This window comes from Salminus brasiliensis, chromosome 18 (genome assembly GCF_030463535.1).
Source record: "Salminus brasiliensis chromosome 18, fSalBra1.hap2, whole genome shotgun sequence".
NCBI classification, from domain to species: Eukaryota; Metazoa; Chordata; class Actinopteri; order Characiformes; family Bryconidae; genus Salminus; species Salminus brasiliensis.
In genome coordinates this window covers 28,883,837-29,169,709 of record NC_132895.1, presented here as the reverse complement: position 1 = coordinate 29,169,709, position 285,873 = coordinate 28,883,837, and the positions used below count along the sequence as shown (strand labels likewise).

At 43.1% G+C, this 285,873-nt stretch overlaps 3 protein-coding genes and 1 long non-coding RNA gene across 11 annotated transcripts; 2 read left to right on the top strand and 2 right to left on the bottom strand.

Annotated features, from left to right (window-relative positions):
* The first annotated feature begins 88,638 nt into the window (after window positions 1-88,638).
* On the top strand, window positions 88,639-171,958 carry znf462 (zinc finger protein 462). 7 transcript variants are annotated; one of them, XM_072661411.1, is made up of 13 exons: window positions 88,639-88,940; window positions 135,542-135,795; window positions 136,079-141,447; window positions 141,982-142,119; window positions 147,620-147,987; window positions 151,187-151,305; window positions 153,502-153,699; window positions 158,842-159,136; window positions 160,545-160,681; window positions 162,073-162,296; window positions 163,043-163,400; window positions 166,257-166,395; window positions 168,425-171,958. In XM_072661411.1, the coding sequence occupies exons 2-13, from the start codon at window positions 135,573-135,575 to the stop codon at window positions 168,639-168,641; spliced, it is 7,785 nt and encodes a 2,594-aa protein (XP_072517512.1). In that variant the 5' UTR covers window positions 88,639-88,940; window positions 135,542-135,572; the 3' UTR covers window positions 168,642-171,958. The 7 variants fall into 7 exon arrangements, with proteins under 7 accessions (XP_072517512.1, XP_072517507.1, XP_072517508.1 ...); XM_072661406.1 differs by having other exon boundaries at window positions 147,617-147,987; XM_072661407.1 differs by lacking the exon at window positions 88,639-88,940 and adding an exon at window positions 89,295-89,526 and having other exon boundaries at window positions 147,617-147,987.
* LOC140538896 (uncharacterized) lies at window positions 99,471-101,620 on the bottom strand. Its single transcript, XR_011977801.1, has 3 exons — window positions 101,488-101,620; window positions 101,238-101,368; window positions 99,471-99,624 (listed from the first exon to the last, which is right to left on the bottom strand). It is a non-coding gene; the product is annotated as an uncharacterized lncRNA (long non-coding RNA).
* Window positions 171,959-184,540: 12,582 nt separating the features above from the next.
* Window positions 184,541-199,440, top strand: rad23b (RAD23 homolog B, nucleotide excision repair protein). The gene is made up of 10 exons (XM_072661422.1): window positions 184,541-184,686; window positions 187,151-187,232; window positions 188,432-188,511; window positions 191,105-191,307; window positions 192,567-192,619; window positions 193,421-193,548; window positions 193,640-193,775; window positions 195,131-195,258; window positions 196,076-196,231; window positions 198,269-199,440. The coding sequence occupies exons 1-10, from the start codon at window positions 184,621-184,623 to the stop codon at window positions 198,380-198,382; spliced, it is 1,146 nt and encodes a 381-aa protein (XP_072517523.1). The 5' UTR covers window positions 184,541-184,620; the 3' UTR covers window positions 198,383-199,440.
* Window positions 199,441-205,606: 6,166 nt separating this feature from the next.
* On the bottom strand, window positions 205,607-214,391 carry klf4 (Kruppel like factor 4). 2 transcript variants are annotated; one of them, XM_072661423.1, is made up of 5 exons: window positions 214,216-214,391; window positions 213,141-213,228; window positions 211,914-212,625; window positions 210,152-210,316; window positions 205,607-206,670 (listed from the first exon to the last, which is right to left on the bottom strand). In XM_072661423.1, the coding sequence occupies exons 1-5, from the start codon at window positions 214,218-214,220 to the stop codon at window positions 206,495-206,497; spliced, it is 1,146 nt and encodes a 381-aa protein (XP_072517524.1). In that variant the 5' UTR covers window positions 214,221-214,391; the 3' UTR covers window positions 205,607-206,494. The 2 variants fall into 2 exon arrangements, with proteins under 2 accessions (XP_072517524.1, XP_072517525.1); XM_072661424.1 differs by lacking the exon at window positions 214,216-214,391 and having other exon boundaries at window positions 211,914-212,623.
* Between the last annotated feature and the right edge of the window lie 71,482 nt (window positions 214,392-285,873).

The following is a 285,873-nucleotide window of genomic DNA, read 5'->3' as shown; positions in this document are numbered from 1 at the left end:
AGGTGGTAGAGTGTTTCCAATAAAGTGGCCAGTGAGTAGAAGCACAAGGTAGTGGGTGTTTCTAATAAAGTGGCCAGTGAGTAGAAGCACAAGCTAGTAGGTGTTTCTAATAAAGTGGCCAGTGAGTAGAAGCACAAGCTAGTAGGTGTTTCTAATAAAGTGGCCAGTGAGTGGACGCACAAGTTAGTAGGTGTTTTTAATAAAGTGGCCAGTGAGTGGACGCACAAGGTAGTGGGTGTTTCTAATAAAGTGGCCAGTGAGTGGACGCATAAGGTAGTTGGTGTTTTTAATAAAGTGGCCAGTGAGTGGACGCACAAGGTAGTGGGTGTTTCTAATAAAGTGGCCAGTGAGTGGACGCACAAGGTAGTAGGTGTTTCTAATAAAGTGGCCAGTGAGTAGAAGCACAAGCTAGTTGGTGTTTCTAATAAAGTGGCCAGTGAGTGGAAGCACAAGGTAGTAGGTGTTTCTAATAAAGTGGCCAGTGAGTGGAAGCACAAGCTAGTAGGTGTTTCTAATAAAGTGGCCAGTGAGTGGACGCACAAGGTAGTTGGTGTTTCTAATAAAGTGGCCAGTGAGTGGACGCACAAGGTAGTTGGTGTTTCTAATAAAGTGGCCAGTGAGTGGACGCACAAAGTAGTTGGTGTTTCTAATAAAGTGGCCAGTGAGTGGACGCACAAGGTAGTTGGTGTTTCTAATAAAGTGGCCAGTGAGTGGACGCACAAGGTAGTGGGTGTTTCTAATAAAGTGGCCAGTGAGTGGACGCACAAGGTAGTAGGTGTTTCTAATAAAGTGGCCAGTGAGTGGACGCACAAGGTAGTGGGTGTTTCTAATAAAGTGGCCAGTGAGTGGACGCACAAGGTAGTAGGTGTTTCTAATAAAGTGGCCAGTGAGTGGACGCACAAGGTAGTGGGTGTTTCTAATAAAGTGGCCAGTGAGTGGAAGCACAAGGTAGTAGGTGTTTCTAATGAAGTGGCCAGTGAGTGGACGCACAAGGTAGTGGGTGTTTCTAATAAAGTGGCCAGTGAGTGGACGCACAAGGTAGTAGGTGTTTCTAATAAAGTGGCCAGTGAGTGGACGCACAAGGTAGTGGGTGTTTCTAATAAAGTGGCCAGTGAGTGGAAGCACAAGGTAGTAGGTGTTTCTAATAAAGTGGCCAGTGAGTGGAAGCACAAGGTAGTAGGTGTTTCTAATGAAGTGGCCAGTGAGTGGACGCACAAGGTAGTGGGTGTTTCTAATAAAGTGGCCAGTGAGTGGAACATCAGGTACTGGAAGGATGGCAGTATTTATGGGGTTCACTGATCTGCTGTCTGATCGCTGTGTGTTGTGTATGTGAGCGCTACACTCGACGTGATTAGCGTGTTATATAGGATAATCAGAGCTTATGTCTGCTAATAAGAAACAAACACAAAGCATAATCATGTTTCCTTGTGTAGCGCGAGGCAACGAGCGCAGAAATCCCGCACATTCAGCCGAAGCCTCTCCTTTAATTACATCGTCATGTGCTGTACACGCTGCACAATGGGACCCCAGAGCAGCCAAGAAAGAGGGAAGAGCTTCAGTCCCCGTGCCAACACACAGAGAGTGAATGAATGAGACTGCATTCAATTCCAACTGATTCCAATTCAATACTACTACTGGCTGGATGCCAGATTAGTCAGGCTAAATCAGTGCAGAACGTGCGTCTCGTATAACTAAAAGAACAAAATGATATGAGGATCAGAGTCAGAGTCTAATCAGAGTCCAAGTGCAGACTGAGATTTTGTTCAAAGCAGAGACTTTGTATCAGTCTAATCCAAGTCGAGGTCGAGACTTTGTATTAGATCAGTTTAATTTAAGACCAGCAGTCGATTCTGTGTCAAGACTGAGACGATGTATCAGCTGAATCTGAGTCAAGAAAAGAACAGTTGAGTCCGATTCAAGACCAAGACTTTGGAGTAGCCAGGTCTAAATCAAGACTAAAATGTGGAGTAGCCAGGTCTAAATCAAGACCAAGACTTTGGAGTAGCCAGGTCTAAATCAAGACTGAAATCAAGACTGATATTTGGAGCAGTTGAGTCCAATTCAAGACCAAGACTTTGGAGTAGCCAGGTCTAAATCAAGACCAAGACTTTGTAGTAGCCAGGTCTAAATCAAGACCAAGACTTTGGAGTAGCCAGGTCTAAATCAACACTGAAATCAAGACTGATATTTGGAGCAGTTGAGTCCAATTCAAGACCAAGACTTTGGAGTAGCCAGGTCTAAATCAAGACCGAAATTTGGAGCAATTGGGTCCAATTCAAGACCAAGACTTTGGAGTAGCCAGGTCTAAATCAAGACCAAGACTTTGTAGTAGCCAGGTCTAAATCAAGACTGATATCAAGACTGAAATTTGGAGCAGTTCAGTCCAATTCAAGACCAATATATTGTAGTTGCCAGGTCTAAATCAAGACCAAGACTTTGTAGTAGCCAGGTCCGAAATCAAGACTAAAATGTGAAGGAGCTGAGTCCAATTCAAGACCAAAACTTTGTAGTAGCCAGGTCTCAATCAAGACCAAAATTTCGAGCAGTTGGGTCCAATTCAAGACCAAGATATTGTAATAGCCAGGTCTAAATCAGGATCAAAATTTGAAGAAGTTGGGTCCAATTCAAGACTAAGACTTTGTAGCAGCCAGGTCTAAATCAAGACCAAAACTTGGAGCAGTTGGGTCCAATTCAAGAACAAGACTTTGTAGTAGCCATGTCTAAATCAAGACCAAGACTTTGGAGTAGCCAAGTCTAAATCAAGACCAAGACTTTGTAGTAGCCAGGTCCAAAATCAAGACTAAAATGTGAAGGAGCTGAGTCCAATTCAAGACGAAGATTTTGTAGTAGCCAGGTCTAAATCAAGACCAAAATTGGAGCAGTTGGGTCCAAGTAAAGACCAAGATTTTGGAGTAGCCAGGTCTAAATCAAGACCGAAATTTCGAGCAGTTGGGTCCAATTCAAGACCAAGACTTTGTAGTAGCCAGGTCTAAATTAAGACCAAGACTTTGGAGTAGCCAGGTCTAAATTAAGACCAAGACTTTGGAGTAGCCAGGTCTAAATCAAGACCAAGACTTTGGAGTAGCCAGGTCTAAATCAAAAATTGGAGCAGTTGGGTCCAAGTAAAGACCAAGATTTTGGAGTAGCCAGGTCTAAATCAAGACCGAAATTTCGAGCAGTTGGGTCCAATTCAAGACCAAGACTTTGTAGTCAGTAGCCAGGTCTAAATCAAGACCGAAATTTCGAGCAGTTGGGTCCAATTCAAGAACAAGACTTTGTAGTAGCCATGTCTAAATCAAGACCAAGACTTTGGAGTAGCCAAGTCTAAATCAAGACCAAGACTTTGTAGTAGCCAGGTCTAAATCAAGACCAAGACTTTGGAGTAGCCAGGTCTAAATCAAGACTGAAATCAAGACTGATATTTGGAGCAGTTGAGTCCAATTCCAGACCAAGACTTTGGAGTAGCCAGGTCTAAATTAAGACCAAGACTTTGGAGTAGCCAGGTCTAAATCAAGACCAAAATTTGGAGCAATTGGGTCCAATTCAAGACCAAGACTTTGTAGTAGACAGGTCTAAATCAAGACTGAAATTTGGAGCAGTTGAGTCCAATTCAAGACCAAGACTTTGTAGTAGTCAGGTCTAAATCAAGACCAAGACTTTGTAGCAGTGGAGTTCTAGTCAAGAGAGAGATTTTGAAGCAGTCAAGTCCGAGTCAAGATTGTGATTTTATAGTAGTCATGTCCAAGGTAAGACCAAGACTTTCTAGTAGCCAGATCCAAATCAAGACCAAGACTTTGTAGTAGTTAAGTCCAATTTAAGAGCAAGACTTTGTAGAAGTAAAATCTGAGTCAAGACTGAGACTTTGTAGCAGCTGAATCTGATTTAGGACAAAGCATCAGTGCAGTCAAATTCAAGTTCAGGACCAACATATTGTAGCAGTCAAATCTGTGTCAAGTAGTAGTTGAATCTGAGTCTTTGCTGAGGACTGAGACTTTGTAGCTGTCGATTCCAAGTCAAAAACAAGAATGTATCAAGAGTCAAGAGTCAGAGTCAAGGATGAGACATTTTAGTAGTCAAGTCCGACTACTAAAGACTTTGTTGTAGTCTTTGAGTCTGAATCATCACTGAGACTTCGTAGCAGCTGAGTCTAATTCAAGAGAGACTTTGCATCAGTCAAGTCTTTTTCAAGACCACGTAAAGTCCAAGTGAAGACTCCCTGACTCCTTCACTCACTACCCGTTTTGCTCACTGCTTTCCTCACTCAATTACTCCCTTACTCACTCATGCACTTACTCCCTTGTTTCCTCACTCCATCTGGACGAGGAATGTGTCCTGGGGCAGAGTATCTGTGTATGTGTGTGTGAGAAAGAGAGAGAGAGAGTGTGTTGGGTGTGTACCATCGTGTGATGTCCACTAGGGGGTGTAGGGTCCCTCCTGAGTGGCTAAACTGAGGCCAGCTGGTGGTCCCCCCCCCCAGCTCTCTGAGGAATGGTAGGTGCCTAAAGGCACAGAGTGGCACGTCCCACACAACGGCAGAGTCCGTCAAAACTGACAAAGAGCGTGCAGTGCGCACACGCATGCATGCACACACACACACACACACACACACACACACACTCTCTTGCTCGGCTGTTGTGAAAGACCACCCAGGCCTGTCTTCTTTGTCTTCTTCCAGAAAGGGAAGGAAGAAGCAAAAGCTATTGACACAGTACAACAAATCATACAGCGTCATCGAGTTTTATTTTGCAGCGGCGGCAGAGCTGCGGCGAGCTCAGGGACACTAGCAGAAAACCTTCTTTCAGACAGAGGGTGTTCTATAAAGCAATGAGTAAATCGCTTGGCATTGTGGTGTCTGCAGTAGCCATGTTCTCGGCCTGTTTTGTGTAGATCTCAATAACCTTACTGTCTGTGTGTGTCTGTGTGTGTCTGTGTGTGTGTGTGGGACAGAGCAGAGTGAAGCTGAGGAGCACAAAGGAAACGTCCACTAACTCATCAGCCCTGCAGCACCAAAGGCTCTGCAGAGAGGGAGAGAGCGAGAGAGAGCGAGAGAGAGTGAGTGAGTGAGTGAGTCAGGGAGAGAGGTGCTCTTTCTTCACCATTAGAGATCCAAGGCAGAGACAGATTCTGGCCAACTCAAGGCTCGGTGAGCACAGTCCAGCGAAAAAGAAAAGGGACAAATGGAAAGAAATGATGTGGTAAAAAATAAAAAGCAATTGAATTATGATTATTAAAATTTCACCAATAAACCATAATAAGATCATCCCACAGTTTGAAAGCCTGCGCGATTGCAAACGAATCGTCCCTGGCACTTTCTAACCTTTTGCCCAAATTTTTAACCTATTATGCCTCTTTTGGACTTCTTACCCAACTCTTAGACCAGTGACCCTACTCAAAGACCTGTTACCCAACTCATAGATCTCATAGACCCCATTTTCAAACCCATGATAGCCCATGATGAAACCTGTTCCCTCACTATTAGACCAGTGATCCCACCCATAGACCTGTTACCCAGTTCTTAGACCTGATACCCCGATTTTAAACCTGTTCCCCTTCTCTTACACCAGTGACCCCACCCATAGAACTGTTACCCAACTCAAAGATCTCTTACCCCAGTTTTTAAACCTAGGACACAACTCTTAGAGCTGTTACCCCATGAAGAAACCTGTTCCCTCACTTTTGGACCAGTGACCCTATTTATAGAACTGCTGCCCAACTCTTAGACCTGATACCCCACTTTCAAACCTCTTACCCAACTCTTAGACCAGTGACCCTACTCAAAGACCTGTTACCCGACTCATATATCTTTTACCCCATTTTCAAACCTGGGACCCAACTCTTAGAGCTGTTAGCCCATAATGAAACCTGTTCCCTCACTCTTAGACCAGTGACCCCACCCATAGACCTGTTACCCCTATTTTAAACCTGTTACCCATCTCTTACACCAGTGACCCCACTCATAGATCTGTTTCCCAAATCTTAGACCTGCTACCCCACTTTCAAACCTGTTCCCCATCTCTTACACCAGTGACCCCACCCATAGAACTGTTACCCAACTCTAAGATCTCTTACCCCAGTTTTTAAACCTAGGACACAAGTCTTAGAGCTGTGACAAACCTGTTCTCTCATTTTTGTACCAGTGACCTCATTTATAGAACTGTTGCCCAACTCCTAGACCTGATACCCCACTCTCAAACCTCTTACCCAACTCTTAGACCAGTGGCCGCATATGAAGATCCCCATTCCCCCACTATTAGACCAGTAACCCCACCCACAGATCTGTTAACCAACTCAAGATCGGTTACCCAACTCTTAGAATTGGTACCCCACTTTCAGACCTGTTACCCTACTCTATGACTTGCTGTCCCACTCTTAGACCAGTGACCCCACTCGTGAAACTGTTACCCCAATAAAGATCTTTTACCCATCCTTTAGCATTGCTACCCCACCACCATTTCCCAACTCTTAGACCTGTTACCCCACTTTACACCAGTGACCCCCCATTCCAGGTGCTACCCAACTCTTAGAATTGTGACCCCACTTTTAAGACCTGTTACCCCTGTGAGTCCTGCATTTACAAAGACAAGTCTGAGACCATCAATTTGTGGTCTTGAGACTCCAGATCAAGACCAAACCTGAGCTCGATCCATATCTCGGGTGATCGGCTGTTTTTACGGGTAAAGGCAACACTGTGTGAATCTGATTCTACGCCAATCTATGACCTTAAAATGATACAGAAACTCAAATGTAACACCAAAAACATCGCACTAAGGTGCGAGTGTGCCAGAGAAGCCTGGAGGAACCAGGGAACCAGCATTGTGGGCTCGGATTGATGTCTGCGTTAAATGCCGTGGGATCTGAGAAAGCCCAATGCCTGTCATACTGAGAGAGAGAGAGTGAGAGAGAAAGAGAGAGAGAGAGAGAGATCAGACTCACTGGAGAGAGACCCAATATAACATCAGTGACCCCAATTGATTCAAGCGCAGCCCTTATCCTCTGGAGAACGTGTCTGCTGCACAGGGCTGGAAACACACTATGATAAACTCTTTTTCAATCTTTCTCTCCCTCTCTCTTTTCCTCTCACATCTCCCTCTCCTGCTCCATCAGTTCCTCTCCTCAGGGTTGTTTCCATCTCCTGCGCTTCTCTCCTTCGCTCTCTCGTCCACTCCAATCCCTTCAATCTCACTCATCACTCTTTCCCGCTTCCGTCCTGTGCTCCTCTCTAAAGCCGGCTGTACATGCTACGACTTTAGGCCATACCTTAGAAAGTTGTCTTGTAGATTGAGAAGCCTCTCTTTTCTCCGTTCGAGCCTTTCTTCCAAAGGTGGGAACGTGGCAAGTATCAAGAAACTCAAATCCTGAGGCAGTAGAGGCAAGTCTCCAGTCAAGTCCAGAGCCTTGAACTTCGACAGCTGGACACCAGTAATGATGGTAATGCTAATGTTTGGTTGCTATTTTGTTCAGTTTCCCTGAAGACTAGAATGCATGTAAAGCCAGCCACCATGGCTGTACTGGTTCCTGTGCTGGCCAACATCACCCTAGGAGTGATGTGGGAAAGACGCACCTGCAACCCACCCCTGAGAAGGCGAGGCCAATTGTGCTCTCTCTGACTCCGGCTGCCGATGGCAATTCATAGGATTCAGTGGAACCAGCGATCCTTGGACCATCCTTGGAGACAAGAGCCTGAACATTCCTGGTAAAATGACCTCGGGCCATGGTTGTGGCTTTAGTGGCTTTATTATTTTAAAGGGTTGATATTAGAACACAATCGGACAAGCCTTAAGCTTAGACATTGACGTGGCCCCAAACCTAGGGCCGTGTAGACCTATAGGACTGTACTGCCGTAATGGTAACTGCCAGCGGAAAGACGCTGCTCCCCACAGACGACCCGGGATCGGTTCGGCTTGTCTTCTCAGATACGTTCTGTTGGCGTAGGGCGGCAAGAACTGATGGGAGATCAGTGCTGGAGGAGAGAGCGAGCCTGGCTGGCTGTCATTAGTATGCTGTCAGGGGTGTGCCGCCCAGGCGAGACATCAGAGCTCGGCAGCCTCAGCAGATAAAGAAGAAGCTATTAATCCCCGGAAGATTACCACAGCTGATACTTTATCCCGCAGTAATACAGCAATACAAGCAGGCCCCTTCCATTTACAACAGCTGCCCACGGAAGAGGGGGGAGATCACCTTCAGCAGCAGGAGACTGCAGGCCTGGACGCACAATGGGTTTTGGGGAGAGGTGATTTGCATTGGGTTTGTGTGACAAGTTGATGCAATAAGTGTGTGTGTGTGTGTGTGAAGGACATCAAGACAAGGGAAAGAAAGACAGGAAAAGGAACAATTTGGTGGATTTACAAAGCCTCAGTGGCTTCTACCTCAAACGTAGCCGATCACGAAGTCACGTCCGACGTTGAAACTTTTACCCTGGAGCTACGAGGCCAGTGCAAATTAAATACAGGCTGGGGGTAAGGCGGGTTGCCCAAGACCTCTTAATTAACCCTTAGGCTCACGGATAGCCTCAAAAATCTAAATTCTAAAGACGTCCTTTAAAAAGATGCTACACTGCTCTGCCACAAGGTGGCGCTGTGGCAAACCGAGTTACTCATGTTTTTATCGTAGTGTATGTCTTTGTTATTGTAACTTGCTGGATTTTGTAGCTGTAACTGGTAGCTGGTTTGAGATGGTCTAAGCTGGTCTTTTATGGTGGAGGCTGGTTAAAAAAAGCTGGTGATCCAGGTGAAGCTAGCTGGTGGAGCTAGCTGGTTTACCAGCTATTGGCTGAAGTAGTGTGTACTTCACTGGAATTTGGTCATGCCTTATCATGCCGGTCAGTCTGCTCCTGCTGGTGGACCAGTTTGGTCTTGCTGGTTCTCTGGCTTGGTCAGGAATATTATGCTTGCAGCCCAGCCAAACCATCCAACTTGAACAGAAACATACCCCATGCTGGTCATACGCTAAACTGGTCAACCAGCTTGACCAGCTTGACCTGTCCTGGCCTTCAATATTCTGTTACATCACGCAGGATTAGTTTTACATGGGGAGGTGGGGTAATGCAATTATTACCAGAGAGTCTCCGTGATATCGGCCCCGTCCAAATGCGCCATATCAGTCCTTAAAAATGTCCTCTGGCTATACGAATACGGTGCAAATCCAAATGTGGGTAAATGACACAGAAACCTTTGGTCGTTCCAGTCTGTGGTAAACCTCAGTCAAATCCAGAAGACGAGCCAAAGGACTCCTCAGAGACACGTGTACATACGTGTCATGAACATGAAGGGGCTCATTTTTTCTAAAGGGGCTCATATTTTTTCATTATTACTATAAGTGGGTTATAAAACTTGTTATCTTCATGATTTTTTGGAGGTGGCGGCAGCCCGTAAATTGAGTAGCCACTCCCATCTCAGTCATTCATGCTGAGATTTCTTATCCCATGCAAATCAATCACAAATTGAACAGATGTCCTGCAGTAAAAATGACATTACTCCACACCCTCCTCCTATGTGAAACTAATCCCGTCCAGGGTCCCGGCCTTGCCCTCTTCAGGGTGGGTATATGGCACTTTCTCTCCACATCACTCCAACGCAATGGTGGTCGGTTGCTCAGTGATGTTGCATCGGCGGCAGTTCAGAAAAAGAGGCTGGTGATCTTTACTCAATAAACGAATCCAGTCCGAATTCAAGGCCCAAGTCATTAAACTGGGTGGAACGAACACTACTAATCTCTAATAGACTTGTTTGTGTGCTTTCTGACACTGTGACACTCAGTTATCTACAAACACGGACTAAAGTATGAGGCAGAGCTAAAATCAGTAGCAGCAGCAGCCTGAGTGAATTGGCTTTGTTTTTTGTCCATTTGTAGAGATAACACTGTTTCATACTGTGTCAGAGACCAAGTCTTTAAGATTAGCTCAAAGTGTAAAATTCAAGAGCTTTTCTCTCATCCAATCAGGCTTTCTTATTCGAGCTGCATCCATAAATCCTTCCGTGTCAACAATACTAACTAAGACATGTGTTTCATATAAAGCTTTATACATTTTTGACCTCTGCGCAGGTTCGGCTGACCAGGGCACAGGTGTAAAAGTTGGTCAACTTTTGGTGGTGGATCTCCAAAATAGCTTCTACAGATCCTACACTCCTACAAAAAAGGTGCTCCATTTCTCTTCTTATAAACATGGTTCTTCTTCTTGATTTGTGAAGGGTTTACAGATGTTCTGGCCAGATGTCCAGCTAATAAACTTATTAACAAGCGCTTACTGGGTTGAAGTGGATACGCAAAATTGTGCAGGGCAGTGGGCACCCAGTGCTAGCCCAGTTCGATTTTTTCTGATTAGTAGAACCCGTGAATGTTGTAGGAATTCTGTGAAAGTTCTGAATGTAACAATTTGGTTCCTAGAAGGTTTGATCTGTCAAGGTTTCTGGTCGTTCCAGAGGGAGTTTTCCTTGCCACTGTCGCCTTTGGCTTGCTCACAGGGGGTTTTAGGTTTTTATTTGATTTGATTTATTGCATTATTCAATATCAAGTTGCTTTAGATGTTTCCATAATGCTAGTTCCTATAATGTTCTCTGCTAGCTGGGAGGGTTAGGGAGCACTATTCTACTGTTTGACTTTGTTCTAGGTTCAATAACCTCAACATTTGTGATTTGAAAATGAATGCAGTTTGGTTAAAGAACCTATGTTATTGGTTCTTCGTATGGCTATTGCCTCTTCTTTCTGTCCTACTTCATTTATCTACACATTCTGGATGTATTAACTACAATCAAACATGGTAGGTCTGTTTCAGGGGTCCAGGCAAAACATAGCATACCATGTTCAAACGGAGGGATCAGGTGTTTTTTCCAAGGACAACACGGCTTGGTTTGCAAAGATTACTTTCCAGTCCTTTGTGTTGATTTGAACGAGTTCAGATGACCAATACCATACCATTTGGATTCACCTTAAGCAGCAGTCTCCAGATCAGCTCCCATCACTGTTCAAGATCAACTGCATAAATACTGCCTCCTGTCCACCAATTACCGGAGACTTTTGGAGGAGTTTTCTTCGATTGCGCTGAATTACTGGAGTCCTCAAGGACAGAGCAGACGCTCCTGGTTTTGAACACTTGACATATTGTGATTTCAGCCCTGCCAGAAAACCCAGCCCCGCTACCGCATGTTAAAAGGAGACAGATGTCCAGCGATTCTATAGACGCAGATGCGGCCCTCCTACAGAGGCCCCTTCTTTATCAAAGCGTGCTGCATATCTGGACGAAGTAGGAGTGAGGGCGGACCGGCCGCCTTTGTGTGAGCCAGGGCTGAACCCATGAACGGCGCCTGTAGGAACCCTACGGCAAGGCCTGAGGAACGCAGAGGAACTAGTCAAGAGCCCTACTCAAGCAAATACTTTGAGTTTAAGGAAGCCAGAGCAATGTTTTTTAATCAGTCTACGTTCTAAGACACTTCCATTTTGTAGGACACTGCAAATGGGCTTGGTTTGAGCGCTGTGTTTGTTAACCTGCTTTAGCGGCTTGAGCCCATAGTAGCTAGGCAAGCGATTCCACTGGCCTTTCTGAATTCTCAGCGTAAATAAACAGCTACAATGTGAATTTTCAGAGGGGTGTTGAGGTAAAATGCACTGATTTTGGGTTTTTGGGTCTAAAATATGTTTTTAAAATCATGTATCATTTGAATGGTGGAGGGATACACATAGGGTGTTGTGTGGCATAAAGTAGTCCCCAAATGAAAGGCCTTTTCTCACTATTTTACCATCATCAAGATGTTTATTTATTATCTTTAGTAAATAATTAAATGGCTATTGTTCCCACCTCCCCCACTGTGGAGTCCGCCCAATTAACCATTTCCCACCAAACCCCAAAAGAGTTCTCCATCATTTCAAACCATTGCACAACACATGTCCAAAAATCCAATGCGGCAACTGCCTTGGACGTTACACTACCTTCAAAATCCCAATCAACCCCTGTTTCAAACCCTGTTGCAAAGCTAAATCTGTGCCTCCCAAGACTGGCCTGCAAAAGCCGAGACGAACTACAGACGACCGGAGTCTAGATCTGGCCGTGGTGTCTGTTCTAGCTCAGATCACTGTGCACACGTCATGTCTATTGTGCAGCGGATACCCTGCATGCCTGGTTACCGCAACGTGACCGAAGACAGAACAATGGGAACAATGGGGAGCATGGTGAGGCAGATGCCAGATGAGATGTTCTGTGACCGCCGCGCATGGTGCCTTCTCAGGCGCAGATGAAGCCCTTCTGGATTTGAAAAGCTTTCAGATCTTGAAGAAGGCTTGCCTGCAGGACGTTGCAAACTCAAAGATGTACGGATTCGAGCTAAGAAGCACATAATCAAGCGCCTGAATCCCGGGCATTGTTGTTCGCCCGGGTTACAGCCCGAACCCCAGGCTGGAGAGCGCGGCAGAGAGGATGAATGAGCTGGAGAGATGGTTTCAGGAGCTGCTCCTGTGGCTCGTATGTCCCTCAGTAAATGACTAGGCAGATAGTGTTACCATGAGAACAGCACAGCCAGCCATTGTGTGATGGGAGTGGAGTGGCTAAAGCAGCCATCTGTTCCAGCCTCGCTCCCTCTGGAGCTCTGGGTGGCACGGACAGCCCAGTCTGCCTAATCCTTACTCATATCACAATGCTCCCTCCATCTCTAGACAGGCGAAAGAGAGAGAGAGAGAACAAGAGCTGGTGGGGGTCCGATGGCTGCAGGAGCAGCAGATGGGTGATAAAATGCCAGGGTTGCAGGAGTCAAGGTTAACGCTCTCCAACTGTTGTTTATGCCGTTTACCTGGGGACGTTCCGGACAGGTGTTTACAAATAGACACATGAGAGTGATTGGACACAAGCGTCACCCGTCACGCTCAAATACGGGTCAAATCCCTGAAACGTGAAGATGACCTTCTGCCGATGCAGGTATCCGACCAAATGGTCTGGAAAAAGCTTGGCCTCAAGGCCAAGTGGTCACTTGATGGTATCTAGGAAAGCAAATGTTCCTGATGATCCAAATGAACTTTTTGTCTTGCACGGCAACTTGCATTGTCTTGCACGGCAACTCCTTTCCACCTTGAAGGTCTCAAACCAAACCATGTGGCAACTAGGACAAATAAGCCAGTCATTAGGACCAATCCCGGGCAAAGGGATGATCTCCAAACAAACAAGGCAGTAATCAGGAACAATCGAATTCAGGGAGAGGCCTGAGAACACACAATGGTGTCAGGGGGAGGAGTCTGAGAAAGAATTAGATGATGCATAGTTGGGGGCAAGGTCTAGAATAAATAAGGTGGTCATGAAGACCAAACACTGTCAGGGGGAGGAGTCTCAGGACAAACAAGAAGGTCATTAGGACCAATCATGGTCAGGGGCGGTCTCACGATAAATGAGGTGGTTAGTATAACCAATCACGGGAAGGGGGTTGATCTTTAAACTAATGAGGCAGCAATTATGACCAGTCAAATGCAGGGGGCAGTCTCAAAACCCATAATGTGGGGAATAGGATCAACTGTTTATAGGGTCAAGGGCTGTGTCTCAATTGCATACTATACACTAACCCTAACAGTGTAGAAAATGGTAATGTGTTAATACTAACCCGCTTTGTATACTTAATACTTAAATATCTAGTTAGTATTAGTACTTAGTATGCAGTTGGGACACACCCAAAGTCTAGAGCAAACAATGTGGTGATTTAGACCAACGGGAGTCAGGGTGATGGGTCTGAGAACAAGCGAGATGATGATCAGGACCAATCATGGTGATAGGACCTTAGGAATTGCGGACAGGGTCAAGGTCTAGAAAAAACAAGGTGGTCATTCGGACCAATCCCTGCAAAGGGGAGGAGTCTCAGAACAAAAGAATTAGTGATTAGGACCAATCTCTGTAAAGAGGAGTCTCGGAACAAATGAATTAGTGATTAGGACCAATTGCTTACAGGATCAAGGTCTAAAAAAATGGAGGTGGTCATTCGGACAGGAGGAGAAGGAGTCTCAGGAAAAAATAGGAGGTAATTAGGTCCAATCGCTGCCAGGGGGAGGAGTCTAAGAACAAACAATTTAAGAACAAATTAGATCCAATCATTGTCAGGGTCTAGGACAAATAAGGTGGTGATGAGGTCTAATCGCTGTCAGGGAGAGAAGTATCAGAACAAATGAAGTGGTGATTAGGTCCAATCCCTGTAAGGAGGAGGAGTCTCAGAGCAAACAAGGTGGAGATTAGGACCAATGTAGGGGTTCTGTTTAACGGTTGGAGCACACTAAACTATGCAAACAGCTGTTTTGGCCAAAAATAATGCAATGAGGTCGTGATTAGGTCCAATCCCTGTCTGGGGAAGAGTTCTTAGAACAAATGAAGTGGTGATTAGGTCCAATCACTGTCAGGGGAGGACTCCAAGAACAAATGAGGTGGTGATTAGGACCAATCACTGTAAGGGGGAGGAGTCCAAGAACAAACAAGGTGGTGATTAGGACCAGTGTAGGAGTTCTGTTTAGCGATTGCAGCACACTAAACTATGCAAACAACTGTTTTGGTTAAAAACAATGCAATGAGGTGGTGATTAGTTCCAATCGTTGTCAGGGGAGGAGTCCAAGAACAAATGAGCTGGTGATTAGGACCAATCCCTGTAAAGGGGGAGGAGTCCAAGAACAAACAAGGTGGTGATTAGGACCAGTGTAGGAGTTCTGTTTAGCGATTGCAGCACACTAAACTATGCAAACAGCTGTTTTGGTTAAAAACAATGCAATGAGGTGTTGATTAGGACCAATCCCTGTAAGGGGGAGGAGTCTCAGACCAAATGAGGTCGTGATTAGGACCAATCCCTGTAAGGGGGAGGAGTCTCAGACCAAATGAGGTTGTGATTAGGACCAATCCCTGTAAGGGGGAGGAGTCTCAGACCAAACAAGGTGATAATTAGGTCCAATGTAGGGGTTCTGTTTAGCGGTTAGAGCACACTAAACTGTGCAAACAGCTGTTTTGGCCAAGAATACGTTGTTTTACTTCAGTATACCTCAAATTTCCTTTGAGATGTACTGACAATACTGCATGACACCTTCACAAGACTTCACAAGAATTTGTTGAGAAAAAGTGGCTTCATTTGTTAATTTCTCCTCAGAAAAGCTTTGAGTTTTGATTTCTCCTCAGAAAAGCTCCACACACGGTTAGATTCAGACATCCGGCCTCCTGCCCAGTGCTTATTTGACATGAGCGAGTTTTCTTAGACAGTGCTGGTACTGGTTCCTATCAATACTTCTTTGTTATGAACACCAAACTCCAAGTCCTGAAACACACCCAACCCTCTTTCAAGTAACGTTCATCGATCAACATCATCAACGTAGTCAAGATCACTCTACTGCTCTTTTTTACCAGCAGAGCTGTCGGATGCTCACCCGAAGCTTGGCTCTCCTCTCCCATAAGCCTGTGAATACTTACACATTGCGATGCCTGAAAAGAAGCAGGTCGTCCATCATCGTCCAGACATCTCAAGGATTGTTTAGGTTGGTAAAATTACACTAGAGAAAGAAAGAGGCCTTGTCTTGTCAGGTGTTCAGGAAGAGGCTGAAGGAGAGAGCGCTGGGGTTTGTAATATCAAGCCCTGCAAGGTCTCCAGCTGCCTCTGACTGAATTCACAAAGGTTCCTGAGCCCATCTGCTGCCACTTACAGCTAAACCAGCTAGACCAGCCAACTACGTAAGAGTGAAACCTGCCTACAACAGAGATTTATTGGCACCCTTGGTAAAATATAGATCATAGGTAAAATATTGAATAGAGAATCTATTGAATTTTCACAACACTGGTTTGAGAACCATTGCTTTCTCAAAGTAGTCCTCAAAGAACCGTGGAGGGTCTAGATTTTGGATTAAGGAACCTACTTTATTAAGAGTATATGTAGAACCAAGAAGAGTCAACAGAGCAAAACTGTGGACCATCTGGGGCCGAGTCAAGTATCACTGCGTCATACAGCCTTACTGCCTTTACTACAGAACCCTTGAAGAACCCTTTTAAGAGTGCAACCTCTGTTGCAACCTCTGAAAAAAAACTCTTTTTCTATGTACACGACATGGACAAAAGTATTGGGACACCTGCTTAATCATTGTTTCTTCTGAAATCAAGGATATTAAAAGAGAGGTTATCCTGCTTTTCTTGGAGTGTCTATATCTGCTTCTAGATTTTGGAGGAGCATTGCAGTGAGGATTTGATTGCATTCAGCAGCAAAGGCATCAGTGAGGTCAGGATGTTGGAGGAGCTGCACTCAAGAGTTCAACTTACTTGAACGCTGAATGCATTCACTCGCAGGGGTGTCCACAAACATTTGGCCTAAACGTGGTCCTCAAGAACCCTCAGACCGTGTAAGTCAAGAACGGACTGATTTGAGAACCATTGCCTTATGAAACCACTGACTTTGCTAAAGAGCCCTTGAAGAACCCCCTCTCCGCCCATTTTTTTGAAAGCTGTCAGAATGCTCATGCATAATAAGGTATCTGCTGCACGGCGTGTCTGTGGGCGTGCCGCCTCGTGGACGTCCCCAAAAAGATTTTGCTTTGCTGGGCCTTCCCGTTCAGGCCCCGTTGTTCTCGGTGCCTTGTTGGGAAGGACGAGAACGGCGACAACAGCAGGATTTACGTGTTTGCAGGCCGAGGACCAGGAGGAGGAGGAGGAGGAGGAGCGGCGAGGGGAAGCTGAGTGCTGAGGTCCGTACATTTGCGTCGGTCCGAAGGAGCTTTCTTTAGAGAAGGCTGCTCCGCTCAGCAGAAGCCTGGAACCTCGTCGGTTCCCTTTGAGCAGTGTCAGGACTGCCTTGCGCTTAACTTTGAGAAAGGCAAGGCAGAAGGAAAAAGAGTGGGAGGGGTGAAAAAGCCTCGTTGCACCTAGAAGAGAGAGAGAGAAAGAAAAAAAACCTCTTTGATAAAAAGGTTGCATGGTTACAATGGGAAATATTGCTGGCTGTTTCCCATTGGCTGAGCCTGCCTGCGGTCTAAAGCCTGGCTGAATGATCGGCGTGTCTGTTTTTGACAGGTTGGAGATAAGAAAGTGCCCTCAGGTATTAGATGTCATTCCTTTTTTTTTCCCCCCCCTCAGCCGGAGAAAGCGGTTGGAGTACCTTCGCAGAAGCACCTTCCTGTGAATAGAGAATTTCACAACAACAAAGCCTTCCTCTCTCATTAAGTCGGCGGCGGAGCCAGCGCCGCTCCGGAGAGCACAATATCTCCGACACATGAGTAATCCCCCCCGCTCAATCTCGCACTGCGGCAGAATTTCAAATGTCCATAATAACTGAAGTTCAAAACGAAGGGCACGGATACACACACACACACAAGCTCACACACAGACTTGGACGCACACTCCTCCATGCAGTATGGCGTGGACTTAGCGGTGACCCCAGAACCTTCCTCCTGCTGTAGTCGCGCAGTCTGAGGAGCCGTGGGACGTGAACACTGTTCTGCAGAACCCTTCGCTTCCTTTTCTGCGGAGCGGAAGTCCATCTCATCTATACACTTGTTAAACAAGGGTTCCTCAAGGGTAGGTTCTTTAATAGAGGCCCTGCTTCTAGATATTACGTATAAAAAGGCTCTATAAAGTACTGCAAAAGGGCTCTTTGACTCAAAACACTATGTAGAACCATGTCTGAAGGGCTACAGACCAGGCCAAATGGTTGCCTTTGCCTTTAATAAAGAACCCCTGAAGTGTAGGATGGTTCTTTGGTTCTTTGCCAGGGTAAAGGGATTTTTGGATTGGTGGTTCTGTGTGGAACGTTTTGAATTTGCTCTGCATAGCTATTGATAGCTATGAGAGTTGTGTAAAGAACCATCTACTAGAGGGTTTCCTTGCATATGAAGAACAGTTTAATCAGACAAAGAACCACTTAAGCATTAAGGAAAACCTCTTGTCGACGGTTCCTTATACTTCAGCTCTTTAGCACCAAAAGGGTTCCTCTGAAATGTACCTGGAGTTGTCACGTTCTACATAAAATCACAGATATTATATTTTTAACGGTGTATCTAACTTCATTATGAGAACTGTTAGACGTGTGCTGTAAAATTATGTATTAATAATCATTTGTTTACTTTATTAATGCTCACTTGTTCACCTTATTAACGTTAACATGTTCACTTCATTAATGCTCATTTGTTCACTTCATTAATGCTCACTTCTGCACTATATTAATGCTCACATGTTCACCTTGTTAGTGTTAATATGTTCACTTCATCACTTGTTCACTTTATTAATGCTCACTTTATTCATACTCACTTGTTCACTTTATTAATGCTCACAAGTTCACTTTTATTGCTTACTTGTTTACTTTATTAATGCTCAATTATTCACTCTATTAATGCTCACTTGTTTACTTAAATTAATGCTTACTTGTTTACTTAAGGAATGTTCACTAGTCTACCTTCTTAATGCTCACTTTTCCACCTAATTACTGCTCACTTGTTAACAATAATAAGGTGGACTAGTGAGCATTACTGAAGTGAACATGTTCACTTCATTAATGCTCACTTGTTCATTCTATTAATGCTCACTTTATTCATGCTTACTTGTTCACTTCATTAATGCTCACTAGTTCATTTTTATTGCACTTTTATTGTTCACTGTATTATTATTAACTTGTTTTTTATTAATGCTTACTAGTTCACTTTTTAATACTCACTAGTTCACTTTGATAATGCTCACTAGTTCACTTTTTAATACTCACTATTTCACTTTATTAATGCTCACTTGTTCACTTTTTTATTGCTCACTTTATTCATGCTCACTTGTTCACTTCATTAATGCTCACTAGTTCACTTTTATTGCACTTTTATTGTTCACTGTATTATTATTAACTTGTTTTTTATTAATGCTCACTAGTTCACTTTTTAATACTCACTAGTTCACTTTTTAATACTCACTAGTTCACTTTATTAATGCTCACTAGTTCACTTTTTAATACTCACTAGTTCACTTTATTAATGCTCACTTGTTCACTTTTTTTATTGCTCACTTGTTCACTTTTTTATTGCTCACTTTATTCATACTCACTTGTTCACTTTTTTATTGCTCACTTTATTCATACTCACTTGTTCACTTTATTAACGCTAACCTGTTTACTCTTTGTTACTTGTTTGTGTTGTGTCAGTGCTAAGCTGTTTACTTTATGAATGCTAAGCCTTGCTCCATTAGCTCACACTAGAGCCTTGCTTGCTTCTCCTGTAAAGCTGCCGGAGACATTAGGATAATTTACGACAGTGAAGATACTGAACAGAGAGGCTGTTGGAGAGGGCTTGATGCACTCAGACTGCTGTCTTTTACCACTGTTTCTCGCCTGAGAACCTCAAAACAACATCAACGTGGAGAATCGGGACAGGCCCCAGGGCGAGCTGCGTCCACACAGGGTTAAAAGACGAGAGTTCCTTCCTGCTGCAGAGAACGAAAGCTCATATCCTGGAGACCGCACACGCTGGAGAGGGTGTCGCCTGGGAACCTTCACCTCAAGGACATCTGTCCCTCCTGCCACCCTCCCCCTCCTCCTCTACTGCTGCTGCTGCTTCTTCTGGTTTCCTCACTCTCTCGTTCGCTCATCCTCTCCCTCTCTTCCTCATTGTATGCTTCACACACTTCCTGTTCTCCACACACACACACACTAGCCCTGTAGAGTCAGCAGAGGGTTTGCCATTAGAACATGATCGACCTCTTTCACGCCGAGACGGCCATGATGAATGATTCATCCTGGGGTAAAGTGCTGACTCACTCCGGCATCTCCGCTCCATATTTCCAAAAGCAGCAGCTAAATGGGTTTACCAATAAAGCCCTCCAACGCTGGCGACATCACACACACACACACCGCCCACTAGCGCTGGCCGTTGCTAGCTACAAAAGCGTTTACTAGCTATCAGTGTATTCAATGTAATGTTCTCCCCAATGTAGTCATTTCCAGTTCCTCCCATGAGCTTAAAGCTAAAAGGGTGAAGGCTAGCTTCATGACCTTCCCCCGAGACATGAGGAACTACACCACGTCTTTTTTTAAAAGGACACTGGAGCTCAACAGATGTCCATCCTGGCTGGCATCGGCCCTAGTGAGTGATCGGGGAGAGGGAGGGCCATCCTACCCAACCAGAAAGAGCAAAGGCCTGTTGCGCTGTCTAGGATGGCTGTGGCATCGCTGGGAGTCGAACCTGCAACCTTCCGATGTCAGAGGGAGTGCTTAGACAGCTGTGGTATATTTGGCAAAGGTTCCTTAAAGGTTCCTCATAGCACCTGAAGAGTTTTGAAGAGAAGTGGTGGCCATGACATCTTATGTATGTACAATGTCGCCAGCAGGGCTCCATATAAGTTAATGAGTTTGTTTAGTAGATAGCAGGGAGCTGTGCTTCAAAAAATAGACACATGGTGGTGGTAGGATCACTCAGGTGGGTTTGGATAATAAAATGGGTATATTTTATTGAACCCATTCTGAATGGGTTCATCTGAAAAACTGAGGTATTTCCAGAATTCTGGATATGCGGTGGGGTTGCCCTTTAAGGGATGTGATGTACTTAAAAGTGTACTGAGAGCAGTCTGCTTAATGGAGAAAGCAACGCCAGAAGCAACACAGCCATTGACCTCTCCCATTGTTGAACCACCCAAGACACACACACACACACACACACACTGGTTGGAGGCCACTGAAGGGGAAGAATACATTAACTCAAGAGCTAAGACGAGCGAGAGTGAGTGCTAGAGCAAAAAGAGAAAGAGAGAGAGCGCGAGAGAGCGCGAGAGAGAGAGAGAGAGAGAGAGAGAGAGAGAGAGAGAGAGAGCGAGCATAATGTTAACTGAATGTGATGGAAAGACCTTCCCACTGTGATGGCAACGGACAGAACGAATGAGAGACAGAGAGGAAGCACAAAAGTGCAGGAGAGGAAAATTCAGTGTTACGTGATCGAGGGCCCCCTGCCCCACAGGCCTGCCCATTCAGGTGGAGAAAATACAGAAGAAGCTCCTGCAATCCGAGCCCTGTCCGGTGCTTGGCAGTCAGGCGGAGCTCTGAGCGCGTGGCCTGGATGACAAATAAAGAATGGCGGGAAGGAAATGACCCTGTGGTCAGAGGACGGATGGCTCAGGAGAGGAAGAGCTTCATGGGGCGCCCCTGAGAGACGCCCTCCGAACGTTACTGTGGCCCCGCCTTACACTACCAGCTTAAAATAGCCTGTAAGAGAGAGAGAGAGAGAGAGAGATCTACCCACCTGGAGAAAACAAGACCAATTGTGCTCTCTTTGGCTCCGGCTGCTGATGGCGTACTCAGAGAGACCACAGGACACTCTCAGAGGACTCGTGTCCTCGAATGATCAGCAGATCTGTTGCGTGGCACAAGCATTAGCATTGTAACCATGGCGACCACCAGCCTCGCCCAGCATCCGTATCACGCTGTTAGGATCGCTACCTTGGCATTAGCATTGCTATTGCGGTGTCAAAAACGGTTCCTTTACAGCAGATAAGCACATGGGTATATAAGCGTCAGCATCGCGCAAGTTAGAGCATTTCTATTGGTCCATTCATCCAGAAGTATTTACACAGCGTACAGAAGCAGCTCCAGGGTTCAAAGCATGGCGAGAACTAAACACGGACAAAACTGGAGATGCGTGTTTTTCACTGGACTGCCCCATGGACACTCCATGGACTTGAGAACCAAGGGCAGAGCCACAAAGCTCCTCTGTAGTCGGCTGAGGGAGCGTCTGAACACATCATCTCTTATAATGGACGCTACGTCTCCTATAAATCCGCTCATGAGCGCGAGCCCCGACGCGCTCAAGGCAGCCGTCAGCCACGGGGAGATGATGAAAGCTGAGCAGGGCAGTCAGCCATGTTGGTTTTCCTCAGAGGTGCGGGAGCGCTTGTGTTAGCTTGCCGCCGCATTACTACGCCTCATTACTCGCAGAAGGTCAAGGCCACTGTTACCAGGACAAAGGATTAATAGGTAATAAAACTATACAAATGTGTCTCACCTTGTCTGTCAGGGGTCTGGTCTCTTTGCAAGGCGGCAGCGAGAGGGAAATAAATAAATAAATAAATAAATAAACAAAACAAAGGAAACTGATGTAGACGGAGGACAGCCTGCACCAGTTTCAGCTGAGGAAAGCCACCGTTTGGTGCTGCTCTTGAGTCCCGATGCCTTTGTGTAAGGACTGGTTGCTGGGACTTGGACTAAACAGGGAGACCAAGGTCATTTGTGGGGTCCAGTGTCCATAAAAAAATGTTCGTAAATACCAAAAACAGGGCAGTAGAAATTGTTTCTAATAATGTGGCCAGTTAGTGGAAGCACAAGGTAGTAGGTGTTTCTAATAAAGTGGCCAGTGAGTGCAAGCACAAGGTAATAGGTGTTTCTAATAAAGTGGCCAGTGAGTGGAAGCACAAGGTAGTAGGTGTTTCTAATAAAGTGGCCAGTTAGTGGAAGCACAAGGTAGTGGGTGTTTCTAATAAAGTGTCCATTGAGTGGAAGCACAAGGTAGTCTGTGTTTCTAATAAAGTGACCAGTGAGTGAAAACACAATATAGGGTGTTGCTAATAAAGTGACCATTCTGGAAGCACAAGATACAGTGTTTCTTATAAAGTGGCCATTCTAGAAGCAGAAGATAGGGTGTTTCTAATCAAGTGGACTGTGGGTGGAGGCATAAGGTTGGTAGATGTTTCTAATAAAGTGGCCAGTCTAGAAGCAGAAGATAGGGTGTTGCTAATAAAGTGGCCAGTCTAGAAGCACAAAATAGAGTGTTTCTAATAAAGTGGCCAGCGAGTGAAAACACAAGATAAGGTGTTGCTAGTAAAGTGGCAAGTCTAGAAGCAGAACATAGCATGTTTCCAATAAAGTGGCCAGTATAGAGTCATAAGATACAGAGTTTCTAATAAAGTGGCCAGTCTAGAAGCACATGATACGGTGTTTCTAATAAAGTGGCCAGTCTAGAAGCACAAGATGGGGTGTTGCTAATAATAAAGTGGCCAGCGAGTAGAAGGTTGGTAGGTGTTTCTAATGAAGTGGCCAGTGTGTGAACACTTTCTTTCAGCTTGTAAAGAATCGATCACCCCTCTTCCACAGCGGTTCTCCGTGCCAATCTTCCGTGAGGGTGCTGTTAAATCACGCCGGCCTAACGCGGCACGCGTTCAGATTTTCTCATTCCTGCCGCCGCCCGCCTCGACACCTCGGCGTCTGGATAAACAAAAGGCAGATTTGATCCATGCGCCTCGCCGCTCCTCAATCTCCTGATCTGGTTATTCTAGCTGGTTATTGGAGATTGTTTGCTGTAGAAGAGGCAATGGGATATAGAAGAGTGGCTTATGTATTCAGCCTCTTGGTAATAAATCAGACGCTCGGTGCGGAGAGGCCTAGCCAGCTTTGTCCTCCACAGGCAGTGTGTTGTTCTTTACGGTCCTCTCAGCTCTCTCCAACAGCAGTAATAAGACGCTCTGCCATCCTGCCAGCCCGACGCCACTGATAACACGGTCCGGCATCCAATGCGTGGCAACTCCCCTGCTGATCACATTCATTTGGCTTCCTCAGGAGGATCAACCCAGGTGATGAAGCTCCAATGAGATGATTGCGTCCGTGTGTGTGTTTGCTTTCTATTTTTCCAGGATTTGTGGGGAGCTCCAGCAGATGGGGGACGGAATGACACAAAGCTTTGAATATCAGTTAGGGAGGCCGCTTCACCCCTTCTGCTTCTACGTGTAGCGGATACAGGCAGGGTACGTATCGGACATGGGTGCAAATATCAGCTCCACCAGTTCCGAGTGGCTCACATGGCCTCAGAGTGGCTCTACAATGGGCTCTGAGAGGTTCCGCTTTGGCCCAGGGGTTGCAGGTTTGATTCCCGAGGCAAGCAGCTTTGTCATCAGCAGCCGGAGCCCAAGAGAGCAAAACTCCGGGTTTTCTCTCTCCGGGTGGGTAGATGGCGCTCTCTCTCCCCTCATCACTCTTAAAGCAATGGCATAGGCATCTCTTAGCTGCTGTGGTCGCAATTTTCAAACAAATTTTGGCCAAAAGTTTGTAGACACACTTCTATGTGTTCTATTCAATAGTATCGGATGAGTTTTTGGGAAAAGGTTTTGGCCACAGCTCTATTACCCAACCATCTTTTGGGCAAAATTGTTGGGACTGAAAACACCACTAAGCTGCAATCAAACTTGGATGGACTGCACTCTTTAGTTATGATATTTGTTGTGCTATCTGTCACCTTTGACTTGCTTAAAAAGGCTCGGACCTGGATCTCTGTAAAGCGGCTATCTAGATACAATACTTGTGAAAAATGCCATAGAAATAAATCTGATCCTAGAAGAACTCCCTTTTTAAGAGTGTATATATAGAATGATTTGAGGTTATAGCAAAGATAAATAAGAAGCCAATTACAGATTTCCAATGTGAACAATACAAGTGCCTTTACGATACACAGTCAGTTTCATTAAACAGGTAAACACACATACACACTGACAGGGCGGTGATTCCTGAATAACAGTGCTAATCATTTTAGGGCTGCAGTATTGCCCATAATTCCAGGGTCTCTAGGAGGAACAAGACACACTGTTATTAGATTCAAGGCAAAATAAAGTCACTTAGCTGGTCCAGAGACAAAGTCCTTATTTATGAGCGGTGGAAAGTCCCACTTGGCCTGAGAGGTCTCACAGCCGGGAAGTACAGTCACTCCAGCGGTACGCATGGGAGGGATCCAAGCCTCGATGTAGAGCCATCTCTAATCAAGGAAACATCCCAGCCGTAATTGAGAGTAACAAGCCTGCAACATCTGCATAAGAAAAAGAATTTTTAAAATATTTTATATTAGATATAGGTAATTTTTACCCAAATTCCATCATTATCAAAACGTAAAATACACAAAAGTGCATTTCTCAAAGGAAAAGAGCAAGGCGGTAAGATGCTTGGCCACTAAAGTGGTTTCCACTGATGTGTGGTTGCTAAGGTGTTGCTAGGTGGTTGCTATGGTATTCCAGGTGGTTGCTATGGTGTTGGTAATTGTTAGGTGGTTGCTAAGTGGTAGCTATGCTGTTGCTGCATAGTAAGACAAAAATAAAGAAGATAAATAAGCTTTGGTTTTTAAGGTGGTAGTAACTTCAGGCTCCTGCAGATGACGTTGCACAAGAATAATCAGGCTGTAAATACCGGGATCAGAGATTGAAAAGAGTGCAGTGCAATTAGTGGACAATGGGTCACAAAGCTGACATTAATGACATCAAAAGGAGTGATTGTATTTGGGCGTGGCCAAAGGCCATTGTGTGAAGGAAGCAGCTGAATCCGCAGGTGTATGGATGCACACGGCCATACGGGTCTACCAGCAGTGGCAGAGATCTCAGTCTACAGGAATTTGTCCTCAGAACTGTGGCCGAAAGACAAAACCGATGGACAGGGACCACTGGCGGGTTTCACGGCTTGCGAATGAAAATGCAGCTCCCTATGGCGTGTTCTTTCAGAAATTGGTGGTAGGACCTGCATTTATTTCCATCAATTTTTTTTTCCTGGAAGTGAAGTGATTCGTGAAGCGATTTTTTGACAGTCCCTGTTCATCAGTTTCATCTTTCAGCCACAAACCTGACAAAAAGTTCCTGTAGACTGGGATTTTTGCCACTGCTGGTAGACCCGTATGACCGTAAGCTTCCATATACCTGCAGATTTAGCTACTTCCTTCACACTGTGGTTTTTGGTTTGCGAAATTCATTTTCAGCCAATCATTAACATCTGCTTTGCGACCCATTTGAGACATTCAGTGCACTGCACTCTTCTCAATGTCTGAGTCCGGTCATACACATTGCAGGTATTTATAGCCTGATCATCCTAATACAACTCCATCTGCCGGAGCCTGAAGTCACTACCACCTTAAACATGCAAGGTAAGATAATTAAATAAGATAAATAAAATATAAAATATTTATTAGGACATTCTGAACGTCTTAATTTCAATCAGAATTTTCTCATTGTACATTTAAGCACCCTCACGCTAGCACCCCCTAGTGCTACTGCTATAGAGCAATCGCACTAGGGTTTACGGACCTCACTGGGTCTAAATGGACCAAAACACAGAGGATCTGCTTGTTGCCAATGATTGCATTCAACCCTGAGAGTAAGGGCATCTATGAGGTCAGGTGCTGATGTTGGATGATTAGTTCTGCCACTCCAACTCATCCCGAAAGTATTAGATGAATCTCCATCTCCATCACACCAGAGAACACAGCTCCACAGCTCCACAGCTCAATGCTGGCAGGCTTTAGACCCCTTTGCTCGGCCTTGGGCAAGGTGACTGACTAATAAGTGCCCCCGTTTAGAACACGTCCCTGTTATTTCCTACCCGCCCACCAACCGCTTCTGTATTTGCTTGCACTGCTTGAAGTCAGATATTCCAAATTAGAGGCGCACTATAAGAATTTGTGGAAAGCTTTATATAGTTGGTTCGGCCCTAAAGGCAAGAGGTTTCACGATCCAGTAGTTTAGACCCACCGAGGCCCATCTGTACAGTCTGATGTTCTCGCGGCACTGAGGAGTTCTTCCCGTTTTGTTTTTGGAGCGCTGCGAAACGAGGGCACTTAGGAACCGCCTCGCTGCCATCTGAGATACAAATTATTGAAGAACTAACACACATAATCCCCGCGGAGATCCAAACCAGATCAAAAACTTTGTCCGTGAAGTGTGTTAACGTCGGGAGGAGGAGCCGAGCGTCAGTCTACTCTCTAATGGAAAACTCCAATGTTTTTCGGCATAATCTCCATCTGCCTCGTCTACAGCGTACGTGCCGATTACCACAGGCAGTAACACACAACGTGTTCACCTGTAGACGGGAAAGAACTAAAAACTCCAAGGTTTAAAGCAACCCTGCTGAAAAATCCATCTTTAGTGGTCAAAGTGGTTGGAAAGCTGGTCGTCCAGACGAAAACATACCCTATACTGATGAGCTAACTGGTTGACCAGCTCTTGACCAGTATAGTGCATGTTGAATTTGATTTTGGTCAAGCTTGGTCATGTTAGTCAGCCAGTTTGGTGATGCTGGTCATGCTGGTTGACCAGCTTGTTCAGGCTGATCATGCTTCTAGACTAACCAAACCATAAAACTCCAAAGAAAACCTACCCTAGGCTGATAAAGAGCTAAGCTGATCAACCATCATAACCAGCTTGAGCTGGCCAGGCAACAGATTGACCAGTATAGTTTATGTTGCATTTGATTTTGGTCAAGTTTGGTCATGTTGGTTGGAGATGCTAGTTGGCCAGTTTGGTGATGCTGGTCATGCTGGTTGACCTGCTTGGTCATGCTCATCAACCAGCCTGGCCTTGGTGATCATGCTGGTCAACCAGCTTGGCAACATTGTTCATGCTTCCAGACCAACTTAACCATCAAACTCAAATGCAGTCCTTTAAAAAATAGCTAAAATGTGTTTCCAAAGCTTAAAGTTATGAATTTAAATGTTCTTGTCAACATGATATATGAGAAATTACAATTTCATAATATTTCAACAGAATATTTGAAATATTTTTTAGCAGTACATGACCAGTGAATTTCAATATGTCTGCATATTTTTTTTTCTATTAAACCTTTATTATTATTTTTTTTATTTATTATTGTGTCCCTATTTACATAAGATATATTTATTAAATAATTTCTGTAAAGAAAAATATACAATATATAGATTTGTATGCATCCCTCAGTTTGACTTACCACCCCATCACACTAGGTTGTTTTGTTTTGACCACCCCGTCACACAAAATGGAGAAGGAAAGCTGTGTTGTAATGATAAAGTGTTAAGCTATTAAAGCAAAGAAAGTTCTCTCTCAAACTGGTTGGCCTGTGAGCAAGTTTAGGATCTTAGGCACATGAACTACAGCCATACCACACAGCAGGGGCTCTTCCAGGGCTTTTGGGGCCCATGAAAAACTATTACACCGGGCCCCACGACTCTAACAACTCTGCCACAATAGTCAATTAATAAAGTTTTAGGGCCAGTCAGTCACAGGCACTTAGAATCATCCTACTCCTGACACCCACCAACACCACCACCACCACCCCACCCCCCTTATGGCACCCCTGCCACTCAGTCACATACAACCCAGCCATGTTTTATTGTGAAACCTATTGTGAATAAAGATTTAATAAGGATTTTATGTTTCTTGGGATAAACATATTATTTTCTTCATTTATATCCAGAAGTTTCACATGATCGCCATTGACACCAGAATTTCTTGTGATTTTCGGATTTGTTACGCGACAAGTTGCTATCTGGAGACCTGACCCCAGTCTGGCCCCTTTTTCCGGCTGAAGGGTTGAAAAACTTGCCCGGAATACAGTTAGAACTGCTGTTTTCATTACAACTGGCTCAGTGGCTAGGCTGGCAGCAAAGTTTGGTTGAGCCTTGTGAGGATTTCCAGTGGTTGTAAGACCTTTTAGCATAGCATATTCTCGCGTTAGCTTTTGTCTAATATACACTACAGCATTAATGACATCCTATTTTACCTCCGAATGGGCCCTGACCCCGCTCTGTAACCTTACGTGGTCTTGTTGGGAATTGCTGCAGTTCCTAAACACTTCCCCTGTTCAGTTGATGGTGGAATATCTACGAGGGAACGGACTTTTCACCAACGGACTTGCAATTGCTGGAGTGGCTCCGGTTACAGAACCACCCTAGAATAGAACCACCCGATGTGGTGGCTAGAGGACACCTGAAACACCTGAAATAACTGATTAAGTGGTGTGTCCCAATACTTTTGTCAATATAGTGTATTTCTACATACTAGAGAGGTCTGTATATAAGTGCTATTCTGCTGTAGAGTAATTACCTGAGCCTCACCACAAGCGTTTTCCTGCATGAATGTCCTGACATGTTGCTACGGCATTACTATGTAGTTTCTGAGGTAGCCCAGGTGGTTGCTAAGGTTGGCCAAGTGGTACCTCATGTGGTTGATTAGGTGAAGTAGTGGATCATGACATGTGAAGAGTGCTTTTGTAACCCATTCATTCTTACGGATGTACATCCAAACACTGTACACAAGCCCAAATGACACAATTGCAGGATTTACAGTTAGACAGCAAGAATTTGCCAGGAAAAAAAATTTGGATGCTGAGCTGCGAGGGTGGTCTTCCAGGCGTGGTGGGCGAATCCGAAACTTTTTTAGGCTTCAGGACTGAAATAAAAACACCAGTTCTGGATACTGCGTGTCTGAGGAGTTGTTTTTTGAGCAGTTTTGGTGCCTAAGGTTTTAACTGTCAACGATCAAGGACTTCAAACCCTACTAGAGGTAAATCTGATCTCCATGGATTTAGTATGAAACTGTAGCTTGTGCCATTTCAGCTCCATTCAACTGTAACAGCCATTGGACAAATGTTACGGGGTTGAACTTGACGGGGTGGAGGGTTTTGTTTCTTTGCTAGCTAACACTATCGTACAAAATGCTGTTTTCACAAAAGGTATTTCTGTACTTGGCGCAATGGGAAAAATACTAAGGTCTAAGATCAGTAGGAATAGGGCCGCTATTCAACCCGTCCTCAAAGGCATGTCAGAAAGATCACAGGGTGGAAATAACAGCGTTACAGGGGGTTGAATGAAGAACCGAGGGACAACAGAACACGCTGCTATAGACCTTTACCGCAGTCACTGTTGAAAAGAGCACTCGCCGCTTTACTGGGCTTCAGCACAGCTAACAGGAGGCAGCTAACATGTCTGGAAAAACGAACGGACTCGTCACGCAAAACGTTAAATTTCTCTTTATGCTAACGCCACATTATCTAATCTCTGACTGGACAGATTGAAGACCAGCACTTACTGAGCTTCATTCTGGAGGAGGAAAAAAAAATCTATCCAGCCGGTTTAGCTCCTCCCACTCAGTCCATGTAGACATTAGCAACACCACAGCTAGCAAAGAGACATAGCATCATATTTCTTCATTAAACTACTCACCAAGACCTGGCGCTGAGGTGTCTGATCCAAGGGTTTTAACCAAACCTTGCTGAAACAGTTTGAATGAATTAACACTGATCTTCGAGTTTAGCATGCTAGCATTTTTAAATACGAACATGAGTAAATCTGCTCCACCGTTCAGCCCTGCCTTCACTCCTGTTCAGTTTAACTCTCGGTTTATTGGTCGCCTCGTTAAAAATGGCACTCGATGGGCGGAGCTCTGGTCAGTGCATCTGGTTGGGTTGAATTCTGGGTGTATTTAGGAAAGTGCAGTAGTCTCAGCCACTGTTTACAGCACATAGCCATTTAACGTTACTATTAACGTTTCCACGGTAATGCACACAGAAGTGTGATGAAGGTGTTTATTTAGAAAAATGATACCAAATTTTAGAAGAAAAAAAAGTTTTTTATAATGTCAATAAACTAAAAAGTACAAAATTAATATTTTTTTTACTTTAATGTCAACCAATGGGGACGGAATTCTGATATTTGTCAGGAAATATAAGCTTTAAATGCTGGTCATTTTAAATTTATAGATTTTTCATTTTACTTTCTTTATTTTTTTGCATTTTCCTAATTAATACTTTTAAGCAGAAGTCCAAATCCTGAGAATCGTCTTACTATTATTCATTTCAATTTAAAATGCCTTTTTATTTTCTTGTCATTTTAATTGAATATTATTAAACAGCATTTCTATGGTTGAAATAGTCAAACCGCTCCTTGTTTTCCTAAGGAAACACAGGGAATTGTCAGGGACTATTCCTTTAACGTTGTGTTGAAAAAGCTCAACACTCTCCTGATGTCCAGAAAGACCTTGGTGGTCTTTTCTCGGGTCATTGGCTTGTCTCTAATTTCTGATTCTGATTGCAGGTACGCAGCTTTTTTATGTCAATTAATCAGAGTGTGTGTGAGTGTGTGTGTGTGTGTGTGTGTGTGTGTTGTCCCTGGTGGCCGGCAGTAGCTACGCCTCTCCTTCAACCTTCACGCTTCCTTTGTTCTTGCATTCTGATTTGTTCACGCGACAGGAGCGTGAGATAGTGCTCTCCAGAAGAAAGACGACCATTCCCAGTAGGACAGTGGCCGCTGTTCTTTTTTTTTTTTTTTTTTTTTTTTCAGGAAGAATTGAGGAATGTTATCCCTTCTAAGCTCTCTCTCTCTCTTTCCCTGTCTCTCTCTCTCTCACCCTCTCTCTCTCTATCTCTCTCTCTCTCTCTCTCTCCAGAGGCATTTCCCAAAGTAATGAAATGCAGGAGAGTCGTGCTCAGCCATTAGAGTAACAGGCAGCTTCCCAGGTAACAGATGTCGGTGGAGAAGCGCCGCAGCCCTGAGCTCTGGGTTATTAGTTGTTTCTGCCAGGCCCGAGGGAGAGAGACTTCGATTTTGGGGGAAAACGAACATGAAGAGGTCGACTGCGAGATCACAGATATGAAGTGCGGGTGGAGATGGAGACCAACAGAGCATTCTCCGCGGTGGAGCATGGAGGGTTTCTTAAATATGAGAACGTGGAACATTAAAATGTATATAAATCCACCTCACCCACACCTACATGAGGAGAATATGTTGATGAGGATAAAAAGACCAAAAGCTAAGGCTAGCTGGACAGACGAGGCCCTTCTTGGAAAAAGGCTGATCAAACGAATTGCTGCTGTAGGCCTCCACACGCAACAGCCAGTGAAAAGGTGTTAGCAGAGTGTTAGGCTAAAAGCTAACTCAACCTGAACCTACCAGACTACACTTTTTTTTAGCGAGCTAACTGCATGCTGTGCCATAGCAACACTATCCGGCAAGACTTGGTACTAGTTCTTGTTACAGTTTTAAAAGCTATGCTAGGCTAGGCTATGCTGTATGGCTTAGAGCGGTCACAGGGATGCAAGCCCTTTATAAAAGGACAATCAGCATTGCGGTAAAATAACAGGGTGGTAAATAGACTTTTAGACCTTTATTGGAATCAAACCTTCAGTGTCGTGTAGTTAATTCACTTTGGTTTCAGTGAACAAACCTGACACACACTCGCTGTGCTATAGCTAAAAGCTACGAGGTTAAATAATAAGCTAGGCTGTGGCGAGTTTAGTCAAGTTAGCTGCGCAAGACGCATCGCGATGCTCATTGCTAACTTACACCCCGCCAACAGTCTATTTTCACGCCGTCCGCCTGCGTCGTTTAAATAGCAACGGTGCTTGCGAATATATCTACGCCGATGGGCGCGGTGGTCTCGAAATGAGGTGTGTTCAGGTCAATTTCTGGCGTATTGCTGTGTATCTTAGCAATGAAAAACACAGGAGGAGCTCCACTGACTGAAAACAGCCTAGGCAGACGTCAACAGTCAGACGTTCATTGCTATCTTGGCAGTGAATTGTCAACACAGGCGCGTGCAGCTCGACGCTCGTACACCCCCCCACGCTTTACACCACTGAAACAGCAATCCACCAAGTCAGACCGCACCTGGCTCTTAAAGGGGACAGTGAGTGACACGCTGATTGGTTTATTACTGCACGTTACGCCCCAAAAAAACACACCCATGATTAATTAAGAGACTTCGTACATTCCTTTTATGCAGTTTCGAGCCGCGCAAGGCACACACACACACACACACACACATATATATATATATATATATATATAAAAACAGTTCAAACAGCCCCGCCCTCAAGAGGAGAACTCCTCCCACCTTCAAGACACATGGTCAGAAGGAGGGTTCCATCTCTAAACTGGGAAATCTCATTCCTGAGACACTGCAGCTTCGATGTAGAAAGGAAATGGGTTTGTTTACAGTAGAAAATGCAATTAATATCAAATAATTTACATTTCAGATTTGCCTAAGAGCCCCTTTTAAAGATTTGTTAGCTTCAGTGCTAAAACTAATTTGGACTAGGGGAGTAAATGTGGGTAAACTTGTTTTTATTTGGTGAAGTGTAACTGTAAAGGGGAAGTCCAGGAAAAAAAAAAAAAATGAGATTTCGCTAAACGCTCCAAAACGCTCCAAAATCCTGGAACAACCAGGATTGAAGCTCAGAGAGAGAAGAGAGAAGCTCAAAACATTGAAATCTAAAAAAAGCACAAACTAAAAACCTATTTATTCAGTCTGGCTTTTATGTAGTGTTCTACATAAAATCCAAATATCTATACTTATATACTTTGATTTGTATTTTATCCATTTTTATTATTTAAATTTATGTTATTTTGTATACTATTTTAATTTATTATTTATTAATTTATTTATTTTTTTATTATTATTTTACTTTACTTTATTTTTGTCCTATCCTTATTTCATCAATCACCTGTGAATCAAGTGAGGCTAAAAAGGCAAAAAGCTAAGACTAGCTGGACAGACGAAACCCTTATTGGGAAAAGGCTGATTGAACGAATTGCTGCTGTAGGTGCTAGCAGAGTGCTAGGCTAAAAGCTAACTCTACCCGAATCTACCACACTACTTCTTTGGCTAGCTAACTGCATACTGTGCCATAGCAACACTATCCGGCAAGACTTGATACTAGTTCTTGTTACAGTTTTATTCAGAGGTGAAGCACCTTGAATTTCAATTGTATTTGTCTAAAAGGTGCTATATAAATAAAGTTTAATAGAACTGATATTACCAATTCTACTGGATTACACAGAACCCATTTTTAAAGAATTTATTAAGATTAATGTACAAAAACGTGGACCTAAAATATAACAATTATTTATATTTATTGTCACATTTCTATATAGAACCATTGTCTGTACGATGGAACCCTAAAATAACCATCTAAATGACCTTAAAGAGCCCTTAAAGAACGATGAACACATGCTTTCTCCCGCGCTCTCTCTGTCACTCGCTCTCACAGACAGACACATACGGACGTCACTAAATACCGTACACATGTACGTGTTGGTAAAGTGGCTCAGGGGGGCTGTGGGAGGATCTGTGTGGAGTTTGCTGTTGCTCTGTTCCACAGGTCCTCATTAAACCAACAGTAGCTCAGAAGAGCAGTGTTCAGGTGACATGCATGCACTGTAGATCCGTCTGCTGCATGTAAATAAACACCCCGGCAGGAAGCAAAACGCCCACAAATGGACTATTTTTCTGTTTTGTTTAAAAACAAAGGTACCAGCGGTGCACTGGAGTGTCAAAATCACACAAAAATCATCAATGGAAATCTAATTTATTAACCTATGGAGGCCTGGATTTGGAGTCACACACAAAATTAAAGTGGAAAAACACACTACAGGCTGATCCAACTTTGATGTTATGTCCTTAAAACAAGTCAAAATGAGGCTCAGTATTGTGTGTGGCCTCCACGTGCCTGTATGACCTCCCTACAACGCCTGGGCATGCCCCTGATGAGGATCTCCTCCCAGACCTGGACTAAAGCATCCGCCAACTCCTGGACAGTCTATGGTGCAACGTGACGTTGGTGGATGGAGCGAGACATGATGTCCCAGATGTGCCCAATCGGATTCAGGTCTGGGGAACGGGCGGGCCAGTCCATAGCTTCAATGCCTTCATCTTGCAGGAACTGTTGACACACTCCAGCCACATGAGGTCTAGCATTGTCCTGCATTAGGAGGAACCCAGGGCCAACCGCACCAGCATATGGTCTCAGAAGGGATCTGAGGATCTCATCTCGGTACCTAATGGCAGTCAGGCTACCTCTGGCGAGCACATGGAGGGCTGTGTGGCCCTTCAAAGAAATGCCACCCCACACCATTACTGACCCACTGCCAAACCGCTCATGCTGAAGGATGTTGCAGGCAGCAGATCGCTCTCCACGGCATCTCCAGACTCTGTAATGTCTGTCACATGTGCTCAGTGTGAACCTGCTTTCATCTGTGAAGAGCACAGGGAGCCAGTGGCGAATTTGCCAATCCTGGGGTTCTCTGGCAAATGCCAAGTGTCCTACACAGTGTTGGGCTGTGAGCACATCCCCCATTTGTGGACGTCGGGTCCTCATACCATCCTCATGGAGTTGGTTTCTAACCGTTTGTGCAGACACATGCACATTTGTGGCCTGCTGGTGGTCATTTTACAGGGCTCTGCCAGTGCTCCTCCTGTTCCTCCTTGCACAAAGGCGGAGGTAGCGGTCCTGCTGCTGGGTTGTTGTCCTCCTATGGCCTCCTCCACGTCTCTTGGTGTACTGGCCTGTCTCCTGGTAGCACCTCCAGCCTCTGGACACTGCGCTGACAGACACAGCAAACCTTCTTTCCACAGCTCACATTGATGTGCCACCCAGGATGAGCTGCACTACCTGAGCCACTTGTGTGGGTTGTAGAGTCCGTCTCATGCTACCATGAGTGTGAAAGCACCAACAACATTCAAAAGTAAACAAAACATCAGCCAGAAAGCATAGGTACTGAGAAGTGGTCTGTGGTCCTCACCTGCAGAACCACTCCTTTTTTGAGTGTGTCTTGCTAATTGCCAATAATTTCCACCTGTTGTCTATTCCATTTGCACAACAGCATGTGAAATTGATTGACAATCAGTGTTGCTTCCTAAGTGGACAGTTTGATTTCACAGAAGTTTGATTTACTTGGAGTTATATTGTGTTATTTAAGTGTTCTCTAAGAAAAGGTGGATCTTTATAGTACACTTTAAGAAAAAAGGTTCTATGGAGTACACTTTTTTTTTCTTACAGTGTAGTATATAGAACCTGTTTTCTATGATTGTACTATATACAAGTGCTTTTTCTTGTTTGATTTTTGAAATTTTATTTTTTACATATATATTTACATATTTTTTATGTATGTTCTATTTTATGTATTATATTTTATTACATATATAACTCAGAAGACACATGTAGGTGAGTTCAAACAGGAATGGCTGCTTTTGTGTTTCATTTTTTTTATGTACTAATATCTATTTCAAGTATAAAGAACCTCAGTATGACATAAAAGTTATTCAAGATACGAGCAGCCAGCAGAGCAGAGTAAGGAACTTCATTTTTAAGAGTGTGTGTTCAAGGAAAATCGGCATGAACGAAATTCTGTGTACAAACACACACACACACAGATGCCTGCCAGGTGCAGCACATGCCAAAAGTGTCAAGACAGAGGCCCATCTCACGGCCCAATTATGAATATGCATGTCCTGTGGACCAGGGCTGGCATTACCTTCTGTGTCCACATGTGACATATCAGCCGGACAGGTCATCACACCCCAGCACTGTCCATTAGTAATTGGACAGTGAGCCGAGTTTCATTGTTTTGGCCCCTGCAAATCCAGCTGGAACTGGAAGAGTGACTGTGTTAATGTGCAGACCATTGGTCAGGTATTAGTCTAGTCTATTAGGTTTGTGATTCTAATAACAACATTCTAATGATGTACTAGTGATGTGTTCATGAAATAAGTCCAGTTTCCCACACTGGCCTCCAGAGAGACTCTACATTGTGGCTTGGAGGCTTCCCAGGTCAACCACTGGAGGCAATCTACATCAAGGTTTAAAAGCTTCCTAGGCAACAGCTGGAGTGACTCTACACTGCGTCTTGGAGAGTTCCAAAGTCGGCTGATGGTGCGACTCTATATAGTGGCACGGAGGCCTCCAAGGCCAACCATTGGATCGACTATACATCGCAGTTTGGAAGCAGGACGACTTTTTGGTACCCAGGATGACCGCCTGAGTGTGACTCTACATCACGGCTTGGAGGCTGATCACTTGTGCGACCGGCTTGGATGCTTCCCAGGATTCCCAGGATTCCCAATTTTTTGTTTAATCTTTAACTAAAAAACACCATCAGGCAGAATAGTGAGTCTACTCATAGGAATTATGTGAAAATAAACTACAGTTTGGCCATGACTAACACTATGGAATCCCACAACCCTGTCACCCTAATGGTGTAACCCCATAACCTAGCAACCCAGTCACCCCAGAAGCCAAAAACCCAGTTATTCTGTAATCCTGTAATGCCAAAACCCACTCATCTACAATGCTGCAACCTTATCTCTCCATAACACCATGACTCTGTAACCCTGTCACATTGTAATATCATAGTTTTCTAACCCTGTCAATTTGGAATATCATGACTGTGTAACCATGTCATTCCGTAATACCATGACTCTGTAACCCTGTCAGGCCGTAACACCATGATTCTGTAATTGTGTCACCCTGTAATATCATGACTCTTTAACCCTGTCTTTCTGTATTAACATGACTCTGGAATTCTCTCACTCTGTAATACCATGATTCTGTCACCCTGCCACCTTGTAATACCGTGACTTTGTAACCCTGCCACTCTGAAATACCATTATCCTGTAACCTTGTCATTTCGTAATACTGTAACTCTGTAACTGTCACCTCGCAATACAGTTATTTTGGAGCCCTGTCGCTCCATAATACCATGACTCTGGAATTCTTCCACTCTGTAATACCATGATTCTATAACCCTGTCATTCTGTAATACCATAACTCTGTAACTGTCACCTTGTAATACCATGGCTTTGGAACCCTGCCACCTTGTAATACCATGACTCTCTAACCCTGTCATTCTGTAATGCATTAAAGTATATGTGTATAACCTGTGACTTTATAACCCCATAACATCATAATTGTAACTTCATCACTGTATACCCCCGTAACAACCCCACAACCCCATTCAGACTGTACTCTGAACAGTGCTGTTCTATCAGCCCGCTCGTCTGCGGTGAAGAAACACGTGATTGACACATGCGTGACGCGACTGACAAAGACAACCGCCGGCAAAACAAATGAGAAATAAATCTGTCTATCAATAAGCAGCTTGGCCCAGAGCCAAGAGGCCACAGCACCTCGGCCTCAGCTCCGCCCACAAACTTTCATTCTGAGGGAGAAAGAGAGAAAGAGAGAGAGAGAGAGAGAGAGAGAGAGAGAGATAGGGCAAAGAGAGAGCAAGGAGAAAGAAAGAAAGAAAGGAAGGAGAAAGAAGGTGTGTGTGTGTGTGTGTGTGTGACTGGGAGGAGGAGGGGGAAGATAGAGTGAGGGAGAGAGAAACAAAGAGTGTCTATGAGAGGGAGAGCGAGGGAAAGGTAGAAGGAGGTAGAGGAAGGGGGACGAGGAAGATGAGAGAGAGAGACTAGGGAAATTGGGAAAGAGAGGGAGAGAGAAAGAGAGAGAGAGAGAGAGAGAGAGAGAGAGAGAGAGAGAGACAGAAATCATCTGGATCCCGAGTCGGCCTGATTTCTCACAAGCAGGGTGTTTGTTTTTTTGGTGCCGGTCCGAGCTCTGTGATTGGACGTTGCCGTTTAATCTGGTTGTGTTTTTTGGGAGGGGTGGGAGGCTGATGAAAGCAGCTTAGCCGCTTCTCCCTTCTCGCCGGCTGTCCGGAGCGAGCGAGAGCTAAAGAGGAGTGAATGAGGCCTGAAGCTTGACTGTGAAACCACCAGGAGAAGAACATTAACATTCTGAAATTCAATTCCAGTTAAAAGCAGCTCAATTATCCTTTTTAAGACCTCTGTGACCTCTGACGCTCGAGTTAACGTCGGCTCGGCTCGGCTCGGCTCAGTTATTCTCTGCCAAAATGATGAAAACGCCAGCAGAGGTGGGCAGAGTACCCGAAATGGTACTTGAGTAGGGCAGAATAGGCCACAAACTAACACATCATCCAATTAACATGGCTATTTTATGTAGTTTAACAGGTTCCAGAAGAAAAACATGCTTTTGGTCATCCTCTCAGGTTCCCATAGCAACGATGTCTACCAATTTTTCCACCAGTGGGACAGATATTTCTTCAGATTCACCCAGAAGACTAAAAGTCTCCCAAAGGACCCTACATCATTTCAGTTGGCCTACTGGTTTTTCAGAGTTCTTCAGATTCCTAGCGATGCTGGACGAGGCCGGCAACTGACATGTGAATGCTGTGGTAGCGATGCTGGACGAGGCCGGCAGCTGGTCCAGACACCTCACCAATGTGTACATGGCTGTTTCTCCACCATCTCTCCTTGACAATGCACGTAATATAACATGTATCTAGCTAGTAAGTGCCAGATACACAGTCTCCTCTGCCCCTCCCCTTCCTTGAGGAAACATCTGCTGAATTAGCAGAAACAGCTTGCTAACGCTAACCTAGCGAAAGCTAATTACTTTAGCCATTATTACGTTGCTCTCTCTAGCGTTATATAATGATATTTGATTGCACAACATTTGCCAAATATTTTAAGGCCGTGAAGATCTGGAGCACCTGAACACCTAGAAGGCCCTGACGGTTCTGTTTAGTACATCTACACTATGGACAAAAGTATTGGGACGCCAGCTCATTCATTGTTTCTTGTTGGTCAGGATGTAGGATCATGCCCACCTCCTCAACCATCCCAAAAGTATTGGAAAGAGAACACAGCTCTTCCACAGCTTAAAGCTGGGGAGCTTTACACCCCTCTAGCCCACCAAGGGCTGTTTATGATGCACATCATATTCAATAGGTCAGCATGAACAGATCGAGTAGGTGATTAAACACATTGAGCACTGTGCATTACAGTCGTCAGAAAGCCAGCAGACGGTGGAAGAGACACAAGGTTACGCTCGCTTTGATTTTTAGATCGCGCCGAACTGTCAGAAAGAAGAAGAAAAAAAACCATCCAAACCATTGAAGGGAAGAAAACGAGGAAGGTCAGGGAACATCTGAAAGAGAGCTGCAGAAAGATTCGAAGAGCGCCTGCCGCTCTAAGCCTGCCGTCAAGGAATCCGTTCCGCACCGTCTGTAGAAATGCTGTAGAGGTGCGCTTATCATTAAACATTAATAGATGAAAGAAGCTGGAAAAGAAAGACCTCACCAGTTCATGGTTTGTTAATTATTCATAATGAACACGTCTGACATCGCGTTCGATCAGTTTGTCAGTTGAACAGCGGCCGCTGGAACGCCTAGCCATTCAAATGGAAACCTACCTAGTGTTTAAAGGAGTGTGGACCTTCTGGAGGGAACGTTTAAGATTCTGGACTGTCTTCTGAGAGCGAGAGTGATCGAGCGAGAGCTGAAGTTGATTATCCCCCAGCCCCCCCCACCCCCAGACCTTGAGTCTTGGGGACTGTATTTATTTGGAAGCGGAGATATTGAGCTTGGACTTGAATTAAAATGAATCTGCTGGGTGACCTAATTCTCTGCTCTTCAAACACTGCCTCTGAGTTACTCTGTCTGTCCGTCTCTGTGGGTCATTTTTCTTCCTCTGCTTCCACTGACCAAGCCTCAGATTATAGATTTCTGCAGTATCCGTGTTGCCACTGACTACCCTAGGTGTCTGCCCAGATCCCACCCACTTACTTCATACTGTATAGGTCCATCCGCATGCTGCCAAAACCCCAGTCCCAACACCTCTGGAGCTGTCCTGTGGTATATGGCACCAAGACATTAGCAGCAGATCCTTGTTGGAAGTTGCAAGATGGGACCCTCCACGGATGACACTTCCAGCCTCCAGTGTATCCCACAGATGAGATGGATGAATTTGGAGGCCAGAGCAAGATCTTGACATTTTTGTTCCTCCAATCATTCCTGAACAATTTTCGGGTGTAGCAGGTTGGAGGTAAAAGGCCGCTAGAGTTGAGTCCGAGACATGTGGGGTCCGAGTCAACTACCAAGACTTTTGGTAGTTGAGTCTGAGTCAAGGCCAAAACTGGGAGTGGCAGAGACATATAAAATCATCATATAAAATAAAAATAAGAAAATACTCTGACATCAGAGTCACTAAAATATGCTGTTCGCCTCTGTTGTTTAATATTATTAATTAATATTAATAATATTAATATTTAATATATATATTTTTTCTTTTTTTTGTATCATTATTAATATGACTTAATTATTCTATTAATTGCAATGAATTGCTAATTCTATTAAGACTATTGTTGCTGGTGGTGGTGATGGTATATGATTACAATATGGACTGATGTGAATGACCTAAAAAATACATTAAATTAAAAATTAGTCACAACTCATATTTTGGCATAATATTAAAAATGTGAGAGTTTTCCGCTGTGGAAGATCAGACCGAACACACTCCCCAATTCATCCCAAAAGTACTGGATGGAGCTTCACCATCCATTATTCCAGAGAACACAGAGAACAGTTCTTCCACAGCTCAATGCTGGGGGGGCTTTATACCCCTCTGGCCCACACCTGGCATTAGGCATGGAGCCAACAGGTTAATGCTTACCTGCTACATAGAGTCCTATTCTATTGGCAAAGCTTCTGTGCTGCTGGCAACACAACCCCAAATAATAGATCCACCCACACACTTCACATTGGGCCTTTTTTTCATGAAATGCAGTTTCTTTGCTGATTGTGGTCAAAGAGCTTCTTTTTTGGCTTCATCAGTCCAAAGCTGGATGCTCTGTAAAATGTAGGGTTCTGTGACGAGGTCAAAGGTAAGGCTTCCATCTTCCCTCTTACTCTTACACGAATGTCATGTTTGTGAGAGCAATGCTGTTCAACTGAACAGTGCAACACCCTCACCCTCTTGATTTGCCTTTCTTACCAGCATACAAACAGCTCTCCTCCAGTTTCCTCAGCTATCCAGATCTCATCTTCCAGACCTCCACAGTTCAGTCCACAGTGGAAATACTGTGCTATTTTCTCTAAGAGTTTTCCTTTGCCTTGTGGGCCTTGTGTTCTTTAGACAATTGCTTAGAGGAGCCCATGGTTGATGAATGTTTACCAGCTTTAGTCAGTCTCAGACCCTTGCAGACTAAATTCAGAGACAGATGGATGCATTAGCCTAAGACGGCCAATGATGGCTAGATATCTTGTGGCTTTCAAACATTACTAAGTTAATCAAAGGGTCGAATATGACCATTAAAACAAAGCTCATGCCATTAAACCCTTTACACACACAATATAAGGTGTTTTCAATTGGCATCCAGTATCCAGTATGAAGCTCTAATGACATTATTATTCAGTATGAAGCTCTAATGACATTATTATCCAGTATGAAGCTCTAAAACATTAATATCCAGTATGAAGCTCTAAAACATTAATATCCAGTATGAAGCTCTAATGACATTAATATCCAGTATGAAGCTCTAAAACATTAATATCCAGTATGAAGCTCTAATAACATTAATATCCAGTATGAAGCTCTAAAACATTAATATCCAGTATGAAGTTCTAATGACATTAATATTCAGTATAAACTTTCTTTAATTAAGGCAGCAGTGCTTTATAGAACCATGACGTCCATACAACAACACACTGTTAAAGATGTTGGGCTCCACTCACTCATAAAACCCATACGAGTGATGAAATACTGTATAATTAACCTCCTTTTACCTCCACAGTCCTACTTAGTGCTCTGTTCCACTTTAACTTTGACCCAATGCAAGCCGAGACAATTAACAGGTTGAGATTTCACACCGCCTTTGTTCCTTCCGTCTGTTTCTGAAGAACAAATCCTTTTCTTCCTTCCACCTTTATTCATCCAACTCCATCTCTTCAGACGGATCGGCCCCTGCATGACAATGTGATAGTAATCTCTGATGACAGGGGTTCGCTAATTAGCGGAGAGCAGTCGGTGGGTTTTAACCTGTGAGCAGTCGCCAGCCGAACAGAACGGAAGAATTTCCCCAGGAAGGCGGTGCCATCCGACTCGGACACGTTCCTACACAACTATGTGACATTTTCAAACCATAGAAAGGTCAGTGAGTACTATGAATACATACGGAGAACGATGAAGGAACCATGTAGTATAGGTATGGAAATGGGCTCCACATGCCTTACTAATGTACAGCGTCAGAATCAGACACAGCTGCAGAATCATCAGAACCAAACCATTGCAAGGCAAAACCAAATCATTTCAAAAGACGGAGACATTTGTCCAAGTGAGATCAATTGAAGACTCCAGATGAGAGCAAGACCAAATTGTTGCCAGTAAAACTAATTAAAGATCAAGTCCTAATGAGAGCAAAACAGATTGAAATCTAGGTCTAAGTTTGTTTAACATCAATTGAAGTCCAGAGTGAAAGTAAGACCCAGTCAAGACCAAGTTGGCCAAGTAAGACCAAATCAAATGAGAGCGAGACTGAATCAAGACCAAGCCCAAAAGAGAGAAATGCTGAGTGAAGACCAAGCCCAAAAGAGAAAGACTGGGTCAAGAACAATTCTAAATGACACCAAGACTGGGTCAAGACTAGGCCCAAAAGAATAAAAGACTGAGTCAAGACCAGGCCCAAAAGAGTGCAGGATTGAGCAAGACTCAGGACTCAAGTCTAAATTACAGCAAAACTGGGTTAAGACCAAGTGACCAAGTCTAAAAGACAGCAAGACTGAGTTAGGATCAAGCCCAAAAGAGAGCAAGATTGGGTCAAGACCAAGTTCAAATGAGAGCAAGTCAGAGTCGGCCGTGTCTAAATGACAAGACCAAAAAAGGGAAAGACTGAGCCAAAGACTGAGAGAAATGCTAAGTGAAGACCAAGCCCAAAAGAGAAAGACTGGGTCAAGAACAATTCTAAGTGACACCAAGACTGGGTCAAGACTAGGCCCAAAAGAGAGCAAGACCATGTCAAGACCAGGCCCAAAAGAGTGCAGGACTGAGGCAAGACCAGGCCCAAAAGAGGGAAAGACTGGGTCAAGAACAATTCTAAATGACATCAAGACTGGGTAAAGACTAGGCCCAAAAGAATGAAAGACTGAGTCAAGACCAAGCGCAAAATAAAGAAAGACTGGGTCAGAACCAGGGCCAAAATAGAGAAAGACTGGGTCAAGACCAATTCCAAAAGAGTGCAGGACTGAGGCAGGACCAAGCCTAAAAGAGAGAAAGACTGAGCCAAGAACAATTCTAAATGATACCAAGACCAAGTTCAAATGGGAGCAAATCGGAGTCGGCCATGTCTAAATGACAGCAAGACCGAGTTAAGACAAAGACCAAAAAAGGGAAAGACTGGGCCAAGACCAATTCCAAAAGAGAGAAAGACCGGGTCAAGACTAGGCCCAAAAGAGAGCAAGACCATGTCAAGACCAAGCCCAAAAGAATAAAAGACTGAGTCAAGACCAGGCCCAAAATAGAGAAAGACTGGGTCAAAACTAGGCCCAAAAGAGAGCAAGACTGGGTCAAGACCCAGTTCAAATTAGAGCAAGTCAGAGTCGGCCATGTCTAAATGACAGCAAGACAGAGTTAAGACCAAGACCAAAAGAGAGAAAGACTGGGTCAAGAACCGTTCTAAATGACACCAAGGCTAGGTCAAGACCAAGCCCAAAAGAAAGCAAGACTTGGTCAAGACTTGTGAGGGGTTTGTACTTTACTAGATGCATTCAAACTTTCTTCTCAGTTCCATTTTCCCACACTTGGGAGCTTTAGCATCTTATTTTGATACACCAAAACAATCCAGCCGAGAGAATGGAGCGAGCTGCCACCCATTCGTTTGTATTGGAGTGTCAGTTTCGAACGACCGGTCAGTTTAAACGAATCAGATTTCATCAACCAACAACACAGTCCATCACCCAGCAGCGCTTCTTCTTGTATACACAGAATCTTGAGCGTTTCGGCGGACGTGGGTTTACAGAAGGCTCCAATTGAAATTCATTCTTTCTGGCATAGCGACCTTTTTGGAACGGCACTCGGATTCGCTCATGAATGCGAACCTAGTCCTTCCAGCCCCAGCTAACCTCATTCCCCAACTCTGGGGGGACTGTCTTGCTGGGATGGGAGCATTTGATATGCAAACAGTCAGAGAAATTAAAAGACAAACTAGTCTGAAGGGAGAGAGGTGACCGTTAAACTGCCTGCCTCCTGAACTAGTTTCGCTGAGAGCTGCTATTAAAATTACATGCCAGAACAACAAACGAAAAAGCACAGCAAGCGCCTGCGATCCCACCCAACTCTCCAGCGTTTCTGTTCATTAACCGCAACTAAATGCTTGTTTTTTTATTTGTTTTTGTTGTTGTTGTTGTTTACAGATGATGATGCTGATGAACAGTTGTTAGAGCTGCAGACCAGGGGTTGTTGGTTCTCCTTACAATGTGGAAAGGAAAGAAAAGGCTATGATAGATTTGAGTGTTTACCTTCAAAGGCATAAACCATGTAGCTCTGATGGAGCTGATGAAGTTCCTCCTTGATAATAAAGGTGCTCCAATGGGTTCTTTGAGCAATGCCACAGAAGAACCATTTACAGTTATGGTCTTTGTGGAGCCACTTGTGGTCCCTCTATGGCGTTGCTTAAGGAACCCTTAGTAGGGTGTTGAATATGGCTGACCATGACATTCTGAGGCTCTACCCCTGGCTGTGATTGCTTCTAACCACCACCTGGTTTGTTCTGAGACCTCCCGCTTCTGAATACGGTTGGTCATAATCACCACTGCAGTTGTTCTAAGACCTCCCCCTGACTGGTTGCAATAAATATCACTATAAACACTCTAAATGTAGGTATTGTGATATACACTGAGGAGAAGCTACAGTCTCTCATTAGGGTGAATATTAATAACACTCTAAATGTAGGTATTGTGATATACACTGAGGAGGAGCTACAGTCTCTCATTAGGGTGAATATTAATAACACTCTAAATGTAGGTATTGTGATATACACTGAGGAGGAGCTACAGTCTCTCATTAGGGTGAATATTAATAACGCTCTAAATGTAGGTATTGTGATATACACTGAGGTGTGAGTTACAGTCCCTCATTAGGGTGAATATTAATAACACTCTAAATGTAGGTATTGTGATATATACTAATGCGGAGCTACAGTCTCATTAGGGTAAATATTAATAACGCCCTAAATGTAGGTATTGTGATATACACTGAGGAGGAGGAGCTACAGTCTCATTAGGGTAAATATTAATAACGCTCTAAATGTAGGTATTGTGATATACACTGAGGAGGCGGAGCTACAGACTCTCATTAGGGTGAATATTAATAACACTCTAAATGTAGGTATTGTGATATATACTAATGCGGAGCTACAGTCTCATTAGGGTAAATATTAATAACGCCCTAAATGTAGGTATTGTGATATACACTGAGGAGGAGGAGCTACAGTCTCATTAGGGTAAATATTAATAACGCCCTAAATGTAGGTATTGTGATATACACTGAGGAGGCGGAGCTACAGTCTCTCATTAGGGTGGATATTAATAACACTCTAAATGTAGGTATTGTGATATACACTGAGGAGGAGGAGCTACAGTCTCTCATTAGAGTGAATATTAATAACGCCCTAAATATAGGTATTTTGATATACACTGAGGAGGTGGAGTTACAGTCTCTCATTAGGGTGGATATTAATAATGCTTTAGATTTTGACACTGCGTCACATTCGCTGTGTTTAACAAAGTTTATAAAGCCTTTTTACCTTAAAATATGGGAGCATCTCTAAAATGGTATCATATTCCTGAGACATTACATGGTCATGCAGAGCATTCCTCAGACCTAATGATGCCCAGGAGGTGACTATCATAACATCAGAAAAACAAACAGAGCATATCCAACAAAAACAGAAGCTCTGTGCATCACATCTAGCAACTCCTTGGAATACCATAGCAACCATCTAGTAACACCCAAGCAACCACCAGAGATATCATCGGGAAAAAAGACAGCACATCCAACAAGACCGATAGTCTTGTCCATCTTTATTACAGTAACAAAAACATGGTAGCCTTGCAACACAATCGCATTACCCTAGAAACCACTTAACAACTGCCAAGCATCACCCTAGCCACCACAGAGCACATCCAACAAGAATGAAAGTCTTGTACTTTGAATGAAAGTCTTGCATGGAATAGCACCTAACAACAACCTAGCAACCACCAGAGACAGCATCAGGAAAAAACACAGCACATCCAACAAAAACAAAAGCTCCATACATCACCCTAGCAACCACTAGGAATGCCATAATAACCATCTAGCAGCACCCTAGCAACCACCAGAGATAGAGTCAGCAGAAACTATTCAGCAGAGATAGCTTCAGTGAAAACACACAGTGCATCCAACAAGAACGACAGCCTTGTCCATCTTTTATACAGCAATAAAAATCGCACACCCTAGAAACCACTCAGCAACTACCTAGCATCACCCTAGCCACCACACAATGCATCCAGCAAGAAAGTCTTATACCTTACCCTAGCAACCATCAGATATACCTAAGAAAAAAAACAAAAAACACAGCGCATCCAACAAGAATAAAAGTATTGTACCTTGAATGAAAGTCTACAAAAAAGCTCCATACCCTAGCAACCACCAGGAATACCATAGAAACCATCTAGCAGCAGCCAAGCAACCGCCAGAGATAGCATCAGGAAAAAACACAGCATATCTGTCAAGATCGACAGCCTTGTCCATCTTTTATACAGCAATAAAAATCGCACACCCTAGAAACCACTCAGCAACTACCTAGCATCACCCTAGCCACCACACAATGCATCCAGCAAGAAAGTCTTATACCTCACCCTAGCAACCATCAGAGAAATACCTAAGAAAAAAAACACAAAAAACACAGCGCATCCAACAAGAATGAAGGTGTCCACTTTTTTATTCAGGCAGGTTAACGCCAGTAAAAGCATGGTCGACCAGCACATTTCCATTCCACCAGTGGAGACCACTAAGGGGCCTCTGAGAATAAAAGTAGTGATATGCTAATGCTAACTGGCTTTCAGTATAATAAGACCCATGTGTGATTTAGTTACATCTTAGAATGTAGTAACTGCTTCGGTTTGGTCTGTTTTGGTGGGGAATGTAGCACTGAAAAACAATCAGCTAGTCTGCAGGTAATAGATTAGCATTAGCACCACTGTTGCATTTCGCTAATTTAGCCTTTTTTTTATTACTCCTTTGCTTTGAGCCATAATCAAACAGCCATTGTTCAGGCCCGGCAGGACACGAGGAAGACGAGACGGGCCACTTCAGTGCATGCTGTCATTGAATCGCTTTGTAGCAGCTCTCAAAATCTGAGGACAGATCAATATTCATAATTAGCCTGGCTGAGGTGTGGGGGTGGCAGGGATCATAGGTGCTTAATGAGACACCTCGGAGACCTCCGTCTCTGTTCCAGTCTTTGTTTCGGGTCTTTGGTGGGGTAATAGACTCTTTTTTAGGTTACTCAATAAGGTAAACTATATAGGAGATACTGTGTGTGTTACCCCATGACCTGACATTGTATAAAATGATGCATGTGTGTGTGTTTGTGTGTATGTGCACACCTAGTACAACATGAGCAATGCTCAACTATCCATCGCCTCACACACAGTTCCTAATGAGGTTTTAAGTGGGCCTCTGTGGGCTGCCCGTCAGGTTTCTTGGAGAACGGAGAGCAGGATTACAGTCAAATTACATCTCACTCCCACTCCTTCATTAGAGAGGCACAGAGCGCAGAGAGCAGATAACACCACACCTGCCAGCACTCAGCCCTCCGACAGGACTTACCACTCTCCATATCAACACTCCACCACACACACACACACACGTGCACATACACACTGATAGGCATTGATAGGTGCTTCATTATCCACCATGTACTACCTCAGCGTCAACTGTATGCTACCTCAACATCCACCACGCACTACCTCAATGTCAACCGTGTACTACCCCGACATCCACCATGTACTACCTCAATGTCAACCCCATAGTACCCCGACATCCACCCTGTACTACCTCAACGTCAACCACATACTACCCTGACTGTGTACTCTGTATGTAGTTGGAATGACAATAAACCCACTTGACTTGACTTGACTTGACATCCACCATGTACTACCTCAACGTCAACTGCATACTACACCGATATCCACCATTAACTACCTCAACATCAACCGCATACTACCCTGACATCCACCATGAACTACCTCAACATCAACCGCATACTACCCCGACATCCACCATGCACTACCTCAACATCAACTGCATACTACCCTGACATCCACCATGCACTACCTCAACGTCAATCGCATACTACCCCGACATCCACCATGTACTACCTCAACGTCAACCGCATACTACACCGACATCCACCATGAACTACCTCAACATCAACTGCATACTACCCTGACATCCACCATGCACTACCTCAACGTCAATCGCATACTACCCTGACATCCACCATGCACTACCTCAACGTCAATCGCATACTACCCCGACATCCACCATGTACTACCTCAACGTCAACCGCATACTACACCGACATCCACCATGCACTACCTCAACATCAACTGCATACTACCCTGACATCCACCATGTACTACCTCAACATCACTAGGTAGTTGCCACCTCCTCTATCTTCTCATCCATCGTGCACTGCCTAGACATCCACTTACCTCAACATCCACCATGTACTTCCTCAACATTCACCCCGTTTCTTTATGGCACCTGGGGTTGCTATGATGTTGCTAATCTATTATGTACATATTATCTTACCTATCTTCCACCATTTATATTATAAAATCCAAACATGGCAAAGCGTGACTTTCTAAACACACCCTCAGTACAGTTCCTGCTGTATATTGTGATGTTCCACCCAGAGAAGAGGCTTAGACAGGCATATTTATTTGATGTCTCTCTCTCTCTCTCTCTCTCTCTTCTCTCTCTCTCAGGACCCTGACAGGCCTGCTGTCCTTTCAGCCTGAGCCCAGGGAGGGAAAACTGCTGACATTGCCTTCAGTCCCACTGCATTGTGGGACAGCAGCGTTTTGCTGACACCCTGCCGTGTCTCCAGAATTCCAACAACGTGCTGAAATTAAAACGCCAACTTCTCCCCCCTCTCTCCTTTCCCTACCTCTCCCTCTCTTTCTCTCTCTCTCTCCTCTCTGGCTTCTTCTCGTCTGTCTCTCTAATGCTGTGGTCATCGATGCAGAGTGACCTTTTGAATTATTACCTGCTTACAGACAGTATTGACCAGCTCGGGCAGGCGCAGCTCATTAGCATTAAGCCGTTTACCTTTTACACCGGTTGGGCAGATCCTGGCTAATCCACAGCCGGAAACGCAACGCAATGAAATCGAGCCAACAGGAGCTTTTTGTTTTTTTCATTATTCTCTGATATGAGGTAGGCGTTTGTCTGAGACCTCTGCTCGGTGCATGTGGCAGAATACCAGCCTTAATTGGTGATCTCAGAGCAGCCGGCTTTTCTGCATCTATTAGGAGCATGATGCGATTCACCACAGTGGCTTGCCATGATTCAGAGCAGAAGGAGGCTCAAAGTTAGGGGTTGCAAAGATGAGCTATCAGTGGCAGGGAGTCCCAGAGAGCAGAGGTGGCCTCGCTCCTTCTGGGTGGGTAGGATGGCCCTCACTCTACCCTATCAGTCAGCGTAGGCAACGCTAGCCAGCAATGCTAGCTAGCGTCACGCGTGTCAGAGGAAGCACGTACTAGCTTTCATAGAGTGAAAGGAAAAGTCTGAGCTAGTGGGGGGGACTGGCTAAACTGAGGAAGGAGGCTTTGACCTCTTTCCTGACCTCTTTCTCTGCTGTGTTTAAGGGAGTGGTTAAGGGAGGGAGCGAGTGAGGGGTTCAGCGGGTGGTTGATCAGGTAAATGAGTGAGCAGAAATGAGACCTTTCTGGAGACATAAAGAAGACCTAAAGTGCTTACACTGGACTACGCCACTGCTGAGGCAGAGTGGAGACCAGGTAGAAACAGAGCAGACCAGGCAGAGATTGAGTGGTGGCTGAATGGAGACCAAATAGAGATCAAGAGGTGGCTGAGGAGGTCAAGTGGAAACCAGATGGAGATTGAGTGGAGAAAAGGCAGAGAATGAGTTGGGGCTGGGTGGAGATTAGATGGAGAGTGAGTGGAGGCCAAATGAAGACCTGGTGGAGAATGAGTGAAGGCAGAGTAGAGACCAGGTGGAGGCAGAGCGGAGACCAGGTGGAGATTAATCTGAGGCAGAGCAGAGACGGGTGGAGGCAAAGTGAAGACCAGGTAGAGATTGAATGGAGAAAAGGCAGAGACGTGTGCGGCTGGGTGGAGAGTGAGTTGGGGCTGGGTGAAAATTAGATGGAGAGTGAATGGAGGCCAAATGGAGACCAGGTGGAGATTAAGCTGAGGCAGAGCAAAGACAGGTGGAAGCAAAGTGAGGACCAGGTGAAGGCCAGGCAGAGACCAGGTGGAGATCGAGCAGAGACAGAGTGGAGCTGTGTCATCAGATCGGTAAATGCAACGGTGGTGGAGCTGCATGTTTCTCGCAATGAAAGCGTAGATGAGGCTGTAAGGGTGGTGTATGTATGCGCGACGCTGAGGCTCTTGCTTCACAGGTCCTCATTAAACTAACAGCGGGAGAACAGTCAGAGCCCGGCCTCCACCCGCATCACTCACACCCACCCTAAAGCGGTTAGAACAGCAGAACACCGCAGCTCTCCGTCTCTTTACATGCCGGCTGTGTAACAACATCCACGCAAATTCCGCATCATGACTCTGTGTTTATCTGGGAGCACTGCCGCTGCTGTTCTGATGATAACACACACACACACACTCTTACACACACACACACACTCTCACACACCCAATCACACACACACAAAAACCTTCATTTTCCTCTAAAAGCTCTTAATATCAGAGCATTTCTGTTTCCCCTCTCACTCTCGCGTTCCCTCACTCGCGTTCTCTCTCTCTCTCGCCCCGTCTGCGGCTGCTGACAGCAGAATGGATGGAGGACGGGTTTGCAGATGGAATACATATCAAACCTGCAGCGTGCGATTGTGGCAGAGCGGCATTCGCAAGGCTTATGACTCCTGCTCAAGCTCTGGATCAATCACCCGCCGCCACCCCCCCAACCCTCACAACTCCTCTCTTTTCTCCCTGCTTGTCGCTTCTTCTTCTCTGTCCTTTTTCTTCTCCTCCTTGCTCTCTCTTTATGTCTCTCTACCTTATTCTGTCTCTACCTCTATCTGTCTATCATCTCTTCCTCCCCTCTCTCTCTCTCTATGACCCCATTTCCCCTGGACATAAACCAGAACTTTTCGGCCTGAACACCAAACGCCACATCTGGAGGAACCCAGGCCCCCCTACAGCAAAACATGGTGATGGCGGCATCATATTGTGGGACGTTCTTTAGCACCGGAACAAGGGCGACTAGCCCTGATAGATGGGAAGAGTGATGAATGCAGCCGGGTTCACCAAGAAAGTGGTGGACCTCTGGCCAAACAAAGGAGAACAAAGGAGTGGCTTCAGAGAAAGGCTGAAAATGTCCTTGAGTGGTCCAGCCAGAGCCCAGACCTACACCCAACGGAAGGAGCAGAAATTGGCACACCATCCAAACTGATGGAGCCTGGAGGAACGGGCTGAAATATCCAGAAAGACGCTTTCCCAAGATGCCTTGAAGCTGTAATTGCTGCAAAGGTGCATTAGCCAAGTATTAGGCTAAGTGTGGAAGGGTCTCTCTCTCTCTCTCTCTCTCTCTTTCTCTCCTGTCTTTCTTTCCTCTCTCTCTCTCTCTCTCTCTTTGGTTGAGCTGCTGATCACCTGCTTTGTCTGTAGTGAGGGAGGCTGGAATGAGTGAGTCACCTTGTAAATATATGAATAGTAAATGTGCGGAGTGTAATCCGCCGCCTGACTCCGCTGCATCCTTTCCATTTGCATAGCTGCCAGCCCCCGTTGTTAACTGCTGCATCTCAGGCCCCCTTTCCTGCGCCCTGAATCCGCAGCGGCATGCATATATTTTTCACCCTCCCTCACTCCCTCACTCCGCTCGCCCCGCGCCTCACTCCTCACCCGTCAGATGTCAGGATGTTGTTTTTTTTCCCCTCTCTTTTCCTCCTTTCTTTCCCCCCCCTGGTCACGGTGAGACAGGGGGAGCAGGTGGAAAACTGAACAAATGACATGTCTCTCTCTCTCGCTCTCTCTCTCTCTCTTGAAAAAGGGTGCCACCCCTGCCCCCTCCCTCCTTCCCTCCCTCCATCCTTTCTTTCCCTATGTCTTTCACCCCTCCTCTCTCTCCTTCTCTCTTTCCATCCCTTTCTGGCCCCTCTTCTGTCCCCCCTCACCGCCCCACGTCCAGACCCTCTGGCACATTGCTATTCAAATCCTCGCAGCTCTTCCACCCTTTCACTCCACCCCCCACCTCCCTGCCCAAAACAAAAGGAGGGAGTGAAAGACAGAGGGTTAAAGTCCTCTCAGATCTCCCCCTGTTTCTCGATCAGAGAGAGAAAGAGAGTGAGAGAGAGAATGAGGATGAGGAGGAGATAATGGAGTAGGTGGAGGCATTGGTGGAGCAGGAGGAAAAGGTTGTAAAGCAGGAGGTGGAGAAGAAGGAGGATATGTTAGAGGGGGTGGAGGAGGTAAAGATGTAGATGGTGGAGGAGCAAAAGGATGATGTAGTAGGAAAGAAGGATGTGGTGGGAAAAAGAAAAGGAGGTAGAGCAGGAGGAGGAGGTGGTGGTGGAGAAGGAGTCGTAAAGGAAGAGGAGGAGATAGAGGAGGTGGAGGAGGAGGTTATGAAGGAGAAAGAGGAGTAAGTAAAACAGAAGAGGAGAAGGTAGAGCAGGAGAGGAAGATGAAGATGCTGGAGGAGGAGGTGGATTAGGAGGAGGAGGTTGTGGAGAAGAAAGAGGAATAAGTAAAGCAGGACGAAGAGTAGGTGGAGGAGGAAGAGAATGGGGATTAGGAGGAGAAAGAGGTTGGGGAGGAAAAAGAAGAGAAGGAGGAAGTAGGGGAGATGGAAGAGGTGGTGGTGGAGAAGGAGGAGTAGGGAGTAGAGCTGGAGGAGGAGGTAAAGTAGAAGAGAGAAGGTGGTTGAGATGGAGGAGGAGGTGGATTAGGAGGATGAGGTTGTATAGAAAAATGAAGCGAAGGTATAGTACGACAGGGAGGCTGTGTGACGGAGGAGGTGATAGGAGGTTGTGCAGAGGAACGAGGAGGAGGTGGTAAATCAGGAAGAAAGTGGAGAAGAAGGGGTTGAAAGAGGAGAAGGTAGAGCAGGGAGAGGAGATGGTGTAGGAGGAAGAATAGGAGGTAGTTGCGCAGAAGGAGGAGGTGGTGGAGGAGGAATACTGGTAGCCTTATGGTAGGTATGACTTATTGTTATTAGATATTTGGTATCAGTTATGTTAGAGAAGGAGTAAGAGTGAGAGAGTAAGAGTGAGAGAGAGGAACAGACAGCGAGACACAGAAAGAGAGAGAGACATTGCTGGGATGCTGAGACATCATTGTAAAAAGAGTGTGTTATTATTGACAGCGTCCCCTGCGACTCTGACCGCTGCGGAGCGTCTCACATGTGGCCATGAGCTATCATTATCTCCTCCTCTGCTGCTGATGAATCGGCTGCGCGGGCGCGAGAGCGGCCTGTATTTAATGGGCTCTCCCATCCATGGCCTGCTCTCGGAAGCCTCTTACAAACCCATTTAGGCGCGAGTCTGTAGATTTCACAGCTCCCCAGGCGCCGCGGCCCGCTTCAATAAGCTCCAGTCCAAGGCTGTGCCAGTGCTCCGGGCACACAGAGCTTCAGACTCCAAAGCCCACAATGCACCACAGTGACTACTCCTTATGGGCCAGGCTAAAGGGCTTTTTGCCAAGGCCGGGAATCAGTGATCCCACATGATACAACATTAATGATATTACACAAAGGTACATGGATTTAAAGGTGAACATTCCTCTCATATATACTCAGATATGCTGTATATAAACAAATATAAACTCTATACAAACTGTAACTGTATATAACTACAGGAACATTTGCTGTATAGACTGCATATAAACAGTAAATAAATGGTACAAACTGATGATAATTGTATATAAACAAGACAAAACACCCATACTCACCACTTGTGTTGGACACAGATGGAACTTGGCCATCCTTGCAGTGAACACACACATACACACTAGTAGCCCGGTGCGCTAACCGCTAAGCTACCCCCATATTAACTGATATAAACAGCATACAAACTGTTTATTAAGTAACTGTATGTAAACTGATTTAAACCATTTACACTGACAATAATACGCATATTCAGTGAAACTGTAAAATAAAGTGAAAGAAACTTTTTACACACTAATTTATTAACCTATGGAGGCCTGGATTTGGAGTCACACACAAAATTAAAGTGGAAAAACACACTACAGGCTGATCCAACTTTGATGTATTGTCCAAAACAAGTCAAAATGAGGCTCAGTATTGTGTGTGGCCTCCACGTGCCTGTATGACCTCCCAACAACGCCTGGGCATCCTCCTGATGAGGATCTCCTCCCAGACCTGGACTAAAGCATCCGCCAACTCCTGGACAGTCTTTGGTGCAACGTGACGTTGGTGGATGGAGCGAGACATGATGTCCCAGATGTGCTCAATCGGATTCAGGTCTGGGGAACGGGGGGGCCAGTCCATAGCTTCAATGCCTTCATCTTGCAGGAACTGCTGACACACTCCAGCCACATGAGGTCTAGCATTGTCCTGCATTAGGAGGAACCCAGGGCCAACCGCACCAGCATATGGTCTCACAAGGGGTCTGAGGATCTCATCTCGGTACCTAATAGCAGTCAGGCATGTGCAGCCCTCCAAAGAAATGCCACCCCATACCATTACTGACCCACTGCCAAACCGGTCATGCTGAAGGATGTTGCAGGCAGCAGACCGCTCTCCACGGCATCCACCACATGTGCTCAGTGTGAACCTCAAGTCAAGTCAAGTCAAATGGGTTTATTGTCATTTCAACTACATACAGAGTACACAGTGAAACGAAACAACGTTCCTCCAGGACCATGGTGCAACATAGACAATGCATACAAGACACAAGTGCAACACAAACAAACAAGTGCGGACAGACAGACAACACAACACAGTACAGACAGAGGATAATAAATAATGACGGTAGTGTGCAAGTTGTGCAATGTGCAATAAATAGAGTCCAGTGAGGTAGTAAAGTTATTAGTGCAAATGCTTGTGCAAAAAATGCTTCCCATGTTATCTGGGGTAAATGGTTGGAAAGAGAGAGAGAGGGAGAGTGTACATGTATCAGAAAGACATCAGTTCAGCAGTTGAGTTGTGTTGAGGAGTCTGATGGCTTGGGGGAAGAAGCTGTTGCAGAGTCTGGTCGTGTTGGGCCGGATGCTGCGGTACCTTCTTCCTGATGGCAGGAGGGAGAACAGTCTGTGTGAAGGGTGGGTGGAGTCATCCACAATGCTGGTTGCTTTGCGGATGCAGCGGGTGGTGTAAATGTCCATGACGGAGGGGAGAGAGACTCCGATGATCTTCTCAGCTGTCCTCACAATGCGTTGGAGGGACTTGCGGTCAGAGGCTGTGCAGGTCCCAAACCAGGCAGTGATGCAGCTGCTTAGGATGCTCTTTATGGTTCCCCTATAGAAGAGGGTGAGGATGGGTGGAGGGAGACGGGCCTTTCTCAGCTTCCGGAGGAAGTAGAGACGCTGTTGGGCTTTCTTGGCTGTAGAGCTGGTGTTCAGGGACCAGGTGAGGTTCTCCGCTAGGTGGACACCAAGGAACTTGGTGCTCTTGACGATCTCCACAGAGGAGCCGTTGATGTTAAGCGGAGAGTGGTCCGGTCTTGATTTCCTGAAGTCAACAACCATTTCCTTGGTCTTCTCTACATTCCAGTGAAGGTTGTTGACTGTACACCAGTCTGTCAGCTGCTGCACCTCCTCTCTGTATGCTGACTCGTCGCCTTTGCTGATGAGACCCAGCACAGTTGTATCATCGGCGAACTTTATGATGCTGTTAGAACTGTGTTTCGCAACACAGTCATGAGTCAGCAGGGTGAACAGCAGAGGACTCAGTACACTGCCCTGAGGTGCCCCAGTGTTCATGGTGATGGTGCTGGAGCTGCTGTCCCCGAACCGGACTAACTGGGGCCTTCCTGTCAGGAAGTCCAGGATCCAGTTGCAGAGGGGGTTGTTGAGGCCCAGCAGGCTTAACTTCCTGGTGAGGTTCTGTGGGATGATGGTGTTAAATGCTGAACTGAAGTCTATGAACAGCATTCTGACGTAGGTGTCCTTCTTCTCCAGGTGGGTAAGGGAGAGATGAAGGGTGGTGGTGATGGCATCGTCCGTGGAGCGGTTGGGACGATATGCAAATTGCAGGGGGTCCAATTAAAAGGGCAGTTGGTTCTTGATGTTCCTCATGACTAACCTCTCGAAGCACTTCATGATGATGGGCGTGAGAGCTACGGGAAGGTAGTCATTGAGGCAGGACACCGTGGACTTCTTCGGCACGGGGACGATGGTGGTGGTCTTGAGGCACGTTGGGACAGTGGAGCTGCGCAGGGAGACGTTGAAGATGTCCGTGAGAACATCTGTCAACTGGTCTGCACACTCTCTGAGCACTCTGCCGGGGATGTTGTCTGGTCCTGCAGCTTTCCGTGGGTTGACTCTGCGCAGAGTTTTCCTCACGTCCACTGCAGTCAGGCACAACACCTGCTCGTCCGGCTTGGGTGTGGTCTTTCTCACCAACGTGTTGTTCTGTGCCTCAAACCGTGCATAAAAGTCGTTCAGGGCATCGGGGAGGAAGGCATCACTGTCACAGGACGGTGGCATTGTCCTGTAGTTTGTGATTTCCTGGATGCCCTGCCACATGCGCCGTGTGTCACCGGTGTCCTTAAAGTGGTTGTGGATTCTCTGGGCGTGTGTGTGCTTTGCCTCTCGGATGGCTCGTGACAATTTGGCTTTTGCTTTCCTTAGGGCCGCCTTGTCACCCACTCTGAAGGCCGAGTCGCGGGTCCTCAGTAGTGCACGCACCTCAGGAGTCATCCACGGCTTCTGATTTGGGCGTGTGGTGATGGTCTTGGAGACAGTGACATCATCAATACACTTACTGATGTAGCCAGTGACTGATGCTGTGTACTCCTCCAAGTTAACAGAGTCGCCTTCTGTCGCAGCCTCCCTAAACATGTCCCATGCAGTGCACTCAAAACAGTCCTGAAGGGCAGAGATGGCTCCTGCCGGCCAGGTTCTCACCTGCTTCTGAACTGGTCTGGAGCGTCTGATGAGGGGTGTGTAAGCTGGAGTCAGCCACACAGACATGTGGTCCGAGAACGCAAGGTGGGGGCGGGGCTCGGCCCGGTACGCGCTGGGGATGTTTGTGTAAACAAGGTCCAGCGCGTTCGCTCCTCTCGTGGCGAAGTCCACATGTTGATGGAATTTAGGGAGGACTAACTGGAGATTTGCATGGTTGAAATCTCCGGCGACAATGAACAGCCCGTCTGGATGTTTGGTCTGCAGATCGCTGATGCCCCCGTGCAGTTCCCACAGTGCCTCCTTAGCATTAGCATTAGCGCTAGGCGGTATGTACACGGCGGCTATCAGCACGGTCGGAGAACTCCCGTACTAAATAAAAAGGTCTGCACTTGACTATGATGAACTCCACCAGCGGAGAGCAGTGCTGGGCGACAGTCACAGCGTTGTTACACCATTCCTTGTTGATGTAAACACACACGCCTCCTCCGCGGGTCTTCCCGGACAGAGCCGCGCTCCTATCCGCTCTGAACGAGGCTAGCCCGTCTAGCTGAATGGCACTGTCTGGAATACTGTCTCTGAGCCACGATTCCACAAAGACTAGAGCACAGCAGTCTCTGAACTCTCGCTGGGTCGCTCGCTGGAGTCGAATGCAGTCCAGTTTATTGTCGAGGGAGCAAACGTTTGCGAGGAATAGCGATGGTATAGCCCGGCGGCTAGGGCTAGCCTTTAGCCCCGCGCGAACCCCGGCTCTCTTACCGCGCTTCCGCTCGCGCCGCTTGCGATGACACTTCCGCCGGGCTCCGCCATCAGGAAACGCCGCGGACTACAGGCCTGGGTCTTGTAGCAGGCTGAGCTCTTGTAGCGTCTGCAGAACTTCGTCCGGAAGATTGTTTCTAGGCTGATTTCTCCACTGAAGCAGGGTCTGGCGGTGGTAGAATATGTGCACTGGTGTTCCGGTGCACATATTTGCAGAGATGGACGTAAATATCCACAAACAATGACACAAAAAGCACCATTACTCGGACCAAGAGTGGCCGCTGCGTGTTAACGCGCCGCCGACCAGAACCGATTGCACCTGCTTTCATCTGTGAAGAGCACAGGGAGCCAGTGGCGAATTTGCCAATCCTGGTGTTCTCTGGCAAATGCCAAGTGTCCTGCACGGTGTTGGGCTGTGAGCACAACCCCCATCTGTGGACGTCGGGCCCTCATACCATCCTCATGGAGTCGGTTTCTAACCGTTTGTGCAGACACATGCACATTTGTGGTCTGCTGGAGGTCATTTTGCAGGGCTCTGCCAGTGCACCTCCTGTTCCTCCTTGCACAAAGGCGGAGGTAGCGGTCCTGCTGCTGGGTTGTTGCCCTCCTACGGCCTCCTCCACGTCTCCTGGTGTACTGACAGACACAGCAAACCTTCTTGCCACAGCTGGCCACCCTGTGCCACCCTGGATGAGCTGCACTACCTGAGCCACTTGTGTGGGTTGTAGAGTCCGTCTCATGCTACCACGAGTGTGAAAGCACCACCAACATTCAAAAGTAAACAAAACATCAGCCAGAAAGCATAGGTACTGAGAAGTGGTCTTTGGTCCTCACCTGCAGAACCACTCCTTTATTGAGTGTGTCTTGCTAATTGCCAATAATTTCCACCTGTTGTTTATTCCATTTGCACAACAGCATGTGAAATTGATTGTCAATCAGTGTTGCTTCCTAAGTGGACAGTTTGATTTCACAGAAGTTTGATTTACTTGGAGTTATATTGTGTTGTTTAAGTGTTCTCTTTATTTTTTTGGGCAGTGTACATGTTATATACAATATCTAAACTATATAAACAGTATATACATTGTATATAATTTGATATAAATGATATGGAAGCAGCATAAAAACTATATAAACTTATAGAAATTGTATATTAAATGCATAAAAACTATATAAACTGATGGAAATGGTGTATAAACTGTATACTATATATAGCATACAGAATATAAACTGTAAGAAATTGTAAAGAAACTGTGTAACTGTTTACAAACTTCCTTCACTAAGTGTGCACTTATGTTCTGCTTTTAGATGTAGCTATGAAGTTCGGAAGGGCAGAGAAAAAGTCAGGGACATTTAACAGGAAATCCTTTTCCATTCAATCCATTGTCCTGTCTTCTTTTTCTCTTTCCTGCTGAGGAACCTGCAGAAGGCCCAAAGCCACCACAAAGTTTTACCCTGGATTTAACACACTGACCACTGCAGGAAAGGTCAAGCCCCATTTCAGTGTTCAATATCAATCAACCAATCAAGTCTCAGTATTGATGGAGACAGGCAGTTGCAATTCAGAGCTCTTTACAATTTCTTGCAGAGAATCAGAAAGGAGATGAAGAACATAAAACATAGTCAAGTAATAGTGAAGAGCTTTAAACAAAGTAAACTGTAAATAAAAAGAAATGTAAAATTGGATAAAATAAGAGAATGTGCAGTTACTTAAGGAAATAATTATATTTATATTTAATTTCTAGCCTGTATGGATGGGTTAAACTGTATTAAAACAGTACTAAACTGTATTAAAACTGTACATACTGTTTATAAAAAAATGCACACTGTCAAAGATATATAATGTATATAAACTGTATCTAAATACTGTATGTAAAGATGTCAGCAATTTCGGTTAAATATATCATATAGCAGACGAACACAGTGATATTTGAGGTGGTATTAAAGTTTATAGGATTTACAAAAAGTGTGCAATAATTATTTAAACAAAATTAGGCAGGTGCATAAATTTGGGCACCCCAACAGAGAAAATGCATCAATATAAACGCTTCCTGTAGTTTTCAATGAGAGACTGGATTCTGGTTGAAGGTATTTTTGACCATCCTACTTTACAAAACAGCTCCAGTTCAGTCAGATTTAATGGTTTCCGAGCATGGCCAGCCCGCTTTAAATCACACCACAGATTTTCAGTAATATTCAGGTCTAGGGATTGAGATGGCCATTTCAGAACGTTGTACTTGTTCCTCTACATGAATGTCTTAGTAGATTTTGAGCAGTGTTTAGGGTCGTTGTCTTGTTGCAGTACCCAGCCCCGGTGCAACTTCAACTTCACTGATACTTGAACATTGTTCTCAAGAATCTGCTGATATTGACTGGAATCCATGCGACCCTCAACTTTAACAAGATTCCCAGTACCTGCACTGGCCACACAGCCCCACAGCATGATGGAACCGCCACCAAATTTTACTGTGGGTAGTAAGTGTTAGTCTTGGAATGCTGTGTTCTTTTTCCGCCCTTTGTTATGTCTAAATAACTCAGTTTTAGTTTCATCAGTCCACAGCACCTTATTCCAAAATGAAGCTGGCTTGTCCAAATGTGCATTAGCATACCTCAAGCGACTCTGTTTGAGACGTGGCGTGTTGTGGCCTTGACTAGAACTGTGCCTGTGGTCTTCCATTTCCTCACTATGTAAAGTGTACTGTAAAGTGTCTAAAACTACAGCATATAAAGAAAAACATGATATATATAAAGAGAAACACAGCCGGTATATAACGGAAAGCACTGCATATCAACTTTAAATAAAGAGTTTATATAGGTATATATATATATATGTGTGTGTGTGTGTGTATGTATATATATACACACTGCTCAAAAAAATAAAGGGAACACTTAAACAACACAATATAACTCCACGTAAGTCAAACTTCTGTGAAATCAAACTGTCCACTTAGGAACAACATTGATTGACAAGCAATTTCACATGCTGTTGTGCAAATGGAATAGACAACAGGTGGAAATTATTGGCAATTAGCCAATAAAGGAGTGGTTCAGGCCACAAATGTGCATGTGTCTGCACAAACGGTTAGAAACCAACTCCATGAGGATGGTATGAGGACCCGACATCCACAGATGGGGGATGTGCTCACAGCCCAACACCGTGCAGGACACTTGGCATTTGCCAGAGAACACCAGGATTGGCAAATTCGCCACTGGCTCCCTGTGCTCTTCACAGATGAAAGCAGGTTCACACTGAGCACATGTGACAGACGTGACAGAGTCTGGAGATGCCGTGGAGAGCGATCTGCTGCCTGCAACATCCTTCAGCATGACCGGTTTGGCAGTGGGTCAGTAATGGTGTGGGGTGGCATTTCTTTGGAGGGCCGCACATGCCTGACTGCCATTAGGGACCTAGATGAGATCCTCAGACCCCTTGTGAGACCATATGCTGGTGCGGTTGGCCCTGGGTTCCTCCTAATGCAGGACAATGCTAGACCTCATGTGGCTGGAGTGTGTCAGCAGTTCCTGCAAGATGAAGGCATTGAAGCTATGGACTGGCCCGCCCGTTCCCCAGACCTAAATCCGATTGAGCACATCTGGGACATCATGTCTCGCTCCATCCACCAACGTCATGTTGCACCACAGACTGTCCAGGAGCATGCCCAGGCGTTGTAGGGAGGTCATACAGGCACGTGGAGGCCACACACAATACTGAGCCTCATTTTGACTTGTTTTAAGGACATAACATCAAAGTTGGATCAGCCTGTAGTGTGTTTTTCCACTTTAATTTTGTGTGTGACTCCAAATCCAGGCCTCCATTGGCTAATAAATTAGATTTCCATTGATTATTTTTGTGTGATTTTGTTGTCAGCACATTCAACTTTGTATAGAACAGAGTATTCAATGAGAATATTTTCATTCATTCAGATCTAGGATGTGTTATTTGAGTGTTCCCCTTTATACATAAATATATATAATATTATATTGTATATAAGTCGGAATGTCTGCACAACCCCTTTCACCTTCTCCATGTTTTATTATGTTACAGACATACAGACATATCTATATACACCCATGGCCTAATACTTGGCTAATGCACCTTTGGCAGCAATTACAGCTTCAAGGTATCTTGGGAAAGAGCTTGGCACACTTGTTTCTGGACATTTCAGCCCATTCCTCTTGGCATATCCTTGCAAGCTCCATCAGATTGGATGGGAAGCGTCGGTACACAGCAATTTTCAGCTCCTTCCGCAGATGTTCGATTGGATTCAGTGCTCTGGGCTCTGGCTGGGCCACTCAAGGACATTCTCAGACTTTCTCTGAAGTCACTACTTTGTTCTCTTGGCTGTGTGCTTCGGGTCGCTGTCATGTTGGAAAGTAACCCTTCACCCCAGTCTGAGGTCCAGAGAGCGCTCTGGAGCTGGTATTCTTCAAGGATCTCGGTGTACTTAGCTGCCTTCATCTTTCCCTCTATCATGACTAGTCTCCCCAGTCCCGCAGCGGAAAAACATCCCCACATCATGATGCTGCCTCTGCCATGCTTCACTGTAGGGATGGCATTAGCCAGGTAATAAGCAATGGTTTGAATCTCCTCTAGATGCCTTTTGGCAAAACTCAGGCGTGATTCGTTTGAGTACTGCCTGGGTGGTTGATCTTCTGAAAGGTTCTCCCATGTCCACAAGGATATGCTGGAGCCTTGGGTTCCTGCTCAACTCCCAACGCTCAGTTTGGCAGGGCAGCCAGGTCTATGAAGATTTTTCCATTTTTACGAATGATGGAGGCCACTGTGCTCTTTGGGAACTGTAAAGATGCAGCAATTTTTCTGTACCCTTCTCCAGATCTATGCCATGACGCAATCCTGTGTTTCTGAGGTCTGCAGATAATTCCTTTGACCCCATGGCTTGAGGTTTGCTCTGACATGCACTGTCAACTGTGGGGCCTTATATAGGCAGGTGTTGGCGATCCCCAACCATGTCCAATCAACTGAATTCCATTTAAGTTGTAGAAACATCTCAAGCAGTATTAGTGCAAACAAAATGCACCTCAGCTTCCTTTTGGGTGAAGGAACCCAATCTGACGTAGAACACATTGTCTAGCTTAACTGTAATTATATAATTGTTTTGATGTTAAATTGCAAAACTGTTTACATGTAATTACTTTATGAATGAATTTATTAGTAACTCATTTCCTTTCTATATATCACCGGGTTGGAGTCCATGCAGCCCTACGTGTGTTTCCAGGAGTCTCTGGAACAGCTCGGTAGGGTTAATGCTAATATTTCACTGCAGGGCGAGTTTGTATTCGTACCCGTCTGCCAGAAGTAAGCAGTGGCTCGGGCGGCTTCGACTGGTCGATGCCTTGATGGGAAATTCTTATTTCAGTAAACAGTAGCCTCTATGACATGCCATCTCATTTCTGGAAGACATTACTGGGCCAGTCAAACGTCTGAAGAACCAATTTAAGGCAGATTGAATCCCCGGGCTGATGTAGGTCATTCTCCACGGCGGCTTGGGGGCCGCTGGAAGTTAGGCCACGGCGGGGAGCATGGGAAAAGATGGACGAATAACCATTTAGGAAAAAGGAGGCCACGTCTGAGCGCTCGAAGCGTGCCCATCCCTCCATTTTGCCGCCAGGGCTGCTCATATCCTCCATCTACATGTGCTTGTTGCATACGAATGAAGCCAGATCCGGGATCGTATCACAGCTTTCAGAACAACATCCTCGCCTCTTTGACACGGGAAAACACCCTCAACCCCTTTAGAAGGTTGCAGTTACTGCTGTTGGCTTGCTGTACAAATACAAATACAGTGTCTTGATCCCAGTATAAAGAATATATACCTGTTCTGAAAGACCCCAGAGTCTGCAACTAAACTAAGCAAGGAGCACTCCAAACAGGTCAGGGACAAAGTTGTGGAGAAGTACAGGTTGGGTTGGGTTATAGAAAAATATCCCAAACTCTGAACATCCCACAGAGCACCATTAAATCCATCATTACATAATGGAAAGAACATGTCACCACAACAAACCTCCCAAGAAAGAGCCACCCACCAAAACTCTCAGCCCGGGCAAGGAGGGCATTAATCAGAGACTCCATGACAGACATTGGATTATCTGTCCATAGGACCACTTTAAGCCCTATACTCCACAGAGCTTAAAGACAAAAATAAGAAAAGGCAGACCAACACCATCCCCACAGTGAAGCATGGTGGTGGCAGCATCATGCTGTGGGGACGTTGTTCATCAGAAACTTGAAGAAACATTGCATGGTGCTAAATTCAGGGAAATCCCTCGAGGTTCATCTTCTAGCAGGACAATGACCCTAAGCATACTGCTAAAGCAACACTTCAGTGGTTTAAGGGGACACATTTAAATGTCTTGGAGTGGCCTAGTCAAGGCCCAGAGCTCAATTTATTTGAGAATCTGTTGTATGAAGATGAGAATCTGTGGAAAGATTTCTGTACACCAACAGAACTCATCCAACTTAAAGGAGCTGGAGCAGTTTGGTCTTGAAGAATAGGCAAAAATCCCAGGCAATAGATGTGCCAGACTTATAGAGACGTACCCCCAAGAAACTGAAGGCTGAAGGTGGCACAACTAAATATTTGGCTTGAAGGGGGGAGGGTTATACAACCCCCCCCCAAAAAAAACATTTTAATTCCAAGTTGTACGGCAGCAAAATAGGCAGAATGCCAAGAGAGGTGAATACCAGAAAACTCTCCTCTTCTACATACAGACGCTAATGTGAGATTTGGCGAGATTTACAAGTTCACAAGCTGCGTTTTCCACTTGCTTCCTCCACTTCTGTACAAATTTACAGCCTTTATCAGACTTGAACATCCTCTGCAACTCTGGTATTCAGGTAAATCAATTTCTCCCACCAGTAAAACTCTGCTCATACCTCTGGCTGCAGGCCCTAAAAATGATCAATCCACCATTGTGTTGGAGAGGTGCTCTTTTCAGGAAATATCATGGTAGAAAACATACAGTTGCTAATTGCAGCTACATTTGAACTTCTGCTGCACTTTCGAAAATCTTTCTCATCTTCTAATGACATTTGACCATGAAAGTCAAATGTGTGCAGGCATTCCTGCACAGTAGAACAGTGCACCGCCTCTCCAGAGCCCACTGATCCTGCATTGCATTTACCTCAGAAGTCAGATGTCGGAGCTGGGCACGACGTTGCACCTGAGATGACCGCATCCCAGTTAAACCACAACTGGTTTGACAACCCTTTACCGGTGTTTTATGGATATTGTTAGCATTGCCTCAGGTTTGCATTGTTAGCGATACCAGTTGCTAACCTATTATGCAGTATTTTGTGTGTCCAAACATAATACACACAATATACAGAAGTGCTAATAAACTGTATAACACTACTGCTTTTACTACTGTTGATGTGTGGTGCAGCCATCTTGGATTTTGAACTTTTGAGGAAATCTGGCTTGATGGAACTTGGAAATTATGACATTCCACAGCATGAATCTTGCTAAAGGCCTTTCTATCAATCCCACCAGCAGTTCTCTCTGAGAAATATTCTTGGTCTTCCAGGCCTTAAAGTGACCTCCACTGTTGCTATGATGTCCCAGGTGGTTGCAAAGGTGTTCCTAAATTCTTGCTAAGTGGTTACTATGATGTTGCTAGGTGGATGCTTAATTTATTCGCTTAATCAGGCTAAACAAAGACTAAACAAAACTGGGCAGAAACCTCATGACACAGGCTTAATGAAACTGGACAAGGCCGAGCCCATCCTGAATGGGATGTGTGGGACCCGAGAAGCCAGTAAATCTCTGACACACATATATACAGTACAGATAATTGAGTCCATTGATTTTTCACCTCCTTCTGTTTGACAAATCAAAGCTCGATTCCGCAGCTGCAGATGGAAGGCGATTTGCAATTGTCCCGACACTTTCGTACACAAAAGGCGAGTCGCAGTCATGGCGAAAAATGTGTTATTAAAAATGCTCTCTCTTCGTTGAGGTTCAGAAATTGGGCTTTTCTTCTCTTTTCAATCAAACTCTGATTATTCCGGCAGAAGTGCAGCACCTTGTTCTGTAGAAGATGATTTAGGGATGTGTATTGAATCTTACATGCTCTGCTTCAAATACAGACACAGTTAACGCACAATACTCATTCAGCCCCAGTTTCAATTCATTACAGAGACCTAAACTGAACTCTACGCAGCAAATCTGCCAGCGTTAACACCTGCAAACTTGCTGTGCGTCAGTGGACATTGTATACCAACTCTGTTCAGCACACCATTTACCCAAAATGCAGCCAGGTTTGGTGTTTAAAGGTCACTTCTGAAAGTTGAGGTAGTTAAATTGAAGTAGTTTATTCTATTATTTGACTGAGACTTATTTTTATACAGTTTGCTGTTAACATGTATTATTTACTGGATGCTATAAATTAGTTAGCAACAGTTTTTAGACTTTATGCAATATTATTATGCAGTATCCAATATGAATTATTCATTCATTTCTATGAAACATTTAGTATCCACTATGAATGATTTAATATCCACTATCAATTATTCCTTAACGTCTATGAAATATTTAGTATCCACTATAAATTATTCATTAACATCTATGAAACTACAATTATTGAAACAACTGATATTAAACAATTATTATGAATTATTCAGTCAACACTATTAATTATTTAGGATTGACTATGAATTATTTAGTAACCACTATAAAATATTCAGTATCCAGTATAAATTATTCAGTAAATTCAATGAACTATTCAGTGTCCACTATAAATCATTCCATATGTACTGTAAAAATTTTGTATCCACTATGAATTATTTAGTATCTACTAGGAATTATTCAGTATCCACTGTTAATTATTCAGGATCTACGGTTAATTATTCAGTATCCACTATGAATTATTTAGTATCTACTAGAAATTATTCAGTATCCACTATGAATTATTTAGTATCTACTAGAAATTATTCAGTATCCACTGTTAATTATTCAGTATCTACTGTTAATGATTTAGTATCTACTATGAATTATTTAGTATCTACCAGGAATGATTCAGTATCTACCAGGAATGATTCAGTATCCACTGTTAATTATTCAGTATCTATTGTTAATTATTTAATATCCACTATGAATTATTTAGTATCTACTAGGAATTATTCAGTATCCACTATGTATTATTAATTATCTACAATGCATGATTCAGTTACTATGAATAATTCTGTATTGTGAATTATTTAGTATCTACTATGTATAATTCAGTATCCACTATGAATTATTTTAGTTTACAGTTAGAAGCATGTTTTTTCCTGTCATTTCATTAAATTACACTACTAAAAATGACTTTTTCTGAATTCATTCATTTATTCATTCAAAATCGGTAAAGTGCTGGGCTGTATGCTGGACCCAGGTGGGGTCAGTGAGTGGAATGTTGCCCTGACCCCGTGTTTGGATCAGCATGTTCGTGTTGCTTGTGAGTAATCAGTGGGGTAGACCTCGTTAATCCCGTATTAACACACTTAATTACACACACACACACATACACACACAGAAACATATCAGTGCAAGTCATACAGTGAATGTCTCTCTTTTACATAACAAATCAAACTGAGTGGACGCACAAGAGCGTAGGTGTTTCTAATAAAGTGGCCAGTGAGTAAAAGCACAAGATGGTAGGTGTTTCTAACAAAGTGGCCAGGGAGTGGAGGTATCTGCTTTATATTCATAAGGAAATAATTCAGAAAGGTAACAAAAATGAGATGCGCTTTATGAAGTGAAATATGCTGCTAGGAATGGATTGCACGGCGGACTCGGTGTTATAAATGCTCTCTGCACGCTTTGTAGTCGAAGGATTTAGCGCTTTGCATGCCGTTCATGAATAGCAGGTAATTGCTATGTAGCGTTAGAGACAGTGTGCGTCAGCCTCGGCGGTTTGGGCTGCCTGTGCCACAGTGTGCAGGCCGGGCCTTATGGTGAGAAATAATGGCTTATAAACAGAACTGGCAGGCCAATCCCTCACAGAAGGAAGCTGGTGTCAGTTAGTGACAGCAGGGTCTGATTGAAATATCATAGCCAAATGAGGTGTGTAAGTGCTATGCAAATCCGCGTCGTCCCATTCCGCAGCACGATCCTTCACCAACGCAAAGGGGTGGGGGGTGGAGGGTCTGCTGAGGGTGAAGGTGCTGCCGTCTTTGTGCAGGTAAACAACGGCCGACAGATATTTTACACAGCTTCTGCAGAAATTCGACACAGGAGGACAACCTCCCCTCCTACACCCTGATATTAAAGCGATAGTTCAGCTAAAAAAAACACTCAGTACCAGTTTCCTCCCTTTCCACAAATGCAGTCATTTAGTCAAGACATGTGCGGTGCATCTGCAAAAAGGGTTCTATGTAGTCCCAAAAGAGGTAGCGGGACAATGCTAATAAATTAACAGACAGACAGTCAGCTAGCTGGACAGCCAGCCAGTGAGCGGAAGTGCAAGATAGTTGGGGTTTCTAATAAAGTGTCCAGTGAGTGGACTGATAAGGCTGGCAGACAGGGCACAGACAGGGACAAGACCAGACAAGGAACACTGAAACAAAGGGACTCTATATACACAGACACTGACACGGTACACCTGGGGAAGATAATGAGAGGGCAGGGCTACAAAGGGGTCACAGATGGCAACACTAATGACAAGGCGGGGCTAGGGCGGAGACAAGGGAGGAGACACAAACAAAGCCATGTGCTAATGAGCAAGGAAAACCAAGAGAAGCAGAAGGGCATAAACAGGACAACAACATGACCGTAGCCCCCTCTGACAGTGCAACTCTGGGGCGCACAAAAGAACACCAGGCAGGAACCAGCCTACCGAAGCACTGGAAGACTGGGGACTGGACAGGAAACTGGAGACTGACCTGACCCCAAAAGTAGCCATGTGCTTTTCCTGAGGTGCTGTACTACTACATAGCGAGGCTAATTAGCATGAGTGTGAGTTTATTCATCATCCAGAAGAAGAACCATCGGCCAGGGCTGGTTTATGAGGCAACAGTGTACGACCCGCTGAGGTATTCCATAAGTGTAAAGGCTTGAATTTCTGCCAGTGGTTGAAGAGGCGCTCCCAAAATACACACTGTTTACGGCACACGCCAGGCCGAGACAAATGCGGGGAGCGTTTTTAGTGGATGTGAAAGGTTTCTTTCAGCAAGACGCCTTTCCTCTGTTTGTCACAATACATCAGACAGCTCCAGGTAAAGAGTAATAGTTTGCACTGAAAGGGCCGCCTTCCGAAAATTGCATTCTAATTACACAGCGGGAATCTTTTTTTGTTCCTGATGTCATTTATTTTTTGATTTGTTTTCCTGAAGTGTTTTCACAACCACTTTTTTTTATTTATTTTTTTTTTTATCCTGAATGTCCACTTTTATGATTCGGTCTGCAGCGGAAAAATGGAATCAAACCCCCCCCTTTCGAAACAAGCGGAGATCTCCTGAACGGCCAGATCGATATCAAGTGTCTAATCTTTTCATTGGTCCGGCTTCGCAAAAGAGCTTCAGAGCTTCCCTTTAAAACAAAGCGTCCCTGATCCCTGAACGGCACTTCGGCCCAGTCTTACAGGTCAGCATGCCATTAGGACAGCTCTGCTGCCCTGGCCTTCTTCTCAGGCCAAAGCAAAGACTGTTGAAGACAACTTTTATACTGAAGCTCCATCTGACAAGCAAGCAAGAACTCCGGACGGTTACTGTACAGCTTAACTTATAGTCATTTGAAAAGGCAGATCAAAAAATTATTGCATCATTATATTATTGGAAAAATTCACAAATTTCACAAAAACACGATGTCTCTGCTTGTTCTGGCTACTGAGCTCGTGCAGAACAGCGTAACCAGCAAGCCAACTGGCTCTTTTTTGGCGCCATGTTGAGCGTTCCGGGCTCCTAATTTATAACTTCTCTGGCAGAACATAGCATGAAATTTTGCAATTTTCCTGCCAAAACATGTCAATTTCCCCCTGGTGTCGCTTTTATATTCATTTAGATTAATCAACTATCGACTAGATGATCGATAGATTAATCAACAAAAAAATATCGCAAGTTGCTGCCCTAGTCACATCATTTTTTCTCACCCCGCAGTATCTTTTTTTGGGTGTGATAAATGCAACTGTTCCCAATATTGAATGTGGCACGTCCCACCTGATTCCTATGCATAATTTCTTAGTTATAATTAATTGCTTAGATTAATCGACTAATCAACAAAATAATCTAGATAGAAAAAATATTGCGGCAGCCCTATTTATATACATTTTTCTACCCCAACGGTATAATTTTTGGGTGGGACTGTTTCCAATACTAGATGGGGCATCTCATCTGATTCGTAAGCCTAATTTCTTTAAGGAAAATTCATCATTTAGATTCAACTAAAATTTCCCCACTGCGGGACTAATAAAGGACTATCTTATCTTAACTAATCAACAAAATAATTGATAGATTGATCAATAGAATCGATAAATAAATATTGTTCGTGGTGGCCCTATTTATATCATTCTTCCTGCCTTCTTGATGCCGTGGACGATGAAAGTGTGTTGCCATCAATAATTTAAGGTGACATTGTTTTAATATTAATTATTATTAGTATTAATATTTTTTTATGCCTTTAGTTTTTTAGGGCTCAGTTCAAATGCCAAACACTTTTACTCATTACCACTACATAACTGCTCCATGACATCAGATGTTCTTGGCTCCAGTCCGGCCAACTTCACTCAAAGCTATAGTTTTAAAAAACAATGGCAGCACCTGAAGAGGAAACTGGTGGCATTGTATTCTTTGGACCACCGTAACCACTGTAACTGTTGTTTGTTCATGCTTAAGCACGGTTCATACCTAGCATTGTAGTGTCAGACTGTCCACATTGCTTGATGTTCATGCCTATTGCTCCACAGACACTGGTGATCGCTTAATTTGGCGGCACTTCGTCCACAATTACATAAATTTGGCCTCCCCTTAGCAGTAGGTATGAACCAGCCTTTTTTAAGCCTTGGTGGAGAGACTTTGTAAATCCATGGTTCTTGTAGCCTCTAAATGCGGTATATTAGCCTCCCTGCTATCTTAGAATTTCCAGTGAATATGTGACTAAGACTAAATGTTAAGGCTACAATCTGGGCTTTTACGTTGACTGATTGTGCACTTTGGGCTTGACTGAATATAAACCATATCTAATAATGTATTCGGCCATTAGTCTACACACATTTCTATAGGGAACAGCAAGAATACACTAGATCACGCACACCTTCTATAAGGGGTGTAAATACCCCTCTGCACTGCTGACTGTTATCCTTCTTGTTTAAACCTACAGTTTTGCTCTTAAGGAAAATTAATCATTTCGATTAATCGACTAATTGACAAAAATAATCGATCAATTAATCGCTACAAAAATGGCTGTTAGTGGCAGCCCTACTCATATCACGCTTCTTTTGGCTCATGTCAAAGATTACCTTGGTTCAGAAAAAAATGACAGACCCCCTGGCTCTGGATCACGGACCCCTGGGAGTCCCCAGACCTCACTCTGAGATCCATGAATCTAAAACCCCAAATCATGTTTACAGTGTGAATGGTGTGAATGATTTTACTGACTGTAGTAAGGATTGGTTCAGGTTTAGCGTTTAGCCTTTAGCGGATAATAGGGAAGCTGCATTGGGAGTGGAGGATATGTTCTCTCAGTAGGTGTGTGTGTGTGTGCAGTAGCAGTGATGGATTGAGCGCTGAGGCCAGGAGTTGACTCAGCAGTTTGATTCAGCACTTTTGGGTAAAATTACCTCCTCTTTGGGATGTATGAAGCGGAGGCAGAGCGAGCGCATCTCACATGCATCAGCGAGTCCTGCGAACACAGCCGGAGTTATCATTACTACATGGTCTGAATGCATTACATTAAAGTACACATACATGGAAATGCCAAAATGACGAATTCGCAGAGCTGTCTTCATTTACAGGTAGTCTACCCTGAAGCGCTGTGGACTGCACTTACTGACAGTACTTGCTTGTTAATGCCATGATGTCGTTTGCCTAGTTTTCCCCCGTACCCATCTATGAACTGTAAACCATTTAAAATCAGATCATCTTAAAAAGACTACACAGACAAAAGTATTTGGACACCTTCTCATTCATTGTTTCTTCTTAAATCAAGTGATTAAAAAAGAGTTGATCCCCAGGGATTGTCCAGGGATTAAGGCTTTCCACTAGATTTTGGAGGAGCACTGCTGTGAGGATTTGATTGCATTCAGCAACAAGAGCGGTAGTAAGGTCAGGATGTTAAATGATCACCACCCCCAAAAGTAATGGACGGAGCACCGTCCATCATTCCAGATACACAGGAGTCACACTGCTCCACAGCTCAATGCTGGGGGGTTTCATACCCCTTTAGCCCACGCCTGGCATTAGGCAGCATGGTGCCAATAGCTTCATGTTTATTTGCTTTAGAGAGTCCTATTCTATTGGCAGTACTTTACAGACCCTCCTCATACCTCTTAATAGTCCTTTAAATTAGCTGGTAGAAAGCCTTCTTCCCTGGACAGTAGAGACAGTTACTCCAACAACGCAGGCAAATCTCAATTTCAACGCCCTTGATTTCTGAAGAAACAACGAAAAAAACAAAAAAAGCAGGTGTCCAAATACTTTCCCCCATATAGTGTAGATCAGATTTGTGCTCTTTTTGTCTTTTTCTAAACAGCTCAAAGTTGCCAAAAAGTCTCACACAGATCACATACGCACACGTACATGCCGACGCCGTCAGCAGGGAAAACAGTTTGTACCTGCTCCTCATTCACTCAAGTGTCTCCTCTGGCAGGCAGAGTGTTTTACCTGCTGTAACAGTTCATCGATTCCCAGCTCACAGCTTGACTGCAGCTCAGACCTGCAGATAAATCACACGCTCTGTGAGTGTGAGTGTGTGTGTGTGTGTGTGTGTGCGGCTAAAAGAAACAGGCTTGTGAATGGACGTCTGCGGGAAATGGCATTTAATAGAAAACAGATACGTCCTACGTGTAGCAATATTACAAATCAGCTTGTTTTCTAGAGTAAATCTGATCAAAATTACCTTCAGATTTATTGACATCTTTGTTTCAAGGGAGCCAGAAGTAATATCAGCTTGATCTTCCTGTGAAAATGTGAGAGAAATGGGACTCAGATTAGTGGATGGCCTAAAAGTTGACAAGTATAGTATGCAGTCATGTGAAGAAAATGAGGACACCCCATGGAGACCTTTAATGTCTTTTAATGTTTTTTATCTAGTAGACATTGGATCCTCATTTCAGATAATATAATTAAACACATCCAACTGAAGACATTTCTCTTAAAATCATTAGGAAAATGTAATTAATACAAATAAGTGAGAAAAAATTAGGACACTGCCCACATTTCCCAGCTAACATGTCCATATGAGGCCTGTATAGCTGGCCCAACTGGGAACCACCAAGTTTTGTCCGTGGGTTCCATGCTGGCCCCACATATGGATGCCCACAGGTATCAGGGATGGGACCAGAAGGGGTTAAGCAAAGACCCAATCTAGCTCGTACACTGCACATGGGGTCTGGATGGGATTGTTACAATGGGGCCCATTGTATGTACAAGCCCATGTCCACCTGAAACCCTACCTAGCCCAAGATCCACCCATGTGAGCCCCACATGAGCATGTCAGTTGGATCAGTGTAGGTCCCCAATGTGCCACCAAAACAGCTCTGAACGAACAAACGTTAGCAGGTGCAGCATACTTTAAGTCCTGCAAGATGGGTGAGGTGGGGCCTGCATTGAACCCACCTACCCCAAGTTCCACCCACGTGAGCCCCACACGAGCATGTCGGCTGGGTCAGTACTACTTAAAATGTGCCAAATTAGATTCGGGTGTAGCACCTCAGCGGCAGATGGAGGCAGGAGCCTGTCTAATTTTAACCTCAGACATTCAGGCTGTGTCCCGAACGGAAGGCTGCTGCCTCGATGCCTTGCTGCCTATGCTGTCTCATATGCCAGTACCTTAGAAAGCAGAAGGATTCTACACCAGAACCGCATTTAAGGTGAACTTCGAAGGCAGCAATACGTCACAACGTTGCTAGGATACCGACAACTACTGTCAGCTGGTGGCATAACTATAATAATTTGGTACAATAATCGTAAATTCGAAGAGCTCAGAGTGTGGGGGATGTGGGTTCGTGAGTTCGAATCTCGAGTGATGTTACTTTGCCATCAGCAGCCGGAGTCTGAGAGAGCTGTTGACCCAATGCTTTCCTCCAAGAGGTGTTGGCTGGCTTTGGATTTATGTATAATAGAAGCTGTGATTAGAAGAAGTCCATACCCTCCTAGTGTCGGGAGCACTGCTAGTGCTAGGCATAGCTACGAAGGGTTGGGTTCATTTGCAGTATGAAAATTGGGGGAAAAAGGACAAATTCAAAAACTTACATTTGTACAGATTGCTGTCTGCTTCCACCATGTTGATTCTTCTCTTATGATGAGCCACGCTAACCCAGAGGATCATGGGATACGTAAGAATGTGAAGGATGCATCTACTCAGTCTACTCAATAAGAGAGTGCAATCACCATTGCTAGATTCAAAGAGGCCTCTCTAATGGTTGTAGATGCAGAGGAGTCTGGGAAGGGATTTCAAAAGATTTCAGAACAGTTAGAAATCACCTGCTCAATCATTTACAGGTCATGCAACTGTCAACAGCAACTGTCCTAGCAAGTGCAGTGCAAAAGCAGACCACACGGAGTCTCCAACAATCCTAAAAAATGTCATCAGAACCTACAGGTAGCTCTTAACTACAGTTATTGTCAAAGTACAGCATCTACCATCAGAAAGAGACCCCACAGTTTCATGTTTATGGGAGGTTCAAGAAGGAAACCCTTGCCGTCCAAAACCAACATTAGGGCAAGACTAAAGATGCATTTGTCTAAAGCTCATTGTTCCAGAGGTTCTGGTCTTTGTCCTAGTTGCTCTTTGGTAGACTTCCTCCTTGCACACCTCCCGTTATGTGCTGTTAGCTTAGCAAAGGGACAAAGCACAACCCAGCCGACACAGCCAACTCTTAGATAGAGGGTTTGCACATTTTGTACATTTTTAATGGGACTCAGTTGGGCTTCCCAAATGGGCCACATTGTTACAGCCCACCTTAATCTCACATGGGTCCAATCTAGGCCTCTTGTGCAGTCTACAACCCAGATGGCACCCAGGTTTAACCCCCCACCCCACCCCGCGGTCCCATCACCAACCCTAGTGGGCCTTCATTTGTGGGGCCAACATAGAAACCAAGGACAAAATGTTCTGGTTTCCAGTTGGGTTACCCACATACAGGCCCCGCATGGGTGCCAATAATTATGCTACATTTTTTGACACCACAAATAGTGATTTTATGATGATCCTTTTCTTTGGATGTTTCTTTGAATGACAAACAGACTACATATCCAGTGTGAGATCGAGCTAATAACTGGCAATCACCGAGAACTTCGGAGCCTTTTTTGCTCATCTTCACCAGGGGGTGCCAGTAATTTCGAGGGGCAACGTATGTGAACGAATTCCAGTCAGTCCCGTTCTGAGTCATCTCCTAAATCAGAGTAAGAGGGGCTCGAATCAGAAGGACGAGATTCTGAAGATATTTTATTATTATTTTCTTTAATATGGAGCCCTGAGGAATTGGTTTCATGGCCTTGCTCAGACGCTGTCCCTCTAGCCTTGGAGCTATTTTTTTTTTTTTCTCGGACTCATCAATATTTATGAGCCGAAACAAAAACGCTCCCTCTCTCTCTCTCTCTCTCTCAGCAGAGTCTGACGGCGTCCAAAAGCTTAAACAGAGTGCATAAAACAGACTGCAGTCATCATACCTGCAAAACACCATCCTTAAACTCCTGAACTGTCGTTAAACTTTAAATCATAGAAATGCTACAATCTGTGCTACCAGTCAGTAATAGCTACTGATGTTTTAGTGGCGCAAAAGCCCCAAATTAGAACGTCGGCGTTGTTGACCTGAAGTTTTTTCACTATAGATTTAGCACCGGAACTACTAGGCTAATGGCGCTAACATCTTACGGAAGCGTACGAACGTTAGCCTGTTAGCATGGTGCTAGCTGCAAGTCCAAATCCAGTGAATTGTCACCAGGCCCTTGTTTTGAGCAATAAGCGCTAAGCTAACGTGTGTAAACTGTTTCTCGGCCGTTCTAGATCGTACACAAGTTTTTCAAGCTCGTAAAAGACGTTCAATATGTTGTAGCTAAGGCTCGTAACAGACGTTAGCATATAGCGCTGTGAGGTTGTATGTAGCATGTTTACAGCGACTCTTTCAGTAAAGAGGTCTGGCCAGTGCTCTCCACGCAGTCGTAACAACTTACACTACACTACTACATTCACAGCCAGTGATGTATCTAGAACCTGAGTGATGTTTTCCCGCTCAAACCACTGGCTTACTTCCATATAAGGCCTTTAGTCCAGCTCCTGAGGGACTGACCAATGAGCGAGCTCACTTGGCTGAATCTGCCTAGATACCAGAAGGAAAAACAATCCTGATTGGTCAATATTTCAATATTTGAAACTTTTTTTGCTTCCAATACTTTAATACTTTTAGAGTTTATATAAAAGAAACAGGATGATTAAATAAAAATAACAATAAAAAAATATATATATAATAAAAAATTTGGTAATTCTAAAAGCAAGCTCTAATAGACTTGCTTTTGTGGTTTCTGACACCAAAGGACTCACCATGAATAACCGCACTGAAAGCGTGTAGCGCTCCCTTGTGGAAAACCTTTAACCTGCTAAACATAACATAAGTTACAAGCCAGGTCTATGAGGAGCTCTGAGTCTTTTTGCTGTGCAGAGCGTTTAGATCAGAGCACACTCGCCTTCAGCTAGGTTAGCCTCGGTGAGCTAATCAGCTAGCCCTGCAGACTGTACAATCCAGGACGTATAGATGTTTGAACAGGACATACATAAATCTAGTGACTAATGGCGTGTCTGGCTGTAAGCTGTGGCTTAAAACCGCTGTGTTTGGCCTGTCTTTGTCTTCGTCTCTCTTGTTAGCCATGTAGCCTTTAGACTGTATCAGAGTCAAATCACAGATGGACTAGTTAGCAGCCTAAAGTCTGACAACTCAGTGTTATAGTGCTATTCTCGGTTAAAAACAATGACTTTTTGGTCCCAGACTAATCCAAGTCTGGAAATCCATCCCTAAGATTTATGCTGTGTTCCATTTGAACTGGGACATGTTGGATTTTCCCAGTTTCAAGTAAGAGCCTCACCAAGCCCGACTTCAAAATCCAAGATGGCCGCACCGTACATGAACAGTAATACAAGCGGTAGTCTAGTAGTCTTACACGGGTTATTAACACTTATACCTATTTGTGTCTCATTAAGTCCTACACTCAGTATCGTCCAGCTTCTATTTGTAGACGTGTTTCCGGATGTGAAAAATATCGTATAATCATATATTGTTATCAATGGCCTAATCAGGGACAGTGCTAACAATGCTAACCTGGGACATAGAAAAGTGGGGCGTATTTTGATTAGATTCACCCTAAAACACTGGTAAAAACTAATATTGGAACGTTTACATGGAATGAATACAGTCAACTCAGGTGTGACGCCATTGCTAACTCCGAAATTCTGACTTCTGAGGTAAATATAACACAGCTTTATATCATTAATCTCATTAACATGACTGATTAGCCAAGACATGTTTGATATCTGACGTGTGCTTCTATAATTTCCAACCGGAGATGCTAGGCTAACATTGCTAACAAACACTGCACCTACTTTGTCACCAATCCCAGCACTGTAAACACAGGCCAAAAACGTTGAAAAATTATTATTGAAAAAGACATCTAAGCTAAATTACAAAAATACAAGCTTAGCTTACTGTTATTATTTGCTCGAGTGCTATAAAAGTGTACATAGCTAATCGAATTAGCTTAATAACATAAACAATGATTTCTTATTACTTTGCCAGCACCTTGCTACATGAGGGGCGTGTCGGTCTACAACGTAGGACGGGAAGCAATGTAAATTGTAAACAGATTTTAAATGAAATTATCTCAATTAGACGACTCTCGTGACATTGGTTCTAAAAAAAAACAAAAAACAAACAAAAAAAAAACTTGACTTAAGTATTTCGGTAAAGTCTGGCAGTAGTTGAAATCAATCAGGTTCATTTTTAAAATTGAAGAGGGAATGTGTGTGTCCAAAGAAACTAGCCTCCATCCATACTACTGTGGTGCAAATGTGGGATTTCACAGCCAAAACATACTGCAAATGTGCCGTCCAATAGCCACCCGCCACTCTGGGTTTGATCTGGGTTTCTTGTCCTCATGCTCCTGCTCCTCTCCAGGCCCCGGTACTGCCCTACCAGCCTCCGCAGTGGGACCATCTGAGCGTCTGACGTCTGTTTGTCTGTTTTTAGCCACGCCGGAGGAGCTAGCTGGCAGCCTGAGGGACGGAAGCGGCTGGGCATTCCCGCTGCAGCCTGTCCTGGCCCTCCGAATTAATCAGATTTACCGCGACGTCCATATGCCGTGCCAGCGTGAGCCGGACTCCACAGGGCCCAGCTCGGCAACCTGACCCAGGATCAGCTTCCACCTGCCTGAGCTATGAACGGAGATGAAGCAGCACTGATCTGGGTCAGATTATAGTCCGGCTCTGCCCGGCGCAATCAAAACCGGGCTTCTGGATGCTCAGCTTTACTGTTGCGGTCCCTCACGACCCCTCCAGTCAGCTCCGCAGTGGGGGGGGTGTATCAGTGTGTCTGTTTTTGTACATTTTTACCAGAAACATGTACTGATTGTGGTAAAACTAGAGAAACAATGGAATGTACTTACAGACACAAAACACATATGGAGCATATTATTATTATATATAGATAATTAACCTACCTAAAAATAATTCATTATAATTATAATTATCAATTCATTATCATCTAAATTTAAACTAAATTGAGGGTAGTAGCAATTTTGCTACTGCTTACATATAGATTCTTACATATAAATAAACTTTTATTTATATATAAAATGCATATAGGGTATATTTTGTATTACATATGGGGCGTATAATTACATATAGGTACTAACAGAAGTACCTATAATGCCTGTCTGATTGGTACTGACGGTATGGAGAGATCTATAGAGAGCAATGACTAACTACAGCATATATATACATAAATGCATATAGGGTATATATTTTATGACTAATGGCCCATAGTATTACATATAGGTACAAATATTTATAATAAATATGAGGCATATTATTTCATATACACTATATTGCCAAAAGTATTTACTCACCCATCCAAATCACTGAATTCAGGTGTTCCAATCAATTCCATTTATACACAGGTGTATAAAACCAAGCACCTAGGCATACTGCTTTTACAAACATTTGTGAAAGAAAGGATCGCTCTCAGGAGCTCAATGAATTCCAGCATGGTATTGTGACAGGATGCCACCTGTGGTCGCCAACTTTCTGCAGAGTCAATCGCTACAGACCTCCAAACTTCATGTGGTCTTCAGACTAGCTCAAGAACAGAGAGCGTAGAGAGCTTCATGGAATGGGTTTTCATGGCCGAGCAGCTGTATCTAATCCTTATACAAAGCGCCGGATGCAGTGGTGTAAAGGGCGCTGCCACTCGGCTCTAGAGCAGTAGAGACGTGTTCTCTGGAGTGACGAATCACGCTTCTCCGTCTGGCAATCCGATGGATGAGTCTGGGTTTGGCGGCCGCCAGGAGAACGGTACTTGTCTGACTGCATTGTGCCAAATGTAAAGTTTGGTTGAGGGGGGATCATGGTGTGGGGTTGATTTTCAGCAGTTTGGTTCGACCCCTTAGTTCCAGGGAAAGGAACTCTTAATGCTTCAGCAGAGATTTCATACTCCCAACTTTGCAGGAACAGTATGGGGACGGCCCCTTCCTGCTCCAACATGACTGAGCACCAGCGTACAGAGCAAGGCCCATAAAGACATGGATGAGCAAGTCTGGTGTAGAAGAACTTGACTGGCCTGCACAGAGTCCTGACCTCAACTAGACAGAACACCTTTAGGATGAATTACAGAATTAGAGCCAGGCCTTCTAGTCCAGCATCAGTGTCTGACCTCACGAATGCGCTTTTGGAGGAATGGTCAAACATTCCCATAAACACTAAAATCCTAAACCTTGTGGAAAACCTTCAACCTTTAAGATGTCACTCAAGTTCATATGTGTGTGAAGACAGGCGAGCAAATACTTTTGGTACTGACTGTATGGAAAGCTCTTTAAGGAGCAACGACAAATAGACGCTCATGTTTGTTTATTTGCTCTTTCGCAGCTTATTTTCGTAGAGGTGGTTCCTGCCGGAGCGGTGGTTCCACAGGTAGCCGGTGCTGTCTGATGAGTTTTCACTTTCGCTCTAGCTCGGTTACTTTTCATTGGCTCTGTCCTGTTCAAATATTTATCAGGAGCGTGATGGAGCTCTGGAAAGTAGAGTGGAGGCAGCGCGGCCGCCTGGGAGACAGAAACAGCGCTATTATGTTCCCTTTATCTTCTTCATGACACTAACCCTGATCTTCTGCCGCATCTCTACGGCCTTCTAGATATACACTGCCTCCTCCCTCCCTCTCTGCTGTCACACAAAATAAAATACTCTCCCCAGACCAGAGGTGGACTACACTACACTGTAACTGTACACATATGTAGATGAGATACAAGATGTTTCGAATAAAGTGACCAAAGAGTGGAAGTGCAAGTGGAGTCACTCAAGTTCCTGGGCACCACCATCTCCAGAGACTTGAAATGGGAGAAAAACACCATCCCCATCATCAAGAAAGCTCAACAACGAATGTTCTTCTTGAGACAGCTCAAGAAATTCAACCTGCCACAGACCCTGATGATCCAGTTCTACACAGCGATCCTTGAGTCCATTCTCACAGCCTCCATAACCATCTGGTTTGGTTCCTCCACCTCACAAGAGAGAGCCAAACTCCAGCGCATCATCAGGACAGCAGAGAAGATCATTGGATGTAAGCTGCCATCACTTCAGCAGATCTACACCAGCAGGGTGAGGAAGCATGCTGGCAAAATTACATCTGACCCTCACATCCTGGACACCTCCTTATCCAGACACTCCCCTCTGGTAGAAGACTGCGGCCCATCAAAACCAGCACAACACGTCATGCTAACAGCTTCTTCCCCAGAGCTGTAGCGCTCCTCAACCACAGTGAACACCTCCCACTGTAAACCTCAAAACTTACAACTGAACTGTACCAAACCGGACTGAACAGCTATTTGCACTATGACTATTTGCACACCTGTACAGATGTTCTCTCTCTTTCTGTAAATATTCAGGTCATCTGCAACTTTCTACATATAATATTTTTCAACTAAATCTGTTTCACAGCTTCTTCAGCTCTTTATTACCTTTAGTACTTTTTACTTTTTTAATTTATCCCCTACCCTATTTATTGTTTAGTGTAATTTTCCTTTAGTTCAATACTGTAAATAATCTGTGTTCTGTGTTTTTGTTACTTGTCATACGTGTTGCTCTCACCAAGACAAATTCCTTGTATGTGTAACATACTTGGTAAAATAAAGAGATTCTGATTCTGATTCTGACACAAGGCAGGTGTTTCTAATAAAGTGGCCAAAGAGTGGAAGTGCACAGTAGAGTGTTTCTAATATAATGGCCAACAAGTAGAAGTGCACAGTAGGGTGTTTCTAATAAAGTGACCAAAGAGTGGAAGTGCAAAGTAGGTGTTTCTAATAAAGTGGCCAGCAAGTAGAAGTGCAAAGTAGGGTGTTTCTAATAAAGTGGCCAGCGAGTGGAAGCACAAGGTAGGGTGTTTCTAATAAAGTAGCCAGTGAGTGGAAGCACAAGGAAGGGTGTTTCTAATAAAGTGGCCAAAGAGTGGATGCACAAAGTAGGTGTTTCTAATAAAGTGGCCAGCGAGTGGAAGCACAAGGAAGGGTGTTTCTAATAAACTGGCCAGTGAGTGGAAGCACAAGGTAGATGTTTCTAATAAAGTGGCCAGCAAGTGGAAGCACAAGGAAGGGTGTTTCTAATAAAGTGGCCAAAGAGTAGATGCACAAAGTAGGTGTTTCTAATAAAGTGGCCAGCGAGTGGAAGCACAAGGAAGGGTGTTTCTAATAAACTGGCCAGTGAGTGGAAGCACAAGGTAGATGTTTCTAATAAAGTGGCCAGCAAGTGGAAGCACAAGGAAGGGTGTTTCTAATAAAGTGGCCAAAGAGTAGATGCACAAAGTAGGTGTTTCTAATAAAGTGGCCAGCGAGTGGAAGCACAAGGAAGGGTGTTTCTAATAAAGTGGCCAAAGAGTGGATGCACAAAGTAGGTGTTTCTAATAAAGTGGCCAGCGAGTGGAAGCACAAGGAAGGGTGTTTCTAATAAAGTGGCCAAAGAGTGGATGCACAAAGTAGGTGTTTCTAATAAAGTGGCCAGCGAGTGGAAGCACAAGGAAGGGTGTTTCTAATAAAGTGGCCAAAGAGTAGATGCACAAAGTAGGTGTTTCTAATAAAGTGGCCAGCGAGTGGAAGCACAAGGAAGGGTGTTTCTAATAAAGTGGCCAAAGAGTAGATGCACAAAGTAGGGTGTTTCTACTAAATTGGCCAGTGAAGCAGATATGTTCATGGTATTCTAATGGTTTGAATAGAATCATATTTAAGAGAAGTAGACAAACAAACGCTGCCTACTGTTGGAAATAAAAGCTGTCGGTGGTGAACTCGGATGACAGGCCACATAATAAACAATGGCTTTAGCTGTAATACGGCGTGTACAGCATGCTACAGGCGGTGGCACGAAAAATGTTTCTGTGTAAATAATTTATATGCCCCTCGTGCCTCATGGGCATTTATGTCATTTAGACTCACAGAACAATGATTTATGAATTACAGGGGGGCGTGTAGTACAGCCTAAATGGCTTAACTGCTCTGCTAAAAGGATATGAGTGGGACCTGTTGAAAATCATGGATGTTGAGGAAATCTGGGGTCATCAGGGCACAAAATAATGTGGTGTAAAATGTATTTTTAATGTACTTAAACAGGTTCCAGTTGGAAAGTGCTTTAGGTCACTTTCTGATGTTCCCATAGCAACGTCACCTACCAATTTTCCCGGCAGCGTTATTTCTCAAGATTTTTCCTGAAGATTGAAAGTATCTTTCCTAAAGTGTGTTTGATTACAGAAATCACTCACTTGTCTTGGTGGCTGTTTTGCAGCAGATCAGCAACTCACAGTGAGAGCTAGCCACACTAAAGTACAGCCTCCAAACATGGTGGAGGTAGTTTCATCAACAACTCACAGTGAGAGCTAGCCAGGCTAAAGTACAGCCTCCAAACATGGTGGAGGTAGTTTCATCAACAACTCACAGTGAGAGCTAGCCAGGCTAAAGCAGAGCCTCCAAACATGGTAGAGGTAGTTTCATCAACAACTCACAGTGAGAGCTAGCCAGGCTAAAGTACAGCCTCCAAACATGGTGGAGGTAGTTTCATCAACAACTCACAGTGAGAGCTAGCTAGGCTAAAGTACAGCCTCCAAACATGGTGGAGGTAGTTTCATCAACAACTCAGCTAGCCAGGCTAAAGTACAGCCTCCAAACATGGTGGAGGTAGTTTCATCAACAGCTCCCAGGGAGAGCTAGCCAGACTAAAGCAGAGCCTCCAAACATGGTAGAGGTAGTTTCATCAACAACTCACAGTGAGAGCTAGCCAGGCTAAAGTACAGCCTCCAAACATGGTGGAGGTAGTTTCATCAACAACTCACAGTGAGAGCTAGCTAGGCTAAAGTACAGCCTCCAAACATGGTGGAGGTAGTTTCATCAACAACTCAGCTAGCCAGGCTAAAGTACAGCCTCCAAACATGGTGGAGGTAGTTTCATCAACAGCTCCCAGGGAGAGCTAGCCAGACTAAAGCAGAGCCTCCAAACATGGTAGAGGTAGTTTCATCAACAACTCACAGTGAGAGCTAGCCAGGCTAAAGTACAGCCTCCAAACATGGTGGAGGTAGTTTCATCAACAACTCACAGTGAGAGCTAGCCAGGCTAAAGTACAGCCTCCAAACATGGTGGAGGTAGTTTCATCAACAACTCACAGTGAGAGCTAGCCAGGCTAAAATACAGCTTCTAAACATGGTTGAGGTAGTTTCATCAACAACTCACAGTGAGAGCTAGCCAGGCTAAATGCACATCTAAACATGGTAGACAGGTAGTTTCATAAACCAATACTGTAACCAGGACCTCCAAAGTAAACAATGAGAAAGCCCCCAAATACATTTGTTATGTTTACGACACTGGTTGATCAGAAACGTCCTGCAGATGTAATGGAACACTAAGCTCTAGGTTTTGTATTATTCTGTAACCGCTATGAATTAATGAGTAACAACTACAGTACACAATCTACTATGAATTACTCAAACCCCACTATGTATTATGTAGTGTCTACTCTGAGTTATGCAATATCCACTATGAGTTATTTAGCATCTATTATAAATGATCCAAAATCCACTACGAATTCTGTATCTGCTATAATTTCTCTAATGTCCACTATAAATTATTTTGTATTTTTTAGGAATGATGAAAAATCCACTATGAATTCTGTAGAATCTACCACGAGGTATCCACTATCCACTATGAGTTATTTAGTACCTATTATGAATAATGAAAAATCCATACTGTGGTATCTACTATGAGGTATCCAATGTCTGCAATGAATTATTCAGTATGTATTATGAATTATTCAAAATGCACTATGAATGATGTAGTATCTACTATAAGTAATCCAATATCCACCATGAATTATTCAGCATCTCATATGAACACAGTGCTACACACTACTGCACACTACTACATAACACAGCACACTATTACACACTACTACAGTACTATAGTAGAGAATCTACTATGAACTCACAATGCATTATGTAGCATCTACTCATCCACAATTATTCAGTTTATATTATGAATTATATTTTTATTATTATTATTATTACAAATGATTCAAAATCCACTATTAATTATGTAGTACTACTACACTATTACACACTACCACTAAACACCACTAAACACTATTACACACTACTACACACCACTAAACACTATTACAAACCGCTATACACTATTACACACCGCTAAACACTATTACACACTACCACTAAACACTATTACACACTTCTACACACCACTAAACACTACTACACACCACTAAACACTATTACACACCACTGACACTACTACACACCACTGACACTACTACACACCACTGACACTATTACACACCACTACAAACCACTAAACACTATAATACACTACTACACACCACTAAACACTATAATACATTACTACGCACTATTAAACACTATTACACACTACTACACACCATTAACACTATTACACACTACTACACACCACTAAACACTATTACACACCACTAACACTACTACACACCACTAAACACTATAATACACTACTACACACCATTAAACACTATTACACACTACTACAAACCACTAAACACCGTTACACACTACTATACACCACTAAACACCATTACACACTACTACACACTATTACACACTACTACACACCACTAAACACTAACACTATAATACACTACTACACACCATTAAACACTATTACACACTACTACAAACCACTAAACACCATTACACACTACTATACACCACTAAACACTATTACACACTACTATACACCACTAAACACTATTACACACCACCACACACTACTACACACCACTAAACACTATTACACACCACTGACATTATTACACACCACTGACACTATTACACACCACTAAACTCTATTACACACCACTGACACTATTACACACCACTAAACACTATTACACACCACTAAACTATATTACACACCACTAAACACTACTACACACCACTAAACACTATTACACACCACTAAACACTATTACACACCACTGACACTATTACACACCACTAAACACTATTACACACCACTAAACACTATTACACACCACTAAACACTATTACAAACCACTAACACTATTACACACCACTGAACTCTATTACACACCACTGACACTATTACACACCACTGACACTATTACACACCACTGACACTATTACACACCACTAAACACTATTACACACCACTGACACTATTACACACCACTGACACTATTACACACCACTGACACTATTACACACCACTAAACTCTATTACACACCACTGACACTATTACACACCACTAAACTCTATTACACACCACTGACACTATTACACACCACTGACACTATTACACACCACTGACACTATTACACACCACTAAACACTATTACACACCACTAAACTATATTACACACCACTAAACACTATTACACACCATTCAACACTACTACACACCATTCAACACTATTACACACCACTAAACACTATTACACACCACTAAACACTACTACACACCACTAAACACTATTACACACCACTAAACACTACTACACACCACTAAACACTATTACACACCACTAAACACTATTACACACCACTGACACTATTACACACCACTAAACACTATTACACACCACTAAACACTATTACAAACCACTAACACTATTACACACCACTAAACTCTATTACACACCACTGACACTATTACACACCACTGACACTATTACACACCACTAAACACTATTACACACCACTGACACTATTACACACCACTAAACACTATTACACACCACTGACACTATTACACACCACTGACACTATTACACACCACTAAACTCTATTACACACCACTGACACTATTACACACCACTAAACACTATTACACACCACTGACACTATTACACACCACTGACACTATTACACACCACTAAACACTATTACACACCACTAAACTATATTACACACCACTAAACACTATTACACACCATTCAACACTACTACACACCATTCAACACTATTACACACCACTAAACACTATTACACACCACTAAACACTACTACACACCACTAAACACTATTACACACCACTAAACTCTATTACACACCACTAAACACTATTACACACCACTAAACAATACTACACACCACTAAACACTATTACACACCACTAAACACTATTACAAACCACTAACACTATTACACACCACTAAACTCTATTACACACCACTGACACTATTACACACCACTGACACTATTACACACCACTGACACTATTACACACCACTAAACTCTATTACACACCACTGACACTATTACACACCACTAAACTCTATTACACACCACTGACACTATTACACACCACTGACACTATTACACACCACTAAACACTATTACACACCACTAAACACTATTACACACCACTAAACTATATTACACACCACTAAACACTATTACACACCATTCAACACTATTACACACCACTAAACACTATTACACACCACTAAACACTACTACACACCACTAAACACTATTACACACCACTAAACACTATTACACACCACTAAACTCTATTACACACCACTAAACACTATTACACACCACTAAACACTATTACACACCACTAAACTCTATTACACACCACTAAACACTATTACACACCACTAAACACTACTACACACCACTAAACACTTATGCAAATACTATACACTATTGCACTGTTCCTGCGACACACTACTGTAATCTACACCGTAGTTCATACTGCGGACAGGCGGCCTGCTTCAGAGCTGCTGGGTCCTGCTGAAGTTGTGAATGGGCCAAATGTTATGAATGAAACCAGATAAAAAAATAATAAATTAAAAAACTACCCGGAACATGACAAGCCAGTATTACAGGGTTATAAACACGAGGCTGTGCTTATAAACTAGTTATTACTACCCAGATCCAAACTGATGAATAGAAACATATAATATGAAATAACCTTACAATATTACCTTTCTATATTTAGAAAATGTATAAATATATACACTCCTACTATACACTGTGTGTGTGTGTGTGTGTGTCAGGTCATGTCCCTAAGTTCAGAGTCATTGTGGACTGTGGACACTCTCCTAGTGACCCGAGATTGACCCCACGTGACGTTAGTCTATAGATAGCATGCAGCCGGTTTTGTCTGTGTGTGTGTGTGTGTGTGTAAATAAGTGTGTGCATAAATGTGTGTGTGTTTATCTCTTTGTGAGGACCCCCCTATTTTCCCACTAGCGTTTACACACACCGTGACAGACCATGGAAACACCACACACACACACACACACACACACACATTTACACACACACACACAGACAGACTCTAGAGTGCGTGCATGCGCGATGCGCGCGTCACCGGGCTCTCGCGCACCCTCTGGTGCTCGCTGCGCTCGCGCCTCCAAAATAAACTTCTTTTGTGCTGCCGCCGCCGCGCGTCTCTTCCTCCTGCGCGTGGAGCCGCCGGACGGAGCCGAGAGGAGGAGGAGGAGGAGGAGGAGGACGAGCAAGAGCAAGAGCAGCAGCGGGAGGAGGAAGAGGAGAAGGAGGAGGAGGTGGCGGAGGAAGAGTTGGGAGAAAGATGGCGACCGTACAGTAGAGAGAGAGAGAGAGAGAGAGAGAGAGGGAGAGAGAGGGACGGGGCAGCAGAGCAGGACAAGAAGAGCCGTGAGTACAAAAACAACACGAGCCTGGGAGCACTTCTTTAGCCGTCCGGGCTAGCAAGTGTATGTGCGTGTGCGCGTGTGTGTGTGTGTGTGCGTGCGTGCGTGCGCGTGTGCGTGCGTGCGTGTGCGTGTGCGCGCGCTCTATACGGAGCTCCAGGACCTGAGCTTCTTTTCTTTCCCCTCCCTTATTTTGTGGAGCTTACTTGGAGGAGCTTTGGAGGGCTGGGGAAGATAGCTCCACCACCTTCACCAAGTGGAGTAGTAGCTCCACCAAGCAGCCTGGAGGAGCCAGGAGGAGGAGGAGGAGAAGAAGAAGAAGAAGAAGGAGAGGAAGGAGGAGAGGAGAGGAGAGGAGGGGGGGGCTGTCTTTCTGCTGCTACTGGGCTTTCTGCTATTTATAAACCAGCCCTGCTCAACCAGCAGGACTTAGCGAGGAGATCCATGGACCCAGGCGGACGGTATTGTGGTCGTTTTTAGAGGAGGTGATAGAGGCTGCAGGCGCTCGCGAGGGCTCCTCGCGCTGCTTCGGCGGGGCGAGGGAGGTGGAGAAGGACCAGACGGAGGAGAAGCGAATGGTGCCGTGCGAGGTGAGCGACCATTAAGCCGGTTGGGGCTGGCCAAAGTAGCTTCTGGCTGGCTGGCGCGTCCAAGAGCGCCAGACGAGACCGAGCCACCGTCGGTGCACCACACTGCCCACCCCCCCCCTCCCTCCCTCCTCTCCCCTCCTCTTCCTCCTCCACCTTCTCCTCCTCAACCTTCTTCTCCACCTTCTGCTCCTCCATGGGCCCTGGGACCACTTTTTTCGGTGGTCCTCAAAGTGTGTGTGTGTGTGTATGTATATGTATGTGTGCGTGTGTGTGTGTGTGTGTCTCCGTGTGTGCGCGTGCGCGCGCGCGCTCGCTCGCTCTGCCAGTGCTCTGAAGGCAGGTATGTGTCATTGTGGGCTTCTCCATAAAATGGAGGAAGGCAGATGAGTCTCGCAGGAGAGGAGGAGTGAGACAGGAGCCCGTCCTCACAGTGCTAGAACAAAGGTCGCCTCTCTCTCTCTCTCTCTCTCTTTCTCTTTCTTTGGTGGCCTCACTCGCCTCAGGAACCCTCTGGAGATATTATTTAGGAGGACGCTCTCCGTTCTCCAGGCAAGTTCAAGTTCAAGGTTAGCTTTGGTTCCACTTCTTCAGCTCCAGCACTTTTATTTTTTTTTATTTGAGTGAGTGTGTGGAAGTGGAAGTGTGTGTGTGTGTGTGTGTGTGTGTTTGTTTGGAGGCTTTTGTTCAAGGTTGTTTCTCAGAGGAGACGTCTAGAGGTTCCTGAGAGGAGAAAGGGAGGGTGGACCGGAGAGATGTGCCGGCCGCCGTGTCGTGAGGACGTGGACGAGACGGGAATGCTAATGCCTCCTCCGTCCGCAGGCCGTTAATGTTCTACACAACTCTGGCGAGAACTTTTGAGAGCCCCGCGGAGCGGTGGGACGGTTTATCTTTGCGGTTGAGGTTGGTTCGTCTGCCGAAAGCCAGAGCCGTGGCTTTTGGATGCTCATGAGGATCTGCTCATGCTTTCGTTGGACGCAGCAGGTTCCTCCGAGGTTCTTGAGCCGGAGGCAGTGGCTATGTGATACCTCGGAGAGCTGTTCGAATGCTTCAGTGGTGGTTTTGTGGTGGAGAACCGTGACGAGATGTTCCTACAGAGCAAACCAAAGAAGTTAGTACTATGGGAGAACCCTAGGAGGGATGCTCTTCGTGGGTTCTTCATGGCCAGAGCAAGCCAAAGCACTTTTTTCAGTACTGTGGAGAACCCAAGAAGGGTACACTCGTATAAAAAGAGAGGCTCTTCATGGGTTCTTTAGTGAAGGTAGTGGCTACAGGATGGCTCCTAGAACCATTTGAATGCTTCAGGGCTCTTTGCATGGTTAAGTGGTGGTTCTGTGGCGGAGAACCTTTAAAAAGTGTTTCTACAGAGCAAGCTGAAGAACTTATTAGTACTATGGTGAACCATAGGAGGGTACACTCATACAAATGGAGGCTCTTCATGGGTTCTTTAGTGAAGGTACAGGTGGTTACAGGATGATTCATAAAACCATGCATGGTCAAGTGGTGGGTCTGTGGCGGAGAACCTTTAAAAAGTGTTTCTTCAAAGCAAGTCAAAGAACTTTTTAGTACTGTAGAGAACCCTAGGTGGGTACATCATCTTCAAAAGGGGTGTTCTTCATCGGTTCCTTTGTGACGGCAGTTATGTGACAACTGTATGGGCAAATGGTTCTACTCTGTGGTGGAGAACCTTTAAAAAGGTTTTTCTTTTCACCAGGCATTGTTAAATTGTTCTCTATTTTTGGGAACCTTTATAATATGGTACTACATAGTGCAAACAATGGTTCCGATTTTGTAACCATGACAACCATGGTTCTTCACCATACTGTTGCATACGGCTCTTTTTTCTAGATGCAAGGAAGGGTTCCGGTATTGTTCCACTATTGTCTCCCATTGCATGCTGTAATGCTCCCATGCTTGGCTTAATTGGGTCTCTGTGATGGAGAACGTTGTGTATATGGTCCTTCAAAGAACCTGTTCAGATTGTTTTATCTGGAACCAAAACAATTAAACTGTTGTTACAAGAATTGTGAGTACTATATTAAAAGTTGTCTAAGAGTGCACACTTTTTAAAAAAGGTCTCTTTAAAGGTTCCTTACTAAATGGATATGGTTATTTATATATCATATAGAACCATGAGAACTTAAAGAACCATAACCATGTAAAGAACCACTAGAATGCTTGGCTCTTCTCCATGCTCTCCTCTAAAGAATCTGTTAAATGGTTCTTAGTAGCAACAGAAAGGGTTCCACCGTTGTTGCCAGTCAGAACACATTCTTGTAGGACATAGAACCTAGAACCTAGAACTCTTGCTCACAGTGTATACTCTTAAAATGGGCTTGTTTTTGCAGAAGTCTGCAGTTATATATAGAACGGTGACCATTTGGTTCTTCCTTATGGAAGAAGCCCTCTTGTATACGTTTCTGTATATCAACAGACAGGGCTCCACTGCTGTTCTAAGTCTTAGAACATATTTTAGGACAGCACTGAACCTAGAACCTCCAGCTCAGAGTGGGATTTCTGAAAAAGGGGGTTTAATAATACTATTATTATAGTGTCATTGTTACGGAAGCCCTCTTGTATACGGTTCTAGCAACAGGAAAAGCTTTGCTGCTGTTCCAGGCTTTAGAACACTTTTTAGTGCTACATAGAACCAAGACTGTGAACTCTTAACAAGGAGACCGATTCGTTTACCATAAGGCTTTTATGTAAGGTTTTACATATAGAACCATGTGCACGTTTTTTGGGTCTTTGTCATGGAAGCCCAACTGTATGTGGTTCTGTTTAACAACAGAAAGGGTTAAGCCATAGAACCCTTTTCTGTACTGCACAGAACCCTTGTTTGCTGAGAAAGTAGATGTTTACCTCACATGTGACTGAATAGCTGCCTTGCAGTGACCCGGCCTAATCCTAACCTGGAGCCTGGAGCTTAGGCTCAGTCCTAATCTTGACCTTGACCTGAACGCTGCCCTGAAAGATTCACCAGACGGAAGTGAAGCGGGGGTCGATATTTTTAGCGGGTTATTTTCCACCTGCGCTGCTTCGCGTCTGAAGAAACTGAAAACGCTCGCTGGGTTTCGTTGAGCGCGGTGCGGGGCTCCAGAACCTGGAGGTGTTCAGTGGTCTACTGTACGGTTCCAACAACCTCGCCAACGACCTCTCTTGTCATTGCGTCCCATCAAAACCTGGTGTTTAAGGCTGGCAGCCGTTAGTCCTGAGTGAGCGAGTGTCAGTGTGTGGGTGTGTGTGTGTGTGTGTGTGTCGGGCAGAGCGTGCTCGCTCCTGCAGTTCTTCTGGTCACTGAAGAATCCTGCTGACGGGGACTGAGAGACAGAGCGAGACACTCTCCCTCTCCCTCTCTCTCTCTTTCTCCCTGCGACAACCCAGGGCTAGGAGGAGCTTTCAAAATGGTGGCACGGCTCTTGTGTCAAGGCGAGCAGGTTCCCTCAGATCAGGGTGGCTGTGGTGGTAGTGACAAGGACAGGCCGCCGCGGTCGACTAATGAGCCCCTGCGCCGCTTCTCGCGTCCTTGAGGAACACCGCTTTGCGATGTTTTCTTACAGGCTTTAGATGCAAGGTAAGCCAGGTTCTTCTGGACAGATAGAGAGAGAGTGTGGGTGAGTGTGTGTGGGTGTGTGTGTGTTGGTGTGTTTATCTCCTGCCCTGTGTAGGCCTCGCGACTCGTCAGTCCAGTTTGAACATGTTCTCCTGCGGGTTCTCGGTGCTCCTGGCTCCTGAACCTTTCAAAACTTCTGAAACCTCTTGGTCTCTCTATCACTTTCACTCTCTTACTCTGGTTAAGGCAGCCACGTGAGAATTAATCAAATGTCTGCGATGACATGGCTGTAGTAACAGAGAAATGTCTTTGATCCCTTTGTGTGTGTGTGTGTGTGTGTCTGACCTGGAAAAGCTAAAAGCCCCCTTATGCAACTGTGGAACGTTCAGTGATAGCCCAAGGTTCAAGTTCGCTGCTGACCCATTTATGCAGGAGAGTCCAGAATGGTGTGTGTGTGTGTGTGTGTGTGTGGGGGCGGGGGCTTTGTTTTTTTTTGTTTTTGAGGTTTTGAGTTTGGAGAACTCTTGTAAGTTCATGCAGGGTTTCCAGAGCATGCTTTGCGATGATATGCATATATATATACTGTAAATCCAGCACTGTAGTACTACATACTGTAGATCGGGTTCCAGTGGCACCTGTCAAGGGGTGGGATCTACATATTAGGCAGCAAGTGAACAGTCGGTTCTTGAAGATGATGCGTTGCCCAGTTGTGATGGCTACGTGACTGTACGGTCAGTCAGAGCATCTCCAAAACTGAATCAGGCAGCTCTTGTGGGTTCCCGGTATGCAGTGGTCAGCACCTAGCAAAAGTGCCCCAAGGAAGGTCAACCGGTGAATCACGGACTCTGGAATCATGGAATCATCTCACCCAACCTCTATCGTTGCTCGTCTTGGTGCCAGATGCCACAGGACACCTTCATAGGTCTTGTGGAGTCTGTGCCTAGACCTACACCGCAGCCAACATGCTCATGTGGGGGGGGCTCGCATGTGTGGAACGAGGGCTGGGTGGGTTCCAGATGGCCATGGGCTCTGAGTGGGTTCGTACATGTGTTGTTACTGGGACCCAGTTGGGCTTCCCAAATGGGCCACCATTGTTAGAACCCACCCTAATCTCACATGGGTCCCATCTAGGCCCCATGTACAATGTATAAGCCAGATGGGGCCCATGTTTAACCCCTCCTGGTCCCGTCACTGACCCTGCTGTGACCCTGGAGGGCATCCAAACAGTTGGGCTAACCGTACAGACCCCACATGGGCATGTTGTCTGGGACAATATCAGGCAGGTGGTTTTAATGTTCTGGTGGATGATCAGTGTAAACAAAGGACACTATGCGATTGACAAGCAAGCATTGCAACATCTTGTCCTTTAACACTGTAGTGCGGCTAGCGTGTTAGCACTGCAGTGGTCAGTGTGTTAGCTTGGGGCTGCAGCCTCAGATCAGGGTACTGTGAACTGTAAGTAGGTTTGGATATGCATTTTACATCTTAGCAGCATAACTTTGTAAGGTTTTGCAGAATATGCTGGAGGAAGTGGCTGCATTACTCTATTATTTCAAGTTTCCTACTTCAGCTGGATTAGAGTTCATTTAAAAACATTTTAATAATTTGTAATAATAATAGTAATAATAGTAATAATTATTAATGTATCACTTTTAGGGTGTGGTTATACTTAGTTTGGTTCTCTTGGTCATTCCTGTGGCTGCAACTCGCACACTACTTACTGAGGCAGCTACACTAATGAACGCAGGTCTAAAGGTGGCTAGTTTAGAAACACTGTGTAATGCCGTAGAGTGTGGTTTGTTTTCCTTGGTAGACAAAGAAAAAGGACACAGCCCCCCTAAACGAAAGCGAGCAGGCAGGGTTGATACTAAAATTTGTGGGCAGGAGTGACCCTGTGACCTCATGCCTGTGCATAACTCTGTGCACCAGAGTCTGGTAGGCAAAGTTCACACTTACTCTCAGGAACCAAATTAACCCAGAATTCAAAAGGCACTCTTTACTAACCAAGAAATCGCAGCGTTTACACTTATTCTAATGAATGGAACTAACCAAGAAATCGCTCCAGATTGTGAAAGGCAGCATTTACACCTGCTCCAACAAACCAAACTAACCAATAAATCGCTCCAGATTTTGAAAGGCAGCGTTCACACTTATTCTAATGAATCGAACTAACCAATAAATCGCACCAGATTTCGAAAAGCAGCGTTCACACTTATTCTAACAAACCAAACTAACCAAGAAATCGCTCCAGATTTTGAAAGGCAGCGTTCACACTTATTCTAATGAATCGAACTAACCAATAAATCGCACCAGATTTCGAAAGGCAGCGTTTACACTTATTCTAATTATTTGAACTACCCAAGAAATCGGTCCAGATTTCGAAAGGCAGTGTTTACATCTGCTCTAACAAACCAAACTAACCAAGAAATCGCTCCAGATTTCGAAAGGCAGCGTTCACACTTATTCTGATGAACCGAACTACCCAAGAAATCGCTCCAGATTTCGAAAAGAAGCATTTACACTTATTCTAATGAATCGAACTAACCAATAAATCACACCAGATTTTGAAAAGACGCATTTACACTTATTCTAATGAATCGAACTAACCAATAAATCGCACCAGATTTTGAAAAGACGCATTTACACTTATTCTAATGAATCGAACTAACCAATAAATCACACCAGATTTTGAAAAGACGCATTTACACTTATTCTAATGAATCGAACTAACCAATAAATCGCACCAGATTTTGAAAAGACGCATTTATACTTATTCTAATGAATCGAACTAACCAATAAATCGCACCAGATTTTGAAAAGACGCATTTACACTTATTCTAATGAATCGAACTAACCAATAAATCGCACCAGATTTTGAAAAGACGCATTTACACTTATTCTAATGAATCGAACTAACCAATAAATTGCACCAGATTTTGAAAGGCAGCGTTTACGCTTGCTCTAACAAACCGAACTACCCAAGAAATCGCTCCAGAGTTCAAAAGGCAGCGTTCACACTTATTCTAACAAACCGAAACCAAAGCAGACAGGTATAAACTCACCCTTAAAGTTTCACAAAGAACCACAGATAACGTACAAATTGATCAGAATGGAAATGGAGTAAAGTCAACATTTTAAGATGGAATAAAGTGCAAAGCAGTACAAATAACAGGCCAAAGTCACAGGCATTTAGATGGTAGTGGTACCTTTTTACCTTGAGTCCCTAATAGGTGTCAAGAGTGCACTTGACCTTTTCACCTTTTTGTGAGCACCTTTAAAGCATGAGCTAGCCTTGATTTCTGTTTCTGTTCTCCTTGATGGACAAGGAAAAGCGACAGGCCCAAATAAAACAATTACGCTTTTTTCATGTTGAGATTATGGTATTACTGGATCAGGCCAACACTCCATCATGTCTACGTGCAGATCAGGAGTGCATCTGTTTCATTTCGACCCCAAAGCAGTGTTTTTTTCCTGCTGTGGTAGTACAGCCTGTGCTGCCAGGTTAACTGCTAACTGCTAGTAGCTATTGCTGAAGGTGCTATCTTGAAGGTGTGCAGCGCATGTCTGATCACTGAATACAGGGACTGGCCTCAGATTCTACAGTTCAGGACTGTGTTTCTGTGTGGTTTGGTTGAGGAGATCTGCTTTAGGCTGGGTACAGGCCTGTCCAGTGGCTGTGGTGGTACAGTAGCATGGGGTGCGCTAAACTGTTTATGCTCTACAAAAGCGTACAAATTCCCGACTTCTGAAAGGAGGCAGCGCTCTAGCAACGTAAGGCAGTGTAACGGTTCTGCAAATTGATTTTACGCTTGTTTAAGGTGGAACTGAGGCCTCGGCCGGGATGTTTTACAGCTAAATTAAATGTTCGTTGATCGCTATCAGCCTGTTCGGTCTATATGTAAACAAAACTGGCCTAACCAGCAAGACTGGAGATCAGATCAGCTCCTGGATGTGCACTTGCTTCTTCTACACTCCAAACTCTACACTCTGAAAACGAAGGGTTCTTTGGTTTGTAAATATTAGCAGAACCGTTGTCAGTGCTACGTAGAACCTTCTACAAAAGGGTTTCCACCAATCCAAAGATGTTCAAACTAGGCAAAGAATCATTTAGGCATCCAAATGGTTCTTTGAGTTGTCATGGTTCTTTGTAGAACCACTGCCCTTACTATAGAACCCTTGACGAACCCAATCTAATAAAACCCTCAAATCTAAAAAATTGACAGGAACCAATACTGATTTTTATCTGATAACTGGTAACATTGGCCATTTATATTTTAGATTTTCTAGAGGGTTCTCCAAGGGTTCTTCAGTAAAGTGGTTCTACTGAGTCTACATATACAAGAAGCACAATTTGTAGATGGTTCTATATAACACCAAATACAGTTCTGTTGGTGTTACAAGTCGGTGGACCATTTTCACTACTATGGTACCAAAAGGGGCTCCACTGTTGTTACAAGTGAAAGAACACCTTTTTTAGTACTACCTAGAACCCTTTTTATGAGTAGTGTACCTAAAGTGGGTCTTAGAGTTGAGTAACAATAGTGGAACCCTTTTGCAGCAGTTTAACCGTTGAACTGTGCAGGGAATCATTTAAACATATTAATAAGTTGGTTATTATTAGGAACCCTCAAAGAACCTGCTATTAGCCTAAAATCTTCTCGAAAGAAGGGTTCTATCTAGTAAAGACCCTGAAAATGGTCCTTGGCTCAAAATAATAGTGCGATATAGAACCCTTTTTAGATAGCTTAATTTTTAAAAAGGTTCTGTATAGTAGTTTTTATAGAATTTTTTTTATTATAGAGAAAAAACAAGCAAAGAACCATTCAAGTAGAACCTGCTTTTTTAGGGGCTCAGCCTTTTAAAGTTTGAATCCCAGCAAAGCCATGAGCAGTGTTGATGTATGTGTCCGGTCCTAATCATTTTAAGTCTAAACTCATAGCAAAACTGAAATGGGTTCTTTGGCCTTTTTAGTGCTATGTAGAACCATTATCAGGAAGATTCATGTTTAGAAAGGTTCTATAAAGAACCATCTATAGAGACAAACCAGTTTAAGCATGCAAATAGTTATTTTAGTGCTCATGATTCTGTATAGAACGACTGCCTTTATGCAAGAACCCCTGAAGAACCTTGTTTTTCCAAAAGTGTAGTCTTGGACTTTTTGATTTCCATAGGAGAATCTCCGTATAAGATGCGGTGTAGTCCAGGACTAGGTTTAATCCCTGTCTGGGACTCGACCCTAAATGTCCAAAACTTAACCGTGTTCTAGACGTGTCCAGGACATGTCTTTTGTTTTGTTAGATCTGCCATGAAAACCTTGAAGTGCCATCTATATAAATGCCTCATGGTCGAACATACTCCAGGCCAGATGCCCCCCTGAAGCCCACTGGGACACCGGAGCCTGTATGGGGGTCCTCAGCCTGATGTGAAGATTTCATTTGAATAATTCTGGACATTGAAAGGCAGGTGGTGGCATAAACGAGACGAGATTGGCTGAAGGTGCTGAGTTTGCTCACTTTTCTGTATTCACAGTTGTCTTTAAAGGGCCCGTACCCGGTTTACCTTCAGTACTACAGCAGTTTAGCCCCGCCTGTTCAGTACTACAGCAGTTTAGCCCCGCCTGTTCAGTCTACAGCAGTTTAGCCCCGCCTGTTCAGTCTACAGCAGTTTAGCCCCGCCTGTTCAGTCTACAGCAGCTTAGCCCCGCCTGTTCAGTCTACAGCAGCTTAGCCCCGCCTGTTCAGTCTACAGCAGTTTAGCCCCGCCAGTTCAGCCAGTACAGCGGCTTAGCTCCGCCCATTTAACCTACAGTAGTTTTGCTCCGCCCACTGAGGCTTAAGGTATATGGAGTCTTTCACTCCAATCTACTCGTTTGAATGATGTGTAATACAGGGCCACTACACAGGGCCGTGTAATACACAACCATTCAGAACAGAGCTCATTTACATATTGCAGTCGCAAAAGCTCGGTCCACAGCTCATCATTCGTTATGGCGTTCACGCGCAAGTAACACACAGCATCAGGACAGGCCAATCAGAACAGAGCTCATTTACATATATCAGTCTTAAAGGCGTAGTCAGTTCGGTGGAGAAAAAGAGATCTTGCCTCTTTGGTACCCGGGATCTCGGTTTGCACTGGTCGCTAAGGCGCTCTGTAGTGTTCTGACAAGCGGTTGAGGAAGGTTCCACGTCCCTTTGTTGTCGAGGCAGGATGACAAGCCTCCATTTTGATGGACGGAGGTGGAAAATAAGTGAAGTGTGCAACAAAATGGACCTCTCAGTCCAGGCAGGCCACAGGAGGAAGTGGTGGAGAGCTGCTGAAACCCTGAGCTGATTCTTCAGGCTGCAGCCAGAGAGCGAGAGTGCGAGCGAGAGAGGGAGAGAGAGAGCACGAGAGAGAGAGAGAGAGGGTAAAACACACAAAAGCCAATTGAAATGGTCCACTGGCTGCTTTCTTGACATGATGCATTGGCTCCTGGGGAATCGCTAACCTGCTCCTCCTCACACAGACCGGGCCTCCGGTGATGCGCACACTTAGCGGAGCGGCAGGTTCTGTTATTAAAAAAAGAAAAAGACCCTGGAAGAGTGCGTTCAAATCACAGCTATTTTTTTTTTTTTTTGCCCGAACCAAAAAGACCCCCCAAAGTTATGTAACTTTTTAATTGGCCAAGCAAACCCGCTATTAATTTTACATCACACACTTTGCTACTGTACTGTACTGTGCAGCGTTTTTGGGCTTTTTTTTTTTTTATGGATCGTCTAATTGGCTCTTCTTGCGCTGCAAGACTAGCCTAATTGATTTGCATTAGCACAAGTTGGAGTTGATCTGATTAACACGCTTTTTGCTGAGTGGTTAATTATTGTGGATCATTACCCCACCGTCGCGCGGCCCTCCGTCGCCCAAATTCCAGGGATATCCGCGCGGCAGACACGCTGAAATCAGCTGCAGTCTAATCTATGTAATGAATATTTTTCTTTCCTATGTGTTTAATGTGTTTTATTCATTTTGTCTCGAAGAAGTGTTTCAGTCCGCCCGGTGAATAACGTCGCTTGGTTGTCAGCATTGTTACTCAAGACGGCTGAAATGACCTGCCACAAGAATCAGGCACTTCCAAACCATGTGGTGACTTAAAACGTGAGGAGAAAAAAAAAATTAATGAATAAAAAAACTTTACATCGAGTTCAACTTTGGTGAACTTTACCTCCCAAATCCGTGCCCACCTGCTTTGGCTGCGCTAAAACCCTGAAGACCCCAAAACAGAGGAGATGCTAATGTTAGCCGCATCTAGGCATTACCGTTTATCTCCACTGGCTCTAGATGTTATTAGATTGGCCCTGTGCTTTCAAAAACAGGGTGAAAATCTGTTGGAGATGGTTCTACATAGCACCCAAACGTTTATCGGCATCCTTCTGTGATTTTACTGTTCATTGTAGGTAGATTAGCAAGCATGCTAACCGCTAAGTTACCTCTTCTGCAACCGAAGCACAGATTACCCCCTGCCCTGACCTCGGCAGATGCTGTGCAGCACTGCACTGTAGTGTTTATTTAATGACCTGAATATTATTATTATTATTATTATTATTATTATAATTATCCTCACTTTTTATGCTGTTGTTTGTGATAACTCAAGTTAGCTAGCTAGCATTCTGATCCCTAAGCTTGCTCCTCGGCCAACACAAGTTAGCTCCAAGCTAAGCACCACTCCAACCCCTTTTGTTGTTAACTGTCATGTCTTTCGCAGTATTTTGTCTTTTAACGTGTTTATCTGGCACAATTATGCTCACTTTTTTGTTCGTTTGTTTTTTTGTTAGCATTAGCTATCACGCTAATTCCTAAATGAGCTCCTCAGATAATCTCGCCACACTTGTGTTGATTTACAATTCTAGTTGATGTACACATTTGTAGATATTTTAGCTATATTATAATGTTAATATTAGTGGTGAGTTTATTATGTCAGGATTCTGCTCACTTTTGTGTAGCGCTGTTTGAGGTAGCTGCGTTAGCCAGCCTGCTAGCTAATTCCTCAGTTAGCTCCAAGCTAAGCGCAGCTCCGCACGTCCCGTTTTCTGGGACTAGGTGTGACGTTCTGAGCTCTTCGCCAGTATCAGGTTATATCAGATGTAATTATGTATTTTGTGTTTTTACTGTTTATGGTTTAAGTTACCTGAATTAAGGACTTTTTGGTGACCTGGTTTCCGGTCCAGCTCCAGTCACTTGAGGCTAACGTTAGCTGTTGGCTGCTCCTCGGCTTTTGTGGCTTGTGTGCGTGGTACAGTGCTGTATCCCTCGTATAGTCTTAGCACACACACACACACACACACACACACACACACACACAAACACGGAGAAAAGTATCAAAATGAAAACATTTATGGGTATTAATGTTTTATTAGTGTGGGAAAGTGATTAATCACCTTTGTTAGCTTAATGCTAACACACATCGCAGCGGTGGTCATTTCTGGTATAACGACACTACACTCCTTTTTTTCGGTCAGATTTACAAAATAAAAGAATTAATCATTTATTAAAATGGAAATAAATACAATAAATAAATAACGTAAAAACAGGAAAATATCAAACAATTACGTAATAAACATATGGGGCATAAAAAAAATGTAACAATTTATTTATTTATATATTTCTGTATTTATTTCTGCATATAAACTATAGAACTGTATAGAAATCAGTGCGTGTTCAAGTACCCTTACCTTGCTTTTGAGTCACGTGACCTCCCGAAAGAAGAAGCAGCAGCAGTGCTACATGGTCAGCTTTTACCGCGAGCCGAGTGATCTCCAGCACTTCAGCAACTTCTGAGATGTTCATACCTTGAAAAGTAATCAGCGACACAGCGAGCCAGACTAACCAGCGTCAGCCACCTGGCTGTCGTTCCCGTTCCACCTTAAGAGACACTGTTACACTCCTGTATGGCGCCTGTGCAGCATTTCTGTGACTGCAGGCCCATTTAAGGTGGAATTGAAACTTTCAATACGAAGCTGACTTTAGCCTTGTGAAAGAGGAACAGGAGAACATCCAGCTCGAGTTTGAGTATTAGTCAGCTCTGATCATTTGGTCCGATATTATTTCGGTATGATATATGATTTAGTACAAAGTTGTGCTGTACAACGACTGTGTTGCATGACCCAGATGTGTGGCAGCTCCCAGATCTGGGTAAATTCAGGGGTTTGGGATGGTGGTTCTGCTGCTGTCTTGGTTTCTTGGTGTCTTGGTAGAGTCTGCTGTTTAGTTCATGAAAAGAACACATGGCCAGCTGTGAAGCAAGGGGGTGGGTCTATCACGCTATTATTTATTATATATAAATAAAGAAATAGAGATAAAAATAAAAACAGAAATGAATGCACTTCTTTAATTATGCAAAAAAGATGCAAAACCTTTTCAAAATAGCAACTTTAAAGGAGAATGTTAAACACTCTTAACTTTCAGTGGTAATCAATGTAAATATGCTTTTTAAATTATAATAATAATAAATTATTATTATATATTTATGTTTATATATATAAATATTTAAATATAGCATTTCATATATTATATATAAAGCATTTCCTTCGGTCCATTCATCATGGAATTTTGACAAAGTAGAAATATGTAGAAACTAAATTGTGTGGGCAACATCAAAAGAAGAAAAAAGTAATATTCTAAAATGTTTAGTTAAATTTTAAATTTAATAATTTTACTCGAATTCTTACATACAAAAATGGTTGTGTATAGTACAGAAACACGGAGTCGTTGACTTTTGTTGCTAAATACAAGCATTTTAAAAGGATAAACTAAAAGGAAGCAAACAGTTTAAGCTTTCAGATGGGATGTCATGGTTCTATATAGAACTTTTATTTAACTTTTATTATTTTCAAAATTTTACCTAATTCTTTTGAACGTCAGTGCGCTCAGAGGAAAGCCTGTGCTGCCCAGCATCATTCTGAGGTTTACTCACCTGGAAAGAGCAAGGCCAATTGTGCTCGTTCAGGCTCCGGCTGCTGATGGCAAGCAGCATGACTCTGGATTCCAACCAACGATCCCCGGCTCATAAAGAGCTGAAAAAGGAGGAAAGAGGAACATCCTAGTTATGAAATCAGTAAAATCAGCTTAATTAGAAGCTAAATTTCTATTGACAAATTCATTGTTTTTTATTGATTTTTGAAAATAATGGATTCAGAAAATTACACAGAATTACCTAAATAAAATAGGTCATAGGTCTAATAGTTTCATAATATTTAAGAACCTTAAAATGAGAACGATTAGATATATTGACCAAGTTTTTCTTGGTTGAGATACAATTTTATATTAGATTTCATTTGCACTTCTTATGTACAGTCTTTTTAAAGAACCATAAAGCATTCAGATGGTCACGGTACTATATAAAATACATTGCTAAAAGTGTAATATAGAGCTGAAGTAACTAAGAAACAGTAAAGTCATCAAATTACCTTGAATTGAGCTCAATATCCTCATTTTATGAACGCTGTAAGTTTGACTTTCAAACTTATATTGGCAAATAACATAAAAAACAATAATTTAGACACTTGTACTAGATATAATTACCTAAATAAGAAGAAATATGGTTAGGTTATATAGAAATAGGTTAGGAAATATGGAAATAGGTTAAATAACCTTAGAATATTCATAGAACTGAGTCTCAAAATATCCACTGCTACAAGACTTTTTAACCTAATTCTTCTTATTTAAGTCATTTTATCTTGTAAAACTGTCTGATTTCCTGAAATAAGCCACTTCATGAATCGATTTGCCACTAGAAGACACTTCCACTAGAAAACAGGTGCGTATAACAGGTCAAATACTTAATAACTGAGTGAACTACTGTTATCGGTTGTTAAGTTGATGGGATATTGGCCCAGATTTCAGATGTTTCTATGGTTGAGATGTTATTTTTGAAGCCCGCGTTCTCTCGGAGGAGCTCTCTCGGGGTGTTATCGTGTTGTGCTGTAGAGGAAGTCCTCTCCCCCTCAAGGGATCCAGAGATAGGAAGTGGCAGTCTGCTTTCTGTTGCCACCTCAGACCACAGAGCAGATTTGATAGGAGCTCATCCTGTCTGTCTCGGCACTCAGCACACGCCGTGTGTTCTGCTTACACGCTGCTTTCGCTTCAGAGAGCTCTCCCGCGCAAGTGCCGGATCTCCTCCGTTTTAGCAGGAGATTCCTCTTTTCTGTGAGCGGGGTGATGCCGGTGCAGATCGCGCGGCTGTCGCGCGCGTTGCTTTTGAAATTAATGGAAACAATGCAAAAGTTTGGGCACCCTAAGCTAACAAGCTTCAAAAACGCGAGCTCCCCTAAGGAACCGCCTAAAGGCCCGAAACAACTGTAATCGATGCCCACAAGGCAGGGGGAGGCGGGTAGCCAAGCCGTTTTAGCTTGAGGTCTCTTTAGTGTGGAGCGTTATTAAGAAATGACCGTTCAGGGGAACTGTGGGGGTCAAGATGAGATACAGTTCGAGAGAAAAAGGAACTGCATATCATGAAAAGAGCAGCTTGCCAAGTGTGTAGAGTGGAGGTGGATGTATCGTGCGTCAGGGGTTGCGCAGCGTCCGCTGGCATTGGCAATATCAGCAAATCCTGGATGCAAATGTCAAACCAAACCAAAAAGGCTGATGCTGAGAAGAGGATGGCTTATCCAAAACAGGATAATGATCCAAAATATACTTCAAAATTCACCCTTTTTCTACCCGAAGAGACACTAATTGAAGCTTTTTGAATGGCCCTTTGGAATGGAAAGCATGTACAGGCTGTGATTTCTGCCACCTTTGAGTAGACGTTAATGATTTGAATTATTTATGTTATGAGAAACAGTGTAACTGTGCTTTTGGATTTACTGAAAATACTGTATTTTATGTTTGATTAGCTATAGAGGTTGTGTTTAACAAGATAAAAGGATGCCCAAACATTTGCATAAGACTGTACATTATTATTATTATTATTATTATTAATGAATATAATATACACTATTTGTAATAAATCTGCTAATATATAATACACATATTATACTTCTTATCCATTATATACAGTCTAATACACACAGATGACGCGTTGTTGTTCACATCAGGCCTACTCAATAGGCTGACTCCTATTGGGTCCGGACTTGAATAATAATAAATTTATATATAAGGGACAGAGTAAATAAAATAAAGTAATAATAAAATTAAAAATAAAATAAAGGGTCTGAAATGTTTCCTGCAGCATTCCATGTGACCCTGCCTGGTAAAGGCAAGACTCGAGCCTTGCCGTCAGAGTCTTATGATGTACCCACATATTTACTAGTGTTTAGCTCTAAAGGGCCCAGGACCTCATCAACATAGCTTGTGACTAACGCCGCGGTAGCGTAGCGTAGTGATGCTGGGCAATGCTAATGCCGCAGTAGCAATGCTGAGCAAGCGTGGCGGCCATTGTGGTAGGGATGATGCAGTCATGTCTCTATAGGTCTACTTCCCTTTTCAGTAATAATTCAAACAAGGAGACCCAACCTCAGCTTACCTAAGATCACAGGTTCACTCAGCCAGTTGGTACGCGAAATTGCCTCTTATATTACCTCTTAGCGGTCTGTCAAAAACAATTCTGTGGCACCAGTGTCACCATTGAGACTCTCTGTAGCGACGTGATTTAAGCAGAAAACTGCACAACGAAACAGTGACAGGGCCGGTGTGCTTCATTTTTTTTTGATGAAACTGTGGCCATTGTGACGAGTGGTAATGTGAGGCACCACTACGAGACCAAACATGCAAGACTACCCACAGAACACTAAGGTACAGAACCGCACAGATCCACCCGCTTAAATCATCATATCAAGCCACAGCAGCACCGCAGTCCACTCGCAAAAGAGCACTTGCGGCAGTGTCTCTCTTGCAAACTGCTGTAACAGAAACAAGGTGTTATTTCTCCCAGTAAATTGCAGGGGGGGTTTGCGCATACACTGTGTGTCCAAATGTTTGTGGTCACCACTTCAGTGCATTCAGGTGTGGAGCAGTGGAACAGTGTTCTCTGGATTGACTTTTGGGAAGAGTTGGGGATGAGATGGGGTGGTGAACATCGATCCATCCATCAACACCCTGACCTCACTGACCTCTCGTCGCTGAATGCAAGCAAATCCTCACAGCAATGCCGCTCCAAAATCTGGTAGAAAGCCTTTTCCGCTGGACGATAGAGATGCATGTATCACTCGAATGTCACCTGTAGACCTTCAGCCCAGTGGAAATACTGTCAATGGAAGGCCTTGTTGTACATTTTGGAGCATTGCTGTGAGAATTTGATTGCATTCAGCAACAAGCGTGTTGGTAATGTCAGGGTGTTGAAATTATATAGGGTTTTTATACCCTGTCCGCAAACATTCAGACATGTAGTGTATAGGGTTTTTTAAGTATATTTATATATATATATATATATATATATATATATATATATATATATATATATATATATATATTCATATTTATATATATTCATGTTTATACTTCTGTGTGCCCATAAATTCTCTAATATATCATATGTATCGTATATATCATATATATTAATTACATAGATTAATTATATATTAATCGATTATATATAATTATATATTAATAGATTATTATAATTATAATTATATATTAATACTAATATACAGAAAGATAAGCTTCAGTGAAATAATAGCATTAATAATAATAATTACAATAATAGAAATAATAATATTGGACCAAAATACAGTAAGCAAACTATGTCTGCAGGCAAACTCCAATGTCATCCCCTTTCAGTTTCTCCTTGCTCTGAACTCCTTGCCTGTGCGTCTTTACGAAACGAAGCGTTTTCTGAGGGACCTGCTGATGCTGACGCTCGTGAAACGCTGACACATATCCTCGTTTTCCCCAGATGCCAGCTCTGACACCAACCCCCCTCAGGCTTTTAGATTGTCCCTGTGTTTTCTAGGACAGCAGAGTGGTCAGTCGTTAGGAAGGACGCACCGATATAGGATTCGTAGGCTGATCCCGACAGGCCATATTATTTGCCAACATACAGGATTTGTCTATACATAAAGTCAGCCTTTACGTAAAGCAGAGTATGTTCAGGAGGACCATCTTTTACAAAGCAGCTGCGTATTAGTAACAATACAAGGTATAACAATACTATAAGAAACCAAACCAAGCAAAGCTGTTCAACCAAATCAAATAAAATCAAAGAAAATGTAGAAAGAGAATATTTCAGCATCTATCAGTTGCATATATTATAGTTAAGTAAACCTATAAAAAGTTGGTTCTTTAAGGCTTCTTTACTAAAGGCAGCAGTTTTGTGTAGATGGCAATTTAAAAACTTCAGGCTCCTACAGGCATTGCACACCCTGTAAATACCTGTGGGTGTGCGAAGGAACTCAGACATTGAGAAGAGTGCAGTGCAGTTAATGTATTGTTGGATGTGTGGAAAACGGGTCGCAAAGCAGATGTTAAGAATTGGCTAAAAAAAAGTGATGGCTTTTGGGCATAGTGTAAAGGAAGTAGCTGAATCTGCAGGTGTATGGAAGCATACGGTCATACAGGTCCACCAGCAGTGGCAAAATGGCAAAAAGGTCTACCAGCAGTGCGTCTTATTAAAGAAAACCGCTTCGCTTCCAGGCAAGCATTATTTTTAAAAGTCAAAAATGCAAATCCTTCACTACCTATTTCAGAAATAACACTCCAGAGGGAACTGCAAACCACAAACATATGGAGCAGAGTGGCACACAGGAGGCCTTTGCTCACTTCTGCTCAAGAATAACGAGAATGATAAGAATTTCCTGTAGACTGGGATTTCTGCCACTGCTGGTAGACCTGTATGACCATATGCTTGCATAGACCGGCAGATTTAGCTACTTCATACAACATACTACTTCATGCAATCATTTCTTTTAGCCAATCATTAACATCTGCTTTGCGACCCCTTTTCCCACACATCCAACAAGACACTCTTTGCCCAGCACTCTTCTCAATGTCTGAGTCCTGTCACACACCCTGCAGGTATTTACAGCCTGATCACCCTGGTGAAATGGCTATGGTTATATACACAGAATCCGAAGAACCAATTAGGCACCTGACTTTTCTAGTGGTGAACCTATTGTACCTCAGATAGTTCTCGGCCTGGGTAAATGGTTCTTCATACACAAAGAAAATCCCCTGTAGATGGAAGCTTCTAAAAATGGTTCCACTTTGTCAAAGTAACACTTCCGATTAGTAAATAGAACCCTTTTTCCCTAAAGTGCAGTGAGTTCAGCACAGATATCACCAGCATTATCTCTCTGATAATTCTCATAATTCCCATTTTAAGCATTTCTCTGCTGATACCAATACCATTCTGAAATCACAGAGCAACTCTAGTTCATAGGGGAGACGCCACGATAATTCCCGGGCATCTAAACTGGCCCCCTTTTCTTTTACCCCCATTGAAGCAAGACACCGTGCGCAACAAATTCTTCCAGCCTCGCCGCTGTGAATGGAAAAACCCAGAGCTGTATGGAGAAGTCTGTTCCCTTGGAGGCCCAACCAGGACAAGGCTTCCTTTCAGAGGGAACAGGAGTGGTCTTGTGGGAGAAAGAGAGAGAGGGCGAGAGAGAGGGAGAGAGAAAGATCCACTGCTCTTGGTTCCTCTGGGCTACAGAGGTGCTGGTTTCCAAGTCTGATTAAACATTGAAGGAGTTGGAAGGGGAAGGCCTCACCAGAGAGTTAATATTAATGGGTCTCTCGTCTTTCCACCACAAGCCGCTGGTTTGCTGTTAGGAGGCGGTTCGCCTCTGTTTATGTGTCTTTTTGAGGAGCAATTGAAACTTCTCGTCGACCCAGGCATTCAGAAGATGACGGTCTTAATGTGGAAAGTGACAGTATATCTATATTCTACATAGAACCATTGCCTTAATTCCTCAGAACCACTGGTGGTTCCTGGCTTCCCCCCCCCAGCAATTTGCATTGCTTTGCATGAATAGTTACTGATTAGTAATCCTAAGGATGTAATAAATGTCACAGAGCAAAAGGGGTTGAAGGATCCTTGAAGAACCATTATTGTTCTATTCATTATGGTGCTGTATAGAAAATATTTTTTTAAAAGGCACCCTATAGAACCATCTAAAGGTTTTTTCATCAGACCGATTTTTTTAGATGTTATGGTTATATGAAGAACCAACTACAAGATACTTTTCTGGGATAAAGAACCATATAAGCATCTGAATGGTTATTTTTGTAGTCGTGGTTCTATATAGAACCAACTACAAGATACTTTTCTGGCATAAAGAACCATATAAGCATCTGAATGGTTATTTTTGTAGTCGTGGTTCTATACAGAACCATCTACAAGATACGCTTCTGGCATGAAGAGCCATATAAGATACTTTTCTGGTATAAAGAACCATTTAAGCATCTGGATGGTTGTTTTTGTAGTAATGGTTCTATACAGAACCATCTACAAGATACTTTTCTGGTATAAATAACCATATAAGCGTCTGAATGGTTATTTGTGTAGTCGTGGTTCTACATAGAACCAACTACAAGATACTTTTCTGGCATAAAGAACCATATAAGCATCTGAATGGTTATTTTTGTAGTCGTGGTTCTATATAGAACCAACTACAAGATACTTTTCTGGTATAAATAACCATATAAGCGTCTGAATGGTTATTTTTGTAGTCGTGGTTCTATATAGAACCAACTACAAGATACTTTTCTGGCATAAAGAACCATATAAGCATCTGAATGGTTATTTTTGTAGTCGTGGTTCTATATAGAACCAACTACAAGATACTTTTCTGGCATAAAGAACCATATAAGCATCTGAATGGTTATTTTTGTAGTCGTGGTTCTATATAGAACCAACTACAAGATACGCTTCTGGCATAAAGAGCCATATAAGATACTTTTCTGGTATAAAGAACCATATAATAAGCATCTGGATGGTTGTTTTTGTAGTAATGGTTCTATACAGAACCATCTACAAGATACTTTTCTGGTATAAAGAACCATATAAGCATCTGAATGGTTATTTTTGTCGTCGTGGTTCTATATAGAACCAACTACAAGATACTTTTCTGGCATAAAGAACCATATAAGCATTTAAATGGTTATTTTTTGTAGTCGTGGTTCTATACAGAACCAACTACAAGATACTTTTCTGGCATAAAGAACCATATAAGCATCTGGATGGTTATTTTTGTAGTTGTGGTTCTATATAGAACCAACTACAAGATACTTTTCTGGTATAAAGAACCATATAAGCATCTGAATGGTTATTTTTGTTGTCGTGGTTCTATGTAGAACCATCTACAAGATACTTTTCTGGTATAAAGAACCATATAAGCATCTGGATGGTTGTTTTTGTAGTAATGGTTCTATACAGAACCATCTACAAGATACCTTTCTGGCATAAAGAGCCATATAAGCATCTGAATGGTTATTTTTGTAGTCGTGGTTCTATATAGAACCATCTACAAGATACTTTTCTGGTATAAAGAACCATATAAGCATCTGAATGGTTATTTTTGTAGTCATGGTTCTATATAGAATCAACTACAAGATACTTTTCTGGTATAAATAACCATATAAGCATCTGAATGGTTATTTTTGTAGTCGTGGTTCTAAACAGAACCAACTACAAGATACTTTTCTGGCATAAAGAACCATATAAGCATCTGAATGGTTATTTTTGTAGTCGTGGTTCTATGTAGAACCAACTACAAGATACTTTTCTGGCATAAAGAACCATATAAGCATCTGAATGGTTATTTTTGTAGTCATGGTTCTATATAGAACCAACTACAAGATACTTTTCTGGCATAAAGAACCATATAAGCATCTGGATGGTTATTTTTGTAGTCGTGGTTCTATATAGAACCAACTACAAGATACTTTTCTGGCATAAAGAACCATATAAGCATCTCAATGGTTATTTTAATAGTCGTGGTTCTATACAGAACCAACTACAAGATACTTTTCTGGCATAAAGAACCATATAGGCATCTAATTGGTTATTTTTGTAGTCGTGGTTCTATATAGAACCATCTACAAGATACTTTTCTTGTATAAAGAACCATATAAGCATCTGAATGGTTATTTTAATAGTCGTGGTTCTATATAGAACCATCTACAAGACGTTTTCCTTGTATATAACAGGTGAAATAAGGATTGAACACGTCACCATTTGTCTAGTAAATATTTCTAAACACACTATTGACATGAAATTCTCACAGGTAACAACCCATCCAATCCACTCAAAATCAAACCATAGATAATCCATAAATTAAGTCATGTCTAATAATGAGAAACGACACAGGGGGAAAAGTATTGAACATGCTTACTGAATTTTATTTAATACTTCATCCAAGACGCCTCCTGTATGAAGCTTTTTGTGGGCTCCTGGATTCAGGTCAGGTGATTGGCTGGGCCGTTCTAGCAGCTTTATTTTCTTCCTCTGAAACCAGTTTGCGAGATTCCTTGGCTGTGTGTTCGGGATCTTTGTCTTATCTTCATCATCCATTCATCCTTCCTTCAATTATGCTGAAGAAATCAGCCCCCGACCGTGATGCTCTCACCTCCAAACTTCACTGCTAGAATGGTGTTCTTGGGGTGATATGCAGTGCCTTTTGACCTCCAAACATGGTGTGTATTATGGCATCCAAAGAGTTTGATTTTTCATGGTAAGCATGCACCCAGGCCGTGGCGGTTGAGTGCATTACTTATTGTTTTCTTCCCAGGTCTTTCAGTAGCTCTCCACATGTGGTCCTTGGCTCTTGGACAACTCTTCTGATAATTCTCTTCACTCCTTCACTCCTGTCTGAAATCTTGCAGGGAGCACCTGGTCGTGGCCGGTTTATTGTAAAATGACGTTTTTTCCACTTCCAGATTACGGCCCCAACAGTGCTGAGTGGAACCTTCAGTAGATTAGAAATTATTCTGGAACCAATGCCATCAGTACATTTTGCAACAATACGGTTGTGAAGGTCTTGAGAGAGCTCACTGGTTTTACCCATCATGAGATGTTTCTTGTGTGGCACCTAGGGTAATGAGACACCTTTTTATAGGCCATGGGTTCAACCAGCTGATATTAATTTGAACTAATTACTGGTAGAATTCAGCTGGTGTCGTGAGTTTCCATGGCTTTTTGCATCTCTCTTTCTTCATGTGTTCAATACTTTTCACTGTGTCACTTTTTACGTTTCTCATTATTATAATTATTAGATAATACTTAGAAAACTGGTGGCGTGTTCAACCAGGTCAACAACCACTTGGTTCCACATGGTTCCTTGGTCCATGGTGTAGCTATGGATCTATAAAGAACCTCATTAATGACCCCCCGCTTCCAAGAATGTACTCTAGGACACCTTAACCAGCCACGCATCCAGATGTTCCTTGCCTGAAGAACTATTTTACCAGATAAAGAACCGTACCAGATAAAGTACGGTTTTGGGAGTTGTCCTGGTTCTATGTCGAACCATACCTATACATTCTTCTATAGAGAACCATTTCCTTCATTAAGGAACCCCTGGAAGAGGAAGGAACAAACCGTGCTAACAGAGCACCCCTGGTTCATGTCAACAGAACCAGACCTAGAACCAAAGTGTGAACGCACCTTTAAAACACCTGATCCATGAAAATACGCCTGGATCAGCCCAGATTCCCATCCACTGGTTCAGATCGGGACATCCCTGCATTCGAAACAAAAGAGGGATGCATGTAGTAGAAAATGGGTTCTTTGACTATTCTAAAGAACCCTTAAACCAGGCAAAGGACCATTCAAGCCTTCAAATGATTGTCAGGTCTTTGAACAGAACCATTGCCTTGACTAAAGGGCTCTTGAAAAGCCCCCCCATTAACACTGAAATTTAGTCCAAGTCTTTTCCAAGTCCAATTTCTCTAAAATGTCATAGTCTTCTTCCCTGCTGATCTGAGACCCTCAGCAAGCAAGAAGAAGTGCTGGGCCAGGCCATGCAGTATATGTCCTTGAAGGCCTCCAGGCCAGCATGTAACTCCACCCGCATGCTGTAACTGTAGTATTTGCAATGTCAGGATTGCACAGAAGGAGGCAAAGCTGCAAAGTCTTGGCCCACGTCCACCGACAGCCTGGACAGCTTCCTTCAGAACGACCTCAGCCAGGCAGATACTGAAAGCCTCGGAGACATGAAGGAGTGTTTTGTGTCGTGTGGGCTTGAGGAAAGGCACTCGTGCTGGCACGACTGGTTGTTCCAAGGCACGGCGATCTCTGGAGACACCTTTGTCTTCCACACCGGAATTCTCCTCGGAAACATTCTCCAAATGCAGCCGTGTGGTAAGACGAGTTCTTCTTGCCACGACCTGCCAGGTGTTACGTCGCCTTCCGGCCTTGAGCAGAGCGCCCGCAGATGCCCGCCTGGAGTCTGGGAAAGCGTTTCTTCTTGGGTCAGGAATTTGAGAAGCCCAGGTTCACCCTTTGATCCGTAATGCAGTTTGATCTTAGCAGGCGTTGGCCTGAGCGAATCCACCCAAACGGTGCCAAGTGCAGAGAGGTGGAACGGTGGAGTGCGCTCCTCGGTTTCCTGAAGGAACTGTCTCAGTGGAAAAACACTTCCCGGTTATTTTCCAGCTTTATGACCTTGGCGCCCCTCCTCTTACCCAGTAATCCTTCGCGGTGTAAAAAACGTCCTCGCGGGGGAAGCGCTTTTCGGAGTGGTTAAACTCTGTACAGTAGGTCACATGAGGTTACATTTTTGAGTGTTAAGAGTGTGGAGGGGATTGCAGTTCTTGTTTGCGTGCCTGTTCTTCTTGTTCGAAGCCCCGCGGCCCTCTTAAGAGGAGCTCCGTCCGGCTTCCTCAGAATGACAGATTGGGTTTAGAGACACGAGCCTGCTCAGCACTTTCTGTTCATTAAGCTCATCCTCATGTGGAGCCAGTGGAGAGGCCTCACTGGTGCTGAAACCAGAGGAAATCAACGACTGCAGCAGACGTGATGACCTGCTGTCGGTTGATGGTGTGATTGCATGTGCGGGAGGGTTCTTCTAATTCAACATAGTATCAAAATGGGTTCCACTAGCGTCGTCAGTCAAGACTGTGGGACCCCCCCCCCCCCCACAAAAAAAAGATGAATGTCCCGAATGCAGCCCAGCATCTAAATGATTCGTTGACATGCCAAATTTCACGTAGAACCATCGGCCAATCCTTCTGGGTGGCGTTTTAATAGATCAGTGTATGTGAATTCTCGAACCACGGAACCATGTTCTGGCTGTGACTACTCGGAACCATTCAAAGCTGGTTCTACAATGAGAACCACTGCATTTGCTTCTTGGGAACTTCATTGATGTAGCACTGTTGAGGGAAGGTCTTCTAGAACATTCCCACCCTAGAAGGAACCCAGCTTCTTCCTGTTCGTCTTCACAGAAACACAAGAGAACTTCAGTGGTTCCCAGACAGGTTGGAGCAGTGTGACGGTGTACTCTGAAGAACCTTTCAGAAAGAACCTGAACTTTTTTTTTTTTAGGACCTTTACCTTCACTTTATCCAAGAATGCAGTGATTAGAAGTATATAAACGTACATGTACAGTACATACCCTACTAAACAGGGGCTATAACCATTTATGTAGCATTATGCAGCTTTATGTAGCCCCCAAGCAAGAACTAACTTCTATCTTCCCGGGAACTGAACCTCTTGTTCTTCTTCTTCGGGGCATGTCATCAGATCTGCCCAGACTGTGTCAGCAGTGGAGAAGACCTTGAGGTGGCCTTCTACAAAAAAAAGAGAGCTTCTTAGTTCTGCTTTCACAAGCACCAATGGCAACGCGAGTGCGAGGGGGGGGGGGGGGGGTAATCGGGGGTTAGAAGAAGAAAAAAACAGAAAGAAGGCAAGAACGGAAGCTGGCTGAGGTCTTTGCTCTAGGTTACTCCATCCCATCTGTGTAATAAGATAGCAGGGCTTGTAGAAGTGGGCAAGGAGGGAAGCGTGGAGAAACGAGAACAAAAAAAGAAGGAAAAGAGAAAGGCCCTCTTCATGGCCTTGAGCAGCACAAAATGGTGGCTGACCGGTGTCAGCGGTTGCTGCGACGCTGCAGTGGCTCCGAGTGTGTGTGAAATGGAGTCCTGTGAGCTACGCTAGCTCTCGGCCGGCCGCTGCTGCTCCGATGCAGAAGATTATTCTGTCAGCCAGGCGAGGCGGCGGCTCCTCCAGTGCGGACAGCTTCAGCTGTTGTCCTGGGAGACGCCGGACCTTTGCGCTCCTTGCTTTTTCACTGGCTGACTGTCGCTCTGGAGTCCTAAAAAAGGGTTCTTTCAACAGTGGAACTTGGTTCGACTTTTATGTAGAACCTTTTGTTCAAGAAAATCCATAAAGAACCATCTACGAGATGGTTTCTTCATGTTTGAAGGACCCTGTCTCCAGGCAAAGACACATTTAAGCCTGATGGTTCTCTTTAGAACTGAAGAACCCTAAAAGAACCCTTGTTTCATTGACCCAATTGATGGAACCATGCAAACGTTTTTCCACCAATCCTAGAACCCTTCTAGGGGTTGTGAGTATAGAGTATTGTATCTTACAGCATGGAATTGTATCTCAGAGACCTTTCAGATGTCCAGAGGTCACTCACAAAATTGGTCCCACCAACTGGAACTTCTTACAGGATTGGTTGAATTCAAATTATTTTGGTGGTAAATTTGATATTTATGATCTTCAGTCCAGCTCCTGAAAAAGTAACCAATGGAAGAGCTTGTGTGGCTGTATCTACCTTGATACTACAAACAGTCCTGTATCTTAGAGCATTGTAGCGCATCTTAGAGTATTGTAGCATATCTTAGAGCATTGCAGCGCATCTTAGAGTATTGTAGCATATCTTAGAGTATTGTAGCATATCTTAGAGGATTTAGCATATTATAGAGCATTGCAGCGCATCTTAGAGCATTGTAACGCATCTTAGAGCATTGTAACGCATCTTAGAGCATTGTAACGCATCTTAGAGCATTGTAACGCATCTTAGAGCATAGTAGCATATCTTAGAGCATTGTAACGCATCTTAGAGCATTGTAGCATATCTCAGAGCATTGTAGCATATCTTAGAGCATTGTAACACATCTTAGAGCATTGTAACACATCTTAGAGCATTGTAACACATCTTAGAGCATTGTAGCATATCTCAGAGCATTGCAGCATATATTAGAGCATTGTAGCATATCTTAGAGCATTGTAACGCATCTTAGAGCATTGTAGCATATCTTAGAGCATTGTAACGCATCTTAGAGCATTGTAGCATATCTCAGAGCATTGTAGCATATCTTAGAGCATTGTAACACATCTTAGAGCATTGTAACACATCTTAGAGCATTGTAACGCATCTTAGAGCATTGTAGCATATCTCAGAGCATTGCAGCATATCTTAGAGCATTGTAGCATATCTTAGAGCATTGTAACACATCTTAGAGCATTGTAACACATCTTAGAGCATTGTAGCATATCTCAGAGCATTGCAGCATATATTAGAGCATTGTAGCATATCTTAGAGCATTGTAACGCATCTCAGAGCATTGTAGCATATCTTAGAGCATTGTAACACATCTTAGAGCATTGTAACACATCTTAGAGCATTGTAACACATCTTAGAGCATTGTAACGCATCTTAGAGCATTGTAGCATATCTCAGAGCATTGCAGCATATCTTAGAGCATTGTAGCATATCTTAGAGCATTGTAACGCATCTTAGAGCATTGTAGCATATCTTAGAGCATTGTAACGCATCTTAGAGCATTGTAGCATATCTTAGAGCATTATAATGCATCTTAGAGAATTGTAGCATATCTCAGAGCATTTTAGCATATCTTAGAGCATTGTAACGCATCTTAGAGCATTGTAACGCATCTTAGACCATTGTAACGCATCTTAGAGCATTGTAGCATATCTTAGAGCATTGTAGCATATCTTAGAGCATTGTAGCATATCTCAGAGCATTGTAACGCATCTTAGACCATTGTAACGCATCTTAGACCACTGTAACGCATCTTAGAGAATTGTAGCATATCTTAGAGCATTGTAGCATATCTCAGAGCATTGTAGCATATCTCTGAGCATTGTGACGCATCTTACAGAATTGTGATGCATCTTACAGGATTTAGCATATTATAGAGCATTGCAGCGCATCTTAGAGAATTGTGACGCATCTTAGAGCATTGTAGCATATCTTAGAGCATTGTAACGCATCTTAGAGCATTGTAACGCATCTTAGAGCATTGTAGCATATCTTAGAGCATTGTAGCATATCTTAGAGCATTGTAGCATATCTCAGAGCATTGTAGCATATCTCAGAGCATTGTAACACATCTTAGAGCATTGTAACGCATCTTAGAGCATTGTAGCATATCTCAGAGCATTGTAGCATATCTCAGAGCATTGTAGCATATCTCAGAGCATTGTAGCATATCTCAGAGCATTGTAACACATCTTAGAGCATTGTAACACATCTTAGAGCATTGTAACGCATCTTAGAGCATTGTAGCATATCTCAGAGCATTGTAGCATATCTCAGAGCATTGTAACACATCTTAGATGTGTGTAAAACATCTAATCCTAGAACCCTTCTAGGGGTTGTGAGTATAGAGTATTGTATCTTACAGCATGGAATTGTATCTCAGAGACCTTTCAGATGTCCAGAGGTCACTCACAAAATTGGTCCCACCAACTGGAACTTCTTACAGGATTGGTTGAATTCAAATTATTTTGGTGGTAAATTTGATATTTATGATCTTCAGTCCAGCTCCTGAAAAAGTAACCAATGGAAGAGCTTGTGTGGCTGTATCTACCTTGATACTACAAACAGTCCTGTATCTTAGAGCATTGTAGCGCATCTTAGAGTATTGTAGCATATCTTAGAGCATTGCAGCGCATCTTAGAGTATTGTAGCATATCTTAGAGTATTGTAGCATATCTTAGAGGATTTAGCATATTATAGAGCATTGCAGCGCATCTTAGAGCATTGTAACGCATCTTAGACCATTGTAACGCATCTTAGAGCATTGTAGCATATCTTAGAGCATTGTAACGCATCTTAGAGCATTGTAGCATATCTCAGAGCATTGTAGCATATCTTAGAGCATTGTAACACATCTTAGAGCATTGTAACACATCTTAGAGCATTGTAACACATCTTAGAGCATTGTAACGCATCTTAGAGCATTGTAGCATATCTCAGAGCATTGCAGCATATATTAGAGCATTGTAGCATATCTCAGAGCATTGCAGCATATATTAGAGCATTGTAGCATATCTTAGAGCTTTGTAACGCATCTTAGAGCATTGTAGCATATCTTAGAGCATTATAATGCATCTTAGAGAATTGTAGCATATCTCAGAGCATTTTAGCATATCTTAGAGCATTGTAACGCATCTTAGAGCATTGTAGCATATCTTAGAGCATTATAATGCATCTTAGAGAATTGTAGCATATCTCAGAGCATTTTAGCATATCTTAGAGCATTGTAACGCATCTTAGACCATTGTAACGCATCTTAGAGAATTGTAGCATATTTTAGAGTATTGTAGCATATCTTAGAGCATTGTAGCATATCTTAGAGCATTGTAGCATATCTCAGAGCATTGTAACGCATCTTAGAGCATTGTAGCATATCTTAGAGCATTGTAACGCATCTCAGAGCATTGTAACGCATCTCAGAGCATTGTAACGCATCTTGGAGCATTGTAGCATATCTTAGAGCATTGTAGCATATCTTAGAGCATTGTAGCATATCTCAGAGCATTGTAGCATATCTCAGAGCATTGTAACACATCTTAGAGCATTGTAATGCATCTTAGAGCATTGTAACGCATCTCAGAGCATTGTAGCATATCTCAGAGCATTGTAGCATATCTCAGAGCATTGTAACACATCTTAGAGCATTGTAACACATCTTAGAGCATTGTAACGCATCTTAGAGCATTGTAGCATATATTAGAGCATTGTAACACATCTTAGAGCATTGTAACACATCTCAGAGCATTGTAACGCATCTCAGAGCATTGTGACGCATCTCAGAGCATTGTGACGCATCTTACAGAATTGTGACGCATCTTACAGAATTGTAGCATATCTTAGAGCATTGTAGCATATTGTAGAGGAGTGTAACACATCTTAGAGTATTGTAGCGCATCTTAGAGCATTGAAACACATCTTAGAACATTGTAGCATAACTTAGAGGAGTGTAGCGCATCTTAGAGCATTGTAACGCATCTTAGAGGAGTGTAGCGCATCTTAGAGGAGTGTAGCGCATCTTAGAGCATTGTAACGCATCTTAGAGCATTGTAGCATATCTTAGAGTATTTTAGAGTAGTTTAGCGTATTATGGTTTATCATATAGTGTTGTTGTATACCTTGTATACCGAGTATTGTGATAATCTTAGAGTGTTGCGTTGAGTATCATGTTGTATTTCAATATTTTCTATCTTAGTGTATCGCATTGTGTCTTAGAGTACTTTATTTTGGAGTATTGTGTAGGTTATAGGATTGTATCTTCGAGTATTGTTATGTATCTTGGAGTACTTACACTATCTTATTGAGTATGTAATGCTTTTTATAATATTGTTTTATATTTTAACTCTCAGTACTGTTGTACTAAGAGTATTGTATTGTGTCTTAGAGTATTCTATTGTATATTAGAGGATTGTTTTGTATCATGGTACTGAATTGTACTGAAAGTATCGTTTGGTATCTTAGAGTATCACCTTGTATTTTAGAGTACTGTTTTGTACTTAAGAGTATTGTTTGGTATCTTAGAGTACCTTACAAGATTCCTAATTATGTTGAGGGTAACCAATGGAAGATCTTGCACGATAGTGTCTGCCTAGATACTACAGACAAACAATGCTGATTGGATGATACTACAGTTCTTGCAGAGTTCAAATGCAACAAACACAACACTAAACCATACACTAAAGTAAACACTGCAGATGTGCGGTTTTTAGTTCTCAAAAGTCATTAGACCTCTAGAAGGCACTTATGGTTTCCTACCGGTGGACTGCATGGTAGGCAGCATGAATCGGCCTGTAGACCTTAATCTCCTTTTGAGGTTCTTGTGCAAGAGGCCAGTGCACACGAGTGGTTTGTGCAACTACCTCTTTTTTCTGAATAGACAGTAGAGACGACTTGGTAGACACAAAAGTACAGTCCCTCAAGGAAGGGTGTTTAAACTGCTGTAGGCCTTTGACTCACAAGCAAGACAGCGCAGCTAGGCCGTGTGTGAATGTATGTGTGTGTGTGTGAGAGTGTAAGGAGGACAAGAAGCTTGTGATTCATCTGGAGGAATGCTACGGGGTATTATTCAGTATTAAAGGGTAGCTGGGTGAAGTTAGCCATCTGCTAGATGTCGGTCAGACGTTCCTGTACGGGTTCCCAGACATCAAACAGCAAATTATAATTTCAGTAAAGGATTAGCATAAAGTCGCAGCTGCCGCAAATGGCATTTTTTGAAGGGAAGGTCTAGTTTAAAGCGCTCGAAAGTCAGCAAAACAGACGACGGCGAGCTCGCCTGCGCTGCTCGTGTGCTGCAGTGTTTACCGGCGAGGATGTTTCTTAATGAGATATTCCGTATTTGATTTAACAGCAGCCGTGTTCAGACACTGTGTCGACAGCAGCTCCATTGTCAGATCAGGCCTTCTGCGGTTCAGTGCTTTTGTGTATTTGATATTTTAAGACCATTTAATTCAACCCAAACAAATGTCATAAAAGAACCGGCCTGTCTGGAAGCAGATCAACGCCGGTAAACCACTCCAGATATGTAGCTCAATTAGCAGTCAGGTCACTGAGAGGTGGTGTTTTGATATGTGAGATGTCTGATGTTGTGTCTGTAGTCGTGTCTTTTTTTGTTCGTTTGTTTTTGCACTTTTTGTGTTCCTCATGATGGTTGTACGATATCAATTACGGGTGCCTGATACTGAAAAGGTGGGTTAGGATCATGTACATATCATGATACATCAACATTTCTCAAATGTAGGAATGGGGATCCACTGCAGAGATACGAGCTTTATGTCTACAGGGTTACAAAAAGGGCTCGATACGGATCATCAGTGTCCGGTTATGACAACTTTACAGAATTGTGTACAGAACGTTGTAGGTTATTGCTCTGCATAGTAGAACATTGTGATGTATTGTGGAGTATCTTCCTGTATTGTGGAGTATGGTGCTATATTGTACAGTATTGTTGAGTAGAGTATTGTAGAGTATTGTGCTGTATTGTTGAGTATCGTCCAGTATTGTGGAGTATTGTTGAGTATTGTAGAGTATCGTGCTGTATTGAGTATTGTTGAGTATCGTGCTGTATTGTGGAGTATTGTTGAGTATTGTAGAGTATCCTGCTGTATTCTAGAGTATTGTAGAGTATTCTAGAGTATTGTTGAGTATCGTGCTGTATTGTGGAGTATTGTTGAGTATTGTAGAGTATCCTGCTGTATTCTAGAGTATTGTAGAGTATTCTAGAGTATTGTTGAGTATCGTGCTGTATTGTAGAGTATTGTGCTGTATAGAAGAGTATTTGGATGTATTGTAGAGTATTGTGCTGTATCGAAGAGTATTTGGCTGTATTGTAGAGTATTGTGCTGTATCGAAGAGTATTTGGATGTATTGTAGAGTATTGTGCTGTATCAAAGAGTATTTGGATGTATTGTAGAGTATTGTGCTGTATCGAAGAGTATTTGGATGTATTGTAGAGTATTGGGTTGTATTGTGGAGTATTGTAGAGTATGGTGCTGTATTGTAGAGTATTGGGTCGTATTGTGGAGTATTGTGCTGTGTTGTAGAGTATTGGGTTGTATTGTGGGGTATTGTAGAGTATGGTGCTGTGTTGTTGAGTATTGTGCTGTATTGTAGAGTATTGGGTTGTATTGTGGAGTATTGTAGAGTATTTTGCTGTGTTGTTGAGTAATGTGCTGTATTGTAGAGTATTGGGTTGTATTGTGAAGTATTGTAGAGTATTGGGTTGTATTGTGAAGTATTGGGTTGTATTGTGGAGTATTGTAGAGTATTGGGTTGTATTGTGAAGTATTGGGTTGTATTGTGGAGTATTGTGGAGTATTGTAGAGTATTGTAGAGTAATGTGCTGTATTGTAGAGTATTGTAGAGTATTGTGCTGTATTGTAGAGTATTGGGTTGTATTGTGAAGTATTGTAGAGTATGGTGCTGTGTTGTAGAGTATTGTGCTGTATTGTAGAGTATTGGGTTGTATTGTGGGGTATTGTAGAGTATGGTACTGTGTTGTTAAGTATTGTGCTGTATTGTAGAGTATTGGGTTGTATTGTGGGGTATTGTAGAGTATGGTGCTGTGTTGTTAAGTATTGTGCTGTATTGTAGAGTATTGGGTTGTATTGTGGGGTATTGTAGAGTATGGTGCTGTGTTGTTGAGTATTGTGCTGTATTGTAGAGTATTGGGTTGTATTGTGGAGTATTGTAGAGTATGGTGCTGTGTTGTAGAGTATTGTGCTGTATTGTAGAGTATTGGGTTGTATTGTAGAGTATTGTGCGGTGTTGTTGAGTAATGTATTGTAGAGTATTGTGCTGTATTGTAGAGTATTGGGTCGTATTGTGGAGTATTGTGCTGTATTGTAGAGTATTGGGTCGTATTGTGGAGTATTGTGCTGTGTTGTAGAGTATTGGGTTGTATTGTAGAGTATTGGGTTGTATTGTAGAGTATTGTGCGGTGTTGTTGAGTAATGTATTGTAGAGTATGGTGCTGTGTTGTTGAGTAATGTATTGTAGAGTATTGTGCTGTATTGTAGAGTATTGTGCGGTGTTGTTGAGTAATGTATTGTGGAGTATTGTGCTGTATTGTAGAGTATTGGGTCGTATTGTGGAGTATTGTGCTGTGTTGTTGAGTAATGTTTTCTTGAGTGATGTATTGTAGAGTATTATGTTGAGGAATAAATAATAATGAGAGTGAACTTAATTACCTGATTGAAAGCTAATTACCTATTTTATTGTTTCCCTTTATTTTCATTAGTTAAAAAGACAGTAAGGAGTATATCGCTATCTATATATGAAAGCCAGCTGATAAATTGTTGTCACTGATACTATTGTGCATCTGCTGGGCTCTGCAAGTTCATCGCTGCCTCCCACCATAGATATGGAAACACCTAGGTTATGTTCAGTTACACCTGAGCAGCGGTGCGTTTGCGGTTATGGCAGTCTGAGAACGATATCTGATGTTTTATCGGCGGAAAAGGACCGGCAGTGTGAGTCTCTAAGGCCAAACCAACACAAACAGGTCCTTTGTTATTGTCCCATGTTAGCAACTGCTGAGGAACTCGGTGCTCTTCACAGACTCTGCTCTCCTCTGTGTTGTTTTTCCCCCCCATTATCTGTTTTTCTTTCTCATCCCATTTTTTTTAAGCATGACAAAGGTTAGAGGGCTGAAATCTGCTCTTTGGAAAGGGGCTTGTGTTGGTTGCTTCTTTGAGATGTTAGTTGGTTAATGGTTGACCTAGTTCTGCTGCCATCTGGTTCCTGGAATGGATTTGCTGTGAAATAAAAGCCAATGATTTTTTGGGGGGGAAGCAGAAGATTACGAACCATGTCACACTGGGAGATCCAGAGCCTTGTGTTATAAATATGAAAGGGCCCATATCTTACATTTTGCGTGCAGTTAATTTGATACCTAGAGCTCCAGATCTAATCGATGTTTAAAAACGTAAAAAATCATAATTGATCATTTCAGCCTAAAGCAGTTCAACACTGTCCGTTAGAACTACAGCCATTTAGCTCCACCCATTCAGTCTGCAGCAGTTTAGCTCCACCCATTCAGTTTACCTCACCTGTTCAGCCTACATCAGTTTAGACCCTTCTATTCAGTGCTATTCTAACATTTTAGCTATTAATTCAGCCCACGTCCCTTTAACCCCGCCCTTTAGCCCAGCCTACAGCAATTTAGCCTCCTCCAGTCGATAATACTAATCTCAGTCCAGCCCTTAAACCCTTCTAATTCAGCTCATAGCAGTGTAGCCCCATCTATATAGTCTATACAGCAGCTACCCCGCCCATTTAGGCTACAGCAGTCTAGCCTCACGCAGTCTATGGTATTTTAGCTCCACCCATTCAGCCTTCATTCATTTAACCCCTTCTATTTAGCTTCTAGCAGTGTAGCCCTATTTAGCCAACAGCAGATTAGCCTCTTTGGATCAGCCTATAGTTTAGCCCCACAGCAGTTAGCCCTGCTCATTCAGCCATAGCTCAAATCATATAGGCTACAGCAGTAAGCCTCATCCATTTAGCCTATAGCAGTTTAGCTCCACCCAGTCTACAGCAGTAAGCCCCAACAAATCAGCCTACAGCAGTTTGGCTCCGCCTAGTCTAAAGCGCTCAGCCCTGCCTGATCACTTAACAGCAGTTTTGCTAAAACCATTCAGCCAACAGCAGTTTATCCCCACCCACATAGCCTACAGCAGTTTAGTCCCGCCCATTCCTGCTGAAGTAATAGGGAGTGTTTTAGTCTGGACAGCTTTTTGAATGGGGCCAATCAAAACAGAACTTGGCACATTAACCCACATAATCTTAACCAATGGTCCTGCAGAGGGACAAAATGTAGGCTATGGGCCTGGGAGCATTGAGACGGTGTTGGGGAATGTGTGGAGAGGGAAACTCAGCCATGGCAGGTGGTGTGCAGACAGACAGCAGTGAGGAACTTACTTAGAAAAATGTCATGAAAATGTGACGGAGTTGGATGAGGGGGAACTGATGAATAGTCCACCAGCTTCACTGTCCAGTCAGATGAGGGTAGCAGATGAGATCAATGTTTCATCCCAAAGGTGTCTGACTTCCTAATACAAGCTGCCTGTAGCTCGTATCTCAGGGTTTGAGGAAGTTGAAGCTGCTCAGACTTCGATGAGGTGGCTCATGACCTTTGGTGTTCAAGCCTGTGAGAACAAGGAAGCTAGAAGAACCTTAAATACTCAGCAACAAATACTCAAAGTCTGACTGTTACTTAAATAGTGTGGTGGAACATTTGTAATTTACTTGAGTGCTTTCATTTAGACCCTCAATGTAGGATTTAAGGCTCATATGTAAACAAGCTCTGGCTGCCCTCTACTGAGTATGGATGTGTATAGGTATAAATGATTATGGATGGTTTGGGTATGGATGTGTATAGGTAAAAATGAGTATGGATGGTTTGGGTATGGATAAGTATGGAGATGTATAGGTATAAATGGGCATGGGTATGAATTGAGTATGGATGTGTATAGGTATAAATGGGTATGGTATGAATGAATATGGATGTGTATAGGTATGAATGGGTATGGTATGAATGAGTATGGATGTGTATAGGTATAAATGGGCATGGGTATGAATGAGTATGGATGTGTATATGTATAAATGGGCATGGGTATGAATGAGTATGGATGTGTATAGGTATAAATGGGCATGGGTATGAATGAGTATGGATGTGTATAGGTATAAATGGGCATGGGTATGAATGAGTATGGATGTGTATAGGTATAAATGGGCATGGGTATGAATGAGTATGGATGTGTATAGGTATGAATGGGTATGGTATGAATGAGTATGGATGTGTATAGGTATAAATGGGCATGGGTATGAATTGAGTATGGATGTGTATAGGTATGAATGGGTATGGTATGAATGAGTATGGATGTGTATAGGTATGAATGGGTATGGTATGAATGAGTATGGATGTGTATAGGTATGAATGGGTACGGGTTAGCATAAATGGGTATGGCTGAGTATGAATGGTATAAATGGGTATGGATTGGTGTGGGTGGGTGTAGAGAGATGGGTATGGGTTTGGATCAAGGCAGTGGGTTTGAATGGGTATAGATGAATATGGATGACTATAAATTTGTGTAGGTGGCAATAGAGAGGTATCAGGTTAAACCTTAGCTTTAAACCTTAGTAACTTATGTTTTAAGTATCAGATCATTATCAGCCGATTTCAGAACAGAAATAATACGCCTACGCTGTTTTGTTTTTTTTTTCAGTTTATTTTTGTAATACTATCAAGAGTATTTTGATGAATTTGCCTAGAACTTGCCAGTGCTCCGGGGTTTTGTGGTCATTTCTCACATTGTCAGTCTAGTTCATGCTGGTCTGAAACAATGAACAGCTGAAGTGAAAGAGCTGTTGAAATGACATTTAGTGCCTTCAGAAAAGTGCAAATTCAAGAGCAATATCAGGATGGTGTTCTGTCTAAAAAGCCTTCTTTTCAGTAGGTTACACTTGACCTCCGCTGTCTCCTAATGGCTCCAGGGTGGTCCTACCCAGACTGTTCTACAAAACAGCGATGCCCGGGCCAAGTCGTCGCAGCAGTTATTTCTGTTGCTTGCATAACCTTTGTGTGCTCAGTGGGGCCACCAAAACCCAAACCAAAATAACTCCCAAATCCCACGTCAGGAACTTCCTTTCGCTTGCCGCGTGACATTTGCAGAGCAGGACCACGATAAAGAGACAGCGTGGTTCAGGAAGGCTCTTCAGAGGCTTGCCGGCTATCGCGCATGTGCCGCTGCTGATCTGCGGCCTGTCGTTGAGTGAAGGCAGAACTGGTCCTGGGGCCTGCTCAGGATAAATGATGGAGAACGTGCTTCTTATTATATCAAGAATGTAAGCTATGGTGTGGAAAGAAGATGGCTCGGTCAGAATAGAACCTGGTCTCTGACGAGGCAAAGGCCTCTGTGCATGATTAGCGTGCAAAATCTGGTTTCGCAGGCTGTCACGACTGTGTTTCCTCAAGAAACATAATAATGTGAAGTGATCAGTTCCTCACTGATGGGTTGGAAAAGCTGTGTGTGGGCAAACCTCATCCATACAAGCCTTACCACTCTTCAAAATTGAGGTTCCTCAGTGGTTCCTGGCCGGGAAGGTTGCACAAAAAAACCCTTTGATAATGAAAAGATTAGAGGAGTGACTTTTTTTGGTTCCCTGAAGCAGTGATGCCCATCCCTGTTCCTGGAAGACCCCCTGTTCTACAAGTGTTTGTAGTTTCCTGTTCTAACACAGGGCTCGTAAGTTAACATTTTAATACTGCGGTTCTTAAAGTGAGGTCCTGGGTCCCTCAGGGGTCTGTGATGTATAGCCACATCCATGGCCCGTGATTTTTTTCCTGAGCCAACATATACAATATATATTTTTGACATGAGCCCAAAAGTGAACAAGTGGTTGCCTGAAGTTGTTGCCTCGTTGGTAGGCAGTACCTACAGCAGGGCTGCTTAAATCTGGTCCTGGAGATCCACCACCCTTAAGAGTTCAGATCTAACACAGCTGATTCTAATGTTCAGTTGCTCCTGAAGAAATTCATCATCTGGATCAGGTGTGGTAGATCTCCAGGACCAGTATTGAGCAGCCCTGACCTACAGCATCCCTTATGTGGTATCTCTGGTATCCTGGATGGTTGCTAGGCTTTTTGAAATTATTTTTGGGCTCCCTGCCGGAAGAACCCCCTGTAGAATACTCTCCCAACAGTCCCAGCAGGTGTCATATGTCATTGATTTTTCCACACTTATTCCACAGCAAAGACTGACTATGGAAGCAGAAAATGACCAAATGCTTCCAGGAAAGTAAAGAAAGGCCGTCTGTAATTACCTTAAAGCATGAAGGTCAAGGTCTAAGGCAAGGCGGAGAAGGACTTTGCAAGAGGATCTAACAGCTCTGCCCGAGATCTTCATCAAAGGGTCTGAAGAAGCTGGCATTTGTGGGGATTGAGCAAGGTCAGAAAGGCCACAAGTTCTTTCCAGTCACAAGCCTGCAGCACTGGTGTTTAACCGGCCCTGAAACACGAACCCGGCTTAGAGCTGCTAGAAGAAAAGATCGAGATGTTTCAGCGTGCCAACATCAGAATGGAGAGTGTGCGATGATTTAGGCATAATTAGCATTATGCTAATTACTTGTTAGCTGTCTTGGAGGGGGGTGGGTTTGCCTTGCTTTGCCTTTCTGGTCGGCATACGAGCAGCTCTGTCTGAGAGTTTCTTGGTCTACCAGATTTGGCCTTAACTTTGCTGTTTCCCTAACTGGGAACAGTGGAACCTGTTTCTTAGCCTTGCTTTGTAGCTTCGGTTAGCATCATTTTTTTTGTTTGAGCACCCTCCGTGAAGGGTCAGAGAGTTTATTAGACTCTGGAATCCTCGTCAGCTGACCCACCCGGCCTGTTGTAGATTCTGAATTTTTTTTTTCTCCAGCTGGAAGGGTGTCCAAACTTTTGCACAATTGCTGTATTTACTTCTTTTCACTTTCAAGTTTAGAACATGGAACCATGGAGCCAACAGTTCCTTGTTGTCAGCTTTGGATCAGCCAGGCTCTGCGAGAGGGCTGCCTGAGATCTGGTCCTGTCCAGCCTGTCCCACACATGGCCTCACAGGAGCCTTCACCGTCTAGAACATTCCATGGCCACATGTAAGACCATGACTCACATGCTCGACCCCTCCCGGGGGCCCTTTTGCCCACCAAGAGGAGAGTCTGCGTTAGTTACAGAGTCATCGGTTTGTGTCACTGATTGCTGTGTCAAATCAGGCGACTGCAGAGTGTGTTCAGGAGGAAGGAACAGAGGTCAGGCTGAACTTTGGCCGTTTCCAGATCTTCTCACTCAACCTTTCTGTAGCCAGAGACGCATTCCTGTAAAGGCTGTGTGTTATTTGATCATTATTGTGATACAGTTATGTCAACAGTTTGCTTCACTGAGTGAAGGAAAAATCACTGATGTCACAATAATATCCCGGGTTTCTGTGGTATTCAGGGGTTTCTGTGGTATCCAGGGGTTTCTGTGGTATCCAGGGGTTTCTGTGGCATCCTGTGCTTCTATGGTATCCAGGGGTTGTGTGTTGCCCAGTGTTTCTGACGTAACCAGAGTTTCTTTAGTATCCAGGGTTTCTGAGGTATCCAGGGTTTCGGTGGTATCCTGTGGTATCCAGGGTTTCTTTGGTATCCTGCGGCATCCAGGGATTCTTTAGTATCCAGAGTTTCTTTAATATCCAGGGTTTCTTTGGTATCCTGTGGTATCCAGGGCATCTTTGATATTCAGGGTTTTAATGAGATCCTGTGTTTCTGGGTTATCCAGTTTTTTATGGTATACTGTGTTTCTGTGGCATCCAGGGACTCTGATATCCAGGGTATCTTTGGTATCCAGGGTTTCTCCAGTATCCAGGTCTTCTTTGGTATCCTGTGGTATCCAGGGTTTATGCGGTATCAAGGGTTTCTTTAATATTCAGAGTTTTTTTAATATCCAGGGTTTCTGAGGTGTCCTGTGTCTCTTACGTATCCAGGGTTTCTGCAGTATCCAGGGTTTCTTTGGTATCCTGTGGTATCCAGGGTTTGTTGTGTATCTTGCGGTATCCAAGGCATCCAGGGAGTTATCTGAGTTTCTAATGTAGTTAACAGGTCAAGGAAGCTCATACTCTATTAATTCGCACTGTAGCTATGAGGCTAATGTAGCTAACAAGTAATGGAGGCTCGTACTCCACCGATTACGGGCTTTCCGTTTACCTCGAAAGTTGGATGACGTCACACCTGACTTGACTTCGTTCCAGTTAAAGATTCTGATGATTGTTCACATTAATTTGCGCTGTGGCTACGAGGCTGATGTCGCTAACAAGCAATTTAGAGCCACCAAATTATATGAAGAAATTTAGAAGAGCGGTGGAGTTGCCCTTTAATGGGTGCCGTAAGAAGCTTGAGCCGGTATTTGTTTCTTATTGGAGGTCCGTGAGGTGATTAGACGTGTCTGTTGAAACACATCATGACGACTGTGGATCTCCAGCCAGATAATATAATCCCCCCCCTCCCCACCCGCACACTCTCACACACACACACACACACTCCCCCTCCCCCCAAGCTGCACGAGATGGTGGACCAACGGTTAAGGACAAAACCTCTGTACTTCTAATCAGCTTAATGCTGGCTTACTGAAAGGCCCTGTGTGGAGGAGCAGCTGCTGCGCTCGCTCGCTCGCTCGCTCGCCCGCTCGTCCGGGGCAGTTTGAGTTGAGGGTGTGACCGCTGGCAGCGTGGGGCAATGCAGAGAGACCGGTTGGTGATTAACAAACGTCAGTAGACTTTGGAATCCGGGGAGCCCAGTCAGATGTCTGTGTGTGTGTGTGTGTGTGTGTGTGTAAAAAGGTCTCCCAGGTGGCCAGGCCAGGCTGGCATGCTCCCCACTTCTCCCCACCCCTCTCTTTCTTTCTCTTTCTCTCTCACACACACTCTCGCACTGGCAGGCCTCTGTCTCGCTTATCGTCTCCTTTCCTTTGGTCTCTCTCTCTCTCTCTCTCTCTCTCTCTGCTTTTTATCTCCCTCTCTTGTTTCATCGTTCGTTCTCCACTCATGCACCTTCTCTCCTTTCCCCTCTCTCTCTCTCTCTCTCTCTCTCTCTGGCTTTCTCTCTTCTCTCTCTTCCTCTGTCATTTCTCCAAACTGACCATTTGCCCCTCTCTCTCTCTCTCTCCCTCTCCCTCCCTCCCCGAGGCTGCAGATGTTTTTGGAGCTGTCGGTAAAGAAGAGGAAGTTCAGGCGTGCTTCGCGATTTTAGACCCCCGAGTGGAGCGAAGCTGCAGCTCAGTGTGTGTGTGTGTGTTAAAGGTGTGAGAGATGTTGTTGGGTGATGCGAGGCTGGTGTACAGGGGGGGGGGGTATGGGGGCTGTACAGTTGGCAGTGGTTCTCCGGAGTGTATGAGGAGGGTCCAGGTGGTGGGTCCATGTTGTGTGTGCATGGTTGGCTTCTAAGATGGCTGCCCCTGAAGGACCTGCTCGACCAGATGCCCCCCGCGAGCCCCGCAGAGTCGGCGTGATCACACAACTAATCAATATTCAGTCATCAATAATCAAATCAGTTAGTAGATCAGTGGATTTACTAAGGTCAAATAAGGTGCTGAACTGTTCAGGGGTTTATTAATGTCTGTTAATGATTAATAATATTAGTTAATATTACAGCGCTATAGTGACACGTCTGTAGTAGTAATTATGCATATGAATGAATAAACAAGTTGAGTTAATCGTTTACTTAGAAATTAATGAATAGTCAAGCATTATGCTGGACTGTCCAATCAAAAACGGTTCTAGATAGTGTCAGTAAATGGTTCTTTGATGCACAGCAATGGTTTCAGTGAAGAAACATCAGTTTTTATGTATTTGTATAAACATAAAATAATACTGTATATTATTTATTTTATGTTTCTAGTTTATATATACAGTATTTTATATGTATTTAGTTTCAGTAAAAACAGGTTTTGGATGTAATAAAGAATCATTAAAACACTTCAAAACAATCGTAAATGTAATATATATATATATATATTATATATTTTCTTTTATTTTTTTGTTTTTGTATTTATTTAATTTATTTGTACAATTGGTGTGTATATATATATTTTTTATATATTTGTAGAAAAAAAATATGTAATATCTATAATATAGATATTATATATATTAATTAGAGATATATATATAACTACTATTATATAAAATTACTATTATTTATTAGTATTTTAGGATTAATGCTTTATATCTACTTTAACCACCATGATTTGACCCCTATTATAAAGCAGCAACTCATTTTATTCATGTATTTCTACATACGCATTATTGATTTATTTCTTTATTACACATAAACGTAATAAATTCATTAAAGCAGCTCTGTAATTGCTTGTATGTCAGTGAGGAAGGGGTTAATATCTCGACCGGTCACGTTTATCACTGCATGGAGATCAGGGAGAAGTCTTTCACGGGGCCGTAACCCGACCCTGAGAGACAATGAGTGGAGCAGGCCTCTTTCAGACTCTGGTCGGGATTGTTCAGAATGGAGGCTGTAACGGACGTCTACCCTTACGCTCCGAGAGGCCTGAGGTGATTGGCTATGGGTGAGGGAGCTTGTGTGTCTCTGTGCTCACCTAGAAGGAATTTAAACCATTCAGGTTTCTTGCTGGTGCTGTTTTTCCACTACCCAGTATTAGCAGAACCCTTGATATGATGTCTTAAAGGACAAAAGGATCATAAAAAAAAACAAAAAACTGTATTTGTCATTTTATCGAAATTCAAAAAAATTTAAGTAATCTGTAAGTACTGTTCGAGTTTCAGTTCCCCAGTCCAGACAGTCCATACACGAAAACTAGACTGCTAAAGCAGCCCATTTTGTTGTGTAATAATTAATTATGGGTTCATAAACTCAAACCAACTTTATACGAGACAAATGCGAGACAAATTTCGGATATGTGCCCTTAAACGTTCTTGTTGGATGCGCTATGTTTTTGGTCCCCAAGCGAATGAGAGTTTTACCTGTGTGAGGGGGACAGGAACTTTAGGGAGAAAAACAATCAAATTTCCATAAATTTCCTTTTATCGCAAATATAGTCAAATAAGCGCTATAAAATCCAAAGTCACCCAGATCTTTTCACACATATTTAAGAAAAGTATCAGTAGAGTAAAGTATCATATCGGAACAAAAACTCAAAATAAGCAATTTTACAGGATTGTTTAGCCATGATATATTTTCAGTTTAAAAATGCAAGATCAACATCTGTTTAGCATCCATGATTAGCGTCCATAATCCTTCATATTATACAGTGGAGATGGATTTCCCCTGGGGATTGGAATTCCACATGTCGGCGCCACCTTGGATGTGGATTAATTGAGATGTGTGTGTTCGTATTTCCGTGAAAAGATTTGGGTAACTATTGACTTCCAGTATTTGATATGCACATTAGCCTGGAATCTCCAGCGCTAAACTAAAGAACCTACATTTAGAACCTATCCAAACATGTCTTGGTCTACTACATCTGCCTACAACAATTTTTTGAGCCTTTTATAGCCATGGTTCTTAAACTACCTGGGGGTCCATTATGTTCACATTTTTCTAAACCTTTCTAAACTTTGCCATGAGCTCAATGGATACAAGTAGTTGTTTACACAATTTAGGAATTTTTTAATCAAGAGCAAATATGTCTATCCTCAAAAAAAAGATTGAACATTTTCTCATTTTTGGCATAACATCCTTGTAAATATTATCATTTCTATTATGAAATTAGAGCCATATTCCATTCGTTCATATTCGGGCCACCTGTTCCTGTCTGCTCCTGAGGCCCAAATGAGTCTTCCTTTTTAGTGATGTCATTTAAAGCAACAGTACATTATTTATAGACAAAACCAGTCAGTGTAACGGGGTGGTAAATCAAACTGATGCAAATGTTACCTGTTTCTTAGGACTCTTTAGACTCTCCTGTAACATCCTGTAACATGTTGGGTTGCGATAGGTGGTTGCTAGGGGTATCCCAGGGAGATGCTAGGGTTTTTGCAATGCACACCAACAAATCCGTGGGAGCGTTTTTGGTTTGCTCAGTAAATCCTCGGCGTGCGTTTCCTGTGGCCTTGTTTTGTAGCGGGTTCAAAGCCTTGGCTTACATGCACGTGAATGGACCTCGTGCACTTGTATCCTTGTCTCCACGTCCCTGACTGCGTTACGCTACTGTTTACCAGCACGGGCGGCAGAGCTTCCAAGCATAATGAGTCAGTTTGCCACGGACTAAGACCAGGGTTTATTTTAAAAGAAGAGCCGCTGAGTGTCTTGTTTGTTTTAACAGATTTCAAGGCCGTCCGAGGAAGGTGGAACACCTACTTAGCGCTACATGGGTGTAATGTTCAGTGGCAGCAGCGTCTTTTCTGCTTTTCTTGGTGGAACCTTTCAGAAACCCCCCTCAATCTGATGTTCTGATGTATTATCCTGCCAAGGCTGACGGATTACACAGAACTATGCAGATTTCAAAAGAGCCAGTGCCTGCAGCGTCGCTCTGACTTTGAGTGTGCGCAAAAATGTTTGCGTCCTTGCCTCCCAGAAACTGCAAGATGACCCTCTTGCAATTCGAGGCAGCGTATCGGCTGCTTTTCTGGGGTCTATATGTACTGTTTTTTTTTTTTGACATCATTTGAATCCAATCTCAGGATGAATGGAGCAATAGAAATGCTCCAGAATGACCTGGAAGGACATCCATGACGTTCTTTCCTTCTGTAAATTTAGCATTTTTCTCCACAACAAATTACATATACGCAGTCAGCCCGTTCTGTCGGCTCCGCTTACCATATAGGAGCACTGTGTAGTTTCTCTGCATACCTTTCACCCTGTTCCTTAATGGTCAGCACCCCACAGGGCCGAGAGCAGGTATTATCAGACACAGCAGTGCTGCTGGAGTGTTTAAACAGTCCACCAACCTGTGGGCAATGATGAAGGTCTAGAGGATGACTCTGACTTCAGATCTGAACTATTAAAAATAAAGGTGCTACAAATGGTTCTTTGAGTGATGCCAGCTTTGGTTCCATAAAGATATGCGAGTGTGAAGAACCTTTAAAAGACCCAAAAAAACTTTACCATGATGCAAAGGTTCTTTGGAGTGTCTAATAGAGTGGACAGTGGGTGGACTCAGTGCCACAGTAAAAAAACAGCAGCACTGCTGTGCCTGATCCACCCATACCAGTGCAATACACGCTGAGAATGACCCAACACCCAAATAACACCAGCTCTGTGGTGGTCCTGCAGGGTCCTGACGATTAAAAATCAGGGTGCGGAGGCTATAAAAAGTTTGCAGAGAAACAGATGGACTACAGTCTGTGATTATAGAACTGCAGAGTGATCCTACGTGGGAAGTGAAGCCATTCTGATAGGACTGTGTATATATCTATATATCACAAACGTTTAGTACCTTCAGCATAGCACTTGTTGATAATGCTACTTCTCCACAACATTCAGAGTGGCTTGTGTTCAAAACACCAGGTTCAAATCTTGAGGTGATCCAGTGGATATGCAGTGGATACCGTATGTACTGAGCGTAACTGATAGGAGATGCTCACTGGAGGTTTTGCAGCTGACTGTATCGTACAGAGAAACACTCCAGTCCTCCAGGGAGAGATCGCCACAAAATACCAGATTCATTCGAGTCTTTGCTGAAAATGGCAGCCGTCCATATTTTAATGACAAACATTGATCGCAAAGACAAGAAGAGATAGCCATAATCAGACTTCGTTAGGCCGATAATAGGTCTTTGTTGCTGGACGTTGATTAGTTTTGCCACCGGGTGCTCTCGGGGCACGAGGCATAATTATGCCACCTCCGAAGTGATGGTCCCGTAATCCTTCATGTTTGCATGGCAGCCTCGGGGGCCCAGAACAGTCTTCATCCCTCTCCGGATTCGCTCAATCTTATTTCAGAAGGGCTTGATGCAATCTGACGGAATTGTCTGATGTAAATACGGAGACACACTGGTGTTCTCCAGCTGCGGCTTATCCCAAGGTAATAAAAAAATGGAACAAATCAGCCCATAATCCCTCCTCAACTATTGTTCTTGGAACAGGCCATCCGTTCACCAAAAAAGGGGAAAAAAAAGGAGAGAGAGATTCTTCCTTTTCCTTTTGTGTCGCATGTTGTCTGAATTCAAGGCATTTTCTTGAAGTGCAGTGTGTCATTTTTGCTTGTTTGGTTTTTAGAATTGACCGTATTGTGGGGTTTCTTTTCCCTTATTCTGTCTCTCTTCTCTTCTCTCGTTTCTTTTCCTCTCCAGCTTTCCCTGATTTTCCAGGGAGGCCTTAGCAATGGAGGTGCTACAATGCGACGGCTGTGATTTCCGAGCAGACTCCTACGACGAGCTGAAGGCGCACATACAGGATGTCCACACTGCTTTCTTGCAGCCCACGGAGGTTGGGGATGGGTCACCGCAGCAGTCAAGGTCCAATTCCTTAAATTCCCTCAGTCACACAGAGGAAGATGAGGAGGACCTAACGAATAACGAATATGAGTTGCCACACAAGGAAGCAGGTGCCTCTTAATGGTGTCTGTGCTTCATGCATGTCACATGTGAAATCAATGTTTGCCGTGTTTTGTAAAGCATCTGTAATGACCCCATCATTGCTCTTTGTGTTTCTTTTTAACGATGTTGTTATGCAGTACGCAACGGCAAATTCAATTGCTGTAGAATAGATGACATTTTTCATAACGTGCCCTTTGATGGCGTCTGTGTCGCAAGATTGGCCCTGGGCAAGTATGAAAATAAATTATGTGCAAGATACATAAATGTTGCTCCTCTCCGTTTCCGTTTCAGGCCTCAACTCCTTTGATTCAGACTCGGGGCACTTGTCGAGTTCTAACCAAACGATACACAACCAGTCCAGCAAGACGACGAACCCATTTTTCCAGTGCAAGTCCTGTGTTCGCTACTTCAGATCAAAATCCCTGCTCAATGAGCACACCAGGAAGGTTCACGGCGTCGCAGAGGGAGCGTCTCCGAGCGACAGCAACTCACTCAATGCTTCCAAGCAGCCTGCCTTCAACGTTACGATGCACGACGGTGTGGAAAAAGTGTACTCGTGTCAGTATTGCACATACAAGTCTCCTCGTAGAGCCAGGATCCTGAAGCATCAGAGGATGTACCACAAAGACAATATGCTGGGCCATTCGGACTCTCCAGGTGAAGCAGAAGCTGAAGAAGGGACTGTAGATGTGGACTCGGACGCCATGTCTTCAGAAGAACAGTGCGAAGAGTCTCCAGACGTTCTCACGGAGCGCAGTGTCCTGGAATCCATGATCAAACCCCAGACGAGGGATGGCTTCAGCTGCGAGTGGTGTGGCTTTCAGACGTTGCAAAGGCAACGGTTATGTGATCACATGATGAAGAAGCATCGCAACATGGTTAAGATCATGGTGTCGCTGCAAAAGCCCAAAGCAGAGGGAAGTGCAGGGTCCTCCAAATCTGCTTCTCCCTTATCGCCAAGAAGCACTCCAACGTCCAACTTGATGTTGAACGACCTGAGTGGAAATGAAGGATCCGTGGCAAATATCTCGTCTTTGAAAGGGACTACGTCACTCAAGTCCACGTCAGGGCTGTCAAATTTCCAGTATTCCCAGCTGACAATGAAAGTACCCAACAGCACAGGATCTTCCATACTGTCGGAGAGGTCTACTTTTGCTACTTCTGACATATCAAACTCTGCAGTAGACATAGATTCCAGCATTCTGAATGATTCAAGGAGCAGCTCAGAGGGTGAACTCGGTGACATGGATGATCCCAATTACACTGAACCATTGTCAGCCGAAAACGCAGCTAAGCTCCTTCTGTCAGAAGAGGATAATAAATTGCTGGAGACGAAAGGGATTCCAATCAGAAGACATCTGAATAGGTTCCAATGCCCCTTTTGCTCCTTCTTGACAACGCATCGCAGGAGCATCTCTCGCCATATAGAGAACATTCACTTATCTGGCAAAACCACACTGTACAAGTGTGACGAGTGTCCGTTTCTTTGCACCAGTCCCATAAAGCTTGCCTCGCACAAGCAGTGTCATGGTGGCTCTTCTTCTGAATGGGACACCATGGACCTAACCAACGAAAGCCCAGAAGGCCAACAGGAAGACTCGGTGAACGGGGGAAACGGCAGCTCCAAAATGAACGGCAAGAAATCCACTGCTGTAGACCAGCAAAATTCTCACCATTGTGCACTCTGTAACTTTTCCACAACAACGCTAAAAGGCTTACGTGTCCACCAGCAGCATAAGCACTCGTACTGTGATGAGATCCAAGCCGCAAGTCAAGAGGGCTCATCAAACGAGCAGCAGGATTCGGAGTCCGAATCATACAGCTCATTAAACTTTGTGCAAAAAACTCAAACGTCAATACTTGGATATTCATCCAGAAAGCACCTTATTGGAAAGACGGCCCGGAAGTCCATCAACGACTTGCCTCTGGATCTGTCGCCGGTCAAGAAACGGACAAGAATTGACGAAATTGCAAACAACCTTCAAAGTAAGATCAGTCAGAGTCAACAGCACGAGGATGTCATCAACCTTGAGGAGATGGAGGATGACGAGGAAGAAGCCGAGAATCACATCGATGAGAAAAAAGAAGGCGAGAATTCTGAAATTCTAAGCCAGCGCTTCACCTATAACACACAGCATCTGTTCGTTAGGAAATCTGGTGGTGCTCAGGCTGAACGGGGTGTTGCCAAAAGGAAACGTAGCTTGCAGTCCAAATTAGGCTCAAGAAACATCCCTATCCAGGTCACTGTCTCTGACGACGAGGACAACAATTTCAGTGCCTCCATAGAGTCGAAAGACATCCAGGATCAAGGCAGTCTAGACGGCAGAGAGGCGTACCATGACAATGCAGACTACTTAGAGGAACCGGGGATTCTTTTCTATTGCAAACACTGTGAGTACCAGAACAAGTCTGCCCGCAGTGTCAGCACCCATTACCAGCGAATGCATCCCTATATTAAGTTTAGCTTTAGATACATTCTTGATCCCGAGGATCAAAGCGCCGTCTTCCGTTGTCTAGAGTGTTTCATAGAATACAACAACTTCAATGACTTACACCAGCACTACATGGATCACCATCCAGAAGCTAGCAATGTTCTCAACTTTAACCAGCCGGATTTGGTGTACACGTGCCGTTTCTGTTCGTACACCAGCCCAAACGTTAGAAGCCTGATGCCTCATTACCAAAGAATGCACCCTTCGGTCAAGATCAACAACGCCATGATCTTCTCAAGCTATGTGGTCGATCAGCCACAGAAGGGAACATCGGAGTCGCAAACACTGAGAGAAATCTTGAACTCTGGTCCCAAGAGCTTCACAAGCTCTGTGTCAAGGTCTTCATCAAGTCCTTCCCTCAAAAACTTGTGCAAGACGCCAGACTCAAGTGCCGACTCCGAAGCCTTTAGGGAAACTCTTGATGGCAACGTTGTAGTTTACGACTGTGACATGTGCTCCTTTGCGAGCCCCAACATGCACTCGGTTTTGGTTCACTATCAGAAAAAGCACCCTGAACAGAAGGCCTCGTACTTTCGCATTCAGAAGACGATGCGAGTCATATCGGTCGACAGAGCACAAGCGTCAACCAACTCGGCGTATAACCTGGTTAGTACGCCCAAGTCCTCCAATGTCGCTTTGCCCTTAGGTGTGGATGAAGAGGTTTTCTACTGCAAGCACTGCGTTTACAACAATCGCTCCGTGGTTGGTGTCCTTGTCCATTACCAGAAGCGCCACCCAGAAATCAAGGTTACAGCAAAGTACATTAAGCATGCCCCTCCCACACCAGGATTGATGAAGCTAATGGAAGAGTTGCAGATTGCACCTCCCAAACAGTTCATGAAGCAGTTCAGCAGCAATTCCATGGATGGGTCGAGCAATTCCCACTCAAAAGGAGCAGCCGACAAAGGAGAGGGAGAGATGCTCTTTTTCTGTCAGCACTGCGACTACGGGAACCGCACTGTGAAAGGCGTGTTGATCCATTACCAGAAGAAGCACCGAGATGTGAAGGCAAACGCAGATTTGGTCCGGAGGCATACTGCTGTGGTTCGCAGTCAGAGGGAAAGGGCTCAGATGAACCAAACGGGAAGCTCCACGTCCACGGCGACCTCAGCAACCGATACGGAAAAGCCAAGAGCACTTCGGTCTTTAAAGTGCAGACACTGTGCCTACACATCTCCTTATGTGTACGCTTTGAAAAAGCATCTGAAGAAGGATCATCCTACTGTGAAGGCCACGGCCATGACCATTCTACACTGGGCTTATCAAGATGGTATCTTGGAGGCTGGTTATCACTGTGAGTGGTGCATCTATTCCCATGCTGAACCCAACGGGCTGCTCATGCATTACCAAAGACGACACCCAGAGCACAACGTTGATTACGCGTACATGGCCAGCAAGTTGTGGGCCGGTCCTGATACTTCCATCTCCAGGCAAGCGGGGAACTCCGATACAAAGCATTATCAATGCAGAGATTGTGCCTTTGAGGCTTGTTCCATCTGGGACATTACCAATCATTACCAGGCTGTACATCCGTGGGCTATCAAAGGAGATGAGTCCGTCCTCCTTGACATCATCAAAGGCAACCAGACAGCAGAAAAGCTGCTACCCCAGTTGGGAAAGGGAAGTGTCTCGATGTCCAGCCCATTCAACAGCCACCAGTTAGATGAGGGCGCTGTAGAGATCAGCAGGTCAGCACCTGATCGCCAGCCCCTCTTTTCTTTCTCCACAACCTCCTCCATATCAAACAATCCCTACCAGTGCACTGTGTGTCTGTCGGAGTACAACAGCCTTCATGGTCTTTTGACCCACTATGGCAAGAAACACCCAGGCATGAAAGTGAAGGCTGCAGACTTTGCACAGGAAGCAGACATCAACCCCAGTTCGGTTTACAAGTGCAGACACTGTCCGTACGTGAACTCCCGCATCCATGGGGTCCTTACCCATTACCAGAAGCGCCATCCTCTCGTCAAAGTCACGGCTGAAGACTTCGCTGACGATATAGAACAGGTGAAAGACCTGGGACCTGAAGGAGACGAGCGCTCCAAAAGCCAGAGGCAGGGCTACGGCGCCTACAGGTGCAAGATGTGCCCGTACACTCATGGGACACTGGAAAAACTGAAGATACATTACGAGAAATACCACAACCAGTCGGCCTCGGACATGTTCGCACCAACGAATTTGCAATGTCTGGCTAACAAAGAGGACTCCGTTGCCGAATGCAGCGCCACGAGCGTGACGGAAGTCCCCGAGGTCTGCGACTTCGACCTCGCTCTGTCGGAGCTTGCGAAGGGAGAGAAGCACGCCGTGTTTAAATGTCAGCTTTGCAAATACTTCTGCTCTACTAGGAAAGGCATTGCTCGGCACTACCGCATCAAGCACAATAACGTACGAGCCCAGCCAGAGGGCAAGAACAATGTGTTTAAATGTGCTCTTTGCTCCTACACCAATCCCATCCGCAAAGGTCTGGCGGCTCACTACCAGAAACGTCACGACATCGACGCTTACTACACTCACTGCCTGGCCGCATCCAAGACTATAGGAGAGAAGCCAAGTAAAGTGATGGTGCCCTTGGCATCAGAAGAAGATGGACCAGCGATGAGCGATGAGCTGAGGGAGGCAGTGGACCGGAGGAAGTGCTCGCTGTGCTCCTTTCAGGCATTCAGCAGGAAGAGCATCGTCTCACACTACATCAAGCGCCATCCAGGAGTTTTTCCTAAAAGGCAGCACTCCAGCAAACTCGGGCGCTACTTCACTGTGATTTACCCCAGGGAGCCGGAGAAATCGCCCGTCGCTGAGGATGTCGAACTTGTGGAGGTGAAATCGGAAGCCGAACTGGAGAACGACGTGGAGTGGTTGCCGTTCAAGTGTCTGAAGTGCTTCAAGCTGTCCTTTAACGCCGCAGACCTGCTCGTAAAACATTACAACGACTACCACGACAAGGAGCTGAAGCGGGACTTCGTCACCATAGCGAGCCCCGTGGAGGACGGCACCGAACTCTACCAGTGTGTTCACTGTGAAATCAAGTTTCTGACCCTTCCTGAGCTCAGCACCCACCTAACAGACCACATTGTCGAATTCCAGAAGAGAGTGACGCGGCAGGAGCGGCGGAAGCAGCTCCAGTTCAAGCAGAGGTCCACAGAGCCATCTGAGACCAAACCAGAAAATAAGGTGAGCTGTTTATGAAGAGGTTCCATTTCATTTATCTCAAGTTATCAGAGGAAAAAAGGGTCAAAATAAAAAACACGAATCTTCAGAACCTTCTGAACCCTATGGAAATAGAGGGTCTTGGGGTCTTTAAATCCACTTTTACAAATACATTCCAGAGCAGAAAGGGTGGTTTGGGCAAGGCTAAATGCGAAACGTGAAATTTTAATTGAATTGTAATAGCTTCCTCTTAATGGTCTGACATTTATGTCATTCACAAAGCCTTTGTAAGGAGCTTAAGTGGACAATCTCAGTGATTGCATCTTGCATTTAGCCTTCATTAGTTATCAAAGGCTTTTGATGACCCAATTATAAGTAATATTGAAGTGACTGCATTCCTTACATCTCCATTCGCTTTGAAAAACCGTGACACCCAGGAGATAACAATGGTGGTAGAAATGCAGTAATGGTGTTCTCAAGTTAGCTTCGCTTGATTTGCAACTCTGTGCTAAATCCGTCCAAATCAAGACCACATTGTTTCCTCATTTTCTTCTTCAGATGGATGGCCAGGCTGATAAGGCTCCCATTGGCTACAGATGCAACTTCTGCGTCGAGATGCACCCAACACTCCGAGCCATCTGCAACCACCTGAGGAAGCACGTTCAGTATGGGGAAGCCAAAGAGGGTCATGTGAAGGTAATATCCGAAGGTCCTACACAGTTGCAAACTAGCTAGACAGGTCCTCCTGGGCCTTTAAGCATTTCTATCTTCCAACAGGGCTTCCATCCCAAGGGAGCCTTTAGAATAAGCGTAGTAGGTCCTAAGCTAACCTAACATTGATAGTCTAGTTTTGTCCCCAATTAGGCTTAATTCTTGTCGTTTTGCTGTGCTGTATGCCGTGGGGCCACTAGGAGGGTCAATAGCTTGGCCCAGAGTGTACATTAACTGAATCTGGGCCTAATTTAAATGACGCCCCTCCACACGACCAACAGGTGATCCCCGCTTCTCCACTTTGTTGTTGTTTCCTGCTACGCAGACCTTCATGCGCTTTACATAACTGCCTACATTCCTGGCCCGATCTGGCCCGAGGCGTTTTCTCCAGGGTGCTCTCTCATCCTGCTTTAATGCAATAGCAGTATGTCATAAACCCCATTCGGAGGCCATTCCAGCCCTGCTGTGCTCAGCCTCCTCCTCGAGTGTCTCTCGCTCTTATTTGGATGGTTAAACGGCTGCGATTCAGCCGCACGTTCAATTAAGAGCGAGTCCTCTGGGGTGTTACAAAAGGACCAAGGATATAGAGAGAGCGTGATATTACATCAGCTGTGCTAGTTTGTGTGTGTGTGTGTGCGCACGCTTGCAGCATGATTACAAGGGAAAAACCTTGAACTTGCAGTGAAGTTCAGCTCCGCGGTTGAATTAAAATTTTCGGATTTTGTGGCCTTGTCCTTTGGGTCCTGTTTACACATTGCAGGCATGAATCAATGGATCGTTTTTCTCCCCTATTCATTTCTATAGCTGTTTTTTTTTTTCACATCTGTGAAAAGATACCAGTGCAGCTGGTGTTCAACCTCGAGATCGAGCCGAGCTGCATTCACCGCGCTTTTCATTCAGTGTTTTTATTTTAAAAATCATCCACTGAAAAGAGAAAAAAAAGTTGCCTTTCATCACCTTGAATAACAACCTATTATTTTTGCACTCTGTTTAGAAAACCACGAAAGCGGCTGTTTTAATCATTGCACTCTTCCTTTTTGCATTCCCAGTTCTAAGCCTACTTTACTGATGAGTTACTTACTTAATTCAATAATAAGTATGTACTAAACAATTAGTAGGTACTGATTAATCAGTATTTACTGATAATAACTATTTACCGAATGAGTAATTAGTACATACTGAATATTAAGTATACACTGAATAATCTGTAGGTACTGCATAATTAGAATATACTCAATAATTAGAAGGTACTATGTAATTAGTAGACACTGAATAATTTGCATATTACGTGTATACTAAATAATACGTAATCAGTAGGTACTAATGAATTAGTGGACACTCAGTCATTAATTATTATGTATTAATACATTAGTAAATAATACATTTAAATAATTAATTACATGTAAAGAATTCGTAGGTAGTCAGTAAGTAGTACATGCTAAATAATTGCTAAATAGTCTGTACTGATTAATAGGTACTAAGTAGTGAATAGGTACTGAATAATTAATACAATTCTGAATACTGGCTAAGTACTAAATAGTTGGTACTGAATAATTAGTATTTACTGATTAATTCAAATGTATTTTGTAGTTAGCAGGTTGTAAAAAATTAGTAGGTACTGAGTAATTACTACATACTGAATATTAAGTGTATACTGAATAATCTGTATGTACTGCATAATTAGATTATACTCAATAATTCAAAGGTACTATGTAATTAGCAGACACTGAATAATTTGTATTACGTGTATACTTAATAATACATAATCAGTAGGTACTAATGAATTAGTGGATACTCTATCATTAATTATTATGTATAAGTACATTAGTAAATACTAAATTTAAATAATTAAATACATGCAAATAATTAGTAGGTAGTCAGTATGTATTAGACGCTAAATAATTGCTCAGTAGTCTGTACTGATTAATAGGTACTAAGTAATTAAATAAGTACCTGAAAATAAAGGTAAGTACTAAGTAATTAATAGGTACTGAATAATTAATACATTCTGAATATTGACTAAGTACTAAATAGGTACTGAATAATTACTTGTTGCTTAATAAATAGTGTATACTTAATTAGCGGGCACTAAATAATTGATACTTATAGAGCTAGGTATTAGATTAGAAGGTTGTAAATAAATTACTGCATACTGAATAATCCGAATGTACTGAGTAGCAGGTAAAATATAACTGGGGTTCGTCTCACCAGAGGCCTGCAGTTCAGTTTTGTTTATTACGATCCCCCGCCCAATCTCAACAGACACTCGGTCACCTCCCCTCCTCTTCCCCACCACCCACAACCACCCTTAAGAGAAAACAAGTGAGGTAGTGCTGGTTCGTAGCCCGGACAGGAAGAAAGCTTGGCTCTGGCAGCGCTGAAGCGACTAAGCTATTAGTATTCCGGTCTTGGCCCTTAACACAAGAGGCGAGCGTAGCTCAGATGATGCACACTAGGGGGCAGCGGTCAGAGGATGAGGGATACCTTCACAGAAATGAATGGGAAGCAAGTAGGCCTAACCCGTAGCCCCCGTCTACAGCTCTTAGGGTGTTTTGCCCTTAAACAGATTGTCTTATGCTCTGTTTCATCATCCCTGACTCAGAAGCTCTCTGACGAAAGTGGACATTTGTAAAATGGTGTGGAAAGAGCAGATTGTAAACTCTCTGGTGGAGACGTATTATTGTGTGTATCTGTGTCTTGTTTTCTGGAACAAAATTAACTCAATATGTAATTGAGTGTTAATGTCATTGCATATAATTATAGTGTTCAGCATGAATCAGGTGTGTGGTAAAATGGCAATACCCTAGACTTCTTAATGGTTCTTAATGGTTCTACCAATTTCCCCAGCTGTTGGACAGATATTTGAGTGTGTTTGATTAATAAGTTGTGTGTATAAGTCACAGAATTGAGTGTTGTTGTTTTTTTATTTGGTCTCTTGGTGGATGTAATAGAGCACTGTTTGAAAGCACATCAACAACTCATAGGGAGAGCTAGCCAGGCTAAAGTACAGCCTCCAAACATGGTGGAGGTAGTTTCATCAACAACTCACAGTAAGAGCTAGCCAGTCCAAAGTACAGCCTCCAAATATGGTGGAGGTAGTTTCATCAACAACTCACATTAAGAGCTAGCCAGTCCGAAGTACAGCCTCCAAACATGGTGAAGGTAGTTTCATCAACAACTCGCAGTGAGAGCTAGCCAAGCTTTTGTACAGCCTCCAAACGTGGTGGAGGTAGTTTTATCAACAGCTCACAGTGAGAGCTAGACAAGGTAAATTACAGTCTCCAAACATGGTGGAGGTAGTTTCATTAACAACCAGCCAGGCTAAAGTACCCATATACATTCACAGCGATTCCTGTTTTGAACAAAGGTTGAGTTTGACAGGGCTGATATTTGCAGTTCTACTTTGTGGTGTAAAATTAATGGACAGTGTTTGACACAGCAGCCTTTTTTCACTGGTCAGATGCATTTGGACGCAGATATTTGTGTTTAGGTAGGAAAGCCTGTCTGCTTCAGACCATGTAAAACTGTATTGAATTAATAGTGCTTGGATGCATTCACCACCCTGTTTAGTGATGATTACGGCTCAGCTCTCACTCTGTTACAGTTAACCCCACCTATGGGGTAAGTTGTCACGTTTGCAGTTGGCCAAATTGCTCATAAACACAATTGATTGTTCCAGTTAAATCAATACAAATCAGGACACACAGATTAGTCTCGCTCTCTAGCCCTCTCTCTTACCCTCTGCGTTCCTCCTCCCCTCCTCTCTCTCTCCTCCTGTGACTGTCCGAATCAGCTGACGGTGCAGGATTGGTCATTTTGGTGGAATGTTAGAGTGGGTACGCGTGTGTTATTTATGGCAGGCTGAAGTGCGTGGTCAGGTCCACTTGCTGCATTTCCTGTGGGCAGTAAAAAGACCAGCACCGCTTGTTCCCGTGGCCCTGTCCAAATTAAGAGTGAGGGATGTCCTGCCGGTGGTGAAGAGCCCTCCGAAGGCCTTTTAGCCCTGTAATCAGACACAGCCGACCATAAAAGCCTCAAAACCCCCCCCAACACATACAGCTCTGCGACCTCTTACCGGCCATCGGGCTCACACAGAGAGTGCAAACGGCCAACATGAGGGGATTTGGAATATTATAATTGAACTGAGTCATAATAATAACAAGCGCATACTGATCCAAACCGTACTCTGAAATCCCTTACACACTCACTCACACGGAATACGCACTCATCCAACATGAGTTGGACTACATGTTATGTAGTCCTGGAAAACACAGAACTGCTCAGGACTGCTTAGGTTTCACTCGCAGGAAAATTCTCTCTGGAGAAGCTCCGTCACCGTGGCTAATGTAGAAATGCATGCGGCGCCATCTAGTGGCTGACTGGAATGAGCAGCTTTCTTATTCGCTTAGGCTTCATCAGGTTCAGTGAGTTCAAAATGAGGTTTCTTTAGTTAAGGTTAAAAATTATATGTTATAATGTTAATAATGTAGTAAATAATAATTATTTATGTTAAATACATATAATTTATTCACGTAAATGATAATATTAGATAATATGGTAAATAATAATAGATATTATAGATATTATTATAGTTATCTAATATAGATAATTAAATAAGTAAATAGTATTATATAATAAAAAAAAGTAATCTTATTCAAAGATGATACGGTAATAAATAACGGTAAGAGAAACATAAATTAACATATGATAAAGTAAATAAAGATAATTTGGTTAATATTAATGCCGGATAATGTAGTAATCATAAAAAATAGAGAAGTCAATAATATACAATAACAACAAGAATAATAATAATAAACAATACTAGAAATTATCTTTCTAGTATTGTTTATTATTATTCTTGTTGTTATTGTATATTATTGACTTGTCTATTTTTTATGATATATATAATAAGTAGACATTATGAAGTAAATTATAATATTATATAATAATAAATAATAACATATAGTGATAAGATTAGTAAATAGTAGATTCTAATAAATTATAATATATCTTAGATAATTAAGGAAATAATAATAGAGAGGAAAAAAATATATAATATGGTGAGTTCTAATAAGATATGATAACTAAGTAAATAATAATATGAGATAATTTAGATATAATACTGCGGTATGATATAGTGAATAACTATAATAGAGAGATTAGTAAGTGAAATTAAAGTATAAAAAAATCTTAGATATGTAATTAAATTACAATAAAGAGATACATAAGTTAATACTATATGACGAGGCAACTTAAATTTTATGATTAAGTAAATTATTATAATGTTATTTAATAATAAATAATAATATAAGACAATTCAGTTAATATTGAATTAAATAAGATGCATATATGATTAAGTAAATAATAATAATAGATGATAGACAAGTATACCCTGTGTGGAACCTGGAGGCCGCAGTCGTTCACTGTTACCGTAGTGACTCTAAATTCTAAACTGTCCACGTTTTTCCGTTTTCTCTCCCAGCAGGAAGTGACAGAAATGCCTGTCGCTGTTGCTGTGGACGGCGTCGCCAATGGCAGCATGGAAGAGGTGGTCGATGTCGATGCCATCCCAACAGACACAAACCTGGAGCTGCTGGACGGGATTACTGCTACCGCCGAAGCGGAGGAGGGTGGAGTGGTAGCCATGGCGACTGTGGACATGATGGCGGGTGGTTTGGAGCAGGAGAGCACGCCGGTGGTCCCGGGACACCCCTGCAGTCTGTGTGACCGCGTGTTCATGTCCATGCAGGGCCTGCGTTCGCATGAGAGGAGCCACTCGGCCATGGCTCTGATCAACAGAGAGGACAAATACAGCTGCCAGTACTGCCAGTTCCAGTCTCCGTTCAGACACAAGTAAGACGAGAGAGAGACTTAATGAGATTAACCTCCTAAGCAATAATTCAGTTAACTGCATTTAGAATGATTCATCAGCTATTATAAATTATTGAGTATCTACTTTGAATAATTTCATATCAATCCAGTAGCCATCCTGAATTATTCAGTATATGCTATGTATTACTGGGTGTCCACTACAAATTATACAGTGTCCAGTGTATCTAGTATTACGCAGTATCCACTATGAATTATTCTGAATAATAAGTATTCAGTATCTATTATGAATTATTCAGTAAATTATGCACTGTGAATTATTTTTTAATATCTAGTATGAATTATGCAGTGTCTACTATTAAGTGTTCAGTATCTGGTATGAATTATGTAGCGGCGGCAATGACTTGTTTTGTGTCAACTGTGAATGATTCAGTATCTAGTATGAATTATTCAAATGTTCACTATTAGGTATTTGGTATCCAGTTAAAATGGTGTAAGTTCAACAATGAATTACTCAATATCCGCCATAAATATATATATATATATATATATATATATATTCATATTCAGTATCCACTGTTAAATATTCAGTATCTCGTATGAATTATTCAGTGGGAATTATTTGGTATCCATTCAGTATCCACTATTACATTTACACTTATGGCGTTTATTCTGAGCGACTTTTTAGTTTACTCTTATTACTCAAATCATAGTCCCCCAGTCCCACATGGTGTGGTAGCTCAATGGCAGGTAGTATCGTTATCCGTTGCACTACACCAACTATTAAGTATTCAGTATCTAGTATGATGGATTCGGTGTCCACTATGAATTCTTCAGTATCTGCTATGAACGTTGTTTAGTCTACAGTGTCAAAACCACACCAGCACGTCTATTAGATATTACTGAACACCTCCGCACAGTTTGAGGAGAGTGTGTGATGATAATCTGTGAGTTATACTCTTCCATTGGTTGTTAGCTAAATTAGCCTCCTAGCTCCAGAGCCAAAACTAAAGAAACCAAACTTTGACCGAAGGCTGTACCGCAGTTCGTTGCTAAAGACGTTAGCATTGTTGGATGAAACTTTCCTTTGCTTGTGTTGTAATGTGGACACAGTGTGGAGCAATCAGAAATCTCCTGCCTGAGGGGGTTTGGTGGAGGTGAAGAGGCTTTGATCCCTCGGAGCCAGATTAGGTTATGATTCCATTCCAGACGTCTAGACACTGAGCTGCATTAGGAGCTGCACTCTTCACCAGCTGTGAAATAAGTGGAGACAGAAGCAGGAGAGCAGTTGGACAGCTGATATTGTATGCTGTCATGTTGATTAATATTACTTGTGCTGGGAAGTTCTGGGAGGTGATGATGGGGTATTTTTGGTAAGAGTGATGTCTGTTTTGGCTCTTTAAACCCAAGCTTTAGCTAAGCCTACCTGCACTGCAGAAAGACTGCTGGGGGATGCTGAGCTGTGCCCACCCCTTTATGACGAATATAAAGGGCCCTGCGTGAGTCAGACTGTAAATATCTCGGCAAGAAACCTCTGCGGATTTAACGTGGGAATTCATTTGTGTGAGAAATAAAGTTGTCAACTTAAAGCAGACATGGTTTATGTGAAGCTCTGAGGCTCCCTGTATATCTGGATGCTTTTACTTTCACTTTCTATTTTCACAATGGCTTTTGACAGCATTTTCTCATAGTTCTAGTTGTATCTGGTACCGCTTAGATTTGTTGCCATGTTTTGCCACACAGGCACTTCTGCTTTCATTGGGACGCCCAAATAGGCCCTCAGCTCAGTAATATGCATGAGCTTATTAGCATGGGTTTAGATTTTGACTTTTACTGAGGTGAGCTGATCACCACTTTAAGGAATAGAACCTATGAATTCTGTGCTGCACGTTTTTCGTATTATCCTCTCATCACCAAGCTTTAACCCAAAGTCCCAAAGTTGACATTGATACACAGATCTGCCATAGTTCCATAGTTTGGTTCTTTCAAATAAGGCCAAAAGTTTGTGGACACCTGCTCATTCATTCAATGTTTCTTTGCAAACTCAAGGATATTAACAGAGGCAGTTTGTCCTTCTTTGCTGCAATAACAGCCTCTGGTCTTCTGGGAAGGCTTTACACCAAAAGTTGGAACATTGCTGTGAGGAGGATTTAATTGCATTCGGCCCCACGAGAGCAAGAGCAACAGGGAGGTCAGGTTCTGATGTTGTATGATTAGCCCTGCCACTCCAACTCATCTCAGAAGTATTGGACGGAGCTCCATCATGCCAGAGAACACAGTTACACTGCTCCACAGCTCAGTGCTGGTTGCCTTAATTCCCTTCTAGCCCTGTTGCACCATTGTGCAATGGAACTCACCAATAAGAAGTGACGTCCATAAACCTTTGGACATACAGTGTAATTGTTGCTCGGTTGTTCCACTGCAAAACATTAAACACACTGTAAAAGTGGACAGTGGCCTCGTGGAGCTCCTGCGAGACTGCTGGATATTTTGATGGAGCAATTTGTCTTATCGGAAGCTGGAGACCGCGTCTTTGTTGAATTCCCTGGAGTAATCTGTCTTCACTGGATGTTCTGTGACCCAGAAAGCCGGAGCGTTCCCATGCCGCTCCGGAGGCAGGGATGAAAACACAGGGCCTATTCCCAAGATCCTTCTGCAGGAGACGGCTAGGTTGCCAGAGACTTGTTGTGCCAGGGTGTGCTTTTATGTCTCCTGTTTAGTGGTAACAGGCACATTGTTAGCAACATGCTAATTGGTGAAAGAGAAGTTTTCATTACTTGCTAGCTGCGTAACTTCAACGCTCCAGTGGGTTTTTCAGTACACTATTCCTTTAATTCATTAAATGCCTGATCTGTAAGGAGGTGTTTAGACCGATGTAGGGGTGGCCAATGGGACTTACCTAGCTTTTCCTAGGTTTACAGGAGTACAGTGACTTCATGTGCATATATATATATATATATATATATATACATACATACATACACACACACCACTACCACTCTTTCCCCTCGTCTGCAATAAGCATTTCATAACACCACACCGCCACGCAAAAACATTCCATGTGGATGAACCTGATTAACTTGTAGATGGCTTTTAATAGCATGGATAATGTTGTGTAAGCTAATTGGCGGGCTATATTACGTTAACTACTAGCCTCATAGCTTCAGTGCTAAAACTAGAGAATTTACCATCTCTCTCTCTTTCTCTCTCTTTTCTTTTCTAGTTTGGATCGGCACGTTCAGTCTCACCACGGTCACCACAAGCCGTTCCGCTGCAAGCTCTGTCCGTTTAAGTCTGCCTACCTGAGCCGCCTCAAGAACCACCTGCACAAATCTCACGCAGGTAAAACCACCTTCCTAAACAATTACATTTAGCCACATCACCTACATTCACCATTTGGACGCAGACACATGACCGGCCTTCACTGATCACACACAGCTACGTCACCCACCTATACCAATTGCATGCAATTATGACACCTACCCACACCAATTGCACACAGCCATGTTATCTACCCACACCGATTGCAAGCAGCCACAACACCTACCTAAACCAATCACACACAATCACGTCACTCACCTACACCAATCGCACACAGCGACATCACCTACCTAAACCAATTACAAGCAGCTACGCTAATCCACCTATACAAATCACATGCAATCACGTCACCCACCTACACCAATCACAAGTAACCACCTCACCCACCTACACCAATCTCACACAGCTACATCACAAGCAGCCACGCTAACCCACCTATACAAATCACATATAACCACCTCACCCACCTTCACCAATCGCACACAGCTACATCACCTACCTACACCAATTACAAGCAGCTACACTAATCCACCTATACAAATCACATGCAATCACGTCACCCACCTACACCAATCACAAGTAACCACATCACCTACCTACGCCAATCACACACAACCACGTCATCAACCTACACCAATCACATGTAACCACCTCACCCACCTACACCAATCGCACACAGCTACATCACCCACCTATACCAATTACATGCAATTATGACACCTACCCACACCAATTGCACGCAGCCATGTTACCTAACCACACCCAGCCTACCTACAGTTACCTACTAACAGCAATCGCAAGCAGCCACAACACCTACCTAAACCAATCGCACACAGCTACATCACCTAACTACACCAATCACAAGCAGCCACATAACCCACCTATACAAATCACATGCAATCACATCACCCACCTACACCAATCACAAGTAACCACATCACCCACCTACACCAATCACACGCAACAACATCGCCTAACTACACCGGTCACAGGCAGCTACATCCTAAGCCTACACCAATCACAAGCAGCCATGTAACCCACCTATACAAATTACACACAACCACATCACCCGCTTACACCAATCAAACGCAGCCATGTCACCTATCTACACCAATTAAACCGGAGGAACTGCCAGCCTGCATGATTACCAACATTGCATTCTGGTCTGTTGTAATGCTGCCAACAATAAAACTGCCGCCTCAGCTAAAACAGACTAGATTACCACAGGCTTTCAGTGGGGAGTTAAACCACACTATAAGATATCGTTGCGTTTGAGCCTCAGTGGATCTGCAGAGTCCTGCAGTATCTTTATTCATTCAAATGAGAGCTAAATGCGGTTTCACTTCAGATTAGATCAGGAAGGTGAAACCAGACAGACGTCTATCCCGTTTATTTGCACAAACGGAATTTCATTCTCTTCAGCCTGACTGATGAGTGAGTGAGTGAGGCGGCAGTTGATGGGCAGATGCTGAAGGAATGGCATTTTCAGTCACGGCTGAAAAATGAAGGACAGAAACGGACGAGTCAGATCAATACAGCACAGCTTATATAATCTTCACCTGGCCATAATAACAGAAACACTATAGAACCTTGTGATGGTGTGTGTGTGTGTGTGTGTGTGTGTAGTCTTTGTCGTCATCAAAACATCATGTCCACCTTGTTGCATCACTCTCCTCAGTTTCCTTCAAGGCATGACCTCGGTGTGTGAGTGAGAGTGTGTGTGTGTGTGTGTGTGTGTGTGTTTGAGCCATATAACAATCCCCACTCCACTCAAAGCCACTTGATTGAATCCATGGAAACTCTGGCCATGCTAGCGCTGGTGAAGGTCGCTCAAGGATACAGCAGCAGTGTTCGCCTCGTTTTCAGAGATTGTGTTGCCTCATGCTTAAGCTCATGCTTAATGTGGGGAAAAAAAAATAATAAAAATTCCATGTGGATGAATATATACATACACACACACATCCTTATAGATACCCTTAAATATAACCTTGCATACCCTTATATATGCACAAAAGGAGTTTAGCTCCGCCCATTCAGTCTACATCCACTTAGCCCTGTCCATTCAGCCTACATTAGCCTTGCCTATTCAACCTACTGCCATTTAGCCCTGCCCATTTGGCATACGCCCATATATCCATATATTCGCACCGCCCACCCAGCCTATAACCATTTAAACGATAAGACGCTAACTTCACTTGTGCTGTTCTGTCTCCACAGGTGAGAACACGTACAAGTGCATCTCGTGCTCCTTCTCCACCATGACCATAAGCCAGCTGAAGGAGCATTCGCTACGGGAGCACGGAGAGACGCTCACCCTGCCTAGGTTGCGAGCTGGAGCCGCCCTCCGCACCACGCGCCCCAGCACCAGCCCCCACACAGATCCCCAGGACGCACCACTCGACCAGGAGACCAGTGGTAAGAACATACCTGGTTGACCTTTCACGTGTGGAGCACACATAAAGCAAAGCTCCATTGATTGGCAAAAGATCTGCAACTGTGCACTTCTCTTCATATCAAAAGGGCTTTGCTGATTCATAATGTTGTGGCAACACCCTAGCAACCACCTGAAATGTCATATGAATTGCTTACCAACCACCGAGCCACCACCAGAGATTTTATATCAACTGCCTAGCAAAACCTTAGCATTCATCTAGCAATAAATAAGCAACCACTTTGCAATGCCTTAGCAACCACCTAAAATACCCTAGCAACCAAGAGAAATACCATCGCAACTACCTCGACAAACCTCAGTTAACACTGGACATGCCTTAGTGACCACCTAACTATACCCTAGCAATCAACAGGAATATTGGGCTTCCCTATTTTAAAATTTTGGATAAGCAATAAGAAGCTAACCTCAGCTAAAACTAAGAGGTCATTGCAGTTTGATAGCAACAGTTGCTAAGTTGTGATCGTCAAGCACTGGAATCTAATCTGGTTGTGGTTCTCACATCACAACCATGAACCTTTTTCCATGTGACTGCTCATTAGGCAACAGTGATTTAGCTCCACCCACTCAACATACAGTGGTTTAGGTCTCCCCATTCAGCCTACAGCACCTTAGCCTTGCCCCTGCCCACCTACAGTAGTTTAGCCTGGATCCACTTAATATATTGCAGATTAGCTCCACCCATTCAATCTACAGCAGAGTAGCCCCACCCATGTTGTGATGAACACACTTCATTGTGACTGCCCATTTGGCCTACAGCAGTTTAGCCCCCCTTTAGCCTAGCATCACCTGTTGCAAGCTAAAGAAGCTTGGTCTGCGTCTGGGGTCAGTGATCAATTATGGTTATTAGATATTAACCATATCTAATAGACGGAATACCTGGTCCACTGGGTTTGGAAGGAAAGGGTTCATTGAATAGCAGTCAGTAGATTCTAGAAATAATGCTCAGGTGCTGCCCTGCATATTAACTGAACGTGAAGGGTTTGAGAATTTGCTGCCGACCATCCGGGACTGAACTTTGACTCCTAATGTAGGCAGTAGTAGCATGCTTCCGCTCCAATTAGCTGACTGTATGAAAAGCTGGTGTCCAGAGACGGAAACACCTGATATGAAATTGCAGCATGGTTTTGCTATTGCGATAACTCTGACTGTGGGTTCAGAGCAATTCAGTCAATTTGCCAGCATTTAAAAAAACAGCATTGTCAGTTTGTGTGTAGGCCCCTCATGCTCGAGTAGAGCAGCAGCTTGGTCATTTACCTCGGACTCGGTCCCTGGCTGTGCCGTGGGTCCCTGCAGGGTTTAAATGTTGGACGGGTATTCGGCTGTTTTGCGCTGTCTGCTGCTTTCTAGAATGTTCCTGGCAGCTGCTGGGCTCTCTCTGCTACTGGCACGCTGGGGCTTCCCCCCGGGCGTATTCGAAGCAAGCACCACTCTGGAATGCACAGCTAGCATTTTCCAGAGCTGCTGCAGCGCTGGGATGGGACGGGATGAGACGGGCCGGGCCCGACCAAGCCCGGCCGCTAGTTCTTATTAAAGTGAGCTGTGAGATGCTAAATGTTTGCGAGCTGCTGGTTAAAGGAACAGTTGATCAGACGTAATTATTGTTTACACCAGAGCCATGAGGCCAATGCAGCCAACAAGTGATGGAAACATATACCTCATCAATTAGCATGATGCTAACTGTGTGCTGACAATCATCACACACTCAAAGATGAAGCTTCTTAGCTGAAGGATAAATTTCAACATAAATCACGCAGTAGTTTGCAGATTGTGTATCGCACACTATATAGACAGAAGTATTGGGACACCTGCTCATTCGTTACTTCTTCTGAAACCAAGGGTATTACTCATTTTGGAGTAACCGTCTGTACGGTCAAGGGATGGTAACAAGTTCAGGAACAAGAGCGTTTTTTAGGTCAGGTGGTGGGTCAGAGGTTAGGTCAGATGTGGGATGATTGCCGCACCTTATCACCAATTCCTTAAATCATCCCAAAAGTATGGGTGGAGTACCATTATTCCAGAGAACACAGTTCCACTTCTCCACAGCTCAATGCTGGGGGGCTTTTTAACCCTCTAGCCCATGCATTAGGCAATTAGATTGCAAATAGAGTCATTACTTATTTTATTTGCTCCAGAGAGTCCTATTCTACTTTTCTGCAGGGGCTAGACAAGCTGCGTGTGCATTTGCTGAATGCATTCTTGAGAAGGGGTGTCCACAAACATTTGGACGTGCATCATGGCTGAAGTGCTGTCATAATATCATATCATATTAAAAGTATTGTGCAAATATCATATTTATATTGCTAAAGTGTTGTGATATATCAGGGCTAAAGTATTGTGATATATCAGGGCTAAAGTATTGTGATATATCAGGGCTAAAGTATTGCAGTATCATATCATGGCTAAAGTATTGTGATATTGTATAATGGCTAAAGTATCGTGATATTGTATCATAGCTAAAGTATTGTGATTATATCATGGCTGAAGTATTGTGATATTGTATAATGGCTAAAGTATCGTGATATTGTATCATAGCTAAAGTATTGCAGTATCATATCATGGCTAAAGTATTGTGATATTGTATAATGGCTAAAGTATCGTGATATTGTATCATAGCCAAAGTATTGTGATTATATCATGGCTGAAGTATTGTGATATTTTATTTTAGCAAAATATTGTGATATTGTATCATAGCTAAAGTATTGCAGTATCATATCATGGCTAAAGTATTGTGATACCATATCATTGCTGAAGTACTGCGATGTCATATCTTTGCTAAAGTATCGTGATATTGTATCATGGCTAAGGTATTGTGATTCTGTATCATTGCTACAGTATTGTGATAATACAGTACCATGGCTAAAGTATTGTGAAATTGCATCATTGCTAAAGTATTGCAATATCATATCATGGCAAACATACTGTATCAAAGCTAAAGTATTGTGATATTGTATCATGACTAAGATATTGCAATGTCATATCAGGGCAAAAGTATTGTGATAATACAGTATCATGGCTAAAGCACTGTGATATCATATCATGACTACAGTACTGCGATATCATTGCTAAAGTATGGTAATAATACAGTATCATGGCTAAAATATTGTGATATTGAATCATGGCTCAAGTAATGTGATATTGAATCATGGCTCAAGTAATGTGATATCATATCATGGCTAAAATATTGTGATATTGAATCATGGCTCAAGTAATGTGATATTGAATCATGGCTAAAATATTGTGATATTGAATCATGGCTCAAGTAATGTGATATTGAATCATGGCTAAAATATTGTGATATTGAATCATGGCTAAAATATTGTGATATTGAATCATGGCTCAAGTAATGTGATATTGAATCATGGCTCAAATATTGTGATATTGAATCATGGCTCAAATATTGTGATATTGAATCATGGCTCAAGTAATGTGATATTGAATCATGGCTCAAATATTGTGATATTGAATCATGGCTCAAATATTGTGATATTGAATCATGGCTCAAGTAATGTGATATTGAATCATGGCTCAAATATTGTGATATTGAATCATGGCTCAAATATTGTGATATTGAATCATGGCTCAAGTAATGTGATATTGAATCATGGCTCAAATATTGTGATATTGAATCATGGCTAAAATATTGTGATATTGAATCATGGCTCAAGTAATGTGATATTGAATCATGGCTCAAATATTGTGATATTGAATCATGGCTCAAGTAATGTGATAATACCATATCATGGCTGAAGTATTAAGACAATATTGTGACATGGCTACAGTATTATGATCCTATCACAGCGTCGCTGAAGTATTGTGATATCATATTCAGGGCTCAAGTATGATGTTAAAATCAGAACGTAGGGCCTCTAGTGATTGCTATCCCTACTTAGAGAGTGTGAAATGCATTGCTGTGGTTTTTGAGTCAGCTGTTGTAGGATTCCTCTCAGATTAAGGTTATCCGTGCATTTGCTGATATTCTGCAGTCCTGCCGTGTCGTTCCAGGTCCCCTGTTCTCTCCACTGCTGTTCCCACCAAAGTAGATAAATCACCCCCGTGAGTGGAATATTAAAAGCGCTTGCTCATCTTCAGTCTTCCCTGAGTGATGTGTTGGTGCTGCGAGTCCAGCGTGAGCTCAAGGAGGCTCAGGCAGGGTTCCTCTTCGCTCTGCGACGTGAGATCTGCATTTTGCGCTGATTTCAGCGCTCAAGCTTTTATCCGCTGACTCCCGCGCTCGGCTGATAGATTGCACCACAAGCATGCTGTATTGATTGAACTGGCCTACGCTCAAGACAGGAAAGCGAGGTCTAGCGAAGTGAGCATGGGAAGAAAGTTTAGGGTGGGGTGAGCAATAAAACAATAACGCTAATGCCGTTTTTTGCTTAAGTGATTATGAAGCAGAAAAGAAAATTGAGCAATTGCTGCTTTTGTACAGCTTCTGTACCATCTAGATGGTAAAGGCTGTCCGTTTATCTCTAGACGACAAGAAGCCTGGCCATTCGCGTCAGCACACACCAGCGGGACAGTTAGCAGAGTTAGCTAGCATCATCAATTTTAAGTTAGCAGAGTCAACTAGCATTACATACAGTATAATATGCATTTTGTTTATATACTCCTACGTACAGAAGCTCACCTATTTTCAGTCATCAGAGTGAACTAGTATTATATACAGTTTATTATATATAGGATTATACTCAGACATTAGAATATTATGACCACATACCTAATACTAGGAATAACCACCCTAGGCTCGGATGACACAAGCAAGTCGCGTTGGTGGTCCACAGTGGGGCGTCGATTTCTCTGAACAGTATTCGTTTCCCTCTGGCATCAACGGCCCGTGGGGGAAACAGTGTTATGCATTTGGGGAGCCCTTAAAGTGCGAGAAGTCGGTTCTCTGTATATCTTCACTATGACGGCTCTAGAACATCCCAAGAAGTTAGCGGTTTCTGAGATGCTACCACATTTCGCTCAGTATCCTACCATCACGCCCGTATATATGTATATAGCGCGTTAGCTTTGCTCAGTCAGGAGAGATTACAGTTAAAAAAAAAATAATAATAAATGTACACCTAACCCTCATTTTCTCTCTCTCTCTCGGTTTACAGATCCGATGGGGTATCTGGAGCCTCCAGACGTTCAGCAGCAACTGACTCACTACCAGCTGGCCTCTCGAAGCCAGGTACCAGCAGTGTCCTGTAGTCCCCCTGGCCCTGGATCTGCCGCTATGCTGGCCCTGGACTCCCCAGGTACTGTTCCACTGCGGCCTGATGCCATCCTCACCTGCGAGTTCTGCGAGTTCAGCTCTGGCTACATGCAGAGCCTGCGGAGGCACTACCGCGACCGGCACGGCGGCAAGAAGCTCTTCAAGTGCAAAGACTGCTCCTTCTTCACCTGCTACAAGTGAGCACCTACATCTGCAGCTTGATGATCTAAATCTGATCTAAAACTGTTCTGGTTCTGATAATATGCGTTCGAGGTACGTCTGCTCAGTCCGGTATTGGCAGCAGCAGAGACCTGGTTTAGGTAACTTCTTTATTAAGGCTCGGCGAGATCTAGTGAAGAGAGGATGCTCAGAAATAATTCACTTAACATATAACAGATGCCCTCACTGGCTAGCATCACCCAGAGAGAGCAAGGCCAGTTACGGTCTCTGGAACTCTCAGACACTGATGGCTAAGTACAAAGCCAATGTTTAGATGGACACATGGTAGCCCCTATGCCACTATAGAGCCCCTTATTCTTAAATATATATAATATTCCATGCTATATATATTTATATATGCATAAATGTAAATTTACGTATTATTGTTTCTCAGTTTAGTAGAAGCAGGAACGGCTTACACTTTCAACAGCTGTTGCTTCAGTAGACTAGGTCTCATTTTTTAGATGGGAAAGGAGTTTTTCTTCAGTATGTTAAGTTAGCAAAATTAGCTGGGGTTAGCTATTGGAGTTTGCTATGTTCAGCTAGAAAAACAATGTTAATTATTTTCAGTCGGCCACATTACCTGGGGTTTGCTTGTGGTCCAAAGTCAACTAGCATTAGCTATTTTCAGGCTGCGACTTTAGATAGTGTCAGTTATTTTCAGTTAGTGAAATTTGCTGGGGTTAGCGGTTTTAAGCCAGACCACTTTGCTAGTGTCAGCTACTTTGCTAGTGTCAGGTTCCCGAGTGAGCCAACGCTAGCTTTTTTTTTTTTAGTTACCAAAGTTTTGCAGCGTCATTTATAGTATATATATATATGTTTAATATATTTGTCCATACTGTATAACTACCTCAATACTGCCCCACATTAGACATTAGAGGCTGCACTGCTGTGTAGAAGAGTGTAAGTCACACGGCCGATGACGGGAGTAACTCATGGTAAAAAGTGAGCGGTGTTTGAATGTGTTCATCGCGTCCACGCCTGGGTCAAATTAAAGCTGTTAAATGAGCACTTCTAGTGGACGCTGGAGGCCTGTTTGCTCTGTGGTCAGATTAGAGGTGTTAATTTAACCCTGCTGATAGCGCTGTGCAGGGAGGACAGTGCTCAGACTGCATCCTTTACTCCCTTCACTTTCCATTTGTACTGTAGCACGAATCACGGATCTGGTTATTGAGGCCAGAACCAAGATTTCCCGACCTCTCTTTATGCTTTCTGTTACTGCGCACTAACTGTAGAACTGATACGAGTCAAAACATTGTGACCATCTCTCTCATAAGCTGTTGTTCTATTGAAATAGCCTCCCTCTACAAGACTTCCAGCCGACACTCAGTTTCCAAAGGTCCTTCCACTGAACTTCTACACTTCATCCCTTGTGTCTCAATGCAGGTCTACCTTCACCATGCACGTTGAGGCCGGACACGCCAGCGCTCCTGAGGAGGGCCCGAAAGACCTGCGCTGCCCCTTCTGCCTTTACCACACCAAATATAAGATCCACATGATCGACCACATCATCCTGCACCGAGGTAAATGCTCTTGCCAGGCGAAAACTCTTAGTCCCTTATACCTTATAAACTTTAGGGGTTGAGATGAAGAGCTTATTAAACCTTTGGGAATGTGATGAACTGTAGAATTGTTATGATTACAGTTTGTGACAAAGAGCTTATAAATTGTTGTTACGGAGTTATGATCTTATAAACTGCAGAGATCATGATGAAGATCTTATGAACAGTATGGGCCGGGATGAAGCGTTTATGAACTGCAAGTGTCCGGATGAAGAGCCTATAAACTGTAATAGCTATGATGAAAAGCTAATAAACTGTAGAGGTTGTGGTGAAGAGCTTGTGAACAGTATGGGCCGGGATGAAGCGTTTATGAACTGCAAGTGTCCGGATGAAGAGCCTATAAACTGTAATAGCTATGATGAAAAGCTAATAAACTGTAGAGGTTGTGGTGAAGAGCTTGTGAACAGTATGGGCCGGGATGAAGCGTTTATGAACTGCAAGTGTCCGGATGAAGAGCCTATAAACTGTAATAGCTATGATGAAAAGCTAATAAACTGTAGAGGTTGTGGTGAAGAGCTTGTGAACAGTATGGGCCGGGATGAAGCGTTTATGAACTGTAAGTGTCCGGATGAAGAGCCTATAAACTGTAATGGCTATGATGAAAAGCTAATAAACTGTAGAGGTTGTGGTGAAGAGCTTGTGAACAGTATGGGTCGGGATGAAGCGTTTATGAACTGCAAGTGTCCGGATGAAGAGCCTATAAACTGTAATAGCTATGATGAAAAGCTAATAAACTGTAGAGGTTGTGGTGAAGAGCTTGTGAACAGTATGGGCCGGGATGAAGCGTTTATGAACTGTAAGTGTCCGGATGAAGAGCCTATAAACTGTAATGGCTATGATGAAAAGCTAATAAACTGTAGAGGTTGTGGTGAAGAGCTTGTGAACAGTATGGTTCGGGATGAAGAGGTTATGAACTGTAAGTGTCCGGATGAAGAGCCTATAAACTGTAATGGCTGTGATGAAAAGCTAATAAACTGTAGAGGTTGTGGTGAAGAGCTTGTGAACAGTATGTGTCATGATGAAGAGGTTATGAACTGTAAGTGTCGGGATAAAGAGCCTTTAAACTGTAATGGTTGTGGTGAAAAGCTTATGAACAGTATGGGTCGGGATGAAGAGCTTATGAACGGGAAGTGTCAGAATGAAGAGCTTCTAAACTGTAATGGTTGTGATGAAGAGCTCATAAACAGTATGGGTCGGGATGAAGAGCTTCTAAACTGTAGAGATCGTGATGAAGAGTTTATAACTGATGTAATCATGTTTTGGCTGTCAGGGATATGTCAGGGTACATGATATACTGGTTAACCTCCCATTTCTGACCCGTTTCTCCTCGTTTCTCCCTCACCACTCTGCAGAGGAGCGAGTGGTGCCGCTGGAGGTCTCTCGCTCTAAGCTGTCTCGTCACCTGGAGGGTTTGGTGTTCCGCTGCCACAAGTGCACATTCACATGCTCGAGTGACGAAAGTCTGCAGCAGCACATCCACAAACATGAGGAGCTGAAACCGTACCAGTGCCAGCTCTGCTACTACGACACCAAACACCGGGAAGAGCTGGAGAACCACTTGCGGGACGAGCACAAGGTCAGGCCTGGCCCGAGACTGGACTCTCAAAAAATTTACAATAAAGTTGAGAAAATGTAGGATTATAAGATGTTCTAAAATGCTGTTCTCAAAAAGAAACTTTGTTTTTGACCCCACAAATATTATTTAGTATCTATGAAGCATTCATTATCTACTATGAATTAATAATGAGCCATGATTAATTCCAAATCTGCTATTAATTGTTCATTAACTGCTATGAATTATTTAGTAACTACTATGAATTATCCATTATCCACTGTGAATTATTCAGTATGTACTGTGGATAATTTAGGAACCACAATTAACTCTACTCTGAATTATTATTATTATTATTATTATTATTATTATCTACTTTTAACTACTGTGGATTATTCACTATCCAGTCTGAATTATTCAGTAACGAATATTATTTAGTAACTAATCTGGGTTATACATTATTCAGTATCTACTATGAATTATTCAGTAACTACTGTAGATTATAAATAATTTAGTAGGTAATCTGGGTTATGAACTATTCTATAACTGCTATGAATTATTTACCATCTATTATGAATTATCCGGTATCAACTAAAAATGATTCACATTTGGTTCATCAATCTAAATCAGTGTTTCTCAGTCTAGTCCATGGGAGTCCTCAGGACGTCCAGAACCTCTACAAATCTGTAGCGCCCTGTAGAACCACTTTACTACAGAAAATGTCACACTTCGGCATCAAAAATCTGAAAATGTGCGCGCATTGTTACCAGGTGATCCGCAACTTTGAGCTGATGGGCCGGGTGAACCTGGACCAGCTGGAGGCTCTGCAGGAGAAGCTGAACTGTCTGAGCAGCGCTGAGGAAGAGGGCGAGGAGATGGAGGAGATGGCGGTTGCTTGCGAAGAGGAGGAAGAGGAGGAGCAAGTGGCAGTGGAGGAGGACGATGAGCAAGTGGCCGCCGTGGAAGAGGAAGAATCAGAGGTCGTCGAGGAAGAAGAGGAGGAGGAAGCTGTGGCTGTTGTGCAGGAGGAGGAAGAGGAGGAGGATGAGGAGCAGATGATGCAGGAAACGGCTGAAACACTAGAGGAGAAGAAGCAAGAAGAGGAGTCAGAAATGCCAGAGGCAGCAGGTACAAGAGCGCACACACACACACACACACACACACACACACACACACACACACACACAAAGTAGTGTGAGGTGAGCTGCGACCCAATAACTGTATGAAATTTATTTCCTGTCTGCTCTCGCAGTGTTTCTGATCTGTAGCTCATGTGGATCTATATCTTCGGGAGGTAGGCCATGAGCTACAGATCAGGCAGAACCAATGGCGGCAGACAGGAAAGGAAGTAGTAAGCATTTGGACACAGCCTAGAACAAAGAGTCAGTATCTGCTATGAACTATTGAGTGATCTTATTAATTAGTCATTGACTACTATTCATGATTCAGCATCCACAATGATTTATTTACTAACTACTATAAATTATTCAGCATCCACTATGAATTATTCAGTAACAACAATGAAATAGTCAGTAAGTTCTAAAAATGATTCCATAACCGTTATGAATTATTCAGTATCTGCTAGGAAGTAATCAGTAGCAACAACAATTCATATCCATATTCAGTATTTACAATCAAGTATGCAGTATGTGCTATGAATTACTCAGTAACTACTAATAATTAGCCAGTGTCCACTATGAATTCTTCAGCGTCTCCCATTTTAGGTACTATAATATGCGAACTACTGAGTGTAAAAGGACTTAATTTCGCCTTAGAAACAAAAACAAATGTTGACACCAGATCTGGTGTGAGTTGGTTTGTTGAGATTCACGAGCCGTTAATGTTTACCTTTGTAAAGATTACTTTAACACAAGCGCAAGCTAATCTACTGCCGCCTGCGTGGTTTGCTGTACTTGGCTTACTGGAAACACAAGTCACCGCTCCTGAGCCTGAAGGAAGGGGCAGGCTGGAGGGACTATTTACAGAAATTCAGAAGAAACTGTGGTGATACATCCGATTCATTGTCTCCATACAGGGAACGCGAGAGAGAGAGCTCTGTAGGGTTAGGCAAGAAAAGAAAGAAAGCCGGGTTTGACCTGCTGTTTGAATGCGCCAAGCAAAGCCAGAGTCCTGAACTTCTTATTGTGCCTCTGTGTGCTCACACTGTGTTCAGCGACTCTCTGTAGCTGCGCTCTTTTGTTTCCTTCTTAACCTTCAGAGCCCCAAGCCATTCTTCAAACATAAGCTCAAACTTAATAACTCTGTGTCTGCAGGCTCCACAGAAACTAACATAGACATTTGCACATTCTAGTGCAAGGTTCATCGGTTCTGGTGTAACTTTTTAATGAGCTGCTGAAACACACCGTATATAAATGCCAACAGGTCTTATGAAGGTCTGTGGAAAAGTTACAAAAAAAATGGAGCCACATTAGAAAAGTTCTCATTGGTGCTTTTTTTTTTTTTTAGACTCGCCTGTAGAGGGCGCTAGATGTTGCAGGAAATTCAGCAGGACAAGACTGTTAGAAAGTAAACAAATACTTCTGTTTAATTCCCGTGAGACGTTGGACCGAAGGCGAAGTTCCTGACAAAGTGAAACACAAGATTTTTTTTCACTTATTTCAGTAAGCGACCTGTAACTATAAACGACCAGTAAGATGGACAGAATTTTAAGGCGCTAGTATTGCCTAGTTTACGTTGCCTACATGTTTTAGGGGAAAAAAAAACAAAAAAACATTGAGCATCCGTCTTCTGAAGTCAAGTCTCACAAATCTAAAGCTGCAATCAGCTGAGAGGAGCTGAAACACAGATAACCCCCCTGTCCTAACCACAGCAGATAGCGCCACAGTTTTATACTAAAAAGTCAGTGTGCAGCACAACAAATCCTTGTTTAAAGACATTTCGAAAGAAATGTCTGAACGCGGCCACAGGAGGGCGCTGCCGGAACGGTAAGAGAATATAAAAAGCTTAAAAGAGAAGTTTAAAGAAAAAAGAGTGTTTATGTTTATTTATGTTTACAGCATTTAGCTGACGCTCTTATTCAGAGCGATTTACAAGGTTACTCGTATTACAGAGGTGGGCCAATGTGCCAGTGTAGTGTTAGGAGTCTTGCCCAAGGACTCTTATTGGTGTAGCGCAGCACAGTCACCCAGACCAGGAATTGAACCCCAGTCTCCCACATGGTGTGGAAGCTCACTGGCAGGTAGTGGTGTTATCTGTTGGGCCACACCAACCACACAAAATAGTGCAAAATAAATAAGTGAGCGTGGCCAAATAACGTGCCCTTTTTACAGCAAGCCTGATGACATTCTCGGAGACGAGCCCAGCTGTCTAAAGACGAAACCTCATGTGAAAACATTGCTCTTTTGCGCATGAATGCAAAATATGTTGGTAACACAACACTCCAAGTTAGACGCAATCACTCGCTGTAGAAGTTTCACATGAAAACGGACAGCACACAGTATTGCATTAATATACACCATATGGACAAAAGTATTGGAACACTTTCTTGTTCATGGTTTCCTATGAAATCAAGGGTATGAAAGATGAGAGTTTATCCTTCTACAGCTGTTAGTGAGGTCAGGGGTTTATGATGAACACCACACCACTCTCATCGTCCCCAATCTATTCCGAAAGTATTGAGTGGAGAACCATCCATCATTCCACAGCTCAAAGGCTTCATATATCCCTCTAGCCCACGCCTGGCATTAGGCATGCTGCCAATAGGTTGATGGTTATCTGCTCCAGGGAGTACTATTCTGTAGGGAGTACTTCTCTACAGGGATTAGCTGTGTGTGCAGTTAAAATCTATGGGTGCGCCTTAAAGCAGCTGAATGCAATGCAATATTCAAAGGGGTGTCCACAAACATTCGGACATAACAAAAACATTGGTTAGTTTCCATGCGGAGGAGCTCATTTTCTGATCATTATCGATTTTTTTTTCATGTCTTTTTCTCTGTGCTGGATCTAATTTCCGGCTGACTTCAGGTGTCCCAATGGTGACCTCTCCGGGAGGCAGCAGTTGTGGCCTGCTGTCCGGTGGTGAGAAGCGTTTTCCCTGCGAGTTCTGCGGCCGAGCCTTCTCCCTCAGCATAGAGTGGGAGCGCCATGTTCTTCGTCACGGCATGTGAGTCTCTCTCTTATGCAGCAGTACTGCTCCTGCTAATAATAATAATAATAATAATAATAATAATAATGTGTCTAAAAGTATCTGGACATCCCTTCTAATGAGTTACTTGGTTACTTTAAGGAGCCCACATGGCGTTCACACACAATCTAAATTATGGGTGTAAGAAAATAACGATAAACCTTAATGTCGCGATATTCTGTTTTGCGATATTGTATCGATTCTCAAAAAACCAGTACCGATTTTTAATGAATATTTCACACGTAAAGATTCGCGGCAGTTGATGATTTTGTGTTGTATTTAAATCCCAAAATCAAATATTCAGGGAACACAACGAATCTGAAAGCACACTTAGCAGAACAGCGAACCACTGCCGTTAAACGAGTGGATCCCTCTCAGCTCATTCTGGAACAAGTTCACACGTCTAAGTTACCACCGACCTCTACTCGTGCAACCAAAATAACTCAGTCAGTGCTTTATTTCATTTGCAAAGACATGAGCCCTCTCAGTGTTGTAGAGAATGAAGGCTTCGGTAATATGGTGAAAACAATGGAGCCAAGTTACAGCATACCCTGCATTTTCTTTACTAAGTACTGAGAAATGAAAAACTGACAGACAGACAGAAGTACAGCAGAATGTTAACCCTTAAAGCAGGATCTAAAAATATACTGTCTGTTTACAATGTTTTATTTTCTTAATTTATTTACCTAAAGAATCCTTCTCTCTCTCACACAGTTCTCTCATGTTTTATTTTCTTCATTTATATATATATGTATATAAATGAAGAAAATAAAACATGAGAGAACTGTGAATTTCTGTTAAACTGTTAACAGTAGTAGTAGGTTTTGGATGTTAGAGATTCCACTGTTCTGACTGCATGAAAAGTAAACATTTTCACTCACTTTTTATGCATGTAGTGGTTTGTTTTTAATACTATGACAGTTTACCTAAAATTAGATTCAAAAATGGTAAAATATTGCCTTGCTTAAAGTATCACAGTATATCGCAATATATTGAATCGTAACCCCTGTATTGTGATAAATATCGTATCGCCAGATCCTTGCCAATACACAGCCCTAATCTAAATACAGTGACATGCAAAACTCTAGGCACTGTGGTCAAAACTACTGTGAATATTTAAGTAAGTAAAGATTAACTTCGAATGGTCTAAAGTTAGATAGTAAACACTGTTTTCATTTATGTACAAATTTTTGACAAAAAAGGAAAGAAACCACAATCATCTTTATGAAAGGCCAGGTCATGCAAATTGCAAAGCCTTAAAAAAAAAATTCGACTTCTCAAACCCAGTCCCAACAATCATCAGCCATGGCTTAGCTCCTCCAAGTAGCTGCTTAGCACTTTGACCATTAAATTAACTGATGAAGTATGAAAAGACTATAAGAAGATGGCAGATTCTCAGGCCTGTATTGTAATTAAGAAATGGCAGTTAACAGGAACGGTGGAGGTCAAGTTAAGGTCTAGACACCCAAGAAAACAGAGAGAATTCCTTATAGAATTTCTAGAAAGGCAAAACTCCCATGTGACTGCAGAAAGACCTTCAGAAAAGTTTGCGGTGCACTGCCCCACTGTGCAGCAACATCTGCACATCAAGTCATCAGAAGAAAATCTTTTTTTGCATCCTGCAATGTTTACTATTCAGTGCCAGTAGTTTTAAAAGGAAAATCTAAATAATCTGATGTATTTTGTCCTGTAGACGGAGTCCAGTTAAGACCAACCTTTTTGGTCATCATGAGCAAAGGTGTGTTTGGAGAAAATAGCGTTATAAGCTGTGATACTTTGCAAGATGATGATCATTCAGGGTGCCCAACTTTGGCTTCGGGTCTGCAGTAGTCATTAAAAGTGGTATTTTGGGTTGAATTTGGAGAAAGCAGTTGTTCTATTAGTTGTGTTGAGCTGTTTAAATTGGCTTGCCAGTTTTGCCATGAAGCCGTATGTGATTTTATTTCGAGCACCTCTGTAGTGTTAAAACTGACCTGCATTCTAAATTCTCGTTTTTAATCCCGTTTAGGACTTTTAACAGCAGCAGGACAGCCACCAGCCCCACCCCTGCAGTCGGAACCACTGGTCACCTGACCATCGGCCTGGTGCCCGTGATGGACACGGGGCTCGACCTATCCATGAGCAGCATGGAAGCAGAGAGAGCGCATCAGTCTGGCCAATCAAACAGTCAAACTCAAATCGAGGAAGACGACAAAGATGCCCACGAGACCAAAAATGATCTGTAGGATTGTAGAGTTCAAAGGTGTTGAAGACGCGTTTGGCTTTAGACCATGTGACATGGCTCGAGATTTTTTTTTTTTTTTTTTTTCATTGGTGTTGTTGTTGGAAAACGAAAACGTAGGCTGCTTTTCACAGACACTTGATTTGAAGAAGAAGAAAAAAAGAAAAAAGCAAGAACTCTTCATGGTTTGGAGCATCGTTAGATTTTAAGTGTTAAACATTGATATTATAGGTTGTGTTACATCCTAGCTGTTTGTTAAATTTGCTGATCCTTAAGAAGTGTGACTTGGTCCCATAGGACAGATGCTAATATATTGGTAACCAATAGTTGAAGAAACTGTAAGGGCTCTGTTCAGGTCAGATCGGCAGTTCCTTTCGTGCAGTCCACATTCGCTACCCCCATTTGTTTTTGCACCAGTGGTAATATTAAATATTATCATATTTGATATGTAGTACGTACATATGATCCTGATTATCACTGGCTTTATTATTAATGCCAAAAAGAGGATTTTTACATTTTCTTAAGAAAATATTTCATTGGCACATTTTGAATGTAATAAAACAACTCATGCTTATTTTATAGGTAAGTATCGTCCGTTTGGAGAACAGTACGTTTTTTGTATGTATTGAGAAAAAGGGCCTGACTGATATATCCGCTGAGCAACCGAAACAATGCAGATTTTGTATTGATGGCCTAAGACTTACATTTGTTCACAGCTTTGGTGGTATTTAAATCCACAATCTCACAAACATAGTGATTCAAACTCATGACCTCCTGACAACCAGATAAAACTTTACACAGTAGTAATCCGTCTTATTTAACACCAGGACAGTAAGACAGACTGAACAGGATAATCTAAACAGTGAACAACTCCTAAATGGTGCAGTCGTCTAAGCACTAGGAGGTCCTAGGTTCAATTCCCGGTGGTGCCACAGCGGTCATTGGCTGCCACAGCCTACAGGCTTTGCTTTGTCTGGGATGATAGGACAGCCCGCCAGTGTGGACTGAGTGTTACCTGACATAGCATGATTAGCAGTCAGTGCTCTCCTTCAAGCTGTTGAATGGTGCAATAACATTATGTATGGGATTCAACCTCATAACCTCCTCCTGATAACCAGATAATACTTTATATTTTAGTTGTTCGAGCCTGAATCCGTCCTATTTACTTTTAAGACAGACGAACAGGCGAATCTGTACACTGAACAGCTTAGCAGTGGAGCAGTCGTCTAAGCACTTGCTCATTCGGGAGGTTGTATGTTTAGTTCCCAGAGTCCCAGAGAGCATAACTGGCTTCACTCTCACTAGGAAGCACGTTCTAGCCTTCACCCTCCCAGCACTGGTGGCGCAATGTGATCTGGGGAGAGTCCTACGAGGTGGGACGATCAGTCAGGCCCTAATTTAGATGTGTCCCATCACCGTTTTCAGAGCAAAACAGCAGAGTTCAGAGCAGGATCAGCTCTGTATCCTCTCACCACAGACGCAGCACAACAACCCCCCCCATCATTATCCATTTAAACGTCAAAGCAAATGTGCCGAAGGTGGTTCTGCGCCGGTTCTCAGCGATCTGCGATCTGACCTGGACACTAACCCATACGGTTCCTGTATTTTTACATTTTTAGCCTTGTGTTAATCTTCCTGTAGCTGAATTCCTTCAGGAATAGTCGCCATCTTATTTATCTGTGTATCAGACGTTTGATTTTTAAACACGTTTTTAGAAAGTCGACACTGGCCCCAAAGTTTTTTGTAGCAAATTGCTACTGTAGTTTTGTATTATTTTATTTGATTTGATTTGAATTTTTCTTGGTTTAGTGCTGCTTTTTAGGCATGTTCTGCACTCCCTCATGTGTACCTGCGAGCTTCTCTCTGGACTGTTCCACAAAAATAAAAAAGACAAAAAAAAAAAAAAAAAAACACATAGCGAAAAACACCGGCAACCTCTAGCACCTTCAGTTCGGTACTGCTGTGGTGCAACCTTTGACCTTTTGCACCAACGACGCCGGCTCTTTTTTTTATTCCGAGCAGCTACCCCAGACACTTGTTTGTTTTTTTTTCTGTTTCCCGCCGGGCCAACGGAACAGAAGCGAAGGCCGGTTCCCATTGGTCGCCCGGAAAGCCTGGCTGTGTGCTCATCCTTAAAGGGGCAGAGATGAAGTAGGGCACAGATCGACAGATTGTACGGCGGTGGATGGAAGTTGCTGCTCAGATACCCCGAAGCCTTATTCGACGTGCATTTGCGCGTGGTTTGAATGCTTTTCTTCCCGACGCCGGTGGTTGGCGCAACGAAGCCGGCGTCATGAAAACCGATCAATTGACCAGGAGCCATGAAATCACCGGTAGAAACGCTATAAAGGGGGCAGAGGGAAAATCTTCTCGGTACCAAATGTGTCAGGCTCCCGGCGGCCTCCCAAGCAGCCCTCCATGCGATTGTCCTTCCTGACTCCTCTTTTCGGCAAGTGGTGGGGAGGTGGGGTGGGAGTAGAGACCCAGACATCTTCTGGGTCCTCTGCATGCAGTCTTTTTTTTGCAGCCATGTATAGAAAAAGAGAGAAAAAAAAAAGAAAAAAACCTTCTTGTCAAGTGTTTTGAGACTGTGGTGTTTCAGAAAGGAATACTGTACTCTTTCCTTTAGGTGTCGTCTTCATATTTAACGAGAGGAAAAAAAAAGAAAAGAGGTAATCTTTTTTTTTTTCAACTCTCCAATGTTCAAAGCTGTTGTGCGATGTCTGGTTTAGGAAAAAAGAAAACGAAAAAACTAAAGTTTCTCTTCTTTTTGTACCTTTAAAACAAGAAAAAAACAAGAAAAAAAAAACAAAAACAGTCCTGAGGGGGTGGAGGGGGTGGGTTGGGGTGGATTGGGTGCTCCTCGTTTCCTTTATAAGGACTAGCCTAACCTTTCTAAAAGACAAACCCGTTTCGCGAAATAAATAAATAAATAAATAAATAAGCTTTTGGGGCGCCAGGCCGACAACCGACGCGCCCAAATCGTAACACACTGGATACCTGTATATATGATTTTGCGTTTTTTGTTTGTTTTTTTCCCATTTGTTTTGTTTTGTTTGTTTGTTTGTTTGTTTTAGTTTCCGTTCGTTTCCCCTCCTCTCTTCTGACTGTTTCGGAGTTCACCATTGTTCGACTTACAGTAGCTCCTCTCCATCATGCCTTTTTTCCTCTACCCCCTGTGAAAGCCCACTCCCCGGCGATGGGTTTGTGATGTTGACTAGAATGGTTGTTTACAATTTTATTCCATTTATTTCTGGATATTCTGTAAATATTGTAATTCATTGTTTTTTTAACTTGTTAATAAAGTTATCAGATAACGGCGCCCGTCGTCCTCCCGCAAGTGCTTGGTGTCTTTCCTTCCCAATGGAAGGCAGAGAGGGGGAGAAAGGAAACGCGTTTCGCCTTCGAAGACGAAACCAGAGAACCACAATATGAAACCTATTCTCTCTTCTCTTTTTTCCCCCCGCATTAAATTCCACATTTGAAATTCATCTGTTGCTGTAGAGCCGTCCCTGGTGGTGCCTTCAGACGCGGACGCCCTGGCTCAGGAGCCGCCCGCCTCTTCTCATGCTCGTCACGACGCGCTGGTGAGGAGAGGAGCGAGAGGATAAGTTCTTAAGGAAGCCAGCTCCGGGGAAAGCCAGTGGCAAAAGAAAGGGAATAAACAAGGAATGCGCGCTTTCAAGGACAAAGTGCTGCAGATGGAGGAGATGAAACAGACAAACGGGGATCGGGACTCGGCAGCGGAGTTACTTCGCCCTCGCAGTTCCTCTGCTCTGCTTTCCGTGGGTTCAAAAAACAGTGGACAGGAAGACACGGTAGCTGGGGCTGTGTCTGAAACTCTACTCTTATGGGTAATTTTACAGGAAAGAGACTTATCCCTAGTCCTGGACTGCGTTTTCCTTTCAGTGGAGAACCCCCATCCAGGACTAGGATTAAATCTCTATCCAGGGAACGGATCTGCTGGTTTTGGCTACCTGGCACTACACACTGTTCCCTAAATAGTGGGCAATACTGAGCTGTTATCTGTTTACTGTGCTATCTGTTAAGTATACTTAACGCACTCTAAAGTGCACTATTTTTGGATAATATCCAAACCCATACACTGCTAACTTGTTAGTGTACCATTTTGGGCTTCATAGTGCGCTACTGTGGGCCATATCCAAAACTCCACCATATTTCTTCCACATTCTTAGTGCATACTTCATAGTGCACTATTTTGTGCCGTATCCAAAACTACACACTATGCACCACATTTTGATATACTGATCAGTAGGTAAATCAGCATTCAGTAGCCAGAGCTTCTGCCAATCATCACTCACAAGCCAGAAGGCAAGCCAATCAGCAATCGGTAGCCAGAATGCCAGCCGATAACCACCTACTAGCCAGAACTCCTCAGTGGCCAGAATGCTAGTCAGTCAATCGGCATTCAGCATCAGAAGCCAGAATGCCAGCCAATCAGCAATTAGTAACTAGAACACATGGAACATATTGTAATGGAGCACATTTATCATGATGTATAGAGAACATGAAACCCAAACAGGTTGTCGAATACAGAAGATGGTAGATAGACATGACTGAACACTCCCAGGATGGCAGAAAGAACACCAGGCAGTCAGCACTCAGTAGCCAGATCACCACACATTCAGCACTCAGTAGCCAGATCACCACACATTCAGCACTCAGTAGCCAGATCACCACACATTCAGCACAGTGTAGCCAGATCACCACACATTCAGCACTCAGTAGCCAGATCACCACACATTCAGCACTCAGTAGCTAGAATGTCAATCAGCAATAGGTAACCAGTCATTACTCAGCAGCAAGAATGCCAGCCAGTCATTACTCAGTAGCCAGAATGCCAGCCAATCAGCACTCAGTAGCTTCTGTCATCTTTATTCAGCGAGGACTCGCTCGGGAGGTATGTCGGCCATTTTTAATAGAATAGGAGGAATAGGAAAAGGCAAGGCTTTCCATGAACAGGCCCTGGTAACACACGCCAGATCTGACATCTCAGCTTATCCCATTGCTAAGTGTGTGTCCACTCAAGGTCAGAACCCTTGACGGGTTTTTCACTGGCCGCTGATTTGAAAACGTGCTCCAGGGTTGGAGAGGACAAAGACAAAGTCTGATGTGGACGGACACATTGATTTTCCACACACACACACACACACACACACACACCTCTACTGCCTTCAGTCACAGCTTTTATAAAGCGAAGTGACAGACAGTCATTTAGACCGTGAAAAACGACAGGCGAGCACGTCTGATATTCATGATCCCCCTCCGCATCCCCCCGGTTCTAGAAGAATGAGTGGATGAGGAGAAGAAAGGAGGTGTGACCTTCAAGGCTTGTGGAAGCAGGTTAAGCTGGCAGATGTTCCAGTGTGAGGATGGTATCTACAGAATGGAGGAACACATACTGGATGGCAGAAATTGAACATATTTATAAATTTATAAATATTTAAGGTGGTAGGTCTGGAATTTGCCCCCCGATGGGACACAGCAGACCACAGAAAGGTTGGTAGATATGTACATAAATGGTGGAGCACATTTGGAATGGCGAATATAGAACATAAAACATTGTGAAACACAAATGTTGATAGATAGAGAATGTGATGGAGCACATACAGGATGGTAGATACAGAACATGGTGGAACCCAAACAGAGAACATGGTAGAGCCCAAACGGGATAATAAATAGAGAAGGTGGTGGAACGCATACGCAGATGGTAGGTGGGACATGTTTAAAATGGTAAATAAAGAACATGGTGGAACCAAAACAGGGTGGTAAGAAGATGATGGTGGACAACAGAAATATCTTGAATCTGACCAAACTAATAATAAATAAAAATTCTATGAAAATGAACAAATGAAAATCCGACATTGATTTTGAACCATGCTTTAACAGAATTATTTTAAAATAAACTCATGAAACAGGCCTGGACAAAAATTATGGTACCCCTGACAATAATGTGACCAAAGGGACAAGTTAAATCAAGGTGTGTCAACTAATTAGCATCACAGGTGTCTGCAATCTTGTAATCAGTCAGTGGGCCTATATATAAGGCTACAGGTAGTCACTGTGCTGTTTGGTGACAGGGTGTGTACCACACTCAACATGGACCAGAGGAAGCGAAGGAAAGAGTTGTCTCAGGAGATTCGAAAGAAAACTCTAGACAAGCATGTTAAAGGTAAGCAGCTCTGTTTTCTCCAAGCAGCTTGATGGTCCTGTGACTACAGTTTCAGATATTATTCAGAAATGTATCTATAGGATTGTAGCCAACCTCCCTGGACGTGGCCGCAGGAGGAAAATTGATGACAAATCAAAGAGACAGATAATACGAATGGCAACAAAAGATCCCAGAATAACTTCTAAAGAGATTAAAGATGAACTTCAAGCTCAAGGAACATCAGTGTGAGATCGCACCATCCGTCGTTGTTTGAGCCAAAGTGGACTTCATGGGTGATGACCAAGGAGGACGCCATTGTTGAAAACAAATCATAAAAAAGCCAGACTGGAATTTGCCAAACTACATGTTGACAAGCCCCAAAGCTTCTGGGAGAATGTCATATGGACAGATGAGACAAAAATGGAACTTTTTTGCCAAGTCACATCAGCTCTGTGTTCACAGACGGAAAAATGAAGCATCAAGAAAAGAACACTGTCCCTACTGTGAAACATGGAGGAGGCTCTGTTATGTTCTGGGGCTGCTTTGCTGCATCTGGCACAGGGTGTCTTGAATCTGTGCAGGGTACAATGAAATCTCAAGACTATCAAGGGATTCTAGAGAGAAATGTGCTGGTCAGTGTCAGAATGCTTGGTCTCAGTCGCAGGTCATAGGTCTTGCAACAGGATAATGACCCAAAACACACAGCTAAAACACCAAAGAATAGCTAAGAGGAAAACATTGGACTATTCTGAAGTGGGCACCCTTCAAACCTGAGACAACTGGAGCAGTTTGCTCATGAGGAGTGGGCCGAAATACATGCTTAGAGGTGCAGAAGTCTCACTGACCGTTACAGGAATCATTTGATTGCAGTGATTGCCTCAAAAGGTTGTGCAACAAAATATTTAGTTAAAGGTACCATCATTTCCATCGTTTCATGAGTATTGTTTTTCTGAATTCTGGTGACGCACAGTTGAAAAGCAATGTCTGACTATCATTGGTTAATTTTCATAGCATTTTAATTATTATTACTTTTGTCAGATTCAAGTTATTTCTGTGACCATTGTGGGTTTTTCTTTCATTAACCAAGGGGTACCAACAAGTGTGTACAGGATGGTAGACACAGAACATGGTACAACATGTACTGAATGGTAAATCGAGAACATAATGGAACACACCGGATGAAAGATACAGAACATGATGGAACCCAAATATGATGCCAAACAGAGAACATGGTAGAGCCCAAGCAAGATGGTAACTAGAGAAGATGGTGTAACACATACACAGAATGGTAGATAGAGAATGTGGTGGTAAATAAAGAATAGACATAACCCAAACAGTATGATATTTTTTTTAAAATTTAACATATTGTAATGTAACACACTATCATGGTGTATAGAGAACATGAACCCCAATCATATATCCAATAGAAGATGGTAGAACACCTACAGGATGATAGAGAGACATGATTGAACACTCAGGATGGCAGAAGGAGAACATGATACACTTACAGGATAGTGGCTTCAGAACTACGGTAGAAGACATACCATGGTAGATAGAGAACAGGATGGAACACATCGGATGGCAGAAAGAGAACATGGTGGAACCCAAACATGATGCCAAACAGAGAACCTGGTGCTAGTCCAAACAGGGTGATATATACAGAATGGTGGAATGGTGGAACACACATGCAGGAAGGCAGGATGGTGGAACACACATAGGATGGCAAATATAGAACATGGTGGAACCCAAACTGGATGGTGGAACACATACAGGATAGCAGACAGAGAATGTGATGCAACACATTCAGGATGGTAGATAGAGAACATGATGGAACCCAAACTAGATAACATTTACCATCCATCTACCATCCTGTTTGATGGACCTCAAACAGGATGGTAGGTGGAGAATGGTGTGGAACACATTACACGATGGTATACAGAGAACATGGTGGTTATCCGTGGAGAGGTGACCTTCCAGAAAGTGAACGAGCACAGCTCTCCTGCGGTGAGTATCCAGGGCGTATTTTCTGAAGTGCTTGATTTCACAGGTCTAACGTCATCTTTTAAAAGTATGTGTGAGACGCGAGGGATCAGGGAGTAATCTCAGTAGCTCATCTTCACACAGACTTGAGACCCCAGGGACACGGCTCTGTCTGGCTTAGCACTACTAAAGGAATGGCTGATGAGAAACGCCAGCCGTGGTTTTAACTGACGGCGTGACCGGGCCGAAGGCAGCGACCTCATCCAGACCTTGACATATTAGCACCAGCGCCATGAAATCCCCTCTTCACACTTTGACTTGTCCCAAGTTCACACTCAGAAATCATTTAATTAAAACGATCATAATTAGTTTCATTCCAGCTATACGCAAGTGTACACTATTACGAAATGAGTTTAGCCTAGGGTACTGAGGTATGAACTCAAGATGCTTTCTAATGCGCTTGGTCTTGAGTTGGACTTGGTGGTGTTTGTACTCATACTTGGACTTATCTTGCTTCCAGCAGTATTTGCATTTGTTCTTGTCTAGGACTCAATTGTTTTCATTCTCTGAACTGTCATAGACTTGATAATATTGGTCTCAATAGTATCAATGATATTTGTACTCAGACTTGTCTAGCTCTCAGCAGTATTTGTATTGGACACAATAGTATTTATGCTGAAACTTGTCTTGGAATATAGTATTCATACTCAGACTTGTCTTGGACATGTACTGTACTCTATGACTTCATAGTATTTTGTTTTGAACTTATCTATACTTTTGTATATGTACCTGGATTTGTATGGGACACAATAGTATTCACACCTAAACTCGTCTTGGACTTAATAGTATTTGTTCTTGGACTTGTCTGCAACTCATTAGTATTTGCACTTTGATTTGTATTGGACTCTACAGTATCCCTATTCTTATTGTTGTGGACTATTTGTACTTAGACTTAGTCAAGACACAATGTTGTTTGTACTTAAACTTGAAGAATAGTGTTTGTATATGGACTTTTTTTAGTATAGACATTATATGTAATAAGACTTCTCTTGGACTTGTTTGGGACTCAATAGTATTTTTACTTAGACTTGTCTTGGTCATGATAATATTGGTACTTGAACTTGTCTTAGTCTTGACAATAATACTGACCATATTTATATTAGAAGTATAAATGTCTTGAACTCTATATATGTTTTTTTTGTCTCTGATTTGTCTTAGTCTGGATATAGTTTGAACTTGTCTTGGCCTCAACAGTCTCTCTTTTTTTGGATTGTGTAGTATTTTGTACTCTTAACTTCACACTCACATCTGAACATTGTCTTTTTTTGACTTCAACTAATCACTGTCTTGTACCTGCTTCAGACTCCACAAAGGTAATCCTGACTACAGCCTTACTTTGGGCTATTATGGGTTATATGCCAGTATATACAGCATCACAGAAGTGATGTACAGGCTGCATTACAGTTGTGTAAGACGTTGCAAAGGTTATCCTTGCAGAAAGGTGTGCAAGATATTGCTACTGTATAAAAAAGGTGCAAAGGCCACCTGCAGGACTCCCAATTCAGACCGTGTAGAGTTCACAGTGTGCAGTACGAGTTATTGTGGAGCTCTCAGATACTGATTCAGATATATAGTGTATACAGAAACAGATAAAGTGCAGTGCAGTCTGAACAATGGTAGGTAAACAGACATGCCAGATAAGTGTTGAGATCATTGGGTTTGGATTCGGTGAGGAAGTAATGATCAATGACAATTAAAGCCACTTCTAGACATTTCCTCTTGGTTTGACTCAACTAGAGAAACTGTAATATTCTATTATAAGAGTTTTGTTTGTTTTAAGATTCCAAAACCCCTGAAACTAGCAAAAGTAGTTTCAAGTTAAAAAGTTTACAAACGTAACATCATACAATCATCTCAAATTGAGAAACACTGCCCTCTATAAAAGGCTAGGTTGTTTACAGTGCTGTTTAGCACATGTATAGTCATAGCATCATAGCAACAGAGTAAGAGGAGCAGCACTGTGTTACCTGAGTTTCCAGGTGGTGTGTCTGTTTTTAACATTGCTTTGAAAAGATGGCGGACTCAGGAAAATACACTTCGCATTCCTCACACATAAAAGAAAGGGCGAGGGGAAGGGGTCACGTCCTGCAACATTCCGAGGCACATGAGTTATCCAGTCCCACCGGCGAATACACAAAACCTCTGGGTGAAAGTGCGCAGGAAAGACTGGAGGTCGTACCAGCGAAGGAATTCACAGCTTGTGAGCGGAAGCAAAATTTACTTGTGTCACAGCATTCATTTATGATTTTGCAGAGTGCAGTGGACACGTACTGTGAGAACTTCACCATTCCAGTGACGATGCATGTTGCTGAGGCCTTGCACATACAGAGAATGAATGAATGCAGGTGTTCACATGTTGATTATTCTTCTATTTAAATGATTAAATTTATTTATCAAACTAGTTTTGTTAAAGGACCGTCAGGGAGCGGTCCCAAGTGCAGAAAGGAAAGGATGGGTCTTAAATGATGTAAGGGTGTGGGTAATGTGACTGTTTTTGTGCACTGTGGGAGGAAAGTTAATCCCAGCTGGTTTTGAACCAGCAGCCCTAGCACTGCTGGTCCAACACCTTACCACTGCGCCACCAGCAAGAACGGGGAAACCTCTTTAAAATAGTGAAATTAAGGTGCAGGAAAACCAAACAAAGAAGACACCAAGATGGCGTAGCTCAGACTACAATTATTAATAAAACAAAGAAAATCAAATAAATGCACCTGCTTTCCTGCTTTCCTGCTTTCCATACCAGTCACCCCTCTACAAAGGTGGGCCAGAAGTGCTGTTTGTCACAGTCATAAATGCTGTGACCACCAGGTGTTTCTGGTTGGCACTGATTACCCCTAGGATTTCTGGGAATTGGAGTTCCCCTGGGTAACAGTGCCTCGATGCGGTCGCCCTCTGCTGGTAGGCAGCGACACACACTGACCCCCTACAAGTCTATTCCGAATGAGGTTGTTTTCCGATTGAACTATTAGTTGGGTTATTAACAGATTATCAGTCTGCATATAAACGTGGCTATTGATGCATTGGAATTGCAGAACTAAAATATTGGTGACGTTAATTCTTGTGTAAACAAATGCACAAGTAAACAATCAAGGTCAGCAAGAATCACTGAGATCATGTCCATATATAGTCCATATATATATTGTTCATATATTGTATGGAATATCAACAATATAAGTATCACAACAGGCCCAAGTAAGACCAATTTGAAACATTCCACAATAAGCAGGTATAATGTTTGGGTAAAAACGGAGGGTCCAACCAAAGGCTCAGACTTTGCGAACAAAAATGGGTCATGGCTCTTCGTTTTTTGCCAAACAGAGAATTGTCTGTGAGATTGCAAAGAATTTCACCATCTAGCGCACATAATATTGTGAAAAGACGTAGGGAATCTCAGGCCGTGTAGGGCAAGGCTGGAAACCACTGTTGAATGTGAGTGACCTTCAAGCCCTCAGATGGCACTGCATGAGAAACCGTCATGCTCCTGTGATAAATATAGCCACTTGGGCTCGGGAGTACTTCGGAAAGCCGCTGTCACTTTACACAGTCCGCCGCTGCATCAAGAAATGCAACCTGAAACTCTGTTACGTAAGGACTCCATGTTGAAACACTGCTGAGTTCTCTAGGCCCAAGCTCATCTCGGAGGGCCTGAAAGACAATGGAAACGTGTGCAGAAAAGACCATTCAGACTTTTGTTGAAGGTGCAAAAGCCAACAATCTGTTATAGCCTAGGGGTGCATTAGTGCCCACAGCATGGGTAACATGCATATGTGTGAAGGTACCACTGATGTGGAGGCGTCAGTATTGGGATTTTAGAGAGACATATGTTGCCATCAAGGTGACATTTTGGGTCTTTTCCTGGGAAATCCATGGTTTGTTGAGACAGACTGCATGTGATTGACTTTCATGCCTGAAGTCCAGATCTGTCTTTTACTGAAAGCTCATGAAGCACCATGAAGATGCGAATTGGACAACAGCAACCAATAGTAGTGCTGAGCTGCTGAAATATCTTGTATCAAGCCAGAATGAGCTAAAATTCCACTTGTTGCAAAACTGCAACAATTCGTACCCAACCCAGTTAACTTAAAAAGTTAAGTTAAGTTAAAAAGTGTAATTAATAGGGAAAATGATGAATCCCTCTCACCCTCAGGGGAGGTTGGTTTGGATGGTCAGGAACCTGCCTGGCATGAACTAGAAGCTGCTGGAACACCAGTGTGGCTGTTAACAGGCAAGTTTTACATCATCATGGATTGAGAGGCTAAGGAAGAAGCCCTTGCTCCAAGATTGACACCTTCAAGCTTGATGAAAGTTTGCAGCTGAACCTCATAGACAAAGAAAACAGGCTTCTGGAGACATGTTTTATGGTCAGATGAGACCACAAGGATCAGACGAGACATAGAATTTAATTATTTGACACACAAGGACCAGAGATATGTTTTTAGGAGTGAGGGTGAGACCTTAAACCCCAAGAACCTCAAAATTAAGCATGACCTTAAACCATCAGCTAAACGGTGAAAACTTTTACTTGAAGAGAAAGAACACCATCTACCCACCCAGGCAGAGCATGGCCAACTGTGCTCTCTCGGACTTCGGCTGCTGATGCGGGATTTGAACCTGCGACTCCCGGGCCATAGTGGTAACACATTAGACTGCTGAGCCCCACAACAATGTCATTGCTAAGTCCAAACACAAAAACTTAGTCCAACACAATCTGTCAATGAAAAATAGCCTTGCTTTGTTTCCATTCGTAGATTTTATGTGAACTGTTTTCTTCCCGCCATTTCATCGCCTTCCTGCAAGATGTAGATCAAATTTAGATTTTTGACGGTGCAAACCCAAAAGAGTAGAGAACAAGTAATAGGACTGAGGATTGATTGAACCTGGGGGAAGATGGAGGGGGAAATTTCTGCAGATGACAAGACAATGAATCAGCTGCCTCTGAAGGGTTATCATCAAGAATGTACTCAGAACAAGCATTACTGAATTAAAAGTGACGGGCAGACTGGCAGAGATACACAGAACACACTGCCGTGCTCTGACAAAAATAAAATTGTCATCCATCTATCTTCTTTGGTCAGGATCACAGTGGGTCCAAAGCGATCCTGGAATCACTGGGTTCAAAGCAGGAATACCCCCCTGGACAGGGCACCAGTCTATCTCAGGGTACTAGACACTGAGCTTTACTCATCAAACATTCCCACCTAGAGGCAATTTGATTTTAGCATAGCCATGCACCTACCATGTGTGTTATTGGGAGGAAAACAGCCTGGCCAGCTCAAGCTGGTTAAGCTGTTTGATCAGCTTAGCTCGTGACCAGCCTATATTTGATGGTTTAGCTGGTCTGCAAGCGTGACCAACCTGACCGAGCTAGACCACCAGTATGACCAAGCTTGACCATGCTCATTTACTCCGTCTCACTCACTTGTGCACTTTGTGGGAGGCCAAAAAAAATCCCAGAAAAAAAATTCTGGGATACATATTTTGCACATCAATATGCGAGAGAATCCTACGAGTTGCAGGAGAGGTGGGATGTCTGTGTCTTGTTAACACAGGAGACGCTTCTTCTTGCTTCTACCTACATCTTAGTTAGCAAGACTAACCAATTAGTACATAGCAAAAACACTAAACACAGAAATGCTCATTAACACTCACATTTCCCTTTTCCCCCCCAATTTAAATTCAGTGTTACTGATGTGTGATGTGTGTAACTTCTTATATGTTAACACTGAGGCTATGAACCTAATGAGGTAAACAATTACCGATTAGTATGTACTTGTGTTATAGCAGCTTCTTGGGTTTTCTTCGGTTTTTCTTGGGTTCTTGGGGTTTTCCTGACTCTCCGAACCAGTTTTCTCACAGGTAAGGATGGTGGCTTGGGTCTTCTTTTAGATCTTGACAAAGTGGTTACTCTAGGTATTAGCTGGTCCTGGCAGGTCTTGGCATTTAGGATATGTGTGTGTGGGGGGGGGGGGTGTAAATTAGATTTTTCTACTGAAGTATCTGTTTTAATAAAAGTCCGGCGGGATGGTCTGGGTCATGGCCGCTCTGGCAGAGAAGGCCGCAGGTTACCCATCCCTCGGGTACAGGGCCAGAGGTCTTTCCTGTGGGGGCTAAGTGCCGCTCATCTTTTACTGAATACATTAAATTGTCCCTTTACTGGATAATTCATCGAGAGGAGGTCACGGCTTGTGGAGGAAGTTTGCACTTGGTTTTTCACTTGTATCACTGAATCAAAATGGTATTCCAGATAGCAAGAGAGTCGGACCGCTGACAACAAAGCTGGCATGATTGCCACCAGTGGAGGGCTGGATTTCCTCTCATTGTTTTTAAGATGCTTTCTGGGTGCTCATTTTCTTTTCAAATGTCCCTATTGGCCAGTGGTTCCCAAAGTGGGGGTTTTGGAGGGAGGAATGGGGTCTTGGAAATATCAGAATTTCTCTGAGTCTCTACTCAGTTATTTATTTGTCATTAGGTCAGCTTACTGAAAGTGCTTTAGCCAGATCCCATAAAGTAGGGCTGATTGAAATGATTGGTAGCTGTTGTTAAATATTATTCAAATGAGACATGTACCAACCAATCACGGGTTACGGCCCACTTTAACAAGTTATCCGTAACATCAGGGTAATTATAGTTCCACTTGTAGCTTAAATGATAGGGTCTATCTATGATGTTTTCCTAAACTTGCTTGCGAAGTGATACATTTAGAAATAAATGAAGATGCGGGGCGCTATTTACGCAGATGACATTGGTGACGATCTACGTTCAGTATTTTTTAGCAGCATTACCCTAGCGTCTCCTGTTGTAAACTGAAGAAACACACGTCAGATATCAAACATGTCCTGGCTGACCGACTGCATCTGAGGTGTGCATTTGAATGTTTGACACACTGTTCCTTTAAACACTGTAAAGCTCCTGGATCTGGGTCTGACTAATCAAAAGAGCTGCCATTCCCCGAACGACAAAGATGCTTATTTGAAATCTAATCAGACTGATCGAAAACACCATTAACTTTAGCCTCTCAATCTGAGCTGTAAAATGAGATGTGTGATCTTGTTCATGGATCTACAGGGACCTGTAGTCGTTCTTATGAGGCAATTTGGCAGCTTGTGCTTTCGGCTCTGTCCCACGGCTACAGTGACGCACTCAGGAGATTCTTTTAGCTGACTAGGAAACAGTTTTGTTTCTCTAGGCCTTGCCCCCCCATTGCTGGTGCATCTGTCACCTTTTTCATCCTATGTTCTTCTTGGCCTGACGAGGCGAATAATAATCTACATAAAGCTGGAAATCTACCATTAGGCTTAAAAAAAAGCCTCAACATTTCCTCTAATCTAATAACGATTAAGTATGGTGTGCTTTTCCATGCACTTAAACATTTACATACGTTAAGGTTTCAAATTCACTGCAGGAAAGACTCCGAAAGCACGTCTGGCGAGTTGCTGAACCAAAGAACTACATTTCCCAGCAGATACTTGTAGATTTGTAGTTCTCTCACCTGACTGCGCAGTTGCGGTGCGTTCTTTGCTTTTCTTTTCTTTTTTTTCTCCACCCGTATTCCAACCGACAGCTCGTGAGCCAATCCTGGACGGTGCCGATGGGGAATATATGGCGCTCTGGCCAATCGCAGCGCATGTGGCGGGACGGTATTAGCCAATTGCGGGCCGGCGGGGGCGGGACTCCAGAGTGAAAACGTTCGGGAAAGAACCGAGCGGATAACAACAGTTTCTCTCTCTCGCCGAAATAATCGGGAAAATAATTCAAATTAAAAATAAAAATAATGCAGATCACGTTGAAAACGCTCCAGCAGCAGACGTTCAAAATCGACATTGACGCAGAGGAGACGGTGAGAGCCCGAAACGAGCGAGTTTTAAAGGGGGAGAAAATAAAAACGAGAAAAAAAGGGAAAAAAAAAAAAAACCGACAAAAGTTGTTGGCTAAGCTAATGTTAGCATTAGCATTAGCATTAGCCTCCATTTCTGACAGCTGGGGCTGACCTCGCGGGTTTAACTCGCTCGCGCTGTGCGGATTAATCGGGCTACAGTTGGTGTTTGATGGCATTGTGTGTGTGTGTGTGTGTTTGGTCTGATATGAGAGTGTAACAGCGCTGGAGGGGAGAAAAGTTAGCCAAGACTGAGCAGCGCTAGCTTAGCTTAGCATAGCTTAGCATAGCTAGCTAGCATGTCAGCTTACGCTAATTCTGAGTTCGTGGTTTCTGACATTGTATTTTTTTTAAAGTCCCAATGTCATCGTCTTACTGCTGGCAGCGTTTAGAGAAATAACGCCAAATGAAACACACAGCTCATTTAACGGAACTTTCTGCTGAGCAGCAGCAGGGCGCTAGTGCTGGCTAATTAGCGGGTAGCTAATCGTAGCTTGTCTGTTTGCGTGCTGCAGCTCGTTGAGCCTTGCAGACATTCTTCTGTCAACACGATTATTGTATTAAATATCTATTGTAGGTTATTAAACCCCGCCCGTCAGTTGAGAGGTGATTAAACTCCGGCTGCAGCGCCGGTCGGCTCAGATGGACCCTCCTGTTAGCTGGTTAGCTCCACTGGCTGCGTGGCCTGCAGGGTCACACTGCTGATCTGCTCACTCTAATGCTCAGTCATTATTAGTGTTGCTTTAGTTTGCAGATGTGCAGAAAGCTCTGGAGTAACTCTTCTAGCTACATTCACCAGGGAATCGCGTGGTCTGCTGCTTTTAGGAAGGATCTGGAGCAGGATCTGCTGAGCTGGAGTGGATTTAGCCTGTAGTGACTCAGTGATATTCGCTGGGTTTGGTTCATGACTCCTGACAGAAAGCATGAGTTGGTGTGATGGATGTTATGTTATGTTATGTTATGTTATGCTGGACATGCTTGTCTAGATTAAGTCAGGCGCAGTGGGTTTGGTGGGAAATGCTCCATTCTGGAGAAACCTGGAGTTGGAATAGCTCACAGTGGTGGTGGAGGGAAGCAGACGTCTGAACCTGTGAAAGCTCCCCCCACAGAAAGTTGTTGGACCACATGGTTGTGATTGTGCTCCCTGATGCCTGAGACACTGGTTTGCTTGAGTCTTGAGAATATCTTTTTTGTTGTGTGTCAAAATCTGTTAATGGTGGACGGGATACATGCATGGTGCCACAATAAGTATCATTAACATTAATAATTAATATATTGAAATGACCTCAGTAGTGCCCATTATGTCTAACTCAGAAAGGGGAGCCCGTTAAAGTGAATGTGCTGGTATGTCGACTTTGTTTAAAACCAGTGTTTTTATTTTTACTTGTGTTTTATTTATTTAGGGTATTTAAAAATCTTCTATTCCAATGTCTGATTGTTTAATAATTAAAATGTAATTGATCAATACGATGTAAATGCATAAGTAGCATTAAATGTTCTTAAAATAACATCCTTTTCTACTATTGTTTCTGGGACAATATCCCAAAAAAATTAGATTTGTGTATTTTACTGTTCTCCACATTACGCATAAAACTCTGGATGCAAGGGTTGTGCACTGGTTGAGCTCAGAGGACAAGGTGTACTGGTCTGTGAAAGCCATTATCTCGTGCTTGGTCCAGTGCATGCATTTCCAGTAGGAAGTTGGTTCAGATACACCCTAGGTCCATCTGTTCAGGCATCTCCGTGAGCTGCAGGACCAGAATAAGCTCTTCACAATATCTTAATAGGAATGAACATTGATGGCCATTGCAGTTAAATAGGTGTCTTTGTTAATAGAGGTGTGGTTGGTGTGGCACAACAGATAACACCACTACCTGCCAGTGAGCTACAACTGGCAACCAGGGGTTCGATTCCAGGTCTGGGTGGCTATGCTGCGCTACACCAGTAAGAGTCCTTGGGCAAGACTCCCAACAGTACGTTGGCCCACCTCTGTAATACGAGTAACCTCGTAAGTCGCTCTGGATAAGGGCGTCGGCTAAATCCAAGACATGTTAATGTTTCAAAAACGATCATGCTGTGAATAACTTTAGCACGCTGCTATCCAGTGCGGGCACCTGTTAGCTGAAGTAACACAGAGATGTTGTGTTGGCCACGGATTGACATGATGTGTTGGAGCCTTTGCAAGGAAATGCATGCTTGGAAAGCAGTTTTTTTTTTTTAAATGACTGTTGCATTTGGTCTACGTGACAAAATGTTGTGATAAACATTGTATTAAATAACATTTTCAACATCGCCCAGCTCTCCAAGTGAAAATTGGCAAAAATCCAGAGTGAGCTGTAATGAAGAAAGTCATCATTTCCTACAGAGCTCCTCACTCTGACTCATGTTTAATGTGCTGACGGTCTGTGTGCGCTACTTTTTCCCCCAGGTAAAAGCCTTAAAGGAGAAAATCGAGAATGAAAAGGGGAAGGAGAGCTTTCCGGTTGCCGGACAGAAGCTGATCTATGCAGGTTTGTTCTCTATCGGATATGGGATGCATGTTTTCCCTGTACATTAACTTGGTGCGACATGCTACTGCATCTGCACTGTAGCACAATGTTATGCACATTCTAACATAGTTGTATGTGAGTCATTGTGCTTAACGGCCAGTAATATCTTACTTTTGTGTAGTTAAAAAGGTCCATATTCTGGAAAATGTCACTTTCATAGCTATTTTAAAGTAAGTGTGATGTAAACAAGGCACCATTTACTCCCTGGGTGAAATCATTGCTTTTGAGGTCATACAAACGATACACTCATCATGCGTATGTTCGGATGACAGCAGGTTAGCCTTGACCATTCATCGTTCAACAGTTTAGTTATGTCTTTTCAGTTGATGTAGTTTACTCCCATCGATTCAGCCTACCACAGTTAAATCCTGCAAATTTATTGGTCAGCAGCCTGTTTATCTTCTTTAGTCACACCCATTCAGCCTATGGCAGTTTCCCCAGTAAAGACGGACCCATCTTTCAGTACGATTGGCCGATCCTGATACCGATCGATCTGGTAATGCATCATTGCGCAGGGCTTCTGTAATGTTTCGGGCACTGCCTCTCACAATTGGGTGAACTTTACTGATACAAACTGCCTGCTTAGTTCTGCAGGGTAAAGAACGGTTGAAATATGGTTACTTGTTTATTTCATGTCGTTCAATTTAACTGAGTGTGTTATGCATTCGTTTACCTCATTTGTGTGTACGCTTCGGTTAAAAAAAGAAGCTTAATTCAATTCAGAATTGGTCACACACATTGCTGATCGATTCTCCTCTGCCTTTCTGTTTTTCTCCCGTTTCATTTGCGCTGACATTTTGATAAGGTTTGTCGTGGTCGCATTGATGGAGACTGGTTTGTCAGTCAGACCTGATTTAATTATAAGGCAGTGTTCTGCTGCCCTGTACCGCCCCGATAAGAAAACAGCCTTGGGACATGCATATGATTTGTTGTCACCAGTTTCTGTGTAATTATGTGAAATGCAGTGATAACGCTCGGTTCTGCGCGCAGGGAGTTATGGAGCCCCGTCACTCCAGCCTGCTGATGGAGGGGAAAAGTGATGGCTGATCCAGGCAGGAGGGAATTACGCCTGTCAGGCTAAAGGAAGGGAGGGATCTGCGGGCACTTGTACCGGCTGATAAATTGCATGTAATTTCTTTTAATTATTTTGTCCCCCACAGGCAAAATCCTTAACGATGACACCGCACTTAAGGAGTATAAGATAGACGAGAAGAACTTTGTGGTCGTCATGGTAGCAAAGGTAAGAGATCGGTCTCATCTGATTTTTTTTTTTTCCTTTCCTCCTCCCACATGAACCGTTCTTGAGAAGGTGACCAGAAGACCTCTGTTCCACGGTGACCTTCATTTGATATACAGGTTCTTTACCTATTTATAGGTTCTTCATACTCGCATATCTTTGTTAGCAGCATGATTCATGGTCGCTACACAGAATAGCAAAGCTTCAGTGTTGGAACCATTAAATAGGGGGTTGTGGTTCTGTATACAACTCCATAAACGGTTTGTGTGTTCTATATAGTACCTCAAATATGTTTCACTCTTGGTGAAAATACAGTGGCATTTAAAAATGTTACCATGAATAGTTAAATGAGTAGAAGATCTGATCTCCAAAAGCCATAAAGATAAAAACTGGGGACATCCCAATCAAAGGTTTTTGCCCTCCTATCCGATCCAAGTCTCTTAATGCTGACCATTAAATAGTACCCATATGATCTTTGTGTTCCTATATATATAATACAGCCACACAACCTGGGTGAAATGTGGTCACCCACAATACTAAACACCAGTAAAATCACTGTTTTAAATAAGCTGTTTCTATAATCAGACTGAACTCTAAACTGATCTACTTGGTTTTAAACTGTGTAGTGTTTATTCATTTTACAATCCAGTCTGACTGACCCATCACACCATGCAAATCCCAGTTCTTCTACAACTCTGCAGTCTTAGTGGGTGTGCATTAGCGTTAGCGTCCTCATTGATTCTGAATGCCCAAAGAAAGGAGCATGGTTCTCTGGCTGGTAGAACAGAGCATTTCCACCATAGTCTGGTTTCTACCCAAAGGGAATTCAAGAGTAAAGACGGGATGAGAGGAACATTAGATCTTCTCAAATAGATGTAATATAATAAAATTTGTTGTTGCACTAACTAACTAAGACCAAACTATGTGGTTTTGGCAACACACTTTTTTACCTGCTGCTCTGGGAGCCATTTCTTTTTGCTACTGCTGTGTCACATCTCTGAGCTAAAGTTCAGAATCCTCTTCCCCAAGCTTTTCGTTCCACCTTAAATAATGCAGTAGTTCCTTTCTGCTGTAGAAATGTACACACTGTAACTGCAGCACTATTTAAGATGCAATGGAGAGTTAGTGGTACAAGTTTATAGCATTTGTACGTTTTGCTTTTGTTTAAGCTGCTAACATCACCGCACTTATCGGTTCAAATAAAGCTCTGTATGGTTTTGCTCACCCAAATAAGATCACAGATGAACTCTGTCTGGTATATATATATATATATATATATATATATATATATATTTTTTTTTTTTTTTTGAGGATCATGTCTATTAATGGGAACTAGAGGATGCCAGATGACACACTTTTAAGCCTAGGATCAGAAGTGGATAGGAACCTTAAAAGCTGATACTTGATTTATTTAATACTTAAAATAAAAATCACTGGATTGGATCAGGACATCCTTAGATTAGTTTATTTTTGTTTGGTTTTTTTTGTACAGAGAAAAAAATGGAGCCCCATGCAAATGTTTGGACACCCCTAGAGAGTTAAGCTCTCAAATGACTTTAAAAGCTTGTTAGGGCTAGGACTTGTTCACGTTCTTTCTTCAGAAAGGCCAGGTGATGCTACTTTCAAAGCTATAAATACTCTTCACTCCCCAAAGCTTGTACCATGAGATATTACCTTCATGGAATAGTCATCTGAACAAAACCTTTCCTCTGTCCTCACCACAAACCTTTGCTTAGTCTAAACAAGCCTGATGCATTTTGAAAACAGGTCATATGGACTGATGAAGTTAAAATAACATTTGGTTAGTTTGGAGAAATAGTGCAGAATTTCATAAAGAACACTTCTCCAACTGTTAAGCACTGGAGGGGGAGTGACTCATGCTTTGGGCTTGTGTTTGCAGCCAGTGGCACACTGAACATTTCACTGGCAAAGGAAAGAATGGATTTAGTTAAATACCAGCCAAATCCGGAAGAAAAAAAGAATGGTGATCCTGAACCCACCACAAAATCCACAATAAACTATCGCAAGGAAATAATCGAAAATCTTTAAATAGACCTCGAAAGAGCAGTGCAGCAAGACGGCCCAGTAATTTCACAGAAGTAGATGCCTTTTGCAGGAGGAATGGGTGAAAATCCCCCAACCAAGAACTAAAAGACTGTTGGCTGCTACGAAAGTGTTTACAAGCTGTAATACTTTCCTGAGCCCTTTTACCCTGAAACTCTAAAACACAAGAACAAAATAGTCTTGCTTATAGTATGAAACAAATGTCAGACACTGGTAGAACTGACACATGCCTCTTTCAACACACGCGCAATCAACTACTTGGAGCCATGATTGAAAGAACGGAAGGAGAGGGGGGGGGGTCTAAATGGAAAATTAAGGATGTCATTTAGTTTCTATAATGCTCATACTGAAATCCAGATCTTGCAAAAAGTTCTTTTACAACTGGTCTCACATTAGGATTGAAGAACAGCACCGAACAAGCTCAAATAATTCCAGAGGTTCTGGAGTTTATCAGTAATTGATGTCCTTGCTGAAAATGATGCCTAGCGAGGTGTTCTTTAACCAACCTAACCATATCTTTCTCTCCATTCAGCCTAAAGCAGCTCCCGCAGCCGCTCAGCCTTCCGCCGCTGCCACGACGACCAGTAGCGCCTCCTCCAGCACTACAACTCCCACAACCCCCTCGGCTGCTTCGGCGGCGCCCAGCACCACACCCACGGAGAGCGCCCCGAAAGAGGACAAACCGGCTGAGGAGAAACCACCTTCGACTGTGGCGCCCTCCTCCACACCTGCCAGGTACACTTCAAACACCTGATCAGCAGAGGGCGCTGTGGCCACATGGTTTTAACTGTATTAAACGCTTTGCAGTAATCCAGTCACAAAGCTGTCTTGGTGATCTGTGCTAAGACTCCTAATCGGCAGGCTGACGTGGTTCTGGTAAATAAGCTTGTTTATCCTTTGTCGGACATGCCTCAGATATAGGCTTGCAAATATTTTAAACAGTGAAGATTATATAAGAGTAAAATATGTCCAAAGGTTTGTGGACACCCTTTCTAAGGAATGCATTCAGCTTCTTTAAGTTGCACCCATTGCTGATACAGATGTGCACACACAGCTTGCCTAATCCTTGTAGAGAAGTACTGCCAATGGAATAGGACTCTATTGGAACAGATACGCATGAACCAATTGGTGCAGGCTTGAAAAGTAAAAAGCCCCCCTGCATTGAGCTGATGGTACTTCAACCTGGATATTTTGGATGATGTGGGGTTGTGATCATCCAACGTCTTTTGATTTTGGCAGAATCGATGAATGAGCAGGTGTCCCAAAGCTTTTGTTCATGTAGTGTATTTAATTTTGACATCTGAATTTAAAAATTATAATATTACTACAGTTATTTGAAATAATCCTACACAACTGTTGCGTAAGTGGTTGAACTGAACCTATTCAGAGTGGGGTTTGGTATGAAGTGGTTCATTGTCACCATGACTACCATGACTACATCACAAATGTGATTTTATCTACTGTCCAAACCCACCAGTAAACCTACACCAGTCACCTGAGATTTATATGTAATGCTGATCGTACAATGGTGGTAAATCTAGGAAGGGGGTGGTGGAAAGTTTATTAGGGACTATTACACTTTTTTACACCCCTAACCTTCTCAAAACTAGCAAAACAGTGTCAGGCATTAGGCAGTGCATTCATAACCATTTGGTGAAAATTGTCTGAGGTTCAGACGTCTGGTTGCATTCACCATCACTGTGAAGAATTCTGACTCGAGGCTTTCGTAGAATAAAGCGTTTTTCAACAAACTCCACTCAGAATTATGTTGTTTACATCGCAAGTTAAGATTTTGTTCCCCCTTTTAGTGAACTTTAGACATGCCTTTCAAACAACCCTGCAGAATTTAAGCACACTGGTTGTACTGTTGTTTATGTTCTCTCTGGCGGGTTGATTTTGCCACCGACACTGATTCTTTCTGAACCAGAACCCTGTCTGTCTGGTGCTTTTCTCGAATACGTCTTTCTAACATGTGTTCTCTCCTGCTTTTGCAGTTCTGGTCTCTTGACAAATGTGAACATATTTGACGAGGCGACTTCGGCTTTGGGTAAGCTATGACGCTGCAGTTGTTTGTCAGTGATGTAATCATTATGGGATGACTGGAGGTGGCTGTGCCACTTGGCAGCTCCAAACAGATGATTGTCAAGTTAAAATGATTTAATCCATTATCATAAAATGACTAGGGGCCCCATCTTACACCCTGCGTGAGGCGCGTCACAATGCTCATTGCCGTGTTACGACCCACCAACAGTCTATTTTCAAATGAGGTGTTCAGGTAAATTTCTGCCGTATTGCTATCTTGGCACCGTAGAAAACCGCCACTGACTGAAAACAACCTGTGCGGACTTCAAGTAGCCTTGCGTACACCCCCCTCCGCATGTTACGCGCACATGGACACACAGCAGTGCACAAACCCATAGCGCATGCCAGTTGGCAGCTATGCAGTTTTTCACATCAACAAAAACCTGGATACAAAATAAAATAACATTATTCCAGAGGTAAGGCGCTCCACCGCTTCAGCACACCGTGCCTGATGTGCCACTGAAATAGCATTCCAACCGAGTCAAACCACACCTGGCTCTTAAAGGGAATGGCAAGTGACCCGCTGATTTACTGTTTACTGCACGTTACACCCAAAACACACCCATAAAAAATTACTTTGTACAAGCCTTTTACGCATTTCGAGCCACATGCGTTTCCCGTCGTCTCGATAGCAAAGACAAACTGATGCCCTAAATCAAGCTGCGTGGTTGATGGCTCGCCCTAGATCGCTAAAATTTGGCCCTAGATGTTGATTTGTTTGGTAGGCTCTCACTGTCCATTTCTCTCGCCCATTCTGTCTCTGCAGTGACAGGTCAGTCATACGAGAATATGGTGACGGAGATCATGCTGATGGGTTATGAGAGAGAGCAGGTGGTGGCAGCGCTCAGGGCAAGCTTCAACAACCCAGACCGTGCCGTAGAGTACCTGCTGACGGTGAGTGAGCAAGAGCATTTTTTCTGAAATGTGTTTGTATATTTTTGGTTTTTGCTCATTCTCTGTTATGCAATGTTTGCTTGTGTTCCAGGGAATCCCAGTGGAGGGTGAGGCCAATGCAGGCAGTGCTGACCCAGTGGCTCCAACAGGGGGCACTCCTGCTGCCTCCACCGGCCTCTCCTCTCCTTCAAGCACAGCTCCAACGCAGCCCAGCGCTGGATCAGCTAGTGAGTCCCACAGTCTCTGGTCACAAAACCAAACTGTGCTTCACCAGTTTAGACGAGGCACTATGCAAGTTTTTGTGAGACAAAGCCTGCACACTGGAAGTCAGCTATAGAGGAGTGATGCACACATTTGCTGGTAGTGAAAGACAGAGCGAGCAAATGGGACAGCACCACCAAAAAAACCCAAAATGGTCTTCGACAGATAACAGCCTCTGCCTTCATATGCTAGGGAGCCCGAGCAGATCACTCAGAGCACCGTCAGAGAGCGTGTTTGGTGCGGTTGGGCATACTGTTGGGCCACTAAGGTCCTCTCTAAACCACACAAGGCAACAAGGACTAAACTTACTCACGTTGTTTGAGACAAGACAGATACGCTTAGTCGCTTTTACTAGATTATGAAACAGGCGAGGGTCAAAACCGGAGCTGTGGTAACCATAATAAGAGGGCTGAGGCAAAATCAGAAAAGGAGGAAAAACAGGCAGAGGTCCGGTATAGAAGTCAGACAAAACGTGGCAAGAGAGTCTAAACATATAAAGGTTGCAGAGCAAACAAACACAGGAGATAAACAGGGAAGGTCTGCAATACAGTGTAAAGAGTCATTGTAGGGAGTGGGGAGAGCTTAAGCAGCGGAGCTGATGAGCTTCAGGGGTGTTCTAAAACTCCAGCGATCAGGCTTTGTCCCGATTGGCCGGAGTGGTTACATGAGCTAGAAGAGAAGTCTGGGAAATTGGGTACATATACAAGGACTGACGATAAAACTGCATATCGCGATAATGAGCCACCCTAAATCACCGCAAGGTTAACTCTTTCACTGCAACAGCCCTACACGAACCTGTCAACCTTCTTAATGGATGCTGGTTGCTTATGTTAATACTACATTTTATGAAGTTGCCTGGGCTCAAGTTTATTGATGCCATCTTGTTAACCTTAATTATGCTAATCGTTTAGGCAGATGGGCAGTTGAATAGATATACAGAGAAAAAAAACAAAAACATACTATATTGGTCCCTAAGGAAATTTAGGCTCATAGTAACAGATTTACAGCACAGGTAACTGCGTTATAAACTTTAAAAAAAAAAAAAAAAAAAAAAAAACACTATGACTCGCTCGATACAGTGTACCGGTACATCCTGAAGGTGTGGAGGCAATAGGTTTGGTAGAAGTACGCTGGTGTTAATACATTACTGCTAGTAGTTGAAGTTTATTAATGCATTTATTAAATCTGTATTAATGCAAACTTTAGGGCCTAGTGTTAGTATGGTTAGGTGTAGATGTAGCATTGCCCGGCTACAGTAATACACAAACTTGTGGTTCACTACATGGAGTAAAACAAAAGGAATGTGTATGTGTGGTTACAGCTAACCCACTGGAGTTTCTGAGAAATCAACCGCAGTTTCTGCAGATGAGGCAGATCATTCAGCAGAACCCTTCGCTGCTCCCAGCCCTGCTGCAACAGATCGGCAGAGAGAACCCCCAGCTACTGCAGGTACCCCCACACACCCCTCACCACTTGCGACAATGCACTATATTGCCAAACGTATTCACTCACCCATACAAATCACTGAATTCAGGTGTTCCAATTAATCCCATGGCCACAGGTGTATAAAACCAAGCACCTAGGCACGCGGACTACAAACATTTGTGAAGGAATGGGTCGCTCTCAGAAGCGCCACGAATTCCAGCGTGGTACAGTGACTGGGCTTGGTGGTCGCCAGGAGAACAGTACTTGTCTGACTGCAAAGTGTAAAGTTTGGTGGCGGGGGGGGATTATGGTGCTGGGTTGTTTTTCAGAGGTATGGCCCCTTAGTTCCAGTTAAAGGAACTCTTAATGCTTCAGCATACCAAGATACATCACCGCACACCAGTGCACAAAGCAAGGTCCATAAATACATGGATGAGGGAGTTTGGTGTAGAAGAACTTAACTGGCCTGACCTCAACCCTTCTCGTCCAACATCAGTATCTGATCTCACATAAGCGCCTCTTGAAGGAATGGTCAAACATTCCCCAAAAACACGCTCCTAAACCTTGTGGAAAGCCTTCCCTGAAGAGTTGAAGCTGTTATTGCTGCAAAGTGTGGCCTGACATCATATTAAACCCTATGGATTAAGAATATGGGTTATGTCTCAAGTTCATCTGCGTGCGAAGGCAGGCGAGCAAATACTTTTGGCAATATAGTGTAGTTTCAGTTTCTTTGAAACACAAAGATGTTTACCCCAGTATTTACGTAAATGATAATGATGTGGCTCTAAGTTTTCAGTTTCGTTTTTGGAACGCATTTTTCTTTGCTCTTTCTGTTTGACAGCAAATCAGCAGCCACCAGGAGCAGTTCATCCAGATGCTTAATGAACCGGCGCAGGAGGCAGGCCAAGGTGGAGGCGGTGGGGGCGTGGCTGAGGCTGGAGGCGGGCACATGAACTACATCCAGGTCACACCCCAGGAAAAGGAAGCCATTGAGAGGGTAAGTGTCCCAGTGCTTCGGGTGCGTCTGTGTGAATCTATTTTTCATGTAAACTGAGACATGGGTCCTGTGAAGTGTAAACGCATGCATGCATCTAACTGTGTAAATCATCTAATTTGGTGTGATTTTCCACCACAGCTTTATAAAAAAGGTATCGTACATCCAATTTGTCACAGTTGAGCACTTAATGAAAGCACTGCTCCTTCTGTATCATTCAATATGTTCAAGCAGAATGAATCAACTAATGAGATTAGGAATTTAGGAATTTTGCAACTCTGGGGCAGGATTTACAAATGCTTTAAGATAAACAAAATGAAGGATCTTATGATAAACACTTAAAGTTCTTAAGAGTAAGAATGTTCTTCCCCTAAAATCTTAAATCTCCTAAAATGCCATAGCCTGAATATTGGCTACAAATCAGTCACTGTGGATATCTAGCAGTAAATCTGAAGCATAAAGCTTAGAATCTCTGCTTTTCATTGATTTTGCCATTTTATATTTTGTTTATTTCAGAAAATATATACTTTGGCTAAAATGGCCTCATGAAAAATTAATATGCATACTGTACCTAACATTTTTTCAATAAGTTTTCTGGACAAGGTATTTTGCGACCAATGTGGACAGAATTATATACCGATTGAACAGACAGACTCTCGGAATAACGATCATGCAAGCCATTATACTCTGACATGTACGGCTTCTGAATTGCAATCAAAAGAAAAAGGTTTTCCAAACGAGAAATATTTTCCTTGCAGAATCAGGCACTCATGCGCAATGGCCGCTACCACTCGCAAGACACGCCTCACACCACTGCATACATCACAGAGTGGAGTCTGCTGTGAAACGATGAAAATAAAATTGCAATATACAGATGGGACTATTATTCAGCACAGTTATCAAATTAAACAAGCTCGACATGTTGATTTTACACACGTTTTCTGGTAGCTATACATGCTTGAAGTATTTACCCAATCGCATTAAAATAACTGCCAAGGGTAAATTTTGCTCCTTTTAGTTTTTTATTTAACAAAGTATTTGATTTAAGTGTTGATCCATCAACGGACAAGAATGTCTGTAGAACTTGTTTACAAACAATGCTGTTTCTAATCTAAAAAGAGACAATTGACATGACAATTTAGGTAAATTCTGCTGTTACTCCTGAAGTTATTCATTTCAACAGCAAAGCATATTCAGGTAATGTTTAAAAATGTCCTTTTGAGACCCCACACCGGTTCACAAATTCATTTGTGCCCTACTGGCTAACTAACAGCGTGCAGTGTTTGGACCCCATTGATTGCCACTTGTGTTGTGAAGCAAAGTACTCTCGTAGTTGTTACAACAGTCATGAGAAAGTCCTTAGAAATGCTTAGAGTGGTTCTAAATAAATGTCAGACCAAAGCTAAATATTAGCTGGTTGTCTTCGTTGCTAATATTTGATCATTTACACACATTAACGTTAATGCTTTCAGTGGTGTTATCTTTATTCTGAGCAGAAAAATGTATTCTCTTTTTTTGACGCACCACGACCTGCAAAAAAAAAAAAAACACCACATATTTTAGACTAAATTTCACATTCTGGCAAAACAGTGTCCGTGCCTGCATCAAGCAGCGTATTCGTAACCATTTTGGTGTAGTAACTTTCAGTAAGGAAGCTTTTAGAGGTACAGACGTCTGATTCCATTCATCACCATGGAGAACAATTCTGAACAATCCTACTCTGAATGACTTGTTCATCTTATTAAAAGGATCTGGACAGCTGTGTCAAATGTTTGTCCACATCTTTAAATTATGCAAAGAATTTAGAAAAACCTAAGCATTACAGAGACTGCGTTTTAGAGCAAGAGTCACTGCAGACTCCACTGTCGTTGACAAAGCAAAGTACTAATCTACTCCGACTTTGCAGAATGAATTATTAATTATCTGTGAGAGGATGCACGTTGGCAAAGGATTAGACAGCGCTCTGCGTCGGACAGGAGGCCCAGGCGTTTCCGTAGAGGCGGCTAACCTTCATGTGCTTTCCTTCTGTTTTCTCTCCAGCTAAAGGCCCTAGGATTCCCAGAAGGACTTGTTATACAGGCCTACTTCGCCTGCGAGAAGAACGAGAACTTGGCCGCGAACTTCCTTTTACAACAGAACTTCGACGACGACTAAAGGGAGATGTAGTCATTTTGATCTATCCCCAACCTGCCCCCTTTTTTCCCTCTCTCGCTTTCTCTTTTTTTTTTTCCCCCCCTCTCTCAATTGATCATATTGGAAAAGATAAAAAAAAATATATGCATACATACACACAGGCAGTCTTCTTTTTGTTTTGTTTTTTTTAATGATTTTTGTTTCCACTTCACCTTGCATCTGCTTTTATGACACACTGGATGACTTCACCACCGTCAGTTTTTGTTTTTGGGGCAAAAAACAAGCATGTTCACTTTGCTCCTTTCCGATTGGAGAAATTCAGTAAAAGCCAACTTGCTTCTTCTGATAATGACTCAATGCTACCTGTGTTTGTTTTTGCTTGTTTATTATTTTTTTAAACTTGATTTAGTTTTTTCCATTGTAAGGAAATGAAACGCTGGTCAGAAGGGTTGATTGCCAAGTTATCGATTCTTTTCTTTTTTTTTTTTTTTTTCTTTTTTCCCCTTCCTCAGCAAGTGTGATCAAGGAGGATTTGTTTAGACATCAATGTTTGTTAATGATATTTCATTTTCTCTCACCTGGACAAAGCTTCAGCAGGCTTCTGTTTCCCTATCTCTCTTGCTCGCTCGCTCTTTCTCAGTGTCCCTCCACCTCGCTCACTTTCTTTCACAATTGACCAGTTTAGGGATCCCCTAACACTTCAAACTGCAGTTTCAAATGACAGTAAAGATGACGATTTTTAAAAGCAATGAGAGTGCTGTTACTGTTTCTGTTTTGGTTGTATTAAAACAGTTCAAGCTAATCGGCTCTCCTTTGTAGTGCATGCGACACGTGGAGACAGACCTTGCAAAGGAGGCTTTGTCCAGTAACTGGTCGGACCCTCTCGCTCTCCAGCTGACCAACACAGCCCATTCTCTTCTTCCTTAAAACAAAAACATACAAAAAAGAAAAGTTAAGGCATGTACATTGCTTCCATAGTTCCTATAATTAGTGTTGATGATTACTATCACTACAAATTTACTGTCATTTTTACAGAAAGAAATAAAAACAAATAAAACTTTTCAACATAAACGCACAAAGACCAGCTCCTCTTTCTTACGGTGTGATGGTGAGGATGAACAGTCATGCCCGTTTAGGCCCAACCGGGTTGTGTACAGTGTATTTTTAGCCACGCGGTTTCTACACATCGTTCCAATCATTAAACGCATTTTCAGGTCGGCCATCCCTCCGAGGACTTGCGCCCGTACTGTATTTAAGCTACAGTTTGTGTCAGTCACAGCTCGGCTTTCCTTCTTATGAGTCCCCCATGATGACTGTCTAAGCAATAATGCACTGTGCATCACTCGAGCTAAAAGGAGACCAGAAGGTATAAAGCATGGAAATTCATTCAGCTGACTGTTCCTAATTCCATGTTTTGTTAATCAAGATCTGAGACCGTCTCTAAACTCTGCACAGGCCAAACTTGCACCGTGCAAACCTGCAAGCAACTGTGCTTAAAGGCAAGCTTGTCAAAATCGTGTTTGAGAAGCTAAAGAAGCTGCTTTTCTATTACGTATCACTTTGTGATTAAATTATATTTAATAATAATATTTCATTTAACAGAAATATAGACTATTTTGAGCAAAAAGCCAAGTTCAGGCAGTCATGCTAACTTCTTAAGGCTTATTTGTGCAGAGTTTTACTGGATTGTTTAGGACCTATAGTGTTTGGTTGTATAGCAATCTGTTTGGAAAACGCAAAAAATAAACATGGTGGAGGTAGTGTTTTATTATGGCTGTTTGGGAACAAAACTCCATGTAGTTTGTAGCCTTCAGAGACATGAAGACCTCGGAGAGAATAAACGGAGGACAGCCAGGAATATAGTGAGCGCTGCAGTAGGATTATCTGGCATGTACGGCAAGATCTGACTCCTCGTAAACTTTGTTATCGTTAAAAGTTTTAAACCAGGAACAGAGTTGAACAGAACTTTAGGACGGACATAAAGCGAATCTCTCTCACCCCTGAAATTACATATAGCTACAGAAACATATTCTATGCAGTTTGTGTTAGAACTTAATAGAGTAAGCACAGAAAACTAAAAAATTAGACTGTTCATTCCAGTTGATGTGTGAATGTGTGAGGAGGTGAAGGTGAAAGTCATTTAGTTCATATTTTGGATGTAAATTTTGCATCGTTCATAGTGAAAGTTATTCAATTTGTATGAGCATTGAAAGCTTGTTTAGTAAAGATTTAAAAATAAAAAAATATATATTTTAGAAAAAATAATAATAAAAAAGGTTTATTGGGGAGATATAAAGAGATGCCCCCAAAACTAGCTAGAACCATATTGCTAATTTAGACATTTTTAGCCTCTCAAAAACAAGAAAATAGTACTTACATGCAGGAAATGTCCAAAACCTTGTTCCAATCTGTAAAGAAAAGATGAGAAATTGAGAAATGACACTTTTACAGGCACAAACAAGTGTTTTCTCCTCTACACAGCAAAGCTAGTGCTAACTAGTCTAGCCTAATTTGTTTTGCTAGCTAGCTAGCTGGCTAGCACTAGCTAGCTAGGTAATTGAAGTAGCATAATATGCTGGTAAGCTAATGAGCTGCCTACAACACTTTAATGTTAACATCTACTTATAAATAAGCTACTTTATACTTATAAAGTGACAAATGTAAGAAAATAGGCAACAAATAGCTTCCTTTCACCACAACAGTGCGAACAAACACGGTAGCGCTAGCTCGCTCGCTCGCTAACGTCGGCTAACCGCGTCGGTCTGAGGAAAATGTTTGTATAATATAGCTGGAAATAAATCCTACGTTTATTAGATTCACTTAAAAGTAAGAAATACGGCTCGTTTTTTATTTTATGCAGCTAAATCTACTGAGTAGTTACTGTTAGTCGTGCCTCCAGGGCGGTTTACCCAACTCTAGTTAGCTAGTGCTAGTGCTAGTGCTAGCTGGCTAATTCGCCGGGGCCTCCTCAGGTAATGCTGCTAATTAACCCGCTGCCTGTGTTGTAGCGCTGACCCGGGCGGTCTCCCAGTGGTTGGGCTGCGCGAACACTACCCGCAAAAAACGTAATTTTCAATCGAAATCAATGTGAAATAAGTAAATTATTTGTGAAAAGACAAAAAATAATAAATCAAAAAAGAAATAAAAACAACAACTGCCAGATTCATATATATATTTTTTTTTTGTAAAAGTGAGACTAGATAAAAATCATTTTATCATAATTCTTCTTAATTCCTAATTCTTCTAACGATTAATGGAGAAGAAATTTAACCCCCCTTTTTTGTTTTTGTACTAGTGAATTACTATAAAAACTTACAGTGGATCTGTTGTTGTAGCACCGACAGGATCCAGCAGGTGGCGCTGCTGACTGCATTTGTATAGGGAGAAGCTGACTAAGCAGGCAGAGGCCTATTACACAGATTCACAGCCTGTCTATTGCCTTGAAAAGCACTGGTTACATGGTTTAGCACACGGACAGAAGCAAGTTCAAATGCAGGGGTTTGAGAAGGGGAAACATAGGAATGCTAAGCAGCTCAAATAGATAGGAGATTTATAGTACATTTCGTTATTAATCAGCACCGATCGGTTAGATGTCATGCTCAGAAGCTTAGGACTCCTTTTCCATGTTGGTCCGATCATAAGCAGGTAGCACAGGTAAGCACAGGTGTGGACAGGGTCCAGTGTGTCTATGGGATGTGCTGTTACACGATCACTCGGATCTCCTTCAGAGCTTCGGGAACATGTATGGCAATGAGGACCTGCTGCACAATTCAGCCTGACCTTATTTGACCTCTACGGCATCTCTGAAGGGTATTTCCCCCTGTCACTATGTTAAAGGGTAACTCCACCACTTTTTCACTTAAATTTCTCTGCCCAGTTAAAAGGCAAAGATGTGAACTAAGTGACTCAAGTGGGTTTGGTGTGAAACGCTCAGTTTCTAGAGACCTCTGGTTTTCTTGATTTTACCATCATCAGCATAGCATGTAAAAAATTGCGAAGACACGTTGAGGTTTACTGGTGGGTTGGGATAGTAAATCAAGTGGCTGTAAAGTTTCACTCCAATCCCACTCTGAACGTGTTCATCTCGACCACTCTCAACCAGTTACGAGTTACGCAGAGAATTTTGGAAAAGCTGTGGGGATGCCCTGTATCATCACTTCAAACGCTTTGTAGTTCACACCTCTGCTGAGTGCTGATCACCCCAAGGCCTGATGCTAACGCCAGCTGTGAAAGAGGCCCATGCGCTGTTGAAAACTAAGCTAAAGGGCGTTGCTAATCAAACGCAATCGGCGGCTTGGATGAGAGAAACACAGCAAATGACTGCTAATGAGCACGTTTGGCATCGGCGCCAGTTGATGAAATGAATCCAACAGCAAGCCAATTACACTTCACTTTGAGTGGAGTCCAGAGTGCTCGAATGTGTGAGTTAAAGGGCCTAGCATGATCAGCATGATTAGCATGATCGGCTAAACTTGGCTTCTAGCTCAAAATAGTCCATATATCACCCTTGATTTGCAGAAAATTTGATGTTGTAGAAAAGCACTCCAACGATCTCCAGCTCATCAATTTCATATGTCAAAACTAAGCTACAAAATCTGTCACAAAAAAACACAAAACAAGGGCATACATATGGGTACTCACCTGTGAGGAGTTTAGACCCGCCCATTAATTCCCATCCAGCATGAGGAGGCGGGCCTAAATAGCTCAAATTAGCACTTTAGTCCAGCCCGTTTGTGCCTGTTCAGGGTAGGTTAGCAGTTTAGCCCCGCCCATTTTTCATTCATTTCTCATCCAGGGTGAGTGGGCGGGCCTAAATAGCTCATTCACACCAGTTCAACACAAATTGGCAGTTTACTTCTGTGCAATTGTGCCTATTCAGGGTGAAATAGCAGTTTAGCCCAGCCTATTTACGCCCATCTAGGATTGGTGGGCGGGGCCAAACAGATAATATATGCCCATTCTGCCTGAAATAGCAATTTAGTTCCATCCATTAGTCCCTATTAAGCATGAGTGGGCGGGGCTAACCAGTTCATTCTTCTTAGTTCGCCATGAATGAGCCATTTAGCCCCAACCATTCATTCACACTGGAATGGAAGTTATAAGGAGTGTTTCAGCCAGGCCTGCTTTTCAAACGAGGCAAAATGCAGGTCAGCCAATCAAAACAGAGCTCACTTGCATATGCTAATCTTAAAAGAACAGTCCTGTTTAAATGTAAGAAATACAGAGGCTGGAAAGCAGTTGTGTACAAGTCAAGTATGATGTTGCAGCTGAACAGGGGCCAAAAGGGACCTTCTGTATTTTTCAGCCTGACAGGTGAAAGGAGGCTCCATAGATACGGGACTTCAGAAGAACCTTTTTTTCCCTCTTTTTTCAAGGCGGAAACTCTCACTTGGCCTCAGGCGGCGCCTCCATTATTAGCAGGGGTGTCGTTCTGTGATCTGATGTGGGTTCCAACGTGTTTCTCTGGACAGAGTTATGCGCGTCTTTAACCCGTTCATGTCCATGTCCACAGTTTTAAACCTGCCCTAAGTTCTGCGAGAGCACGTCCTGAACCATGTGATTAAAAGTTTGGTTTTTTTTAAAGACTTGATTTGTTATTAAATGCAGTGTTTTAGTCTGATGTTTCCAAAACAAAAGAAAATTGCTAATTTGATTGTGAAGAAAGGCATGGAAATTCTATGCAAATGCAAACGGGTGTTAAAAGGCACCCTTGGGTAAAAGTATTGAGTAACTTGTAGACCTGCATTGTGGAACTTCTAGGTGCATCCAGCAACTACCATCATAGAAACTACAAGGCTGAAACTGCCCGAGGCGCAGGGATGTAACGGCTGCACCACGTAAAGTGCAATGGAAAATTAGAATGAAGCCCCGTAGGATCTGAGTTGGTTCGGTTTGTTAAACCCGTTTTGGCATAGAATAAAAGCTCCAAAGTGAAAATTGTGATGAACAGCCTAAAAAAAAAAAAAAAACAAGCTATGTAAGCTGTCTGAATGAGCTTAGCTCTTGACTAGCATAGGTTATGCTTTCGTTTAGGTTTAATGGCTTAGCTGCTCCAACCTAACAAAGGTAGTAAACTGCTATGATCAAGCATAGACCAGCTAGTCCATCAAACCAATAAAAACATACACTATATACACGATACTGCTCGAAAGCTAAGCAAGTTACCTAGCTTAACAAGCTGATTTACCAGTGTAGGGCATGTTTTCACCTGAATCACCCCCATTAAAGACCAGCTCAGGCCTTCTGAAACCAGCTAGCAGCTAAACCAGCTCAACAGAATGGAGCCAAACACAGGACTAAGGATTCATTAGTATTAGCATTTGCTAATTAGCTAGATAAGGTTTAAGCACAGTGCTCTGCACCTCTTTTCGGTTAATGCTAGCTAGTTGTGTAGTCCTAAATTTTTTGCTAAAGTGATACAAGTGCCCACTAGTAAGTAAAAACACTGGAGTTAGCCAATCTCCTGAATACAATATTTCAAGGTTTTAATATTACGGGCTGCAAATATGGGCATTTCCTTTACCCATCTGAATCTTGATGGTTATAATAGAGCACCATTTTGAAGCAGATCAACGGCTCACAGAGAGAGCTAGCCAGGCTAGAGTACCGCCTCCAAACATGGTGGAGGTAGCTTCACTTAATGGTCCAACTATGACCACCCATATAGTTTCATAACAGCTGATGTTTCCCATCAGACATACTTTAGATATGACGGTAATCAAATCTAGTTGAGTTTGATGGGGCAAATGATATTTGCTGTTCTACTGGCCGAGGAGGAGGCTAATGCTAATGCACACAGACTAAGTGATTAGACTGCAGAGTTGTAAAGGAACTGGGAGCTGAATGGTCAGGTAGGCCAGTCAGATTGGACTGTAAGATATTAAACACTATAGTCGTTTAAAAGTTGCTCCAAGCAAAGTAGATGAGATTAGATTTTGGTCTGATTAAAGAAACTGATACTAAAACCGTGATTTTATTGCTGCTTACTGTTATTTTTAACACATCTTCCTAGGTTGTGGGGCTGATCGGATCGGTATTGTCCGATAGTAAGCATTAAGAGACTCAGATCGGATCCCTATTTATTAGTATTGCTATTTATATAAGCCCAAATGACGACGTGGTCAAAATGTGTAAAAATAAGACTATTATTAAAAGTCATCTGAAATACATTTTTATTTGTTTATACAGTATTGTATTCATACATAAAATACAAAAAAATACGAAAAAAATATTTACAAATGTACAAACCTAAGATTATATTACATTAATTTGACTATAAACAAAAACAAACAAACAAACAAACAAACAAAAAAAAAAAACTTTGTTCAGGTTTTTTGTTTTTTGGTTTCATACAAAAATATGAACGACTTATTTTATATATCAAAATTATTGCACCTAACAGCCACAGTGCAGATAGGATTGCCATCACCAAGGAGAAGCTGAGCGGTATCCCCTGATTTAAAAACAAAAAGAAAAAGGTTCCCAAGAAACTTCCCAGATTCGGTTTCCATCTGGCGTCGTCTTTGGTACCTTCATATATATTTATATATATAAAAAACCACCTGGATATACGGAGCACCATCCTGTAACACGCTGTGGAACTGCTGTACCTGAAATGCTTGGCCTGAAACGAGCGATTTAGAGAAACAGATTCAGACAGTCTTTTTGTTTGCTTCTCTTCTTCTGCAGCGAACGCTGGAGCGTTCGAGTCAAAGGCCTCGTTTTTATTGATCTATTTATTTAGCTTAGCGCGCCTCGCTTCTCGTATTGATCCCACATATATCCCTGATGTTTATAGATTTCCAGTCTGATTGGGTTCCTCTGCGCCTCACGCTTCTGGGGGCGGGGGCGGCGCTCTTCCAGTAACTTTCCCAGATTGGTCGGATGCATCGCGGGGGTTGCTCCGCATCGTCATTTTGTGTTGGAAGACGACAGCGATGACAACGACACACAAATAAATGACTTAAAAGACAAAAGAGTCGGTTTGCCGTGGACAACACGGCTCGTCGTGTGGAGCGTCTGCTTTTTCTTTTTTTTTTTGTTGACTTTCACTCAAAGGCAACGCATGGTCTGGGGTATAAACGTCCCCGTACAGTATCTGCTTCCCTTCCTGCTCCAATTCCGGTCCGCGGGCTATAGGTGGCGCTTCATGTGCAGGGCGAGATGGTCCGAGCGGGAGAAGGCCCTGTCGCACTTCTGGCACTGGAAGGGGCGGTGGCCCGTGTGCTTCCTGTAGTGGCGCGTGAGCTCATCGGAGCGAGCAAACTTCCAGCCACAGCCCTCCCAGTCACAGTGATATGGCTTCTCTCCTGCACACACACACACACAATGGTAAGTCTTCTAGCCCGAGGATACAGACTACATTCAGGTTAAAGTGGCTCAATTCTGACACAGATTAAAAAGCTTTACAGCAGACAAATGACAATCCGTAAAAACACAACTGTGAATTTTAATCCAGTTTGCCTGTGTTCACATTACAGCATCAACTCCTGTGATATAATTCTGTGTATATTTTTAATTCTATAATAGAATTATAGAATTAAAACTGATATCATTCAGATTTTTTTTAAAAAATTATCTTTCAAATTACATTCCAGTCGTTTTAGCTGTGTTCACATTACCTCTTTGTTGTGGCACAAATCTGGAGTAATACAATTTATAAATAATGCACTTAACAACACGTAGCACAAAAATATTAATATATTTGAGATTTCAAAGCAAAGATCACAATCATGCCACTTTGTTCACGTTCACATTACAGTATTAATGAAACCAGTTTTTTGTTTTGCTTTAATTTGGGTACAAATCCGATTTTTTGAAGCATAAAACACAAATGTCTGATCACATCCGAGTCAGTTTGGCTGTGTTCATATTACACACCACATTGCTTTCTTCACACTGCGATGGAATAAATCTGACCTTTGAACCTTAAAGTAACACAGGTCTGATATTTCTGATCCAGAAATCAGTGAAAAACAAAATTCTGTTGTCAATTTTGCTCACATTATGCACAACATTACTTTGTTTATGTTATTTATTTGCAGCAGCATTAGTTCTGTTTTTCAGAGCAGGGAAACACAAAAATCTGATCTTTCAAGTGACATCGGAGCTGTTTTAGCAATGCTCATACTACACGACGTTACACTGCTCAAGTTGCCGACAAGCGTTTTGACTTTTTATCATTTTTGATATTTAATATGACTGAGAGGGGTGTGAACAGATTTTGTAATCAGATCACTTCAATATGTTCTTCAGTTTGAAACTGTGGAGGAGCCTCTTATGGTGCTTTGAGGAACCGTCAAGAAAAGCCTTGATAAACCATCAAAGTAATCAGCAGTTTAGTGGATTAATATTCAAAACAGTAGAAAGCAGTAGATTACTTCATTAATCGCCATAATAACGAGATTAAAGGGTCAATAACCAAACCCTCATCAGAATAATCAGTAGATAATCGATTACACGTCATACTTAGTGTTGTTTGGAGTGGGTTTTGCTCCTCACTGTGTGTGAGCATGTTACTGTCCCTCAGTGTGGTCATCAGCTTTAACTCAGACAGAATTTAAAAAGCTGGTCATGTTAAAGCTAAAAGTTTAAGCTGGTCATGCGAGTCATTTCATTTCAGGCAGTTTCATTGACCCTAATGACGGATACGGGTCGTCTACACACACACACACACACACACACACACACAAGCGAAGATCACAACACAGTGATACAGCCATAACCAGAAATACCTGGGGGGAGGGGGGGCGGGGTCAGGCGGACACAATAACAACAACGCTGCAGAAAAAGTGGCCCATCCAGTCCGCCAGTGAATGGGAGAATAAACTGATGGTGTATGTGGTTTTTGTTTGAGGAGGGATCACTATCAACCTGCTGCTTAAATGCCAACTAATACCACCTGCTAACTGCTCTCGCGCTCTCGGTCTCTCTTTCTCTCTTTACTAACAAAGTGGTGTCTGATCCCTACGGCTGTCGCAGCTATTGGGGGTGTATTAGTTATTATAGTTCAGGTCCCACGTTTGTTTAACCTCTCAGAATAAGAGTGATCTGGAATCAGTGTACTGATCAGTACGAGCCCAGCATGCTCCAGCGCTCCAGCTTTTCTTCAAACATTTGAGAGTAATCTGCAGGTTAATGGATCAATCATCAAATAATCCTCAGATTACTTCATTAATCGCCTAAAAATAATCAGGAGATTATTCATTTAGTTGTAAAGCCAAACAGTAGTTTTCTCGATTAATCGGCAGTATAATTCTGGATTGCTTGATTAATCGCCAAATGAAACCAGTCATTTCTAGAATATTCATCACAGTAATCAGAGGGTTGATGGATCGGTCATCAAATAATCAGTAGATTACTTGATTAAATGGCACAAATAATCAGTTAGACTGTTTAATTAGTTGTAAGACCAACCAGTATATTACTCGATTAATCGACAACATAATTAGTGACCGCTCGAGTAATCGTCTTAATCAGTAATTACTCGACTAATCATCACAGTAATCAGAAAGTTTATTAAATTCTGAAACCAACTCAATGAATCATTAAAAATGATTTGATTAACTGTGAAAATAATCAGTAGTTGCTCAATTAATCATCAAATTATTCTGCAAGTACTCGATTACTTGACCATAATGAGAATGATCTTCACAAAATGTGGGTTTTTGGTTTTGGTTTTACACTTTACTTTGAGGAAGCATGTTACTGTGGGCATCACCCAGCATGGTCCTCAGCCTTAACTTGGCCAAATGTGGACTTTTACTCCCCGATAGCACATGTACAGATCAGGTTCCGCTGTGTTACTATAAAGAGAGAGGGAAAGAATAAGGAGCTGGCAGTCAATTTTAAAATATTGGAGAATAAAAGCTGGTTCTAGATTTTCTAGCTGGCTTCTTAGGTCACAATAACTGAGAAAAGGACCAATCAGAGGTGATCAGGTCAAGTCTCAAGTCAGCTTTAATGAGTCTGAGATTAGAGTAGAACTACTACAGACTAGGGATTATTCACAGCGCAGTGCTGAGGAGGCACAAATCTGAATTTTCTGCCCAAATGTGAAACAAATCAGTTTTTTCTTTAAGCACTAGTTTACAAAGAAAATCCAGAAATGACTAAAGAGCACAGAGTGAATTGAATTTGAACTGTTTTGTGGATGTTTACACTGTTTATTACATTGTTTACACTTTAGCATTAATGTGTAACAAATCTGATTTTAGGGGCAATCATTTCGGTTGCGTTTATACTACACTTCCCATGACCTTGTTCATGTCACAGAGCTCTGGTAGCAAAAATCTGATTTTGTTTTTATTCAATGCGACAGAAATCAGATTTTTTATATTAAATAAAAAAACAAATCTGATTTTTTTTTTTTATTAAATATGAAACAAATCAGATTTTTAAAATTATACGTGAAACAAATCGGATTCCTTCAAAGCAAAAACAACAATCTGAACTATCAAATCAGACTGGGACATTTTGGTTGCGTTTATACAACATTTCACATGACACTGTTTATGTTGCACGGCTGAGAGGACAAAAGAAAAGATTTGTTTGCTTAAATGTGACACAAATCAGATTGTTTTAGAGCAAATCAGACTTTTTCAGATGCAGAGTTGATGTGGCAGAGATTTTAGATTCATAATATCCTTTCAATTTTAAATATGACAGATCAGGTTATAATGTTAAGCAGATGTTTATGATTACATAAATTTTTTTGCGTGTTAGGAGTAGCTGTACGATATAGTATATTTAGTATTGTGGGTCGGCTCATGATGGCAACGCGTCACTGACCTGTGTGTGTCCGGTGATGAGCCTTCAGGTGGGAGCTCTTTGTGTACGTTTTCCCACAGCCTGCATAGTCACAGGTGTGCGTGGCTATCCGCTTCCTCGGCCACGAGCGCCGGCCCCGTTTGGGCTTTGGCTCCTCCGGAAGACACTCGGCTGGGGGCATCATCTCTGCAGGATGAGAAGGGGAGGAGGGTCAGTGTGAGGGTCACATCTACAGTTATCACTGCTAAAAAACAGAATCCAGTTACGTCATTTACGTTTCAGTTCAGCCAACAGGAGTCTGTTTTGTTTTGTTCATTAAAATTATTTTCATACATTCTTGTTCATCTTACATAAACAATTTCTTAGAAAGCAGTAAAATGCATTTTTATATATAATATAATATGCAATTATTATTATTATTATAGCAGTAGCTAGGTAAAAGTCTGTAAAACGTTGCATCAAATGTTTTAAAAACTTTAGAAAAATAAAATTGTCACATTTAGAAAACAAAAAAATGAAATGTCAAATATAGATTTTTCTTCGAACTTTAGAAACAAATTCGTCACGTTTTAAACAAAGAATTGTGGAAAGTTTATTAATGATAGGATATGGGCCCTTTAATTCATTTCACATCCAAAAACTACAATATCCACACAAATATAGTTCTATATACAACTGCAAAGGGTTCTTTGGCTATACTATAACTACATTTTTTACCATTTTTGATTGCTGTATTTTTGAGGTCCTATTTAAAAACATTTTTCACCAATCTAAAAAAAAAAAAGCCTGACAACAAACAATTTAAGCATTGGGTTGTACAGAACCAGTGCCTACATTAAAGAACGCTTAAAAATGTGGTATGATGAGGATAAATGACATAGAACATGTTCTGGCTGGTCCTGGCTGAACATCTGACAGTACGTTGCTGTTTTATTTCATACCTTTTATCAAAGCCAAATTTGGAATTTAATGAATTTTGTTAAACATCTGCTGTACAGTGGGTACATTGTACCTGCTTGTACCTTGGAGGACAAAAATGTACCTTTGCACCAACTACTTACAAGTGTAGACACAAATGTGCCAATGTGGAGTATGAATGATTTAATTTCCACTATGAATTATTCAGTATCTACAATAAATTATTCAGTATCTACTATGAATTATTCAGTCTCTACTATGAATTATTCAGTATCCACTATGAATGGTTCAGTATCCACTATCCACTACTACTGGGAATGAATTATTCATTAACCACTACGAATTATTCTGTATCTACCAAGAATTATTCAGTATCCACTATGAATTATTAAGTATCTACTATGAATTATTCAGTATCTACTATACATACGCATGGTGTACTACTAGTTATTCAGTATCTACTATAAATTATTCAGTGAATATTAGGAATTATTCAGTATCCACTATGAATTGTGTCCAATATGAAATATTTAGTATCTACTATTAAAAATGATTTAGTTTTTGCCATGAATTATTCAGTCTCCACTACAAATTATTCAGTATCCACTATAAATTTTATAATTACTAGAACACAAAAGGTATGAAACTCTCACTGAGGTGGAACCCTCAAGTACCTTTAAGTAGGGATCAAGACTGTTTCGTATTTGCCCGCTTTGCCCGCCTTTAAGGACCAGGTAGTACCTTTGAGGGTACAGTAAAAGTGCTTGTACCTCTACAATATCACTGTCCATGTCCATGTACAATATCACTGTCATTATGACTTCTACAGGTTTTTAAACAATGTAAACGCTCAGATTTGACTGACCTTGGTACTGCAAGGAGGGCGGAGGGGGCTGCGCATGGAAAGCCGAGTAACCCTGGGTGGGGAGGAACCCCAGCGGGTGTCCCAGTGCCTGAGAAGAGGCATGGTGCTCCTCTGGGCTGGAGAGCGAGGAGGAAGAGGAGGGCGGGGCGTGGCCAAAGCCGTGAGGGTCCATGGGCCGGCCGACAGCACACTTGCTGGGGCACTCCTGCTTTATCCTGTGGCACGCAAACAACACAGAAGGGTCCGAGGAAGAGGCGCCAGCTTTGCTCACCGTCGCCCCCTGGCTGTAGTCCATATGCATGGTGGTCTTGACCACAAACTTGCCGTGGAGGCTGGCGGGCGGCTGCAGGTATGCCGGATCCAGCTCGGGCCGCATCAGCTCGGCCACGAAACCACCTGACGGAGACACATCGTTTAGGTCCGGGATGGGGTACAGCGCCTCCCCCTGATAAGGCGGGTAAGGCCCGGGGGAAGTGGGCGGCGCGCGGCTGATCATGCCTGCCGCATCGTCGTCCTGCTGGTGCTGGGGTGTGTGGCTCTGCTGCTGCTGCTGCTGCTGCTGCTGGAGCATGCTGTTGGACAGGATGAAGTCGTAGTCCAGCAGGTCAAGCTCCTCCGGCTCTTTCTTGGTCATGACAGGCAGCAGGTTGCGGTCAGAGCCGCCGGACGGGAGGCACGGGTGCTTCAAATGGGACATCTCTTCCTTCCATCTCTTAGTCCAAAACGAGAGAGAGAAATATAGAGATATAAAAAAGAGAGAGAGAGGAATCACCAACCTGGACAAGCTCATATTTTAACCCATTACTAACCAACTCATAGTGGATACTGAATAATTCATACTGGATACTGCCAATCATAGTAACTACTGAATAATTCCTAGTAGCTGGTGAACAGTTCACAGCGGAGGCTGAATACTGTAGTACATGCTGGATACAGCAACTCACACTGGATACAGTCCAACAGTTCATAGCGGATACTGAACAAATCAGACCGGTCTTCAAGTCTTCAGATTAAAAACTGAATGATGAGGCTTGGAAGCTGAAAGAGGTGGTTGGCAGATGAAGGTGTTGGTCCACACCTTCACAGTTCTGTCCGGAGGCGGTGGTCAGCCAGGAGTGCTGTTATGTCATCTTACTGACGTGACGTCGCCGCTCTTCCTTTGGTCATTGTAAGCAGCCTGAATGCGAAGTGTTTGGGGTGTGCGTGTATGTGTGTGTGTGTACTCACTGTGTGTGTGCCACCGCTGCTGAAGGTGGATATGGAGGGCAGGAGCGCACCGCCCAGAGCCACTCGCTCTACATCATTTGGGGGCTGCCTGCACAGACACACACACACACACACACACACACACACAGAGAGAGAGAGAGAGGTGCAGTTTTGCAGTGTTTAGTATTACAACCTGAAGTTATACGTTCAGTTCATTATAACACTCCATAACTTCCCCAACAGAACTGAGAGAGAGAGAGAGAGAGAGAGTGAGAGAAAGAGAAAGGAGGGAGAGAGAAAGGAGGGAGAGAGAAGAGTCACACTAATGTAAGGAGAGAGAGAGAGAGTGAGAGAGAGAGAGAGTGAAGAGTCACACTGTAATGTATGGAGAGAGAGAGAGAGAGAGAGAGAGAGAGAGTGAGAGAAAGAGAAAGGAGAGAAAGAGAAAGGAGGGAGAGAGAAAGGAGCGAGAGTGAAGAGTCACACTGTAATGTATGGAGAGAGAGAGAGAGTGAGAGAGAGAGAGAGTGAAGAGTCACACTGTAATGTATGGAGAGAGAGAGAGAGAGAGAGAGAGAGAGAGAGAGTGAAGAGTCACACTGTAATGTATGGAGAGAGAGAGAGAGAGAGAGAGAGAGAGTGAGAGAAAGAGAAAGGAGAGAAAGAGAAAGGAGCGAGAGTGAAGAGTCACACTAATGTAAAGAGAGAGAGAGAAAGAGAAAGGAGGGAGAGAGAGAGAGTGAAGAGTCACACTGTAATGTATGGAGAGAGAGAGAGAGAGGTAGAAAGAGAGAGAGAGAGAGAGAGAGAGAGAGAGAGAGAGAGAGAGAGAGAGAGAGAAAGAGAGAGAGGTAGAGAGAAAGGATCGAGTGAAGAGTCACACTAATGTAAGGAGAGAGAGAGAGAGAGAGGTAGAAAGAGAGGGTAAGAGAATAGGAGTCGATAGAGAAGGTATGGGTAGAGAAAATAGAGAGAGAGAGAGAGAGAGAGAGAGAGAGAGACGTGCTCCGGCGTTTACAGCACCTAATGTGCATTTCTGTATCTATATAAAAATAAAGAGAGAGAGAGAGAGAGAGAGACATAGGTGAACACTCACCTCATCGCGGCTCAGTGTATAAATCCCATAAACTCTCTCGCGCTGTGTCTGAGTGAGTGAGTGCATACGCGCGCGCGTGTGTGTGTGTGTGTCCAGTCCGTGTGCGCGCGCGGAGCTCTACACGGACCGCTCCATGGCTCTCTGTGTGCGTGTATGTGTGTATGTGTCTCTCGTGCTGCTGCTCGCGCTGACTGCGCCGGGCTTCCCTTCCGCCTCTTAAACCCAGGGCGGACACGCCCCCTTGTCTCCCGGCAACGGAGAAAAAAACACAGGGCGCGCGCGAGCGTGTGTGTGTGTGTGTGTGTGTGTGACGACAAGAGGGAGAAAAAAAGTTGGCAGCCGGCCGGTGAAAGAGCCTCTGCCTCTGCTGTGTTTATGCATACACACACAGAGCTAGCAACAAGACTGCCACACACACACACACACACACACACACACACACACACACACTTCTGCTAAAGTTTCACATATGGACTATGTTATTAGTACATATAGATAGACATATAGGTACATACGGGATATAACTACTATTGCATACACACACACACACACACACATTTATATATATATATGTATGCTTCCTCTATATGGTATATAGTAGTACATTATTTATATATATATATAATATGTGAGAAATATTATTATTACATATAGGTAGTTACAGTACATACAGTTTATTATACATAAATATTTCCGTGTGTGTGAGTGTGTGTGTGTTTGTGTGTGTATTCTGTTTACAGGGTGAAAGCTGCTCCCTCACACGTGGCCGGCTGCCAGGGCTGTGAGGTGTGTACGGTGTGTAAAAGGCTGTGATGAACAGAACAATAGTTGTAAGGTTGGGGAGTTACACCTGTCGCTCCATTCATTCCTTCATTCATCCGCTAACTGCGTTCATTCACAGCCACCTCACCACCTCCGCCGCCCTGCTATTCACCTATTGAATATTGCTGCCTCTACTGAGCCGGCCCGCCCAGACATCGTCCAGCTTCAGGTCATCTGAGGTGGTTCGCAGCTATCGCTTCATCTGCAGCCCTGCTCGGGGGGTCCGGTCCGCACGTTATACTGGTCTAATCGAATTAGAACCCCCTCCCCCTCCCCCGTACTCCCAGTGCGGTCGTTTAGCCAAGACACGTTTGGTGTCCTCAGTTTTAGGCTGGAGCTACGAAGCTAATGTAACTAATAAGAAACGGAAGCGCATGCTGTTTTAAGCTTTGAAGTCTAGGGATTTCAGTCGTTTCGGGCTGACCACTGCTGTCTCTGGTACGGCACAGCGCGGCAAGACGATGGAACGGATGCGTCCCGGTAGCGATAGATAACTATGTGCTCTTCAATAAGCGTCAAAAGCAGTTCAGACTGAGCTGGTGATGGAACTGGACATAACCATGCGCTGGCTGGGGGGGGGGGGGGGGCGTCCAGGAGAAATCTGGACCCAAGCTCTGTTCTCCAAACTAGCTGCTGGTGTGATTAGGTGCCTAAACTCTTTGCACAGTACTCTAACAGTCAGGCCAAAGAATCGCGTAGCTCCAAAACAGCAACTTTACAGGAGAAGGTAAAAGCCTTCTTAACTTCCAATGGAAGTCAATGGACTGAGATGTCATCCCCAGTCATATTAAAGCATTTCTATTGTTCCATTCACTGTCATCAGGTTCGGACACAATGTAAAGAACAACAGCCAGACGATATGTAAACACCTCTAAAACGACGCTGATAAAGTGTCTACATTAGCCGTGCAGAATTAAACGCCTGCTGTGAGACGGTCTAGGTTTCTGATAGCTGCGTGGATTGGATTTTCGTAGCTGGGCCCGCTTGCATCGATACGGTGCGCCAGATTACAACAGCCGAACGCAGCCAGGCCAGATTAAATATTTACAGTTATCAGCGTGGAACGCTCCTGAGGCATCCGCTTCCTTCCTCCTGGCGCGTCCCGCGGCCCTAACGCTCTCTATCAGGAATCCGCGGGTAATAATTACCAGAGCTTCTGCTCGTTAGCATCCATCTGATATCATGCGGGAGGAATTCTTCCAACGCTGATGAAGATAATGACGAGTTCCTGAGTTTTTTGGGAGCTGCAGAGTGAAGTGAATAAAGAACAGAGAGGCGCACACGCACACACACACACACACACACACACACACACACACACACACACACACAAGGCCTGTAAAACATACAATATTCAATGTACAATAGCCACTGAACCGTAGTCCCAGACTAGGCTTAAACCTGTCTGCGAAGCACTGAAAGCAAGCGCCTTTGGAAGACTGACGACACACTGGGAAATAGCGGGAAACTGAGCTAATTTCTATTCATGAAAGCAAGTTATGGATTTGCTTAGCTATGCTAACATTGGCTTGCTATAACTTAACATTAACATTATCCTTATATACATTCCCTTTATAAGTAAACTTAACTTGCTAATATTAGTTTGTCATAACCTTCTAACATTATCTGAAAGTAAATTGCAAACCTTAGCATGCTATTAACACGTTGCTAACGTTAGCTTTCTACAACTTGCTAATGTCAGTCTGTCTGACCTCTTAACATTAGCTTGATGTAAGCTGCTAATGTTAGCAAGCTAATGCTTGCATGGTGTATCAAGATAATGTTAAGAAGTTGATGATAAAGTAACATTAGCAAGTTATAAAAAGCTAATGTTAGCAATGTTTAGATAGCAAGCTAATGTTTGGAATTTACTTTAAGATAGTGTGGTTGGTGTGGCGCAACAGATAACACCACCACCTACCATTGCATTACAACAACACTATGTGGGAGACTGGGGTTCGATTCCCGGTCTGGGTGACTGTGCTGCGCTACACCAATAAGAGTCCTTGGGCAAGACTCCTAACACTACTTTGGCCCACCTCTGTAATACGAGTAACCTTGTAAGTCGCTCTGGATAAGAGCGTCTGCTAAATGCCGTAAATAGCGGTAGAAGGTTATGACAAAGCTAACGTTAGCAAGCAAGTTTTTTCGGTGAATAATTTAATGAAATTTTAATCATATTTTTTCGTAATATTTTCAAACAGTGACCAAATTCTCCAATTGCTTTTTTAACAAAAGGAACTTGTTTTTCATCATGAACCTATAAAACAATATATTAAAAATACATACAAATACATATTTTTATTTAGAACGATTCTTGGACATATACTTTGCATTCTTCAGGTCTTTACCTGGTTAAATTCTTCTTCAGATGTGGGGCAGATTTCCTCTTATATGATTATTTAAGGAACATAAAAAAACTGTATATAGCTCTCGAAAAGCTCTCAGACATTGTGCAGCTCAGTTACGCTGTCAGTGGGGATTCCCCTGTGACAGTGTGTGTCAGTCCCGGATTAAATCCTTGCTCAGGGGACAGGCCAGCACGAAGAGCGCAGTTTAAAGCTTCCAGGCTTCGGCTGAGATTCCACGAATGGCCTAGAGCTGCTGTACCAATCCAGGATCACATTCGTCTTGGCGTGGGGATCCTACATTAAGACAATTACTCTGCAGTTATTATGTCATTTCATCTGAATACTATGTTTACCTTGTTACCTAATGTTAAGACAACAAGGTTAAAAATTCCAGATAGAAATCAATTACTGAATGGATGTTAAACCAACCTCAGAGTGTCGACATTAACTTCATTGAATCAACATTCCAATTTGACACTGAAACCTTTTTCAAATCCTGTGACTGTGGTAAAACATGGTAAATTGGCCTTAAAGCCTTATGTTCAGCAATGGTCATTTTGTAAAAAAGCTGAATAGGAAAAGAAAAGTAGAAAGGAAATTCCGTCAAATGTAGAAATTTTGTTTTTTCCCGGAATATCAGTAAACATCACAGTAATATAGAAATACATCTGCTTAAATATATTCATAAATATATTTGTATAAATAAGTACATACATTTATGTATAAAAACGTCTCCCAAAAATTTATTTTAACGAAGCTTTGAACTTCTTTATTTTGTACTACTTACTAAAAGTTACTTTTGACTTTTAGTAGGTAGTAAAAATTCAAACTGGCAATGATAGTAAGAATTAAATGCTAATAAGAATTAAAAGTAGCAATGCTAGTAAGAATTCATCCTAGCAATGCTAATAAGAAATAAAACCAGCAATGATAGTAAGAATTAAATGCTAATAAGAATTAAAACCAACAATGCTTGTAAGAATTAAAAGTAGCAATGATAGTAAAAATTGAACGCTAAAACTAGCAGTGCTAAGGGGGTGTGATATGATTAAAATCACAATCACATGCTATATAAAAGTTATATTTTACCCTGCATTAGGTCGTTCCTTACTCGCCCCTCAGTTCATGTTCCAAGTCAGTAGGTGCAGCACTTCCGAACTGTTCCACCTAAGCAATCTGATGCAAAGAAGAAATATTATATTAAAAAGCTCAATTTAAAAAGCTGGGCAATGTGAAAAAGTTCAAAGATTTTACAACTCACACAACACTCACAACATTTAAACCAATAAAGTTGGATATCATTAAAATGTAACATTACCTAGCTAGTAATTTCTCATCTTTTCTCATGATAATGAAAATGGTACTATCCACACTACTGTTAGCTAGTTCCCCATGCTAATCTGACAAGGTAGGCTAATTTATACGCTGCTATACCGCTAACCTGACATTTTCTGAGCAATAAAACTATGCATTTCCATTAACGGCTGAGGACAATTCTTCAGTCACAACCAGGCATTCTGCCTCAGTGCAACTGAAAGAAATTCTTCAAAAAGAATCAATATTCAGTTAGAACTCATACGTATGATCTATAATCACTCCGAAAAAAACATTTTTACCTTATGAAATGGCAGCATCATGTTGTGGGGATGCCTTTCCTCAGTGGGGACGGATTGATTATGGTGGTGGCAGCATCTTGTTGTGAGGATGCTTTTTGGCAGCAGGAACTGAGTAAAGTATGGTGGTGGCAGCACCATGTTGTCGGGATGCTTTTCCTCAGTGGGGACGGAGTGAAGTATGGTGGTGGCAGCATCATGTTGTGGGAATGCTTTTCCTTAGTAAGGAGTGAGTGAAGTATGGTGGTGGCAGCATCATGTTATGGGGATGTTTTTTGGTAGCAGGGACTGAGTGAAGTATGATGGTGGCAGTATCATGTTGTGGAGATGCTTTTTCTTAGTAAGGACGGAGTGAAGTATGGTGGTGGCAGCATCATGTTATGGGGATGTTTTTTGGTAGCAGGGACTGAGTGAAGTATGGTGGTGGCAGCATCATGTTGTGGAGATGCTTTTCCTCAGTGGGGACGGAGTGAAGTATGGTGGTGGCAGCATCATGTTATGGGGATGTTTTTTGGTAGCAGGGACTGAGTGAAGTATGTTGGTGGCAGCATCATGTTGTGGGGATGCGTTTCCTTAATGGGGACTAAGTGAAGTGCACCTTCAAGTAGGACAGAGGTCTCAAACACAAGGCCACACAACACAGGAGTAGCTGAACAACCAAAAGTGAACGTTCTACAATAGCCAGATCTCAGTCTGGTTGAGAATCGTTGACACTGTTTGAAAACTGTGGTTCCACAAACATCACCCAACCTACCTAAACAGCCTAGAGCAGATCTGCAGTACGACTGCAGTGAGCAAAGCCAGTAGATGGACTGAACTATATATTCATCTACACCTCAATGCAGGCCTTTAAACGCTAACTCTCCTTTCAGGACTCTGTAATCGCCACATGTACAAACATACACTCCCCCAGCCACTTTATCAGAAACCCCTCCTTGTTGCTGGCGTACAGTTAGGGACTGTAGCCCATCTGCTGATCCACAGTTTCTGTTCTCTTGCCTTTCATCAGTGACCACAAACCCACTCTCGTCTGGAAGTACAGAGTAGTTATTTCTAATAAAGTGGCCAGTAAGTGAAAGAGCTAGTCATAGGGTGTTTCTAATAAAGTGGCCATTGAATTGAAGCACAAGTCGTAGGGTGTTTCTAATAAACTGGCCAGTGAGTGGAATCACAAGTCACAGGGTGTTTCTAATAAAGTGGCTATTGAGTTGAAGCACAAGTCGTAGGGTGTTTCTAATAAAGTGGTCAGTGAGTGGAAGCACAAGTTGTAGGGTGTTTCTAATAAAGTGGCCATTGAGTGGAATCACAAGTCACAGGGTGTTTCTAATAAAGTGGCCATTGAGTTGAAGCACAAGTCGTAGGGTGTTTCTGATAAAGTGGCCATTGAGTGGAATCACAAGTCGTAGGGTGTTTCTAATAAAGTGGCCATTGAGTGGAATCACAAGTCACAGGGTGTTTCTAATAAAGTGGCCATTGAGTGGAATCACAAGTCACAGGGTGTTTCTAATAAAGTGGCCATTGAATTGAAGCACAAGTCGTAGGGTGTTTCTAATAAAGTGGCCATTGAATTGAAGCACAAGTCGTAGGGTGTTTCTAATAAAGTGGCCAGTGAATGGAAGCACAAGTCGTAGGGTGTTTCTAATAAAGTGACCATTGAATTGAAGCACAAGTCGTAGGGTGTTTCTAATAAAGTGGCCATTGAGTGGAATCACAAGTCGTAGGGTGTTTCTAATAAAGTGGCCAGTGAGTGGAATCACAAGTCACAGGGTGTTTCTAATAAAGTGGCTATTGAGTTGAAGCACAAGTCGTAGGGTGTTTCTGATAAAGTGGCCATTGAGTGGAATCACAAGTCGTAGGGTGTTTCTAATAAAGTGGCCATTGAGTGGAATCACAAGTCACAGGGTGTTTCTAATAAAGTGGCCATTGAGTTGAAGCACAAGTCGTAGGGTGTTTCTGATAAAGTGGCCATTGAGTGGAATCACAAGTCGTAGGGTGTTTCTAATAAAGTGGCCATTGAGTGGAATCACAAGTCACAGGGTGTTTCTAATAAAGTGGCCATTGAGTGGAATCACAAGTCACAGGGTGTTTCTAATAAAGTGGCCATTGAATTGAAGCACAAGTCATAGGGTGTTTCTAATAAAGTGACCATTGAATTGAAGCACAAGTCATAGGGTGTTTCTAATAAAGTGGCCAGTGAAAGGAAGCACAAGTTGTAGGGTGTTTCTAATAAAGTGGCCATTGAATTGAAGCACAAGTCGTAGGGTGTTTCTAATAAAGTGGACAGTGAGTGGAAGCACAAGTCGTAGGGTGTTTCTAATAAAGTGGCCATTGAGTGGAATCACAAGTCACAGGGTGTTTCTAATAAAGTGGCCATTGAGTTGAAGCACAAGTCGTAGGGTGTTTCTAATAAAGTGGACAGTGAGTGGAAGCACAAGTCGTAGGGTGTTTCTAATAAAGTGGCCATTGAATTGAAGCACAAGTCGTAGGGTGTTTCTAATAAAGTGGACAGTGAGTGGAAGCACAAGTCGTAGGGTGTTTCTAATAAAGTGGCCATTGAGTGGAATCACAAGTCACAGGGTGTTTCTAATAAAGTGGCCATTGAGTTGAAGCACAAGTCGTAGGGTGTTTCTAATAAACTGGCCAGTGAGTGGAATCACAAGTCACAGGGTGTTTCTAATAAAGTGGCCATTGAGTGGAATCACAAGTTGTAGGGTGTTTCTAATAAAGTGGCCAGTGAATGGAAGCACAAGTTGTAGGGCGTTTCTAACAAAGTGGCCAGTGAGTGGAAGCACAAGTCGTAGGGTGTTTCTAATAAAGTGGCCAGTGGGTATATGTACTGTGAAGTGGGGTTGTTTTTGAAGAGGGCTGAGCTGTGTTTGCAAAAGTATCAAGCCCAATATAAACTCATTTCTGTATCAGAGAGCGGTGGAACTGTCTGTGCGTATAACTGTGTGTGTGAGTGTGTGTGTGTGCGTGTGTGTGTGTGTGCGTGCATATGTGCATGTGTGTGAAGAGCAAACACGGCTTTGTGACGATCCTGTTGCATCAGGATCTTGTCTGTTTGACTCGGTCAACAAAAAGCCTTTCCTTTACCTGCTGAATATGCTTAAATGTTCAAATACTTAAACACACACACACACACACACACACACACACACTGCAAGGAGAGCCACTGTGAAATGCTGCTGCAGCGTTAAATTATGATTATGATTGTTTGGACAGTCGTGAAGTTGATGTCAGTTTGCCGAGTGATTCCTGTAATCTTCTTTTCTGTTTCTGTGGACAGTGTTTTCCACTCCATCAAACTCAAGGGGGTCAGCCACCAAGCAATGGAAGCTCATACTACCAGTTAGCATAGTAGCTACGAGGCTAATGTAGCAACATGCAAGCTTATACCCTACTTATTAGCTTGGAGTTATAATGCTAATGTAGCTAACAAGTAATAGAAGCTCATACCACAGCAATTAGCACTGGTGTTATGATGCTAAATTAGCTAAGATAAGCTTTAGCTAGAACCTTATGATCTACAAATTAGCTTAGAGATATGAGGTTAATGTACACGGAGGCTTATACTACCAGTTAGCACGGTAGCTACAAGGCTAATGTAGCAACATGTAAGCTTATACCCTACTAATTAGCTTGGTGATATGACGTTAATGTAGCTAACAAGTAACAGACATGTATACCATAGCAATTAGCACTAGAGTTATAATGCTAATGTAGCTAACAAGTAATAGAAGCTTGTACCACAGCAATTAGCACTGGCGTTATAATGCTACATTAGCTAAGATAAGAGATATGCAGATATGAAGTTAATGTAAATAAAGGCTTATACTACCAGTTAGCACGGTAGCTACAAGGCTAATGTAGCTTTGGGTTATGTGATGCTAATGTGGCTAACAAGTAATAAAAGCGAATGCCATAACCCTATATCCCACAAATTATAACTGGAGTTATGAGGCTAACGTAGCCAACATGTAATTGAAGTGTATACCCTACTAATTAGCTTGGAGATATGACGTTTATGTAGCTAACAAGTAATAGAAGTGTATACCATAGTAATTAGCCCCGGGGGTGTGATGCTAATGTGGCTAACAAGTAATAAAAGCGAATGCCATAGTAATTAGCACTGGCGTTATGATGCTAAATTGGCTAACAAGTTTTAGAAGCGAATGATATTAAGTTAATGTAAATGGAGGCTTATACTACCAGTTAGCACGGTAGCTACAAGGCTAATGTAGCTTTGGGTTATGGAAGCTTATATCCCACAAATTAGCACTGGAGTTATGAGGCTAACGTAGCCAACATGTTATTGAAGTGTATACCCTACTAATTAGCTTGGAGATATGACGTTTATGTAGCTAACAAGTAATTGAAGTGTATACCATAGTAATTAGCCTCGGGGGTGTGATGCTAATGTGGCTAACAAGTAATAAAAGCGAATGCCATAGTAATTAGCACTGGCGTTATGATGCTAAATTGGCTAACAAGTTTTAGAAGCGAATGATATTAAGTTAATGTAAATGGAGGCTTATACTACCAGTTAGCACGGTAGCTACGAGGCTAATGTAGCTTTAGGTTATGGAAGTTTATATCCCACAAATTAGCACTGGAGTTATGAGGCTAACGTAGCTAACAAGTATAAGAAGCTTATACCCTATTATTTAGCTTGGCGATATGACGTTAATGTAGCTAACAAGTAAAAGCGGCTCATGCCACAGCAGTTAGCACTAGAGATATGAGGTTAATGTTGCTAACGAGCAAAGAAAGCTTCGTTGCATTCAGAAATGAAGGGCCAGAGGACGGGATTTTAGCGGTAAAGGACGCGAGTGTCCTGCTAAAATACAGCCTAAGGTCTGCATGTGTCTGCATTCGCGCTGAAAGATCTTGGTCGCGTTGGACAGTGTTTAAACAGTGGATGGAGTTGCACCACAAACGAGTCGGCCTCGCACTAAATCAAGTTCACTTTGGGCTGACAGAATGCAGGGCAGGTTGGCACAAACCTGAAGGCCCCGGATCAGCTGAACCCTGTGTCCTAAGCGCCTGTGGAACATTTAGGTAATGTTATTCTAACAGCAGCCATGATCATGTGTGCGCTAACCCAATCCTCTCAAAGTGTCATTTTTTCCACTGCACTCGAACAACACCCAGGAATGTTTCCGGATGTTTGTGAAAGGAACGAGTCTCCTAAAACCACCCCAGGGGGTTCGTCAGCGAGAGCAGCGAGTGGCGACCCAAACCGCCACGGCTGTGGGACCAACGTCGGTCAGACCAACGTCGGTCAGACCAACGTCGGTCAGACCACGTCGGTCAGTCCTGCAGGGTAAACACTTTGGCAAAAAAAAACAAAAAAACAAAACATCTAATTTACACACACATCATTTTGACACTTTGGGTCCTGAAGGTTGTGTTTTTTAAGATTTAGCATTGGAGCTACACGGCTAATGTAGCTAATATGTAAGCAAAGCCTATTCTCCATCAACTAGCATTGGCGATACGAGGCAAATGTAGCTAACGCCTCACTAATTAGCACTGGAGCTACAAGGTAATGTAGCTAAGAGGTAAAGAAAGCTTCTACTTCACTAATTAGCACTGGGGCTATGCGGCTAATGTAGCTAACAAGTAATGAAAGCTTCCATTTACATTACACTTACACATTTAAGGCATTTAGCGTATGGGGACCACAACACTGTTAGCCACATTAGCCATGTTGCTCCAATGCTAGTCAGTGAGGTATGAGCTTCTGTTACGTGTTTAGCTACATTAGCCTTGTTGCTACAGTGCTAATTAGTGGGATATGAGGTCCCACTGCGTCTTAGCTACATTAGCCTTATAGCTCCAATGCTAGTCAGTGAGGTATGAGCTTCTGTTACGTGTTTAGCTACATTAGCCTTGTTGCTACAGTGCTAATTAGTGGGATATGAGGTCCCAATGCTTCTTAGCTACATTAGCCTTATAGCTCCAATGCTAGTCAGTGAGGTATGAGCTTCTGTTACGTGTTTAGCTACATTAGCCTTATAGCTCCTGTGCTAAGACAGAAGAAGCAAACTGTGAGGGAGTGCAGGGAGTCTCACGTTTCCAGGCTACAGAAATGCTAATGCTGTTAGTGCTATGCTAACTAGCAGAGAGTAAGCTTCTGTTAGCTTGTTAGCTGCTCTGGCCTCGTAGCTCCAGTGCTTAGAGTAAAACTCCAGAAGCGTCCCTGCTGATGAACATTTGAGCTACGTTTTGGTGAGAACTGGGTAAACTTTTTGCAGAATCATCACGTCAAGTCTGACTGAACATGTTTGTCTTGGCCTGTGTTTTGGCGCTATGGCAGTGTTTGGGTGGCGTGCTGCGGGCTGGTGAACAGAGTGTGTGAGAGCGCGAACGGCGGACGGGGATTCTCTCACAGCTCCGGGAAGAAACATGCAAATGAGAAATGCAAAGAGGCAGGTGATCCCTCCTTTGATTTACCTCCTTCTGATTTGCATGCAGGAGTTCAGGCTGGTAGATCAGGATTGACCTCTGCACAGGCTTGTGTGTGTGTGTGTGTGTGTGTGTGTGTGTAAATAATTAGTCTATTTTGAATTTACAAATACACACACACAACTACAGTGCGGAATAATTTGATTGAAGTCTCTCAAAACTCAAAAAAATGTAAAAAATACAGAACAAAGCCTGTGATTGGTCGATGCAAAAGAGGCGTTCCATGATTTTGAGGAGTGGCTCTCACTTCCAACAACTCTGGTGTCGCCATATCGGCATTACCCTCTGCTGATAGTCTAGGAACTGATCCGAAGAGGCCGTAGCGCCACCTGCAGCACTGAAGTACCGGGGCCTTATGGATGGGCGAAGCAGTGAAAGTATAACATCCCTTAATTCTGAGTTGTTCCTGCTTCTTCAGAATTCCATCCACTCTATGCAGCCTGAGGGCATGACACTACCACCACCATGCTTAACAGCTGCCGCAGTGTTCTTGGTCTTGAATGTAGTTGGTTAATCTGCATGTCAATTAAATGACACGTTCTTGTCAAAGCTGACAGTTCTTCATCACGTTAAGGCCATCCAACTTTATTCAACCTCAGAGCATGACACTACCACCACCATGCTTAACAGCTGCCGCAGTGTTCTTAGTGTTGAATGTAGTTGGTTAATCTGCATGTCAATTAAATGACACGTTCTTGTCAAAGCTGACAGTTCTTCATCACGTTAAGGCCATCCAACTTTATTCAACCTCAGAGCATGATACTACCACCACCATGCTTAACAGCTGCCGCAGTGTTCTTGGTCTTGAATGTAGTTGGTTAATCTGCATGTCAATTAAATGACACGTTCTTGTCAAAGCTGACATTTCGTGATCATTTTAAGGCCGTCCAACTTTATCCATCCTCAGAGCATGATACTACCACCACCATGCTTAACAGCTGCCGCAGTGTTCTTAGTGTTAAATATAGTTGGTTAATTTGCATGTCAATATCTTGTCAAAGCTGGCAGGTCTTGGTCACGTTAAGGCCCTGTAGGCTATTTTTGAGGATAATGCAAACTGAAATGTTGGTGTTTTAGGTCTTTCTATGAGACACCATGACATTTTCAAGGAACTCTTTGAATTTGAAGCTTTCAGTTGGTCCAAAAAGGTTAGCTAGTTAGTGGGCTCCTCGGTTTTGATCCACTATCTGCTTTACCCCAGATGCTCTGTGGCCATTAAGCTTCAGCTCACATTCCTCTCCTAAGTCCTCCGGCTCTCGCTTCTTACCTCACTTACTGCAGCCGAGCACGTCTTTACTCATCTCCTCACAGAGATCCACATCGCCCCTAATAAGATTACACACCATCTCCCAAGTCCGTCCGTCAGTCTTTCAGGCTCTCCAGCTGTCTTCTCTCTTCATGTCTTTCTCTCGTTCCGTGTCTCTGCTCTGTTATTCGCTTTATTTGGGAAGGCACAACGTGCTTGGAGCTCGTTTTCTTTTTACAAAAGGAAAAAAAAGTGCCCGAATCTTTTTCTAAAGCGAGGCAATGATGACCCAAATGTAGCCGATTAGACAAGACACGCTTGGTGCTTCCGTAGTTTTGCACTGGACCCATCCAACATGGCCATGTGGGGCTCACATGGGAGGAACGTGGGCCAGGTGGGTTCAGAGTGAATTTGTACATACGTTTTTACTGGGAACCAGGAGGGCTTTCCAAATGTTGGGCTTTCCATTGTCACAGCCCACCTTAATCTCACATTGGTCCCATCTAGGCCCCATGTGCAGTGTACAACCCAGATGTGGCCCGAGCTTATCCTCTCCTGGTTCCTTCACTGACCCTGGTGGGCTTTGTGGGCCAGCGTGGGCCAGCGTGGGTCAGCGTAGAACCTGCTGGAGCTGGGGAGATACGAGGCAATTGTAGTTAACAAGCTAATAGACACTTATACCCCGCCAATTAGCACTGGAGCTACGAGCAATGGAAGTTTACACCCTAGCAATTAGCACTGGAGCTAACTGCCGGCCGAATCATCACACGCTTGTTTTAAACTGTGTAGAGTTGTTGAATAAACAAAAACAAGGACTAAATTACAGAGCAAGGCTAAAACAGTGGCGCTCCGTACTTTGGTCCATGTTTATAGATAAAAGTGAGTCATGCAGTGCCAGAAACCACATACACAAGTTTATTAAAGGTTACTGAACAACTCCACACACACACACACACACTGAGGTGTGTTTTGTGAGCCTACGCAGCTTTTAATGTGAGATTTTCAAATCAAGACTGCGATTCTGATTAGATCAGAGGAAAGTCGATGATGTTAAATATACATTTTCTTTGGGGACTATTTTTTTGACTCTCCATGTGTATCCCTCCACCATTTTAATGATATGTGATTTTAAAAACATGCTTTAGACCCAAAAACTTCTCAAAACTTCATAAGGCAATGTCCAATGTCCCCACCCATCATCCCTCCCCCTTTTTTGACCCTCCCCAATAACACCTCCCACCTATCATAATCCCTTTCCCACCTTTTATCCTTTCTCTTCCACAACCCTCACCTACTGCATCATCACTCCCCCTTTTACCACCCTCACCTATCATTCCTCTCTCCATTTACCCCACCTATCATCCCTCCCTGCTTCCAACAGCCCCTCCTATTTTTCTGCCCCCTCCCACCACCCCACCTACCAAAAAGCGCTCATCCCCACCTTGTATCCCTCCCCCTCCCACCACCACCCCATTATCTCTTCTGCTACTTCAACCCTCACCTGTCGTCCCTCCGCCCCCCCCCCCCCCTGCCATTACCCCACCTATCATCCCTCCCCACTTTCAACAGCTTATGTTTATACGAATATCGTTATAAACATAAATGGCAGGAAAACAAATCTACACACTAATGAGATCCCTGGTTGGCTTGGGGGTCCCGAAATGACCTCTTACAGTACGAGATGGCCCTGCGTCCGCACCTGGGAGATGTTGATGAGAAGGGAATGCCTTTGTGTCCATGGCAACGGAGTTAATCTCAGGTACAGAGAGAGAATGTTTACACAGTCAAAGGCCAGACGTAATTCCTCCAAAGCAGGCCGAAGCTGGACACACCGCGCCTTAAATACTTCAATAGTTTAATGTTTTGGGGGGTGGGGGTGGGGGTGGGGGTGTGTAGCTTCTCCAGGCCAAGAGAAACAAGAGCATGACTCTGACTGAAACATCAGGACCATTAAAGTGCTGTAATTCAGCTCAGTCTAGAGTCCAGACGCAGGCAGAGATATGATCCTTCACATTATAAAAGCCTTACGCTGATAATTAATCAGTTTGAGTTTGTATGAGGAAAAGACCTGCTGTCTTAAACTGTGTTTACATTATTCAGAATCCACTATGAATGTTCTGTATTTATAAAAACATTCAGAATAAATAAATAACTATAACTATAAATGATTCCATATCCATTATGAATTATTATGTCTCTATTATTTAGTATGTACTGAGAGGTATTCAGAATGTACTATGAATTATCCAGTATCTACTATGAATTATTTGGTGTGCACGGTGACTTATTCAGTATGTTTATTTTTATTGGTCAATCATTTTGTATGGGTTTTATTTGTCCATCTACTATGAATTGTTATTAACTATTACATTTTTTTCTGTATTTACTATGAATTTTTTAGTATCCACTAGGAATGATTGAGCATTTACTGTCAATAAACCAGTATCCACTAGGAATTAGTTACTGTTTTTAAGCCCTTGTAGATTAATGCCATTAATGGACTGATATAAACAGTTTTCAGACTGTTCTAGCAGTTTCACTACCACAGCTTTTCTCCAGCTTGGCTCTAGGATTATTCCCCTTTAAGTCTATTGCTGCCTATGTCGATAATCGTTATGAAACTAGATAGCTGGTACTTGTAAGTTATAATATCGTCACAAACACACATACAGACCCTTGGAGATTAAGGGGTTAATTGGGTGGATTAATATGATATGAATGCTTGGGTAAGCTTCTTTGAATTCACGTGAAACAAGCAGACGGGGAGAGAGAGAGAGAGACCCTATCCTAAGGCAGGCTGAGCTGCCTCTGCTCATGCAGGGATTCCTTCTCTGCCTTAAATATGCTGGTTATTTTTAACCCGGCGCGTAAGAGGCCCCGGCGCCGCCCACCAGAGTTCCCCTTCAGCCAGCGGGGGAAATGGACAGGAGCCACGCTTCCTGGTCACATGACGCGACTGTCCAGTCATAGCAGGAGAGGGGAGGGGGGGATGAGGGGGGGATCCGGGCTCGCTGCCCGGGCCTCTGTGCCTTTCGGTCCGGCCCGCGTGTGCAGGTTTAACCCCCTCAGCAGAGAGTGTGGAGCGGGGGCGGGACGTCCTGCAGCAGAATGAGAGAAAGAGAGAGAGAAGAGGAGAGGAAGCTGGGGGTGGGGGGTGGGGGGAAATGCAGGCGCTGGGACGAGGTGACGTCACGGCACCCGCCAGGATTAGAAACCTCTAAAAAGCCGGGCAGAGTGTAAGCAGTGCCACTTTCGTATACACACACTGGCGCTGGGAGCAACTGGGGCAGTGTGCGAAGATGAGCGGACGTAATGGGGGAAAACCGCTGGCTGAGCTCATCTCGGCTGACGCCGGTGCGCGAAATGGAAACAGCCTCACTTACGGTTTAATATGGCTTTATTACAGAGTCAGAGGTCAGCGATTACTGGACATTACACTGTAACACATACTGTATACTACACCCCCCCAGTACACATTCATCTGACCTACAACTACCACCACAAATAGTTGGGATGCCATGGGATACCCTTGCGTCCACTCGTTTCCAGGGTTGCACAACTGCAATCTGAAGTACAATCACACCACTGCTATATCCCTGATAACAGGTGAGATAGACCTGTTCCCATGGATACGCTACACCTATTACCACGATTGCACTACACGGTTTTCCATGATCACCCTACACCCATTTCAATGGCTATTGCCGTGTCTACACTACATCTTTCCCATAGTTTTGCAACACCCATTTAAGTGGCTATGGTACACCCATTTCCATAGTTAAGCTACAGCTATTTCCATGGTTACCCTACACCCATTTCAATGGCTATGTTACATCCATTTCCGTGTCTACACTATCCCATCTTTCCCATAGTTTTTCCAACACCCATTCAAACTGCTAGGCTAAACCCTGCTATGCTACACCTATTTCCAAGGCTGTGCTACACCGCTTTCCATGGTCACCCTACACCCATTTCAATGGCTATTTCCGTGTCTACACAACATCATTTCCATAGTTTTTCAACACCCATTTAAATGGCTATGCTACAGCTATTTCCATGGTTATGCTACACCTGCTTCAATGGCTGTGCTATACCCAATTCAGTGACTATTCTGTCTCCATTTCTGTGGCTTTGCTACACCCATTTTTATGGCTATACTTTAGCAATTTCCATTGCTGTGGTTTACTCATGTCTATGGATAAACTACACCCATTTCCATGTTTAAGCTACCTCCATTTTCATTAATACTTTACACCCACGGATGCTACATCCATTTCCCTGGTTATGCTACACCTGGATCCATGGCCACACCCATGTCTACACTGCACCAATTCTGATTGCTATGCTACACCCTTTTCCATGATTAGACAACAAGATGTTCATGTCTACACTACACCCATTTCTATGACTGAATTATGTCCATACTTCAGTCCATGTTTATAGAGAACGGGGGAGGCTGTGGTAAAGTTTCTCCAGACTATTCCTGTAATAGTGTGAGTAGCTGATGGAGCCGTCTGCGCAGTGTTTATGGCTTTTGTGGCTCCATGTGAGGAGCGCTACAGGAAGCCCCTTTGTTTTCACTGAGATAAGATGACAGTGGGTTTTCATATGTCTCTCTCTCTCTCCAGCTTTCTTCACCTTATGTAACCCGAGGGAACCGTGCTGTCACAAGTGCTTCAAACACAACACATTATGCACATCATAGTATTTAGCTTTTCTGAGGTTTGTGATGAAGTTGTACCAGTAAAACCAAATACTATATACAACTATAGGTTAAATGAAATAAGTTAAATATTATTGTTGATTTATTATTTATTTATTTATTATGGAGACTTTTTACACAACATGAGAAATCAAAATATGATTATAAAAATGATAAATAAGAAAAGAAAAACAGATTGTAGGTGTTTTATAATAGTCAGTTTCTCTTTTCTTCTATGCTTTCTTGATTAAAAATATTTAGGTGAAATACACATATAAATATCATATTTGTTTAACAGTAAATTCAATAATTCAAAACTGAGATTGTAGTAGTCAGCACTATTTTTACTAGTGCTGTGTTAAATGGTTCCAACTGAAACTCCAATTGAAATGGGAGACAATTTCAATTAAATGTTCATAAGTAAACAATCTGATGCAAAACAGAATTTTGCATTATTAAACTAAACTATTATAAACAAAAAAAATCTAATCTGAAATGTGATTGGTTAGATTTTATTTTTACTTTTTAAATTTAAGTTATGAAATCTTGTTTAAACTGAATTTCTAAATTAAAAACTAGAATAGAAATTTTGTCAGTCTTAAACCTGACACTGCTCCATTTTACTGTTTTACCAAAGCAACACAAGTCTGAGTAACATTTTCTGGTGGGAGAAAGGTTTGTTGCCATTATTAAAAAAACATTATATTGATCTTTTTTAAAATATTTTGTTTTTACCATTTTGCTTTTTTAGCACAAGCAATAGTGTACATTCACTTAATTCTATTAAATCAGACCTAATGTTTCACATCTTTCAAATTGGCGTACACAAATTCACAAATAAGCCCTTTTGACTTTAGATATTGTAATGAGCTTTTTGTCTATAGTTTCTTGATTAATAAAAAGACCTTTATAACTCATTAAACAATTGAGTCAAAAAGTCAAAATTGATATTTTACTAGTAGAAATTATATTTTACATGCAAGATGTATGCTCTCAACAGTAAAAAAAATCCAGTATATTTAAATTGGAGAAAAAAAATTAACAGAACAATCTGAACTAAAATGTAGGAATTTGCATACTTACTAGCGAAAAAGAAAATCAGAAAAAATGGGTTACATTTTGTACTTCTAATTATGAAATTATATTCAAACTAAATTTTCTCAAATTTTTGCTTTGTAGTTTTTGAAAAAGTTAATAAATCTACATTTCTGGATTAAAAGCTAGTAATTTTAGATATAGTAGTATGTGTTGAACATGCTTTCATCTAAAATGACTAGGTTTTTACCATTTTTCCAAAGCGACACGTTCATGTATTTCACTGGATTACAGTGATGCGTACAGTGGGGGATTACTTGTTACTCTTCTTCACATTGGTCCTATAAAAACATTCCTTACCTATGATGGAACCCGTCTAACACACAGCTTATTGCTTTACTTTTTGTGTTCTAGACGTTCTATCCATACCCTAAGAAAGGAGTATCGCCACGGATTTGATCATGGTAATGGATAACATTTATATCATCACAGCGTCAAATGCTGTCTTATTGCCCAGCCCTACAACTGAGATGTACAAAATCCCATTCTACCATCTGAAAATACAGCTGTTACCCGAAATGATATATAACATGATATTTAAGATTTGGAGCCTCTCAGATTCACTCAAGTGAATTAGTAAAGACCCTCCTGAAGCTTTTTCACATTAATCTGGCGATGATGTAATCAGTGAGGAGGTGTTTGGAGAAAAGCTCTGAAGCTTACAAGGTCTGTTATTCAGGGGAAGTCGGACAGACACTGCTGTGTTGTAAGAGCCTACAAACTGACCTCTTTCTGTGTCCTTAGCAAACATTTCACTTGCTCACAGCAACACGTCACGAGGGGACGGCGGGGTTTTGGTCAGCGCTGGCCGTTTGACCGGCGCGAAGCTGAGTAGGGGTTGGAGGGGGGGGGGGTAGTAGGGTGCAGGGTGGGATTTGCGGCATTTCTGTGGCTTTGGGTGAAAGAAGGCACCGTTTCCTCTTCGCCTTACTGGAAACCTCACGGCTGCTGGAGTAAAAGAACCCAGGACAAGTTTTGCATTAACACAAAATTAGCAGTGAATTTGCTTCATTCTGCTTGATTTCCAATCCTTTTCTCGACGGCTCACAGGAGCTGCATAGCAAAGCATACTATAGCCTAGCGTAGCTATGTTTTTTTCTCTATAATAAAAATGTTGTAATTATTTCAGAGTCTTACTGGATAGTGTTGCTATTCCTCTTGGTATCCTTATGGCATGGTAAAGAAGAGAGGGTTAGCTTTTAGCCTAGGACCGGATACCCACTTGCTTCCTTAGTTTACCCGCTAGCTTCTTCACAAACCAAGTTTAAGCTCCCCTTTCTGTGGACACTGGCAGAGGAAAAGCTGCACTGACAAGGCCTCGTTCCCATAGCAAACCGTATTACAGGACTGTGCTGATATTTTCTTGGAGCCAGACATCACAGGACACCCTCAGAAGTCTAGTGGAGTGCCTCGAATGGTCAGATCTGCTGTGGAGGACCTACTCAATAATGGGCAGTAGGGCTAATATTATGGCCGATCTGTGTAGTAATAATAATATAGCACAATTTCTAAGAACTTAATTATACACCAGTAAGATAAAAAGACAACTTTTAAAAACAAATAATTAAAAAAATGCTAAAAAAAAAAAGAAAGAAAAAAAAATCATAATCTACTTTCCTTGACAAGGTCCTTTTTCAGAGCATCTGCAAAGTTGTTTACTGAGTGAACCAGGCCATACAGGTGTATGTGGTGCTGGAGACTCACTTTTACCCCCACTGCTGGGTTCAGTTCAGTATGATGCTGGGAATGCACAACTTCCACATTTCTTAACTTTACTGATCTCGGGTTTAAATTTCCACCTTAATGAAAGAGACTCAGTGGCTCAGTGGTCTGATACACTACCATTACGGCCCTGGGGGACGCAAGTCCGAACCCTGAGCCATGCCGCTTTGCCATCAGCAGCCGGAGTCTGAGACAGCACAACTGTCCGCGCTCTCTAGCTGGTCCTACAAGTATGTCGGATGTCCGGCAATGCTTCGTCGGTGGTAGTTTGAAGAAATGTGGAGGCAGGGTTTTCGTTACCCTCCTATTGTTGGGAGTATTGCTTGGGTTTGGGTTAATTGGCAGCACCAAACAAAACTCTCCTTAGATCCCCACCACTCTTTCCAACTGACATGTATAAACATGGACAGCAGTGTTGTGAGACGTGACGGAAGGGGCAGGGAACTGACCTTCTGCCAAACTATCGCTTTAATGAAGGCCTGAGTGAGTGTTCAGTCTGGGGCTGAGCTCCAGATCTCTGAGACACAGGGTGATGAAACAGTCTGAGAACTGCTGCAACTCTTTCAGGGGAATGGAGAAGTGCGGGTCTGTATGGAAACGAATGAGGGACGTGAGCTCTTAACGTAAACCTCTCCCCCTCGCTCTCCCTCTTCCTCTCTCTGTCTCTCTCTCTCTCACGGCGGGATTCCCCCAGCGCTATGCTGGCAGGGCCTGGCCCCGGGCCGCCTTACCGCGTCTGCATAACGTCTACAGTGAGGATTTTAAGTGAAATAACGACACCGAGGAGAGATTTTCTTTGGAGCGCTTTGCCCAAGCTACACATCCTTGTTGTGCAATGTGACACATTTTCCAGTTTTGCCAATGACTAAGTGTTGCATTTCTATAAAAAACCCACTTTCTCCCTTTTTTTTTTGGTCTTGTTTCATGACCTTGTGTTTCCACACTTGACTTTTTTTTTCTTCTAATTTTAGGTGAACTGCTTCACAGGCATACCTGTACATGGGACTGTTTAGCATGCATGGACTCTACCAGCCTCAACCCTCTCTACCTCAACAATACCACTCTAAGAAAAGAAAAGGTTCTGCGATGTTTGACTTTCTTCTTAAATTCGCTTCTGAAGGCACTTCCATAAGATAATACTCACATATTTTACATCAGAATATTCAGAACAATCTCAGCTCTCTCTATATAATAAGACCCCATCCGGCCTAGAGCAGCATGTGAAGAGATTCTCAGACCCTAAACCTGAAAAACGTCATATTTGCTGTGAAACACACAGACAAGTTGTTTTGGTGCTGGAAATGGGTTTACCAGAGTCTTAGCTTCACTTAAGTAGTGGAATGTGTGATTAAAAGGTGAAGATGAGACCGTCTTCTCAGCCATGAAACTCTGGATGTTAATCACTTACGATCTGTCAATGAGATACAATGGAAAGGGCGGGCTCTGAGGACTCAGGAAATGTTGGAATCGTAGTTCTGCGCCGCGTAATCCCAAAGACGTGAATGGAAACATCGAGAAACATCGAATTTGACTCGCCAGCGCGTTCATAGACTCCAGAGGGTTAAAGTCTGGTTAAAGGACTCTTTATCCAAACTGCTTCAGAATCATTAAAGGGGCCCTAGAACCCTAGTATTTTCCTTGGCATAGCTAAATAATAAGAGTTCAGCATGTGGAACGGACAAACCTTCAAACCTCAAAAAACCTTCAGAAGAAAATCCAGCAAAACGGAGCTCGCAAAATTGACATAAACCCCGCCCACAAGAGAAAGCTCTAGTCAAAGCTGGCAAAATGGTAAAAACGTGACAGAACTTCAGGAGACTATAGTGTTGTTGATACTGGAGAGCAGCTCATCACCTCCAGGCTCCAGACTGCAAGTTATGGGAATATAGGTCGCTACAGGAACCAGGCCTTAAGACAGTGGCTTTTCCTGTGCCAATGTCCATAGAAGCAAACGAGGATCTGCACAGAGCTATCTAATGCTAATGCTTTGACCATCTCTTCTCTAAAGTGTTCGCTCCCTCAAAAAACAAACTGGACTGGACCGAACAGGAGCTAAGGAAAATATTAGAAGAGAAGGCACCAGTATATTTTTTTGTACTGGAAAGACTTGGGAAGTGAGTGGGGGGCAAGGCTAAAAGCTAGCTGGCTATAACTACCTCAGCTTGCCAACAACCCTTTGCGCTGAGAGGACAGCAAAGTAAGACTCAAGATTAATGGTCTTAAATCTATGCTTAAACACACAGCTTCTGAGCCATTAACCAGTTAATAAAAGGATAACTCTGCATGTTTCATTCTGAGACAAAATAACAGGGTGGTAAATAAGCTTGTATCATCATGTCTGAGCATTTTTCACCCCAACCAAAGTCACATACTTACTATAAGACTTATAAACTTAAAATACTCAATACATGCATTCCAATCAAAACAAAGGTGCTTTAGTGTCTGGTTATTGTAAAATATGTCCAACTCTCTTGTGGGACATCATAGCAGCAGCTTTTCTTGGCCTTTAGCCTAATCTTTACTCTGCCAGTCTGGTTCCTGCTGGGACAAATGAAGAGTCTGAGGGGTTCTGCCACTTAAACACTTGATTGAGAGTAAGTTCCTGAGAAAACAGACCTTTTGTCAGTAATTACAGCAATCACTGATGTACTGAAGTGCTCTAGGGTCTTGGCAGGGGCCGTGGAGACGAGAGGCCATCTCTCCAGCCTGGTGCAGCTGTGATTAGCCATTAGCGATTAGCCATTGGCAATCTCCGTCTGAAATCCCAAAGCTGTTTTTGCAGCGTTTGATTGAAAACAACTGTGGGACGTAGATGCTACGTTGCACGTGAACCTGTGTCGGGGTCCCGCAGCCCGCTATTTCGAGTGGCCCTAAGTTCGGCCTCGCTGCCCTGGACAGTGTCTGCTAGTTGAGAAAGCTGTTCGCTAAGCGGCCGCGTGCAGATAGAGTTTGGCATACTAATTCCCAGGAATTCGGGCTGTAATTACTGTCAGGCTCTGGGAGCTGGCGTTCCTGCGAAGGTGTGGGCTTCGCTTTGTGCCCCCAGAGACCAGCGCAGAAATGTGTGACCTTTTCCAGAGTTATTCGTTCTGAGGCTCCAGATTTGGAGAACTGGATCTCTGCCCCATGACTGCAGAAGCGAGAGAGAGAGAGAGAGAGAGAGAGAGAGAGAGTGGGTGTCAGACTGAAGGAGAGAGGGGACAAAAGAAACTGAGTGAGGGAATGACTAAAGGATGGACTGACTGAATGAATTAAAAAGGTGCAAGTATTAGTGAATGATTGAAGGACTGACTAAATGCTTGAGGGACTGAATGAGTTTGGGACTGACTGAATAAGTGGGGTGCTGACTGACTAAGTGAGGGGCCGACTGAATAAGTGGGGCACTGACTGACTAAGTGAGGGACTAAGTTTATGAGTGACTTAGTAAAGGCTTGACTAAGTGAGGGACGAGTAAACAAGTAAGGAACTGAGTAAATGAGTGACATGGTAAAGGACAGCCTAGCTAAGTGAGGGACTGACTGAATGACTGAATGATGAAGGAGGGACTGGCTGGCTAAGTAGGGGACTGAGTGAATGAGGGAGGGACTGACTGAATGAGTGAATGAGGGAGGGACTCACTGAATAACTGAATGAGTGAATGACTGACGGACTGACTGAATGAGTGAATGACTGACGGACTGACTGAAAGAGTGAATGACTGACGGACTGACTGAAAGAGTGAGGGACTGACTGAATGAGTGAGGGACTGACTGAGTAAATGACTGAATGAGTGAGGGACTGACTGAGTAAATGACTGAATGACTGACGGACTGACTGAATGAGTGAATGACTGACGGACTGACTGAATGAGTGAGGGACTGACTGAATGAGTGAGGGACTGACTGAATGAGTGAGGGACTGACTGAGTAAATGACTGAATGACTGACGGACTGACTGAATGAGTGAATGACTGACGGACTGACTGAATGAGGGAGGGACTGACTGAATGAGTGAGGGACTGACTGAATGAGTGAGGGACTGACTGAGTAAATGACTGAATGACTGACGGACTGACTGAATGAGTGAATGACTGACGGACTGACTGAATGAGGGAGGGATTGACTGAATGAGTGAGGGACTGACTGAATGAGTGAGGGACTGACTGAGTAAATGACTGAATGACTGACGGACTGACTGAAAGAGTGAGGGACTGACTGAATGAGTGAGGGACTGACTGAGTAAATGACTGAATGACTGACGGACTGACTGAATGAGTGAATGACTGACGGACTGACTGAATGAGGGAGGGATTGACTGAATGAGTGAGGGACTGACTGAATGAGTGAGGGACTGATGGACTGACTGAATGAGTGAGGGACTGACTGAATAAATGACTGAATAAATGACTGAATGACTGACAGACTGACTGAATGAGTGAGGGACTGACTGAATGAGTGACGGACTGACCGACAGACTGGGCGAAAGAGGGAGGGACTGACTGAATGAGTGAAAAAAGTGTGATTACACGTCAGAAAGTGTGATCATATGAAAAAATAAGATAACATGTTGATTTGAGTGATTATATGTAAAACAAAAAAAACAGCATGTGATCGTATGAAAACGTGTGATTTTATGTTGAAAAGTGTGACCACATTTCAAAAAGCGTGTGATCAGATGTTGGGGAAATTTGCTCCATTAATTACTTTTTTTAAGACTATTTTTGCAAGTAAAAAATTTAGGAAAATGGGAAATTAGATTTCGCTAACTTCGCCTTCTGGTTCAGCATGGAACCCTAATGAATGTGTGAAGGTCTGGCTGACTGATTGAGGGACTGTTAGGGACTGAAAGACTGAGTGAGGCACTGAGTGAACGAGCGAATAAGTAAATGAGTGAGGGAGTGAATGACTGAATGAGTAAACGAGTGAATAAGTAAGTGAGTGAGGGAGTGAATGACCGAATGAGTGAACGAGTGAATAAGTAAATGAGTGAGGGAGTGAAGGACTGAATGAGTGAACGAGTGAATAAGTAAATGAGTGAGGGAGTGAAGGACCGAACGAGTGAACGAGTGAATAAGTAAATGAGTGAGGGAGTGAAGGACTGAACGAGTGAATAAGTAAATGAGTGAGGGAGTGAAGGACTGAACGAGTGAATAAGTAAATGAGTGAGGGAGTGAAGGACTGAATGACTGAATGAGTGAATAAGTAAATGAGTGAGGGAGTGAATGACTGAACGAGTGAATAAGTAAATGAGTGAGGGAGTGAATGACTGAATGAGTGAATAAGTAAATGAGTGAGGGAGTGAATGACTGAATGAGTGAATAAGTAAATGAGTGAGGGAGTGAATGACTGAATGAGCGAATGAGTAAATGAGTGAGGGAGTGAATGACTGAATAAGTAAATGAGTGAGGGAGTGAATGAGGGAATGAGTAAATGAGTGAGGGAGTGAATGACTGAATGAGTAAATGAGTGAGGGAGTGAACGAGTGAATAAGTAAATGAGTGAGGGAGTGAAGGACTGAATGAGTAAATGAGTGAGAGAGTGAATGAGTGAATAAGTAAATGAGTGAGGGAGTGAACGAGTGAATAAGTAAATGAGTGAGGGAGTGAAGGACTGAATGAGTAAATGAGTGAGAGAGTGAATGAGTGAATAAGTAAATGAGTGAGAGAGTGAATGAGTGAATAAGTAAATGAGTGAGGGAGTGAAGGACTGAATGAGTAAATGAGTGAGAGAGTGAATGAGTGAATAAGTAAATGAGTGAGAGAGTGAATGAGTGAATAAGTAAATGAGTGAGAGAGTGAATGAGTGAATAAGTAAATGAGTGAGGGAGTGAAGGACTGAATGAGTGGTTTAAGAACTGCATTACTGTTCTCTACCTGACGTGTCCTCACGGCGGAGCAGAAACTCTGCTTCAATGAGAAAAGAGGCTTGAAAATGTTGCTGTAGTTCTGATTTATTGTGAAAGTCTCGCTGGATTTTGAGCGCTTAGCATGACAGACCAGAGGAAACGCAGAAGTGGGGGGGGGCTGCTGAAAGGGTCATTTTTAACAAAAAACAAAAAAAAAAAAAAAAAGTGAAAAATGAACAGCCTGGTACTCAGACTGAGAGAACGGGACGAGAGAGAGAAACGAGGAAGGGAGAGAAACCAATTTTTCATTTCCTTGTTTTATTCCCCTCTGAGTCGTTTTAAAGGCCAGAATGATTGGGCGTCAGGAACACCTGGACTTTATGGCTCCGTGTGAAAAGAGGTGTAAAACATAAATTTCATGAAGCTGGATTTAGCAGTAATAAAAACTGCACTTCGGCTTTCGGCTTAGTGTGACAAAAAGAACCGGTTTCTGCTGAAAACCGAGCCAGGCTAACACATTCAGTAGATATCCGTACACAGCCACGGCCTGCCGCAGACGTTAGGGTTCCATGCTCAACCATAAGGGCAATGAGCAATATTTCATTCCCACTTTCCCCAAAATTGACCTACAGTAAAATAGGATATTAAAAAAGTGACTTTTGTACATGTGACCACGCTTTATGTCCTAATCACCTGCTTTTTAAAATGTGGTCACACTTTTCAACATAAAATCACACTTTTCCCATACAATCACATGTAATTACATAATCACTCAATTTTACATGTAATCAGAATTTTTTATATGATCACATGTTTTTAACATTTTTACAAGTAATCACGATTTCATATGATCACATGCTTTGTTTTTGCATGTAATCACACTTTTTTTAATATTTTGTTTACAACTTCTCATGTGATCATACATATAATACAGTTAATAATTTATAGTTTACGCATATTAAAAATTGTACAGTCCTGTGTACCAATATAGTACATACATTAAAAATATATATATATATATATATATATACAAACAATAATTAAAGTCGTAGCGTGCGGTATAAAAATACAGTGCATAGTGTATACTTCCAGAATATAGAACATAATGTATGGTCTGGTGTAATAATACAGTGCATAGTGTAAAGATATAGTACGTAGTCTATAGTGTACAAATATAGTATGTCGTATGTAATCCAGTAACATAGTACACAGTATAAGATTAAGGATTAAGAGCAAAGATATAGTATATAGTGTCAAAATAAAGAATGCAGTGTAAAATGTAGAACAAATATATACTCTACATTAAATACAGTTGGCACTTACCCATCCAAATCACTGAATTCCATGACCACAGATGTATAAAAACCAAGCACCTAGGCACGCAGACCTCTTCTACAAACATTTGTGAAAGAAAGGATCGCTCTCAGGACCTCAATGAAGTCCAGCATGGTATCGTGACAGGATGCCACCTGTGCAACAAGTCCAGTCGTGAAATTTCTTCGCTACTAAATATTCCACAGTCAGCTGTCCGTGGTATTATAACAAAGTGGAAGTGATTGGGAACGACAGCAACTCAGCCCCAAAGTGGTCGGCCATGTCAAATGACAGAGCGGGGTCAGCGGATGCTGAGGCGCATTGTGTGCAGAAGTCGGCAACAGTCAATTGCTACAGACCTCCAAACTTCATGTGGTCTTCAGACTAGCTCAAGAACAGAGAGCGTAGAGAGCTTTATGGAATGGGTTTTCATGGCCGAGCAGCTGCATCGAATCCTAATGCAAAGCGCCGGATGCAGTGGTGTAGAGGGACGGCACTCTCTGGAGTGACGAATCACGCCTCTCTATCTGGCAATCCGATGGACGAGTCTGGGTTTGGCGGTCACCAGGAGAACGGTAATTTTCTGACTGCATTGTGCCAAGTGTAAAGTTTGGTTGAGGGGGGATTATGGTGTGGGGCTGATTTTCAGCAGTTGGGTTCAGCCCCATAGTTCCAGGGAAAGGAACTCTTAATGCTTCAGCAGACCAAGAGATTTTGGTCAATTTCATGCTCCCAACTTTGCAGGAACAGTATGGGGACGGCCCCTTCCTGCTCCAACATGACTGAGCACCAGTGTACAGAGCAAGGCCCATAAAGACATGGATGAGCAAGTCTGGTGTAGAAGAACTTGACTGGCCTGCACAGAGTCCTGACCTCAACTAGACAGAACACCTTTAGGATGAATTACAGAATTAGAGCCAGGCCTTCTAGTCCAGCATCAGTGTCTGACCTCACGAATGCGCTTTTGGAGGAATGGTCAAACATTCCTATAAACACTAAACTTCTAAACCTTGTGGAAAGCTATCCCAGAATAATTGAAGGATGGCTTGACATCATATTAAACCCTATGGATTAAGAATGGGACGTCAGAAGAACAGCAGACAGAGGAAAATAACCAGGTTGATGTGAAAAGAGTGGAAGTTTACTGAGAGAAACTTCAGCAGTGTCCATCTCCCTCTCTCTCTCTCTCTCTCTCTCTCTGTGTCACACACACATACATATGCACACGGTGTCCCAGTGTGTGTGTGTGTGCAGTCAGCGTCACTCTGGCAGCGGTGTGTGTCGTCATGATGCTATTTAAAGGACAATGCAAGGCTTATTCAGACTGAACACACTCCGCTCTCCTGCTTAAATAAACGCAGGCCCGGCTTCCTGCACACACCGCACAAGTTGTATGTGTGTGAACAGCATATGTGTGTGTGTGTGTGTGTGTGTGTGTTGCAAGGGTATGTGGGTGTGTGAACGCCCATGCTTTGTTGTGTGTGTGTGTGTGTGCGTATCTGTGTGGCGGCATGTGCGTCTGCATGCATACCTGTAAGAGTTTGCATACCTGAAGGAACACCTGTACAGGTGTGTGTGTGTGAATGTGTGTCAATGTGTGTGTGTGTGTGTGTGTGTGTGTGTGTGTGTGTGTGTGTGTGTGTGTTAAAGGGTCCATCTCATTGAGCATGCAGATGTTTTATGGTTTTGGTGATGTCACAAAGTCCAACACATTCACATATAACATATGGACAAAAGTGTTTGGACGCCTGCTCATTCATCGCTTCTTCCGTATGCTCTGTGGCTACTGTGAGGAAATCAGTGTGTTTCATGCAGAGGTAAAATAACAGGGTGGTAAACAGGCTTGTAAGACCGCAACTAATAATTTTTCCCTCCAACCAAAGTCACAGTTCTTCAGCACCTTTAAGTCATTTGGTCCAGTTAAGCGTTTTTGGCTGACAGGATTAAAGATGCTTGATGCTCTCACTCCTCGAGATACCAGATAGTGCTTCCAGAGTGTGTGTGTGTGTGTGTGTGTGTGACGTACTCAGTGGAATGCATGCCCAGAGTGTATGCCCAGAATGCTGCAGGTTTAGTGTGTCACCTGCTGAAACTGCTTCTGTGAGAAGCTCCGCGGGGGAGTCTCTGTGTGTGTGTGTGTGTGTGTGTGTGTTGCTATTTTAAGAATGGCCTTTTGTTCAAACTGACGGTTGGTAGCCTGTCTCTCTCTCTCTCTCTCTCTCTCTCTCACACACACACACACACACACACACACACAATGAAATAATAATATTACTACTACTACTACTACTAATAATAATAATAATATCTCCAGTTTGAAAACCACTGCAACAGACACTCGAACATGCATTAAGAAGTGGAAGGTGGAGCTGCAGAACTAACTGAAGACTGGGGGAGGAGCTTCAGAGCAAACAAGGTGGTAATTGGAATCAATTGCAGTCGGGGGAGGAGCTTCAGAGCAAACAATGTGGTAATAAGGACCAATTGCAGACAGGGGAGGAGTTTCAGAGCAAAAAAAGGTGGTATTTGGGATCAATTATAGTCGGGGGGAGGAGCTTCAGAGCAAAAAAGGTGGTAATTAGGACCAATTGCAGTCGGGGGAGGAGCTTCAGAGCAAACAAGGTGGTAATTAGGACCAATTGCAGCCGGGGGAGGAGCTTCAGAGCAAACAAGGTGGTAATTAGGACCAATTGCAGTCAGGGAGAGGAGCTTCAGGCCAAACAAGGTACAGTGTCAGTTCTAGATAACTGACATTTCAGTTGTTGGGTGATTAGGATTGTGTACAGTGCCTGCACTCTAAACCAAAAAGGGTTCTTTAGCCAAGGCCACGGTTCTACATAGAATGATGACAACTTAAAGAACCAACTGGATGCCTTGCCTGGTTAAGGGGTTCTTCAAACAAGAGGAAACCCTTCTTTTGTAAATGGATCTGTGTAGCAATAAATGTAGTTCCAGCATTACAGTACTATACAGAACCCTATATCGTGTGTACTGAAGTACACTGAGTAGTGACGTTCTTCCATACCAATCATACTTGGGCTCATGTCAAGGTGTATTGGCTGATTCCCCCAGGCTAAACCTGGAACCCACTTTGAGAGCCATGGCTATACAGAATACAGAAGGATTGGGTTCTTGTTGGATGCACTGTGTTTTCTTCCAAACACAGGAACATCAGTGAGGTGTCACAGTATTAAAAGAGGCAAGGAGATGGAGGAATAGCGGGGGCATCTGGGGTCCTGTGGTAAAAAGTTCCCCCGGTATCCTTACAGACGTTCTCGCACTAACACGCAGCAGTGTTTAAGATAAAGTGTAGCTTGGTCAAATGACTCAACTCTGGTTGGAAATCCCCATCCAGCAGCTCTACTCGCTCCATCTCTCCGCTGCTCTGTTCTTATGGGTTCTGCGCAGAACAGAGGGGATTGCATCACTGTGAAGATGTTAGTGTATGAGCTACACGCTGCAGAGCTGTTTTCTTTACCCTCTCTCTCTCTCTCACTCTCTTTCTCTGGTGTCATTCGGTGCATTAGCAGGGTGCTGGACTCTATTGGCACTGTTGGCAGTGTATATATGTGTGTGTATGTGTGTGTGTGTCTGCACAGTAGGGTAATGGAATACTGCTCTCAGGTCTGAGGCAGCAGTGTGTGCTTGCTTACGTACAGCCTGCATGACTCACTGGGAACCGCCGCTGAGACGCACACATACACACACACACACACACACACCCTCTCAGGGACCATCCGACACCGATACACACACCGCACCGGGGCAAGAGGTGCTCTGTGACCGTTTACAGATAAAAGATACACACCTAAGGCTTGTTTTCAGTCATCAAATCACAATAGCAATCTAATCTAGAGCCAATGATGGCATCCTTGCCAAGGCCTCGAAACTTCCTGTTAGTGATCGTGATGGACTACAGCTTGGAGCTTGACTAACTTACTGTATAATGGCCAAGGAGCTATAAGTCCAAGGAGCTCAGAGCAGATCTGAGAAGGATGGTCGTAGGTTTTGGAATGTCTCGGAGTTCAAACAGTAGTATGTAAGTTTGAGTTACCTGGAGATGTAGCCACAAATGGCTGCCCTCGGCTAAGAGGAAATTCAAGAGTTCGGATGGTCAGGAAGAACCCAAGAACCAGCAAGAACAGAGCTGCCATGAACTGGAAGGTGCTGGAACACCAGGGTGATTGTCTACAGTTGAGTGGTTTCACCAGGGACTGGGACTCTGCCGTCCAAGAAAGAAGAACCTGCTCCGCAATGGTCGGATGAGACAAAGCATGTGTGGTTTGGCCACAATGACCAGAAATTTGACCAGAAAGAGTAGAGGTGAGGTATTCAACCTCAATAAGACTACATTAACTGTTAAGCATGATGGTGGTAGCATCATGCTCTGCAGCTCTGGGGCATTTCATGAAGTGGATGGAACAATGACTATGAACACATAGTCAGCATTACCTCAAGCTATCAGCTACAAATGGGTGTTCCAACAGGACAGTGATGGAAGCAAGGTGGTTATGGATAAAGCAGCAGGCTAACAAAGATTTCGAAAAAGTCCTGACCTCAACCCTGATATGTTTGTGTGACTCTAAACTCCAGTTTGGACAAGAAGAGTGGTCAAATATGCAACCAGAATTCTGCCAAAAGCGTGATGATGGCTACCAAAGACATCTATTCACTTGGCACTAGCAGTAGTACCACAGCGTTGGCATCACTATTGTGGCAATCACCGACCTCACCCAGCATCAGCTTTAGCATTGCTACTGCGTTGTTAGCATCACTACAGCTGTGTTAGTATTGCTACTGCCGCACTGACCAGCCTCGCCTAGCATCCCTACCACAGCATTAGAATCACTATTGCAGTGTTCGCATCTGCATCGCGGCGTTAGCCTCACCCAGTAGTGTTAGCATCACTAGTAAATATGTGGTCTATATCTTAAGGCTCTGAGAGCAAGGTTTGAGTCACAGGGAATGGTACAGGAAACACCATAGAGGTCTTTTTACGCCACAGAACCATACGAAGAAGGCCTGGGAGGGCCAGGACCAGTGCTGGACTAAAGTACTTATGAAATCCAGGCTGCTACTGTTTTTAGCCATGCTGTGAACCTCAGTTTGTTTTTTTCCCCCAAACTGTTTCATTGAACTGTCAAATCTGTGAAAGGAAATACAGGCCCAGTCATAAACACACATGGTCTACATGTTGTGTGTAACCTGATCTGTGCATACCCTCTGCGTGTGGTTTGAACCGGATCTTCAGGTCAGGCGCTGTGGTTGGTGTGCGGTACGGCCATGAAGTCATCAAAGAGCGCTGGGTAGTCATTATGGCAGATGGCAATTTGATTGTAGTGGGACACTGTTGTGCGCTTGCTCCCACTGTCTTTCTGCCTCTTAAGCTCAGTGGACTGCTGGATTTTGTGTGGCAGCTGTTGATCACAACATTAAAGCTGATTAAACTTAGGTACTTACAGTTGTGCTTATCATTAATCACTCCATCGCTACTGTGTTTCACCAAGACATTAATTAGTTTTATTATTGGTGATATTACAAGAAGAAAAAAGGTCTAAAACTTTGAGACCCAAAGCAAAACCAAAGCTAGACCTTTCTAGACCACAGTTAGACCAGAGAGTAAAGTAGATCAAACCATGTAAGACCCAAAACAATACCAATACTACACCACTCTAGACCACAGTAAGACTAGACAGTAAAGGTCAAACTCTATCAGATTCAAAACAGGCTAGACCATCCCAGAGCACAGAGAGACCAAAGAAAATAAAGAAGACCAAACATTGTAAGAGCCCAAACAAGACCAAGACTAGACCATTCTAGACCAATAAAAAACCAAAACCAGTGGTACACAAAAACAAAATCCATTGAAACCTTAAACAAGACCAAGACTAGACCATGTATCAATATCTAACATGTAGATTTTAATCTATAGTAAAACCAGCCTCTTTCCAGCCTGGATTTAGGCCACAGTAGTTTATTTTAGATCACAATAAGACCAAACTATTTACAATCCTGACAAAGACTATGTTTTAGACCATAATAAGACTAAATTTGTTGAGATCAAATATAAGACCAAGACTAAACATTTTAGACCATCATAAGACAAACCCATTTATAACATAAACCAAAACTAGACCATTCTAGACCACAGTAAGACAGAACCTTTGAGAACCAGAAAAAGACTAGACTATTTTAAATCACAATTTGACCATTCATAATCTAGACCAAGACAAAGACTATTTTAAGACACAGTAAGACCATTTATAATCCCAACTAGGACCAGTCACAGTAAAACTAAATCCTGTCAAAACTAGATTTAGTAAGACTGAACTCAGTAAGATCCAACACATGATCAACTCTAGCCCATTTTAGTGCACAGTAAAAGAAATCCAAGATTGGACTATTGTAGGCCACAGTAAAACTAAACCTATTCAGATCCAAAGCAAGATCAAGACTAGATTTAGTAGAACCAAATTCAATAAGATCCAACCCATGACCAACTCTATACCCTTTTAGACCCCAGTAAGAGTAACCCCTTTTAGATCCAAACCAAGATCAAGACCATTTTAGGCCACAGTAACACATCCATACAAAGACCAAGACTGGATGATTTTAGGCCACAGTAAGACCAAACCTTTTGACATCCTTCCCAAGACCAAGACTAGACCTTTTTAGATCCAGTAAAAGTAATCCCTTTCAGATCAAAACCAAGATCAAGACCATTTTAGGCTACAGTAAGACCAAACCCTTCCACATCCATACCAAGACAGGACGATTTTAGGCCATAGTAAGACCAAAGCCAATCCAGATCCAATCTGAGACTGGGCAGAGGCTAGACCATTTTAGAGCACAGTAAAAGTAAAAATCTGTTAGATCTAAATCAAAATCTAGACTAGACTGTTTTAGGTCACAGTAATACCAAACTCAAATAGATGAAAATCAAAACCAACTCAAGACCACTTTAGGTTACAGTAACACCAAAACCTTCCACATTCATACCAAGACCAAGACCGGGCGATTTTAGACCAAAGTAAGACCAAGTCCTTGGAGATCCAACCCAAGATGAAGACTAGACCTTTTTAGACCCCAGTAAAAGTAATCTCTTTCAGATCCAAACCAAGATCAAGACCATTTTAGGCTACAGTAACACCAAAACCTTCCACATCCATACCAAGACTAAGACCGGACGATTTTAGGCCATAGTAAGACCAAACCCAATCCAGATCCAATCTGAGAATGGAACTCGAGAGATCTAAGCCAAGACAGAGGCTAGACCATTTTAGACCACAGTAAAAGTAAAATCTGTTAGATCTACATTAGACTGTTTTAGGTCACAATAATACCAAACTCAAATAGATGAAAATCAAAACCTTCCACATTCATACCAAGACCAAGACCGGACGATTTTAGACCAAAGTAAGACCAAGCCCTTGGCGATCCAACCCAAGATGAAGACTAGACCTTTTTAGACCCTAGTAAAAGTAATCCCTTTCAGATCAAAACCAAGATCAAGGCCATTTTAGGCCACAGTAACACCAAAACCTTCCACATCCATACCAAGACCAAGACCGGACGATTTTAGGCCACAGTAAGACCAAACCTTTTGAGAACCAAACCGAGACTAGACCATTTTAGACCACAGTCAAATCCAAAAACACTTGTAATGCTTTGACCTCCCAAAACTGAGGCCACATTTCAGCAACAAAAACAACTTGAGAAGGTTGAGATGAAGACTTTGGTCCACATGCAAACTTGCTCCTTCCATTTTTTTTGCTCTCTCTCTCTTCTCAACAGTGCCCCTTCAGAGTTTCTCTCAGTGAAGGGAGGCATGTAGACCAACACGAACACACTGGGCTGCTTTTGTCACCGCCGTAATTTTGATCCTTATCGTTGCAGCGCTCCGCACGCCAGCCGGACTCGGCCGTAATGTCCCGGTGGCACAGACGCAATAGGAAACGCTGATGCCGACCACAGGGGCGAACGCTACTGCCTCTCAGAGCGCTGCATCTGATAAGAGAGAAAGAGAGAGAGAGAGGTAATGAGGAGAGCCCAGTGACAGAGGAAATCACCCACCTGCGCCTCTCTCTCTCTCTCTCTCTCTCTCTCTCTCTCAAAGAAGCACTTTCTCTTGGATTGCCGTCCTTGAATGAATGCATGTGTTTATGGGCTCTGTGTTTGTCGTTCTGCGCGGTTGGAGCAGGAGAGCAGCCTGTGTGTGCTTTATTGGTGGCTAATCCAAAGACAATTATGCTCCACAAACGTGTCTGTGTCTGGAGTTGCTTTAATTAGCCTAATTTCCTCAGGTACTTAAAGCACAAGAAGGTTTTACTGCAGACTGGAGATATTAGCTGGCTTCTAGCGTAGCCTAGAGAGTGTCCCCCGTGTTCTTCTGCTGGTTGTAGAGATACTTGAAAAGATAAACAAGGTTCTGATTTACACCAAAGTCTAGAACATATATCTTATAAATTGTATTATTTAGAAGTTCTTCTGGGTTCCTTATAGTGGCTCTTCCTCATACTATTAGGGGGTCCTGCCTTTGAGTCTTGGTTCCTCTCAATGGTTCTCTCCTCGGGCTGTCAGTGAGCCCCGTCTTTAGAGTCCTGGTTCCTCTCAGAGGTTCTTTCTCATGCTCTGTTGTCGTCACAAAGCAGCTTTACATAATTAGTACTTAATAAAGGACAGAGACAGAGAAGAAAGAAGGAATAACATGAAGCGTCAAAGACCCCCGTGAGCAAGCCAACGGCGACAGTGGCAAGGAAAAACTCCCTCAAAGCTGGAGGAAGAAACCTTGGGAGGAACCAAGACTTACAAGGGGGACCCATCCTCCTCTGGCCAGACTGTTTTAAACATTAATGATAAAAATTACCAAAGCAGATACAACAGAAAGCTGATAGTGGTGATAATAATAGTGGCAGACAGCCACGAGTCCATCTAGGCCACCAAACAGGCAGCAGCGGCAGGCGGGAGAGCCGCTGGCCGGACTGGTAGGTGGCAGCTGGTTTGACGCAGGTAGAGGGGACCTCAGCGGGTAGTCTTCCAGCAGGTCGGGCTGGGTGGCCATTTACTCGGAGAAGGTAAAAAGAGAAAGAGAAAGTTAGTTCTGAGAGGAATTTTATGGAGGGCGGAGAATGTTGAGCATCCGCATCAGAGTGTGTCTGACGACTCCGGCAGGTCTGATTATAACAGCCTAATTAAAAGGAGAGAGCCAGAAGGTAACACAGACACGGGTGCACCCTGAAAACACCAGCATCTATCTGCTCCACCGTCAACAAACCTGAGTGATCGCGTGTAAGCAGCGAGACGACAGCTCCAGCATCTCAGTGTACTACAATTCCCTGGGTCCGCGAACCCCTGGACCTGCAGCCCTTATCTAAGTGGAAACATTAATTACCAAAAGCTAAACTAAACAGATGAGTTTTCAGTTTAGATTTAAAGATTGAGACTGTGTCTGAGTCCCGAACATTATCTGGAAGGCTATTCCAGAGTTGGGGGGGCTTTATAAGAAAAGGCTCTTCCCCCTGCTGAGGTTTTCTGAATTTTGGGAACGCGTAAGAGGCCAGCACCCTGAGATCTATGTAGTCTTGATGGTTCGTAATATACTATAAGATCCTGCAGGTACTCAGGAGCGAGGCCATGTAGGGCTTTATATGTTAATAAAAGAATTTTGTATTCAATACGGAATTTAACTGGGAGCCAATGAAGTGCTGATAGAACTGGACTGATATGGTCAAATTTTCTAGTTTTAGTAAGGACCCTGGCTGCAGCATTTTGCACCAGCTGAAGTTTATTGAGGTTCCTGCTGGAACAACCTGACAGTAGTGCATTACAGTAATCTAGCCTTGAGGTAATAAAAGCATGTGCTAGCTTTTCTGCGTCCTGTAGAGATAAGGAGTTTCTTAGTTTGGAGATGTTCCTAAGCTGCATAAAGGCTGTTCTACTAATATTAGCTATATGTTGCTCAAATGATAAATCTGAGTCAAATATGACGCCAAGATTTTTAGCTGCTAAACTAGGAATAATGGAAGCATCAGCCAAGTCTAACATTAAGTCGGATAGTATATTTCTAGAGTCTTTTGGACCTAAAAGGAGAACCTCGGTTTTGTCACTGTTGAGGAGAAGGAAGTTATGTGACATCCAGAGTTTTATATCCTTTACACAGTCCTCCATTTTCTGTAGTCTAAATTTATCGTCAGGTTTGGCTGAAATATAGAGCTGTGTGTCATCTGCATAAAAATGGAAATTAATGACATGTCTACTTATAACTGAGCCCAGTGGAGAGTCTGTCTTTAGGACCCTTGGAACCTCTGAGGTTCTTCCTCATGCTCTTAGAGCGGTTCCTTTCAAAGGTTCTGCCTTATGCTCCTAAGTTTCTCACTTTGATTCTAGGCTCTCATTTTTTAGGTTGATTACAATGATATTCAGATTATAGCAGACGTTGCAGAGTGTAGTACTGAGAGTTGTCATGGTTCTATATAGAACCCCTGCTGCCAGCCCGTATAACCTGTATCTGTGGACAGTGTGTGTGTATTCTGGTGTGTTAAGATAACACACCCTTGTGTTTTATAGTGGGACTGAATTAAACGATGCAAGGGGCGGCGCGGAGCGGGGCGGGGGGGGAGCTGATGATGTCACTGCGCCGAGGCGTTTGGTGCTGGCTGGTGCGGGACGGGCGCAGCACCGGGCTCGGAACATTCGACAGCCAGTTATGCAACGAGAGCAGGCCAGCTTTCCGGCCAGGCAGGCGTCCCGCTCAGACACACACACACACACACACACATTGGAGGAAGTGGCCAGGACAGAGCGGTCCGATCTCCAGAGGCGGGTGTGGAGACTAGCTGCTCTGATCTGATTTCTACAGGAAGGAAAGGGCCGAGCGAGCAAGTGAAAGAATGAAGGGGGGGAGAAAGAGAGAGAGAGAGGGATGAAGAGTCTTAGTCTTGTTAACTGTAACAAAAAAGGCAAGTGGTTCTTCAAGGGTTCTAAAGAGAACATGGATCTAAAGAGAACCATGAGAACTCAAAGAGCCATTTAAATGATTGAGTAGATCTTTGCATGGCTGAACAGTTCTGCTCAATTAAGGCAAATAGAAGGTTCTTCCGAGGGTTCCTTAGCATAGGCCAAGGTACTCTGTAGACAAGAACCGTATGAATGCTAAGATTGTTCTTTGCGTGGGTCTATGTAGCTCTATGTAGCACCAAAAGGGGTTCCACTAACGTTTCAAGTCAAAGAACTGTTGATCAGTACTGTATACCCAGATAACATGCCCATGTGGGGCCTAAATAGTTAACCCAACTGGGAACCAAAATGTTCTGTCCATGGGTTCCATGAGGGCTCGACATATGGATGCCCACCAGTGGTGGGACCAGGAAGTGTTTAACATGGGCCCCATCTGGGTTGTACACTTCACAGAGGGCCTAGATGAGGGTGGGCTGCACCATTTGTACAAACCCACCTGGAACCTACTTACTTACCCACGTTCCATCCATGTGAGACCACATGAGGAACCCTTTTTACTAGTAAATGGTAGAAATATGGCCAAGTCAAGAGAGTTGTCCAAACAGTTCAGAGATAAGATGCATGTCCATAGAGATCCAGCTGGAAGTACAGTTCACGAGTTGGGAGTTAAAGGGACACTGGCTATGCTACCTGGACATGGCAGAAAGGGAAAGCCATCACTGTCTGCCACCAGATTCCTGAGGAGGTAGATTGGCTGCAAAAGACCTGCAGCAAGATTTGGTGGCAGCAGGCACAGTAAAGCTTGTACTAAACGCTAAAGGTCTCCATGCTTTTACATCTACTAACCCAAAAGCACAGATCCAATCTGCTCAGAACCAGATAAATAAACCACAGACGTTTTGGGATTCTGTTCTGTGGAGCGATGAAAAAACTTCTGGAACTTTTCGGGCCTATGGATCAGCGGTACATCTGGAGGAGGAAGACCCTGCCTACAGTGAAGCATGGGGGTGGCTCAGTGATGCTCTGGGGCTGCTTGTCTTCCTCTCGCTTTGGAAACCTGCAGTGTGTGGAAGACAAGGTGGATTCAATCAAATATCAGGAAATCCTGGGAGAAAACCGCATGCCATCTGTGAGGAAGCAGAAGCTTGGGCGTCATTGGAATGATATCTGGTGCGCCATCCAAGGCTTTTGGGACTAGTTGGGGATAAGGTGGGGTACTGATCATCAAACATCCTGACTTCACTAACAATCAAATCCTCACAGCAATGTTCTGAAATCTATTAGAAAGCTGCCCCTGGACAGTAGAGACATTTACTCCAACAAACGCAGCCACACTATTTTTAATTACCCTTGATTTCATAGAAAACAATCAATCAATGAGCAGGTGTCCCAATACTTTTGTCCATATACATCTCTCTCAGTCTCTCTCCTTCACCAATTCTCTTTCTCTCAGGTGAGCGAGTACTGTATCTCCACTCTGTGACGTCTCTGAGCTAAATTAGACCAGTTACTTTAACCGGAAGTAGCTTTTATTACACACACACACACACACACACACACACACACACACACACACACTTTATTACACAGACCTTATTCTTCTGTGCTGAGGAGATATGCCATTTCCTATCCTCTCATTCCTTCATCCTTTCTCCCTCTCTCCATCCATCTCTCCCTTTGTGACAGGACACACACAAACACACACGCAGAAACACACACACACACACACTCACACACAGAGGTTTTTTATCACACCCAAACATAGCACTTCTCCTCCACCCAGTAGAGGAAGCTGTGTGTGATGTGGTGTGGCGTTCCAGGGAATGTGTGGTGTGTGTGTGTGTGTGTGTTTGTGTATGTGTGAGAGAGAGACTCGGTTATGTTGAGCTCAGCAGAAGCGGCCACCTCTCCATTTGCTGAGCTGGACTTTACACACACACACACACACAGTGCCACACCTGTCTGCAGCCACGCATGTATCAGGGAGGCCCTCTGAATGACCAAGTTCAGCTGCTTTGAGGAACCCCCACTGCTGATGCAGACGTCCACACACAGCTTGTATGATCAAGGAAAGCACTGCCCAATCGAGCACATGAGCCCAAGGTCACCCGGCCCAACGCAGAAGCCAGAGGGGTATAAAGCCCCCCAGCACTGGGCTGTGGACTGGTGGAACGCTGGTCTCTGGAGTGATAGAGATGGAGCTCACTCCAGCACCTTAGGGATGAGTTGAAGTGGCAGAACTAATCATGCAACATTAGAATCTGACCTCACTGGTGATGCAATCAAATCCTCCTAACAGCAATTCTCAGACATCTCGTGCTGCTACTGCAGCAAATGTGGACAGTTAACAAGGTGTTATAAACCGCTGCTAGATGTATTATTATTGTTATAATTATTATAATACAATTACTACTACTAATATTATTATTATTATTATTATTAACAATAATGTTTTTTAAATAATAAGTGCTAATAATAACTGCTGCTATATGTATTATTAGTAAAGTGTTTAGTACATGTTTTTATAGCCCATTACAACAATTGTATTATTATTAGAAACAGGTAACAGTAAACAAGGATACACAGTGTCACTGATGCGCAGCATCAGAGGCTGTTTATGTTCTAACAGCACCCCCTTATGGAGAATCTGCTGAACGTGACCAAATGAGAGTAAATTAATGAAAGAGTAAATTGAGTGAGTGAATAAGAGAGTGAGAGAGTGAATGAATGAGAGAGTGAATAAGTGACTGAATCAATGAGAGAGTGAATGAGCGATTGAATGAGAGAGTGAATGAATAAATAAATGAATGAGTGAATAAAAGAGTGAATGAGTGATTGAATGAGTGAGTGAATGAATGAGAGAGTGAATGAGTGAGCGAATGAGTGAGTGAATAAGTTCATAAGTAAGTGAATGAGTGAGTGAATGAATGAGAGTGAATGAGTGAGCGAATGAGTGAGTGAATAAGTTCATAAGTAAGTGAATGAGTGAGTGAATGAATGAATGAATGAATGAGTGAATGAGAGAGTGAACAAGTTTCTGAGTGAGTGAATGAATGAGCAAGCAAGTAAACAAGTAAAAGTGATCATGCAAGTGCGCAAGCAAGTGAGTAAACGGATGAGTGAACATATGAGTGAGGGAAAGAGTGAGCGAGCAAGCAAGTTAGTAAATGAGTGAGTGAATAAGTGAGTAAGCAGGTGAGTGAGTGAGTGACCGAGCAAGTAAGCGGTATTAGGAAATGAGTGAGTAGGTGGGTGAAGGGGTAAGCGAGTGAGCGAATTGGTAACAAGTGAGCAAGTGAGTGAATGAGTGAAAATGTGAATCAAAGAGTGAGTAAGCGAATGAGCGAGTAAGTGAGCAAATGATTGAGTGAAAAAATGAGTGAGTCAATAAGTGAGTGAGCGAGTGAATGAATGAGTGAGTTAGGTCTAGCAATCTTTTCCAAAGAACTACATTAAAAACTCACGAACTCCTACGACACTACTTATTTACAAAGCATACTCTTTATAAAGCCTCACACACACACTTGCTCAGCGCTACACAATGCCTTTGAGGATAAAGGCAACTCGAGTGTCTGAAAAGGGAAAGTTCAGAAGTGGCGTCCTCCTGCTCACTCACGCAGCAGGCCGTCCGGCTTTGATCGCCCGTGGTGCAGCGCCCCTGCATTGTTAGGCTGTTGCTGTTTTCGGGGAAGTGTTTGCTCCTTCGTGGAGACAGGAATCACTTGTTTGCTGTTTAACAGGCAGTCCCGTTTCCCCTGCCTTTCCGCCAGCTGCTGAGTGGAGCTTCCGCAAAGTCATCAGAGCGCCCCTACACCGACCGGCGGGAACAGGGCCTTCGGATATCAACGCTGCTCAAAGTGAGATGATAAAGCTCATTACTGCACATCACTTCTGAGCTTGGCAGGGCAGCCGACGCTCAAGAGTGATAAAGGGAGAGAGAGCGCCATCTACCCACAGCATGTCCAATTGTGCTCTTTCAGACTCCGGCTGCTGATGGCAAAGCAAAGCAAAATGGCTCAGGACTTGATCTTGCGACCTCCAGCCCACCCCTGAGCCATGCAGAGTCGCCTTAGCAACATTTTTAAAAAGGTTCCAGAATTGGCGTAGCAACTGGGTGGGACGGACGGGACATGTCCCACCGAATATTGGACAAAAAGCGCAACACACTTAAGGGGCACACTTTTGCGCTTTGGCAAAATCAGCTGTTTTGGGTGGTGCTGGGTCTTCCCTTTAGCCTTTGCTAAAGCTTGTGTTGAGGACCCTGTTCAAACCACCAGCTTCACTGGCCTCAGCTTTCACCTCATCCGAGCATCTGGATGGTGGATGTTCTTTTAGGGGACGGTGTGGCCTTTAGGGGACGGTTCATGGCAAATATGAGACGCTTGTACCTGCTCAATTAGCACTAGAGATATCAGGCTAATGTAGCTCACGTAATCCAAGGTCATATAATATCCATAAGCACTGGAGAGCTCCAAAGCTAATGTAGCTCATACCCCAATAGCAGAGATATGGGGCTAATGTAGCTAACTGGTAATAGAAGCTCATTTCCTACCCATTAGAACTGGGACTATGAGGCTAAATGGAGGTAAAAAGTCAGTGAAGGCCATATCCCACCAGTTAGCATGGTGCTAACTGCACACCTCAGCTGCCAGGATGTAACGTCTGTACAGTTTAAGGCAGAATGGGAAATGAATAGATTGGTTTGTGTAGTTTTATTCGCTGTTTAACAGTGTTTTATCTAGAACATGGACTGAGTATGTTAAGATTAGCTAGCAAAACATAACTGCAGCCTAAAACTATTTCTTTAAAATGACTTTAGGAGCCGTTTTGAGTTAAAAACAAACAAACAAACAAACAAAAACATAAAAAAACAAAGAGGGCATTCTCAGACATTCTGCCAGAAGCAGCTCTGGGCCACAGATGTACCTGATAAGCCCCAGGAAAAATACCCAGCGCAGCCCCACGCTCGCTTCACACTTAAGGTTTCTAATAATACTTAAACGACTCTGGAGAAGTGAAGTGTGTTTTGGCTCGGCTCTGTCCTCGTTTAGTAAGAAAGAGGGTTTCTTTATGGAAGCTACAGTGCCGTACAGACCTTGACATGCACTCGGCAAACCCGGGTTCTGTTTTTATGGTGTTTTGTAATGAAGTAAGAGGTAAATAAGGCACAGTGAGTGAAAGTTTCTCTCCTGTCTGTTTAAACTGCACACACACATCAGTTCGGTGGAACTCGTCTTGTCTGCGCTGATGCCGAAGCGCTAAAGCTGGATTATAAACATAGATTAGAAGTCTATAAAAGTGCTTGAGGGGTTTCTGAGGCTGGCGCTTTAGCAGCTTGAGGGCAATTTAAAAACCTGTAAAAAATTCTCTTATTGGACACACTGGAGCCCAGCAGTAACACACACACACACATATATATGTATAAATTATTTTATAATATATATAATAATAAAAAAAATTAAATAAAATAAATAAAAATAAATTAAAAAAAAAAAAAATATATATATATATATATACACATACATACACACACGTATATGTATAAACATATTAAAAATACATTTTATGTATATATATTTTATTATATATATTATAAAATAAATATATTATTTATATATTATGTTATTTATATTTATAATATTTATAATAATATATTTATAATATAAATAATAACGTTAGCTTTTTTATTTTATTTTATTTAGCTATGTAAACACAGCATCTCTACTGTTCAGAGCTCAAATGGTTGAGAACACTTTATTTATGTTGAAATAAATATGGATTCAACTAACTCTCATTCTCCTCCTCCTTAATCATGAATAATTACAGAATATTATTGTGATTAGCGCGATTATGTCCCCTATAAAATCCCCTATATTTCCAATCTCCTATAATGAAGACATGAATTTTTCTTCTTTTTTTTTTTTTTTTTTTACAAATGTATTAAAATATACTTCTTTGCCAGATTTATTGCTAATCGAGCGTTTATAGGACCATTATGTACCGTTGAAACCACAAGTTTACATACGCGATATAAACGGGCTATATGAACTATATAAACATTTCTCCCAAATTCCAAATAAAAATCTCGCTATTTACAGCATGTATTGGCAATAATGACAACTGCTCAAAAACAATTGCTCCAATAATGCAAAGAAATGAAAATAAGAATGACAAAGAAGTTATTATTCAAATGGAAACAACACAGTACTACAATATTTGAGCTTTAAGAGCATCCAAAATCAAAATGGTGAAATATAACCTTGACTGCCAGTCACGGCCCTCCTCTCTCGGCCGGCTCTCCACTAGTCTTTCACATTGCTGTTGGGCGACTTTATGCCATTCATAGTCAGCAAATTCAGGTCAAGTGAAATTATGTAATTATAAATGATTACGAACTTTCAGCTGTTTGCAATCAACCAATCAAACAAGACCAACGTAAAAAGCTCAACACAACTAATAGAACAACAACCCCAAGATTATTATTAGTGAACTGGAGGCCACTGCCCATGAGGAAGGATGCCAGAAGCTGGTGTCTGGCAATGCATCACATTTGCAGCGGGTCAGAACAGCAAAAGGTTGCTCTACTAAGTACTAAAGACGCTCGTCATGAAGGGTTCTGGAAAACCAGCATGCTCTATTAGCTCTCGTTGGATTGGTTTATTGCAAACAGCTGAAAGTTTGCAAATGATGCCGTCAAACCTAAATGGCAGAGGCGGCTGAACAATTTCGATTGCAGCCGTACGCTACGACCCAGCATGACGAGTCTTTGGATAACCCAGCGATGCTGGGTGCTACTTACCCCACAGTGACATTTTGGGATACTAAAACAAGTGGAGACACACAGGTCAGTGTAACTGGAAGGGGTGTGATTTATCATGCAACTATGTAAAGAGTTGCGCAACTATGTAGTTACATATAAAAGGTGTGGTTTAAAAAAACAAAAATAAACAAAAAAACCCAACAAAGCGCTTATCTTGTCTTTCTTTCTGGTCAGCTGTTGTTCAGGAACAGGCAGTGAGATCATACAGCAGTGTTTTCGGTAAGCCAGTTCCGCTAAAGTGCTAAAGCAGCGGTTCGTCTGCGCAGCTCAGAACGCTGGAATGTGAGTGGGACGTTCAGAATTTTGGTTCAGCATGAAGGGAATCTATATCTATCTATCTATCTATCTACATATATATATATATATATATATATATAAAATATAAAAGTTGCCATGAGACCCCCTTTAAAGCAGCAATATGCGATAACTGGCAACAGTTGGGAATTGGAGGACTTCAGTTTGAGTCACCAAAAAAAACGGGATACAAAAGTGGCATCTGAAGGTAAAGAAGCATGTGGACTGAGGAGGTAGAGTAGTATTACAGGGACCCCTACAGATTTATTAGTAACTGCTCAAGCTCTAGCAATCCCCTGAGATACCATGTCAACCACCGTATTAACCCATATAGCAAAGACCTGGGATACTAGAGGAACTGCCAAGAAATGCCGATGCAACCATTTGCTTCTTTTGACTCATGTCCAAGTATGCTGGATCTAAATAAATAAATAAATAAATAAATAAATAAACAAACAAACCCATGGGCCGCCTATTGAGAACCCTTTTTTCCTTAAAGTGTACTGGCTCCGAACGGTCCAGTAGACTAAGGCACTGCCTCCATGAATACTTGGGTAATGCTGCTTGCCATCGGCAGCCAGAGTCAAAGAGAGCACAATTGCCATTAATGCCACCCCTGAGAGAGGCACTTCCTCCCCACATCACTCCTAGTGTGATGTTGGTCAGCACAGTCATCCTCTGAGCCCGCTGACAACCTAGCGATGCTGCCTCAGCGGCAGTTAAAAAAGAAAGCGTTGGCTGGCATGTGCTAGTTTTCACCCTCCTAGTAGTTCACAGGAATGGCCTCTTCCAAATTAGGTTTGGCTATGCTAACAGCACAACGGAAATTTCAGTGATAAAATTGCAGCACATGTCCACACTCTAGTACCACGAGCAAACAGGGTTCTGCATAGTCCTGACCTGAAAAATCAGGCTCAATAGTGGGAACCTATTTTGGTGCTATATAGAAGCCCATTTTTAAGAAACATCTACAAGAGGTTTTCCAGCAATGTGAAGTGTGCTTTAACCAGGCAAAAAGCACTTGTGACGGTTCTATATAGAACCCTAGGTACCTCTAGTACAAACATGGGCATGTTGATCAAGCCGAGCTGTTCACTCCAGTTTCCTGGGTTGGCTGTCCAGCACCTGATTACCCTTTTTTTTTCTTTAAAGCCTTTCAATAGACTTTCAATAGACCCGGAAAAGTCACCTCAGTCCGATATGCGTGATCAAGGTCCACACAATCCAGCTGCACTACGTCATGGCATTACTTCACAGGCCTGTTTTGAGAATGGCATGAATGATTGATTGCCCCTCAATCGCTTCTTAATTGGCCTTTGAGTGTTTGATTGCTGGAGGCCGAGTTGTTGTATGGGCAACATCCGCCATGGCAACGGGTGATCTGCCTACGTGGTGTGGGAGCCCAGACTGCGTGGGCATCTGGCGTCCGCGCCACTTCAAAAGCAGGTCGGACAAAGTCCAAGAAGCCATAAAGCCGGGGTCAGGAGGTTAGCGAAGAAAGAATCTGCCCCGTGAACATAGCTTCAGTTGATTCCAGAGAGCAGGTCAGAGGAGATAAGGAAAGCCAGGTGGCTTGAGTGACACTCCACTGACTCGTTGAGGAGGATACTGGAACAGCTTTTTTTTTTTTTTATTATTCTGAGAGACGGTAAATACACCACAGCTACGCGAACTGAGTCAACACAGATTCCGTCAGGTTCCCAGGAGTGAAGTTTCACAGCTACATTTAAAGGAGGTTGTTTAAATGATTACTAGAATCACCACTGGCTTCTGGTGTGAACGTCTCGCAGCGTTTCATACTTTGTTATTTTTACATTGTAAAAGCGGCTTACTGAACGAGCTGTTTAGCCCCTTTCTTCGGGTCAGAGTTCTACCATTTATAAGAAGGAACTGTATTTATTTATTTATTTTAACTCCCATTTTCTCCCCAATTTGGATCATCAATTATCCAACCCATGCATATTTCCCCCGGTCATGTGCAGCGCTCCAGACACTGGGAGGTGCACAGTCAGCCGCCGCCCCCTTTTTTCCAAAGTAGCGCCGATGCAACGTCACGGGGCAACAGCATTGGCTAGCAGACTCCAGCATTGCCAGCCAGCTTTGCACTGGAGTGATGTGGGGAGAAAGTGCCATCTACCTGCCCTGGAGAGAGTGAGGCCATTTGCGCTCTTTCGGGGGCCCCAGCTGCTGATGGCTAACAGCATGACCGGGATTCAGACTAGTGACCCTCTGGTCATATTGATGGCTTATTCCACTGCCTAAAAATATTTTTTTTAATTAAAATAAATTGTGCTTAGTTTTTATTGGCTGTTGACAGGACCCATTCAGATTGAGTCGCTGAGCAGTATACACTACTAGATTATGCTCAGAGTTGGACCAAGAAAAAAATTAACGCCCCGTCCGAAACACGATCAGGCAAAAAACGAGCCTGTCTGCGCTCCTAAAACCATTCCCCAAATACAACTGACAACCGGCAGAAAGCACTGATGGATTCTGCATGCTGAGTCTGTATGTACCTAGTGACACATGGTGTCTGGCAGCAGATTCAAAGACTATTAAAAATTGATATTTAACCAGTTGATTTCTATTCTGCCAGAGGATTGGCCACTAGGGCCCTGTGGAGAGGGGCTCCTCATCTCTTTTTAGAGACCCCAATGGAGATGGAAAAGCATGGATGAGTTTCTCAAAATGTTCTTGTGACATCATACCATTGATTCTGGCTGATTTGGTCATTGTTTTTGGTTATTTTTAAGGTTATTTTTAAGAGTGTAGAGGTCTGCAAAAGGCGTGTTTGCTTCTCTTCCAGTTAGAAATGAGGCAACAACAGCATTTTGTAAAAACTAAATACACACTAAATTAGCATTTTTAAGTTAAATGACAAACATGGCCTGTGCAGCCTTGAGTCCTTAAAGATATTGCGATTTCGGACTTGGACTTCGGTTTCTAAAGCCCTGGAATAACGGCATGAGCTTTTTTTTTTTTTGTGCCTTTTTCCCTTTGTTGCCAAACACAGTAATCTCTGATTTGTCCCTGATTAATTGAAGAAAACTTTGCCCCATCCAATTATGTGCTCCATGTATTGGTTGCAATCATCTGGCGAGAGAGAGCCAAGTACATCTGTTCATTATCTGCATAACTATGGTAGTCAGTCTTGTTGTTCTGTAGGATCTGGTCCAAAAGGAAAGTAGAAAGACTGAACAGAAGAGGCCCAGGAACTGATCTCTGAGGGACTCCACATGCCATAGCCATCTAATGCAATTATCCTTGACTGTTATGTTGCTTGGAGATGATCATGTTGTGTGTACAGTCTTGTTTTGCAGAAACAAACAACAACAACAAAAAAAACTTCAAAGTTTGTTGTTTTTTGGTGTTAAATCAAACCAAAAAAAAAAAAAAAACCCTCAGGCTACATTATTATATTAATAATTTCTACAAATTAATAATACTTGTGATTCAAGCCCTGTAAGAGAATGTTTTATGTAAACAATTAGATTATATCCAACCTGTGCATTTAACTGCTTTAAACCAGTGCAATATTGTATAGAGAGTATGTATAATGTGTAAATATGTTCATCTTAAGTATTTCTTAATTTATTTTTATTTAAATTTTGTAAATGTTTTTTTGTACTACCGTGAGGGACGATGCACCCACGTTTTGCATTCACCTTTACACCTGTGTAATATGACGTGACAATAAAAGTGATTTGATATGGATAAAAAAAGTGATTTAATGTAAATTTAAAGCTCTAAATTAATTAATTGCAGAGCATCTTCTGAGCTAACTCAACTTAGTTAAGTCAAAAGTTAGCAAATGTTGTCAACACGTCAGCGGAGTGATACAGTTTTAGTGTGAAAAAGCTTCTCAACCAATCAGACGGTGAGGTCGGAAGTAGCTGTTGCATACATTAACAATTAACGCACTGTAATGTACACAAGGTGTAGAAGAAAACTCTCTAGACTTTAGAATTATCTTCACCAATTCCTACAACAAAGCACTTTGCTGAAGGCTACCTATGTAGGGACTACCCCCCATTCCTCCCCAGCACTGGCAATGCTCCAGACACTAGGAGGGTAAGGACTTAACACACGTCTTTTCTGATACATGCGATACATCTAAAACAGCCAGCCCCTGCCTTTTTGCCACCTTCCGCTGATGCATCATGTATCCCCACCTCCACCACACCAGCTAACAGACACCTTGGCCAGCCAACACCATTTATGAGTGATAAGGGGAGAGAGCGCCATCTATCCACCTGGAGAAAGCACGGCCAATTGTGCTCTCTCAGACTCTGGCTGCTGATGGCAAAGCGGCATTGGCACGGGATTCCAACCTGAACTAGGAGTCCTGGGACATAGTGGCAGCGCATCAGACTAGTAATTACACTTATCTAAGAAGCGTTTGATGATCCTCCCGTCAGCACTATGCTATTTACTTCGTGAAACTGCTTATGTCATCTTGTGAAATACTGAACTGGTGGTTTTTATGCACTTGTGTTATTCAGTGCTTATGCATGTGTTGCAGAGGCCCCAAGTCGGCAGCCTTCCACTAAAGGGTTGCAAGTACAGCATCAGTGGAGAATGCTTGTAAAGTGGTGCATTGCGTGAAACGCGTTCGGGTTTTACGTCTCACTCTGCAAGACTCTGGTAAAAACTGGTGGTCAGTAAAATGTTGTTTTTCTTCTTGCCTTTGCAATAACACTCTTTTATTCCCTCCCCTCCCCCTTGCTTTCATTCGCTCCCCCTCAAGAGGCTCGCGGAGTTGCACTCCACTGACGAAACTCAACAACACCAGCTCCCCCGACCCAACCCCGCCCTACACACACCCGTCTGGGGTGACATCACCCCGTGATGTCATCAAGAGACCTCCGGAGGCATGCCGGCGTGACATCACTCTGGCGCAGGACGGAGCGGAGTTTGCGAGGCAGCTGCGTTCGGCCTTGCGAGCGTGGTCCCCGTGGCCGGCCTTCCGCGGACGCAAACGCGCTAATTCAAACAATCTGATCTGACCAGGCTTGGCTTTTTTTGGCCACTTAGCCTGTTTGTAATGGGCTCCCTGGACAGATTCATGTGCTGCTCGTGTTTCTCAGCATTGCAGCCGGTGATGAAACTCGGCCGAGGAGATATTTGTTGAGGAATGCGAGAGCGAGGTCAGCGTCCTGGCAAGAGAGAGCTGGGGTGGAGGGTGGTGGGGGTGGGAGAGAGCGTAAAGGGTGGGACAGCAAGAGAGAGAGAGAGAGAGAGAGAGTAAGCGAGAAAGTAAGAGAGAGTTGGAATTTCCCTACTTAAACTTCCATCTGCAGCATCAGAGATCAATTCTCCTGGATTTGAGAAAAGGCTTCATGACGCAAATCAACCAGCATGTAAGAGATGCAAGGACGGTTCTACATCTGCCGGCAAAACCAATGGCAATACATTACGCTAACAAGTCAAGGCATTTAAGGGCACAGAGGCCCAGGGCTTAGAATCACATAATTAATCATTTGTAGAAATAGTCCAAAATTACGTCTTCAAAAATCCCCTGCATTAACTTTTTAAACTAAACGTTAAAAGTTGTTTTCCGTCAATCATGTCATTTCCGTTTGCCCCCACAAGCTAGGACTCCCAAAATCGTACAATGCTACCAGCGCAGGGAGGGTGAAGGCTAGCATGCATGTCCTCCAAGACACATAAAGCTTCACCACATTTTTAAAAACACCAGGGATCTAATGCCGACTTAGACTTAGCCACTTTTGGTCTCGGTCTGGACTCTGGATTGTTGACTCTTTGTCTCAGTTCTAGACTTAGTCTTATCCAAAATCTAGACATTGTCTTGTCCACTCCTGTTTGTTGTCTTGACTTGATCTCATCTATTTCTGGTCTCTGCCTTAAATTGATCTTGTCCACTCTTGGTGTCAGTCTTGATTTAATCTCTCCCACTTCTGGTCCTGTTCTGGGTTCTTGACCCAGTCTTGTCCAATTCGTCTCGACATGGTCTTGACATTGTCTTGTCCATTGTTTGTTGTTTTGACTTGGTCTCATCTACTTTTGGTCTTTCCCTTGTCTCAGTCTCATCCACTCCAGGTTTTGGTCTTAATTCAGTCTTGTCCACTCGTGGTCTCAGTCTTGATTTAATTTCTCCCACTTCTAGTCCTGGTCTGGGTTCTTTACTTGGTCCCGCCCCCTCCTGGCCTTAGTCTTGATTTATTCTTGCCCCCTTCTGGCCTTGTTCTTGACTAGGTCTTGTCCATTCCTGGCCTCTGCCTTGATCCTTTCCTGTCCGCTCCTGATCCCAGTCTTGACGTAGTCTCTTCCACTCTTGGTCTAAGTTCTTGACTCAGGCTCGTGGGTCTTGACATTGTCTTGTCCATTGTTTGTTGTTTTGACTCAGTCTCACCCACTCCTGGTCTTGGTCTTAATTCATTCTTGTCCACTCCTGATCTTGGTCTTGACTTGATCTTGTCCACTTGTGGTCTCAGTCTTGATTTAATTTCTCCCACTTCTGGTCCTGGTCTGGGTTCTTTACTTGGTCTCGCCCACTCCTGGCCTTAGTCTTGCCCCTCCTGGTCTGGGTTCTTAACTAGGTCTTGTCCATTCCTGGCCTCTGCCTTGATCCTTTCCCGTCCGCTCCTGATCCCAGTCTTGACGTAGTCTCTCCCACTCCTGATCTCAGTTCTTGACTCAGTCTCGTGGGTCTTGACATGGTCTTGCCCACTCCTATTCTGTTTCACTCCTGCTCTTGTCTCAGTCTCTCCAACTCCTGGTAGCGGTCTTGACTCAGCCTTGACTGCAATGTGTCTCTGTCTGGATTCAGTCTCATCCACTCCTGGTCTCAGTTATTAACACTAGGCACTGTATACCCACCAGTCCAGACTACACCACCTTGCAGAATATTGAGCAAGATGCACGTCTAGTAGCTCTGTGCAATTGTCCCTCAAACGCATGAAGGACAGAAGCACAACTTACATTTGTCCTGCACTACATTTGAACTGTCTATGTTTAGGCTTGTTTGGCAGTTCAAGAACATACGTACAAGAACATACTGACCAAATTCCTTCAACTGCACCTGAAACTGCCTCAAAAGTCTCAGTACATCAGACCCAGTGTCTTTTTATGGTTAACCCACGCATAATTACGTGGGGCCATGACCCAGAACCTTTAAAGAAAGCAGGGATCTGAGGAGGTGTATCAAAAGTGTGGTTCTTTTGGAATTTTTAATTGGACTTTATGTTCATGGTCCATATCTCAGACCACTGCTGTGGAAAAAGGCAGCGTACAGAGTCCTGACCTTGACCTGGATCAGCTAGGCTAATGACAGCGCGGTTGGTGTGGATCTTATGCTCCAAGAAGCTTGCAGGGGTTCTTTTCTTGAGATTAGAAGCTCCAGCTTCAGCTTCAACCATCATTCAGGTTTCATGTATCGCTAATAATTTGAATAATTCAAGGTAAAAAATTAACACCTTCATTATCCTCTACATAGTGAATTCGCTGCCAGTTGTAAATACAGCATCATGGCCCTCCTAACAGTGGATTAACTCCTTTTTTTTCTTCTCCTAAGCACATAAAACATAAAACCCCCTAAAGTTCCCCTGAAGCTTAATAGGAACCATCCGCTCCATCAGTGTACAGGCATAAAAACGTCAGACATTTAACGGAGAGAAAAGGCTGAATTGAGATGAAAGGAGAGGGATATCAGCACTTGCACATCTGATGCTCTATAACTTCATCATCAGAGCCGTGGTTTGGGAGATGAGTGTGTGTGTAGCGTCAAGCAGGGTGGCTGGGTTCACTGTGGCCGTGACTGGACTGAACTGAGGAAGAGTGGTTCATCCAAACCAACATTTCTGCCAGTGCAGCTCTGAAGAAACCGGCGCCACTTGAAGTGAGTGTGTATGTGTGTGTGTTTTTGTGTATTTGTTTTCATACACTTTAAGAACAACATATACATATATATAGACTTACATATAGATACAGTACACACTGTATAGAACATGCTATAATTATTTATATAATACAAATGAGGCAGTGGTGCATTGATTGCTATGTACCACTCACCGGAGTCCTTTGTGGGGCACCACTGTATGCCAACAGGAGGCCCTCAGTGTCCGAGATGCTAACACCAGGTACCCTATCATCGTGCCCTTTTGGACATCAGTCAAATCGTATCCTATGCCCATGATTATCATTTTGCACTCTGCTACAGCTGACTGGTGTGCTCGCTTATTTATGCGTGTAGCAAACCAGGGGCCGAGTTCATTCCAAACCAGGGGTGGATGCAATGTTTCGATATGATCGTGGCAGTGGCTGAAGGGTGGTAGCATCTCGGGAGCCACTAACTAGCCACTAGCAATCGATGCTCCACTGTGGACCAGTTAACCTCTATAATGAACACCTTCCATCACCTAATACAGTCCATGCCGTGATGTCTTAGCTAGTGTCATCCAGGCCCAGGGTGGCTATTCCCAATGTTAAACAGGGGGTCATAATATTCTGGTGAGAAAAGGAGTGTGAGAACAAGAGGAGAAATGAGAGGGACTGCAGACAGAAAAAGACATTGTGAGTGAGTACAGAAGTGTGTGTGTGTGTGCGTGTGTGTGTGAAAGAGAGGGGGAGGCCAGGCTATGTAAGTTTGTGGCTGATGGCGGAGGCCCAGCATTGGCTGTTGCGTCATGGTGCTGCTCCCTCCACTGTTAGGCAGCTCCAGAGCAGCTCTCAGATCGACTATTAGGCAGAATGGCATCCTGCCTCAAACACACACAGAAACATGGCCAGGGAAACTGATCTACAGTGCATGACATTTTTAAATGATTCTTGGGTAAAAATAAATAAAATAAATGACCCCCCCCCAACCCACACTTACTCAATTTGCCAGGACATGTTTGGTGCTTTTACACTGGAGCTACAAAGCTAGCTAACAAATAACAGAAGCCTATGTACACCAGTTAGCATGGTGCAAGCTGCATGTCTAAATGATCAAACTCTAGATTCAACAAAAGCTTCTTGTTCTTGTTCCACTTTAAATGGTTTAAAATTTGGTTCTTCCTCATGCCCTTAGAGATGTTCTCCATTCAAGTCTCAGGTTCTCCTTTTCAGTCTTACTTTCTCTTAATGGTTCTTCCTTATGCTCCTAAAGAGATTCTACTTTTGAGTATTTGCAGCTTGGTTTCTCACAGTGGTCCCTTCTCCTTCTCATAGAGAGGTTCTTCTCTTGAGTCTTGGTTTCTGTCAATGGTTCTTCCACATGATCTTAAGAAATGGGCTATTTTTAACTGTTGATTCATCTCAGTGGTTCTTCTTTCTCCTTTTGAGACTCGGTTGTCAGTGGTTCTTCCTTAAGCTTTTAAAGAGGTTCTTTGTTTGAGTCCCAAACCCTCTCTGTGGTTCTTCCTAATGCTCCGAGGGAGGTTCTTCTTGAAGAAGGTTCGTCTTGAGGGTTTCCCTTCATGGTAAAGGATGCCACTTTTTAACGGTTCTAACGGTTCTTCCTCCTGCACTTAGATAGGGTTAGAAATTGGGCAGACAGGAAGCAGAGTCAGGAGTCAGGAGACTTGATCTTTAGCGTTGGAGCTTATTCACGTGCAGACAGAAAATCATACACAGGCACAGCTTAGTTGATCACGGCCCAGTCCATTCCACTCCAGTCCAATCTGACCCAGCCCGAAGAATGCACAGACTGTCAGGGTTTAAGTACACTGAGGTGAGGATGAGGAGGAGTTTAAGAAGGGGTAGATGGGGGATGGTTCAAGGTGAGGTTGATCGTCATCTCTGTACTCTCTGCAAAGGTGGGCGACCACCAGCACCTTTCAGGGGGTTGCCATATAGTTGGCAGGCAAAGGGTCATACAAACACTTAAGGTCAGCAGGCGAAGAGTCATCTTCATAGAGACAAATGAGTAAGATGACCATAAGAAAGTGATGTTAGAAAGGGGCAGATTTCTCTTAATAGGTATATTTCTCTCTTTTTAGTCTTGGTATCTCTCACACTCTTACCTCCTTCTTCAGTCGGGTGTAGCGCTGCGATATGCTGGTGAGGAGGCAGGGCTGCTGAGCCCGAAGCTGCTTCTGCCAGTCCTGTAGTAGGAATAGCTGCTAAAGAGGAGTGAAATGTAAACACTGAATTTTTGATTATTATTTAAGATATTAAATAACTAGCATTAGCCTATTTTACCATGAACTAAGCCAACAGCTTCATTTATGCCACTCACAGACTACACCCACCTACTGTGGGAAAACTGGGCGACATACTATCGCCCTTTCCTTTCTCTACACTATCTTTGTTTTCTGGTCCCGAAATCTTTGGTGCCCTGCTTACAAGTACAGGTCGCACCTGTTTTGAGGGAGGATTGACCCATGTTATGTGAATAGAAGGGGGAAGGGGCAAATCAGTCAATGCAGAGGCTCTGGGTGTTAACTTTTTGCCAAACAAGATGGTTAAATAGTGTAATATTGGAATACAAAAACATATTCTAGTACTAATTTTTGTTCTCATTTTTAGGGCCCCTGTCAGTCTCACGCTGATGAGAGTGTCCCTGGCTACATTAGCCTCATAGCGCCAGTTGTAAAACTGACGAAGCAGAAAAAAAAAGTCTCAGCTGACTACATTTGGGGTAAGGGAATTGGGCAAAGTTGAGGGAATCCAGGAATTTTTAGTCTTTTAGGGTCAGATCATTGAAATATGCTTTGTGTTATGCTTGTTGCGTGTGTTCAGGGACTCCCCCGTCCCCATCCTCGCCTTCCCACCCCCAACCTTCATGCTGTCAGGCAAAGTTATAACATAATATAGCGTTTCCCTTTGGATTACCACCAGATGTTTAATGTACAGCAAAACAGAGAAAGCTCAGTGCGTCATTTTCGCTCCTCTGCGCTAGCAAATTCTACCGCACAAACCCCAGTTTTAAGATGCCTAGATTAGGGATCGTAACTGTAAAGGTCAGAGGAGATGAGGTCGGTCATGAGGTCTCTAGCAGATATTGTTTAAGGATGTATTAAGCAGGATGTATTAAGGAAAGTAAGGAAGTAAGGACAGGACAGTAAGGAAAGAGCAGCTGTGATGTCCAAGTAGCTTCTTTCCAAGTAGTGTCCTTTATTGAACCTGCATCCAAATTTGAGAAGCTGAGGGATGACTATGGGAATAACATCAATTGTAATAAATCAATTACAAAAATGATCACGAGGAAAGAGGCGCACCGAACACTTTCCCGGATCGTTCCCGGGCAGCAAGACGAGAGCGAGCGAGGGGCGCTGGGGGCTGGTTTGCATTAAGCGAGCGAAGCGCTGCACACAGAGCTCCACATTTGATCAGTAGAGGCTGGGCCTATGCCAGACCATGTCATTAACCTCTTATTAATTCTGGCACCGGCGAAGGCCATGGCTCTGATGGCAGCGGTTTCCAAAGGCGTGTTTACCAAAAACACAGCTCTCGGATCCGAGCCCGGAGTTCCAGGCCTCTCCGGTGACGTCTGAGGCTGCTTTGTGTGCTGGTGCCATGAGGTCACGCTAGCATGGCTTGCGTTAGCATGCTAGTCCTTAATCCTCCCAGTAAGCTGTGGCGGGATCCTCATGATCATCAGCATATATGTGATGGTTTAAGCTATAAGAAGATCAGTTGCTGTCAGATCAGTTATGGGCTTTTTCAAGTATTTATGATATTTGCGGCTGCTTTTGGAGTGCCGCAGGGTCATGCTGTGCTACTGAGGTTGTGTTAGCATGCTAATGCCTAGGCTGTATTAATGTACAGATCTTTGTTGGGAGACCACTCCTGCAGAGGGTAAGGATGGCCTTGAATTTCCACCATTTGTACACAATCTGTCGGACTGTGGGTTAGTGGAGTCCAAACTCTTTAAGAGAAAGTTTTGGAACCTTTTCCAGCCTGAGGAGCATCAACAACTCAACTCTTCTTCTGAGGTCCTCAAAAAAATCTCCTTTGTTCATGCCACGAAACACTTCCACAAACATGTGTTAAGGAATTCAGACTTTGATAGATCCCTTGAACCCATTCACCCATTGCCATCCCAACATCTGATGCTGATTTCAACTTCTTAATGATCTGCTAGAACAAAGGTTTAAGTACTTCTGCCACTCACATACCACTCATTGGATCATTCTCCTCACGAATGACCAAATCTTACCATATATTTTTGTCTCCTTTGTCTCACTTTCAGGTTCACAAACGTTCAAGCACCCCGACGGCAACTTTAAGAGAAAACATCTTGTAGATGCAGATCATCCACTAATCTGGGCAATGAGTGATGGGACCAAAAGAAGATTTCTGCCTCTAATGTCTCCCGTTAAGAAGCCCTTCTGGTGGAGCGCTCCCTGGCTTAGTTACCCCTGACCTCACATCATTTATTTTTCTACTGTGAAGACGGAATTTGGATTTGTTACAAGTTTGTGAGTCTTTTCGTGCAAATCATCAACGAGACTCCCGTAGAGCTATAAATCACTCCAACCCATACAGCCCTGTCGTCAGTGGTCATGTGACATGCGGCGCCCCTTTCTCTCCAGGGACCTCGAGGCACCGTCTCGATCGATTCGAACCACGTGTCCAAACACCCAAACTCCCGAAAGCTCCCAAATCACATTTGCTGGGTTGACGGCTGCCAGGGGCTCGTTTATGCTTCTCGACACCAGGCAAAGGTGCTGCGTTTGTACTGGAGTCTAACAGGGCCCAACGACTGCTTGCGGCCGCAAGGTACGGGTTCAATTCCGTCCTCTTTATTTTCCGCTCGGCTGAGCCCTGACCTTGTGGTTACTCCACAAGTGGCTCAATTCCAACCATGTGTGAGAAGCTGAAGAGGGAAAATAAAGAGGGCATACTTGTCATAGCTCCATGGTTTTCTGACTTGGGGAACGGCAAGGCGGAGGGACGGATAAGCGATCCAGCTCTTTGCGTGTGGCGCAGAGTCCGATCAGATACACAGCACGAGGAGGAGGGAACGTCTGTGGGGTTCTGGTAGGAGGATCCACGGCCTGGGTGAGAACACAAACAGCCAAAGCAGTCATGTAAGTTCATGCAGTCGGTTGAAATGATGCCAATCCCGGTGTTCTTGCTCGCAAATCCTCTGCTAACCTTCTGCCTCAGTTGTTAAGCTTTGATTAGCCAGATTTCAAGACGTTACAACAGGATCCCAATCATCGTTTAAAAGAAATCCCATTCAATTAGCCTCATTAAACCAGTTAACGCTTCAAATTTGAACCTCGGGCCGACGGCCTCCTCTTTTACGCTCGCAGACTGACGTCAGCGCCATTAGGAGGAATGCTGGCAACCTTCAGATCTGGCTACGATTAAAAATCGCTCTCTCTCTCTCTTTCTCTTTTGCGTTCTCGGTCACTCGCTCATTGGCGAATGACTCCTTTCCATCTTCGCCTCCACTTGGGGCGAACGTAAACATGGCTGGCGGTCTCCAGGCAGCCCGAACACTCCCAGCGCTTTACATAACGCCAGATGATTGAGTTTTAAGGGCACCCCGAGGAGAAGCTTTCAGTAAGCACTTGAGTGGTTTTGGCAAGCACTGCGTTCGTATGGAATGAGTCAACGGCATGGAAATGAGAGATAGATGCGAATGCAGTGTTCATACAACACTGTGGCCATCCACCAAGACCAAGCCTTCAACTTCAGACCCTATCTAGTGTAGGTTCTTCAAGATCTTTGCATCCTTTTCCAGCAAGTTCTGAGTAAAACGTCTCAGAGCATCTTCAGGAAAGGCATGAAGAACCCTCGACCCAAGGAGTGGCTAGTCGACTGACATCCCTAAACTTCTTACTGAACATCTGTTGTTAACATTACTCCAAGGTCATCTGCCCCCATGCATATGCATGTGCCAGAGCTTTGCCAAGAGCACATGGAGAGAAACACGTTGAGATGCAGCAAAATGCAACAGATCTGGAAGACACTATGTAAATACGAGGCTGTTGTGAATCCCAGGTAAGAAGAGACCGGGAGCTGTTATGGCAAACACCTGCCGATGATCTCACGCTTGGGCTACAGCCGGTCTCTCGGGTACGAAGGCCAGCAGGATACACGCAGCGCCTCGTGGGCTCCAGTTCGCCCCCGTAGTTCAGCACGTGTGTTAAATCACCCTGAAGACTAATATTCAGAGCCTCGCCGACAGGCCGTTACAGATGGGTCTCTTCCTGTATTGGATAGAACGCAATCTGGCATATTAAACTCCTTTACCCTGAAGGCAGTCAGCCAGGGCAGGTTTGGTGTCTGAAAGTTCTACTTTAGTTTAACACTGACGCTCATAGCTGTTGACTAGACATCGAGGCAACAGAGGCCATTGTAAGGCCATTTTCACACCCTGCCAGTTTAACTGGCAGCTTGCACCAAAACACCACTGCTTGTAAGCCCTGGTGCAACACTGCTATTGTAGCTACCAAGTAATAGAAGCTAGTACCCCGCCAATTAGCACTGGAGGTACAAGACAACATACAAAAGCTGGTTAACCAGCTAGCTTACCAGCATAGGGTATTAATTTGCCTGAATGACTAGCCAGGACTTCAACCACCCTGACTACCATTAGCTTGTAGCGTCACTGATAACTGGTGGGGTATGAGCTTCCATTGCTTGCCTTGTCGCTGTAGGGCTTACAAACAAAGACCAGCGCAAACCATCCAAAACCAGCTACCAGCTAGAAGCTTTTAGAAGAGTTTTTAGTAGGGTAATCACTGAAATCCAGAGCAGTATTTATAAGTATTCAAATTCCTCCAGACGTTGTTTTGGAGGGAAACGAGGGGTCGTTAAAAATGTGTGAGAAACAGCAAGTGCATGAAAAAGCATGAAATTACAGCCAAGTGTGTAAGAGTTGGCAGTCCTGGATATGAGATTAATGTGTCTAACAAGTAATGGAAGCACATACCTCACCATTAGCACTGAAGCTACGAGGCTAATGCAGTAAACGAGTAATGGAAGCCTACACCCAGCACTGTATCCACACGTCTAACATAGCTAACAAGTCATTTAAGCCTTTTACCTCACAAATTAGCACTGTGCTAACAGGCTAACCGCATGCCTAAATCGTTCGAAACTTTTCTTAAACCATGTGGAGGTGACCAGTGCTGTTATCTGGTAACTTGGACTAAAGTACTGGGACGGGGTAATGCTACAGTTTTTAGGGCAACATTATTGAATTTGATTTTTAATTTTTTAAAACTAAAATCACTGAGACATGAATTAAACGTAAAAGCAAAAGGCAAAAGAGGCAAATGATTCCTCTGGTTTACAGCTCTTGACCTGTTGCTGACCTGCCCAGCTCAGGCTCAGAGTCAGGTGTTTTAGAGCTGAGCTGGGGAAAAAAAAAAAAGAACTGTGTCTCCCACACAGTTCAGTTCTTTCAACCTATAAAAGTTATATATTTAACCCAAGAAATTATTGTGTGTAATTGCTGCTCCAGGCTTAGCTTGCTATCAGTCGCAATAGCTTGGATGAAGGGGAGCTGGTCATGTTCGGATGGCTGATACGGGCTGGGGTCTGGAGTCATAAGAGGCATGACCATGTGGGTAATAAACTGATACAGCCCCTGCCGCAGAGCACGAAACACTGGTTGATATTTTCCTTAAGAGTCAAAGTGCATCGTGAAGCCTGTTGTGGTGAACTTCCATCCAGGAAACAAACACACGATGAACCCTGAGCCATGTACGATGTAGAATGTGGAACTTGAGATGCGAAGCATGTTCTGCTATTGGGAATAAAAAATTACGATAAAAGAAAATGAGCTATAAAACAGGAACCCAGCGCACAGTCTGGCCTGTTTTTTTTTTGTTTTTTTTTTGTCAAAGACTCAATCCCACAAAAAAGTAGAAATGTCAAAAGCGCTGCTGGCATGGACCCTGCACTGACGTGCATGGCGTTTCCTTGCTTTGCAGTGTTTTCGGCTGTTGCCAAGGCATATGTAAAAATGTGCACGCACACAGCATGGTTACTGCAAAGCAGAGCTGCCATCAGTACTCAACTCAAGTGAGGCAGGGAAGAGGCTTAAACGAACAGAACAGTGCAATTTGCAGAGGAACCCCCCCCTCCCTCCCTAATTCCACGACATAAAGTTATTGTAGGTTTACAATGGAGCTACGAGGTCAGAGCTGAGTAAATATGACTGAAAAATAAATTTAAGTAACCATGATTAATTGACTGATTGCCATTTATCCCCGCCCCTCACAACCATCTCTAAGGACTACTTCCTCAGTCAAAACTAGCAAAAAAAAACTAAAAGACCTGTAGCAAGAACAGCAGTACAGTAAATCAGTTGGATTAGCAACAGATAAGCAGCAGACTAAAGCTAATACACACACTATCCTGATCGCCTGGAGGATGGAGCTGTTTTTATTTTCGTTCCTAAAGGTGAAATGGTTTTGGAAGACCACTCTCACCGCTCAATGTACAAGCAATTGACAAGAAGCTCTAGGGTAAACTAATCCATGTAGCACTGTTTGCTTAAAGACATCGCTCTAGTGTTAGCTTTAGCTCATCTGAAGGGGCAGCTAGCTTTCTAAGTGCAAGCCTCCTCCTTATTAGCCATGAAAGTATACTAGTTCAACAGCCAGTGGCTAAAAGTTTTGCCTACATTCAAGTTCTGTCAGTTCTCAAATGCGTCTGCCTGGACTGAACTGAAATCCGTAAAATGTTTTTTTAATTATGAAAAGCTTCTAACATTGATCTTCATGCTCCTGAGTGGAAAAAAGGTCATGATGCCAAGAAACCTGCTTGTGAAACTGCTCAGGCTGTGAGAAGATTTGGTCGTCCAAATCCGGTTGTCCAATTGCTCACTTGAAGCTCGTTTGGGCAGTAAATCGGGCAACACTTCCCCTCTCACACTGCATGTGAAACGACTAAAATAAAACATTTGGGCTGATCCTGGAATTCAGTTGGCCTACAAACAAATCGGGCTTAAAAATGGGCTAAAAATGGGCCTGAGTCTCAGCACTGAATGTGAATCATGAAATGAATTCATGTAGCACTTCCTTCTACTTCTTAGATAAGTGAGATGAACCTGATTGGCCTGAAAGGGTGCTGCAGAGTATTTAGTATCTAGTAGCGGAGAACCCGCCAGTGGAACCTACCCATCGTGGTCTTCTGCTGATGCAGCCCATCCACCTCAACTTTGGAAGTGGTGTGCATTCTGAGAGGCTTTTCTGCTCCCCACTGTTGTACAGATTGATTACCGTAGCCTTTCGGTCAGCTTGAACCTGTGACGAGGGCTCTGCGAACCAGACGCTCGCGGATGGAAAAAGGAGGATCTTTAATAATCAAAGGTCGATTCACAACAACAGGTCGAGATACAACCCAGGTCAAAACCAGCAAGGCAATCAGATACATGGAGTAGGCAAAAGCAGAGTCGAACAAGGGTCAAAATCATAGGAGAGGAAAAATAAACAGATATAAACAGAATAAACACCAGTGATCGTAGTTAGTACTCCGGTGGCGCTGATTTGGTCGGCGGAGGGCTTGTGACCATTGCGGAAGTCCGTGAGGCCTCATGGGAATTGTAGTCCAAGGTGTCGACAGAGGCGAACCCAGGAGTGTAACACAACCAGTCTGGCCATTCTCGGTTGACTTCTTTTATCACCAAGGCGTTTCCGTCTGCAGAACTGACCCTCACTGGATGGGTTTCCTTTATTAATCAGTGTTGAGGAACTCTAGAAACTGCTGTGCTGGGAATCTCAGGAGATCAGCCGTTCTAGAAACAGTCAAACCAGCCCTTCTGACACCAACAGTTACACCATGCTCAAAGTCACATTAACCTGAAACTGCTGGCCTGTATCTGTATGATGTTTTGCACTGCACTGCTGGCACACGATTGGATACTGGCATGAACGAGTCGGTGCACAGGTAACATAATTTGCATATCTCTCAACATAAACGAGTTTGATTTCCGAGCTGCATGGTACGGAGATCTGTGGGCTTTTCAGAGATGCTACAGATGCTGCAAAACTTACCTTCTGTACTTGGCTGGGCCTCACGCCGAACAGACCTACAGTGGAGCTCTGAGTGGGACGTCACGAGGGGGTTACGAGGGGCGCTCTTACTGCAAGCGAGTGCGCTTCCAATACAAGTCGTATAACTTTATGGAGGACAACGCAAAGATAAACACAAAGTTTACGGCAGAAGTTTGGTGAGTATGGACGTTCTGTCGGTCTCCAGGCCTTTCTGATCCCGCACACCGCCTGTTTCTGTTTGTTTTGATGGCATGGATACGCAACTCGATATGATATAAACTGGAGGGAAAAAAAAGCGAGAGAGAAAGAGAGGGGGGGGGGGGTAAAACGCTTTGGCCTGAAACAAACAGCTCATTACTAGTGTAAACATAAACTCTGGAGATGGGCTCAAAAGTGTGGCGAGAAAACGGCATTAACAGAAAGCGAGAGTGAGAGAGAGAGAGAGAGAGAGAGAGAATGGGCCGATCAGATTAATGTGATTTCTGTGGCTGTGACATATTCATTTTCCATTACAAGGGACATCTGCAATCCATCATGTTACAATGCATACAGCATGCAGGGCCGCGCCAGCAGCTCTCCGTGCCACGGAAGGGGTGGGGGTGGGTGGCGGTGGTGGGGGGGGGGGGGGGGGGGGGGCAGCATTAAAACGTTAAAGTGTTAAAGGTACTGCACTCCACACTCATCTGCAGCTATTCTCCACTGCTCTGCTCTCCACTGTCTTCTTTAACCAGCCTATGGCATCTGAGAAAAGGGTCTACAAACCTATTTTGGATTTGTGAAAATAGAAATAAATATTAATCTGCTAATCTAATATTAATAAACAACAAACATTTAATATATGCGATCCAGGGCTAATTCATTGTTTTGTCCAGTTCAGGTCATCCTAATTCATCCTGGTCATATGGGCAGGTATTGTGGATTAACGCATATGTTTTTAAGGTGTTTACTATTTAATCACACTCTTTTGTTCAGTTACACACAATTAATCATTGTGTTTTATGTAGTCATTAATTGCATTTATTCATTTGCACAGTTATTGAGTAAATTATTATTTTTCATAGTTATTCGTAATTAATTGCACTATCAATCGCATTATTAACACCACTGACTGTAACATCGTTAGCCATAACACCACTGACCATTAAACCCTGCAACACCGCTATCTGTAACTCTAACCATGACACTCGGACACGGACTTTAACACCATGACCTGTAATACCACTGACTGTAATGTATCTTAAACCTATAGAAGGATGACCCGATGACCCTTGATGATCCTTTAACAGATGACCTCGCTTACTGTAACACCACAAAACACCACAGACCGTATAATAACTGACTGCGATCTCAAAGACTGTAACCACCACAGGCCGCAACAATACTAACCATGACACCCTAAACTATAACACCATTAACTGTAGTAAGACTGACTATAACCACCATGCAATTCCATGCATATGTGAAGCATGTGACTGGTTTATGGCCTAATTATATCCGTGGTTAATTTTAGGGATGCACCGATCTGGCTTTTTCAGTTCCGATACAATACATAAACTTTGTATCGATACCCAATACCAGTCTGAGAACACTGCTAAATTAATAAACCGTATACCTCACCATGTGGGAGAGACTTAAGGCATCAGGATTTCCTTAAACATTATTTTATATAATAACAAATTAACAGACATAAATGTACTAAATTGCTATTTGTCATTTATTTATTTGCATATGCACAAATTAAAGAGAAAGGATCGGTTCCATGGATCTGCCTAATTATTTAATACCCGATCCAACTAATTTTGTTAATATCGATAGCGATAGCCGATCCTAATATCAGATCGGTGCATCCCTAGTTAATTTGACATGATCTCCAGTCCAGCACCAGCAACAGTGAAACCAAAGCACTGCTACAGTTCTTACAGTGAGGGTTCCTCACGAATTTGTCTAAATATTCAGAGGCTAATCCTGAGATGTTAGAGGTACTTGTTTCTAGATTAGGTACAGTCATGGTCATCATCTAAACTGTGTGAGACCTAGTCAAACACCAGCTTGCAGATCTGAGGGGTTAATCACACTGGGATCTAATGATGCACGTCGTTGTCATCATGACAGCACGTATGACTCTCAGGCGTTTGAACTTGAGCAGTATCAATCCACTCTCCGATTGACTCAAAAGCTGATTCACAAGCAGAGTTCAGCGCATGGTGGGCTGACGGAGAGTTCCAGAACGGAATGATCATCTAAGAGTTCAGAGTGCGACCTGGCCCCAAGCCTACGAATACGGTGGTCCATTACTTCTACATCACCCTTTAGTTATTTAGTAAGATACATCCAACAGTTTAACAATGACTGACAACAACATATTCCCAACAGTCCTTTTGGAATTTGCATCTCGGTCTCCCCATTCCCAGAGCCAATTCTTAGTTTGAATGATGCGCAGCATCTAAATTACCCAAACACAAAGAAACAGCCACAGCACATAAAGAGGGTAAAGATGGAGCTCATTAAGACAAGCAAACAAATAAAGGAACAATCTATTTAACTGAGAGCAAGTCATTAGTGTCATTTCAGCTCCTGTAGCTTCCAATCCTGCATGGTTCCATATCCAACATAAGTTCCAGACTTGCATTTATAACTCCTGTAGACTCAAACTTGTCTGTCAATGGTGTAATTACTGAAAAGTAATCTTAAGGTATAATAAAGGCACATAGTTTAATAGGCTAAGGAACCATTCAAATGTATGCAATCAAATGTAACATCACTGACCATAACTCCACTAATGTAACACCACTTACTGTGACAGTACTGACTAACATCCCTACCTGTAACACTACTGTCGTAACAGCTCTGACTGCAACACTGACTAGCGTAAAAGTTGCTGTAACATAACTTACAATAACAGCACTGACTAACACCACTAATGGAAAATCACTGACTGACAAACGTGATTGTAGCACAACTGACTGTAACAGCATTGACTGTAACACCATCTACTGTAACATCACAGACTGTTACAGCTTTGACTGTAGCACCACTTACTGTAACATCAGACTGCACACTGGAACAGTAACAAGTACAACTGCACACTGTGACAGTACTGACTACAATAGCATCAACTGTAACATCACAGACTGTTACAGCATTAACTAACACCACTTACTGTAACATCAGACTGCAACACTGCAACAGTACTGACTATAATAGCATCAACTGTAACATCACAGACTGTTACATCTTTGACTGTAACACCACTTACTGTAACATCAGACTGCACACTGTAACAGTACCGAGTACAACAGCATCAACTGTAACATCACAGACTGTTACAGCATTAACTAACAGCACTGACTAACATCACAGACTGCACCACTGCACACTGTGACAGTACTGACTACAATAGCATCAACTGTAACATCACAGACTGTTACAGCATTAACTAACAGCACTGACTAACATCACAGACTGCATCACTGCACACTGTGACAGTACAGACTATAATAGCATTAACTGTAACATCACTTACTGTAACATCACAGACTGCCAACATCACAGACTGTAATGTCACCTATGGTAACAAGGAGTATTACACAACTAAAGTAACACCACTGACTGTAACACTACTGACCCACGTAACGCTTCTTTCTTTAAATTACCCATACTACATAAGCCATTAAAATGATATTTTACATTTCTTTAACACAACCTACAACCAATACTTTGGTTATATTTTCAAAATAATTTCACCACAGGTAAAACAAACATTCAACCCCCAAAACAAGCTTCATTCCATAGGGCTTACATACCTTTTTACACTTTTTTTTTCTGAAATTTCTACAGTTCTCCACTGTCCTGTACTGTAATGACTTTTAAGCTGTTTAGTTTGCCTTGCACTTGAATTTCAGGTAAAAGATAGTAGCTTCCTGTAGCTGCTGCCTGCATTAGATTCAAGACCCTGAGGCTCTTGAAGCCTTGAAGCCAAGAACGGACCAGTCCCTACACACTTGATGGCAATGGGCAAAACCCAATCTGTACCAAGAACCCCTCGAGCTTCAAATGTGGCTCGTCTCGATCCGCCATCCTTTAAGATTCACAGAAGAACGAACTTCCTGGGTGTCCGAACGGCAGAGTCACTCGCTGTCTTCAAAAGCAGACCGAAGACCCTCCTCTTCCAAGAGTACTTGGGCAAAGTGTAGCGTAGAGTATTGGGGTCTCCATATTGACTTTTGTATTTAGTAGCATCTAAGCTTAGAGGTATCTTTTGGATGCTAGCCAAGAGAAGAGCTAAAGGCTAAATGCTTTAAATGTAAATGAATAAAACATGTTGATTACTGGTGGTTTCTCCTTATATTGAGCTCTGCAATGGTAGAAAACCCCATACGTGAACGTGTTGGGTTCAGTATTGGGGTCAATCAATTCTAAAGGGATTTTGCAGTTTAGACCTTACCCACTGCAGCGTAAACGCTACATTTAAGTAACAGTGTTCAACAGCGTATACGAGCCTTTTAACATTTTCTATCAAAATTTGGTTTCGCTGCCAAGTGGCGTTTTCCTCACTCCTCACGCTTCAGTGCAATATGCTTTTAATTAGGCCTGAAATATTCCTGGTAATGATTAAGCAGGACATTTTTGGTGGTTTAACATCACACTCTGTGTGTGTGTGTGTGTGTGTGTTTTTTTTTCACAGACGCAGCGTCTCAGACGCTTGAAATATGACTTTAATAAGAACAATAACTTTGACAGTCAGAGCCACATCTGAAACCGGCATATCCCTGCGAAGCGGCCGCGCGGTTTTCGTGTATTTACGGGCATTGTCCTTAAATTAAGTGCCGCCTAATGGACTGGACCAATTCCGCAGCAGGAATTCATCCTGGACACAAATTGTTTTGTCCTCTATCTCCTAAAATTACAGCCAAGAAAAACAGTTTTATAACCCGGCGAGCCAACGTGATATTACACAGTAATATTAGGCTGCAGTGAATCACGCATTAATCACCTCGCTGCAGATAATAGAACACAGTATAATCATCCTTTACTTGTCACGTGGGGTATAAATATGAAGCTGTTGCAGCTTAAATGTCTTAGAAGTGAACTTTCATAACATCCACCATAAATTCCAGTGTGAATTTCCAGGTTTTGAAGTGAAGTTTCAGTGACGTTTCAGTGTGGTTTGGTTGTTTTCGTCCCTTTAGTACAGTTACTGAATTGAGTAATCATGTTCAGACCGAGAGAAATGGACCGTTATTCCAGTGTTTATATGTAGATTTTATTGTACTACAGCAGAATTTTACTGTAATTAGGTCGAGGCAATGTTTACAAGCCTTTAAGTTGAGATATAATAATAATAATAATAATAATATATAAATGTAACATATATAATAACAATAGGGGCCAAGACTGAGTTTATATAAAGTTAATAAACTCAAATATGTGGCATAGTTCAGAAAACAAGGTCCATCTATAGGGTTGATTTACTTTTCCACACTTTCTTCTGTCTCATGGCTCATGGCTAACAAGTGCTCCCTGGTCAGTTTTCGTTTCCTTGGTTTCGACATAATCAAATACTACCTTTATATAATTCTTTACAGACATCACAGATGATAGTAATGTTAACTGTAGCATATAGTTCAGAAATATGCAAATGCTGTAAATATATGAAATAATATATATATATATATATATATATATATATATATATATATATATAAAAAGGTTTGAATTAATCATTTATCATTTTATTGGAGCACAGATGTTTCAAAGTCTGGGTTGGGCACAAGGCCAAAAGTTATGGCCAATCATGTATTTTGGTGGATACATGATTGTACAGTACAGTATAGTAAATAATACATTTAATATTATTGTGTTTCTTTTGTAATAAAGTTTTTCTAGCATGAATTTATGACCTAGTTCCGGAAGATTCTTGGGAAGTCTTGCTGCACTGATGCTCTTTTGAGGTCTATCCACAGATTTTCTTTAAGGACGTTCAGGTTGGAGGACTGTAAACCTGAACATTTCAAACCTTGTGCCACATCTTTTACTGTTTCGAAATAATCAAAAAGGTAAAGGGCCTGAAGCAAAAGTTTGGGCACCCTACATGGTCAGTACTTAGTAATACTCCGTTTGCCAAGTATGGCAGCTTGTAAACTCTCTTTGTAGCAGCTAGGGTTTTTTTTTTCTTGTTTGGGGGGATTTTGGCTTATTCCTCCTGTGAAAGGAAGTTCTAGTTCTGGAAGACTCTTGGGACGTCTCGCTGCCTTTTTATTTAATGAAGTTCAGGTTGAAGGACTGTGTGGGCCATGTCAAAACTTTGTGGATTTTGAGGTGTGTTTATTAATAATACTAAAACAGAAATATGGTCAAACACTCCTCAGACCTCTCGGAGACCGGTCTGGGCGTGGTCTTAATATTCCAATGAACATGCATGATTGACAGCCCTCTATCTCTGATGAGCAGAGATTTGGCAACGCACACAGCCTTTGAGACAGAGATGTTTTTCAGCTGCAATGTTGTAATTTGAAAGACCTTTAGGGTTTACTGAGTTTCTGATATCTTCCGGCGTGTCGGGAGGGACCATGGGGAACGTGGAGCAGAGCTAGAGCTTTAGCTGGAAGAGAGGGTGGAGCCACGTTAGCCTTGTGATTGGTCAGTGGTATGCTGATGTTAACCTATAGCGTTTTTTTTTGTGTTTTTTTTACAAGCATCACAAAGCAGCTTTACACAATCAGCCATTAGTAAAAGACGTGAAATCTGTATGTCCCGAAAAATCCTGAAGTTGTCGATATCTTGAATACTGCAGGACGAGTTAGCCGGCAAAATGCTGTGAAAAAGAATATATGAATGGAAACAAATCCGATAGCTATACAGTGTAAATGGGAGGTGTGTCAAAACAACAGCCGTAAGGCAGCTTAAGCCGTGATGTCTCCGTCTCCTGTCCCCGTGGGACGCTAATGAGAAAAACCTGCCCCCGCGCTCCCAGTGCCTCTTGTTCCAAGCCCTGCTCGTGTCGGGAGCGTGACGCGGCCTGGCACCCGCCCGCCACCCCGCACAGATGAGATGACAGCACCGGAAAGGAAGCGGCGGATAATCCTCAGCGCCCCTGCAGGAGCCAAAGAAACACACTCGCAGCTCACGATGCAAAGTGCTGATACGAGCTCGGAGAACGCTTTTTATGTCTGAGCCAGAACTGCAGAACTACGACCACCATCCACCCGGAGCCGAGTCTGCTGACTGCACACAACACATTCATGAGAACATGCATTCATTTGTGGCTCTTAGAGATTGCAACCAGCCCTGAAGACTGAAACAGGGAATCCCCCCATTGACTTTACACACCCCTAAACTGAGTGGAAGCACAAGGTACGAGGGGTTTCTAATAAAGTGGCCAAGGAGCAGAAGCACAAGGTATGAGGGGTTTCTAATAAAGTGGCCAGTGAGTGGAAGCAAAATGTACTAGGTGTTTCCAATAAAGTGACAAGTTAGTGGATGTGCAAGAGCGTAGGTGTTTCAAATAAAGTGGCCAGTGAGTGTAGTCCATTTACAGACAAAGGAAGTGTCTTAGAGTTATTGTTTATGCATTGTTGTATTGAAGGCAGCACACACACACACACACACACACTACCCTTTACAGGTTTCAGTGCTATTCACCGGCCTCTCCTCAAACCTGGTGGGCAATGGGGATTAGTTACGGCTCGGGGGGGGTGTTTCTATCTTGGGTGATACTAAATATGTCCCACCTGCATAGTCATTTAAACCAGCGCCAGAAGGTGGAAGGAAACCTCCAGGAATAGTAAAGCTCAGAGAGGGTTTCTTCCGCCTGGATCTGTTTATGAGCGTGCGCCCTGCCAGCCTTCGTGGAGGGGAGCCAGGTACCATAACACACACACACACCTCTAATTTTCACCAGGAACAAGGGAAGGGGGGGGGGGCTGTTTACATCTTTTTAGATTTTGCTACTGACCGAAGACGCAGAAGAGGAAGTTGATAATTCTGTTAAACAAGACACAGGTAGACACAATAACTATCATAGTTCTATCTAGAACCTCCACACTCACCATATAACCCCCTTTTGTTTTTTTTAAAGGGTTTACAGAACTATTGCATTTACTTAAGAGCCCTGGAACAACTCTTAAGGGCATATATAGAACCTTTGCATTTGCTAAAGAACCCTTGCAAATATATACCCCTTTTTAAGGGTATATAAAGAACAATTGCAGTTGCTAACAAACAAACCTTTGAAGAGCCCATTTAGGTGTACATAGAACTATTTAATTTACAAAGGAACGTCTGAAGAGCCCCTGTTTTAAGAGTAAATATAGCCATAACATTTACAAAAGAACCCTTTTTATGGGTGTATATAGACGTTCTGCATTTACTTAAGAACACTTACATCTACGTTTACATCTATATTTAATGGTGTATGTAGAACCATTGTGTTTATTTAAGAACCAAATAACCCTTTTCAAAAGGGTTGTATATAGAGGTATTGTTTTTACTTAAGAAGTACAGAAGAACCTTTTACAAATAAAAAAT

Bases quoted from the DNA above. Each gene is read 5' to 3' on its own strand.
- rad23b (XM_072661422.1), top strand. From the start codon at position 184,621: ATGCAGATCACGTTGAAAACGCTCCAGCAGCAGACGTTCAAAATCGAC. The intron at 193,776-195,130 runs GTGAGTCCCACA...GTGTGGTTACAG, and splicing joins GCCCAGCGCTGGATCAGCTA to CTAACCCACTGGAGTTTCTG. The intron at 195,259-196,075 runs GTACCCCCACAC...TCTGTTTGACAG, and splicing joins AGAACCCCCAGCTACTGCAG to CAAATCAGCAGCCACCAGGA.
- znf462 (XM_072661406.1), top strand. From the start codon at position 135,573: ATGGAGGTGCTACAATGCGACGGCTGTGATTTCCGAGCAGACTCCTAC. The intron at 159,137-160,544 runs GTGAGCACCTAC...GTCTCAATGCAG, and splicing joins TCCTTCTTCACCTGCTACAA to GTCTACCTTCACCATGCACG. The intron at 163,401-166,256 runs GTACAAGAGCGC...GGCTGACTTCAG, and splicing joins AGAAATGCCAGAGGCAGCAG to GTGTCCCAATGGTGACCTCT.
- klf4 (XM_072661423.1), bottom strand. The intron at 210,317-211,913 runs GTCAGTCAAATC...CTCATCCTGCAG, and splicing joins GCCCTCCTTGCAGTACCAAG to AGATGATGCCCCCAGCCGAG. The intron at 206,671-210,151 runs GTCAGTGACGCG...GTGTGTGTGCAG, and splicing joins TCATCACCGGACACACACAG to GAGAGAAGCCATATCACTGT.